This window comes from Ursus americanus, chromosome 16, assembly GCF_024610735.1.
Source record: "Ursus americanus isolate L20-20 chromosome 16, mUrsAme1.1.p, whole genome shotgun sequence".
Classification (NCBI taxonomy): Eukaryota; Metazoa; Chordata; class Mammalia; order Carnivora; family Ursidae; genus Ursus; species Ursus americanus.
Genome location: NC_142142.1, coordinates 39,115,090 through 39,394,151, shown reverse-complemented (window position 1 = coordinate 39,394,151; position 279,062 = coordinate 39,115,090). Strand labels below are relative to the sequence as shown.

Sequence of the window (279,062 nt, the reverse complement as noted above, 5' to 3'; positions counted from 1 at the left end):
TCCTTTAAGACCAAGTGCGCAGAAAACAGCTTCCAAGAGGCTCCTGCGCTGGCCCCAGAGACAGTGTTCCCATCCCTGCAGAGTCACTCTGGGGATCCGACCATTGCAGATCTGGTGTTGGGGATCCGATGTGTAGAAGAGAGGTCTCCGGAGAGGTTCTAGAGTTTTTCATTGTAAAGCAAACGAGGGAGGTAGGAAAGGTCATACTAAAATCATGCTCCCCACTAAAACCCACCTTTTCACCGCCAGCTGGGGATAGGGGAAAAAGCATCACCTGGTTAACACAACCAAGGAGTCTGTTACTTGCCTTGTCCGGGGGCTGCAGGCAGAGCCCAGCACAGTGGTTAATTACCCGAGATGCATGTTGGCAGCCAAGTGGAATCACCCCAGAGGGACGGTAAGCGTTTCCCTAGGAGGGCAGCAGATCTTCAGGAACTGGGTGTGGGGCCCTGAAAACTTGATTTGAGCACTGCTCAGTTCCCTGGGGGGCTTCACGAAAGGTGGCAAGCTCCCTCTCATGGCACTGCCCACAGCTGGAGGTACAAATGTGTGAGAACTGATTCCTTCTGTCCCACTCTGCCGTCTCCCCCCTTGGATGAGAGGGGACGCATCCCAGGGAGAGAGAGAGGAGTGGCATGACCTACAGACTCCACGGAGGATCACTAAACCCAGCAGTTAATGGCACCCACGTCTTGATGGCACAGCTGTGAATTCTGTGTCTTGTTCTGAGTAGAGGCTCTAGAGTCGTCCCTCTCTGCCCTTGCTTCAAGTTGTCAGTGTGGGAGATTCACTGGGATCAGGACCTTTAAGTCCTTTGCCAGCTCACCTATACCCAGCTACCCAGTTCTCTGCCTATGTTGAGAGTACTGACAGTTGAGGTCCTTCCTGCTTCTTTTTAGCCTGTCGAACTGATAGCTATAGACATTCGACACACATGTGAGACCCTCAGGGTTTGTCACCTCCAAAGAGGAGGCTCTCACAAATACAGAAGTACTTTTGTGACTACAGAACCAGGGGTAAACCCTGCCAAATTCCCTCCAAGTGTCCCCTCTGTCTACTTTCTCAGAAACACGGAAGGATGGCTTTCAATTAAATGAAAGGATGAACTAGCAAGCTGTAGGATTGTTTTTCCCGGATAATTTACAAGATAGGAATGACTCGAGTCTCAACACTTCTGGAGAGAGGGGTATGGAAGGAAAGACCTCTACCACCCTTTTCCAAAAATGAGCAAAATGCTGCATCCCAGCACAACGGTGTGATAGCCCTGGGAGAGTCTGACCTGGATAGGCAATGAATAATCTTATTTACTTCAAACCTGTTGTAACATTTCGATCATTGGCCTTTGCTTCTTAAAGCCCCTTATCACCCTCCTCCAGAGTAAAACCCCTGATTTTTAATAGCAATTAGGTCCTATAAATTTCCCTTCTTTTTCCTTTGTAAGCATCTGTAGGGAGAGGGATGGGGCCATTGTGCTCCATACCCCTTTCTCTCCTCCAGAATGTATTAATAAATGCAGGTGGGAGACTTATCCAGACCAGGGAAAGTCTTGAATGTCCTTGGAGCCCTCTGGTCTCGGTTGGGAAGCCTCTGGAAGTTATTTACTTTTTCAATAGAATGAAATGCCCCTACAGACAGCTCTTTGGAGAGAGAAGTCAGACAGTGATCTGTGGACTTTATCCTGCCGCATTTCAACAATAACAACAGCTGCTGGCTGGCTCACCGCAGAGTTGAATCTGCATGGATGCCCCCTCCTGGATTCCTACTTCCCAGGAGATGCGCCTTGCTAGTTAATTTCCAGGGTGGCACCTGCCACTTGCGGAACGACCTCAAGGTGTCAGGCTTGCCTTACTTTTGCTTAAACCCAGTGCCTGCCCATGCCCTAGGACTGAGAAAGGGTCCCTGGTTTGTGGTGAAAACCCTTAGGAAAATAGTAGATGAAAACAGTGCAACAAAACAACAACCAACCAACCAACCAGTGAAAATCCCAGAGGGGTATTCTGTTAATTCTGGATTTTCTACATTATCACATTCTTTCCCAAAGTATGTAATTACGGCAAGGGATGGCAAACTTGGGCCCACTGGCTAAATCCTAGACTCCCCTTTTTTGTATAGCGTACAAGCTAAGAATGGTGTTAATGTTTTTTAGATGGTTGAAAAAAATGAAAAATAATTCATGACGCTTAAAAACAGTATGAAATTCAAATTTCGGTGTCTACAATTACTGATTTATTGGAATGCAGTCACAGCCATTCATTTATACGTGGGCTGTTCTTGTAATATAAGGCCAGGGTCTAGTGAGCCTAAAATATATCTATTGTCTGGGCCTTTGTAGGAATCATTTGCTGACTCCTCGGTTACAGTAAAGTGGCTTTAGCTTGGAGTCCTCACATTTGGAATATGGATTATTTAAACTCACTATGTGATTTTTACAGAATGAGAGGCTTAAACTAATTTCTTGGTGTGAATATAAAGGAAATTATATGAAAATTGAAATTTGAATATCTATGTTTGTGCTTGATTCTGTATCTAGCAATTATTCATTATTTAATCAGCTCTTAAATAATGAAAAGACTTTTATGTTTCTGGTACTTTATATTGTAGGTCTATTGGGAATGTTAAGTTTTTAATTATACTATTGGTATATTTATATACCAATATATACCAAACATGTATACCAAATAATACCGGTTATTTCTTAGTTCACAACTGGAGTTTTACAGAGTGTATATTTATTGTGTATACTAAGCTCCGGTACTGTCTAGAACCTCCTTGTAGAACCTGATTGGAAGACACGTAAGTGGTCATCGAATCCACTTGCACTCCCATTTTGCAGAGAAGAAACAGAAATGCAGAGGTTTTAGTGACTTGCCCAAAGACACATAATTAGTGGTGAAATTTTTCCCAAGAAACTATGACACCACCTGTATGAAACTGTATTACGTTCAAATTTCATTTGCAATTCATACCTTTTCATTAACATTGAGTGCTGACTCTGGGTCAAGCATTGTTCTAAAGGCTCATTTTAATTTAATTTTCATTTCCTCCTCAGTAAATGAAAGCTTCCATCTTTTGAAAGTGTTTGCTAGGGCCTAGGCACTGTGCTGAACAGCTCACAAACATTTCAGTCTATCAGCAGGATAGATCTCTGAAAAAGGCATCCTACGGATAAATAGGTTGAGAGAGGCAAGGTAACTTGGTTAGGGTCTCTCGGTTAGTGAGTAGTGGAGACATTGTTTTTAGCCAAGGTCACATTCATAAACTACCGATTAAATATATTGCTTTCTGGTGACAGTGTCCTGAACTGAATTAATGTTCCTTTGTTTACTTAGAACCAAGGATGAAATCATGGCATTACAGAGCGGGAAGGGATTCTAGGAGTTATCTTAAGAGATCCCAAAGAAGGGAATAAACAGACTTTCTCAAAATCCTGTTCTAGCACTTAAATACAGAGTTCTTTCTTTCTACACAAAATAATACTCTTTCTGCCACAATTTGTGTTCGTTTTCTATAATTTTGGTCATTGAGTAATCGCCATAACCCTGCATTGCCTCTAACAGAGAGACAATTCCCTGGTCTTTATCTGTCACACCCCTGAGCACCTATCTCGGGAAGATTATGTTTGGCTTTTGGCATCATTTTTTTGCTGACATTCACCTTATTTTCCCTTGGACACGCAAGTGTTTGTGATTGCCACCTGTATGTGCCCAAGTATTCCTATGTATTTTTATTGAATTATTTCTTAGTTCTAAATGTTCTCTCTTTTGGAACCTTTGGAACTTCACCCAGTATTTGGGAAACCACTAATTCACATTCTTGAGGCCACTTTAAGTTCATTTTCCTAACTTCTGTAAAATGCTAGCTACTTGGAGTGCTTTTCCACCTTCATCAGGTCGTTCCGGTGCTTACAGACACTGGTTCAATGGCTGTGCTCCCAAACCTGTTATCTCTATCTCTGAGAACCAGAACTAACACAAACTTTCCTTTGATGGTGACACTGACTTGCTTGCTGACCAGATTTTAGTACACCAAGAAGCAAACAAATAAGCCTTTTTGTTCCTGCTGTTTGTATTTTCAGTGACTTAATTGCCAAGTTATTGGGTTCAGTGTTGGGCACCCAACATATAAGGTTGCCCAAGATTCCATGCGCAGTGCGTCTGTGATTACTACTGTAACTTGTGCATTCTGAGCCTTATACCCAATAACAATGGACATTGTGATAATAACAGTTAAGGTCATAATTGCTTTACCACTTTATGGCCAGCCAGCAGGTGGCATTGTTGCAACTTGATAGTAATTCTCTTCCAACTTTCAGAGCAAACTTTTTAACGTTTTCAAAACGATTTCAGAACTTAGAAATCTCTATCACACCATAAAAGTCTGAGACAGCAATTCTTCAAAACTGTACACATAAGAAGCTGAGGGTTTATTCTGTTTCTTGCATCCAGTCACTGGGGAGGGTTGGAGAAGGTGTTGTGCGGTTGTCTTATTATAATGTGTGCTTCTCTCCTTCCTACTGTTCTCTTCTCGCCTGATGTCTCGTCTTCATCAGCCCAGTGTCTCTCAACTCAAATTATCAGGCAGTCTTGGAAAGCTGGCCAAGTTGAGATGTCTCCAGGGCCTGGGACCACCTTAATTGTGAGGATGGCTTAGTTTCTGTACATCCAGTTAATTAATAATGCAAACATTAGGTTTTCCCCAAATCTTCATTATTGATTCTAACCACTAGATGGGAGTCTCGTCACATACACCTTTTATAGCTACTCCTCGGATGGTCTAAAATCTCTCTGAACAATGGGTTTAATTAATCACATCTGATAACACACACACAGACACAGACAACACACAGATATATTTATAGTATTAACTTACAAAGCTGTACCCTTTCTCCCTGTTTTAGAAGGAAGGAAAGAGGGATGAAAGAAAGGAGCTTGGATCTTCGGACGGAGGGTCATTTCTCAGAGCAGATAAGGTGCTTAATCAAGGTCTTTATTTCGAAAGACTTGCTGTAAAAACTATCCCCTTTGTAGAAATGTTTTCACAATGAGCTGGAATGTGAAGCCTTAAGAAGAGTGGTTGGCACGTATTAAGCACATCTATGTTAATTTCTATCATCATCATCATCATCATCATCATCATCATCATGCATTCCTACCTGTCCTGGCAGAATAATTGTCCAGTATCTGGAGTTTGTCTTAGCATTGGTCCCCCTCAGCCTCAGTGTCTCCCTTCTTTTAGAATTACCCAGGGTGCCCACCTGACCTTCTGCTCTCAAGAGCGGAAGGGGATTCTCTAAATCATGAACACTTCGGTTTGACAGCAAGTACTGCCAAGAGTGTTTGAATTTTAAGAGACCCACAGAAATAAACAACTCATGGTAGAATTTCAGACCCTGTGGTTCTAGCATGAGCGGCAAATCTGGGGTCAGGGACAGGTGCCGGGGCTCCCAAGTTATAGCTTGTTACCGCTTCCTGTGCGCATCTCTGCTGGACTTTGCAGGGTGGGGTTTTCTGATCATTGGAATTGTCTAAGCAACAGCAGGGGGCACCTGCGGGAGTGTTAAAAGAGGATTCTTGAATTGGGTGAGAGAGGAGGACTTTGAGGCCTCATTCATTCTATTTTTCAAGAATTCTTGAGTAGTGGAGGGAATGAGCATCCTTTTGATTCTCGATAAAACAAAAAAAAATCTATTTTTTTTTAGACATCTAGGGCTAGAGCAGATTGTGCAGCTGTCCACTACTGCCCCTTCCTGAGGTTCCAGGAGTTTCTTTCTTTTGCTTGCTTTTTTTCTTTTCTTTCTTTCTTTCTTTCTTTCTTTCTTTCTTTCTTTCTTTCTTTCCTTCCTTCCTTTCTTTTTCTCCTTCCCTTCCTCCCTTCCTTCCTTCCTTCCTTCCTTCCTTCCTTCCTTCCTTCCTTCCTTCTCTCCTCTCCTCTCCTCTCCTCTCCTCTCCTCTCCTCTCCTCTCTCTCTCTCTCCCTTTCTTCTTCTCCTCCTCCTCCTCCTCCTCCTCCTCCTCCTCCTCCTTCTTCTTCTTCTTCAAAAGCATTCTTCCTTGCAGTCTGCTGTGTCTGGAATCTCATCAAATTCATTGGCACTACGGGATTTTGAAGGGTCACAGACATTAGAGGCAGAGAGTAGGAGATCCTTTTTCTAACTTCTCACTTTACAGATGGGAAGATTGAGATCTGCGATGAGGTCATTTTCCCAGAGATTCAGGACTAGAATGTGGATTCTTAACCCAGTGTGCTCAGCCCGGTGTCCTATCTAATCCCACTGTCCCCCTGCAGAGCAGAACCAGAGTTCATAGGGTTTCGGTGACATCTGTCACCCACTCACAGCCATGCTCTCTCTCTCTTTTATAAAGTTCTTAGTTCATTCATCTTCTCATGAAAAATTTGCACAATCACCACACAGATAAAGTCCCTACAGAACCTTTCCTCCTTCTGCTATCCGATCTCTGGCTCACTTTTGCCAGCAACCACATTGGCTTTTGCAGCCCCTCTGACTTTCTTCATTCTGTTCTTGTGCTCCTTTCGCTGTTTTCTTGATGTCTTTTTCCTCTCACACAGGCCATGTCTTGCAAGTCTATGGTTGGGCTCATTTTTCTTTGCACACTCCAAGGAATCCTAAACCATTCCAGGGCTAGGTGTCTTGCCACCACCAAAATGGGTTCTGAATCCAAATACAAAGATGACATCTGGGTGGGCTTGGACATTTTGGCTAGTTTCCCCCGAATTTCTGTCTTAGGTACTGTAGCCTTTCCGGGGTGATGAACCCCAATGACCGTTTGTTTCCACTGAAGTTGTCAGTTGGTCATGAACTTCTTGGTCTGGATGGCTACTGTGCTGTTTACGATGGCAGCCAAACTTTAAGCCATGCTTTCTTTCTCTAAACACACACACACACACACACACACACACACACACACACACACACACGTACACACACACATATGAATTTTTGGATTTGGGAAAATAAGTCTTGAAGGTTTGGAGTGTAAGGTGCTGCCCAGGGTGGCCGGCGATGAAGCTGGAAGAGTCAGCGGGGCCCGTGCGTGAGGGTATGTTTGCCACCCTGGGTGCCTGAGCTTTCTTCCAGAGGGCGATGAAGATTCACTAAAGACTTAAGCAGGGAAGTAACAATGTGGCATCTGTCTTTTAGAAGGACAGCTCTAGCGATTCTGTAGACTGTGTGAAAAGAGAGATTGGAAAGATGGAGACCTGTCAGGACAAGCTTTCCAGAGATGGTGTGGGCCTGGGCCAAGGAAGTGGTGGGGGTGATGGAGAGGAATACACTGGGACCTCTTCGAGTTTGCCCTGTAGGGGTGTGGTAGGGTGGGGAGAAGATAAGGCTGACTAGTGGAGGGGTGAGGTGGATACAGGTACCTTTGGCCAAGTTGGGGAAAACAGGAAGAAGAAGGTATGCCTGTATGTGTATGCTGTGTAGGGCATGTGCAGAGAAGGGACTCCTAAGTTTAGTTTTGGGCCTAGTGGGGACTCACTGGGATGTCACGGAAGCTCAGCAGGGATGGGGGCTAGGAATTGTCAGTTGGGAGTCAAACGCTGAGATGGGTAGTTGAGGCTGTCAGAATGCACTCTGCTGGAGGAATATATGTGAAATTAAGGGTTTTTGTTTAAATTTCTACTCTTCTTTTCAGTTTCCCCATTCCTCCACTTTTCTCTCTTCACACTTCCAAGAGCACAGGTGACATCTGCCTACCCAATCACTAATCTTGCTCTCTCTTTTCCCACATCTGGGGCCCTTCCAGAAGCAATAAGCACTCTTGGTTTTCCTCTATGGAAGGCAGTGATTTGCACCCAACGGAGCTCTGTAGTCTGCAAGTGTCTTCCAGTTGGTCTGTTGGCTGATTCAAAATGTCAGCGTGGGATGTCCTGAGGGGAAGGAGGAGATTCCTGCGTAGCTGGGAGAGAAAGAGGGGAGAGAAGGAGAAATTTCGACTTGGAGGAACTTGATGTTTGGACTCTCATCAACCACAGCTTGAAAGTATCGGACAAGTTGGAGGGCTGCTCCTGTCAGGGTGGCGAGGAGGTGACATTACCATGTCCCGTCACCTCTTGGTGATGTCAACAGTGATGAGGGAAGCTGCATGCAGGTGCAGGAAGGAGGAAGCAAGGACTGGGGAAGAACAGCAAGGCCTGATGAAGGAGGTAACGTCTGGCTTCTCAGCAGAGCATTGGAACCCAAAGTGGGAGAAGAGTGAGGTCTGCTGGAGGCCTTGGGCTCTGCTCTGGGACCCACACTCAGGTGGGAGGTGGGGCTGAGGCCAGAGAGCCCGAAGTAGCTTTTCTTCTCCCACTAATCTGGGTCAAGGTCTAGTTTTATATTCTTCTGTAGTTAAATACCAGAGTTTTCTGCCCTTTAATTTCTGATGTTCCTGAGAATCAGAGAAAACTGACACCTATAAGCCTCAGGCATATTTGGTTGTGGGCTCTCAGTTAGAAATCTTCTCTGCTACTCTGGGCTCACTGCTCTCACCTCGGTGAGAGAGCTGTCCATGATGATATCCATGGCTCCTTCCCCACTGCCTACTCACTTCACTTCCAGAGTGAAACACAGGCAGGAAGCCCGACATGAGGCAATATGCATTGACTAGGTTAATAAGAGATATGAGAGGTGAGGTAGGAATTCCACAAAGCATTTGTCAATGAGAAGCCAGATAAAAAATTTGAGGCCAATAGCTTACTAAGTGGAAGTCCTCCCGTCCTGGGAGATTTAGTAAGAACCCTCCCAACCTGTTGGGTCCAGTAAGAAGTGTGCTGGGTGAGAGCAGGGTGGAGAGATGGAATCCGTTGTTGGGCAGGTAGTTTGTTTCTTGTTTATGAGAATTGTGCCCCCTAGTGCTGGGCTATGTACAACCCTCAAAACCTTAAAGGTGACCTTGCCTGGAAAGATCTTTGGGAGATTCCTTTCTCCCTCCACCCCTCTTTAAGAGCCTGCCTTGTTGGCCCTGTCTGAAATGGTGGAAGTTTTGAAAAAGACTCTGATACTTTTAAAGTATAAATATATGTGAATGGGAAGCATTTTAAAACTGTTATCGGTTGTTTTCACCTGAGTGTAAATTAAGACGCAAGCAGCAACACATTTTGAGGAAGGGAAGTGAGGATACATGAGAAGAATTAGAGAGAGGGCAGAAAGCAGGGTGGGGGCTGGGGTGGGGTGGGGAAGACAGGGAGTGTAGCAGGTGGAGGGGACGGGGCACGAATGCTTGGAGGAGACAAGAGTGGAGGAACATGGTGCCGACAGGAGGGGTTGGCTGCCCTGGGTTTCCACAGGCTCTGTGCCTACCCCCTAATTTTACCTACATGAAGAGAACAAGAGCCGGCAGCTCACCTCAGTTACTATTATTATTATTATTATTATTTTTTGGCAGAACAAATCAAATAAGTTGCAAACTCCAAAAGTGAGAATGGTATCATACTTTCTAATTGCAAGAGGCCCAAATAATGCTACTTATTCTGTGGGCTCATTGTGTTCTTACTGATGATAATAAGAATATTTTTGCTCTTTCATGAGCAAGGAATTCAAAGTTCCCAGAGACTGGGTCATTTAACTAGCATCCCCAAATAACCCAACATCAAACCGAGCTGGGGCTGAGCCCTGGCTTGAAGATCGGCAATTTTGGGCAATCGGCTTGACGGTTCCATGCTCCTGCTCTCTCAGTCATAGAAGGGCTGGTCTTTTAGGCTCAGGTCCTGGAGCAGCCATATCTGGTTTTCAAGTATTTTATTTTATTTTATTAAGATTTTATTTATTTATTTGACAGAGAGAGAGACAGCCAGCGAGAGAGGGAACAGAAGCAGGGGGAATGGGAGAGGAAGAAGCAGGCTTCCCAGCGGAGCAGGGAGCCTGATGTGGGGCTCGATCCCAGCATCCTGGGATCACGCCCTGAGCCGAAGGCAGATGCTTAACGACTAAGCCACCCAGGTGCCCCAGGTTTTCAAGTATTTTAACAACAGGTGAGGAGAGGCTTCTTCCTGTTGAGTGTGGGTAGGACTTGGTTGGCATAGTTCAGGGGTTGGGGAATGGGCTTCTGAGAGTACAACTCTCCCAAAGTTATGGGCCAAACTTTGAGTGCATGTACGTGCCCGGGTATTTTTCAGGGATGAGGTCTCACAGTATTTATGACCTCTCCACAGCCTCCAAATGGTTAAGAATCACATCAGAGCAAACTGTGATCTCTGCTGACTTCCAATGAGTTGAGTCCCCATAATGTGCCATCGCGTGGAGGGGAGGAAGTGAAAATGAATACCACAGGGGAAAAATGTTCTCGTAAGACAAATTAAATAATACTCCTCTGTTATGAGTGTTCTCTGTGCCTTTTTGCAAAGGTTCCAAAGACAGTAGACCAGCCACACTGGGGCCATCAAGTTCATTGTTGACCTAGAGTTGGGCTCGGCTTTCAGGCAAGTCACTGTGTTCGTATAAATCCTATTTAAATTAGCCTGTGAGCACGTATCCCAGGAGTGTGAGGAGTGTGTATACGGAAGGAAGATAAGGAGAGAGCTATGTGTAGTGCGAGTATATGATGGGACAGGAGGGCCGTGCCCACGATGGGAGTGAGGGGGGTCCTGTGCACACATACAGATGGCAGGTCTCGCTGGAAGAGAGGCAGCTGAGTGGGGTACAGAATAAACAGGCTGGGTGGGACTTAATACCAGATGAGTGTGTCAGTCTTCCTTTTGCTACTCTCAAACCAGATGACCTTTGCCTATTCCCTTAACCCCTTTAAAGTCTTAGTTTTACTTGCCCAAAGTGGAGATGCTAATAATTCCTGTCCCACCATTCTCCCCCCCCGAGTGTTTCTGTGAGGATAAAGTCTGATAATATATAGGAACTCGTTTTACAGATCACGTACTCTTTTGTATAGTATTTTGTCAAGTATTTTTATTTTTTAAAAGATTGATTTATTTAATTTTATTATTTATTTATTTATTTGTTTTTGAGAGAGAGAAGGAGATAGAGAGGGAAAGAAAGAAAGAGAGAGAGGGCACGAGCAGGAAGAGGGGCAGAGGGAGAGGGAGAGAGAATCGTAAGCAGACTGCATGCTTAGTGCGTAGCCTGTCGTGGGGCTCGATCTCACGACTCCGAAGTCATGACCTAAGCCAAAATCAAAAGTTGGAGCCTCAACTGACTGAACCACTCAGACACCCCTAAATTTATTTATTTATTTATTTTGGTGGGGAGGGGCAGGGAGAGAGAATCTCAAGCAGACTCCATGCTGAACGCAGACCCCATCGCAGGGCTTGACCCCTCAACCCCGAGCTCATGACCTGAGCTGAAACCAAGAGTCCTATGCTTAACCAGCAGAGCCACCCAGGCGCCCCTCAAGTATTTTTATTGAGAAGAACGCACTGATGGGAGAAAACAGGGCCAGCTAGGAAGAATGATGCATTTTATTTTGCAGCCTGGTCTAACATTCTGAAAGGAAGAGCGGGTGCTTTACTACTGATGGTGGTACATGGCCTGAGGCTCAAGTTCAAGTTCACATCTTGAAGCTACTATTTTGGATGCTGATGGTGGTGGGAAAAGGGTATACTGGGAGGAGCAGAGTGGACGGAAGAGTGTTTGGCAGAAAAAAACTGCTCTCTAAATCCCCAGACAGGAGTGGAGGATTTAGCATTCATTTCTTCTCCCTTCTAAGGCCTCCTCTTCCACCATCCTGAATGCTAGCTGTATCCTCAACAGCCCAAAACTCCAAAATAATTTACATTTGTGTGTGTGTGTGTGTGTGTGTGTGTGTGTGTGTGTAAATCTATAGAATGAATTGTTAAATTGGGAAGCCTGAGATCCAAGGGTAGTGGCTGTTATTTAAAACTCTAGAAGGGGGGATTCAGGGTATAAGCAGGAGGCAACCTGGAACTATGATTTGATGAGTTTCCCCAAGCCAAGTCAGGACCCTTTGTTCTAACCTCCTAGCATCCAAGAGAACAAATACAGGACTTAAGAACCAGAGGGCCTTCCATGAAATACTTGGCCCCAGAGAACAAATCAGAGTGGGTGGCTGAGAGGGGAAAAATAGAGTTAAACATTTCTTCTGAGCAAAGAAGAATGGACCCAGGCCCAGGGTTATAATTCATGGGGCCTCAGATGAATCTCCAGCTGCTTCAGCTGTCTCTACATCTGGGAGAAGATTGGCCAAGGAATCCAGCACTGGGGGAAGCCAGTGGAGGACGCGGCTCAGTGGTTTAATGCGCCCGGAGTCTTCCAAGAAGCTTCCTTGAACCCATGCCTTTTCTAGATGTTGTATGCTTGGCCATCTCTGTGGCACAGTTTCCAGGAAGAGTACTTAAACACATCTGGGACTTTAAGAGGTCTTTGACAAAGAATGCTGGAGACAGGGGCGCCTGGGTAGCGCAGTCGTTAAAGCATCTGCCTTCGGCTCAGGGCGTGATCCTGGTGATCCGGGATCGAGCCCCACATCAGGCTCTTCCGCTATGAGCCTGCTTCTTCCTCTCCCACTCCCCCTGCTGTGTTCCCTCTCTCGCTGGCTGTCTCTCTGTCACATAAATAAATAAAATCTTAAAAAAAAAAAGAAAAAAAAAAGAATGCTGGAGACATAAGACACACAAAATGGTAAGTCCTTAAATCTATTTTCTGTGACAACCTAATCTGAATCCTAACCTGGTAAACTAATGAATTAATACTATCTGATTTGAGGAATGGGAAGACTTCCTTCAGTCACTTCCCTCCCCGTTAAGATATTGCCTAGACCATAGAGCTTATTTCGTATTTCTTCGCCTACCCACTCTCTTTTCTCCTTGATTTTTTTCTCCCATTTGGGGAGCTAGCCCATGATGCTTGATTTTCCAGGAAGGCAGGTCCTCACCTTGAATAATCACATTCGGAAAGAAGCGAAGTCTACGTCTCCAAACCGAATCCTTGTAGCTGCGTCTGCTGTAGACTCTCCATGCATCATCCTTTTGGACTGATTTTCTAGCTAGAACCTTCTGCACCCACCTGGCTCCACCAAGCAGTCAACACAGGTTCTGGGGACTGTCATGGAGGTTGACATAAAAGTAAAGGAAGCCCTGGTTTTGATGAGTTTCTCGTCTAGTCCTGTGTGGCCATAGCCCAGTCCAGGAAAAGGATTTAACATTTAATTAGCAAAAGGGCAAGTTTAAGAAGAATATTTTTATGCTAGAAATGGAGTAAGCATACCCTGAAGGAAATGAGAAACAAGGAGCAAAGCTGCCCTGTGTGAATGACATTACGTGGCTTCCTGGAGGAGGTGAGAGTGAAACACGCAGGCACTGAGGAGGCTGAGAGGAAATCCTAGATGGAGGAAATGGCTTACACGAAGCTATGCATGTTGAAACAACAGCTTCTGGGCAGAAGAAGCCAAGCTAGTCAATTTAGCTAGAGCCAGGATTTTATGTAAAGGGTAAAGAGAAACGAGTTTATGACCTGAGCAAAGTAGCTGACCAGGTAGCCTTAGACAAGTAACTATCCCTCTGGACCTCAGCTGCTTCAGCCAGGAAATGAGGGGGTTAGGTGACTAGGGCACTGGGCGAAGGTTTCCGTCAGAGGTGAAGAGAGTTAATAATTATGGGAGCAGTGTGTCAGGCACTCCAAACTCTCCTAAAAGATAGTCTAATCCATCTCCATTTCAGAGGCGAAGTATCTCGTCCAGAGTTTCATAGACTGAGTGACCAAGCTGGGACTAGGGTTGAGTCAATTTCTTCATTCACTATGAATGGACAGCTCCCATTTGCCAAGCACTGTGCTAGGCCCTGGGGGAGATAACAGTGAATGGGACAGATACGGTCCCGCTCTCATTCTACTCGGGGTGTGGGGGAGGAAAGTCAATAAAAAAGTAAAGATCCAAGTGAATAAATAAGTTGAAGCAGCAGTACATGCTATGAAGAAAATAGAACATGGAATCGTGGTCATGATTTGGGGCTTCTTAGGTTGGGTGGCCTCGGAAGGCCTGAGGAGGTGGCAAACCTGGGTGGAGACCGGAAGGGCAGGAAGAGGTCTGCCTAGTTGGCAAAGGGCATAACTGGCCAAGCTGAAGTATTTAGACTTGACAGCATGGACGAGGCCCCCAGTCTTTCTTTTGGAGAAGGAGTTGCTCTTTATTTCTCAAAGATCTTAAGATGGTGGAGGATAGGGAGAAGCAAGAGGGTGGCAGCAGCAGAGTCCTAATATGGAAGTGGGGTGGCCAAAGTGACATGGGAAATTTCTGAGCAGGGCTGGGAGAGGTTGTTCCCATTCACTTCCATCCCTTCCCTGATAGCAATACCAGAAGACTTCTGGTGTTAGCATCACCAGAAGGTGATGATGGCAGTCATCTTGGAGGGCCAAGTAAGGCTTGGTAATAATAATAATAATAATAATAATAATAATAATAATAATAGCTAATGAGAATATTAACTATTAGATAATATTTAAAGAACATTTTTTAAAAAAATTCATTAATTTATGTTAGAGAAAGAGTGCATGAATGGGGGGGAGGGGCAGAGGGAGAGAGAGAGGGGAAGCAGACTCCCCACTGAGCGTGGAGGCCATGTGGGGCTCCATCCCAGGACTCTGAGTTCATGACCTGAGCTGAAACCAAGAGGCAGACACTCAACCAACTGGGCCACCCAGGCGCCCCAAGAAACATTTTTAATGTTTCTAAGCATGTCTGAGCACTTTTTAAGGATTAACTTATTTAATCTTTGAAGTAACTATAGGAGAAGGGTAGTATTATTATCCTAACTGTAATACTGGAGAAGCTGAGGCTTAGGGAGGTACAGTCTCTTACCCAAGATTGCACAACTGAGGTGGGTGGAGCAAGGATGCACATCCTAGGGCCCCCCTGGGCTCTCGATCATCATGCAATGTTGCCTTCCATAGGCTTCAAACAGTCATGTAGTGTTTGATCTGGAAGTGACCTTAGATATCATATAGACCAGAAATTTTTAATTCAGTCCTATGAGAGGAGACCTCCGATTTAGGATAATCCTTCCTCTTTTGACAGATGAAAAAATTAAGAGTCGGAGAATCAGATTTGTGATGGAAATGGAGGGTTGATGCTGAGTTCCAACTTCTGCTTGAATGCTCTTAGTAATCTATTTCAGCATATCCCTAGATACTTAAATCCTGGTTAGAAACCTCTGGCAGAAGCAATTGTACAGAATTGCAGCCTCCAAGAGGGGAGAGACAAGCATGAAATAAGATAATGCTCATAAAATTCTTGGTGTGGTGCTCAGCACAGAGTAAGCGCTCAATGCATGTCCATGCCTTTGAGAAAGTCCACATGGCTGGTTTCTGTGCCCAGTGGTGAGAACAGCTGGGCCATGACTGGGGAAGGGGAAGCAAGACACACAGGTGGAGGCTGCCATCTTGATTGACATGCCACGGTCCTTACCCAACCCCATTCACCACAGTGAAAGTAAAATGTCTTTGGAAAGCTCGTAACCCATCATTAAAACTGCTGGGTGTAGGAAAACAATTGCTTGCCCTAAATAAGTGACTTATGATTGCCCTTGGTTTGTCTGAGTTTTCTTTAATTATAGGCCCTCTTGAAACACTCAAACACACAGGGCCTTTGTAAATTTGAATCCCTTCTCACTCACATACAATCCCCCCGTATACACACGCTTCCTTGCCTTTAGAGAGCATAAACACCCATCTCTTACTCATACACATAATGAATTTCAGCCCCGTGTATCTCAGTTGAAGAGGGGCCCAGGAGAATGATGGGTATCTGAGCAGTCTTCCTGGTCCAAGGCACCACAGGGCTCTTGGAAGGGTGGGTCTTTTATGGGGAGAAGATAATGGGCAAAAAGTGCTCTTGACTGATAGACCAGTCCCAGCATTCTCTTTCTTATAATAATAGAGTTGTTTACTTGAGCCATTCCCTAAAAAAATTCCAAATTTCTTCCACACCACCCCACTTCATGCTTCAAATCATTGTATTACCCCCGCCTCCCATCCTCTTTTCTTGCAAATTCAACTGCTGCCTTTGGTTCTGAAAAGACTTTCTAGGTATTAGTAGAGACTAGGAAAACCTTCTTTTTTCTACTTGCATTTCTTCCTTGTCAGAAGAGAGAAGAGGATTTTATGGAGAGGTACAGAGCCTCTTGGGGACCAGTGTCTGAAACAGGGCTCATCAGAACTAGATAGGAACTCATGGCTTGATGGTCTTGTTCCCATCAACCCACACTCAGCCTTCCCCTCCAGTGCCCGAAATGACACCTGGTCAAGGATCAGATGAGAGAAGCTCTTGGAGGAAGTACTGGCAGATTTCCCTGTTGCCCGCCAGCCAGCCCTCCCTCAGCCCCTCCCAGGCAGGAGGACAACCTCTTTCCCCACATCCCCTCCAGGCACCGGTGCTGGTCCAATGGTTCTCTTTCCTTCCCCAAGCCCTGGGTAATAGCAGTTGCCCATTTGGTGGTGTAAGTACTCCCACTGGGACCTGTTTCAAGATCCTGTTGTGATGTCCCTGAATGGGAAAGGACTAACTGCCCAAATCCCTGAAAATTTAACGCTCTGCTCCAGCTGCTCAGCACACCACTGCCCCTGGGCAGATGGTGGCCCTACGGGGCCCTGGGTTTGAGAAGCGTTCTCCATATTCCTGGGAATTTGCCCTTCTAACGACAGGACATTTACAGGGGCCGTTCTTGGTTCTGGGTCTTTTAGGGGACACTGTGGTAAAGAAACATCAGGGATGTTGCAAGGTGGGGGGATGAGGCGGGCCTGGGAGAGTGGGTCAGTGGGGAGTCTTCCTTCCCAACTCCTGACCCTGCTTGCCTTGAGAGAAAGGCTTGGACCCAGGGAGCAGACAGATGTCGGTCAGGACAGAAGTAACTGATGTGTGGGGGCACTGGGGCATAACGCGAGGGCAAAATGCGAACCGAGACGCTAAGCGCTGATTTCTCTAGCCAGCCCACGCCTCCTGCCTCAGCTCAACGTCACTCACTCCCCGCCAAGTGGCTCTCGGCTCAGGAGGCGGGACCGAGTTCTCCGGTGGCCCCTGGAGGCTCGGGGCTGCAAGCTTTGGGAGGCTGGGACGGGAGAGAGGGAGGGGCGCTGACTGGGCAGTCCAAAGAGGAGGGGGCCTTTAATAGGCTCGCCCAGCGCCTGGTTTGCGGCGCAGCGAGTGGCTGCGGTTCGAAGAAGCGGCCCGGCACCTCCCTCTAGCTCTCGGCTGCAAATCTCCGTCCTTGCACTTGACAGCGATTGTACTTAAGCTCCCAGGGCGCGCTTTGCTTGGAAAGGCACAGGTAGGAGGCGCGGGCTGCTCGGTGCACGCTCCCTGCTCTGGGAGGAGTCTCCCTCCCTTTGCTCTGCTTTCTGGGAGCTACGGACTGCCCCGGAGCATTGGTGGTTCCCGTGTGCCGGCTGCCAGGAGACGCGCCGGCGGCCGGGGAGCCGGGCCGAGCCCTTCCGAGAGCGCGGCGGTGCGCTGCCCGGCGCCATGCTTCTGCTGGGTATCTTAACCCTGGCTCTCGCCGGGGGACCCGCTGGTGGGTCAGAGCCAGATCAGGAGGTGGTGGTCCCCATCCGACTGGACCCGGATATCAACGGCCGCCACTACTACCGGAGGGGTCCCGAGGACTCCGGGGATCAGGGACTCATTTTTCAGATCACAGCATTTCAGGAGGACTTTTACCTACACCTGACTCTGGATGCTCAGTTCCTGGCGCCCGCCTTCGCCACTGAGCATCTGGGCGTCCGCCTCCCGGCACTCACCGGGAACTCTCCAGACTTGCGACGTTGCTTCTACTCTGGGGACGTGAATGCAGAGCCAGATTCCTTCGCCGCTATGAGCCTGTGCGGGGGTCTACGAGGAGCTTTTGGCTACAGAGGCGCCGAGTATGTCATTAGTCCGCTCCCCAACGCCAGCGCGCAGGCGGCACAGCGCAACAGCCAGGGCGCACACCTCCTCCAGCGCCGGGGCGCCCCTGGCGGGCCTCCCGGAGATCCCACCTCTCGCTGCGGGGTGGCCTCAGGCTGGAACCCCGCCATACTGCGAGCGCTGGACCCTTACAAGCCGCGGGGGACCGGCTTAGGAGAGAGTCGCAGTCGGCGGAGGTCCGGGCGCGCCAAGCGCTTCGTGTCTATCCCGCGGTACGTGGAGACACTGGTGGTGGCGGACGAGTCAATGGTCAAGTTCCACGGCGCGGACTTGGAGCATTATCTGCTGACGCTGCTGGCCACGGCGGCACGACTGTACCGCCATCCTAGCATCCTCAACCCCATCAATATCGTCGTGGTCAAGGTGCTGCTTCTTGGAGACCGCGACACAGGGCCCAAGGTCACGGGCAACGCGGCCTTGACGCTGCGAAACTTCTGTGCCTGGCAGAAGAAGCTGAATAAAGTGAGTGACAAACACCCAGAGTACTGGGACACAGCCATCCTCTTCACCAGGCAGGTGAGTTGATCTGTCACCTCTTTGGATCCCAATAGCCCCATTTTCTTAAGGTCACCGCCCTTAGCTCTCCAAATGCCCTTTGTACCAAACAAGTGATCCCGGGTTAAAATTTTGTTGATCTCTTCGGACTCCCACTTTGGATCTTCCAGGGACAGGCCGCTCCTAGGCTCCGGGGAGCTTCGGCTCACGTGCATCTGAATGCACGTGGGCGGTCGGAGGAGCGCCGGCTCCTTCAGAAGGTGTTGGCCTGGCGTGGCCAATCAGCGCCTCGTAGAGCAGGCGCCGAGGGGCCGGAACCCAGGAAGTTGCCGCCCCGGAGCCGCAGTGTGTCTCCTTGGCAGATAGGAGGCGCTCTGAGGATGGTGTTGGAGGGGTCGGGAAAGGTCCGCCCCTATTCAACCCGGGCGTCTAAATCCTTTCAAATATCCCCTCCGAGGCTTCTTTTCTCTTCTTGTAAAACTGGAAGGTGACGCAAGCAACCCAGTTCAGAGCCTGGCTTCATTTCCTCTGGGTAACATGTTCAGTTATCCTCCGTCTTGGGCCTCGAAAACCTGGACTGGGATGGAGGGAATCATTTGGGATATTTTGTGGTTGAAATGAAAAGGACAGTCAAATACCGGGAGCATTCCGTCCTTGATTGCTGCTTCTCCTGTACTCTCCTGTGCTGGGCCTGGCTTCTGCTTGAGCGGATTCCAGTCCATTCAGAGCAGGCAATCCAGTTAGAGCACCTGTTTGGAGCCTGGCGTTTCTAGTGGAGTTTCACTTGGAGCTGAGTTGGGGAAAATCTCTCAATTTTCCCATTTCCCTGTTGGCCCAGGGTGACCCGTTTGCCCTGATGTGTGCTATGGAGCAGAACAGGCAAGGTTGCTCATGACACCGACTCACTGAAACTTCCGGCGGTGTGCAAGTGGTGTGAGCTTGGTCAAGAGCATCTGGAGACCCCAGGTGCGGGATTGGAAAGATACTGAGTACGGGGCTTAGAAAGATGGTCAGATCACAGAAGCAGCTCTGCCTTTCGCTATGGGTCTATGAGCCTTTACTTGCATAGATCATTGGAGTGATAGGGTTCTGTGAAGTTTTTGGATTCTTGCAATTTCTGAGATTCATGGCTGGGACTGGGAGGAAGACGGCCATCCAAAGTGACCCGCTTCCCCTGATTTGGGGGGCTGCGGCTCGAATCTGTGCCATGCTCTTGTTTTGTTATTATCACAACCATCTTATTCCGGGGATGGCCCAGAATCCTTGGTTGCCTGTGGGGCTCTCACTCTCCACTCTTTCCAAAGGCCACTCAGAGCTGCGCTGGCACACGCGGGGCTGGAGCTAAAGTCTTCCACACTAACCCATTTGGCACCGCTGGTCCCCTCCTGGAATTGAACTTCCTCCTTTCCCAGCCTTCTCCTCCCACCACCTGGTTTCTCTAGGGAGGTCTTTGGCCTGAGTCAGTTTCCTTGCACTCATTCTTCCAACTGAGGTCTGCAGAGCTGCCACTGCCCAGCCCCTACACACACTGCCTGAGTCATGGGGAGACAGCAGAGGAGGTGGCTTCCACCCCTGCACACAGACCAACTCGGCAGTCAGATTGCTGGGGGGAAAAAAAAAGCAAAGGCCAAGAACAGGATATCTTAATGGGCAAAGCAGCTGTTGGCCCATCTGCTACCTGGGATGCCCCTGTGGAGGTTACTTTCGGCTTCTAAAGTAACAGACCTCTGTCTCCGCCGCTTAGTGGCGAGGCTGACTTTTGGAACCAGCCCTAGAAAGAGGACTCCTGCTGGGAATAGGGGCCACCCCATCAGAAGGATTCGCCTTTTGAAGAAGAAGCAATCGAGCAGCGTGACAGCTTCTGTCTGTCAGTGGTGTGTGCTGTAGACCCAGGGGCTCTATGAAACATGCATAATGGGGACAACATGCATGAGCACTTGGGTCAGAAGCAGTGACGTGCCAGATGTGATTTTTAGAAGCTCTATCTCTTAGGCGTCTAGAGGGCGAAGCCAGAAAGTGGGGAGGCTGTGTTGGCAGGACCAACATCCAGGTATGTGTTTCATGCTTTAGAGGGAACATCTCTCTCTCTCTCTCACCTCCTTGCCAGCACAGACTTTAGGGCCTGGCTGCGTTCTCAGGGTCTTAGGCACTGCTCATTCCTGAATCCCCTGGGGAAGGTACAGTATGTGATGAGAACAGAGCATGCAGCTGCTCTTTGTGGACGGAGGCAGATGTGGTCTCCGGGAACCTGGGGGAGCCTCCCGCTGTCCTCCAATACAAGAGGAACTTTTGTTGTACTTTGTAAGTGTTAGTAGTGATCCTTTAGCTCAGATATGTGCTTCCCTGATTATTATAATGTTGGCGTAATCAATGCTTTTTCTTACTAAAATTGGAATATATATACATATAGACATATACATATTTATTTCTATGAAGATAAATATATACAGTTGACCCTTGAACAACATGGGTTTGAACAGCGTGGGTCCACTTATATGTGGACTTTTTTCCATACGGTACAGTCCTCTAAATATATTTTCTCTTTTGATTTTCTTAATCGCATTTTATTTTCCCTAGCTTACTTTATTGTCAGAATACAGTACATAGTACATGCAGTATACAACATATGTGTTAATTGACTGTTATCGGTAAGGCTTCTGGTCAATAGTAGAGTTATTTTGTAGTTTAAGTTTTTGGGGAATCAAAAGTTGTATGTGGATTTTCCCCTACATGGGGGTCAGTGCCCCCAACCCTCGTATTATTCAAGGATCACCTGTATATTGTTTGTTTGGATAAGAAGTTTCTAGAAATGTGCTTATTTTGTTAATCACCTTTTGTCTATAATGGATCTTGAACTGTTAGACATCTTTAGAGTCACCTAAATTTTCTGGTCCCCCCAGAAAATTCTGAAATGGCTAGTGACTCTGACTGATTGTACTCTAGTTGTGGTTTTCACGGGGAGGAAGCAGGAAAGGGTCAGGCTCAGTCAGACTGCATTTCCCCCTGTGAGGAAGAGCTAAGCGCAGCTCGTGTAGAGCTCTGGGTGCCGGGTGCCTGAAGGAGGGTAGGAGCGGCAGGACTGGCCAGCCCCAGGGCTCCCCCTTGGACCCACCATCGGGATTGCTGTGTGTGAAAACAAGGCTGGGCCAGGCTATGGGGAGACGCTGCTGTCCTCTTGGCAGGCAGAGGGAGGGGCGTGGGGTGTTGAAATCAAAACACTGGGAAGACATGACCCAGGGAGGAGCCTTTGCTGTGTGCAAAGGAGAAAAAAAAAATTGATCATACAACAAGTATTTTGACAATTTGAGGAGTTGACTTAAAGATTCAGAGTAAGTTCTTATTCCTGGAGAAGGCGCACACGTCTGATTTTGCAAAGCAATCGGTCTCCAGGCTCATAACAGCAGGGTGAGGTCAGCACGGGATTGGAACCAGGATCTGCGGAGAATTAGAGCCAGTCTTTCTGGGTGGACGTTCATTTCTATGAGAAGAAACCTTTCTATGGCCTCTTGTTGCCCCGGGCAGCAGGGACGGGGTGCTTGGTGCTGGGACATAATAAGACTGCATCTCCCTCTGTCTTCTCTCTCTTTGCCTCTGATGCCACTGCTATCTGGGGAGCTTTGTGGTGGACTAGGCTTCATGAATTTGTTCTACATTTTAAAAATACTTTTTGAGCCTCTGTTATTTCCAGGTACCGTCCTGGGCTGTGGAGGTACAGATACTAAGATGTGGCCTCTGGCTCTCAGGAATTCATCGAATATCAGGGAGCCTGACAAGGAAATAGCTCGTTATACTTGGGCGTGTTGAGTGCCATGGGGGGGACACGGGCCCCTCTGTCCAAAGTCTGGTGGGGAGGCATTCTCCTTGCGGCTGGAGCCAGGGAAGGCCTTCGAGGTGGGGTGGGGTGGGGGAGGGGGATGAGGGACAGGTGGCAAGAAGGCAGTGGGATGAGAGAGCTGGTGGCAATGGGAAAGGAAGCCTGTTTCCCGAGTTGCAGGAGTCTCTCTCCATTCCACCATCTGTTTTGCTATTTGTAACATTTTCTCCTTTGAACTGACTTTGTCTTGTAGGATTTATAGTTTGTGGTTTTCTGCTGGCTTATTCCTTCATGTTTTGTATTCTGTTGCGCTTAGTACCACTGTATGCCTGCCGTTCCCTCCTCCCCTCCTCCCCTCACCATTTTTTTCTGTGCTCCCTTTCTCCTCTTTTGAGATTCTCCAGGGCAGGCTCCTTGTCATCTTTCTCTTCTCTTTCGTTTCCTTCATTCATGTCCTCACCCTTTCTGCCTCCCAGTCCCAAGCTTGGCACTTACCTTCTTGAAGTTTTGGCCTTGAGTTGTACCACGCTTTTGTGCGGCAGCCGTGGGGGTAAGGCACGTACACGTATTCTGTACTGTGCTGAGTGGAACGGCACTCTGGAACCTCATTTGAAATGGAGGCCAGTTCTTTCTATGATAAACGACTTGCCATATGGCAGTGAAATTTACTGTTCAATAAAGAAGGTTAATAAAATGATAATATGTATTTTATACATATCTCCTAATACAATAAAGAGAATCGTAATTTTGTCAGGATCTTTTTTGAAGTCAGGCCTTGGAAGATATTAGCAGAGAGGGGCATCTGTAGTTTCAGTGTTCAAGAGTTTGTAAATCTTTTATCACTGAATGGAAACTCAGCACTACTTCTAGGAGGGAGGAAGGCAGGAGGAGAAATAGAGAGGAAGGGGTGGAATACGGTTGCTCCCTGACTTGGAAAGTAATTGCTCTTCTCCCTCCTTCTTTTACTTACACCAAATAAGAATGCCTGCATTAATAGTGGAAGATGGGGAGGAAGTTTGGAGGAAGGAATGGGCACCGAATCTCTCTTTCTCTCTCTCTTTTTTAGTTTTTACTTAAATTCCAGTTAGTTCACATACAGTGTAATATTAGTTTCAGGTGTACGATTTTTTTTCTTTAGATTTTATTTATTTATTTGTCAGAGAGAGAGAAGGAGTAGAAGCAGGAGGAGTGACAGGCAGAAGGAGAAGCAGGCTCCCCGCTGAGCAAGGAGCCCATTGTGGGACTCTATCCCAGGACCCTGGGATCATGACCTGAGCTGAAGACAGATGCTTAACCGACTGAACCACCCAGGTGTCCCTCAGCTGTACAATTTAGTGATTCAACACTTCCATACGACACCCAGTGCTTATTGCCATAAGTGTACTTCTTAGTCTCCCTCCCCTCTGGTATCGTTTGTTCTCTGTAGTTAAGAGTCTGTTTCTCCTTTGCCTCTCTCTCCTTTTCCCCTACGACCAGTTTTTTTTGTTTGTTTCTCAAATTCCCCATGTGAGTGAAATCATATGGTATTTGTCTTTCTCTGAGTGACTTATCTTCCTTAGCATAACGCTGTCTAACTCCACCCATGTTGTTGCAAATGGCAAGATTTCATTTTTTGATGGCTGAGTAATATTCCATTGTATGCACATACCACACCTTCTTTATCCATTCTTCTGTTGATGGACATTTGACTCTTTCCGTAATTTGGCTATTGTAGATAACGCTGCTATAAACATTGGGAGGAATGTGCACCAGAATCTTTTTCTCTCTTTTTCTTACCCACTGGTTCAATCAGGAAGGCAAATGAGGTTTTTTCCTTCCTTTGGTCCTGCTCTTGTCCTACCTTTGAACTTCTTGGTAGATGTTTGTATCACTCTTGGTGCTTCCCCCCTGCCCCCCACACCTTGCCTCAATGCCTGTCCTTGGTTGTGTGGTACAATGGAAAGAACACAGGTTGGGAGTGAGACAGAGCTGAGTTTCAGTCCTGGCACTTGACTTTTAGCAATGGACGTTGAACGAATCAGCCAGTTGAACTTCACTTTCCTCATAAGGGTGATGGTCATGGTACTGAACTTAAAGGCGGGATCAAGGATAAGTTAGCAAGTGTTCCAGAACAGGCACCCAGTTAATGGCAGCTACTGTCATTGCTCCTTCGTGGTTACTCAGCACCTCTGTTGTTGTTGAGTAATTACCTACAGGTCCGTTGCTGGAACTTACATTTGGGATGGCCCTGTTTTAAAGCATTCTGTCGCATTGCACTTAAAAGTGTACTTAATACTCGTCTGTTTTTGTGTAGAAACCATGGCCCCAGAATTTGCCATTCCCACTGACTTGTAAACTCCTTTAAGTAAGACCTTTTTATATCTTTGTAGCCCCTCCACTGGGCCCCTGCACGCAGCCGCTGTTCAGTATGTATTCATGGGAGGAGGGCACCGATGTTAGCGAAAGGACTGTGTGCAGCTATGGATTTCGAGGTAGTTCGCCTTCCTTACTGGGGACCATTAATCCAGCGTTTGTAGCTGTCAGGCTTCAAGGTTGGGAGAGGGAGTCCTAGGTCCTTCTGGCATTTCTTCTTGGCTCTTGGCCATCCGTTTTTGCCCTGGAGAAAGGAGAGGCCCCGGCGAGGAGCCAGCAGACATGGTGCAGAGCAGGGATGAGATCGGTGTGTCAGTGCAGGTGTGGGCAAGGAACCAGGAGCTTGCACAACCAGGAAGGAGGTGCAGGCACTGCACTAAGAGCACTCTTGGCATTTAATTCTGCCATTTCCCTCTCCACCGGCCTCTCCCAGACCTCTCCCCACTCAGTGGCCAATGTGTACTTTGGGGGCTGAGGGTATGGGGTGGACAGTCTGGCTATCTTGAGATTCCCTAGCCCCTTTATTCGAGGGGTGCGTCTATACCAGAAGCAGAACCAATGCTAGGGAAGTTTCCAGCTCTGAGGCTGCGCTTCTGGATTTCAACCTTCACTCCGCCTCTCCCTTCCTGTGTAACCTTGGGCTCACTGACCCTGTGCTAGTAACTTACTTTCTCTGAGCCTCATCTATAAAGTGGGGCCTAATAACGGCATCTCCCTCCCAAAGCCTTCGTGAAGATTCAATGAGCTAGTGCAGGGAAGCTCTTAGAACAGTGCTCGGCTCATAGTAGCAACTCGGTAAGTGTTCGCTACCCACCTTAGGTGGGTACGTGCCCTCTCTTGAACTGATGATTTCCGGAGAAAGCTTGGTCTCCCTGCAAGCTTCATTTCTCTTCTTCCTCACAGAGGCAATTCTTGTCTTGGTTATCTCAGTCTCCTGCTGTAATACCATTTTGTACACCTTGAGGAATTTATATTCTAGCGAAACCAAACCTGCAGATGGCCGTGACCAGGGTGCATTCTCTCCTTCGCCAGGCATCTTTGCCATGTTCTCCAGACACCCAGAATCGCTAGATTTTTTTTTTTTTCTTCTAGCAAAGCAAGGCCCTCCCATGCTTGGGGATTACAAACAGACGTGGATTTGGGGTTGGACAAGGTCATACAGTGATGCACGACAGAGATTCATGGGAAACAAGTTAAAGGCGCAGTATTAATACCAATGCAGGGAGGTTTTCAACAGTAATTATGATATCCTGACTACAAAGACCACTGCCGGCCTGGTGTCAAAAGGCATGGGGTCAGTTCCCATGTTAGTGGCTGTGTGGCCTCGGGTGAGCAATCTTAGTCCACCGAGCTTTGATTTCCCCATCTGCAGAATGAGAGGGTGGCTCGAAAGTTGTGTGGTACTGGATGCTATGGTGTGGCCATGAAGAGGAGCCCTGCCCTTCAACGAGTAGGAAGCTGGTACGTGAGAACAAATGTCTTCTGCTACATTACCAAAAAAAAGTTAATGTGCTTAATTTTTGTGGGTCCTCCACCCTGTACTGCTGGAAAATATGAGCATCTCAGTACATGACAGGCGAAATGAGAGGAGGTGAGAAGGAGGGCCATGGGGAGCCCTGGTGGGGCGTGGAGGGAGCGAGCATGGGAAATGCGGATTGGGCCACGGCAAGGTGCTTGCTTTCTCTCAAATTGTGGCTCCAATCCTAAATTATTTTATGAAAAGGGACAGTTAGAAAACAGTAATCTGGGAGGACTAGGGTCTTGGCCAAGATGATTCTGGGGTCATCTGGAAAAGCAGCCGCAGCTTCAAGGAGAAATGGCAGATTACCGGAAATAGTGAGGTAGGTTAGGGGTTGGGTGGGGAGTGTCTACACCCTCCCGGCAGAAGGAACCAGAACCGTTTCTATTTCTGGAGACAAGTGCCTGAACTGAAGAGGTTAAAGCAATTTGAGTGCATCTGAGTTCATTCCAGAAGGGTGGAGACATTCAGTGCCACAAATGAGGCATTGCTGAGCCCCGCGCACCCGCCTGTGGGCGTTCAAAGAACGAAGGTCCAGCGATTCTTCACTGGAGTCCCTGACCGGGGGAAGAGGGACAGGCAGAGCCTCTGACCCCAACCAGCTGCATCTTCCCACAGTGAAGACAGCGGTTCCTGCAGGCTGGCTGCTCTCAGCTACACCCTGATCCTCAGGAAATTCGCCGGCTCCTTCCTCGTTCCTCTTGTTTGATCCAGGGAAACCGGGATTTCTTGATGGAAAGAACAGGTTGCTCCTGGCCAGGAAGGGCCTGCAGCTGCATGTCTTCACTCCAGAGAGAATCCACCCTCCCAGGGAGGAAGGAGGCTTTTGGCTTTAAGGACCTTCCAGCGGCAGAGGCGGGCTGCTGGACAGTGGAGGTCCAGTGGCTGCTTAGAGCCCAGTCCGAGCGGTCAGTCTGGTCTCACCATTCCTGCTGACCAGGGCAGGGGCTAGGACTCGGAGTGTCCGCATGGCTAACCTTCCCTTTTCGGGGAGTTAGTTTGATGGGTTAGAAGACAAGATCGGGGTTCTTTCCATTCTAAAGTGTATCACTCTATGTGTTCCTTTTATAACCTAGAGGGCCAGAAGGGTCGGTGTACCCTGGGATTGGGGCAGGAGCAGAGGCTTAATTAAAGCACTAGTCCAGTCTGGGTTCTAGTTGAGAATCGGCCCTTCTCTGGAGGAGGAAACTGAGGCCCCGAGGAGAGAGGTGACCTGCTCAAAGTCACACATCTACTTCGTGGTGGGGCCAGGACCAGAATCTAGGCTTCTTGGTTCTTCCTCCCATGCCCTTTGTGTGTGTGCATGGTGACCCTGGGGCAGTGTCACGTTTGTCCTACAGGGTCTTCCTATGGGCTGTGACCGCCAGATAAGAGTTTTCAGAGACTCCTGCCTTAGTGGGGATGCTAGACTGTAGTGTCCAGGAACAAATGGGTCCAGTTCCCCCACCCTCTGCCCCATGCCCCAATGCAAACCTCCATTCCTTCCTTCTTCGTCTTCTGCCCCCTCTTCCGGCCATTCACAGGCTGTTCCTTGCGACCCGGTCCTGTTCCTCAGCAGCCATATTCCCTAAACTGCTTGCCTGGTGAACATCCCCTCCCAACCTCTTTTCGGTTTCAGAACTCTAGGGGAAGGAGAACTTTCTGGAAGGGTGACCCTTTGGAGTGGGAAGAATATTTGGAAGAGAGGGAATTTGAGGTTCACCCCGAGGGTTCCCCGAAGTGGCAAACATGCCACGTGTGAGCTCAGGACAGCAGATCAAGGCCGGGCATGCATCACTCATTGTTGACCTGCGAACTCTGGAGTCTGATCGCCCTCTCAGTTCTTTGGCCAGAGAAACTGTTAACTCATTAGAAGGTGTGACTGTCACCTGACCGTGGGAAGCCAAGTCTGACTGCTCAGGTGGTAAACTTCTGAGTGCTCTGGATTAAATTTTGCTGATTTTCTGTACTATGACCACTTTCCTCCTATGCCCCCTGGCCCCACTAACTCTGCTGCCCCCCTTTCTCCCCACGTCAGCATGTGTCTGCACACGCACGTGCGCATAGTCCTAAAGAGAACGAAAATTGAGAACAGCTCTGGGTGTGTTTATGCGGACACCTTGGCTCCCACGGAGAACACACGCAGCTCTTTCTCCGGAGAGTTAACTTAGGAGTTGCTGAGCAATCAGCTTTGACGTGGTGGAAAGAGTGCTGACGATAGTCAATCATACAGACCCCAGTGCACATTTCCACGCCGCGACTTGGACCTCTGTGAACTTCAGCTTCCTCGTCTGCGGAAGGTGATAATAGCAGTCATTCTTCCAGTGGGATGTTGCGAGGATGAAATATGGTCACGCCTGTGAAGTGCACACACAATGTCAGCATTTAATAAATCATCACTATGAGCACGAGCCTCAGTTTTCACCTTTGACAAATAGGTATAATAATACATCTGCCTCCTGGAGCGCCTGGGTGGCATAGCGGTTAAAGCATCTGCCTTCGGCTCAGGGCGTGATCCCGGCGTTATGGGATCGAGCCCCACATCAGGCTCCTCTGCTATGAGCCTGCTTCTTCCTCTCCCACTCCCCTGCTGTGTTCCCTCTCTCGCTGGCTGTCTCTATCTCTGTCGAATAAATAAATAAAATCTTTAAAAAAAAATAATACATCTGCCTCCTAACGCGGCTGGGGACTAAGTGAGATGATACATAGAATAGTTTCTCGTTAACTATAGAGAAAGGCAAGGATGTAATGAACAGAATCCCAGTATCACCGGTTCAACAGTGTCTTCTCTGTTAAGTGATAAGTATTTTATCTTATTAACAACTCCTGGGCTCTTAAAATATATAGGTGCATTGCTGACCCATAATGCTCAATAAATTCATTGAGATATCAGCCCCCAGGATCCCCTTTTGCCCTTTAGTGTCCCTGGAAGTGCTTCCCATTGGGGTTGTTGCAGGAATTCCTAGCTTCTGCTGCAAGTTAAGTTTTAGTACAAAAGGAGGGACTGTCTTGGGTGGCAATTCGTTTATTTTTTCTTCTATTGAGTCACAGAGCCATGGTCCCCTTGGTCTTCTGCAGCCAGTCGAGCTGTGTCTGGATAGGAGCTTGTATCCACCTCCGTCTGCCTCCTCCCAGCCTGAGGAAGCCAAATCTCTGGCTTGGGCGGGTCCTTGGCCCGTGACCCTTTGGCTGAGAATCTGAGCTTAATTCATGGTTGTCCAAAGGCAATCGCTCAGCAAGGGCTGAGCCGGCTCAGGACTGACTCCGGATGAGGAACACACTTGCCTTCCGCCCCCACCTGCCTCAGTTAGCCATGACCAGAACCTCGCCCAGCTGCGGAACTCATCGTTTTCTGGTTTGGAAATCTGTCTCTATATAAAGCAATGGCCTTGTGGTTTAATTTTGTACCTCCTGATTTCCTCCCACAGGATCTCCCTGAGTAGGATTTGGGTAGAATCTTCTTAGAGAGCCACAGGGCTTTCTTCCTGAAGCCTCCTCCCTCAGCCTGGGTTGATTCTGTGGATAGCCCTGCAGCCCCTTGGGAGAAAGGACCTGGCTAGGAAGGAGCTGGGCGTGGTTGGACTGAGAGTGGGGATGAGCTGGAACATCCCACGGGATGCCTTGTCTTCCATCAGGTCCCTTCTGTACCTGTCACTAATTTCTGGCTGGCTTTTGTTCCTCCCCCCATCCCGGCAGGACCTGTGTGGGGCCACCACCTGTGACACGCTGGGCATGGCTGATGTGGGCACTATGTGTGACCCCAAGAGAAGTTGTTCTGTGATCGAAGATGATGGGCTTCCATCAGCCTTCACCACTGCCCATGAGCTGGGTAAGACTAGAGGGGCTCTTGGGTGTGTGTGGGGGTTCTCCTCTGGGTTCTTTCTGGTTTGTCCTGGATGCTTTGGGCAGGGGGTAGATATTTGTCTTTGCTTCCTCATGTCCTGAAGCCTTAGGGATCCTTTCTTAGGGTCAGAGTCTGCCTTACTCATGGCTTTGTTTTATTTTTTCCAATTGCCCCAGCTCAGTTGGCCAGCGATTTCGTCTGACTCAGCAGTCAGAGTATCTCGTCAATTAGGCACTAAGGGGAGAATATTTTAAATACACTGCTGTCCTCCCTGAGCCCACGGCCTGATGGACAGGGCTGAGAACACAAGAACACCATCTTGACATTTATAAAGCAGTCTATCACTAGGTTGAAATGACCAGCCTAAAAATCGCTGACGTGGGCTCTCTAGCTTCCCAGCTGACCCCCCTCCTTGTAAAACTGCAGAGCCCACATCCTTCTGCCCTCTGAGTCCTCTTGCCTCACCCCGCAGGCCACGTGTTCAACATGCCCCATGACAATGTGAAAGTGTGTGAGGAGGTGTTTGGGAAACTCCGAGCCAACCACATGATGTCCCCAACACTCATCCAGATCGACCGTGCCAAGCCCTGGTCAGCCTGCAGCGCTGCCATCATCACCGACTTCCTGGACAGCGGGCACGGTAAGCCAGGAGGACAGAGGAGGGATGTCGGTGCTGTCCTTGGAGAGTGTGCTCACCACCTCTCTGGATCTGTCTTCTATTGCCCAAGGCGTGCCTGACCCCAAAGAGTCGGGCTCTCGAGGGGGTCTGTTCCACTGGCCCTTGCTTCATTGTCTCCCCACCGCTTAGACGCTAGGCTAGCCTGGTCATGCCTTCCTCAACTCGGCTCTCACGAATGCCCTTGGCTCTCTGTAGGCGACTGCCTCCTGGACGCCCCCAGCAAGCCCATCTCCCTGCCCGAGGACCTGCCGGGTGCCAGCTACAGCCTGAGCCAGCAGTGTGAGCTGGCCTTCGGCGTGGGCTCGAAGCCGTGTCCCTACATGCAGTACTGCACCAAGCTGTGGTGTACCGGCAAGGCGAAGGGGCAGATGGTGTGCCAGACCCGCCACTTCCCCTGGGCAGACGGCACCAGCTGCGGCGACGGCAAGTTCTGCCTCAAGGGGACCTGTGTGGACAGACACAACCTCAATAAGTACAGGGTGAGTGTGTGGGAGCTGTGCGGTGGGGCTGCTGGGAGGCCTCCAGGCTCCGGGTTTGCTGTGTGGCCGGAACCGTACCCCACTGCAGCGCTGTGCCTCTGTTTCCCTGTCTGTGCCTCTCCCGTCTTGACTCTGAGACTGGAGACAAGACATACGGTAGGTCAGAGAACTTGCTGAAGCGTTCGTTAGACACATGAGAGAAGTCTCGCACTGGGCGCCAGGAGGCCCAGCCCCTCAGCTCTGGGCCTCATCCTACCTGGGGAGGAACCCAGAACCCAAAGCCCAACACTAGCTCTTCGACATTCCTCACTTGTTGGCTCCTTCCAGCCTCCCCTTTATCAGCTATTTCTGCGCGTGTTTTGTTTCCAGGGAGCTCTGGGCCAGAGGTGAGCCCGGCTCAGGGCTGAAAGGAAGCAGACCCCTGGGCGAGCTGCAGGCATTTGTAGCTTCGCTTTTTTTTTTTTTTTTTAAAGATTTTATTTATTTATTCGACAGAGACAGAGACAGCCAGCAAGAGAGGGAACACAAGCAGGGGGAGTGGGAGAGGAAGAAGCAGGCTCCCAGCGGAGGAGCCTGATGTGGGGCTCGATCCCATAACGCCAGGATCACGCCCTGAGCCGAAGGCAGATGCTTAACCGCTGTGCCACCCAGGTGCCCCTGTAGCTTTGCTTTTTGTCAAGATTGTTTTTTGAAGCTGAAACATAATAGAGCAAAAGTTATTTTTTTTTTCCTGGTAAAAAGGAATAATAGTTGAATAAGAACAAATCCGAAACCCACATGTTCTCTGAATATAAAAAAAACTTCAGGGCGCCTGGGTAGCGCAGTCGTTAAGCGTCTGCCTTCGGCTCAGGGCGTGATCCCGGCGTTCCGGGATCGAGTCCCACATCGGGCTCCTCGGCTGGGAGCCTGCTTCTTCCTCTCCCTCTCCTCTGCTGTGTTCCCTCTCTTGCTGGCTGCCTCTCTGTCACGTAAATAAACAAAATCTTTAAAAAACCCCCCAAAAACAAAAAACTTCAGGCCTGGGGTTGGGGTGGCAAGGGGATTGGGACTTTGTCAGACAGGAATAAGAAGTCCATCCTGTCCCTTGATCCTGGTGGTCATGATCCCTTCCCCGCCCCCGCCTCTGCTGCAGAGCGACTTGACTGGGGTCTTACGGCTTGACTGGGGTCTTACGTACACGGAGGCAGTATCATAGAAGAGCATTCGCCAGCCCTGTGTCGGCTGCCCCGAGCTGGGTTTGGTACACAATTATGTAAAATCTTTTTCTGTGGTTTGGAAACATACATTTAAGTAAACCGTCAGCCACTTCATGGGCACCGGCCTAAAGGGAATGGTGTGAGGTACTGTGGTAGTCAGAAAAAGAAAGAAAACCTGGGTCGTGTCTCAGTGGGCTCGCAGTCTAGTGGGGAAGCTGGAAATGTTACTATGAACCAAGACACAGAGAGGTGTGTGTTCTGTGTAAGACTGAAGTGTGCAAGCACGTCATGAGAGAATTGCGGATGAGGGATTAAGGATGATTAGAGATGTCTGAACAAACCTTGGTGAGGAGGTCAGATTTGGAGAGAGCCTTGAGGGACGAGTAGGGCCTCATCAGGCAGAGATGGAGCCAAATCCGGGAGGTGGGGCAAGCTGGAGGGGTGGACGGGCCGGGGCTCTAGGGGGAAGGTCTTTGGGGGCATGGTTTAGGGCTAGTCTGGGTTGCCTTGACCACCAGGCTGTGGCTTTAAACTAGAAGGTCCTAAGGACAGGCCAGCCGTGGCTGGCTCTTCTCTTGGGAAGATGAGTCTAGCCTCTAATGACGTTGCCCAAGAGGATATTGGAGATAGGAAACGTGATCTGAGAAGCATGGGGAAAGAGTCCATCAGCAGCAAAATCCGCTACGTCCTCAATCTCTTTTCTGGACAATCCTTTCAGCAGCCCCCTTCATGGAGGACACTGCCCTAATCAGCAGAGGTCAAAGCACAAAGCTTATCTTCCTAATCATGCAGCCCCCCTGGCCACCCCCGCCCCCCGGGATCTCAGTTATAAGAATCACATTCTGACCACCAAGGCCCTGTTGTCCAGCCCTCTAGTTTTGGACTCCAACAATTCTTCAGTCCCACTTGCTGTTTTCATGCCCTCATCAACCTTCTTGAGGTTCCACGGACCATTATTAAAATCCCTTCTTCATGTACTCTCATGGCTCCCATGTTCCTGCCTCTCTCGGCTCTACTCGCTTGGATACACCACTGCCCTGGTGGACTCCAGCTCCCACCTGGTCAGCGGTGCCAGTGTGGGTGAGTGTGGCTGGAGAAAGACGTGGAACCGTGCCCAGTGGTCTCAGTTTAAACTAATGACCTGACAGTGTAGGTGGGCCCGCAATGCTGCTCATGAGTCGTATCCTGTTTTATTTGCTTCACTGCACTCACCCTCCCAGCGCCCTACACGATCACATCACACCTTTGCCTCTCTCCTCCATGACCCACTCTTTCTCCTCATTTCCGCTTTTGCCAGTGATCTTTCTACCGATCTCATTAAGAAAAAAGAAGCAAGCAAGTAATCAGAGGAGAACTTCCACCAACTCCCACGCCACATCCGCCGTCCGCCCTGCTTCTGTGCCTGTCATCTCTACCTTCCCTCCTTTGCGACGGATGAGCCGGCCACGCTCTCTTCGCAGGCCCGCCACTGTGCTTTGCAATGAGGATACTATCCCCTCCATTCAAGGAAAGCACTCCTGTAATTCTTCCGTCTCTCTCCTGCAGTGTCAGACTTCCCCTCTCCTGAGTTGAATCGTTCCTGTCAGGATACAGATTTGCTGTAATTCCTCCCACCTTCAACAAAACTTCTCCTAATCCTACTTCCTTTCCACAAATCAGTCTATCTCTCCGACTCCCTTTACCACAGAGTTCCTGGAAAGAGTGGTATGAAATTGCTCTCTCCAGTTCCCGTCTTGCCATTTTTTTCTCTGGAGCCCATTCCAATCTGGCTTTCTGTCCTACTCTTCCTCTAAAAATAACTCTCACTAAGGTCGCCAAATGGCCTCGCACTGCTGAAGTTAGTGATTGATTATCGTTCCTCATATTGCCTGACCCGTTAGCGGCGCTGGACACAGCTGATTACGCCCTCCCCTGGGAACACAGGCTCCACTGTGTCTTGGTTTCCCTCCTCCCTTACTGGCCGCCCCTTCTGGTCCCCTTCACAGGGTCTTCCTCATACTCTTGTTCTTCCAATGTTGGGCATTCCAGCGCTGTCCTTAGTCCCTGTCACTAGCCACACTGACCTTGTGGGTGATTCATCTAGACCAAAGGCTTTAAGTACCATTTACATTTATACATTGATGTCCCCCAGATTTGCATCTCCTGCCCAGACCTCTGCCTGAACTACAGACGGGCATGCCCCACTGAATCTTGATGCCGCCATGTGGATAACCGATAAGGATCCTAAACGTAACATCTGAAAAGACCGAGCTCCTGGTCATCTGTCCGGAACCTGCTTTGGCAATTCTATCCTCCCATTGCTTGTGCCAACCCTCTTTTCTCTCACATCCATCTGTCTGGTATTTCAGTCATTCCTGTTGACTCTGTCTTCAAAATAGAGCCAGAATTGAGCCTTTTTTTTTTTTTAAACTATCTTATCTGCGATCACCCCGCACCAAGCTACCTTGGATCATTAGTCGTGCACCCTACCTGATCTCCTTGCTGCTGGTCTTACTCCTCACAGATTGTTCCCATCATCGCAGCCAGAGGGATCCTTTAAAATGTAGGTCAGGTCATGCCACATGCTCAGAACCCTTTAGGGGCTCTACTCCGAGCTCAGGATGGTGAGCCGTATCTCTGTCTTTGTCTCCTGCTTCTCTTGCTCTTGTGATGCTGGAGTACTCCAGGCCTGTCCCTCCTCAGGGTCTTTGCATTGCTCCCTCTGTCTAGAATGTTCTTTCCCTCCTATCTGCACAACTCCCTCTCATACTTCCTGTCGGCTCTGCAGGGAAGCCTCCGTGACCCCCTGTAATATAGAGCAGCCCACCTCACCAAGGACCTCCCTCCCTCCCTCTCTCCCACCTGCATTTAACCCCTCCTGACGCTCTGCATGCACAGGCTTATTTTTAGTTTCCTCTGCTGGGAGGCAGTCGCTGTACATGGCACTGGCCATTAGTAAGAATTCAACAACTCTTTCAGTCTGTGGAGGGTCATCTCAGACCTCTGACAGAGAACTTCCCTCGTGTGATGGGGACCAAGCCCATAGTGCAAGGCACTGAGGAGGGAGGAGGTGCAAGGAGCAAATGTAGACACTCTTAGGAATCAGAAGGCTGGAATGAGGTGGGGCGCTAGTTGGAGGAGGAAGCAGGGCTATGGGCAAGTGTTCCTTTCACAGGATGTGAGGCCTGTTGACACAGTGAGGCAAGAGCTATCTGACAGAGGGCGGAGAGAGTAATGAGGCCGCATGTATGCGTAAGTTAAAGTATTTAGATGACCTGCAGCCAGTTCCCGATTAGCTCCATGCCGTCAGTCACTTTGGATGATGTATGATAGCGTTTAAATCCCGGGCTTGTACAACTGGGCTGCTTCCTCTGTTGCCCGATTGATGTGTGTTCTGGGGATGAAAACTCGCTTTACTGGCATCCTAAGAAAAACATAATGAAGACGATACATTTCCTATCCCTTCTCCACCCTCTTAAAAAATGAAACAACTCTGCATCATTCACCTCGAAGCCAAATAGAGTTTTAGGATTGCTTTGTAGTTTCCTATCTTCGTCTCCTCGGAGCACAAACATTCGAACCTCTTACATGTAGTGAAACTTTCTCAAATTAAGCCCCTGTTGGAGCTTAAAATCTGGTGAAGTCTGGTTTGGAGAGAAGTCGGAATTATGGAACATTTGCAAATAAAAATATTCCGATATCTATGGCAACAAGGTTTCCTGGCAAGGCTGGGGGCTGCCTCTGCCTTAGAGTTAGAAACTCTTGTAGATACCCTGACAATAGGTAAGGAGAAACTTTGAATTCTTGCTCAGTGGCAAGCACAGTGCTAGGAATTTTCATACACGTTGCATTATTTAAACTTCTGCCTGATTGCACACCTGGGTATTATTGGCCCCAGTTTTGTAGATGAAGCACTTGAATTTTAAGAGGTTTTACTACTTGCTCAAGACCACCCATATGGCGAGGGCAGAGGCGATGATAGAACTTGGCCACCTGACTCTCTCTTCTGAGCAAACTCATTTATAACTGGGTGCAGTTGGCATTTGCTAATTACCAAGTTCAAGTGTCGCGTGGGTGCTGTGTACGCTGACCATTTGCTTGTCATTTTCCTCTTGTGATACATGGTGGATTTCCTTGCAGTGGGATGGGATCGTGGCGTACCTGTGTAACTCTTCTGCAGGGTCAGGGTGTGGATGGGCATCCCAACCCCTGCAGGAGCATGACGGACTCTTTCTCATAGGTGGACGGCTCCTGGGCCAAATGGGAGCCCTATGGCGCCTGCTCGCGCACCTGCGGTGGGGGCGTGCAGCTGGCCCAGAGACAGTGCAGCAATCCCACCCCTGCCAACGGGGGCAAGTACTGCGAGGGAGTGAGAGTGAAGTACCGATCCTGCAACCTGGAGCCCTGCCCCAGCTCAGGTGAGGAGGGGAGGGCCCCTCTCCCCGCACCCCCCCTCTTCTTGGCTGCAAATTACTGCATTTAACATTCTCTCCCGGAGGGCAAAGTCTGGAAGTGCAGAGGAGTGGATTCCTCTTGGGCTCACTTCTTTGCTCACTGCCCATGGGCAGCGTGTTTTCTTCTTGATGCTGAGGCTGGGACACTAAGTGGCCCAAGGGAATGACACACTAGATGTCCCCTTAGTTAAGAATTCACAAGCCCATCTTCATAAGCAGGAATTCTTCATCCAGGGTCCATGAACTTGGGTGGGAAGGAAATTACATCTCTATTTTTACTAGCCTTTTTGTATTTACATTTTTTAATTTCTTTTAATTAGAAATTTAATATTTTTTTACTGCTCTATCTAAAATTTATTATTTCTTTTAATTAGGCAACAAACTCTAATACTACTAGAAGTACCCGTGACTCTGTCACCAGTAGAAATCATGGATATTTTCATATGACATCTCAGTTGTTGGGATTTCTCAGAATGCCATTTATTCTCATCATGACTTGAAAATGACAGTGGTTATTAGACTCATTATTGGATCTTGTTACGTAATGGGTTAACAAGGAAGCACACATATCACAGATATGTTTCAATCTACATTGATAGTTGTGTATCAGTATAACTGGTATCTTTTGTAACCTATGTAATATATTTTATCCATTTAATAACATTCTGAAGATAGTTTCAAAAGATTCCTGAAGGGTTTGCTAGCCCAAAACTGTCTGGGATGCCTGTTATAGAGGGAATCGAAGGCCAGGTTACCGTGGAAGGTGGCACAGTGCCTGGAGGTTGCACGATCGTCTGGGACCTGCATCCTTCGGTCCTAGCCTGCTTTAGTTCTTTGGGAGGGGGTGGCAGCAGTGATGAGGATAACCTGGCTGAGGGTAAGAGCTGTTGAGAGCCGTAGGCGGCTGAGCATCCTGGGGAGGGCTCTCCCGCACCGCCCCTCCCTTTAGCTCCCTGCCTGTGCTTCCTCTGTCCTCAGCTTCCGGCAAGAGCTTCCGGGAGGAGCAGTGTGAGGCTTTCAATGGCTATAACCATAGCACCAACCGGCTCACCCTCGCCGTGGCGTGGGTGCCCAAGTACTCCGGCGTTTCTCCCCGGGACAAGTGCAAGCTCATCTGCCGAGCCAATGGCACCGGCTACTTCTACGTGTTGGCACCCAAGGTGAGCGAGCGTGTGGCGGGAGACCAAAGCAGAGAGAAAGGCTTCAGGGATGAGTTTGGCTGAGCTGCCCTTCTCTCCTTTTCTCCCCGCCGGGGGCACTGCAGGTGGTGGACGGTACACCATGTACTCCGGACTCCACCTCGGTCTGTGTCCAAGGCAAGTGCATCAAGGCTGGCTGCGATGGGAACCTGGGCTCCAAGAAGAAATTCGACAAGTGTGGGGTGTGTGGGGGCGACAATAAGAGCTGTAAGAAGGTGACGGGCCTCTTCACCAAGCCCATGTGAGTTCTGGGTCCTGGAGCAGGGGGAGAAGGGCTGAGTGGAGGTGCCCCAGGTGGTGAAAGCTTGGGTCAGACTGGGGTAAATGGGGAGTGCCCTCACTGTAGAGGCCACTTGGACTCTTCTGCGAGTGTGATATTCATTCATTCATTCATTCATTCATTTTTTTCATCCATCTATCCATCCATCCATCATCCATCCATCCATCCATCCATCCATCCATCCATCCATCCATTGATCCATCCATCCATTGATCCATCCGTCCATCCATCCATCTAGCAGAGATGAATGCTTGGGGATTCCACCACTGAACAGGAGATGCTAGTTAGGAAGATGGCAGAGAGTCGTTAGGGTCTATCTAGAGTTCTAAAGTAAGACTCGCCCGTGTTCAAATTCAGCTCCCCATTTTCTGGATGACCTCGAGCATGTGACACAATCTTTGGAATTCTGGATTTCCTTCCTCATACCATGGGTATGACATGAATATATTTCCTGTCATGCTGTTGTGAAGATTAAGGGTGTTATTCCAAGTAAAATGCTTAGTGTCCTACTTGGTGCATAATAAATGCTCACTAAATGTTCATAATCATGATCACAGAACAAAACATGCCTGGAGACAAGTGTGACAGCCTCTCTGTCTCACTGAGGCTGAGGCCCTGTCCTCAGGGATGAGACTGAGCCGAGAATGGCAATAAACAGCAGAGCACGTGACTAGGACCTAGGGACTGTCCCTTCCTGGGACATGTGTGCAGGCTCAGCTGAAGAAGTGTCTCTAGGCTTCTCCAGTTCCCACCTCCAGAGCCGGGGCTCCTGGCTTTCTGAGGTCCAGCCTATTCCCTTTTATTTTCAGGGGGAATGTGCTCCTCGGAAAGTCCTGACCCATGCTCTGGAAGAAGCTGGGGGAAGCAGAGCCCCTGAGGTCTCCACTGAGCAGGGATGTGGTGGGCTCTGAAAACTTGGGAGTCCAAGGCCTAGATGGTTGTCCAGGACTCTCTGCTGCCCCCTCTGGACACAGTGCCCTCTGCTGGGTCCCTAGCTGGGCAACTTTACTGGGAACTGGGGCACTGCAGGTGGATGGCATTCGCAGGGATCTGAGGGGAGGCCAAGTGGAGAATTCAAGGTAAACACTCCCAGACTTGCTTCACTGCCTAAATGGCAGGTGCTCCTTTCATAGACTAGTAGAGCTGGAAAGAGCCTTAGAAACCATCTAGTTTGACCCCCTCATTGTATAGGTGAGGACACTGGAACCCAGAGAGATGATTGGCTTGAGCCACCAGGGAGTTGGTGTCCAAGGCTTGATCTGGGTGCCCGACTCCAGGGCCAGTGTTCTCAGTGTGGTGTCTGGCCCCAGCCTTGGACCAAGGGACTGTAGGCTTAGCTTCCGCCCTTCCTCCTCCTTCTCACAGTTAATATATATTGAGTGCTTACCGGGTATGCTTTAATGAGGTATGTGTGATTATGATCTCCATTTTACAGGTGAGGCACCTGAGAAGCTAAGTGACTTATCCAAGGCCAACAGCTAAGCCAGTGGTAGGGATGGGTCTGGCTCCAAAACCTTGGCTTTACTTTGCCTTAGAATTCACCACAGTATAGAGACGCCTGGGTGGCACGGTCAGTTGAGTGTCCGACTCTTGGTTTCGGCTCAGGTCATGATCTCATGATCTCATGATCTCAAGGTCATGAGTTTGACCCCTGTGTTGGGACTCTGAGCTCCGTGGAGAGTCTCCTTGAAATTCTCTGTCTCTCTCTGCCTTTCCCCCTGCTCTTGCTCTCTCTCTCTCAAATAAATAGATTTTTTTTTTTTTTTAAAGAATTCACCACAGTATAAATGTAGAGAAGAAAAAGATTGCAGGACAATAGAACCAGGATATGTAGCTTTAGATGACGTGGTGACCATCTCATACCACCTTTCACTTTGTGTGCCCCCTGACCTCCCACGGGGTGGTTGAAGCCGTCTGGTTAGTCTTTGTGACCTGCCACAGGGTTTGTGAAAGGGGAATCAGCTGGGACTTTCCGGGGGGAACGAGGGCCTGCTGTCCAGGCGTCTGTCTAAGGCACGATCCCCTTTCCCCCCACAGGCACGGCTACAATTTCGTGGTGGCCATCCCCGCGGGCGCTTCGAGCATTGACATCCGCCAGCGTGGCTACAAGGGGCTGATCGGAGACGACAACTACCTGGCCCTGAAGAACGGCCAGGGCCAGTACCTGCTCAACGGGCACTTCGTGGTGTCGGCCGTGGAGCGGGACCTGGTGGTGAAGGGCAGCCTCGTGCGTTACAGCGGCACGGGGACGGCCGTGGAGAGCCTGCAGGCTTCCCGGCCCATCCTGGAGCCCCTGACCGTGGAGGTCCTCTCCGTGGGCAAGATGACGCCCCCCCGGGTCCGCTACTCCTTCTATCTGCCCAAAGAGCCTTGGGAGGACAAGGCCTCCCACCCCAAGGACCCCCGGGGCTCCTCCGTGCACCACAACAGCGTCCTCAGCCTCTCCAATCAAGTGGAGCAGCAGGACGACAGGCCCCCCGCGCGCTGGGTGGCGGGCAGCTGGGGGCCTTGCTCGGTGAGCTGTGGCAGTGGGCTGCAGAAGCGGGCGGTCGACTGTCGCGGGCCCCCCGGGCCTCGCACGGCCTCTGCCTGCGATGCAGCCCATCGGCCGGTGGAGACGAGAGCCTGCGGGGAGCCCTGCCCGACCTGGGAGCTCGGCGCCTGGTCACCTTGCTCCAAGAGCTGCGGCCGGGGCTTTAAGAGGCGTCCGCTCAAGTGTTTGGGCCCCGGAGGGCGGCTGCTGGCCCGGGACCAGTGCAACCTGCGCCGGAAGCCCCAGGAGCTGGACTTCTGCGTCTTGAGGCCGTGCTGAATAGGACTGTCCTTTTCTCCTCCTCACTCTCCGCCCCATTGGTGCTGCCAGCGTTCTGGCCAGCCGGAGCCGTGGGCGGAGTTCAGGGCCCAGGGTCCAGGCCACGACGTCACCCACTTCCAGGGACAAGGACCACGGGCAGGGGTGAGCGGTCCCCTCCTCCTCCTCCCTGGCCTGGGCGGGGGAAGCCAAGTGACTAACGCACAGTCTACCTCACGCCCGGCTCCTCCAGGGCCCAGTCTCTGGGAGAGGCTGAGAGGTGCGGGCACTGGCCAGAGGCGCTGGGGCCCAGTTTCCGAGGGACCTGGAGGACGGGCACCTCCCAGGCAGAACTTCAGGGACCTTGGCCCCCTGTAAGGGAGGCCACAGGCTGCTGGAAGAGCCATGGCCCGGCAGCTTGGCACCCTCAGGGGGCCCCGGGGGCTCTAAGCCGTTTCTGAACAAGGCAGGTTTATATGGTGCTGTCAGCCCACCTTTTCTTTCTGAGTGACGAGGACTGAATAATAAAAAAAATGGCTGGTGTGGGCAGAAACCGGTGGGAGAGTGGGATGAGGTATAACTGGAGCCTGGGCCACCCCATCTGGGAAGAGGTCTATGTGTAGGGGGAGTCCGGAGCTTTCTCATCTTCCTTCTACTCCTGGCCCTCCCTCAAGAGCCAGCTCTTCCTCCTGTGCTGTCCAGGACGTCAGGCTGGGGGGGGGGCTTCCAAGTACGCGCCCTCTGAGGTTTGCAAATAGGTACAGGAAGTCAATAGGGAGTCTGTTGCCTTCTTCGGGAGGCTTCGGACTGTTAAAAAAAGCTATGAGGGGTGATGGATTCTGTGGTGAAGCAGGGAGTTTGAGGAGTGGCCTGGAGGGTTCCATGTCACTGGGGCTGGGCTTGAGCTTTGGGGGGATGTCACCCTGGGATGGGGAGGAGGCCCCATGTCTGATGGCTTCTTCTTCCGGAGAGGAGGGTATAAATAGGGCTGCTGCCTTAGGCTCTCTCTGTGTTGCCTCAGAGAACCTTCAGAGTGGCCACGGTCCTGTCCCCACTAAGAGGGTTATGGGAGATGCCCAGGAGGGCTAGGTGCTAAACACCCACATGCCTGTAGGTGGGTCTTCATCTGGACAGCTACGTGTGGTCTGGCTTTGGGCACATCCCATAATAATGCAGTTGGATAACGGGGTTCACTGTTTGCTACCTCAGGCTATGCTCTCTGGGTACCCACACCTGTCCCTCCCCTGGGGCAGTGGTGACCCTGGTGCTTCCAGCAGACCTGGCTGTTGTCCTCTGCACACTGAGCGGCCCAGACACAAAGATGAGTGTGTGGTACATGGCTTCCTGTTCCCTATGGCCTGGCCATGCTCTGGGGCTCCACATATGAAAGCAGGATCCCTCTCCTCAGGTGCCTTGGGGACAGGTTTCAGGAGACACAAGAATCAATGACCTGACCCGGAGGCCCTTGGCAGCCATCAGTGGGAACTCCTGTCTATCCTAGAGATGTGTTGGGGATGTAGAAACCAGGGTGTTTCCTATAGCTCCAAGTGGGAAGATGTTTTGGGGCTAGAGAGCCTTTGGTCAAGCAGGGTATTTCTTGAGGGTGCAGCTACCCCGGCATGAGCACGGGACATTCTGCTTCTGAGTTAGGTAACACGTCCTGGACTTTAGTGAGCTGACATCAGAGCAAGTGTCTTCCCTGGGAAAGGGGTTCAGTCCTTTTATCTGGCTTCCCTTACAAACCAGCCATCCAGGCAAGCCTCTGGGATGGGGCTCCAATCCCAGCCTCACCCCGAGCTGAGCCCTTGACCAGAGCTCCCACAGCAGGGCAGAGGGCATGCGGATCTCTGAAGCAGGGCTGCAGCCACTCTTGGGGAATGAAGTGAGGAGGAATCTTCCTCCCTGAATGAGTGAACACCGTGGGGCTGCAACATCCGAAGGGCCCCAGGGCAGATGTGGACCCCCACTAGCCGACGATAGCACTGTACCCTGTGCTTGGTGCACCCTCAGCGAGGACAGGGTGGCACAGGGGCTGTGCAGAACGGGCAGGGGAATGGGGAGGGTGGGAAGGGAGCTGCCATTGCTGGGGGTGACTGGTCCCCCAGCAGAGCAGCTTTATAAATCATTTCAAGGAGGGACAACCTATCTTGTTCCTGACACAAGCTGGGCCTCAAATGCTCTTTCCTGTCATGTTTTTCTTTTTCCTTTTTTTCCTTTTTAAAAGAAGTATGACCAAGACAACTTGGGAGGTTTGTCTTATCTTTGACCGTTTTTGCTAATCCAACCATGTTCTCTAAGGCTGAGCAAAGACAAGCCTCACGGTACAGGTTTCTGGTGATGGAATAAAAAGTGAAGGTGGTATCTCATGTCTGTGGAAGAGGAGGAAGATTCTGGGGGCTCCAGAAACTTCTTGCATGGGGTGTGGACCAGTAAGGATCTGGGCTCAGGAGCCCCCTGCCTCCTCTGCCCTTTGTGTGCACTGATTGGAGGAGTCCAGCCTTGTGAGCCTCGCCAGGCTGGAGTAGGGGGCTGGGGCGAGCTGAGGGGCTTGGTTGTTCCCAGTCTGGGAGTTGGCTCCCGAAGGCACTAGACACTGTCACTTACAGAGCCCCCCTTTTGTGTTTGGTTCTTTTGCATTCCACGTGCTGCAGAAGGATGGAAGGACCTGGGTACTGGCTGGGCTGTGTATACTGTGTATACGTGGGGGCGGGCTGCTGCGGGGACAACAGCCGGCTCCTAATAAAGTTGTAAGTATTTAACACCCGTGCCCTGCTTCTGTGACTTCATCTCATTCCCGTGTACATCCCCCATAGCTGCTGAATGGGCCCCATGTGCCCGCCGTGGCGTCACGGCTACAGTACAATGGCGACTAGGCCAGGCCCAGCCTCTGCCCCACGCAGCCCCCGGGCTAGCTGGGGGAGGCAGAGCAAACAGTCGGGAAGCAAAGATCCAGAATAGGGACAGATGTGGGAGGTGTGAGGAAGACATGAACTGATCCTAAGAAAGAAAATTTGGGTCTGGGTGTGCGTGGTGTGTGGGGCGGAGTGACCAGGAGAGCCGGGCAGCGGCTGGGCCGCAGCCCTGCTGAGAACAGGGTGGGGGCCTTTCCGCAGAGGGACGGCATGCTGGGGCTTGGTGACCAGGAGGAGCGGGTGTGCCGGAGGGTCTGAGAGAAGGTCTCTGGGGCTGGACCGTGGTGAGGGGGTCAAGGCACAAGGAGAGGCTGGAGGGTCCCTTAAGAGGGGTCTCTCAGGCACCTGCCTTAGGAAGAAATCCCAAGTTTCCTGAGGGAAAGTATCATTCTGTTTGACAAATGTTTCCCTCTTTCTTAGCTCTGGTTTGGTCTGACAACGTTGGCAAGTACGTAGGCAGGGGAGTGGTGTGACACGTCTTAAAGGACATCCAAATAGGAGTTCAGGAACTCGCTCTGGTCTTAGATCGGAGATCCTCTCTTGGGACCTCATTTTCTACCTGCAAAGTGAGAAGGGTAGATTTAATGTTCCTTTAGGGTGCTTCCAGCTTTAACAGTCTGGGTTCCTAGGTACAGTGAGGATTTACACTTTGACAGATGATTGCTTGGTTTCAGTTTGGGGTTCAGAGATGAACGCAGGGCAAGGCTGCAGGGTGAATAACTTCTTTAGGGGCTGATGGTAGACCTAGGAGCCCGGGGCCCGGGACCAGAGTGGGAATTTGGACAAAGCTTCAGCACTTGATAGATAGAAGGTTCTGGTGGATGGAGGAACTAGCCAGAAGAGCCCACTTGACACAACGACCTAGTTGGAGGCCTGGGAGGGACCAGGAGGGTTGATGTCTAAGGTAGAAGTCAGCAACTTCAAGGTCTTTGTAAAATGTCTCAAGACGTTGGCATATTTGGGCTTGTTGTTTTATTTTTGTTACCCCTTCTGTTTTGCATTGTAAGGACTGCCAGTAAAACCGTTCTAAGGAAAATTCCCACGGGTTGATTTCTGGGTAAAGGAAAATGGTTTCTCTACTTACAATGCTTCTGACACTAAATGTGTGTGTGTGTGTGTGTGTTTCCCACGCCAACCAATTTTCCAACTCTCCAGACACCAACTGAATGTCCTAGAATTTAAGTCATTTCTGACAGTAACTAGCTGGAATTAGAATCAGGTTTAAGGGCTCGGTCCCAAGAGATTGCCTTCACTTCGGACAATAGTCACAAGCAGTGGGTCCCCAGGGTACCCACACTTCTGACTGACTTAGCTACAAAGTTGAGCATTCCCACAGTCCCTGGGGAGGCTTGATAATTTGCTGGGTTAGCTCACGAAGCTCGGGGAACATTTCCGTATGTTTGCTGGTTTATTATCCAGGATATGATAAAAGATAGAGATGAACAGCCAGATGAAGAGGGACGCAGGGCAAGGTCAGGAAGGGTCCCAGAGTGAAGGAGTTTCTGTCCCTGTGGAGTTGGGGTGTGTCACCCTCCCGGTGTGTTCATTAACGCAAAAGCTCTCCAAACCCCATGGTTTAAGGATTTGGGGGGCGGCTTTCTCGTACAGGCATGATCAATTATTAATGCAATTTCCAGTCCTTCTCCTCTCCCTGGAGGACAGGGGTTGGGCTGAAAGTTCTCAGCTTCTAATCACAGCTTTGTCTTTCTGGTGACAAGTCCCCATGCTGAAACTATCCAGAAGCCTGCACAGAGTCACCTTATGAGAACAAAAACCACTCCTGTCACCCAGGAAACCAAGGGATTTAGGAGCCCTGTGTCAGGAACCAGGGTAAAAAAGATGCTGCTCGTTCGCTTATTACTCAGGAAATTTAGAGGGCTTTAAGAGTTCAGTGTCAGGAACTAGGCTCAGAGACAAATGCGTATGTCTTATGTTGTAGGAGCTCAGCAAACAAAAGAGGAAGGTGAGTAGTCTGGGTCCCACCCTGCAGCCAGTTGGGCTGTCCCGGAGAGCCAAGTAAGGTAAGGGGGCAGCATGTCACACTGGAGCCATCTGGAACAGACCAATCTGCCTGAAAATTCTTCAGGCTTTCTGGAGAAAGAAGGAGTGGTTTCCTAACCTTCTTGGCCTTTGAAGAGAGGCAGGAACAATTTGCTTTGTAATCCATCCTCCGGAGAGGAATGCTTTCTTGCCCCGGTGGAGAAAGAGCCTCAATCATTGCAAAAAGTCTTGACTCCCTGGGCCTCACTCTCCTTGCCCAACGAGCCCTGGCTGGTCCCCAGCAGGCTGAGCTGGCACGCCAAGGGCAGCGTGTGTGACCCTGAGAGTCTTTCCGTGACTCCTTGGCCTGCACCCAGCCCTGTTGAGTGAGTCAGCCCCGAAGCCCGCAGTCCTCGCAGCAAATCCCAGAAGAGCAGAACGTCTCTCTTCAGGCTCTCCAGACACCACTGCATCACCCCCAGCCCACGAGAGAGGATTGCAGTGACATGTTCGCTGCTCTCCATGGTGTGCGGAAGGAGAGGCCAGTGGGGCAGACCCCTTGCTACCCCAGGAACTCTGCTCTCACTCTTTCTCTCCCGCCCGGGCACTTTCGGCCCCGCCCCCTTTGTGCTCTACTGGGAAGCCCTTCCTTTGTTTTGTTCTCCTGTGCCAGTGGTGGTCAGTAATGTAAATCACATTCCGAGCACTGGCCAGAATGCTGTGGAGGGAGATAAGAGTTCCTGGCTTCCAGAGGCATTCCAAAGAAGAAACAGAACTATTTGTTCCCAAAGGAGAGCTATTTTGGCAGAAAGGGCAAGATAGAGAGGAAGACAGAGGGAATCTCCTCATGAAGTATTGGATTCGGGAAAATGGTGAAAATATGGTCACGGTGAATGGTGAGAGGCCGAGGTTTCGGTTGCGCCCCCAAGTTGTTATAAACAGTCCCCTTCTATCTTCCCCCTTCCCCTGCTCCATCTGGGCCACAGTCTTAGACTGTACACACAACAGTTTAGGCCACTGTGTCTGGGACTTCTGACCAACTGTCCAGATGACCTTGTGGGACTAGGATTCTAGCGTCCGCAGAGAGGACCCCTCGCCTCCACCACGGGTATCCAGCAGGTACTCATGCCGTTGTGTTGGTGTTGACGATTTTGAGGAAAGAGCCTTTGAGAAGCCTAAGGAAATGTATTCAGGAGGATGACATGACCTCTCCAAGAGCCCTTTTTGGACTGTGTCTGCAGTGCCGAGGAAATCTGGTCTGGTCCCAAGACAGGTGACAGAGCCCATCTTCTCTGGAACTATGAGGACCCTTCTCTGTGCAGGCACTGTTCTAATCTACAAACACATTTGGCCTTCATAACCACCCTCTGAGGGTTGAACAATCCAGCCTTACAGATGCCAAAACGTGGCTTTCAAAATGTGAAGGAACTTGTGCAAAGCCAGCCTGGTGAGTGGGAGCCAGGATGCAAGTGTGGGTTTGTTTCCTTCCAGAACTGGGCTCTTCGCTGTTCTGCTATACTCTAGGAGGACTTGCCAGCCTCTCTTAAGGCAGAGAGACAATCAACTGTTTCTTTTGCCTTGAAAGATTTCTCGAAATGACCTGGGAGTGTGTTCTTGAGGCAAGGTTTTATGGTTTCTAAAGGACCTCCTAACCCAAACTTGCCCTGATGCCCATAATCTGAATAGGAAGCCTATTCACTTGATTGCTTATTTGGTATGTTTCCCAGTGGAGCTTCTTCTGAACTTTTTAGGGCCGGTGTGTGGCTCTTGGAAGCAACCTGCCATCAAATGAGCCTAGAGTTCAGAGAAGCCCCAGAAACCTCAAATGGTTTGAACTATTTTGAGTGTCAAAGGGGCAAAAAGGAATGACGAGGAGCAAAATGGTCAATGGAGTCCAGCAATCCACGTGGCTCTTCATTTTCCCTGGAAACCTCCAGCAGTTTTTCTTTTTCTCCTTTCACTTCCTTAAAATGGTTATTAAATATTTAAAACAGACAGGAGGAACAAAGAATAAGAAAATAAAGCCTAGGTGTTAATCACCCAGTGTAAGAGCGAAAACATCACTAATAGAGTTGAGGCTCCCAGAGGAGGCCTGCCTTTCATGACACTCCCTTCTCTCCAGAATTAACCATTATCTTGAATTTGCTGTTTCTCATCCCCAGCCATTCTGTCATCCTTTCACTACATATATCTGCATCCCTAAACAATACGGAGTTTGCGTCGCCTCCTTTTCGACTGTATATGCGGGGTAGCACCCGCATCTAGCTGCATCTCACCTGTGTTCTTCTGCAATTTACTTTCTCTGCTTAAGAGGAAGTCTGTGGGAGTCAAGCATACGGATACATGTGGCTCTCCTTCCCTTGTTTTTCAGTCTGGTGTATTATTTCATTATGTGGCTGTGCATGATGGACATTTAGGGTATTTCCAGAATTTTGCTAATACAAAAATTCTGCTGTGAAAATTCTTACAACTGTTTCCCAGGGCATGTATTATATGAGAGCTTCTGGGGTGGAATTTCTGGGCCATAGGGTGTGTTCATCTTCAGCTTTATCATGGGCTGTTTCCAAATTGTTCTCCCAAGTGGTTTTACCATGCGTAGGATTTTGCCAATTTGCCTTTCTTTTTTTAGGGGCTACTTCTCCACCAACTGGGGTTGCTTCCTGATCCACCTTACTACTGGGTAGGAGTCACATTTTTCTAGTTTCCGCCCCCCCCCCCCCCACTATCAGCGGAGATTCCAGCAGGAAATAGATGGCACACTCCAATTAGAATAATCTGAGGAGAAAGCGGAATAAAGAGAAGTTTCCAAAGGGATGTGGGGGGGAGGGAAACCCCAAGGGTTAGTGGAGCACCCAGGTTGGTAACCGTGGGGCTTGGTTTCCACACTGGTCTTGAAGGGTGAAGGGAGAAGGGAGAAATGGTTTTGAGGACCAGAGTTCGAGAAGTTTATGCAGATGGGGCTGCCCAACAGGAGCTGAGACTTTTCATTGGGCGACACAACTTCAGTTGCTTTGATCTGTAAGAGGGGAAATACTAGTACCTACCTCTTACAGCTCTTGTATGAATTCAATGGGCTAATGTGTTCAGCACAGTGCCTGTTATGGAGGAAGTGCTCAGTCCACCCCAGCTAGTTATACTCTAAACCAGTTACTTTAGGAGTTAGTTACGTTGGCTCAATAGTTCTCAAAGAATTTTCATAGTTATTTCCCAATCTGTGTTGAAATATAAGTAGGTTAAGGATACTCTTCTCATAGTTGTTTCCTTGATGTTTTAAAAAAAATAGTACATGTGGTATCCCCATTTTTTGGCACTTTTCTGGGGCTCTGCCTCCTGCCTTTTATCTAGCTCCTCAGGAGTCCATGTGGTCCCTGCTTCCTGGGTATCGCAGAACCGTTTTTTGGGAGATGACTCTCGAAGGTTCTGGAGACTACATTTCTCATTCTTCTTCCAAATATTTATCATGAAAGAAACCAGACATATAAAACTTGAAAGAATAGAGTCATGAACAACCACATATCCTTTACTTAGAGTCTATCATTATTATTTTACTGTATTGGGCTTCAACTCTTTCCTAGAGAGATTTGTGTTTTGGTCAAACCATTTGGAAGTGGCATCTGACACTTCACTCCTAAATACTTTCGCATGCATTTCCGAAGAATAAAGCGTGGTAAGTACATGGTGGAGCCCCAGCGTGGAGCCCAACATGGGGCTCAACTTCACAACCCGGAGGTCAAGACCTGAGGTGAAATCAAGAGTTGGACGCTTAACCAACTGAGCCATCCAGGGGCCCGAAAAGACAGTCTTTTACCTACTCATGATGCTATTATCATACCTAATAGATTAACAATCCCACGATAGCAGCAGGTATCTAGGACATATTCAAATTTCCCCAATTGTCCCAAGAATGTCTTTTTTAGGATCCATCAAGGTTCTCACGTTGAATTTCATTCTCTGTTTCCTCGTGGTGCCTTCTGACTCGCCCCAGTCTGCCCTGTGTTTTCGGTGTGGCTCTCATGTTGCAGCACGTCTGAAGGCCCATTGCGCCAGCTATTCCACCAGTAGTGACGCTGTTAGATTACTTGGTTTCTCTGACCTTTTCTGGATGGTCTTGAGGACATTTGGGCTTTCTTCCTGCTGTTCCTTCATTTATGGGATAGGTTTCAGCTAGCCTTTGGTTTCCCTACTCTTCTACTGTATGCCAATGTCCCTCTGTCCGTGATCTTAAGTATCTCGGAGACTATGATGGTGAAATAATAGATGTGTTCTTATTCCTATGAAAGGACTTTCATATGTCTTCAGTTTAAGTGGGTCACTTAAATCCAGTGATTCATTCATTTATTCCACAAGTATCTGTGGATCTACCAGGTATCAGGCACTAAGAATATCAAGAACATTCTTTTCTCTGTTTCCTTGGCTGCTTCTGTGCTGAGTCCCTTTTCTCTCTCTGGCTGTTCCCTCTCCGTATCCCTCCTGAACAACTTTTCCACCTTTAGCCTTAAAGGCTGGTGCCCCTTGAAGCCCTCTGTTTGGCTCATTCCACCCACTTTCCCTGGGGAATCACATGCTCTCACATTGCTTCAGTTAAAAAGAGCATATTGATGGTTCCTGAAAAAAATCTGCATACCTAAACTTCTCCTGGATCTGTGCACAGACTCCTCCCTGGTGGGGACCCCACATCTCATCATTCATTGAGTCACATGACTTGATTCCACTTCCTAAATGTCCACTTCTAAATGTTCCTTTCTACTGCTGTTACCTTACTGCAGGCCAGCATCATGTCTCACCTGGAGGACATCAGTAGCCTATCTTTGTCATTTCTGGTCCCAGATCCAACACTTGTCAGTCCTTCCTCCTAGAATGACTTTCAGCCTGAACTGTAGATGTCCCATTTCATGTTCCCCCGGCATCCTCTGTGTCCTTCTGACATTGCATGAAGTGTTATCTGTCTCTTGGCTTACGCTCTAAGGACCTTGAGAGTAGGCCTTAATTGACCTTGCACTTAGTAAGTGCTTGACATACATGTAATAATAAGAGCCATCACTTAGCATAACTATATAAAAGTATTATGTTAGGGGCTTCACTCGTATCATTGTATTTCTTCTTCATCACAGCCTGATGAATTATATTAAATTATTGCACCCTTTTGTGTATGAGGAAGCTGAGAGCCAAAGATGTTAAGACATAGCATGTGTTCTTTCAACTTGCAAGTGGCAGAGTCAGGACTCTAAACTCCATATTTATCGAATGAGTTATAGAATGAAACCACTTGCCCTGGGGTTCTCGAGAGGCTTACATTTTATTGAGGGGTGGGCAGGCATAAAGAGATGATTCTGCTGCAGTATGGGAAAGGCTATAATGGAGGTATGCATATCGATCTATGGTATTATAGAAGAAACAATTGCAGTAATAACGTTCAGTGGCTCTGGGAAGACATCACAGAGGAAATGGTGTTGGGCTGGTCTTGAAGAATGAATAGAATTTGTTAGTAGATAGGAGGGAAGACATTCCTCACAGTGGGGTCAGCATGTATGAGGGGGTGGGAATGTTAGGAATGGAGACAGTATGGTGTGGTATGGCTGAACTATAGAATGCAAGGGGAAGAGTGGTGGGAGAGGAGGCTTCAAGGTTGGGCTGGTGTCTCATCATGAAGGGCCTTCTATGCCACATTAAGGAGTTTATGCTTTGTTTGGTGGGCAATGGAGAGCCATGGAAGGATTTTAAATCAGATTTTAAAATCAGATTAGATTTTAATTAGCTCACAACTCTAGAGAGTTTATTGTAAGTATGGATTGGGATAGGAAAAGACTATTGGTAGAAAGACCAAGTAAGAGGCCCCTGCAATAATCCAGATTTAAGACCATGATAGCCTGGACAAGGGACAAAATGAATTGGAGAGGATGACATAAATTCCAGAAATATGTAGGGTCTAGTGTGAGCCAGTCTTCATAACCGTGTACAGGGCACGACAGTGAATGAATTGTCAAAGGGAACTGCAAATTCATGTTTTCCCTCTCAATGACGTCCTCGCTTTAAAAGGAAGTATAAAATCAGACCATCCCTTGACACGTGGATATGACCACTGAACAAAAGGAGAGGAAAGTGGATATTCTTGATCTCCTCTCTGGATTATGTTTCTAAAATTTAGTACTGCCAGGATTCGAAGGGATGGGATGACTGATACTTTTTCCTGTTGCTCCTCACTTCCTACCATACCTCCTTACTGACTGCCTTAGTTTCTGGCATCACATCCCTCTACCTCTAATCTTACTATTTTGTGGTAAGTTTGGTACCAAGGAAACATACAAGGAGACATAGGAGATTGAAAGGAAAAGGAGAGAGCAATTAGAGGAAAAGACAGAGATAGTCCATGTATATTAGTGTGAAAGCAACTGTGTGGTATTTCAAATGTATTTCAACATAGGTCATATAAACAGATTTATTTTTTAATATACCCCCTGTATCTTTCAATTAACCATACATTGTGCATAATATATTTTAATACACTTATAGCAGGATGGGAATAGCAGAAACATATGTTAACGGAGTTATATTAACTCTAGGGACAATTCCACTGGGTTACAAGATATTATGCCTCCATATGTTACCCATAAAGAATCCTGTGGCTTTAATGTGTAACACACTCTGTTTTGGATTGGCAAGTAGATTGGAGTCAGGCTGAGAAAAATGTGGATTTTCTGAATGAGAAGGTTTATGTACTGTGTCTGGGTAAGAAAACATTCTTAAAGCACCCGGGTAAATCTTCTTGCTGCCCAATCTCTACCTGAAATGGAGATTCTATTGGGTTAGACCACTGCTATTTCTCCACAGCATCCTGGGAAAGTTTGACACGTACAAATTGCCTTTGAGATAATTAGGTAGATGTCTGATTGCTTAGTGCGAAAGTCTGTCGTATTCCATGAGTCCAGGACACTATGTCTTAGTAAGTCACTTTGCTCTTATTTCTTCAAAGCTACCTCTTTATACAAGGAAAATCATGGCCCTGGGAGTCAGGGAGACCTAAACTTCTGTCTTGACTCTGCTAAAACTGGGTTCAGTGACCTTCTGCAAGGGACTTGTCTTCTCTCAGTGTCCCATTTTTTTACTTGTTAGATGAGGTATTGGAACTGATCATTAATGACATAGTTCATTTCAAGCTCTAAGACTCATCAATCCCATAGATTGAAAAACCTACTTCCAAGGGAATTTTCAAAAGTCTTTTGTCCATCATTTCTTCTGAAACAAAAGGAGATGTATCTTCTGGCTCTACACTTTGGAGATTTCCATGATTCTTCACTCCTTTTGAACCTTTCCCACCCAAAACATGCCTTACCTACTTTTCTATCCATAGGCAATCTTTGAAAGGAGAATAAATATTTGAGAAATCTCAGTGCAGAGGCTTGCTATTGCTTCTGTGGTTTCTCTAGTTTTTCTTGACTTTTAAAGTAGTTTTGGATATCAAGGGGCAGGAAAGTGATACTGAAATGTTTCTATTTCTTCCCTGTACTTACCATGCCCATGTCTAGACACCAAAATCTGTTTTGAACTCTGCACTGCCGCCCAGTGGGTAGCTCTCATCACTGCATTCTCTTTGTACTGGGCCTTGGGGAAAGAAATATGGATACCTTTTGGAAGGTGGGGTAATGGTAAGGCTGCTGTGGCTAATAATGGAGGATTTTCTACATCCCACCCTGGTACTGTTAAATCCTCATATGTTGTGTAATGTTATTTGTATTTATAGGTTATGAGTATTTTTATGTTATATGTTGTTTATCTTCAGAGCAGCTTGATGAAGTGGGTTCCATTATTATTCCCATTTTGCAGATTAGAAAACTGACGCTGGTAAGTGACAACCAGCTTGGTAGGTTTTAGGGCTAGAAACAGTGAGAACTGTTCTTCTTGGGCCTCTGATCACACAGAAATTCTCAACAACCAAGTTTCTGTCTCAGCTGCTCTCCCAAGCATCAGAAGAGAATGGACTAATCATTGGACGGTGTTTTCAGTTCAGTCCAATATCTTTGCACTGCAGTGTGTGCTTGGAGCTGTGTCACATAAGAAAGAAGCCCAAGGAATGGTCCTTACTCTTAAAGGGCTTATCCTCCAGTTCGGGGGGGTTATGCATTCATTTAGGAAATAAATAAAGAGTACAGAATAGTCCAGAAAGTTTTGTAGAAGAGGAGGAGTTGAGATGGACGAGGAAGGCACAGGTTGAATGTGGAGGCTGGAGATAGCTTGGAGATGGTGAGTGTGGGTGGATTGGAAGGTAGTTTCCTTGAGTGGGCACTGTGTCCTTCCCATTCTTTTTCTCCTCCTCTTCCCTTTTCAGTATTTATCATTTTTTCACTTGATTCCAGGCCTATTGAATATGGAATATGAAGTGGAATATGGAATACGAGACAGAGAGCTCACAGTCTAATGGAGAGACTATATAATTAACCTTAGTATAGGTACCAGGCAGGGAGGTACTAAAAGCAGATAAGAACCAGGCGGCAGAGGGCTTGAATTCCTGACTAAAAAGCTGGGGCTTTAGGCTAAGCCATAGCAATGGTGAGTCTGCTTTCTAAACAGGGGAAGAGCATTCTGAAATCATATGACGTTGACTTCTTTTTTTTTTTTTTAAAGTAAGAGAAAGAGGAGAGGATAGAAGAAGACTCATGACCTTTGTGCCAGAAATGAGTCTCTGCACTGATGTGTTGAACTCATTGAAACCAAGTATGGAGAAAACTCCAACACCACCGATGCCTTTCTCCACCCATGACTATTCCTGGCGGGATTGAACAAGGACAACTATATTGGCCATAAGGGTCACATGGCTTCCCAGATGGCTTAAGGTGGTCTCTGTAAGTTTAAGGATGAAGAGATGAAGAGCCCCAAATAGAAGCTAGAGACAGAACAGGCTGTTTGAGTTCTGTGAGGTTGAGGGCTTTTGTCATTTTCTGAAGCTAAGCATGTGACTGGCTCTTTTTTTCTTTTCTTTTTTAGCTCCCTCTCTATGTTAAAGGTCAAAAATTCAAAAAATGAAACAGGCAGTGTAGAAGGGAGAGCTGGAAGCCCGTTTACTATGGAGGAAGAACTATGAGGAATTATTTAACAAACTATAGGCGTGCAAAACTCAAAGCCTCCAGGCAATATGTACTGACTTATAAAATATGCTTCTTATTGGATAGGGGAACTGTTCTTGGTTGAATCTAACCTATAGAAACACGCATTTTTCTATGTGCAAGAGTATATGTAGACGTGTTAATTACAGCACTATTTGTAATTGAAAGGTAAAAAGAAGGAAGAAAAGAAGGAAGGGAGGGAGGGAAGAAGGAAGGAAGGAAGGAAGGAAGGAAGGAAGGAAGGAAGGAAGGAAGGAAGGAAGGAAGGCCTTAAATGCGTATCAAAAAGGGAACTATTTAAATCAATTATGATAAATTTATAAAATGGAATTCTAATCATGGGGCACCTGGGTGGCACAGTCAGTCAGGCATCTGGCTCTTGGTTTAGGCTCAGGTCGTGATCTCAGGGTTGGGTGATTGAGCTCTGCATGGGGCTCCATGCTTAGCTCGGAGTCTGCTTGGGATTCTCTCTCCCTCTGCTGCTCCCCCACCGCAAATAGATAAATCAATCTTTAAAAAAGTTGAATTCTCTGTGGCACTTTTTGACTGTGGTAAAACTACGTATTAGTTTACTAGGGCAGCCCTAACAAGTACCACAGACTGGGTGTCTTAAGCAATTTTCTCACAATTCTGAAGGCTAGAAGTTCAAGATCAAGAAGTCAGCACGTTTGGTTTCTTCTGAGGCTTCTCTCCAAGGCTTGGAGCTGTTTTCTCCCTGTGTCTTCACAGGGTCTTCCCTCTGTACAAGTCTCTGTCCTGTTCTCTTCTTTTTATAAGGACACCTGGCATATTGGACTAGGGACCCTAATGACCACATTTTAACTTAATCACTCCTACCTCTAAATACAGTCGCATTCTGAGGTACTGGAGGTTAAGACTTCAACATATGAATTTTTTGGGAAAGATAATTCAGCCCGTAACAAGTTACATAGACTCATATGAAAAAGCATCTAGTACTGTTAAAAGTAATAAATTGAAGATCAGTATAATGAGTATGATTCTATTCTGAAAATAAATAATATATACGTAACATATATGTGCGTATACCACCAAAACATTTGGAAGGGTATACATCATATGTTTGACAGTGGAAATTTGTGAGAAAGAGGTAGACATTGTGGGGAAGGGAATGTGGCTGCTCAGAAACGGATTATGGGAGAATTTTTTCCCATTTATTATTGTTGGAGTTTCATTTTTAATTTTTGGTATTAGCTTAGATATAAAGAACACACTAGAGTCAGACTGTTTGATTCATGATTCGCGTATAGGCTCAAATTCTGGCTTTGCCCCTTCGTAACTACTTCTCTACATCTTTGGAGCTTCATTTGTAATGAGGAAAATAATAAGATTTTTATGACAGTCACATTAGATAATGAATATAAAACATTAGGCCAGTGCTTGGCATAAACTAAGACCAATAAGTATTGGTCTAAGCCAATAAATATTGGCTATTTTTATTACTATGGTAAAAAAAAAAAAGCTCCCCTTTGCAGCTTGGAGTCAACAGGTGTGTTCTAATCCCAGAGTGTTGTTAACTGAATCTGGTTTAAATGAACAAATAATTTAGAGTCTACCATGGACGCACGGTGTCATGCTATAATCTGCAGAGGAGCAAAGGGAGTTCGGTCAACGCGTGCCTGTAAGGAACCCAAGAATAGGCAGACACGGCTTCATCTGCAAAACAACCTTAGTCACAGGAGTCTTGTGACTATCTAAGGAGGGAAAGCCTATAAAGCGCTTAGTAAGAATTCAATATGTGATGACAATTCTTGTTATTATTTACCTCTCTTTTGTAGCAAAATCCATTTAGAAAGGCAAATTCAGAAGACAGTTCAGGAAGAATAAATTCAGGGAAAATTACTTAAGGGAAGTGTCACTAAGTCATGCATATTCCAGCTCATTCTAGACATCTCTGGAAGTAGATCAAAATACTTATGATGGCTGGGTGTCATCTCCCCAGCATTGGGCAGGGGTGCGGGAGGTAGGGTGGGGAGGGAGGATCTGACACATTTCCTTTTCAATATTCCCTTTTGGTCATCAAGATCTTCTTTGAATATAGCTGTACCACAGAGAGAAGTTATAATTTCTTAGGTCTTTGTCCCAACCTAACAGATTGGCTTTTGGCACTTCCTTCATGGAGAATGGATTATTTCTGAAAGGTTCCTGCAGATTCTTCTCCCTTGCCCCAGTTTTGTTGGTCCCCTGGTCCCCTGTTGGCCACTCCATGGTCAAGTCTACTGTGGTCATTTTCAGTCAGTGGTGACAGTGATCTTCTGGCACTGGGGCTTTGCTGTCTTGGTCTTAAGATGCCCCAGGTTCTTTGTGTTCAGGGTGTCTGTCCATCCTGACCCCATCTGCCACTGTGTGCACAACAGAGCCTGTTGCCATCAGGCCCCTCCATTTAATTGTAAGAGATTGGCTTATCAAGGCCAACTTGACAAAAAAAAAAAATATTTGGGCTAGAAAGAGGAGGAAGTTGATTTCTTCTTTTCTCTCTGTTCTTTCTTTTGAGGGAAGTCATGTGGAATTGGCTTTTTAGTGAAAGAGAAGAATACATACTTGTAGGCTTTGGGTCAGAAGCTCTGGATTTGGGGCGAGTATGGACTGAGGGCTATATAGCAAGAGAGCCCGGAGAGCTGAGCAGAGCGGGCTGAGAGACGGGAGCATGTGAGCATTGCCTGCAGGTATAACACTAGTCATCAATGGAAACAAGTAACCAGGAAGTTCAGGTGAGTGGCTTGAAGGTGGGACTCACATCTGGGGGTGAGGGTGGTATAAGAGGGCTTGAGGGAAGCCCTGCAGCCAGGGGTGTGAGAGAGAGCTGAGGCATAATGATTTAGCTCAGGCTCCAGAACCAAGGATCCAGGTTCAAACCCCAGTTTACTCCTTATGAACTATGTATGGCCTCGGAATTATTGCTCTTCCCTGTGCTTTGGCTTCTTTACCTATAAATGGAGATGGTGATAGTACCTGCCTGGTAGGTTTGCTGAGCAGACGAAGTGATATATGGAAAGCACTCAGAACACGGAGTGCCTGGCTGTTCTTACTATCACCCCAAGAATGCACAGAGATGTGAAAGCAGAGAGCAGTTAGGCGCACTTAGGTATGGGGAGGGGGTCCTCCTGCTGCCCTCAAGCCACACATATTGCTTCCTGCCTCTCTCATCTGGTGTTACTCATGCAAATTCTCTGTGGAAAACGTCCCTCTCCCAACACGGTCACTTTTCCAACTCCCCAGGGTTGGGAGGTGGCCCCTTCTTGACCATTAGCCACCAAAGTTTCTTTGGGGCAGATCTAGCTCTTTCCTTGTTGGATCTTATTGACTCTGGATCTTCAGGCCCGGCGGCCAGAGAAATATGCCCTCAGTTACCACCACTGTTGGATCACAGCAGACTCCCCTTTGGCTTGATAGGCCTCTGTCTGAGGAAGAAAAGAGGGGCCAGTGGCCTCTGCAGCTTTCAGCCTGCACAAAGTCCAGCTCTTCTTAGGCTTTCATGTTGGAAATATGAAGTGTGACTTCCCTCGCACAGGGGAGCCTGAGCCAACCCAAGGCTGGGCTTATCTCTTTACTCAACATAGTGTTTGTTTTAGGAAAATCAAAGCACTTTCTTTTTCTGCTTTCTTCAAAGGGAGGAAGAGCCAAGCTGGCTGCTGCTTTGAGAGCAGGGGTTGCCCAGTTCAGAGGGGTCAGATCAGAACTTCCCTCTTAGCTGCCTGCCCTCTGCTCATCAGCATACCCCCTCCTCGGGCTAATCTGTAGGCATGAGATTGTATCTGCGTACCCAGACTCGGCATCAGGCTTTGCAAGAGGAGGCAGCCCAGAGTTCACCCATTTCTATGGATCTTCTCACTCCCAGGTCACAGCTGTGTACCACCAGTCTCCCGCTCTGGTCCAGGCTCTGCTGCTCCAGGCTCCTTCTTTCTGGGCCCCTCCTCTAGATTCTGCAGTAACCGCAGCTTCCGCATGTCTGCAGGTGGAGAGGTCTTGAGTTGATAGGAAATTTATTCCTCCCCGCCTTGCTTCCGCTCCTTTCCTTTTCTTCTTCCCGTCCACATCCACCAGCCCTTAAGGGCCAATGCCACATTCTCCCTCCCCCACTTCAGGAAGGGCCAGAGCCCCTCTTCTCCCCCAGCCTCCACGGAGGGTCAGAGTTTCTTGTTGCAGGCATTGAGAGAGCTGAGACCAGTTTTCCAAGGCCCAGCCACCGACGAGAACAAACAGCTCATTGTTTGAGATGCTTCTAGAAGCACTCAAAGTCTGCTGGGTCCCCGGGTGCCCTCAGCCAGGACTGGGACAAGGCCAGTGTGTGAACTCTGAGAAGCCACCGGGGGCCTCCTGGAGCTGCTGAGTCACAGCCGGAGCAGGGAATAGTCGGTAAGCCCTGGTCCTGCTTTACCACCTCCTTCAAATCACTTTTCATAGCCAGGATCTTGCACTATAGATTGCAGTGCTCTTAGGCTTATCTTTAAAAAAAAAAAAAAAAAAGATATGGGTACTTTCAAACATATAAAAGCAGAGAGAATAGAACAAGGAAAGCCCAGGTACCCGATCACCCAGATTCAAAAAGCCCTGGCTCTGTGGCCATGTCCGCAGCCTCCCACTTCCCTACCTCTCTCTTTGCAACACTCTTCTCTTTAACTTGCAAACAACTGGTGACTTTTTAGATGCTTTTGGCACATGTCTTTCTGCCACAGTAAACAGGAAACCAATGCTATTATCATGGTTTATTATCATGACTTATGCTTTACACTCAGGAGACATGATCTGTTTTACTAGAGAGCTAATCCAATGGCAAATTATTGTCAGAGAGAACAGCTCAACCTTATGCCAAATGGAAAATAGTTGTTTTAGGCAGGCATTTTCCTACACCCAATCAGACAGCATTAAATAATGATGTGACTGGCTAATTTACACAGCTGCTTTGGGCTGGGGGCGGGTGTCAGTTCGGGGCTGGTTCTTTACTGGAGCCCTTGCCGATCCTCTCCCAGAAGCAGGGTCTCTCTGGATTAGAGGCTGTCCTGCAGCTTTCTGGTTCAGGGAGGGGGCAGTTGAAGATGTTACCCACAATGTTATTCATCAGACTTGTAAATGGAATTACACCATAATTCTTGCAAAAGGCAGCTCCGGGAAAGGGTTTGTTTTCCTGATATCTGGGATGATTTTTTTTTTTTCCCTGACAGTATGATCTAAGAACACTACTGCAGTTTGCTTTTTGCCTTGGCTACCAGGAAGCTTAACACTAAATGTAGGGCCTAATTACAGTGACCTGTGGTCACCTGTGGTTCCAGTTAACTTATCTTCCCCCATTTCCTCTATATGATTTCTGATTTCTCATTTTTATCTTTATATGCCTTTGTATGCACAGGGGTTTTATTGTATCCAAATTTCATTTTCGTTACTTTGAAATTAGGAGTGGTAGAAATCAAAAACAAAAGCAAACAATGCAACCTACCTTCCCCATGATCCTTATCCATCGAGCCTTGCTTGTGAGAAGCCCAAGGAGGTTAAGGTACCAGGTCCAGACTACACCATCAGTAAGTGGTAGGGAAAACATAACCAGACCTTATGTATATATGCAGCGCATTGATACTTTGTAATCTATGGTTTATACTTTTAAAAGGGCTTCCTCCTATCTTGAGCCAATTATCTCAATTTGTCCTTGATTTAGTCTTTCAACAAATACTCACTGCCCACTTTATCTGTATCACGTTATGCACTATGGGTAGATGAATAAAGATACAACAAACATTGTCTTTAGGGAATTTACAACTTAATAGGGAATATCAGAATGTTCATCTAATTATAACACAAAATAACAAGCGTGGGAGTGTTTCAGATAAAGTTTATAGGAGTTGAGAGGAGGGAGAAGCTATGTGAAAATGAATGAGGATAGACTTTGTGTGCATAGTTGGCATTCAAGTTGGTTCTTGAAGGAGAGGGAACGTACGGGTATCAATATATGAACTTTATACTTGCTATTATCCCCATTTTATAAGGATGAAACCAATAAAGAGGAAGGCCATTTCCTCACATCACACAGAAGTGACTACTGTCATAATCATTCCATTGCCTCCCTGTGTTGAAGCTGGTTCTGTGCCTTGAGGGCAACTGAAGGTCGGATTCAATCCGTTCTTAGTGACAACCATTTAGTTAATGGTATTCACATGCCAGGGCCCAAGCCTTGATATTTGGGGCAGTACTTTTTTTATTTGCAAGGGACAAAACATTATTTTGAGCTAACTTAGGGTAAGAAGTGGGAATTCATGGAAGCCAATGAAATACCTTGGACAATTTAAGGAAGGGTCGAAGAAGCAGCTGGGGCTCAGAGACAGCTGGCACTGGGCTGGGCACGCCACAAGAAGCCACCCTGTGTCTGTGGTCTGTGCTTCTACGTGGGTGTCACCTTCATTTCCTGGCCCCTCCATCTCCCTTCCCCACTCCCATAGCTGCTGCTCATTTTTCAAAGCTGACTTCAAATTAGTAACTTTGGCACATTGGTGCTGGTAGCCCACAGGTGTCTGCCCTTCCTCTGAACTGATATAGAAATTATTCTTTGTCTGCCTCCTACAAAAGTAATTGTATACATAATCTCCATCCCCCCCCCAAGCTTCTCAGAGTCTTGAGGGAAAACTGGCTTCACATGGTTCTTAGGACAGGGGAAGGGAAGGAGGCATTGATAGCTCGTGGTCTGTAACACCTCTGCATGGCATTTTGCATTTCCCTGCTCCATGGCTTTAGGATGCTGTATGTTGGTCCCCTTTCTGGATCTCTCCAGCTCTCCTTTTGTTATTTTTTTAATTTTTTTATTTATTTTTTTGTTATTTTTTAAGTTAAAATTTGGATTTTGAAATAACTCTAGATTTACATGCAATTATAAGAAAGTATATCGAGAGAGCTCACATACTCTTTACTCAGGTCCCCCAAAGGTAACATCTCGCCAAACTAGAGTATAATGTTACAACAAGGATACTGACAGTGACACAGAACATTTCTACCAGCACTATCTTCATGTTGCCCTTTCTGAGCCCTGTTGCTCTTTTGTGACTCCCACACCTCCTTCGCCACTGGCATCTGTCTCCCATTTCTATATATGGATGGAATCACAAAATAGGTCACCTTTCAGGTTTCCTTGTTGCATATTTTATTCCATGTATCAACAGCTTCTTACTTTTCCTGTCTCAGTAGCATTCCATGGTATGGCTGTGCAGTTTAACCTTCACCCACTGAAAGGCATTTGGGCTGTTCCAAGTTTTTTGGCTAAAATGAAAAACATTGCTACAAACATCTGTGTACAAGTTTTTGCGTGACATGTCTTCATTTCTCTGGGGTAAATGCTAAGCAGTGCATCTGCTAGGTTATCCAGTAGTGGCATTTAAAAAAAGTTAGGTACTACCATACATTATTTTGAAAAAAAAAATTTAGATACACCTAAAAAAATAGACTTTTTGTGTGTCAACTATACTTCAATAAAAAAGAAAACCAAACCCACAAATATTTTTTGCCATTAATATTTTTGCAACAAGTTCAAGCTGTATTTATGATAAATTAGAGAATGAAATTTTTTTAAAAAGAGGCTTTTAAAAGAGCAGTATTTAGTTTACAGCAAATTTGAGCAGAAGGCACAGAGATTTCCCATATATCCCGGCCTCCCCTACCATTGAAATCCCACACCAGAGAGGTACGTTTGTTACAATCAATGAATCTACATTAATACATCGGTATCACCTAAAGTCCATAGTTTACATTAGGGTGTTGTATATTCTATGGATTTTTACAAAAGTATAATGACATGGATACGCCCTTATCACAGTATCACACAGAATAGTTTCACTGCCCTGAAGATCATCTGGGTCCCACCTATTCATCCCCTGCTCCCTCCACACAGCTCCTAGCAACCACTGATCTTTTTATTGCCTCCAAAGTTCTGCCTTTTCCAGAATGTCATATAGTTGCAATCATACAACATGTAGCATTTTCAGATTGGCTTTTTTCACTTAGTAATATGCATTTACGTTTCCTTTATGTGTTTTCATGGCATGATAGCTCATTCCTTTCAATGTTGAATAATATCCAGTGTTTGAATGGACCACAGTTTATGTATCCGTTCACCTACTGAAGGACATCTTAGTTGCTTCCAAGCTTTGGCAATTATGAATAAAGCTGCTATAAACATCCATCTGCAGGTTTTTGTGTAGGCCTGGTTTTCAACTTATTTGGTAAATACCAAGAAGTGTGATGCTGGTTCAAATGGTAAAGTATATTTAGTTTTGTAAGAAACTGCCAAATGGTCCTCCAAAGTGGCTGTACAATTTTGCATTCCCACCAGCAATGAATGAGAGTTCCTGTTGCTCCACATCCTCACCAGCATTTGGTGTTGTCTGTGTTTTGGATTTTGGTCATTCTAACAGGTGTGCAGGGGTATATCATCGTTTTAATTCACATTTCCCTAATGATATATGATGTGGAGCATCTTTTCAAATATTTATTTTCAATCCGTGTAACTTCCTTGGTGAGGTGTCTGTTCAGGTCTTTCGTCCATTTTTAAATTAGGTCGTTCAATTTATTATTGTTGAGTTTTAAGGGTTTTTTTTGCATATTTTGGGTATTAGTCACTTATCAGATATGTCTGTTGATGTCATGGATTATTTTAATTGATTTTCAAATGTTGAACCAGCCTCATATATCTGGGATAAATTCCACTTAATTGTGGTGTATAAGTCTTTTTATACATTGTTCGATTATATTTGCTAATATTTTATTGAAGATTTTTGCATCTAAGTTAATGAGAGACAGTGATTTGCACTTTTCTTATAATGTCTTTGGTGTTGGTGTTAGGGTCAAGCTAGTGTCACGGAATGAGTTAGTATTACCTCTTGTTCTATCTTTTGGAAGAGATTTCAGAGAATTGATATAATTTCTTCCTTTGGTAGAATTAACCAGTGAACATATGTAGGTTTGGTGCTTTCTGTTTTGGGGGATTACTAATTATTGATGCAATTTCTTTAATAGACATAAGCCTATTCAGATCATCCATTTCTTCTTGTGTGAATTTTGGCAGATTTTGTCTTTCAAGGAATTGGCCCATATCATCTGGGTTATCAAAGTTGTGGGCATAGAATTGTTCATTATATTCCTTTATTGTCCTTTTAATGCTTATTGGATCTGTAGCGATGTCCCCATTCATTTGTGTGTCACCCTTTTTTTCTCTAGGCTAGAGGCTTATTAATTTCACTGCTCTTTTCACAGAACCAGCTTTTGGTTTTATTGATTTTCTCTATTAATTTTCTTTTTCTAATATTATTGATTTCTGCTTTTTATCTGCTTATTTTAGGTTCTTTTATTTTCTTTTTCTAGTTTCCTAAAGTGTAGCTTTGAATACTGATTTTAAATCTTTCTTTTTTCCCTAATATATGCATTCAATTCTATGAATTTCTAACCACCGTTTTCCTTGCATCCCACAAATTTTGTTGTTTCATTTTCATTTAATTCAAAATGTTTAAAAAATTATCTCGAGATTTCTTTGATCCACGTATAACTTAGAATTGTGTTGTTTAATCTCCAAATATTTTGAAGTTTTCTAGTTATTTTTTTTCACTCATTTCCAGTTTAATTCTATTGTGGTCTGAAAGCAGAAACTGCTTGATTTCTAGTCTTTTAAATTTATTAAGGTTTGTTCTATGGCTCAAAGTGTGATCTGTCTTGGTGCCTATTCCACATGAGCTAGATAAGAATGTGTATTCTTGAGAAAAATCTGTATTCTGTTGTTGGACGAAGTAGTCTATAAATGTTAATTGTATCTATTTTATTGGTGGTGGTATTGAGTTCAACTTTGTCCTTACTGATTTCCTGTTTTCTGGATCTGTCCATTTCTGATACAGAAGTACTGAAGTCTTCAGTTATAATAGTGGATTCTGTTTCTCCTTGCAGTTCTATCAGTCTTTGCCTCACATAGTTTGACACTTTGTTGGTAGGTTCATACACATTAAAGATTGATACGTCTTTTTGGAGAATTGACCCCTATATATGTAATGGCTTTCTTTTTTTAAAAAAATGTATTTATATTCAATTTAATTAACATATTCTGTATTATCAGTTTCAGAGGTAGAATTTAGTAATTCATCAGTTGCATACAACACCCAGTGTTCATTACTTCAAGTGCCCTCCTTAATGCCAGTGACCCATTTATCTCATCTCCCCACACCCTCCCTTCCAGCAACACTGTTTCTATAGTTAAGATTTGTCTCCCTTTCTAATTTCATCTTATTTTATTTTTCCCTCCCTTCCCCTTTCTTTTGTTTCTTAAATTCCACATATGAGTGAAATCATATGATAGTTGTCTTTCTCTGATTGACTTATTTTGCTTAGGATAATAGCCTCTAGTTCCATCCACGTCATTGCAGATGGCAAGATTTCATTTTTTGATGGCTGAGTAATATTCCATTGTGTGTGTGTGTGTGTATATATATATGCTATATATATATCATATATATCACATCTTCTTTATCCATTCATCTGTTGGACATTTGGACTCTTTCCATAGTTTGGCTACTGTGGACATTGCTACCATAAACATTGGGGTGCAGGTGCTCCTTCAGATCACTATGTTTGTATCCTTTGGATAAATACCTAGTAGTGCAATTGCTGGGTTGTAGGGTAGCTCTATTTTTAACTTTTTGAGGAACCTCCATACAGTTTTCCAGAGTAGCTGCACCAGCTTGCATTCCCACCAGCAGTGTAAGAGGATTCCCTTTTCTCTGCATCCTCGCCAACATTTGTTATTTCCTGACTTGTTAATTTTGGCCATTCTGACCAGTGTGAGGTGGTATCTCATTGTGGTTTCGATTTGTATTTCCCTGATGCCTAGTGATATTCAGCATTTTTTTCATGTGTCTGTTGGCCATTTGAATGTCCTTTTTGGAGAAATGTCTGTTCATGTCTTTTGCCCATTTCTTGACTGGATTTTTTTTTTGTTTTTTGGGTATTGAGTTTGATAAGTTCTTTATAGATTTTGGATACTAGCTCTTTTCTGATAAGGCATTTGCCGATATCTTCTCCCATTCTGTAGGTTGCCTTTTAGTTTTGTTGACTGTTTCCTTTGCTGTGCAAAAGCTTTTTATCTTGATGAAATTCCAATAGTTCATTTTTGCTTTTGTTTCCCTTGCCTTTGGAGACATGTCTAGCAAGAAGTTGGTGTGGCTGAGGTCAAAGAGGTTGCTGCCTCTGTTCTCCTCTAGGATTTTGATGAATTCCTGTCTCACGTTTAGGTCTTTCATCCATTCTGAGTTTGTTTTTATGTATGGTGTAAGAAAGTGTTCCACTTTCATTCTTCTGCATGTAGCTGTTCAATTTTCCCAACATCATTTGTTGGAAAGACTGTTTTTTTCCATTGGACATTCTTTCCTGCTTTGTTGAAGATTACTTGACCATAGAATTGAGGGTTCATTTCTGGGATAATTATTTTCTCTTAGCGCTTGAAAGATATTGTACCCTCTTCTCATGGCATTTGTGGTTCCTGGTGAGAAATCCACAATCATCTGAATTGTCCCTCAACCCCCCATGTCTCCCCCTTGCCGACCCCAGGTAAGGTTTCACTTCTTTCTTGTGGAATTTTTTCTTTGGTTTTAGTTTTCAGAAGTTTTTCTGTGATGTGTCTTGATGTGGGTTTCTTTGGACCTTTGCTCAGGTTCTTGAGTCTCTATGTTTCTGCTTTTTACTAAATTGTGAAGTTTTCAGGCATTATTTCTTCAAGTACTCTTTCAGCTCTGACTCTTTCTCCTCTCTTTTCAGTATTCTGATGACTTGAATGTTAGATTTTTGTTGTTTTTGTTATAATCCCATATGTCCCTGAAGCTCTGTTCATATTCTTTCAGTCTATTTTCTCTCTGTTGTTAATATTGGGTATTTTTCATTGTCTTATTTTCAGGTTCACTGATTTATTTCTTTGTCCTCTTTATTTTACTGTTATGCCCACCAATTAAGTTTTTATCTGAGTTATTGTATTTTTCAGTTCTAAAATTTCCATTTGGTTCTTTTTAATATCTTCCCTTTTTTTGCTGAGACTTTTTTTCATTTGTCTCAAGCATGCTTATAAATGGAAGCATATTTATGGTGGCTGTTTTAAAATCTTTCTCAGATAATACTACAATCTCTATTATATTGGTGTATGTGTTTATTGATTGTCTTTTTTCATTCAAATTATTTTCTTATTTCTTGGTATATGGAGAGATTTTTCAGTTGAAACTTGGACATTTTGGGTGTTATATTATGGGACTCTGATTCTTATTTAAACCTTCTGTTTTAGCTTTTATTTTTTTAGGTTACTGTTCTAGCGGAGGAAGGGCACCTTGCTATGGCCAGGTGAGAATAGATATCTGGGTCCCTCACTTGACCTCCAATGACACCTAAGTGGAACTCTTCATTACTAATGGACAGGGGGTGGAGTTTCTGGCTCCTCACTAAGTCTCCACTGAAATCTCCTGGCTGGGAGGGGTAGGAGCACCATGTTCCTACTTTCCATGTGGCCTCCACTGACAATAGGGAAGGGAGATGTGGTGGTTTCGTTACAGGTGGGTGACGGTGAGTCCTGACTTTTCACTAAGTTTCCTCTGACACAGGGTGGGGGAACCCTTCCTTATTTCCGTGTGGACTTGAAGTCCAGTTCCCCATTGGTCTTCACCTGCATACACCTTGAGGGAAGGTATCTGTCACTGCCCAGTGGGAGGTAAAGTTCCTGGCTCCCTTCTTGACCTTTGTGACAGTCCATCATGGGACATTGTAGTGTCTTTTTACAGCCTAATGAGGTGGTGAAAAGTAACTCCCCTTTCAGGATCTGCTGGCAGATATAGGGTGGGACCACATCCTTTTTCTGTGGCATCTGGCTTGAGTAGAGCAGTGATTGTAAGTTTTGTGTCTTGCTTGGCTTGCTTTTCCTGCTTATTTGGCCAAAAAGAGAAGACTTTTGTTGGGAGTTTGTCTTCTGGTCTGTTTTACCTTCAACTCCAAGTCTGGTATACGTGAGGCAAAAAATAAGCCCAGGGAACTTACCACTCTGTTGTCCCTGGTTCCCTAGGTTCCTATTTCATCTTCCTTCTTCTACCTGTCAGAGTCTTTTTATGTTTGTTTTATATATTCTGTCCAGGGCTTTTAGTTGTACATGGTGGAAGGCATAGGGAAAACTATCTACTCCTCTTCACACAAATGGAGATTGAGCCCTCTTTCTGAGCCTCACAAAAGTTATCCATAATTATCTAAACTGGAGACTGGGATGAAAGGTAGATTTTATAACTCTTTAATTTAATTTTTTGTACTTTATCAGTGAAAATGTATTTAACACTTAAGATTTAAAGCCAGGAACTATGCAAGCTGTTTTACAAATATAATCTCATTTAACCCTCACAGTCACCCTTTGTGTGGGCATTGCTATAACCCTGAATTTACAGATCAGGAAACTGGGGCTTGGCAAGCAGTTTACCAAGGGTCACACAGATGGTGAGTTCAGGGCTGGGTTCTGAACCAGCACCTGATTTCAAAGATTCTACCGAGATGCTATCTGCCAAGTTCTTCTGTCTGGGAGGCCTGGCAGGCTATTGACTTATTGATGGGTTGTTGACTGTAGGAGTGGTTTGGCCAGAATCTTACTTGCTGTGGTTGTTGGTGCCTTTCAGAACTCCCACTGACCCGGGAGGGTACTGGAGGCAATTCTTCCAGTCAAGGATTAAGCCTAGGACCTCAGGGCCATCTCTTCCTTTTTTCTAGTTTCTAAGCCAAGACAAGTCCTTTCCCTTACAAGGGGCTCATCCTATTTCCCTGCTTCATAAGAACTTGGTTTTGTTTAAAAGTTTGATCAGGTCATTTGAACTCGTACCTGACTTTGTTTGTACCCCTGAGTCTCTAGACTAGAAAAGAAAATCTTCCTCAGTCAGAGGAGCTCTGTCATTGTGCCCGTGAATGCCCGTAAAAGGAGATTTTTCCCTGTCATAAGCTTGCTGGGTTTTTTAGCTCAGGAGGCCTGGTTTAAAAACAAACATCTAACATTTATCTTGGACCTTAACCAACTCCACCAATCTGACATTCTCTTTAAAGTGCAGTTGTAACTCCAAAGTATGCGGTGAAGAAAAAAAAGGAACACCCTTCAACGTCACGTCTCTGTTCCTGGCTGGAACTGAAAGCCCACTTTTAACGCTGTTGCCTGTGTGGGGCCTGCTTCTACTGTGGAAGCAGCTTGGACTGCAGGGAAGGTAACGGCTGAGTATCAAAGAGAGAGAGTTCAGAATTTAGAGGTCTAGGGAATTTAGTGATACACAAACAAACATGTGGGGGCTCCCTGATTCCCACACCCACATTTTAGAAACTGCGATGAACCCACAGGCAGAAAGAATGTGTCTAGCTTGAAATGATCAAAGGCAAGCGTTTTGGAATCAGAGACATGTTAGGTCAGTCTCAGCTTCTCCACTTATGTTTGGGTGTCATTGGAAAAATTTCTTAACCTATTAGAGCTTCAACTTCCTCAGCTCTGGAAGTGAGAATAACAACACTCAGGCTCTCAGGGTTGCTGTTGTGAGGATTATATTAGATATTACAAGGAAAATGGCCTGAACATAGTAAGCACTCTAGAAAGATTCACAACTCATGACATGATCAAAATACGACTTTTTATTTTCCCTTTAAAATTGTTCAGCTGGTGCAATCTTCCATTGCCTTAGAAGGAAATGCCTGGCAGGTACATCTTACCGACACATGAAGTCCACAACAGCCAATTCAGAGACTGCAATGTCTGGGCAAAGACAGTGATCATTCTGAGCTGGATTTAGTGTTCAGCCTCCCAACCTCTTTTGGCTCAAGTGAGCCTCTGGGAGGATGCCCCCTGTAGCTGGCACTGGGAAGGAAGTAGGGGATGTATGTGCTTGGTTCTTTATTTTTCCAGCCCTTTCTTTTCATCTTCCTTCATCAGCTCCTGGTTGGTTTCTGTTCTCGCCATGGATGGGAAGGTGGGGGACAGTGGTGAGAAGAGCAGGAAGAGACATAGGATAGGTCCTTGTTGACTGGAAAGGTCCCAAAGTGGTTCTGTGCTTAGGGTGTGTAGAGCACTCTCTACTTGTGGGCCCTGTGGTGGGTTCTTCCACGTTCCCAACACTACTTCCTTCTGCAGATCCCTTGACCCAGTGTCTGTGTTTTTCATCTCCAGGGGCCATCAAAAAGGAAACCTAGACCATATTGTTTACTTTTTCTTAAAATATTGAATCTTTCCAATTACTTCTTTGGGGATATGCTAAAAGCATAGGCTTATTCAGTGAAAATCAAAACCATAAATAATTTGAGGCAAAACATCCGCATAAAGTAATGGATGAAAATGGAAAATGCTATGTTAAAATAATCATACCCACTGAAATTTTGCACATTGCACTGCAAATGAAGGATAACACACTGAAGGTATTGTGTGATGTCACTGAACGTGCCAGGTACTGTAAGGTAATATTTGTTATGTCTATTTGCCTATGTGTCCAGACTTAAGGCCTCATGTAGGTGATGGCTTTCAACTCCTACAGACCTCTGAATTGATCTCTATCCTCTTGAGGCTGGGGCCATCTTCCAATTAGATGATACCTCTTGACAGAATTGACAAGACAGCCCCAGCCTGCCTCTTTCTCTCCTGGACTAATATCTCAATACTTGGGGACATGATGCACACTTGCCCTGAGAAGCTGTGAGGAAGAGGTTTGATTTCTATGCAACTACTTCTGCTGTCACCAAGATGGCAACATAGGAGCATCCTGATTTTCTCCCATGGATGGACTGAGTAGACAATTATTCATGGATCAATTACCTCTGAAAGAAATCCAGAAACACCTGAGGTGCCTGAGAAAATAGAGACATTAAAATGGGTAAGAAAAGCTGAGACATTCTCTCGCCATAAACTTCACTCCCAGCACAGTGCTTATAATCAGGATGCCACCCCTAACTCCCAGTTTTACCCTGAGAAATGAAGGCTTTGTATCACACATCTAGCACCCCAACTTTTTGAAGCTGTCACCCAAGGTATGGGCCACAAATCACTCCTGAGAGCCAGTGGGTCTTACATTCAGAAGTCCTGCAGACTATAGTAAACAGAGAGGAAGTTGTTAAATGGGCACACAAACACTTCTTGTGGCTGTCCCTTCAGACACAGTGCAGTGGCAGAAGACAGAAATTCTCGTCTCCCAAATATTTCCTGGAAAAGGTCTGACTGTATATTTTCCCAGCTGCTGCCTAAGGGTCCAACTGCTAATCAGTCTGCATCTGGGTGTTGACTGAGATCCTTGCAGGAGCCTGAAAGAGCTGGTGGGCACTTCCCCTGCTGTCTCCTTCTGTCCCACTACAGCAATAAAACCAGACCTCTAGCTTCTGCCTGGAAGGAGCTTGTCCACACATCTAACACCCCGACTTTTGAGGCTATCACCTGAGGGATGAGCCTTTGTCCCTAATCGCCTAGCTCTGATAGCCCAGGAAGCTCAATAGTCACAAGTCCCAAATAAAATATTAAACAGCAGCAACAACAACAACAAAAACAGTTTTCAAATGAGTGTACAAGCACTTCCTGCAGCTACGTACCTCCTACCTGCTGGCTCAGCACAGATGAAACAAACAAAGATGCCCATCTCGTATTCTCTCCATGGAAGGAGTGTGACTGCATACTTTCCCAGCTGCTGACTGAGGTTCTGGCTTCTAATCAGTCTGCACCTGGGAGCTGACTAGGATCCTCCTGGGCACCAGAATGTGTGTGTGTCCCTCACTCACCATCTGCCCCCAGCTCACTCCAACAGTAAAAACAAGTCTCCAGATTATCTCCAGAGGGAGCTTGTCAACATATCTAGCACCCAACTATTAGGGCTGTTGTCCAAGGGACTGGATCTCAAATCGCCTAGCTCTGAGAGTCAATGGAGCTCGGTATTTTTAAGAAGTCCCCTGGGGCCACACGAAACAAAGAGGTGGTTCTATTTGGGCACATAAGCATTCCCAGTGACTATTACCTCTGGCTCAGCACAGAGTGAGTAGGCAAAAACACACAGCTCCCCTTTTCTCCCTAACAGAGTTTAGACTGCATACCTAACGTTCTGATTTTTCTTTCCAGCTGCTGCCTGAAAGTTGGATCTGAAGGAGCAGGTAATTAGTAGTCCTCTGGGAGTCTGAACAGGTGTATGGGCACTTCCCATACTTTTGGGACATGCACATCTGCTGGGATTAAGAACAAAAATAGTGGTTTGGGCACTCACAAAGGTTTGGAGGCAACCAGGAGCTCAGGCATGGCTGATTGATGAGGTTCATCTCCCACATGAGACTAATTTGTCAAGACTGAGAAAGGTGGCTGTTTTATCTAATGCACAAAAACTAACACAGAGAGTCAAGGAAAATGAAGAAATAGGGGAATATGTTTCAAACAAAAGAACAAAATTAATCTCCAGAAACTGATCTTAATGAAATGGGGATAAGTGATTTGCTCTATATAGAGTACAAATTAATGGAAATAAAGATGCTCACTGAAGTCAGGAGAATAATGCATTAACAAATTGAGAATTTCAACAGAGATTTAAAAAATATTGAAATGTACCAAACAGAAATCATAGAAATGAAGAATACAATAACTACACTGAAAAATTCAATAGAAGGGTTCACAACACAGAGGACTGAGTGGAAGAAAAGATCAGTGAACTAGAAGACAGTACAATGGCTAGCATCCAATTAGAGGAGCAAAAAGAAAAATGAACAAAAAATGAGTGAAGATAGCTTAAGGGACTTAAGGGCACCATCAAGTAAATGAGTATGTACTTTAAAGATGTCCTAGAAGGAGAAGAGAAAGAGAGAGAAGAAGAAATATTATTCAAAGAAATGATGCCTGAAAACTTCCCTAAGCTGGGGAAAGAAAACAGATGTCTGGATCCAGGAAGCCTAAAGAATACTAAAGAGGATGAACTAAAGAGATCCGCACTAAGACACATTATAATTAAATTGTCAAAAGTTAAAGACAAAGAGAGAATTTTAAAAGCAGCAAGAGAAGGGTACCTGGGTGGCTCAGTCAGTTAAGCATCACAAAAGATAAAGAGAAAGGAATCAAAGCATATCATCACAGAAAATCATTAAGCCACAAAGGAAGAGAGCAAGAGAGGAAGATAGGAACAAAGGAACTACAAAACAACCAGAAAACAATGAACAACATGGCAATAGTAAGTGCATGCCAATCAGTAATTACTTTAAATGTAAATGGACTAATTTGCCAATAAAAAGACATAGAGTAGCTGAAAGGATAAAAAAAACCAGGGCCAACTGTATCCTGCCTACGGGAGACTCACTTCAGCTTTAAGGGCACATATAGACTGAAAGTGAAGGGATGTTAAAAAGGTATTTCATATAAATGGAAACCACAAGAGAGCAGGGATAGCTATACTTATACAAGTAGACTTTAAATCAAAAACTGTCAAAAAAGTCAAAGAAGGTCATTATATAATGATAAAAGGGTCAATTCATCAAGTGAACATAAAATTGTAAATATCTATGCATCAAACATTGGAACACCTAAATATACAGAGCAAATATTAACAAATCTGAAGGGAGAAACATATAGCAATACAATTATAGGAGGGGCTTCAATACCCCCTTTCAACAATGGATAGATAATCCACACAAAGAAATGAAAAGACATTCCATCCTCATGGATTGGAAGAACACATAGTATTAAAATTTTTATACTACCTGAAGCAATCCACACATTTAATGAAATCCCTATCAAATTACCAACAGCATTTTTCACAGAGTTAAAACAAAGAATCCTAAAATTTGTATGGAACCACAAAAGACCCTGAATAGCTAAAGCAACCTTGAAAAAGAAAAGCAAAGCTGGAGACTTCACAATTCTGGACTTCAAGTTATATCATAAAGCTGTAATGATGAAAATAGAATGGTACTGGTTCAAAAATAGACACATAGATCAATAGAACAGAATAGAAAACCCAGAAACAAACCCACAACTATATGCCAATTAATCTTTGACAAAGCAGGAAAGATATTCAATGGGAAAAAAGTCTCTTCAACAAATGGTGTTGGGAAAACTGGACAGCAATATGCAAAAGAATGAAACTGAACCACTTTCTTAAACCATATGTAAAAATAAATTCAAAATGGATTATATGCCTAAATGAGAGACCCAAAGCCATACAAATCATAGAGGAGAACACAGGCAGTAACCACTTTAACATTGGCTGTAGCAACTTCTTTCTAGATATGTCTCCTGAGGCAAGGGAAATAAAAGCAAAAATAAACTATTGTGACTTCATCAAAATAAAAAGCTTCTGCACAGCAAAGGAAACAGTCAACAGAACTAAAACACAACCTACAGAATGGGAGAAGATATTTGCAAATGACATATCTGATAAAGGGTTAGTATCCAAAACATATAAAGAACTTATAAAACTCAACACCCCCAAAATACCATATGATTTCACTCCTATGTGGAATTTAAGAAACGAATAAATGAACAAAGAGAAAAAAAAGAGAGAGGAAAACCAAGAAAGAGACTCAATTACAGAGAACAAACTAATGGTTACTAGAAGGAGGTGCAGGGAGGGGATGGGTTAAATAGGTGATGGGGAGCAAGGAGGGCACTTGTTTGTTTGTTTTTTAAAGATTTTATTTATTTATTTGACAGAGAGAGAGAGACAGCCAGTGAGAGAGGGAACTCAGCAGCAGAGTGGGAGAGGAATAAGCAGGTTTCCCAGCGGAGCAGGGAGCCCGATGCAGGGCTTGATCCTAGGACTCTGGGATCACACTCTGAGCCGAAGGCAGACGCTTAATGGCTAAGCCACCCAGGGACACTAGGAGGACACTTGTGATGAGCACGGGGTGTTGTATGGAAGTATTGAAGCACACTAAATTGTACACCTGAAACTAATATTACACTGTGTGTTAGCATAAAATCAATAAGGAAACATTGGATATAAACTACATGTTAGAGAAGCTACACTTAACATACAGAACATTCCGTCCGACAGCACTAAAACGCACATTCTTCTCAATCACACATGGAACATTCTCCAGGAATAGACCATGTGACTATATCTACCTAAGCCACAGGCATCTTTACTTTCTTAGGAGTCTCTTTATCTTCTAGTAGCAGGAAACACTGAACATTTTCTGAGCAATCCCCTAGAAACCCCATCTCACTAGCCTTGAGGTTGAAAGGTAACCCCAAATGTAGGAGGGGTGAGATAGCTCAGCCTCAGCTCTCTCCATAGAACTTTCTTCCTCCACCTTTTCTCACAACTCTCTGTTCCCTTTCTATAGCATTCATCTGCCCAAGGGCCCCAGAGTGGTACAATTTGTTCTGGAACATTAACTGTGCGAGGTCCACACATCGGGATTGGTCTTACACTCATGGTGGTTCTAGTCTTTATTATATGGGTTCTTCTGCTAAAACTTTAATTTTAGCATCCTTTTACACATTTCATAGACCCAGAATTTAAATCCTTTTAATTTTAGTTACACTCCTTCCCTGACAAATCCTGGCTGATTTCTTCCCTCTTTGTCCTCCTGACAAATGACTGGGTATGGTTACCCCACATGCCGCTCTTGGAAGTTACCTTATTCCCGCCCTCCCCCAACCTCAATTTTAGATAAATTGTCCCAAATGAATAGCACTGGTCTCCAGTGTTGAACTCCAGATCCAGTAGGGGGTTCTCACAGATAGAGACTCAGGTCTAAGTGGCCATTTGCCATGGGCATGGGTGGGAATGGAAGGAAGGATATGGACATGAAGAAAGGAGAGCGTGAGCTCTGGTGTGTTGGAGTGGCTTACACCCTTCAGCATGATTGGTAGATAGTGACCAGGGCTCAACATGGTGCTTCTGCCATGGGAGAGCCTCAGCACAGAGGACAGTGAGGAATCTGGTATCAGGCTCAGTTCAGAACTAAGGGACGCTGCAATTGGGAAGGCTCCCCTCCAGGCTGCTGGCTCCCTTGGCTTACCCCAGCATCCTGGAGCTTCTCAGACTCATTTTCTGTCTAAGCTCCCTTCCTTGCCCACCTCTCTTCTTAACTCATGCCCTCTTGGTGAAGAACTTTGGTGAAGGCTATGTAGGGAGATGAAGGAAGTGGGGGCAAAAGGAGTGGGCATGGTGTCCTTTTCGCGCTGCCCACTGAAGCTGTTGGATATGACCTTGTCCACTTGGGATCCCTTCCTTCCTAGCTCAGGATCTCTCCAGTAGTGAGAGTCAGCTGCAGCCTGAGCTCTGAGCTGGCACAGGGAGGAGCCCTGCCTGACCTTCCCATTTGGCTGATGCCCTGCATATTGGCTCAAAAGAAGCACACACCTAGTTCTCATGCTGGAGCTCAAGCCAAGTGGCCTCATCTCCCCTGCAGCCTCCCCTTGGCTCCGGCTGATGATTTGTGGCTGCCCATTAACGCTGTTCAAATGGCTGAGCTCTTAGGAACATCTGCTCTGTGGTAGAGCTAGCTGTGATGTTTGCAGTGACATATGGTCAGACTCATCTAGGGGGAGATTAGGCTCACAGAGGGCACAGAGGGGCAGACTCCTGGACTTCTGCTGCCTGGGGAAAGCCAGGCTCCCTACTAGATCATCAGAGAGCAAACAGACCTTTTCCTTACCTTCAGCCATTGCCCCCAAATGCAGCAGGGACCTGGGGCTCTGCCTGGCCCCCTTGCCTCTAGAACCTGCCTTCCTATTCTGGCTCTGATGGAGGGAGAGAAGATCATAAGTCTGGACCAGTGGTTCTTAAACCAGGAGGGCTTTGAGAACACAGATTGCTGGGTCCTCCCCCAGAACTTCTGATTTACTAGGTTGGGAGAGGAGGCCAATAATTTGTATTTCTAACCCGTTCCCAGGTGATGCTAATGCTGTTGGTCTGGGAGCACCACTTTGACAACCACTGTTTTTGACCAATCATGGAATGGGACACCTCTCTGGGAGGGTTAGAGGGGTACCAGGTCCCAGAGCTGAGATGGAGGGTTGATTGGCTTTAGGCTGGGCCAATGAAAGATTGGGTGAGAAAACTTTCAGATGCTGACTTCTAAGCAGGTTGCAGGGACTCAGATTGCCAAATACCAAGTTACTGTGGAGTGTAGACCTCTCAAGGTTCAAAGTGGGCTTGAGGCAAATTTCCTTATTTCTTTAATCATCCCCAGATCAGTCTCAGAATCCAAATACCAGAACCTGGTAGAGAGCCTGTTGAGTTTGGTTTGTGGGCACATGTCTGGCCACAACTGCTATTGCTCCCTGGGCGTCTGTTGATGAGTGTGGTCTGTTCCGTGAGTGGTGAGGGAAGAGTCTTGCATTGCAGACGTTGACTCATCTGATGAAAGGACTGTCTTCTGAGGAGACCAAGGGACCCCAACATCGACTTCCCAGCTCTGCCCATTGAGGACTCTACCTTTTGGACATCTTCTTCCGATCTCCTACCCATTCAGCTCCAGAACGAATGGAGGTCCTGCTGAAGCTTGGCTGCATGTGGGAATGTTCGGATCACCAGCTCTTAGGAGGCCCACGTGGTCTTTGTTCCTGTTTAGCAAAATGCAAGGTGCAGTTCAGGCTCAGGTCTGAACAAAGATGCAGTGATCTGAGGTGTCGGTGCTCGTGTGGAGGGGAAGAGATGCCATCTGGGCAGCCCGGCCACTCATCTTTCAGCAGTGCTGGAGGAGCGGGGGCCGGTGAGGGTGAGGGGCATGGACAGTGAGTCAGCTCACCCGAACTGCAATGGCACACAGATGCTGGCCCTGTATGAGATGGACATCTCGAAAAGTGACACTCCGCTCTGAAATCCATCCTTTGAAAGCTTCCCAGCCAGGCAGCTTGGGGAAGGCCACGTGAGGACACCTCTCTGCTCACAGACACTCCCTTGTGCCTCCTCCTTCCCTGCTTTTCCCATTGCCTCCTCTCCCTACCCAGCCTAGTTTGGCTTTGCTAATTCTTCCTTCCCTGCCACCACTCCTTGGCTGTTGGGTTTGTGGCCAGTGTGGAGAGTCATGGAGGTGGCATACTGGGGGGGAGGGGCAGTAAGTCCAGTTTTGCGTGTTTGCCTTTTGGTGGGGCAGAGCAAGAGAGACTACAGAAGAGAAAATGGAGATACAGGAGTTGACCACTTGCCTAAGGTACCTATTAGCTGGCAGAACTAGAATTTGGTTCTAGGAACCCATAGTCCCCGAGCCTGGAATCCATTTCCTCTACCTCCCAGTTGTCCTCATCTCAGCCGTCCTCTAAGGCTCTCCTTGGAGTCACTGGTGTGTTTGGAGATAACAGGAGGCCAGGAGGCCTTTGCCTCTTATTTGCCTGCATCTGCCAAGATGTTTAAAGACATCTCTCTAGATACGTGGGGTTTAATCAGGGAAGCAGATCCACTATGAGTTTTGGGAGAAGAGATTTCTTTTTCTTTTTTCTCCAAATTTTAATCTAAATTCCAGTTAGTTAACATACTGTGTAGTATTAGTTTCAGGTGTAGAATTTAGTAATTCATATAACATATAATGCCCAGTGCTCATCACAAGTGCCCTCCTGAATACCCATCGCCATTTAACCATCTCCCTGCCCTCTTTACTGCATTCGCTGACTACAAACCCTTACACCAGCGAGGAGAAGGAGATGAAAGCCTTCGGGGTTTTAAAATAATCTCTGGGAAAACTCTGCCTGCAACTGAAATCAACCGGTTTGCCTTAAAAGGCAAAGACCTTGTGGCTAGCCGCACACAGACTTTGCCCTGAGCCCTATAACTAGGGGGACCAAAAGCTCCAGTTTGCCCCAGTTCTGATTTACATCTGTTGTCCCAGCATAATTATTAATGATGCCTCCTTGTGTTCTAATGAGAACAGTGGTTTGGATGACAAATTTTACACAGTTACTTGGCCTTCAGCTCAGCCCTGGGTTTGTACTTGCAGATAAGGAGCTGTGAGCTGAGGGCAGAGGAAGTGGGCTTGCTGGGGTTCCTTGTAGCCCCTCACTTCCTAACCCTGCCTCTCATTCATGAGAAGGTTGCCTTGGGGGCGAGGTAACTGGGCTGCCACGTGGAGTCCTATAACCCGAACTGGGTAGAAAAGCAGACTGAACTGCCCCTAGTCCCAGTGCTTCCCAGGAATTTCAGGAAAATACCTGCCATGTATTCCTGTCCTTCCTACTCCTCCCTAGGCCCCAGCGCCCAGGTCTGGGGTCTGATTTGCTGAAGGAAGCACAGCCAAGCCCCCTGGGGCTCAGTGCCTGCCAGCAACCTCAGCTTTTCCTTCTGCTTATGGACTGTTCTGCCCAAGGTCTGAGGCTCTTCTTCCATCCCTGGCCATTTTTGGAGAATGTTGCTGTGGATGATGGAAATGCCCAGAGTGGGTGGGTACTATGGATGCTTGAGGTGTCTCAAGTAATCCTCTGAACTGCAGGGGATAGGGCTCTTTCCAGGAGGGGGTCACATTTTCCCTGGCTGTCTGTGGTGCCCCAAGCCCTCAGAGCACAGAGGTTCTGGTAAGGTCCCCAGCCCAAGGAGGTGGAGCATGGCCAGTGGCTTCTCTGAGGGGGAATGAGCTGAGAGCGGTTTCTCTCTCTGGATGGTTCCTCCCCCCATTTCCCACTTTGGCAACTCAGGCACGTAGGCTTTATGCAAAGCATAATGTTCTAGATTGGCAGGCGCCCAGGCTCTGAAACCAGGCAGAATCCCAGGTTTGCATCTGAGCTCCATGCTACCTGTGTGATTTTCCATCAATTACTTAGCTTCTCTGAGCCAGAGGGGCTCTTCTTCACATAGCGGGGAGAGTAAGATTTGCCTCGCAGGGTGGCAGTCAGATTAGATCAAATGAAGGGTCTGCAGACTGCCTTGCGCACGGATGGGGTCCCGTCTCCTCCGTGCAGTTCAAGGCCATTTGCTTAATTCACTCTCAGTTCAGCAGAGCTGTACGGAGCCAGACGTAGCTTCACCTGACACTTTCTTGGAGAGTTGTGGTTTGATTAAGTCAGTGGTTAATTGAAATTCAAGATTTTCAACATCTATTTCCTTCAGGTCACTGGTTTCTTACATTCACTACAGTGAATGGAATGAATGAAGAAATCACTAGCTTTGTTAAAGGTGATAGGCGCTGTGGGGAAACAATTAAGATGAATTTTAGCATCCAATCTGCCCTCACAAGCTTTCCCAATGGAGTGGGAGAAAAACATTCCTCTAGTTGTAGAAATATGAAGATTGGGCCCAAATAACCTGTTGATTCAAGAGAAAGCTCAGGCTTTGTTTGAGGAAAGGAGGTGGGGATGGGGTTGTGGGCAAATGATTTAAGCTCTCTGAGCTCACCCTCCTCCTCTATAAAACTGAGACCACCCTACTTACCTCCCAGGACGATCAGGAATAGTGAGACATTATTTATATAAATCCATCAACAAGGTGCCTGTCATAAGTAGTCACACAGTAGCCACTCTCGATGCTGGCGTTTCTTCTCGGCCTGCCGCAAACGTAGCTCCATCGTCCACTCAGCATTCTCCACACGCTTCCTGCTCATTTCCACTCTGGCCTCCCCTAGGGTACTTTTTGTCCTCTGAGAGGCCTTCCATCCACCCTTTTCTCTGGTGCAAGTGCTTGAGACCCTACTGGAGTCCCATCTCTCCATGGAGACTTCCTGAGTTCTCTGTCTGTCCCCTTGAGTTCCTTCCTCCTCTTGGCATTGATTATGTGCTGCTTTGGGGGCATGTGTGCCTTCCCGAGGTCTTACGTCACCCGTGAGATGGTTGGATGCTTGTAGACAGGAAGTCTTTCTTTTTTACCCCCTCCGAGTACAAATGCTGGGTCATGCGCACGGTGGTATCTGACGACAACTTACAGAAAGTCAGACGCGTCCTCCTCCCTCGGACTGAGGTTTTGTGGGAACACAAACTTGTGAACAGCGGAGTGTTTACTCCACAGATTCCTTTATTTCCCAACAATATCCTCAAGATTGCAACTGTGCTGCCCTCCGGCCTCATTTCCCAACATGGAATTCTGGGCTCGCAGAAACCCAAAGGAAGAAGTGACCTCAGGGTCCAAGGAGGCTGCAGAAGGCTGCATGGCAGCTGAGGTAGGAGCCTGACGCTGCAAGCATAAGCATGTCTCCCAGAGGGACTCTTGGTTCCAGAGCCAAGACTGGTGGCCACCTCAGCCTTTGTCATTTAAGCCTGGAATCTACAAGTAGCCCTTTCCTGGCCGAGAACAAATAAGCGTCGGCTTGGGAGGGGCGGCCTTTGTGAGTGTGTGTGAGTGTGCATGAGTGTGTGTGTGCATAGAGGGGGGGGAGGGGAGGGGAAGAGGCGGTGCTAAAACTTCATCCAGGTTGAACCCCTGCATTTGGATTTGCTAAAGAAGCGAGATAAGGGAACTGCATGGACATCCATTTTTAGCGATCGTATTCTTTTTTTCGAACTAAATTTACTTAGTTACTAATGAATCATTGAACACTACATCAAAAACTAATGATGTACTATACAGTGGCGGACTGAACATTAAAAAAAAAAAAAAGAAGTTCGTATATAAAACAAACCAAGGAGGAGCTGCTCTTGGGGCAATGCTAGGGTGGGAAGGGAGACCATGGGAGCTTCACCAAGTACGCTGTCAAATTACTGGTATCACAAACCTCATTCTTCCTGCCAAAAAAAAAAAAAGAGAAAGGGATACTTGTGTCTTTTTCACTCTTAGAAAGTGCTTAGCATGGGTAGGACCCGACATTCTGTGCTCATTTAAATGTCATGTCTTTCTATGAAGTTAGGCAACTGAAGGTGATTTTTTTTTTTTAAGATTTTTATTGACTTATTTTGAGAGAGAGAGAAGGAGGAGCAGAGGGAGAGGGAGAGAGAATCTGAAACAGTTTCCCCCCACCCCCGACTCGAGGCTCGATCTCATGACCCTGAGATCGCGACCTGGGCCAAAACCAAGAGTTGGTGGTTCAGCCCGGTGTGCCTCTCAGGTGCCCCCGAAGGGGGTAGTTTTTGCTTAAGACTCCTGCTCGCCTTTCGGCTCTACCATCATGATTTGACCATAATGTCTGACAGACAGGAGGTCCTGCAGACTCAGGGAAGTGACAGTTCTGAGCGAGCTGCGTAGTTAATAGTGCTGTTTTGGTCTAGGGTGGAGGCAGCAGGGTGCCCCCGAGAGGGGCTTTTGTGTGTAGCCCCGTGTGTGAGGTGGGTGTCTGTGTGAGGCCTGGGTGGGGAGTGAGGCCTGAGGGTGGGGGTGTGCACGTCCTGCTGTGTGTGGTCTCTCTAGGCTTGCAGGCCACGGGAGGCTCTGGTTTGGATGTCACTGTCAGCGTTGGAGGCACTTGGGCAGCTTCCAGCAGAGCTGGTTGGTGTTGAAGGCCATGGGTGATGGCTGTGGGAATGGTACCAGCCTGCCTGGGCTGTGAGGTAGCCAGTTTCCCCCGTATCCCTGGGAGCAGGCAGTGGTGTCACAAACTGTGTGGGAAAGGAGGGCCGCCCAGGGGTGGAGGACGGGACAGCATGGGGTGTAGCCTGGGGAGGGGCTGGAGAGGGCAGGCAGGAGTGGGAGTCTTGGGGGATTAAGGAAAAAAGGGCTTGAAAACTGGGATAACGCGTTTCTCCAGCACTTGGCTCTCTTTATCTCTTAAAATTAAAGCCAGGCCTTCACTGGAACATTCCGCTGGAGATTCTGCTGGGAAATTAAAAAGATTCTGGAGGAGTGGGTGGTGAGTTGGATTTTTCTGCCTCAGTTGATAGTATATATGTTGGGGTAGACAACACAGTTTTTTATTCATTCATCAATTGGTTATTGAGTACCTAGTATGCTCCAAACCCTGGCTTAAGGGCTAGGTAAAACAGAAGTCATGGAAATAGTATATTATATAGGTATTAGTATATAATATAGTGCTAACATTATTAATAATAAACTAATAACATACTAATTTATTAGTATTTAATATAATAATAAAATTTTTATATATAAATCATAGAACTATATATAGTAAATCAAAAGTATATGTATATACATGTACATACACACACATGCTATTATGTGTCTACATGTATGCATGCACACTATATACTGTGTAGTGTGTGTGTGTACGCACACTATGGATATAGTGTACTTGGGTATAGATGTGTTTGTACCTAGCATACACGCACACACAAGTCCCTTGCTTTTGCCCTTCACCTCTACTAACTCAGCAATCCTTGCAACAACTCTATGCCAGTAAGTGGCAAAGCTGGACTTGAACCCAGGCAGTCTTCCTCTAGGTTCTATCTCTTAATTACCCCACCATACAGCCTCTCAATAGAGGTCCATACGGGGTGCAACAGGAGGTTAGAAATGTACCCCTGGGAGTTGGAGAGGCTTCCCAGAGAACAAGTTGTCTTGGCAAGAGTGCTGTTCTAAGATTGTGTCTGCGTCTGCGTTGGGGGTGGAGAGCACAGGGTGGAAGGTATTCCAAGTAGGAATCCAAACTTCCCAGGGAGCAGAAGTGAGTGAGAGCAAGGCACTTCATTTCAGGCCCACCCAGGCCAGGTACAGGAGGCCAGAGCACATCTGGGCTACCCAGCCCAAGCCCTCCTACTCCACATCATAGACGGCAGTGCCAAGACCCCCCAGACACATGCACGCTTCCTATCGGCTGACTATAGTCCAGGCTCCAGGGGCTCCTGATGACAACAGTACTGAATCTAGCTGGTGTGGGAAGGGGGAGTGGGGGGGGGAAGGATTGGAGCTGGTTTATTTCTCAGCCGTCATGCCCGTTCTAGCCATCAGCTCTTTCCCAGAGGGGTCAGCACAGCGATGGTGAGGGGGTGTTGAAGGAGCTGTCTGTGACATTGCTCAACCCCGGCACGTGGAGCTGCCTGCCCGGGTCAGCTGGCCATCTGCGTCCTGTTTAGTGCGCCCACTCCTGTGAGCTCTGCTCTCTGGCCCATCTGTCCAGCTGAAGGGGAGGTTTGCAGGCAGAGGGACGCCAGTCTCCCAGTTTTTGCTGTGTTTCTCTAACCAAACAGATGCTTAGGACAAATAAACAGACCAGAAAGCCTTGGAGAGGTTGTGTGAGGCTTAGCTGAGACGTGCTGTCCTTTTTGAAGGCGTTGGCGTGCTTGAAGGAACCAACATCCAGGCAGGGCCAGATCATATCTGACTGCAAATTAAGGCCAGGATTCTCGGATCATCCATAATGACAGTATCTAATATTTGTTTAATGCTTTACAGTTCCCAAAGCCCCGAGGTCACCAGCCCACAAAGAATGAATGGGGGCCTGGCACTGAAGTTCTTAGAGTCCAAAGTTAAGGTCTTCTCTTTGCCTGTGTGGTAACCCACCTTGGAAGGTTAGCCTAGAAAACATTAGAAGTTCCCTTGGAAATTGCCAGCTGTGCTGTGACTGGTTGTGTGATTTTAATCACTTCCTTTGGGAGAACAGGCTGGAAGGAACCTCTAGGACAGAGCTCTGAGCGTTTGCTCTGGGGACTGCTCCCTACAGTCAGACCTTTACCATCTTGGGGCCCAGAATGAGCCCACTTGGACAATCAGACAGACCTGGGTTTTCGGACTCGGCCTCCATTTAGCAGGACCCTGATGGATTCCTTCACTTCTCTGGGCCTTAGTTTTCCTCTCAGTAAAGAATAACAATGCCTTGCTCATGGGGTTTTGTGAGGATTCACAGGGGAGTGTTCAACAATTGTGCCCTTCCTTCCTATTTCTCCCCTGGCTTGTTCTTCAAGTCTCTTCTGGCAGGAAAACCACATCCAATTGCTTGGCCCCCTTCTTTTCCCTTTACTTGGCTGTCTCCTTTTTAAGTTGCTCCATACGTATCCAGCCCCCTCTTAGTCACCTATGATGCTGGACACTTGGTTACTGTATAGCTCCCACCAAACATTCCAGAAGCATGTTTAGGCTTTGGCTAGGTTTGAATGGGAAAACCCTACGCAGTGCTGGGCAGTGTGGCTGGCTTGCTGACTGTTCAGTATTAGCGATGACTATTACTATCGTTCCATAGGACTCATGAGGGAAAACTTCAATGATTCCCAAGATATTGGGGCTAGAAGCGACCTTTGTGAACATTCTGCATTTCCTCTTTTGACAGAAGAGGTGTCAGGGGCAGAGTAAGTTCACATTTGGGGCTGGATCCCAGTACTCGCTCGCTCACTCACTCACTCACTCATTCGACAAACATTTTTTGAACACTTACTATATGACAAGTGCTACACCAAGTATTGGTGTAAGAAGATGAGTAAGACAAAGTGCCAGCTGTCAAAGAGCTCATGATCTGCCTGGGAAGACAGACACGTAAATAGGGTAGAACACACGTGGTGAAAGCAATGATGGAAGTATGCATGGGGTATCTGGAGAGTGGAGAGGAGAAGCCTCCAATACACCCTGGATGGGTCAGCAAATACTTCCTGGAGTTGGTGGTAACGGAGCTCAATTGTAAAGAAGTAGAAGCTAGTCAGGTTAAGTGGAGATTTTTGGGTGTGGGTGTGGGGCCATGGAAAGCAGGTCAGGAATTCCTGGCGAAGGAGAAAAAGAATGCACCATGATACATTCAGAGACCCAGGCAGCTTCTGATGTCTGGAGCCCGATTCCATGGAAGAGGGAGATCGTGAACAGGAATTTGGAGAAAAAGAGAAAACTCTATGGGTGGAGTGAAATTTCTCTCCTGAACAAGGCCCTGAGGGGAGAAACAACAGAATTATGCACGGGGCACAGTAAATGGTTTGGAGTGGAGAGGCATCGGCCAGATGGTCATGGTGGAAACTGGTAGAAGGCTTTGAGACCTATTCCTTTCTCAGATCCTTTCCTGTGGGTTATAGAACACTCACATCTCCCAAACAGATATTTGCTGAAAACAGCATTGGAATAAAGGGAATAAGAAAGGAGGACACCAGGGACGCCTGGGTGGCACAGCGATTAAGCGTCTGCCTTTGGCTCAGGGCATGATCCCGGCGTTATGGGATCGAGCCCCACATCAGGCTCCTCCGCTATGAGCCTGCTTCTTCCTCTCCCACTCCCCCTGCTTGTGTTCCCTCTCTCGCTGGCTGTCTCTATGTCTGTCAAATAAATAAATCAAATCTTAAAAAAAAAAAAAAAGGAAGGAGGACACCAAATGAAATGAGGTCATCCATGAGTGTGCAATGAGTGTGAGCATGCCCTCTCCCAGAGGGCAGAATGTTGAGTTGTGTGCTAGGAGCAGAGTCCCATGTGGTGTGTGAAGCCAATACAAATGTAAGAGTTTTCTTAGTTAACCTGCTCAGTGCCCAGAGAGGACATGGTGAACGTCACCGGAGAAAAGGGCACCGGATGGGCTTTTGGATGGGGTTAGATGGCACCTCGGAACCAACAGAGGAGTCTTTCCTGATACATTTCCTGTTATAATTCAGCATTAGTGAGGTTCTAGGTTGTAATGAAAAGAAGCCAACTTGATTAATTTAGGCAGAAAATAATTTATTGGCAGGATATTTGGTAGCTGTTTGTCTTTTTTTTTTTTTTTTTAAAGATTTTATTTATTTATTCAACAGAGATAGAGACGGCCAGCGAGAGAGGAACACAAGCAGGGGGAGTGGGAGAGGGAGAAGCAGGCCCACAGCAGAAGAGCCTGACGTGGGGCTCGATCCCAGATCACCGGGATCACGCCCCGAGCCGAAGGCAGACGCCCAACCGCTGTGCCACCCAGGCGCCCCGGTAGCTGTTTGTCTTAATTTGAGTATATGACTCACAATGTTACATTACTTTCAGGTAAACAACATAGTGATTCAACAAGTCTATAGGTTACGCTATACCCACTACCCTCTGTCACCATTGACTATATTCTGAATGTTGTCCCTTTTATTCCCATGACTTACTCAATTCATAACTGGAGGCCTGTACCTCCCATTCTTCTTTACCCATTTTGCCCATTCTCCCACACCCTCCCCTCTAGCAACCACCAGCTTGTTCTTTGTATTTACAGGTCTGATTCTGCTTTTTGTTTGTTTATTCACTCATTTGTTTTGGTTTTTAGATTCCACATATGAGTGAGATCATATGGTATTTGTCTTTTTCTTTCCGACTTATTTCACTTAGCATAATACCCTCTGGGTCCGTCCATGTTGTTGCCAATGGCAAGATCTCATCCTTCTTTATAGCTAAGTAACATGGTAACTCTTGACATCTATGGGAAGACTAGTGAACCAGTTTAAGGCACATCAAGAAAGGCAAGACTCTGCCAAAGTTCCATCATGGGAGCAGTGGACTTTGGTGGTTGCTTCTGATCACACTTTTGGACACTACTGCCCCCAGAAACTTCCCAAAAGAAGAATGGCCTGCTGATAATCTCTAACTGATCCTTGATTTTTAACTCAGAGGTGAATTCTGTGTGGAAGCTTCTAATTGGCCACATTTAGGACATATGCCCTTTTTCTAGCTACCAGGGAAGGAGGAAGAGGAACAATGTAGCTCCTTTGGCTTCCATAAGAAGGAGGCCTATCTATCTTCCACCTAACTTGGGATTTCTTCCCCTAGTTTGAGAGTGTTTGGATTCTGGGTGGCCCCAAATAACAAATATGTACCACGTTCTTTGACCTTCCAGGCCTGACTCTCAAAGGCATTTGCTCTCCAAAGCTGCTCTCCTCTGGCTTCATAGTAATTCTGAGGGACTAAGGAGTTTTCCTGGTCACACTTGGAAGCATCCAACTCTTGAATTATTGATTGCTTTCTTCCAATTTCTTCCCTGAAAATTGGATGCCATTTTCCTTTGAGTGAAAAGGGATACAATTGCTTAACTACAAATAGGATTCCCTCTTTCCCTGAGGAATTTCTGCCAACAGCCTCTTCTTACCTTATACTGTATACATCAGAGGTGGATGAGAGGGACAGGACCACTTACCGTCTCTGACTTTTTCAGCTTTTCCTGCTTTGACAAATGGCATTAATCACACTCCTGTTGGTTAGACCTAAGTTTAAAAAATCCAGAATCTTTCTTCCTCCTTTTCCCCCCACTTCCTTCTTCCCTCCTCTCCTGCCCTCCCTTCCTTCCTTTTTATTTCCCTACTTCCCTCCCTTTCTCTCTCCCTTTCCTTCTTCTTCCCTCCCTCCCTTTTCCCCCTCCTTCCTTCCTTCCTTCCTTCCTTCCTTCCTTCCTTCCTTCCTTCCTTCCTTCCTTCCTCTCTCTCTCTTTCTTCTTTCTTTCTTTCTTTCTTTCTTTCTTTCTTTCTTTCTTTCTTTCTTTCTTTCTTTCTTTCTTTCTTTTTCTTTCTCATATATCTAATTTGGGTTGTCTTGGAACCTATCTGTCTATGGATTTACCTCCTAAAATCAGAGGGGATGATTGGGAGATCTGCATGGCGATGTGAGTTTTGAGCCTCTTTGGAATTCCGATGACACTTGTCCTGATGTACAATAATGAGAAAATTTGGCTCTAGTCCTAATATGGGCTGAGAAATTTCATCTTGTTTCAAAGGGCCAGCTTGTGATTTGCTAGAATACTGGGATGATCCAGGGAGAGGGCAATGTAGGACTTTTGCTTTGTTTCCTTCTCCTTCTTGCTCCCTGACTTTTAGCTTGTTACTTCCTAATCACAACACTGGAGAATGAAAGAAGGAAGAAGAGGTAAAACTCCTTCCCTTGCCTTTACATCTTATCAGCTTTCCAGAAAAAGTTTTCATGCAGATGGCTAAGGATGTAGTATGTTAGAATGAAGTCAACACATAGTTTATTATTCATGTCTTTGTGCTGCCCTCCAAATTTTCTTCCTCTTCATGTTATCTCTTCATTGGGTCCAGGAACCTTGCCAAAGCGTGCACAACCATGGTGTCTTGAGGAAACCCTGGGGACCTTTCACCAATTATGGCTGTTCCAATTATAAGGAAATAATTTCCTGAGTTCCCTAAATTTCTCCAAAGGTCAGAATTAAGACTCTCATGCCCAGGACTTTATGGAATCAAAGTTGCCCCATAGGAGTTAAGAGAGAAAGGGGATTTCCCCCCTACCCATTTTAACAGATCATACTCTTAAGGTGAGTCCAGCTGGAGGAGTAGAATTTGGGGAGGCTATGGTTCCTTAATCGCTAGGGTATGGGCATTATGGAAGAAGTTCCTGGTCACTCAAAGACCAGAACTATAGTTTAACTTTCAGCCCAAGACTTGGTTACACAGAGCCCAGAGTTCAAAGCCCCATTACCATGTGTAGCTTTGTAACTTCCCTGTCATAGACAGGTGGTATTATCAACTAGTAATTTCTACATGACCATTAACTCTGCTTTTCCTCCTTTCTCTTCCTGTCTCCCCCTCCTTGGGGGACAGTGACTCAAAGCCACATTCCTTCATTATCACACTTCCTTCTGCAGACTGAACAGGCCCATGCCAGGACACTGATCTGTGTGAAAGCTCCCAGGGCTGGTGGGAATGCTGCTCTCAGAATCTGACTTGTTTCAGAAGCTTATCTTCTGGCACTTGCTCTTACAAAGAAAAAGGCTTAGGCAGGAAGATAAAGGACGCAATCCGATGTGTGTGAATGGAGCATTATACGCAGACTCACAGCTCGCCCCAGGGATAAGAGAGAATGAAATGAATGTCGCCTAAACCCCTCAGGGAGGATTTGTAAGAGACAAATGAATATGTGCAATTTACCTTTACCCAGCCACACTCAGGGTCATTTGTCATAGCTCTTTGGTTACTGACTTTGGGTCCATTCAGCTATGGCTCTTTACCAGGCAGAATGACCATCTCCTGCAGCTACCGCCTAACTAGGAGTTGTGCAGTAAGCAGTTTCATGGGAAGAGCATGGGGAGCAAGCTGGGTGTCATGGCTGACATCTCTCTTAGATGTTAGAGACTTCGAGTGAGGGAAGGAGGTAGCTGCGTGTGTAGGGATATTCACATGTGAATATATGGGAGAGGGAGTGCATGTTGGGTCCTCATGTTGCTTCGGATGGATGCTTGGGTTTGAGGCTGGGGGGTGGTGAGTGAGGCGTAGTGCTGGGTAGGGGGAGGGTGGGTGGGATGAGCTGAAGGAGTAGAATAGTTGCAATAAGGATCGAGGAGGCGTGTGAAATGTGGGTGGCATAAGAACTGATTTTATGGCTGGATGGAGTTTGCAAATTCTTTGTCTGGCTAAATTAAAGGGATACATTTTTTTTTTTTATGCTGAAGAAATGATCTTATTTTTTTCTCTTCTCTTTTTTGGTCCTTTTTATGTAACAATTTGCCAAACCTCCTCAAAAAAAAAAGTCCCTCAAATGGGTTCAAGGTGCAGAAAGCACAGTTGAGCTCCGTGGGAAGGAGTTGCCCCAGGAGGTGAGTGGTCTCAGCTGGTTCGAAGACATGTCTGTGGGCCTCCTCCCCTGCCAGGGGACAAGATCTCTGCCCACCCATTTGGAAAAGCTCTTTTTCTTTATCTTTTTTTTTTTTTTTTTGCATTTTCTTTCTCCCTTTTTAACTGTGTCCAATCAAATTGGCACAGATGAGGCTTGGGAAAACCAGTTGGAGCCATCCCATTACTCCTGCCTATTGAATTCTGAGATTTCTGCTTCCTGCCCCATCCTGTCTTCTGACCCCAACTCACCCTGTCTCTACTGACATTGTGTTTTACCCTCCTCTTAGGTGTGTCTAACGCTGCCCATATGTTTTAGTATCGGGGTAGAAGTGGTGACTTTGTGAGAGGTCTAACAAAATCATTAAGAGAAAGGCACACATTTCACCAACATCATTAGCCATTTGGATCCTCCTTTGCCCCATATTTTCTCCATTTTGCAGATATGAGTTATGGGAAGAAAAACAAATCGCATGGTTGTTTTAACAAATTAGTAAGGACTATGGCTTTTTGATCCTTATTTGGTTCTTTGAACACTTGTTTCCTTTTCTTACCCATTTTTAAACACTGGGTTGGATCAGAGAATTTTATAATTGAAGGAATCCTTATAGAACATTGGCATGGGGTGGGGTCCTCAGATAGTGCTTTGAGAAGCCCCTTTAGAAGTTACCAGGTGTATTTTATTTAGAACAGTTCCATGCCTACCAATTTTGTATCTTGAGCTCTGGCAACTTGGAAACTCCTTGGGCATATTCCATGTACCTTCTATTTAAGAGATAAGTGAGCCTGACAATAAAGAGAAAAGTGAAGCAAATGTCTTTAACCAAGAGCTCCACTTCCTTACAATGTGTCCATTACTTAAATTAAAACACACACACACACACACACACACAAACATAAAAGCCCAAATATTTTAATATTTAGGTCACACTTATCAAGACAAGTAGAAATGTTTTGCATAATCCTTGGGGGGAAAACCATGTGAAGGGTTTGTTAAAAATGCTTTTTTTTGGCAGAGTAGAAGATTGTTGTCACTGTAAATGACCATGGCATGGGACAATCTTAATTTTTTTTATTTTAAGAATGTGAATGGTGGTGACATAGTAACAACAAATAAGGTCCAAATGTTGAATGACAATGTTAAGGCTGCTGATCAAATTTCTTCTTGTTTGGAAAATAATAATTTTCTTTGGCTATTGAAAATAACTGAGTTTGGGACAACAAACTGGTGAAGGAAGAGCTTGACGATCACCTGGTGGTCTAGATCTACCATTGTTACTCCTCTGCTACAATATCTGACTTGTTGCAATCCTAAGCTGAAAGATCTTGCTTGGCCTCTGAGAGGTTAGGTGGCCACAAGGAAAACAAAACCAAAAAGTCAGAAAACCCGACTTAAAGCTCATCTATGCAATTGTGCAATGAAATCTGATTTCAACATATCCTAATATCTTGCTTGCCTAAATAATTCTTGGGTGATGGTTTGAAATGTAATTCAGAATCTTTTAAACTTTAGGTCCCCAGACAGTGAAATCATCATTCCTTTAGTCCATTCCACCTAAAATTACTGGAATATAGAAGTCTTTCGATCATTGAATGTGGAGGAATTGCCTAGATCATCTGGTTCAATAGTTTCAAAACTATTTTCCAAGGAAAGAGAATGTGAGAGAGAGAGAATGTGAGTAACCAGGGGGAGGGGGATGATCCTAAGCGGGAGTCTTTGGGCTCCCCAGGTCTGCTTCAATCAGAGAAGCTCTTACATGGTTGGCTGTTCACATCACAAAAGCCTGATAGAGTTTTAGAAACTATAGTCACTGATATAAGTAGATTTTACTTTGGTTAAATCATGGTTTTCAAGCTTTTTATTTAGCAATGGATTTTTTTCTACATGAAATTTTCTGATTATATGTATGTATATATTTTATCATATACAATATTCATGTTATATGTTATAAAAATATATTATATAAATAAAATAGACAAAATACATAAAACCAGAATGAATCTGATTGAAGAATAAGTAGAGGGCCCAGAGCCCTACCAGCTTGGCCTCCTTGGTCTTCTGAGATGTTTTCATATCATTTAAGGATTTCAGGGACACAGAATGGAAATCACTACCCTAGACAACAGGTATGTGCCTAAAAGATTATGTATAAGTGGAATCTTTGCAGATGAAATAACATCTCATTTGCCCACAGGTATCTTTTGTGCATTTAGCTAAGGCAGAACAACGGTAAGCAGACCACACGCACAAAGTATTTTAGAGAGACTGTGGAGTTGCATTTCTAATGAAGTAGTGTAGCTGCAGCCCCTTGAGAAGAACAGGTGGTGGCTAGGCCAGGCTGTTTGTGATGATCAGATGGCTGGGAATGGTCCATGATGAAGCTCATTGCGAAGGGGGTGAGTGCCCCAACTGAAAGACAAAGGAGACAAACTGAACACAACTCCAGGTACCAAACTAGTGGTTGCTCCAGGAAACCCCAAGGAAACTTGTCTTAGTTTATACTTGACAAGTTAATGGTTACCACCATGCCATCAAAGTTCACTTTCTAACATAGGTCCAGTGATCTGCTGTCTTACTACTGACTCCTTCTCTGGCTCCTTCAATGACCCTGGCACAGCACACACCCTGCAGGCAGGCAATGGCATCCTTCAACCCCATGAATTGCTGGGGCCACCCAGGTCTGCTGACCTCCTTGTCCTTGCTCATCATTCTATTTGTATGTGGAAATCGGGATTTCCTGAATGACCTGGGGTAAGGCATGGGGAGGAGAGTCACAAGAAAGTGGGAGGATTATACAAGGGAGATGTTGAAGAAAGCATTTGGTTCTAGGTGGGGACTAGTGAGTAATGAGATTTAAATTTTTTGAATCTAACTATTAGATTTTCATAATGAAAACCACCTAAGGGAGACTTTATGGCTAATCTCATTGTTGCTTGTTGCTCTAGGGAAGTCTTTTAACACCTTGGGTTGTCAGTGATCGCGTCTGTACAATAGGCTACTGGAAATGTGTTAACCTTCAGAAGATGCTATTTCAAACCCAGGCTCCATGATTTGGATGGCTGGGTTTTTTGCCCTGGGTCATCTGCTTTTTGGCGTAGCCCATCTAATATCTCATATATGACTTATTCAATGGTTGGCAGTGGGGGTTAAGACTGTGATTTAAGAATAGACTTGTTCTCTGTGGGAAACTAAAAGGCTGGTGGTGTAATGATCCTGGCCTGGGGCTTCCTTAGTGCAGTTAATTAATTCTAACAACAAATATTTACTGTGCATTGAACATACCAGGCTGTGACTGATTGAGATGATCTGATATGGTAATGGCCAGCAGGTTTGAAAAATTAATGATTTTAAAATGTAGTTACCAGCCTAGGGTTCTACAGGCACAGTGCCAGGCATTATTTCCGCACAAAAACTATTCTTGATCGTGGGGGGACTTGTCTACAATGTTGGGTTGGCCATTTCCCTTCCTTTCCATAGTTGGGGGAAGGGAGGCAGTTCTTGGCCCTATGCCAGAGTTTGTAATGCTCACAGAAGGCTCCAGTATCTCCTGGGTGGGCCTGCATCTTTTGTTACATATCTGTCCCTAAACCCAGACCACTCCTGAACTCGGATTGGAGAATGTTCCCAAGGGCTGTGCAGTGGGGTAGGAAGGCTGGTAGAAGTCCTCTGGTCTAATTTGTTCCACTTCCCTTCAGCCCCTCAGTGCTAATTCATTTGTTTGTATTTGGGGAAAAAATCCTCTCATTATTGTCTATCTTTTATTTCCTGGAATTTGACATGAAAGCTGTCATTGTTTTGGTTAGCGGCCTCTAAAGGAATAAACCATCTGAGCAACAAGGACAGCAACAATTCTCCATGGTATGGGTTTCAAACTGTTTTGACTTTTAAGTCTGGGTGTCCATTCTGTTAGAATTGAATATGCAGTGAATTTGGGGTGGGCATAAGGGGGGCTGTATTTATTTTTAAACTCCTTTTGGCTGTAATGAAAACCAGCTGCCTCTCCAACAAGTGCATTACTTTTCCCATAGAGAGTCTCATAGACAAGCTAAAGCTACAGGGGTTTCATGTGTTTTGACTTTTCCTAATTTAATATACTTATGTTTTACCCTTTATCTTATCGTCCTTCTGTCCTGGATGGTGGATTGATTGATGCCTTCTTTCTTGACTCCTTCTGTACTCGTGGAACCTATTGGCACATTTAATTTGTGGAGGACAGATCTGGGACCTCTCCACCAGTGACTCATGGGGGCAGAAACAGTAGATCCCGCTTGAGAAGGGTGGCACTGTTCAGTGTGAGTATGGGTGAGACCCAACTTCTCTGCCTGCTGCATATAACTCCAGCTCCAGGTCCAAACTAGGCATACCATTAGGGGTGTCAGGAGAACATTCCTTCACATGTGCCATTCCATTAGGCATCTCCAGTCACCTTTTCTCCAGAAAAGTAGCACTGAATTGAAGTTCTTACTTCAGTTTATGGGCTGATGAGTAGGAGGACTGGGGGAACAGGAAATGCAGCCCAGCAGAGAGCAGGACAGCAGATAATGTTGGGCCAGCCACCTCTATTGGTTTGGCCACATGAGAATGTGGAAGAATGATTTACTAGGCGCTTCCTTCACCTTGAGTGGATGATGTAGGCAGATGATGGAATGTACCTCTTTTTTTTTTAACTGTAACAAAATGCTTTTGGCGGGGATGTTTCCCAGTTATTAAAAATGGGGCAATGAGGTGAGCTATAAATGTAAGCGTCTGTGTAGAAAGATCCAGAAGTAAGGAAGGAAAAGAAAATGGAGTGAACACTGCTGGAGAGAAAGAAAAGATAAAAAGCAGGTCAAGAGATGAGTAAAGAAGGGTTGTTGAGATTGAGTGGAAGAGACAGAGAGCAAAAAGGTGAAGAAAATATCAGTAAGGGAGTCAAAGAAAGCATGGGAGTGACTTTGTGCCCTGCCCCCCACACCCCTTCTAGAAAAAGAGAGGGTTGGGGGAGGCGTGACTGGGGAGATTGGATTTATAGGTCAATGGAAGAAACAGCAGTAATGAGAATAAGGAGCTCAGGGATTTTTAGGTCATTGGACACCCCTGAAGCTGTGGGTAATGTGCGTTTCAGAAAGATTTGGGCAAATTTCCGCAGAACCAATTCAGAGAACATGATATAGTGTGTCTTGACTCTTTATGGAGGGACATGCTCTGTAGGACCAGAGAAATACACGCAGCTGAGTCTTTACAACTATATCCGGTTTCCATGTAGTTCTCTTTCTTTTCTGGTTCCCATAACACTTGTCTGTGTTCAAATATATTTAGCTTTTGATTATATTCAGCATAGCAAATTGCTTCTATTAGTCACTCAGTTTATTTTAGTATATTTTGTCATTTCTCACAAGACTGAGATTCTTAGGGACAAGGAGAGTGCTTCATTTTTCTTTCGTATTATTCACAGCCTTGTTGAGTGGTGAGCAAATGGTAGGTCCTTCCTTCCTTTGTTCGTTCACTCATTCATTCATTCCTTCCTCCCCTCCTTCCCTTTCTCTCTCCCTCTCTTCCTTCCTTCCAATATTTATTGAAAACTTACTATGTGCCATGCACTGCTCTAGGCCCTGGGGATGAGCAGTAAGCAAGCAGACAAGCTCTGATGAAGCTTACATTCTAGTAGGGGAGAAAGACAATACAACAAAATGAACACATCCATCTGGAGCCATCTAGAATGATGGCTCCCATCAATGCCTCAGGTCCAGATAAGGGTGGCTTAAGTGAGGTTTAGGATAAGTGATTCATTTGTTCTACAAATATCCATAGAGCATCTACGATGGCATGGCTCTAGCTGATGTTTTAGGTTGTTTCACCTCCTTATCCAGCTCGAATCTATTATTGTTTTGGGACCTAAACTCATTCTGAGTTAAAAAAAAAAATCCAATCCAGTTCTTCTTCAGTGTTGTTACAAGCTGCCCTGTGCCCTATAAACAGATTTATTTTTCAGAGCAGTGTGGGGTTCACAGCAGAATCGAACACCATGTACCAAGATTTCCCATATATCCCTTGCCCTGACCTGCACACAGCCTCCACTGCTATCAATAACCTGCACCAGAGTTGTGCGTTTGTTACAATCAATGAACTTACGTTGACACATCATTAATGGCCAAAGTCTATAGTTTACATTAGGGTTTATTCTTGGTGTTGTAGATTCTGTGAGTTTTGACAAAATACATGGATTCATCATCATAGTATCATACAGAATAGCTTCGTTACCCTAAAAATCCTTGGAATGATTTCAGTTCTACCTATTTTTATCCCTCCTACCCTTCCTCCTACTCTCCTACCCCTGGCAACCATTGATCTTTTTATTGTCTCCATAGTTTTAACTTTTCCAGAATGTCATATAGTTGGGATCGTATACTATGTATCCCTTTCAGTTTGGCTTTTTTTCACTTAGTAATATGAATTTAAGTTTACTCTATGTGTTTTCATGGCTTTATAGCTCATTTCTTTTTAGCGCCAAATAATATTCCTTCAGAGGTACCATGGTTATTTATCTACTCAGGTACTGAAGGACATTTCAGTTGCTTCCAAGTTTTGGCAATTATGAATAAAGTGTCTTTAAACATCAGGGGGCATGTTTTATGTGGACATGTTTTCAACTCCTTTGGGTAAATACCAAGAAGCATGATTGCTGGACCATAGGTATGGTAAGAGTATGTTTGGTTTTGTAAGAAACTGCCAGGGGTAGGGAGTGTGGAAATTGGATGAAAGTGGCCAAAATGTACAAACTTACAGTTGTAAGATAAATAAATATGAGGAATATAAGATACTGCATGACATAGTTAACACTGCTGTATGGTGTATTTGAATGTTGCTAAGAGAGTAGCTTCTAGAAGTTCTTATCTGTATGTGATGATGGATGTTAACTAAATTTATTGTGGTAATCATTTTACAATATATGTAAGTCAAGTTATTATGCTGTACATCTAAACTTATACAGTATTGTGTGTCAACTGTATCTCCATAAAACTGAAAGACAAAAAAAAAGAAATTGCCAAACTGTTTTCCAAAGTGGCTGTACCACTTGGCATTCCTACCAGCAATAAGCGAGAGTTCCTGTTGCTCCACATCCTCACCAGCATTTGGTGTTGTCTGTGTTTTGGATTTTGGTCATTTTAATAGGTATGTAGTGGTATCTCACTGTAAATTTCAATTCCCTAATGCCATGCTTATCTGCTATCTGCATGTCTTCCTTGATGAGGTATCTGTTCAGGTCTTTTGCTCATTTTTTAAACAGGTTGTTCATTTTCCTATTGTTGAGTTTTAAGAGTTCATTGTATATTTTAGATAACAGTCCTTTATCAGACATGTCTTTTGCAAAGATTTTCTTCCAGTCTGTCTTGTTTTCTTGTTTTCTCATTCCCTTAACAGTGTCTTTATAAATAAGCAGAAATTTTTAATTGTAATGATGTTCAACTTAAAACAGTTCTCTTTTTCATGGATTGTGCCTTTGATGTTGTGTCTAAAAAGTACCCCCTCAATTCAAGATCCCTTAGATATTTTCCTATGTTATCTTCTAGGAGTGTTGTTGTTTTGCATTTATTCAGTGCTTTAAAAACTTCATATGGCTTCTGAAACTTTCCACTCCCTTTTCCCAATGTCCCCCACTCCTTACCTCTTCTTTAATATCACCTCACTTGAGTAAAAAGCAGATTATATCACAACTCCCGATAGACGCAAATTCTTATGCACAACAGATGTAAAGGGAGTTTATTTAACTTCTAATTAAGTCTGCCAGAACATCCTGGGAGATCCAGGCCAACAGGCCAGTACTCGTTTTCTTGATTGTTTTGTTCAGAGATGCGTATCTTCTCTCAAATGTCCTCAGCTATTTTATAATACTGTGTCTGCTGTCCATGCCTGTCTCCCCAATATCTTATCCTTGGCTTCTCTCCCATTCTGTCTGAGACAAGAATAAACTGAGATAGAGTTGGCTTTTGGACTCTTTTGATCAAGGCTTTTTTCTTTTGACAAAGTTCTGGAGACCACGACTGTTGAGCTGACTGGTATATTACGTTCCAGGGAAAATTCTGATGCTGACAGCAGCAGTTCCATGAAAACCCCCAGCCCACCTGCACCTACACTAAGGTGATGGGCTGGGCCCACGTGACCTCAACATCATTTTAATTTAGTTTGTGTCTAGGACCGATTGCCAATTGTTTCAAATCCTGTGCTGACTTTATAAACCCCCCAAATGTGGCTTTCACTCCCAGTTGCCTTTATTTTTGGCTTTGCTTTTGCTACATGCTGTGCACACATAAACTTTTTTCTGGAATTCCAGAGGTGAACTTTGTCTCTTGTGGGTAAGTTGCCTGTTATGCACCATGACCCTAAGGAACCAGAAACCCGGAAGTGTAATCATGGAAAACTTCTTAAGAACTGGATATTCATCCTCCTGAAGCGAAGTTCAAGGCTGGCTCAGAGATCGGAAAACTGCTTCACCGTTCAGCCCAAAGGTGGCCATGGCTGGGGCAGAAGCTGATGCATGCTCAACTGAAAGGATGGGACTGGGGAGGAATTATGGTATCGGCCAAGATGGGGTGAAGATAGCACTTTGAGGGAGTATTGTCCTGCCAGCAAGCTTTATAGGGAAAGGACTATAAATAAAATTGTCAAGTATTATTGGAAAGGATCGTTAAAAAAATATAGTGCACGTGATTTATTTGTAAGCAGATAGACAGGAGTAAGAGGGGGAGACGGAGGATAGAGCATAAAATGGAAGTTACTCAACAATAACATTTGAGCAGGTTAAAGAACCATCCATGGGGGATGGAGGAGGAACGAGCCTGGAGAGGAACAAAATATGTCAGAGAAGGTCTTCCAGACCTGCTCTTAGGGTCAGCCAGTAGACCGGTTCCATCATGATCACCAGAGAGCTTAAGATTTTACTTCAAAGATTCTGACTGAATGGGTTTGGGTTAGGACCCAGGAATCTGTTTTCAAAAACAGTGTCCCCCACTCCAATTCCCAGGTAAGGCTGCGTAACACTTAGATTTATGAAGTCGTTGATTTAGACAAGGGGTAGGGAAATTGTAGCATCTGGGCCAAACGCAACGTGCAGCAACCCTGTTTTACAGCTTAGAGCTAAGAATAGTTTTTACGTTTTTAAAACATCATTTAAAAAAAAAAAAGCAAAAAGAACATATGACAAAGATGTAACTGGGTTGCTAAACTTAAATATTTTGTGGCATTTTACAGAAAATGTTTGCCTACCTCTGGCTTAGTAGGGAATAAGTTAATATGATGTTTCAGCTGGTGAAGGAGTAATGAGGTCTGCGAAACTTCTGCGATGGCTCACTCTCCCTACAGGAAAGGGAGCGTTTGCTTTGGGTGTGCTTCTTACCGGATTGGGATGCACTAACACTTTCTAAAGTCCTACTCTGTGTCAGGTGCTGCCAAGTGTGTTATATTTGCACCAACACATTAAGGTTATGGATAAGGAAGAGACCAAATGGGCTGCCCATTAAGGGGGTACTTACAATTATTTCAACTCTTCTTTTGTTTACCTGAGGAAGGAGAGAGCAGAGCAGACCTTGGAAGCTCAGGGAACACATTCCCAGCTATACAAATATAAAGCTCTTATATAAGCATGTATTGTAATGAGATAAGGATGTGACTACACTTTTGAAAAATGTCTTTGCAAATGCTGTCTTACCTCTCGGTATACATATTTGCCCAGTAGGGAGAAAGGCAGAACAGGGGTGGGGGAGGGACATGAAGAAAGTGGATCTCTTTGGAAAAAGATCTAGTCCCAGGGCTTTCTTGAAAAGGAAGGGTCCAGCCCCCAGCTAGACCAGTCACCTAAACTCAAGACAAAGGCTCAAGCTTGGGGGCAAGCACTGTTTGTGTGTGTGTGTGTGTGTGTGTGTGTGTGTGTGTGTGTGGTATGTGCTCCTTGCACCTCATACTCCTGTCTATGGATTGAAAACTGGGGAGCTATTGCTGAGGATGGAGTGTGAACAAAGGCCTAGAATTTTGGTGCCTATGTGGTGTTCCCTAGGTAATGCTGCCTGAGAAATCCATCTTGGCTCTGGAAGCAAGCACAGACTGCCTGTTGATCTGTTTTGGGTGAGTCATCAGAACAACATCCTGCGAAAGAGATGAACCATTAGGTTGAGGACAGGGTACCTTTGGATTGAGCGAAGTTTGGAGTTCCTGGAAAACTCATGGACAAAATAACTATAGGAGAGAGATACCAGCCTTTCTGCCAATGTGCCACAGGGCTTGAACCACTTACCAAAAAACCCACAAAGCAAGATATTTGCTTTTTTAAGTTGAGTTTGTATAGATTAATTGCACACATTAATTCATTTATTCCTGTACAAATGTGGAGACGGAGCCTTAGACGAGTGAAGCAACCAGCTCAAGCCAAACACAGAGTGGGAGGTTCAGAACCCCAACTCAGTCCTGTGTGATTCCAAAGCTACTTTGTTTCCACGTGACTCCATTGCTTCCAGCAGTCACGGATTATTAAGGAGGTCCTACAGAGAACAAATCATTTTCAAACACGAAAACTGAGCTCAGAGACGTGAAGCAACTTGTTCAAGGTTGCTCAACTAATTACCAGAATTCCTATAGACCTGCTTCCAGAATGGGGAGATCTGAGTTGCCATAAACTTCTAAGAACTTCTTATCAAAGGAATTGAGAATGTCAAATGGAGTGTGTTGAAACCCGTAGGGACAAAGGAGCATTGAGGGAAAAGGAGCTTTGCAGAATGAGCACATTTCACTTTCCTTAATGACCTGCCAGCTGATGCCCACTTTGAAAGGGCTTTTAGAAAGCAGGAAGGTCTGAGCAGCTTTTGGCAGTTTTCCTCCAGAGAGTACCTATTTATTTATGAGCTCTTTAAACATTAACTTGGCTAGTCTAAAGCAATCCCTCCAAAATTTGGAGTTCATGGACATAGGCCAGATATAGGAAAAGTGCTCTCCACCCAACTCAGTACCCTGAGAAAGCATGAGTCTAGGTTGATGCCCAGCCACTGGGGGCACCTGTACCCCTGGCTACTGGACTTCTCAAATGGCTCACCTACTAATGGCAGTGGAAGAGAAGCCCAAGAAGGGGCTTGAAATCAACCAGATTTTCAGGTTCATGTCCCACTGCTCCATCTGAGAAGGTGCCATGGCCCAGAGAAGAGCCAAAAGCCTAAGACCTGCTCTGCAAACCGGTGAGTTTCCAGAGCACTGTGGGGGTAGCGGAGACTTTCTTACCTGAGCAGTTTCGTGGTGTGTATCACAGAGAATCCCTGTTAAGCCTCAGTTTCTGAGGATAGTATAAAGCAGGGCCTGGCCCAAAGATGGCAGAATGCCTGGAGAAGTTGTGAAATGTCCTTTGATGATGGTTAAGTGCAGAATCTAATCACTTCTCTGGGATTGTTTAAGCAAGGCCCTTCATGGAGATGGGAAAAGGACCTCTTGAATCTCTTGTCTTTGAAAGTTCACAGTTTTGCCTGTAAGAGCTAACTGGGCTGAAGAGTCATTTCAATGTGACAGGGATTGAATTTGTAAGAACAGCCAGCCCAGATGGGGGCAGTCAGGCTGGGATCTGGTCCTCAGATTATTCAGAGAGTTGGCCCTGTTTCCAGTTTCACCTTCCTGGCTTAGTCAGTATGAACATGAGTTAGAGGTCCAGACAGACTTGTCCCAGGCCACTCTCTTCTCTTCTAGTGTGGCCCATGTTTGCAGTCAGAAAAGACAAGCAGCACAGGCCTAGCCCATTCATCCATGAAGGGATGGATATTTCTCTGCAGGTCTTTCGGTAAAATACTCAAAGAAGGTGAGAGCTATGAAGAATCTTTAAAGAATTTCTTGCTCGAAGTCCTTGTTTTCAGGAGCAGAAAATAAAACACAGAGAGATGTGAGTGATTAACTTGAGGCCCATACTAAGTGGTGGGGCAAGGTTGAACTGGATCTTTGGCCTTAAGATTCTCAGAAAAGAGAAGAAAGCGAATTTTCTCTCTTTTTGGTTCTCTCAACTGTAAAATAAGAGAGTCAGAAAGAGAGCTTACCTCTCAAGTCCCAACCGTCTCTAACATTCCCTGCTAAGTGGTTTCACTATAGGAAAACATTGACTGAGACTAGGTCCCTGAGAGGCAGTTCTGGATAGTTCTATGACAGTAAACATTTTATTTTATATAATGATGTATTTATCCAAAAAGGGTATCACTGATTCCTGGTAAGTTTATGACCTGCTGTACTGTCTCCTACTGCCTCTCTGAAATAGGGATATCATATTAAAATCCACAGTCCAGAGCAAAAGGAGGGAGGAGCCTTATTCACCCATCCATTCAAAAAATTTTATTGAGTTGCCATTGGGTGTAACAGAGAACACAGCTGATAAATCCTCACGGTGTTTATAGAACCAGATACTTGCGCAGAACATATGTGGACTAGGTTCTCTTGCTCTCTCTCTTTCTTCAGTTAGTGAGAAACAGAAACACAGAAAGGCATTCTCAGGGAGGTGGTGAGAGAGGGAGGGAAAGTGGAGGGAAAAGAGAATGAGGTATATAAGAAGGAGAAAGGGAGAGAATATCTCCCAAAGGATGGTTGCAAGAGGGAAATATTTGGCTGCCTCTTCTTTTTAAAAATTAATTGTGGTTAGCTGAACTGTATCAAACTCCTTTAACTCTCTCAAATGCAGACTTTTCCACTTTCCGGTAAACTTGAGTTGCTATGGTGAGAGAGTGGCCTGGGACAAGTCAAACGTGAAACATTGGAAACAACACCCCAACACCGTGCAATGTATCGAATAATTAGAATGACCTACCATGTGTTTCCCATTCCTTGCTACAGATTTGATTACCTTATGATTTATCACCTGTTTTTCTAAGCAAAGCTGGAGCCTCGTTCTCAGCTTCTCTTTCTTGAATGTGTTAAGAATGGTTGCGGGCACATAAGGTAAGGAAAGTAGACAAATGTATAAATTCACTGTTTTCCCTTCAGAAACCTTTTTTAGACCTTCTGGCCCTGTGGTATCTGTTCCCTCCTATCTCCCCGTTTCTACCACTAAGGTAACACCAGGCACTTCTAGTACCTCTCAGGGATTGGTAGAACTAACTTGTGAAATGTTGCTCTGAAGTCCACATCAAAACAATTCACTCTGTTGCCATGGCACTCCAGGCTTCACTTTCACATTTATTTCATCCCATCTTCCCAACAACACTGAGCGGCAGGAGTAGCCAATGTTACCCTATTTCTTACCTGCAGGAATGGGGATGGGAGCTGAGGGAGAGGTTAATGGCCTGCCCGCGGTCACTCACATAGAAGTAGGTTCAAGCTGGAGTGTTCTGAATTCATGTCCATGGCTCAGCACTTCTCTTCACAGTTCTGCTGTGTTGTCAATGATTTGTGAATGTGGAGGGCACAGGGCAATGAGCATGTGACCATAAATTAGGAAAGAAGAGAAAGTCTGCTTTTCTCGTCTCAGTTTTCTCAACTGTGAAATAAGAAAGTCAGAGAGTATACCTCTCAAGTCCCAATCATTTCTAATACAGGAAAATATTGACTGGGTAGGTCTAGGTTCCTGGGAGGCAATTGAGGATAGTTCTAGAACATTAAATATTTTATACAGTAATGTATTTATTTTAAAAAGTATTACTTATTCCTGTGCATACAAGAGCGTTCTTAACATTCATGTTAGCAGTTTTAACATTGTTGCTAAGTTATAAGAAGCGTCCTCTTAAGGCCAATGGAGATTAAGGTGCTTGATTAAGTTTTCAGATCAAAAATTTGATTTCATAAAAAGCTTCTGGACAGTGAAGGAAATAACAAAACTAAAAGGCAACCTACAGAATGGGGGAAGGTATTTGCAAATGACATATCTGATAAAGAGTTCATATCCAAATATGCAACTAATGAGTCACTGAACACTGCAACAAAAACTATGATGTACTATCAGCTGGCTAACTGAACGTAATGAAAAATTTTAAAAAAAGAGTTCATATCCAAAATATATAAAGAACCGATGAAACTTGACACCCCAAAAATGAATAATCCAAGTAAAAACGGTCAGAAGACATGAATAGACATTTTCCCAAAGAAGACCTACAGATGGGCAACAGACACATGAAAAGATGCTCAACATCACTGATCATCAGGGAAATAGAAATCAAAACTACAACGAGGTATCGCCTCACACCTGTCAGAGTGGCTAAAATCAGCAACACAAGAAACAACAGGTATTGGCGAGTATGTGGAGAAAAGGGAAACTTTTTGTATTGTTGGTGGGAATGCAAACTGGTGTAGCCCCTCTGGAAGACAGTAGGGAGTCTCCTCAAAAAGTAAAAAGTAGAACTATCCCATGATTTAGCAATTGCACTACTAGGTATTTACCTAAAGAATACAAAAATACTAATTCAAAAGGGTACATGCACCCTGATGTTTATAACAGCATTATCTACAATAGCCAAATTATGGAAGCACCCCAAGTGTTCACTCACTGATGAATGGATAAGGAAGATGTGATATATATATATAATGGAATATTACTCAACCATCAAAAGAATGAAATCTTGCCATTTTCAATGACGTGGATGGAGCTGGAGAGTATTATGCCAAGTGAAATAAGTCAGACAGAGAAAGACAAATACCATGTGATTTCACTCATATGTGGAATTTAAGAAACAAAACAAATGAGCAAAGGGAAAGAAAGAGAGAGAGGCAAACCAAGAAACAGAGTTAACTATAGAGAACAAATGGATGGTTACCAGAAGGGAGGCAGGTGGAGGGATGGGTTAGATAGGTGATGGCGATTAATGAGTGCTCTTGTTGTGATGAACACTGGGTGATATGTGGAATTGTTGAATCGCTATATTGTACACCTGAAACTAATATTACACTAACTAGAATTTAAATAAAAACCAAAAAAAGAAAAAAAATGATTTCAGTGGTTTTCCCAGAGGTGTTCAAACAGAATTATGATGATTAGTCAGGATTTAACCAGACCAACAATAACAATACAGTAACCAATAATAAAAATTGCTAGCATTTATTGGGCACAAAATAGAAAGTATATTTCCTGAATTATTCTATTTTGATCTCCCCCAACAGCCCATGAGGTAGGTACTCTTGTTGTCCTCGTGTCAGTGAGGAACTGAGACCAAGAGATGCTAAATGATTTATTCAATGTCTTCCAACCATTAAAGGCTAAACCCAGGATTCAAACTCAGGCAGCCTGTCTGCAGAATTTGTTCTTTACCAATTAAATTTTTAAATTTACAGCAGGGGAGTTTCTGGTTAGGGAGCCAAGAGAGGATACTGATCTTTGCAAGGCCCATCACTGAGGACACTGAAGGACAGTTTCCATTTTCCTTGGAGATCTTAGTTAGACCAAGGGTTACTGGCCGTCTTGGAGGGATGCTTCAATCCTACAGTACTGATGATCTAGAAACAGAGCCCAGGGCAGTGGTGGAGACACTCAGAGTTTCACTGCTTGGCTTTCAGTTTCCTGACTCCTGTGGACCCCCACCCTCTGTTATGACAACACAACATTACCTCAGATTCATTGCAATCCATCTGAGTAGGTGACCATAAACCACATTCTAACGTGTTTTCCCAGGGAGGCACCCTGGGCTCACTCTGATTGGACTTGGGGGAGACTCTGGTGTCTTTAATTAAATTTGTGAGGCGTCCTGTTCTCCTTGACGGAAAATGGGGAGAAGCCCTACTCCCATCAACAGCACATTTACAACATCTCCGGAGTGCTTTATTTCTGCAGATGGAGAATCTCAGTCATTTTATGTTCTTATTGTTTTCAATTTACTGACCAAATTCTGGGACTGGACCCAATTTGAGGTTTGTAACCTCTTGTGTGTTATTATAGAGAGAAGTAGGGCACAATTAATGAATTTCTCATTTTTGCCTCCGATTCAGACTCTGGTCTTGAAGTAGGTCAGCTAGGAGTTATATACTGATGCGTGTAGATGTCTGTAGATATATGTATCGTGCACATAACACGCTTATTCAGGAATATGCATATTTGGTCTAATATACTTTATTTCTAGAGGGACTCGCTTTCTGACCTCCTCTTTTATATAGCTTATGTGCTGTGCTGGGATAGACTCATTTCCTACCCTTTCCCTTTCATTTTATTTAATTTTTTCTTCTGACATAGTTCTCCCACATCACGTATTTTCGTAACAGGAATTAGATATAATATGACTTATTTATCTAGTAATTAATTTAATTTAACACCACTTACGCAGCACACACTGTATGCTGGACACAGCTGCAGGCACGTTACAAATATTCACCAATGCAACTGTATTTATAACTCCTCGACTTGGATCTTATTACCTATCCTCATTTTACAGACCAGGAAACCGAGGCAAGTTTTCTTTTCTGCTGGGGAACTGGGTTTGTATGTGGGGAGGTGATGTGCTTTGTTTGAGAGGTTTTTTTGTTTTGTTTTCCGTTCAAAAGAAGGATAAAAAGCTATGATATGATAGACAAAAGAACAGCTATTCCTCCTGAGCAGAAAAGCCAGAATCATCAAAGCCTGGATTTACATACTGATGTACTGGTTTTACAGCTAAACACTTAAAGCTATTAAAAACATTTTTATTATTAAAATTCCTGCAGGAAACATAACTTGGTTATTGTGATACTTAAACTCTCTGGCTTCTCACTTCCTCTCCCTTTGAAACAATTATGCGCATGATGTGATTTTTAATAATCTGTGATTTCTTTGGAATGCTAATATCATGTTCAAGCATCGAAGGATGTCCTTCTTAAGGCTCTTGGCCTCCTCGCCTTTGCACACAAGGTGCCGGTTGCCCAGAAGACGTGGTCTCACTCCTGCAGCAGGCAGGGCTCCGAGGAATGGTGGCTAACCACAGTTGACCCTCCTCTGTCTGGCTCATCAGGCTTCTGCTTGGGCGATGGAGTCAGTCAAGCCTGAATTCATGAGCCCTGGCTTCAACCAGGATGGTAGTGGAGAGGGGCTGAAACATGAGTGGATTCAGGATATATTCTGGAGGTAAAATGGTTAGGAGTTGGTGACTGACCGGTCATGGGGGTGAGGAAGAGGAATCTGTTGAATTGGAATTGTCTGGTTGTTTGCCACCAACCTCCTTGGGTTGAGGGACATTTGTATTCCTGGTACCTACTGTTGTGTTGCCACCTGGTAAGCAACCAAAAAATATTTATTGAATATATGAATGAATGAGTGATGAGTGAAGACAATGTGATCATCCAGTGGAAGTTCTGCCATTTACTCAAGGTCATATAACTAATGGCAGGACTAACCTTGGAATCTAGGTAACCAGATTGTGTGTGACAGAACCTTTGACTTTATGTCCTATCTGTGGTCTCTCTCATTTCCCCTTCTGATTTTTAGCTCTTTGAAGGCAGGGACTGTGTAAAAATAACATTCTTATTTGGCAGTGGAAGGCTGAAATCAAGCATAGATGTTTGCGCGTGTCTCTGTTAGCTAGGATGTGCTTTCCTTTTGAGGATAAGGGAGGAAGTGGTTTGGGGAAAGACTGGAAGTTCACAGATACTGCAAGATTCCCAGGTTTTTCTGCTGTCGAAAATGTCGACTTTAGTTTTTCATTATTTCCTTTCTTCTCCATTCCATTCTAGCAATGGCCCACCCCTTGCCTGGATTAAAGCAACATCCTCTTAACCTTCCACCTTTTCTCTTGTTATTTATGTGCTATTGACCTCACGAAATAGAGTCATCTTAGCTTTGCCACTTATTTAGCAGGGTGATCTGGGCCAAGGCATTTATTTTTTCAGAGCCTAAGATTACTCATTTGTCAAAAGCAGATAAAGACAAAAAATGCCCTACTAATACTGTGAAAATTTGTTGTAAATAACTGTGAGAACCAGACCAGACCACAAAGGCTGGGCCAGGCTAGTGGACTGGAGAGACCAACCAGCCAGTCTTGGCTAAGGCAACCTCCTCTTTGGTTCACTATTGCCTTAGCTAGCAAACAATGCAACGGGGTGGGGGGTGTCTAGTGGTACAAGTGGTAGCACTTCCCCAGTGCATGCTTGTCGTTCAGTGATTTGGGGAGCTTCTGGAGGTTCCAATGAAGCAGTTGAGGACAAGTCCTGTTTCTGGGTAATGCTGCTGTGTAGACCCTAAGGGGTTCTCTTACTATTAATGCTATTAAATTTCTAGTGCCAGAATGTGCACTAGGCTAGATAGTTTGTGTACTTCACTGCATTTGGTCAACATGACAAAGATGGAAAGTAGATATAATTATGTCTATTTTACAGGTGTGGTACCAATAGAAATGTTAAGTAACTTGCCCAAGACCACAAAATCAGGTTTATATCATTCCCAAGCCTTTTAATTTGAAGTTACAGTTATCATTGAATTATATACTCCTTAAGGTAAGATCTGTGTTATATAACTATTTATCTCCAAGGTGCTTTGTGGATAAAAAGTTCTTCATATATATTTTTTGATGCATGAGTGGGTAGATAACTTGTTTTATAGGTTATGGTTTAAAATTAAGGGACTCTGTAAGACTCTTAGAAAGTCATTAAGATGTCTGAGAAGACCTCCCTCTTGGAGGTCCAGGCCTAAATTAAACTTCAAAGTTGGGGTGCAGAAGAAAGGAGGATATTTGGGAACACTCAGTGATTTCCAGTTACATAAGAAGATTTGTGAGGAGAATGAGTACAGAATGATCTTTGTCTAAGGGCCAGGAAAACACAGTATGAATCAAAAGCCAAAAAGAAATCAGGATGGTACTGAACCAGTGTTTCCCAAAGTGTGTTCCAGGGAACTGTATCCCCAAGAAATACTATCTTGCAAGATGCTTTTCTAAAAAAGGTCATGATTAAATACTGAAGAAGCATCTTGCAAGATAGTATGCAGGGTTAGGGGTGCTGACCTGTGTGGTCTAAAATCCACATATAAGTTTTGACTCCCAAAAGCTTCACTTCTAATAGCCTACTGTTGACCGGAAGCCTTACTGATACCATAAAGTGTCGATTAACACATCTTTTGTATGTTATATGTATTATGTACGATATTCTTACAAGGAAGTCAGCTAGAGAAAAGAAAATGTTATCAAGAAAATCATAGGGAAGAGAAAATACATTTGCAGTACTGTACTGTATTTATTGAAAAAATCTGCATATAAGTGGACCCATGCAGTTTAAATCTTGTTGTTCAAGGGTCAACCGTACATACAGAAACAGAACATAGTATATACTCTTGTAGTATATGTTAGTGTTCTAAAAGCTGAGAATTCCTATACTGAAAAAAAAACCTAAAGCCCTTTTTACTTATTTAACCAGTATTCCCAAACATATTTAACACATATATTCTCCCTCCACACTCCATCATTTATTTTCATACCAAAGAACTAATGGTTATCAGAGCCTACTGAGAAATGCTAGAAAGGAAATTGAGTAGTAGTTGAACAAAACTCCCCTTTTCTCTTTTTTTATGCTTTCTTACTTCATATTCAGATCGTTTTGTATTTGCTGATAGAGGCTGGTCTATTTCATCCATTCACTCAATAAATACTCAACAAATACCTATAAAGCTTAAGACATGGTACAACATGCTCTGAGTTAGTAAATCCTTGATTTCTCTTGTCCACATGAGGAAGGGAAAAGAAAGGGGTATAGGAGTGCTGGGGATCATGGGTAATCAAGATATTTCTGTCTTTCCACATTTAGAAGACATTAATGCCCAAATAACAAGAATCTAGGTCTCTATGCTGCCATCAAGAAGTTCAGCATTTTTGGGGCGCCTGGGTGGCACAGCAGTTGGGCGTCTGCCTTCGGCTCAGGGCGTGATCCCGGCGTTCTGGGATCGAGCCCCACATCAGGCTCTTCCGGTATGAGCCTGCTTCTTCCTCTCCCACTCCCCCTGCTTGTGTTCCCTCTCTCGCTGGCTGTCTCTATCTCTGTCAAATAAATAAATAAAATCTTAAAAAAAAAAAAAAAGAAGCTCAGCATTTTTTTTAGGGTTTCATCCTCAAGTAATTATTTTGGAACCTTAAGGAAGCTGTTTCCCAAACCCTCCCATTCTAGCCAGGCAATCTGATAGTCTCTGGCCCTGGGACAGGGCTCCACTTCTGCTGGTCACTCCTTGCCATCTTGTTGCTTTTCTGGGCTGTTGTCTTTTTGCTTCTTCCCAAGGGCAAATAAAAACGTTTAGTTATAAGACAGCTTAAATCTAGATTTAGGGGAAAAAAAACCCTAATGCTGCAGGCCAATAATTTTGCTAGTTATTCTCAACTGATATACCCAAACAGAATATTTTACATCTCAGTCTGAAGCATTTGCATATGTGTGTATATATATATATTCATCAAATGGTCATCAAAATGTTGCTTCAAGAATTAAGGGATAGTCTGCACCCTAAAATACAGAAGTTCATTGCAACCTTCCAAATGAGTTTTCCAACTTGAAATCTTGTCTTCTCTAGAAGAAGCAATGTAAACATTTTGGATCAAAGAGAATTTCTTTTTCTTTTCTTTTTTTTTAAGATTTTATTTATTTATTTGACGGAGAGAAAGACAGCCAGCGAGAGAGGGAACACAAGCAGGGGGAGTGGGAGAGGAAGAAGCAGGCTTCTAGCGGAGGAGCCTGACGTGGGGCTTGATCCCAGGACCTCGGGATCACTCCCTGAGCTGAAGGCAGACGCTTAACGACTGAGCCACCCAGGCACCCCCAAAGAGAATTTCTATAGCAAGTGATATGCTTCTGGGGTTTTGCTTACATATACAAAACAGTAATGATCAGCTTGGCCAAGCTGGATCCAAATATATGCTGGAAGGGCAGTTTAAGAGATCCTTGATAGAGAAACTGTGGGTTAATCTGATAATGGAGACTCTCTAACTTGAAGAAGCTATGAAGAAGAGAAGAGATCATGGGTAATTTCATATATATACAATATATATCTAATATGTATGATATTAGGAGGTAGACTCTGAAAGGAAAGACCACTGCATGGATAGTATGCCTGTCTTAGTGGAGCTCTCCCTGAATTGAGGGTCTTGTAAAGATAATTATTTTGGGAAATGATTCCAGTGAACAGGTGTTGCGTTGGGACCACGAGACAGAACAGGGAAAGAGGGAAAGACAGGATGTATCATTGAGCTGGTCACTGCCGTGGGTGGCTGAGGCTCCGTCCTTTTGCGGGAAGTCTCTGAGAAACTGTAGAATAAGCCTCAGACTCTTTTGCCTTAAGACCAGAAGTAGAGTAGCTTATGTATTGGCTCCCGTGCCCATGATCCAAGTTGCCCTGTGAGGTTTTACCTCCCTCACTTCCAGGTTTGCCCGTATGTCAGATGACTAGTGAGTTCCAGAGGGTGAAGAGAAGCCCCAGAGAGGAAAGTGAGACAAACCAGCTACTGTCAAGTTCAGCCTGCAGTCCTCTCTAAACCGTGCCATTTATTTATCATGTCACTTTCAGCTGAGGTCTTTATCTGGAGCAGCTTCTCAGTTCAAGGGTCAATTGCTCATAAAGCTATGGGCTGCCTGGAGGAAGCACAAATAATATGGAGAGCAAGCTAAAATTAGTGCAAATGAGATGGACTTTGCCAAAGGCGGCTCCCGCTCCTTCCCATTTTTTTCTGGCTGCCCTTTTCTGCTTACGCTTTGTGTACCAGACACTGCATTAAGCACTTTACAAGGATCACCTACTTCATTCAATCCTTATAAAGTGGACATTGTTGCTCTTGCCATTTGAAGGTTGGTTGGCAGAAATAGATGTGGCTCCGCTATCTCAGAGCGCCCGTGCCTGCCGCCAAAGGAGTGAGAGGCTTAGGCTTTTGATAAATATGAGGACAAGTGATGATCTTTACTAAGGCTCGGAAAAGACCTAGCCAACCCCCGTCACTCTGGCCCTTGACTCTGCTTTATTTTTCTTCTGAGCATATTATTTATTGGTTTATCTATTTGCTTATTGTTGGTTTCCTGCTACTAGAATGTAAGCTCCTTTGGATTTGGGATTTTATCTGTTTTGTTAGAATGATGCCCGGAACAGGGTAGGTAGTCAATGATGATTTACTATTGAATGTCAAAAGGAAAATGGGCTTTCATTGGTGTGGGTGCAACAAAGTTTGTTTTGTTAAGAACATTTTGATAATGATGGATGCCTGGGTGGCTCAGTCGGTTAAGCATCTGCCTTTGGCTCAGGTCATGATCCCAGGGTCCTGGGATCAAGTCCCACATGGGGCTCCCTGCTCAGGGGGGAACCTGCTTCTCCCTCTGTCTGATGCTCCCCTGTTTGTGCTCTTTCACTCTCTCTCTGACCAATAAATAAATAAAATCTTTTTTTTTTAAAGAAATTTTTGATTAAAGTAGTGATAGACACTGGTATAGGTAAGGGGCGACTTGCTCAGTCTCAGTGAGCAGGTATAAAGCCCAGTTGGAAGCCCATCGAATATGGAATCAGTGGTAAAGACAAAGAAAAAGAATGAAAAAGGAAAAGACGGGTAGGGATTGATTCAAATTACTCCATCTATCAATATTTATTGGGCACTATCTGTCCCAATACATAGTAGAGGACACACTGGATTGATTCAGTGGGATAAAATGTAGAGGAAAGAGCAAAGCTCAGAAACTGAAAAAATTTAGAAGAAACAGGACCGAAGAAGGCTCTCTGTAGGATATTTGTAAGGGCCTGGCCTTCTCTCTGAAGCATCTGTGTGAGTGATTTGTGGTATGTGTTAGGGAAAAGGATTACAGGAAGTTTCACACTAGAGAGACCTGGAGAGAATTTGACTCTGTTGCCAAGTTTTCAGAGTCAAAGAGGGCAAAGTTAATCTTTTCTACTCATGCAGGTCATCAAATGTCATCCAGAAATGGAGAGCAGCTTTAATTTTAAAAAAAGAAAGAAAGAAAGAAAGAAAGAAAGAAAGAAAGAAAGAAAGAAAGAAAGTTAACAATTATGTAAAAATTAACTCCCTGAGGGTGAATTTCTGGAAAGTGGCAAGCTTTAGAAAATGTGATAGAAAAAATAAACAAGGGGCGCCTGGGTGGCTCAGTCATTAAGCATCTGCCTTCAGCTCAGGGTGTGATCCCAGAGTCCTGGGATCGAGCCCCACATCAGGCTCCTCTGCTGGGAGCCTGCTTCTTCCTCTCCCACTCCCCCTGCCTGTGTTCCCTCTCTCGCTGGCTGTCTCTCTGTCAAGTAAATAAATAAAATCTTAAAAAAAAAAATAAACAAAACAAATTATCTTGGGCTCGGGGGATATGGATGGTGGAGTTGGGTGCTGTGTATTCAGCCAGTAGTTGAACCGGAACTCTTCGTCCAGTGAATCACTGTTTTCTCCATCAAAGATGAACTGTCAGCCAGACCTGCAAAGGGTTCAAGGATCCCAACAGTCCCAAGAAGAAATGTGCCCACTGTTCTTTCTTTATCTCAAAGTCCCCCTTCCACCGGTGTGCACAGGGTTGCATTTCCTCGTCTGTGGGGCAGGGTGCGGCTAGGGTCTGGACGCTGGAATCAGAAGAGACATTCCTGACTCCCACACAGCCATGTTCCTTCCCTTGCTTTTGGTGTCAGAACTCTAGGGGACCTAATCCCAGGCTGGCATTTCTGGCCTTGCCTGAAACCCTCTGTGCTGTTCTAAAAATTAATATCACTGTTACCTAAGTGATATAAGTCAAGCCAGGAACATGCAGCCCAGGGAAGAAGTACATTTTATGTTTTGATTTCTTCTTTTCTTTTGGCAAAAGCTTGTTGTTCCCATCCCTGCTCGGGCAGAACTGAAGTCCACTTGGTGTGGAGGGGGGAGGGGTCCGTCCTGCTCGACCGCATCTTAGCCTGGTGCCTGTTCCAGATGCCCTGCTGGTTACAGAGAAGCCACTGTGGGAAAACACAGTGTGCGTAAGCCCGGGCTTGCACAAATGAGGTGCTCCAGCCTCCATGCTGGCTCCCGTGAGATTTTTAGCCAGGGCCAGCTCTCCTCAGTGACATGGATTATAGATTTGATGAGACCTCCCCGGAACACACGGTGCATGAGTCCTGAGTTAGGGGTGAGTCTAAACTGAGGGAATAGTTTTTGCCTAGTAGAGGTTATGTGTATTATTGAGCAGGCTATAAAACTGGTATTATTTATGGGACCAGCCTTCTTCCAACTACCCAGGCTGGAAAATTAGTCATTTAAAAATTTCTCCCCATCCTTTACGCCCTAGATAGAAGCAGTTACCAAATCCCAATCAAGGATCCCAACAGTCCCAAGAAGAAATATGCCCACTGTTCCTTCTTTGTCTCAAAGTCCCTCTTCTGTTTTCTACAGGGTTGCATTTCCTTGTCTGTGGGACAGCGCACAGCTGGGGTCTGGATGCTGGAATCAGGCTGCATGTATTTCTTTAAGACCAGTCCCTCGCAGGGATTCCTACCTTTTCTCTCCATGCCCTGCCATCTGCATGGCCCAGCTCATGGGCTGGGGGGCAGCTGGAGGAAGCTAAGCATGCACTCTGGAGAAAGACATTTGGGACGTGCATTTTGGCTCTGTCATGTGACTTGGATAAGTTAAACTCTCTGTCCCTCAAGCTATTCTTATAAAATGGGATTGATAACACTCCCTACTTTGCAGGGCTATTGTGAGGATTAAATGCCATGTCATTTATAAAAATGCAGGTGTCTAAACGGTAGAGTCCCAATTGTTCTTTTAGATGTGGTGATTAGTAGACAAATGTTTATAAGGATGTGCACCAAAATGTTGATGGTGTTTTTATATTGAGGTGGTGGGATTTGTGGGCTTTTTTTTTTTAATTTGCATGTTTGTGCTTTTCTGTATTTTTAAAATCTCCACAATGAAAATGTATTACTTTTGTACTAAGAATCATACATAGGAATTAAAATTCCACCAAACCTTTAAGAACCAGCTGAGAGGACACTTCTTTTATTGAAACATTCCAGATGTTCCCGTTGAGAGGGATCTCTTTCTGAGTAAGTTATTGAATCACTTTGAGACAGAGATGCTCAGGTTTACGCACTGTCTGACGCTGGGCCTGCCTGTGTGGTTACTCAACAAATGTTTGTTGACGGGGTGGGCACGTGAGGCAGCAAGGACCCAGGGTTCTCGTGAGGGAAGCCAGAGCCCAGGTGAGCATGCCCGGCCCACTGATGGTGCCACAGGTGTCTGTGAGGAGGTTGGTTCGTTGAAGTGGATGGAGTTTGAAACTCAGACAGCTGTCCAGGGCCAATCCCTCCCATGGCAGGTCCTGCCCCTGATTGCTAAGGAGAAGGGAGAGGGGACTGCAGCTAAAAGAAACAATGAAGGACATGAAATTGAAAGAGGGCTAGACTGAGGAGGAGAAGACAGTCCTGCTTCGGTAACAGGTGGTGGGGAAGCACTTCTCCTGAGGTTGGACTGCAGCCTCACTGACTTCCACCCCCTGTTAGTCCCAGAAGGACTTCACCAGGCATTCACGAGCAGAGCCAAGACACCTTCACAGAGCTTTACAGACTTAGAGCAGAAGAGAAAGAAAATGAAGGGGCCCCATAGTAGCTGAGAGGGCTGGGAAATACAGCAGTGTGAAAGCACTTTCTAAGAACTTCCATAACCGGTTATGCGGGACTTTTCATGATAAATGGAGATTTTGACAGATTAAATAGAAGTGGGCAGAGCCTGAGTCACGCTGCTTATGCTATTATTATGGTGCTCTCTTCCCCTTGGCATATGCAACCCAAGAAACAAGTGATATATATTATTATGTGCATTCATGGAGTGAAGAGATAGTCTAAAAGAGAGAATGAAGAAGAAATACAGAAAGGAAAACGACTCATTGACAGAACAGGTGTGCCAACTGAGACACAAGACAGAATAGAGTTAAGCTCTAGATCTTACTGTAGTATATCTGGCCACTTATAGCTCAGGAAAACATGGTAGGACAAAACCTCAGTATGCTAGGCCATTCAGTGGGCTCCTAGAGTTTGGTGAGACCTCATGTGATGTCAATGGGGGCAAGACTATGAAGAGGTAGGGCTTTGAGTGTTCACTGATATTTTCTCCAACATCCTTTGTCAACAGTTGTGACTATCAATGCCTATGTATTCTCTGGGATACTTGTCTTGGGAAGGAAATATCATATGGGGCTGGTATTTGCATGTACATATACATGCGTGCATGTATATTTATGTGCATAGGAAGACCAAGAGCAAATAAAAATCTTTTAAAATACGTGTTCTGTGTATGACGAAATATTGATGATATACTTGGTAAGACCAGAGAAGAACTAAAAAACAGAACTGAAGCAATTAAATATTTGAATTGAATTTCAAGATAGTGATGAAGGTGGTGTTACAGAAGACATAGACAAAAAATATTTTTTGAGAACTTTCCAGATTCCATCACTGGTTCACATCTATCATTTCTTCTGATTCTGTGAGAACACTGTGAGGGGGGTAGAGTATCATAGTCCCATCTCACAGATGAGCAAACACATTGGGAGGGTAAAGGGATTGTCCGGAGTAAGTGGCAGGTGGAGAACTGAACCTAGGTTTGTAGACTCAAAATCTCTTGCTCTTGTGCTATTGCACTAATAACTAGTGACATTTTGTACCTTAACTCTCATTGTATCTTTTTTATATAAAACATTTTATATCTTATATACATTATATATCTTAGATCTCACCATTCTATCAAAAAATCTGGGTGTTGTTCTGATAGAAATAAGAAAGTCCGCTTTTCCCGAGAATGGCATTTATGGATTCATAGCCTGTTTCTCTATGATTTCCAATAAAGCTGATGGACATAAAATTTTTCAAGAATATCACTAGGAATACATTTAAGGGGATATTTTAGTTGTTATTCTGAACACCCTGTCCACTTTGACTTTGTGTTCCACTGATGACACCCACCACTTCCACTGGGGGTTCAGAAGACAGCTGACTCGCTGGTGTAGAAGTGGGGGACACTTCTGGAAGGTGGTGGAGGAAAACTTTAAAAAGCTCAGGGGGTGCTCGCTTTGACAGCACATTTGCTAAAATTGGAATGATACAGAGATTAGCGTGGCCCCTGCACAAGGATGACACATAATTCGTAAAGCATTCCATACCTAAAAAAAAAAAAAAAAAAAAGAAAGAAAGCAAGCAAGCTTGAGTGGCTGGGCTGGGCATAGAGATGCAAGGGAGGATTTGTTGCCCTCGGTTCTGGGAGTGATGTCAGTAGACAGCCTCCAGCACTCAGCCCCATTGGGAGTTGCCTCACCCGCCAGCACACATTCCAGGGGATTGCCCACTTCCAATGACTGATCAAGGCAGAGGGTAAAAGTGCAGCTATTTCGGCCCTTTCAGGCCAACTCTGAGGGGTCATTTGCTCCGGCATTCCCTGTGGAGTCGGCTGGGGCTGCTGGACCTGCATCGTAGCCGGACTTCTCCCTGTGCCTACTGCAGCTTCCTCTCTCTCCCTTCGAGAGCTGTGGATCCCAGAGGCATTCCCTATTTAACATCCTGAACCCTAAACTCTTTCTCAGAGTCTACTTTTTGGGGAACTTGAACTGCAACAGTTCAATTTATCTGTGCTTTCTTTTGGAGCAGGAGTGGGTAATTTATCCTGGAAAGGGCCAGATAGTAAATATTTCAGCCCTTGCAGTCCAACCCTGCCTTTGTAGTGTGAAAGCAGCCACAGATAATATGTGGATAAATGAGCATGGCTGTGTTCCAATAAAACTTTATTTACAAAAAGAAGCGCTTGGCTGGATTTGGCCTGTGGATGTAGTTTGCCAGGGAATTACTGATTACTGAGAATTACTGATTCATTTCAGATGATTGGAGAATTCTGGCGAATTCCTGATTAATTTCTTCATGCCCAATATTGCATAAGTTACAAAGCAGCTCATTATTGTGCATAGTGAGTGCTGAATGCTGGATAAGGCAGTAAGATACACTCTTAACAGAGCTAACAGCCCACAAATACAGTTTCAACATAAGACAGATTTATAATCTAATGCTAGAAGGTGCTTTTAGCGGTTGTCTTCTGCTGTAGGCAGAGCTGTTCCCCTTTAGCCTGGTTCATTAGCAACTTGGCATCCCCTTCTCAGAATCCATGGAGATGGAGAAAGGAGACTCCCAAAGGGAAGAGTGAGGGAAGGAAACGGCCAAGGCCTCTGCCAGCACTTTTGCATATGTTATTTCGCTCCCTTCACACAAACTGTGGGTATTTGTGTCCCCGTTTTGCATAGGAAGAGATTGCCTCAGAGAAGGTAAGGAGGCTGCTCTGCAGAGCTTGTAAACGGTGGAACTGATTTGAGACCCAGGTATGTGGGACTCGAGAGACCACGCCCTTTCCACTCCCCCAGGCTGACCTGTCAGCTTGGCCTTGGATGGGAGATAGTTCCTCTTTAAACCTGATCATTTCTGCCTGAGAGGGCTTGGCACGAAGAGCTGGACCAGCTTTCATGGCTCTGTTCCTGGGGTTCGTTGGAAGCTGAGTTTCCACATTCTTGCCATTAGCCAGCTCTGGGCCGTGGCATCTGATGAGTTGAGGCTTTTGGAGGCCTGGGCCCGGCTGGGTGGTGCTGGCTTTGAAGTTCACTTTCATTCCTTGCAGGTATGAGCATGGTGGGGACCCTGCACCAAGCCCTATCACCTTCCTCTGTCAGGCAGCTGTCATCACCCCACAGGGCTTTTCTTCACAGCCTGTTGTCAGGAAGCTGGCCAACTCCTTGGGAAGGTGAGAGAGGAAATTAGGAGGCTGGGGGTTGGGGGGAATCATGCCATCGTTATGCTCTTACCTTAGGGCTGATGGAAATAACACTTGTCTGGCACCTGGAGAGCTGGCTGGAGCCCAGGCTCTGCTGCACTTTGGCTCTGTGGTCCTGGGTGAGTCCTGTAATGTCTTTGAACTGCTCTTCTCACCCGTGTAAGAAGGATGAATGTTCTAGCTTGCCTACCTACTGCATGGCACAGTTGCAAGGATCCACCAGAGAGACACGGGAGAGAAAGCAGCTGGAGAAGAAGCCAGGGCCTAGTCTAGTGGTTCTCCCAGTCAGCAGACATTAGAACCACCTGGAGGGCTTGTTAAAACAAGAGTCCTGGGGCCACTATCAGAGTTTCTAATTCAGTAGACCTGGGGAGGGGCCTGGGACTTTGCATTTCTGACAAGTTCCTTACTCATCCTCCAAGACCCTTTTCAAGTTTCTTTTCCATGAAGCCTGTCTCAGGTAACGCAGTTCCGGCTGGTCTCGCCTCTGAACTTCTAACCTGGGCTGTCCATGGTTTATACTCCTGTGTCATGGCACCCGTGATGAGCAGAGCGGTGGCTGCCGGGAGTGCTCTCCTGGGCAGGGTGCCGGCGCTTACGCACACAGGTGTGGACAGGGAGGTGGTGGCGTGCATAGTAGATACTTACCACGCCTGACTTAGAGACTCCACTGTATTTTCTGTGTGCTGGGCTTGTCTTTACAATGAAATGATACAGTTCTTAATGACTTTTACTGCTGGCTCTTCTGGGGTACTTGGCTTAGAACAAATCACCCTGAGCTCAGGGCCGTCTGTGTCCTATTCATTTTGACTGCTGAAGACTAGCACAGTGCTGCCAGGCCGGGGCATTGGCCGCAGATAGTCTTTGCTCACTCAAATAATAGTTTTCAAATACTGGAAGAATATTCCTCAAGTTTTTGTTTTGTCACAATGTAACAATCACAGTTATGAAGCACTTTCAACTTAATCTACATTATTGACACGCTCTGCACTATTTCCTTAAGCCCAGGCAATCAACAAGCCAATAAGTTAGGCCTTGATTTGCAGTGTTGTCAATATTTGTGGTGAAAGGACTTGCGCCCTGTTAATTTCAAGCTCCCAGAGTGATACCACTGAATACAGAGCTGGGAAGACATAGGCAACAGCATCCCTCTCTACAGTTTTTCCACCACGCACATACAGTAGATGGAGAAAAACTCAAAACACAAGTGACTGTATACTTATTAGGAAGTGATGGGTTTTAAGTATTTATTACCTTCTATAAATATTATTGATTTGCTCATAGGTTTGCATGATTTAATTATTAATAATGGCCATGCTTAACACCTGGTCAACTGGTTCTCGTGAAGCTCTCTTTAGAACACCACTGGATGAACTGGTATAGATATGCAGAAGTTAGGACTTTTTGGGTTGCAAGTCATAAAAGCTTAACCTAAATTGCCAAGAGGGATTATTTTGCCTGACAAAATTTAAAGCATATAGATGGGTAAGGTCGGTCTGGCTTCATGCCAGGCGTTATTAGGACTTGTTCTCTCTTTCTGTCAGCTTTTCTGTCCTCTCTGTGGTGTCAAGATGGCTGCCTACAGCTCGGGCTTCATTGTCTGTGGTTTCAGTCATCCAGAGAAGGGCAAGGGCTTGGCCTCATTGCCTCTGATTATGTTCTTTGTTTGGCTCTGAACCAGGAACGGGAGGGGAGGAAGAGTGAGGCTCTCTGCTACAGTCTGAGTTGTCTCCCTTCACCATCATCATATGATGAAACTTTAACCTCTAGTATGATGGTATTTGGAGATGGGGGCCTTTGGGAGATAGTTAAATTTAGATGTGGCCACGAGGACAGGGTCCTCATGATGAGATTAGTGCCTTTATAAGAAGAGGCCAGAAAGGTTCCTCTTTCTGCCATGTAAGGATGTAGTGAGAAGGCAGCCATCTGCAAGCCAGAGGAGAGGCCTCATGGGGACCCACATTGATTGACATCTTGATCTTGGGCTTCCCAGCCTCCAGACTGTAAGAAATAACTTCTCATTGCTTAAGCCGCTCAATCTATGGTATTTTGTTATGGAACCCCAGACTGACTAAGACTCTCCTTCTCCAGGTTCACCCTGGCAGTTTCACCTGGGCATCTGGACTGAGAGTGGAGAGGGGTTTCCTCAGAGGAAATTCCAGGTATCATTACTGGAAGGGTGATTGGAAGCAGACAGCAAAGCAAACATCCATTGTAAGCTTGCTCTCTCTCTCTCTGGAAGGGATAGTTTCTTGGCTCAGAGGGTTCAGGTATCAGAATAGCCTTTCTGGAAAAATGATTGGATAACTCCTTTTGTGTCTAGTGGGAAAAATGGGAGAGGAAAGAATGGAAACCTGAGGGGGAGCCACAGTCCAAGTAGCTCTATCATTTTCGGGCTTGCTTTTGGTGGAGTTTAGGGCAGGCCACTGGAGAATGTGCCACTTTGGCGTGTGGATTATTTCAAACTGGACAATCAAAGCCTGAAAGACTCAGGAAGAGCTTTTTACCTCTCCCTTAACTGCCTAAAAGAATTTAGTTGGGGGGTCTGGTCTCAGAGAGGGCTATCACCAGAGATAACCACAAGGAGTCTGGACTCGGTGTGGTAGGCTAGGAGGAGTTTGGAGGGGCCTTTTGTTAGGATTCCTCTCTCTGTTCCGTTGTCCGTACATGGTAAATACATTTATTTTTTTCATTTATTTATTTATTTTTTTACCAAACATTTGCTCTTCCCATCTTCCTGTGGATTGTCTTCCTTCCCTTTGAAGCCCAAGATCCCTTCCCCCTTCTCCTTAGCTCACGAGGACATATAAACCTCAATTGTTTGACTGTCTTTTAGCCTCATAGCTTCAGGGTTCCTGAATGTAGAAAATTAAATGTTTGTTTTTCTTCTATTAATCTGTTTTATCTCAATTTAAGTATTAGACCAGCCAAAGAACCTAGAAGGGAAAAAAGGGGAAAGTGTTCCTCTCCTACACCTCCCACCAGGGGAACATGGCAAGATGTTTGTGGCACAAAGGACTACTGAGAATTTTGTTCCCTGAGTCCCAGGGTTCAAACTTTAGCTACTTGGGTGAGAAGATTGTGCCCAGGAAGGGAGGCTCTAAAAAGAAGTATCTTCACTGGGGGAGTATCTTGCTGGTACTAGGAGCGTCTTGCTGGGGGCTTGGTGTGAATTCTGGACTGACCAGCCATCACAACATTCCTAAAGACCTATCACTATTAGGACCTTAAATTTGGTGTGTGAAGTTATGTAGGTGCCCAGAAAAATGAGTGCAATGTGAAGGTCACAGCCAGTATCTCTACTAGGAAATTTTGGAAGAAAAAGAGCTGGGGTTAGCAGTGGGCAGGTATGGATGCAGCCTTTTATATGAACTTCTAAGGAGGCGAAATGGAGAGAAACTTTGAATGGAACCAGATGTCGGTCTATCTGTTCCAGCCCAACAACTTGATTCTTCAGGGTCAGTCAGGGCCATGGGTACAGGAGAGAATGCCAGGCTTTCTGGCCAGCAGCAATTCCAAAATTCTCTCTATCCCTGGCGGTCAACACGACATTGACCTGGGGTTAGCCCTGTACTTGGGGGGTTGTGTGCAGCCCAGTGGGGCCAGGAGAAACCTGCCATATGCATATAGGATCTAAAATACAGCGAGAATCCCTTATGTGTGCTGGGCACTGTACCGGATGTCGTTACACACACACCATCTCGTTTGAGTCCCTCCACTACTCTGCATTACAGTCAGTTGTCCTCATCTGCAGAAGAGGAAACAAGTGCGGAGACCACAGTTACATAGCTGCCCCATAAGTGGCACTGCTAAGCTCTACCCCAGATCTTTCTGACTTCAGCGGCAGGGTTGCTTTCCTCCATGTGATGGTGAACTATAGGTGTGGCAGCCTTTGGTTAAGCACTAATCATAAATGCAATCATCACTTTAGCTGTTCTTGAAGGCAGGGCTGTGTCTCATTCCCAATCATACCCCCCGTGACTAGTGGTGAAAGTTAAGAAAATACAGGATGACATGTACTTTTCTTAATGACCCCTGGCATAGACATTTAAAACATTCCACTTTAGAAAAGAAGAAACTGAACCTCGGAGAATTTAGATACTTTTTCTAAGTTCTCAGAGACGGTTACTCAAACTCAGGTCTGTGTGAATTCAAAATTGATGATCTTTACGTTCCTTGGTATGTCTCCCCCGTTGACCTGCCCTATGCTACTCAGCTTCTCTCCCCACTGGGTAGAGATAAGCCAAATGTGGATGGGGAGAGGGTGGCAGTGGTGGTGGGATGTGCATCAGTTTGGCATTGAGAGATGCCAAGAGGTAGACCAGTAAGCTGGATTCAGGCTCAGGCTCTACTTCTGTTTCAGCTGGAGTATCTGCTTTATTTAGTCTGATTTTTTTCTTAAGATTTCCTTTTTCTTCCCCCGAACAGGAGATTTTTTTTCCCACTCTCAGGAACAACAAATATTTCATGTACAGAAAATATTATTCAGAGGCATCTTTGGTATGTATGTATGTATTTATTTATTTATTTTAAAAGATTTTATTTATTTATTTGACAGAGAGAGTACAAGCAAGGGGAACAGCAGGCAGAGGGAGAAGCAGGCTCCCCCCTGAGCAGGGAGCCTGATGCGGGGCTCAATCCGAGGACTCTGGGATCATGACCTGAGCTGAAGGCAGATGCTTAACTGACTAAGCCACCCAGGAGCCCCCATCTTTGGTTTTTAAAAGTTAACATTTAATTTATTAATGTTTTAAATTCAGAAGCCTTGTTTTTCCTTAAAGTTCAATTTATAAATCTTATTATTCTATTTACAAGTTTAGTAAGTGTCAATTACTTTTAAGGAAGCCTTTAATTAATAATTAGGCCCATTTATAGACTTATATACCTCTAAGCTTTTAAACTCCATTTACTAATTGAATATTTTAATCTCATTTGAAGTCCTTCAATATCTTGACAAAATAAGCTTTCTCAACTTCTTTTTTTTTTTTTTTTAAGATTTTATTTATTTATTTGACAGAGATAGAGACAGCCAGCGAGAGAGGGAACACAAGCAGGGGGAGTGGGAGAGGAAGAGCAGGCTCCCAGCGGAGGAGCCTGATGTGGGGCTCGATCCCATAACGCCGGGATCATGCCCTGAGCCAAAGGCAGACGCTTAACCGCTGTGCCACCCAGGTGCCCCTAGCTTTCTCAACTTCTAGCAACTCTTACAAAATTAATAAAATAAACTTACATAGATGGTGATTCTTAAGTACTCTTAATGGTTCCAATACTGTACCTAACCTTACAAAGATTACACTTAAATATACAAGTCAAAATTACTCATATATTTCAGATCGGGGTTTTTTTAGTGCAGGTGTATTTTATAATAGGCCCAGCAAATTCTTTTGAATATTACAAATACTTATACTACCAAATAGGCACAGATTTATTCTAAATACATAAATATTAATGTTCTAAGTGTGAATCTCTTAAACATTTCTATTCTTAATTCTAAATTTTCCCAGAGTTGAAAGACGCTTATCCACTAAGGAACTAATAGTGCCATCTCGAGCAATTTGGGGAGAATTCAGAGATTTTAGCTAGGATTGTAGCCTGGATTTCTGCCTGCCCTATTTGTAGCCCACACCTGGACTTCATCCTGTTATAGGTGGTCAGACTTGCATACAGAGCTCCACAAACTGGTATGGCCACATGGCTATTTACCAGGGTATCACTTCTGCTTACACTCATTTTACTCCACTAAACCCTGTCCCAGATTACTCATGGAAGCCTGCAACTGACTCAGGCTGTCACGTGACTCGATTTTGCCTTCCTTTGTCTAGGATATATTAATTTCTTTTCCATCTAGCTCCAATGACTTTTGACATCTATGGAATTCTATCTTCTTTCCATATTCTTCCTGACCAGTAGGACCACACAATTCATAGAGTTATGAAAATGATATCCAATTACATCCTGCAAATCTCACAGCTTCTAAGGCAGAATGCCTGACAATTTTACAAAGGCTTCTATTGTTTAAAAGGATGTTTTAAAACATAACAGTGGTGGAATCCTCAAGGTTTAGAAGAGAGAGCAAATATTTTGGGAGCACCTGCTATGAGCCAAGTACTTTATGTACATTATTTTATTTGTCCTCCAACACCCCTTCAAAGTGTTTATTTTTATCCCCATATTCAAATGAGGAAGCTGAGTTCGTGGTGTTGGAAGTTTCTCAAGGCCAAATGACTAACAAATGGTAGAGCTAGAACTAGATTTTAAGACTGTTTGCAAAGTTCAGGATCTTTCTACTATTACTACTTTCCAGGTTTTGAAGGTTTTATTACCTGGCTCTGTAAACAATGGAGTGGTCTCCTCACTTCTGCACCTTGACGACCAGAAGTTTCTAGTGTAAACCTAATCTTTCCAGACAACCGCAAGACTCAAAAGCAGTATCTGTTCCCCTTCCCCTCATATTTCTTAAACCACCAAGATTAAGATTAAAATTTAAGATTTCCAAGGATTTTCATGCCAGCAGCAAATTAAGGGTAAGCTATAAGATGCATTACAGCCACAGCCCTGGGCCAATGTTCTAGGGTCCCGAGGGGTTTGCAGAGTTCAAATCCTGACCTCAACTGAAGGTGATGGGGTTCAGGGTTGATGGCCCCAGAATGTGTCACTTTGGCCTATGGATTATTTTGAGCTGAAGACAATCAAGGCCCGGCACACTCAAGAGCTTTTACCTCCCCCTTAACTGTCTAAAAGAATTTAAATAGGATGTCTGTGATAGGAAGAGTTACTATCAAAGAAAACTTTTTTTTTTTTTTACATGAGAAAGACTTCTCCAAATGGTATGGCAAACATTTGTTTACCAAACATTTGCTCTTCCCTTTTCCTGTGAATTGTCTTCCTCCCCTTTGTAGTCCCAGACCCCTATTTCCCTTCTCTTACTTGGGATGGCATATAAGCCTCAGTTACCTGTCAAGGGAGAGCCTCTCATCATCGTGGAGCTCCCATAGGTACATAATTAAAGTTGTTTTTCTCCTGTTAATGTTTCATGTCAAGTTAATTATTAGGTCAGCCAAAAATTTTGTAAAGGAAGAAAGGAAAGTATTTCTCCTCTGCAGTTTTGGTGCCCAACCTAGGGCTGGCCAGTGCTCACTTCAGGGCGGCTACAGGGGACAGATGCTGGGACCTCAGATTGCAGCTGGCAGGAGGTAAGTGTTCTTACCCTGTCAGTCTCCTGGATCTCTGTCTGCCGGGTGTGCTGGAAGTGAAAAAGGTGAGAATCCTTTTCTTTTTCTAAATTTAGATTAGGAGAGAATATTTGTGTGAGCTCGTTACTTGGGTACAGTGACTCTGGTAAAGCTTTGTCATGAGTACTCTTGATTCCTATTGATCGTGTTCCTTCCAGAAATGACCATTGCTTTCTTTTGTCTTTGTCTTGTGTGTCATTGGTTAAGAGGAAAAACCACAGGGTAGCACGCAGGCACAGGTCCTATAAATCTGTTGTGTGAGCCGGTCTCACAGACTGGTGAGTTCATGGTTCTCACCAGAAGGGCATCTGTTTAGGGAGCTTTGCCGTGGGTCCCCTGTGTAAAAGCCAGCTGAGTTTTTCCTTTTGTCTTGTTCTATGTGCTGAGAGCTTGGCTTTGCGACTGGTGAGAATATTCTCTCTGGTCTCTGCCATCTGGGAGTTTACATCCTTGTGTGCATCTGGAGGCCAGTCAAGTGGACTGGGGTTCTGGGACGTGAAGTCACAAATAGCATGTTCTGTTGTCGTTCGGCTGTGCCAGCTCTCAGGGGAGTTTGTCTTGAGGGGTCCCAGTCCATAAGGGCCTTTGCTGTCTCAACCTCTGTTGTCTTGTTAGTGGTGGAAAAGTCCTGTTTCTGTAGAGCCTGCCCCGTGTCACAGATTAGGTGGTCTGTGATTGAAGGTGTCGAAAACCAACCTCCAGTGATTCGGGGCCAAAATATAACTCGAAGACAGAGTTGGGGATAAAGAAGAACGATGGCGTTATTGCCTAGCTGGGCAAAGGAGGCTGCGACAGGCTTTGGCCTTCAAAATCTGCAAGGTCTTCTGGAGGAAGGAACCGGTGCGGAGGGGGGTTTTATAGAGAAATATAGGCGCTAGCTGGTGTGACAGGAATTGTGCCACCAGCTTCCCTCCTCACGTCTTTAGGGTGGTACCGGAATCCTGAAACAAAAGGCTAAGACGGGAAGAGGGGAGGTTTGTGGAAGAGAGGAAAAAGGATACTTTAAAATCCAGCTTCACTGAAGCATTAGTGCAGCCAGTGACAGCAAAGGCCTTCGCTTTCTTAGGCTAACTTTGGGAGTGAACTTTCTGGATCTTGTGGGGGCCGCATCTCTTGTACTCTCTTGTGGGGCACCTCTTGTGCCCTTGGTTGAGCCGTAAAAAGGTTATTGGTTTGAGTCGCTCTTGAGATTAATAAACTTGTCAATGGCCAGGAAATGGATCTTTTTAAAAAGGTTATTTATTTATTTATTTGAGAGTGTGTGTGTGTGTGTGTGTGTGGGAGAGAGAGAGAGAGAGGCAGGGGGAGCAGCTGACTCCCCACTGAGCTGGGAGACTGACGCAGGGGACCCTGAGGTCATGACCTGAGCCAAAGGGAAATGCTTAACCGACTGAGCCACCGAGGCGCCCTGGAATGGACCTTTTGAATTGAGGAAGCTTCTATATTTGAAATACAACATTTTTTTAAAGAGAGCGCTCATTTTAAACAGTCATTTCCTTGGTACCTATGGAAAGACCAAATTAAAAAGTGGATACAAAGAAGTATAGCGGCTAGCCTCGGGGGCTCCCTTAACAAGGCGACGAGCAGAAATTAACCTTAGAACAAAATTAAAGTCCACATCCAATGTAAATTCCCCTTTTTAAAGTCTGGCCCCATCTCCTCAGCAAATTCCCTTCACTTCCAAAATTCCTCCACTTTGCCCAGAAAATTCCTTACACACTCTGCTGCCTGTTTTAGCTTCCCTTTTGCTACAAGATTTACACAGAGCACTCCGGACTAATCTCTAGGCCTAAGGTATGCATTCTTTCTCTGTTGCTCAAAGATGTAAATCTTACCATGTCTTTGAAATGTAAACACCCCACGAGGTAATTAAAACTCTGCCCAGACTGAGAAAAGGAGAGGGGGTGGGGAGGAAGAGGACTTTTTAAAATACAAACTGCTAAAAAGTCTGTCTAGCCCAGATTCCAGACCCTAGCCTCCTGAAGATCACCTGTCAAGCACAGTACAAACACTACAATACAAATCTTCAAGTCTTCTCCACATGTAGTAAAAAGCTTTAGCCGTCTGAGCTCATAAACTTAACTTTACTCCTAGTACTTATGAGCTAGTGAGTTTTATATTGTTGTATCTGATTCATGGCTGAAATTTGAAAATGAAAGCCATAGATCTCCTTTTATCAATATGTTTACGTCTGTCTCTTGTACGTACATTAGAGATATGGTACTTTTCCACCTCCAGTTGGTGTTGCCACAATTAATTTGTGAAGAGCTTCATTTAATTGACTTAAAAATGTGTTTATAAATTTAAGTATTGCTACATCTCAGAACTGTACCAGAGACGAAACCAAATATTTTTCAAGTCACATGATCAAGGATAATTTTTTGGTAAATAAAAACTAGTTTAAGTTTGTTGGTTTAATGAATACAGGCGTGTTTAGGGCTATTAGCATTAAGTATATAATATTTGTACTTTACCTAGGTTTACGAAGAGTAAAATAAGTACATGTTATCTCTGTTACAAAATATCTCAGCAAAATAATAATAATAATAATAATAATAATAATAACTTAAGATGAGAGCCAACTGCTTTAATGTGTCCTGAAAGTTTCATGAGTGATCTAAGTATGATTGTTAAGAACAAGTAAATTAAATAGATGTAAATGAAATATGAAATTTTAGGTGAACTTTTCAGAAATGGCTGTTTTATGGTATATGTATTCAAAAATAGTTACCAAATCTCTTTGGTGACTTCCACTGATAAGAGTTTTCCTAAGGTAAATTAAATGGTCGAATTTTATTGATTATCTAGATCATTTCCAAATAAGATAAAATACTAAAGCAGTGATTACTAAATATAAGCTTCCTTTTACAGAGGAACTGAAGATATTTGGGTCCATTAGTAAACACAGTCTGTGCCATACTGAAAAATTTACTATGGGAGAACATGTATTTTCAGAAATTATACAAAGTATTTATAAATTTACCAAGCCATAGAATGCTAATGTAAAGACCGTTCATAATCGTTTGTTTTTAAATTTTCACTAAAAATTAAGGTTCTTAAGGGTTAAAATTCTAATATATGTAATTAAAGCTGCTAGAAATAAGGGACACCTCTCCAAACACAAGGAAAGTAGGATGTGTGTTTGCAGGGGAAGGTTAAGGAACGGAAATGCATTTTTATTGAGGGAAAAGAAAGTAATATTGTCCTAAAGAAAGGCTATTTATTTCAAAATGAGAAAAAGGAAAGACAGGACAAAATCTGAATGTAAAAAAGAAAGTTATAGAAGGTTTGTGGAAAAGGAATCCTTGGAAAGGAGTTTTAATGTGTGGTCAAGCTGGCTAAAGTTAGAATAAACCTAATTAAATGAAATAAAAATTTTAAAAAAATTTTAAGCTTTAAAAAAATAAGTTTTAATGTCAAGAATAAGCTGGTGCAAAAATTAGAATTTAGTTTTCTCTGTATTAAAAGGATAACGTTTCTTGAATTATTAGTGTGCTTTTGATAAGAGATTATAATAATATTTTTCTTTACCTTTTAATGTAATATACCTAGAGACAAAGATTTTGTGTCTTGTCAAACTAATTTCCTCTGTGTCTTCATTAGATCTTTATTTACTTAAGAAAGCTAAGTCTTCTCTTTGAATATAACTAATTTTTTTAAACAACTATTTAACTTTTTGTATTTGCCTGTGAAGTCTTTGTTACTATGGTTAAATGGATGACTTAAGTATTGTTTCACAGTGACCTATGATCCTATTTGAACAAAGATTTAAAAATCTTTGATATTTTTGACGAATTTCCCTCAAATTAAATTGCAATGAAGTCTTTTGACCTCGAACTAACTTTGCAATTTTATACAGGGCCTGAAAAATTGCAAAAGATTTGTTCTCTCTCCCTATTTTTTAAAAGCAAAAAAACAAACAACAAAAAAAAGGAGATGTTAAACTAATTAGTTTTATTTGATATGTTAAATTGCACGAACGGATTATTGAACAAAAGGTAATACTAAGCCTTCTTCATGTTGTATTGCATAGGTATATAAGTATTCTACAAACTGTATGAAATTCCTAGAAATCTACTATGTCTTAATATAATGTTATCAGTCACAATTCCAGTTATCTGAAAATGTTATGTGTCACAGAAATAAACAAATTTCCTTGCCAATTGCATTGTAATAAACTCTCATCAGATCTTTAATCATGGCCATTTTTAGATCTTTTGTCATTTACAGGTGGTTATTGTTTTACTCTGGTGCTTTTGTGCAAGTGTTTGCAAAAGTGCTTCATCTCCAAGGAGACTCCTGAAAAGTACTCTAGAATACGGGTTTCTGATAACTTTGAGGTTAAAAAAAAACTGAACTGGGTAAGAATTTCTAGAACTAATAGAAAACGTGAATTCAAGTAGAACCAATGTTAATAACATGGGACTGAATATTTGAATTGAGAAGTATGATTGTAATTTTTTATGACTTTTTGTTTGAAACATTGCTGATTTTTAAAAATGATTTGTTTTTCCAGATTTAAAGAAACTTGAAGAGGCCACTTTTAGGCAACAGGCTTGAGCAATGGAAACCTGAGTAAGTTAAAGAGCCTACAGTGACCAGGGGCTGAATGCAAACAGGCTCATTAGGTGACCCACCTCCAAATATCCATATGCCCTAGCTCACCAGTGGGCTGTTTACAACCAGGCACAAGTACCAAAAAAGGAAAATTCCATACATTCCCATACTTCCTCACTCCCCACCCTTAACTATAGCTCCCTACCACTGCCTTGTGTCAGAGGGTCTCTCCTTTTCTGTCCTGCTTACTGCTCCCTTCCAGTGTATTTAATAAACCTTTTTTCTGCTTTGAGTGAATTCTTTCACTGCCCGAGCCACCTGCTTCCACCTGATTGGGTCCCCCTAAAATGTTTTTTCCTTTTTTCTCTTAGGCTACTTAGGACTTAGAGCAATTCGATGAAATATACCTTTGTGAAGAAAGATGAAATGTTTATCTTTTCTCTTTGCTTGATCCCTCCAGAATTCAGAAACGCTCAGTGAGTATTCTTATTTTCATGGCAATATAGTTATTTACATGTGTTCAACTTGTGATCCTTGTAGCAAGACACACTTAGGAACATTGGTTGTATCACCAAGGATTTGACTGGAATATCATATTTGAGAAAGAAACACACAGACTCAGATAGGACCAGACAGCTTTAAGGAGCTAAGGTTGCCTCTATTGAACCAGTAAAGCCCCTTGAAAAACCAGTCTGGTACCTTGCTTACAGAGTTCCCTGCTGCCTTACCAGGTGAATAAGGAAGGATACTTCTTGGCAGGCCCAGGAACCTCAGGGTATTTTGAGGACCTCAAGAAGAGAGAAATTCAACCAAATCTACAACTATTAGGGGTGAAGTCTGATGGCAAGTGCTTGGCTTGGCTGCTTAGCCCCAAGAAGCTGTTAAAAGTCCAATCTGAGGTTCCTTATAAAAAACACCAGCAAAACAGATAAAAAAAGATTCTATATAGTCATTATTCTTGCTGCACTTATGTAAATAATCAAGCCAAATTTATTGAAATGGACAATTTGCAAGCAAAATACTTTACTATGGTTCTTTTTAATAAAACTGGGAATGAACTGTAGAGATAAAAATTATGTTTCTGTAGAAACTGTAATAGACACTCATGGAGATTAGATTCTAGTCTGTTAATTGTCTTCGAGGTTTCATTTCCTACCTGTAAACTGTCCTAGATCCTGAATTCTTCTACTTTCCTCCAATATCTGGCTGTAATTCTCCAAACAAGCATTCCTAATTGTTCTCCCACCCTTCTGACTTGGAATCAATAAGAACTAAAACTGTCCTCTTTCCAAAGCTGTGCAAGCTATATTGGAACACCCTAATATAAATCACAGAGAAATCACCACAACAGCTCATATATAGACAGTCCTCACACCTATGGCCATGCGGTCACTGCCTGCCCTCACTCCATCTGAAGATGCTTTGAACTTGACATCTAGAAATTTTCTTGACTGGCTACTCTCAGAACTCAGAAACTGGTTTATAATTGTCCCAATCATTGACCATGGTTTTTCCTTTGTTTCCATGGAAATACCTTATTAAGTACCTGATTTCTTGTACAATATAGGCCTAACCTTCGGGTCCCAGCTGCATCACCACCCCCTAAAATGAGACCTCACTGTTTAAGAGAACTGACCTAATTTCAAGAGTACAGGATTAATTTAGTGAAATCAGAGCAATCTACCAGCTCAGCTTTTACTGTATGAAACGTCCAGGGAAGTTTCAGAGGAGGGAACCGATGGGGTTCAGGGCAGGCCTTCCCAGAACGTGCTGCTTTGGAACGTGGACTCTTTTGAGTTGAAGACAGTCAAACTCAACAGACTCAGGAAGGGCTTTTTACTTCCCCCTTAAATGCCTAAAAGAATTTAGATAAGAGGCCTATACCAGGAAGAAAGCTATTACTAAAGATAAGTTGTTTGTGGGTTTTTGTGGTTTTTTGTTTTTGTTTTTGTTTTTTGGTTTTTTACATAAAAATGATTTCTCCACAGAGCATAGCAAACATTCTTTTACCAAACATTTTCTCTTTTTCATCTTCCTGTGAATTGTCTTCCTCCCATTTGAAGTCCCAGACTCCTACCCTCTTCTCAGCTCAGGACACATAAACTTTAACTACCTGACTGTTAGAGAAAGCCTCTCATGTCTTCGTGGGGCTCCCATGAGAATGCAATTAAGTTTGTTTTTCTTGTTAATCTGTTTTATGTCAATTTAATTATTAGACCAGCCAAAGAACCTAGAAGGGAAGAAAGAAAGTTCTGGCACTCCTTCCACCTTGTCCTAGAAATCTTTGGGCTTTCTTCCATCTCTAGGAGGCATTCTAGAAATTAGCACTTTCTGCCTCCTACCTTTTTTTTGCCTTCTTTTCTGTTTGCCCAGGTGAGAACTGCTCCCCTGACAAGTCCCAGTGTGGCTTAGGACTCATAGCTTCTTAGGGAAGAGGGTGGGAGCTGAGGCCCACAGGCTCTAACGGTTGAGCCAGTTCCTGTGTAGTGCCCAGGCCAGCAGAATGACGTCTTTTCAGTCACTCTGTATGATTGCCTGAGAGGGAAGAAGGAGGAGTCTTGACTCTGGAAGTAGGATGCGTTTGTCAAAATTCATTGTCCCCTTTGCTGAGGGTTGGACCCAGCAGGGTGGGTAGGCTTCCAGCAGAGCTTCAAGCAGATGGCTGCACTGACTGATGCCCGATGTGGAGACCCAGTGTCAGCCCACAGTAGACTGACTCCACAACAAAAAGATACTGGGATTGAGGAAGAGGGTCTTTGAGTCCTATCTTGGCTTTCTCATTGACTAGCTGTGTGATTTAGGATTGAACTGTGAATTGCGCTCCCTCTCTCCCCCATAACTTAGAATTTTAATTTTTCTCCCTTAAAAAATGTTTATTTAGATGTAGGCTTTAAAAAGTCATAAATTACTCTTGACATGAATTAAGAAAAGGAAAATATGAGTGAAATAAACTGATTAAGGTATTCCTAAAACTTCTTCACTTCTCTGAAAAATTTTTTGGCTTAGGCATCTAAACACTACATTTTTCTGTGCAATTGTTTTGAATGCCGGGTAAGGTTGTAATGGCACGTTGATAGAATGGCGGCAAGGAAGGTACCTGCCCAGAATGCCTAAATCCAGCCTGGCTAATCACACTCCTAACAGACCTTCCGAGATTCCTAAGGCCCTACACACCCAAGGAACAATAGTTGAATAAGAATAAAAGTGTCACTTGTCTGTCAGCGCCGATAACTCACATCAAACTAAGAACTCTGATCAAAATCCTTGGAGCCCATGTCTTGGAGGACCTAATGAAGGCTTTTGCTTTGGTCTTAAATCGCCATTTGGGACCGCCTTGGGCAGGTGGGGATTAGTGTGGGAACTCAGGCTATCTAAAAGGTAGAACTGTCTATTTTGCACCAAGTGATTTTTTCCTGAAGTTTTTCTGGTGTTCTAGGTTTCTTCATCAAAGGATTAGCTCAGAACACTGTATATAGCCACAGGCGGTGGCACCAGATCTATTCTCTCAACTGGCATGGGTACCAGTCGCTGGGCCAGGGACAACAGCTTGAATCTCAACTATGGGGTTGGGTCAGACAGTCAAAAGGAGATGTCTGAAAGGGAGTCAGTGATTCAGTGGAGCTCCATTGTTTTCTGGAAAAGGAAAGCTGTTCGACTTTAACAGCCACATTCATCCTGCCCACAAAAGCACTTTTGGTGAGATGATTCCCCTTCCCTCTCCCAGCCACGCCTTCCCTTATCAATTCACAGGACACCGAATAGACAGAAGGTATTTAAATCTGTTGGTTGGGGCCCAGTTTTTCATCCTACTCTAGATAACCAGCACTGTTTTCTTTTCATTATGGAGACCAGGCAGGGAAGTGGGAATAGGTAGGTATTAGTGATGGAAAATGATCCTTTCTCTCAAATCAATAAAAAAAAAAAATCAAACTTCATGTTCCTAAGTGGCCTTGAGAAACCTTGGCTAAAGTTTCCTGTGAAGTTCCCAGGAATAGCTAAGAAACTACTTAAGGCAAACTTAGGGTGATCCTAGCCATCTGTATTTATCCAAGCAAGTCAAATGGATTGGGACACCCTGTGAGGCCAAAGAGATATGAGTGTGGCTGTGTTTCAAAGTGGTTACAAGCATGGGTTTGGAGCCACAGAGCGCTGCATTTGACTCTTGGCCTGTTACTTATTCTGTGAGACTGGGCTCTCGGCTCTCTCTGAACTTCGTTGCCCATCTCCAGACATAAATGATAACAATCCCCACCTCCAGAATGCTGGCTCTTCTTAAGCAGTCAATAAATGAGAGCTGTTATTATTGCCTAGGGAGGGAAGACTAGGAGCAGATGACTCAGCACAGAACTGGGCATTTCTCATAGAAATTCCTCTTACATTCCACTGCCTTTCCCCCCACTGCACATTTTACCAATGTCTATGAAATCGTAACAGAATGCAATGTCTTGCCTAAAATGATATAATGAAGAAGACATTACTGTGTATGGTGAGGGGTGGGGTGTGTATGAATATGTGGTATCAAGCAAGGAATGAGAATATGTTTGTAATTCTTTGTTAAATTACTGTGGCAGTGCCACTAGCAGATGAAATTGATCATTGTGATGGTTGGCTTTTCTTCCATTTTCTGGATAAAGATACAAGTCTTTGGTTTTTAAAGCTCCCCAGCATTTTTCTAGCTTTAATTAAAACCAATAACTATAGAAATAATTGTTTCTATAAATACCAGGAGGAACTGAATACTGGTTACTGTGTAAGAGCCCATCTATGAAGGGGAATATTCTGAGACTTTATTCAACCCTTGTTGTTAGGATACTGGTATTAAAGTTGTGAGTGGCTGCAAGCAGCTTTAAGAGTAAGGAATAGAGCAAAAAGCCTTTCAATGCCAAATAGCCAGCCTTTCCTGGGGAAACAGAGTCTGCTTCTGAGGAATAATCTAGCCAGCTGAGAGAATCTGGAAGTCCATAGTGTGGCCATTCATTATAGTTGAATTCTAACTTATTCCAGAGCTGGTTGGGTGAGAGATTGAAGTACTTTATTTGAAAGCTCCTACTTCCATTGCTAAGCCTAAGTAAGAGCCAGACAAAAGGCTTTGGAAAGATCTAAGGAAAAGTGAGACTCCAAGAAGGGTGGACACTATTAAAACAACAACAACAACCAACTGCAGAATGTCAGCTCTGGGAGGAATCTCGGAGATGAGTTTGTATCCCAATCCAAAGCACTCATTTTACAGATGAGAAAACTAAGATCCATGTAGATGGAGTGCCTAAGATCATTGGAAACTAGAGCCCAACTTTTTAGATTCCTGGTCCAATGTTTCTACCACCAGAGATTGTCACCTATTTGTGGGGTACCCTCTGGGTACAAGGGTATAGAAAGTATAAGACATCCTATCTTACAACATGGCACTTACTGGTGGTCAGACAAACAAGATATGTATGCATGGAGTGATAATATTACAGGCATCTGTGATGGGCACCATCTGTATGAGACAGAAGAAGGAGAGATCTCATTATTGGTGGGCCAGGGAAGCTTCCAGAGATCATGGGACTATAGGAGGGCCATGAAGGTTGTATGTGGTTTGGATGGGAGGAGAGGAAGGCCAGTCTAAGAAGGAGAAAGACATGTTCAGAAGAGCCAAGTTAGGACAGTCAGAGGAATATTTGTGAGTCAGCAGCAATTTGGCAGAAGTGTTAAGTTTCACGGGGTCACAGAATGTTAGAACTGGTAGGTACTACAAAGATCATCCGGCTCAGTCACCTCATTTTACAGTTGAGATGTTAGGTCCAGAAGGTTGAAGTGACTTGCCCAAGTTTATATACCTACAAAAGGCAGACTGGGGATTAGGACTGTCTCATCCAGTACAATTTTTACTATACTCTGCTGACTCTAAGAAAGTGATAATAGACAGAATGATCACAGAGGACCTTGCATGAGACACAAGATGCTCGTATGGGAAACCTTTGAAATGGGAGATGATACATACAGATTGAGCTGGTGGTGATATGCAGGATGGATGGAAGGAATTAAGCAGAGACACCAGTTAAAGAGGACCCAGACCTAGAACAGCTATGAGATATAGGAAGTGATGTGGCAGGAGAGCAAATGAAGAGGAAAGGATGAACGTGAGAGAGATAGGCTATGGGAGTGAGGCAATGAGAGAAGATGGAGACAAAGACTACTCTGGCAGTCCAGAGTTGACCAGTTGTCCATGGAAGAAACCACCTTGTACTTTCCTCGGGCTTTTGCTGTCACTTCCTCTTAGCACTTCATTCCTGTATTCATTCTTCCTTTCAACAAACATTTTTGAGCTTGTGGAAGGTGTTTCATATTCACCCCAGCCAGTGACCAACTGAATGTAGTGCTTCTGTTACTTTCTTGGGATCTGCCCCCTTGAACTCTTCTTGGTCAGAGTTGTTAGAGGAGAAATAAGGAGAACAGCTTGGTTATTGAAAAGAAAAAAACCCTGATTGTCTGGGAGGGTGTTGAAAAGACAGCAAGATTTCAAATGGCAGAAGGATCAAAGTGTCTTGAGAAGGGAGGAGGCGGGCCCTGTGCACACAGAAGCTCCTGGGTCATAAGGAGAATAAAAGATCTCAGTGTGATGGCAACAAAGGGCCTCTTGTGCATTCACAGCCGGGGCCTGCAGGGGTGATGAGCAACATTGGCCCCAAGGCCAGGCTGGGGTGGCTCTGGGTTCAGACTGCTGCCCCTACCCAGGAGAGTGGAAGGGCCTGTGTGTCAACTATCGGAATGAGGGCAGGTGCTGAGAGCTCCTTATATCTGAGAGAGACCCAGAGACCACAGCTTTAGAAGGCTGAGGGCTGCCAAAGGGTCGAGCCTATGCTTTTCTTCCCCTTCATTCCATCTTTCATCAATTCCTACCCCACCCTCGTCTTTGGATACCCTTAATAATTATGGTTTGTCCTTCTCCTTTTTGTGGCTATTGTGACTGTTTTTATTCCAAAGGTTTAGTCTTACCAACCGGACTTGACCAAATAACAGCAAATAGGTCAGAACACACAGACCAATTAGTAGATTGGTTCTAGCCATGTGGAAAAGTATCCTGTCATACATCTAGGCCAAGCATAATGGTTCTAGGCACAGAGGAGACTTCAAAATGGTTTAACTTAGTTTTGTTTCTGTCTTCTAATAATACCAAGTGAAAATGGGGTAGAAGGAGCTCCAGAAAGCAGGTTAGGGAAATATGGTCAAAAACTCCAAGTCAAAGAACTTCCTATTTACCTTTCAAAATGTGTAACTTTTGTAAATGTCCTCTGATTGCCTCTTGTACCCTCTGAGGTGAGGGGTTGTAGAGAAGTGCTCTAGAACCCTTGCTCTGCTATTTGCTAGTGTGTGATTTTGGGTAAATCACTGAATTTCTCTGGACTTTGTTCTTTATCTGTAACACGGTACGATATCTACTTTGCATAGTTCTAGCAGGACTATTTAACAAGTCTCTGGCAAAGAGTAGGTGTGCATTAGGATTAGTTCTGGGTGAGACCAGCTCGGATTTAGGACTTGGTATGTAATTCCTTCTGTTCTCTCCGAGTTGTTCCCTTCTGGCATTGAGGAAAATTAATCTCAAAGAAGTGTGATTATCAGGAAAGAGATGAGCATGTGGTGGAAATTGCCATGTTCTAGTTCATCCTGGAGGTCACCTCCCTCCTCAGGCTGCCTTGTGTTTTGGGACACCGTGGATGGATGCCCATTTAGACTTTATTATAGGAAGCCCGAGGGCTGGGCAGTGTGTGGTTAGGAAAGTCATGTCCCAGCAGGAAAGAGTCAGTGACTTGTGCAAACTGCAAGCTGAGCCAGGAATCAACCCAGGCATCCTGACTCCCCACCCTATGCCTAGAGATAAAGCCCATTCCCGTGTCCTGTGTCTGGGGTTGGACATCTCTGGAGCCAAGAGGGTGACATCAGGGCATCTGGTGAGCTCAATCTGCTGCTCTAATTTGGATGTAGAGAAGTGGTAACTTTGCAGCCTGGGTTTCTCAGAGGCCAGTGGTGGGAACAGGTCCTTCCCTGGAGACTAGAGGGAGGCAGCAAGCTTTCAGAATTCTCCACAGGCAGGGGCGGGAAGAACCACTGAAGCATTGAAGGGGAAGGGAGAGAATGATTTATGGGTAAAACCTAAATGAGCAGAACTTGCCGGCTTGACCTCAGCACCAACTGAGGGGCGTGGGAGAGCATTCTGCAAATATTTGAAAAGCATTGGTGCCAGAGAACTCAATGACTGAACCTGGATGGAAGAGAAGGGAAGGGAAGGGGCACAGAGCTAAGTCTGTCAAGGAGATCTTTCCCAGAGCCTCCTCCCTCAGGAACCCTTGTCACTTTGGGCATCTCCCTATGGCAAAGGGTTTAAGGGCTGACAAATTCCAGGATACAGACCACATGGGCCAGAGAAATAGGCCCAGATCACTTCTCCTGTAGAGAATTTGGGCAGCATGCTTGAAGAGAGACAGACAGTGAGAACAAGATGAATGGGATAGTCCCACCCTTTCTTTTTATGTTCTAATCAGTTTTCTGAAGATCCCCATTAATTTGTGTTAGTCCTGGCTTGTTCCACCTCCCCCCTGGTCCCTTCCCTATAATATCTTTGTGTGTGTGTGTTTGTGTAGGGGTGTGTGTGTGTGTGTGTGTGTAACAAGTTCACAGTAGGCAGTTCATCTTCCTTCAGGAAGCCCATCCTAACCTCAAGGAGCACATACTTGAGGTCATTACAGTGCTCCCCACTCCCCCGCACGCCGCCCCCTGCCTGCCTGAAAAGCCAACACGTTTCAGCATACAAAAAGTTCTCAGTGAAGAGATACTTTATTGGTAAAGAAATACTTTGAACTTTGTTTATCCTAATATTTCCTAAATATGTTTGATTATAAAATTCTACTTTTAGATAAATAGGTTACATGTTGGCCGAGAGGCTTCCTCACTTGGTGATTCACGTATGCACGACTGGCACCCCAATAACATCCTAATGCCTCAGTGGGAAAGACTGCCCATTCCGGTTCCTTTGCACCTTCCATAGCACATACCAAACCCTGGGTGCTCACAACACTTGGGCTTAATTAAAAGGCAAGAGGAACATGAGAAATAAAATGAAAAAGCAAATGACAAAACCGAGAAAAAAAATTTTTTTTAATTGGGAAAATTTTGCAGTATGCATACAAAGGAATGATACCTTGCACATGGAGAAACTTCTCTAAGTCCATAAGAAAAACAAAGACCGCTGCAACAGAGATGGGAAAAATCATGAATCCTCAACTCACAAAAAAAGAAATGTATAAAGCTTATATACATTTGGATAAATCTTAACCTCACAGTTATAAAAAATATAAAGTAAAGAACGAAGTATCATTTTATCAGTTAAACTGGGAAAGAATAAAGAATTGCGTTAGTGAAGTTATAGGAAAATAAAAACTCCTTTATATTGTTGACTTTTAAAAAAGTTTGTATATAGCTATTTCCTCCAAGATGTGCTGATAAAAATAGGAATTTCCCCATCATGAATCATTTCTCACAAATGTTATTAGTGACTATATAATATTCCACTCCAATATGGACTATCAGAATTCATATAGCTGCCATTTTGACTGGGCATTTAGGTTATTTCCAAGGTTTTGTCTGTTCTTAGATTATGTCCTTATTTAATAATGTGTTAGTTACATTGTGCAGGGTAACAAATAGCTAACCAAATATTATATGGCTCAAAACAACAATTGTAGTTAAATCTGGTTTCTATGGGTCAAAAACTTGGAGAGGGCACAGCAGAGCAAGTTGGCTCTATTCCATGACTTCTGGAACCCCATCTGGAAACCTAGAAGCCTGGGGCTAGAATCCCCTGACATGTAACTTTCTCACATGTCTGCCATTGATGCTTAGCGGGGCTGTCTGCTGGAACCCCTACACGTAGCCTCCCTGCGTGTCCTGGGCTTCCTCACAACATGGCCATTGGAATCCAAGGGCAACTGAGAAGGGTATGGCGCTGGCTTCCTCTGGATGTTGTAACAAATTAGCACAGATTTAGTGGCTCAAACCAACATGAATTTATTCTCTTATTGTTCTGGCAGTCAGAAAGTCTGAGATGAGCCTTACCAGGCTGAAATCAAGGTCCTGGCAGTGAAGTGTTTCTTTTGGAAGCTTCAGGGGAGATTTTGTTTCCTGGCCTTTTCCAACTTCTAAAACTGCATTCCTTGCATTGCTTGGCCTGTGGCCCCTACCTCCATCTTCAAAGCCAGCAGCCAAGCATCTTGGTTCAGTGGTCACGTTGCTTTCTTCCGATGCTTCCCTTTTCTAAGGACAGTTGTGATTGCATTTAGGGCCCACCTGATAATCCAGGATAATCCTCCCATCTCAGGATCCTTAACTTCATCATATCTGCCCTGTATCTTTTGCCATTTAAGGTGACATTCACAGAATGGTGATTGCCAGAGGGTGGGAGGTGAGAGAAATGGGGAGAGGTTGGTCAAAGGGCATAGACTTTGAGTTACGAATAAGTTCTGGGGATCTAATGTATAGAATGATGACTATAGTTAATAATACTATATTATAGGGGCACCTGGGTGGCTCCATCAATTGAGCGTCCGGACTCTTGGTTTCAGCTCAGGTCATAGTTTCAGGGTCCTGGGATCGAGCCCCAAGTCAGGCACCATGCTTAGTGGGGAGTCTGCTTGAGGATTCTCACCCCCTCTCCCTCTGCCCTTCCCACTTCTTGCACTCTTGCTCCCTCTCAAATAAATAAATAAATCTTTAAAAACATTGTATTATATACACTTAAAATTTGCTAAGAGAATAGATTTTAAGTGTTCTCACCAAAAAAAATATATGAGGTGATAGATGTGTTCATTAACTTGATTGTGGGAATCATTTTACAATATATGCATTTATCAAATCATCACACTGTACACTTCACATGTTGTACAGCTATGCCTCAATAAAGCTGGGTTCCAGATTAGGATCTGCATATATTTGAGGATCCATTTTCAGCCTAGCATAATGACCGAAGGGTTTTCTCTCTTGTCGTTGGATTTACGGGAAGCCATGTAGTCATGCAGTGACTGGTGCGGGTAGAGGTGGACTGCTGGTACTGGTTGGTGACACGGACTCACCTGCTCATGCAGTGGACTCATGGCCTCCGGTCCTGCTCAAGTTCAGTCCCAGAAGTACCCTTTCCATTTTGGGAGGACTGTTGCTGGCCACATCAGCTTTATGACTTGGTGGGTCTGATGGAACACAGCCTATAATGAGCAGCCCCAAGAGTGCTGTCACTTGATGTACAGTGGTCAAGCATTCCATCTCTACCAGGACCTAGTAATATGCCAAGAACTGGGTTCAAATAATTTATAAATTCCTGCTGCAGATGGCACAGCCTTGCTTCAGAAGCCCAAAGGCCTGCATTGTAATTTTCCACTGGGGCTCACCATAGTATCTATTATGTGCGTCTTTTCCCAACACTAACACTACCAACACTGCAGGGTGTGGCAGATCATGTGGCTCGAGTGTCAAGGCTTTTAGCACCATGGCTTCAGTCTGCTGCAGAGGCCTTTCCTGGTCTAGACAGCATCAAAGCTGGCAGCCTCCCATGTCATCCAGTATAAGGAAAAGGGCGATATTTCTAGGTGTGGAATGTGTCCCATCCAGAACCCAAAAGCCTACCAGGTACACTGGGTGCTAGGACCCTAGAATGCAGCAATCTGTCTTTTACTTTAGAAGATATCCTGCTATGCTTCTTACTACGGGACCCTGAAACCTTAATTGAAGTGGCTGATCCTCGACTCTTCACAGTTTTTATAATCCAGCCCCGGAGCACATGTGTCTTCCCAATGCTTCTTGCTTGTCCTTCCTGGTCAGCATGAGGGGCTGATGTAATGGATCAGTGGGATATTTTGTGGGTTAAAGCAGTCAGATGTCTTTGGATTATGTTGTGGCAGAGGGTGGTAGAGTGAACAGAACCTCATGGCAGATCTATGGAGGATATTGTCTTCCGCCCCATACAAATGCACACTGCTTCTGATTGGAATGTAAAAGAATGCGTTTGCAAAATCAATGGTTACATACCCTGAGGCCTCTAGCAATAGGTAACTTTAGACACAGGAGCCACAGTTGGGGCGTTGAAGCATTTAGGCCTATGCTGGTATATAGTCATTCTCCAGGGTCTGCTGGTTTCTGCGGGGGTCAGACTAGTGAATATGGAGACATTATAGATACTACAGACCTAGCATCTTGTGGGTCATTAATGGTGACACTCATCCCGCCATTCCCCCAAGGATATGATATTTAGGCGTGAGGGCAAGGGGGTAAAAACTGTGAGGTTTCCAGGGCGCCTGGGTGGCTCAGTCCGTTAAGTGTCTAACTTCGGCTCAAGTCATGATCTCAGGGCCCTGGATGTGGCCTTGCATTGTGGGGCTACACGCTCAGTGGGAAGTCTGCTTCCCCCTCTCCCTCTTCCCTTCCCCCTCTCTTTCCCCTCCCCCTGCTCATGCTCTCTCTCTTACAAAAAAAAAAATCTCTAAAACAATAAATAAAAGTGACCCATAGACCAGTATGACTGGTTTTATAAAAAAAATTCTAAGGTTTCCAATTAGCCTTTCCTACTATGATAGATCTTATGCCACAAACCAGGGATCCAGTGTGGGGGTTACTCCAACTGCCATGTATTGAATCAGCTCCAATTATATCCTTGGAGATTGTGTGAGTTGAGTCTGTGCACCCGGTGGGCCCTCTGTGAGCTGAACTTTAGCCAAGACTATATTTATTACCTGACTTCGGAGCCCTTAGTTCTAACAGGGAAGCCATAATGGTGCTTTGGGTCTCTGGATATTGATCAGCTTAGACCCTATGTTCAATCGTCCTTGAAAATTCTGGTTATTTCCCTTTCCCTGATATACAGTCAACTGAGTAAATGGCTGTCAGGACCCTCTGGAGAATCATGTGTTATATATTTGCCATGGTGTTGCAAGGTCTTTCCTTCTAGGAATCCAGTCATTTGTCCAGTCAATGGTTCCAATGAGGTCCGGAAACCAAACAAGTGACATGTTTTTTATTCGAGCTGATGGTCTGCCTTTAGCCTCTTGCCCCTTTAATATGCCTTTTTTGGATTATGGATATTAAGCAGCACCCTTATTGACTCTGTTTCTTTGGAGCATTCTTATTTGCATGAATATTAATAAACCCAGCTTTGTGACCGCCTTTTCTACCATCTAATTGAACTGGGAATCCTGCAGTTCATTTGCTAAATCTGGCAACACTGACCCCTGCCAGTCTTCTCAGTGCCTGATGGGAGAGGGGTCCTCTTATGGAAGGTCTTCTGGCCTCATCTACTCCAGCTTACTCATTTTCCTCAGCCTTCTCACACCTCCCTCTATTGTCTTCCAGGGCAACTCAAGCATTTCCAATTCTTTGTGTGGCTACTGCCTTTCCAGGGTCTTAAGAGCTGTTCCAGCAGGTGTTTGGCCCATCCCCTGGGGTCCTTTCTAGGGTGTTAAGTCCATTAATGAGAGAAAGTGCCCTGAAGTCAATTACTGTTTGCTCACCCAGTCTTACATTCTGACTATTTTGATCAGGTGTCTTCAAACTCAATCCCAAGAGTGCTCCTCTGGCTTCTGCTGGCACGTGCCTGCTAATTTTTGCAATTCTTTCAGTATATAGTCTCTTTACTCCCTTATCAGGCACAGCATGTCCCCAGTTGGGTTGTTCTGGAGTTTAATTCTGGTTGTTGTCCTAAAAACCAAGGAGAGGCATGGGGTTAGCTTCTAAGGGGAAACCTATTGCCTGTGGGGAGAGAGCCTTGCAGGATCATTCCATCACTGAAGTGCTAGCTTTTTTTTTTTTTTTTTTTTTAAGATTTTATTTATTTTTTTGAGAGAGAGTGAGAACACGAGCAGGGAGAGGGTGAGAGGGAGGGCCAGAGGGAGTGGGAGAAGCAGGCTCCCACTGAGTAGGGAGCCTGATGTGGGGCTCCATCCCAGGACCCTGGGATCATGACCCGAGCTGAAGGCAGACACGTAACCTATTGAGCCACCCAGGTGCCCTAAAGTGCTAGGTTTTAATAGGGAATCGTGGGCCACCTCAGCAAGCCTAGAGGCTCTGGGGAGGAGGGGAAGGCTGAAGGGTCAACATTTTTCATTAGGAAGTCCCTTACCATATTTTAGGGGCCCAAATTTTGCCCACCAGGGCTCTCTCTTATGTATAAGAGATTGGCTGAGTATTCAAATGTTTCTGGAACTCTGTGCCTCTAACAGTTGGACATTTAGACTGCCACTTAGCTGTGTTTGTTGTTCCATTGCAGGAGATGAAGGCTTCCTTGGGACTGCCCTAGAGGGCCTCTAGCTCGCACACTTAGCCATCGTTAGTGGGCCTCAGTCTCTGTCTCTTTGCAGGGCATCTCTATGACTCAGCAGTAATTAGCCAACTCTGAGTCTTTGTCGACATTTTTCTTCCCATATTTTTATTTTTATGTTTTTATTTTTTAGAGCGGGGAGGGGCAGACAGACTCTTAAGCAGGCTCCGTGCTCAGCACGGAGCTGGACACAGGGCTTAATCTCACAACCCTGAGATTATGACCTGAGCCAAAATTAAAAGTCAGATGCTTAACTGACTGAGCCACCCAGGTGTCCCTTCCCATATTTTAAAAAATGTCATGGCATTCCTTTCCACTGGGACATTCCCAAGGGTTACAAATGAAGCTTTAGCAATTTGAACTATTATCTCATGCCACAGACTATCTGTGCTTCATCTACCAACAAGGATGGCGGGGGTGGGGATCCAGTCCCAAATCCTCATCCTTTGCTTCTTTTTTTTTTTTTTAGAGATTTTATTTATTTATTCGACAGAGATAGAGACAGCCAGCGAGAGAGGGAACACAAGCAGGGGGAGTGGGAGAGGAAGAAGCAGGCTCCTAGTGGAAGAGCCTGATGTGGGGCTCGATCCCATAACGCCGGGATCACGCCCTGAGCTGAAGGCAGACGCTTAACCGCTGTGTCACCCAGGCGCCCCCTCATCCTTTGCTTCTTGGACCACTGTTGGGGCCATTTGTGTTAGGAGTGTCCTCTGAGAAGCAGATGCCAAGATAAGATGAAAGAAAATGGGGATGGAGCTGGGAGAAGCTGGGAGAGCAGCCAGCCTGTAATATAGTTCTGTCCCCAGTGGGAGGTAAGAGGAAAGGAAGGAAGGTTGGGTGGAGGCATCTTAGTCTGCAGTAGAGTTCTAAGAAAGTTCGGCATGGTTGTAAGTTCAGCTGAAGTCGCTTGTCTGAGGTGTCATGTCTTCTAGGTGCAAGCCTGTTTAGAATCCCCGCTGTGCTCCATCATGGTGGGGGCAGCCATCAGAAGTGTGGCCTCAGAATGGAAGTAGGGATGGAGTTCAGAGCATGGTAGCTGGGCTTTTCAGTTATGTTCCAGGAGTGGGACACACAGGAGGTGCATTTCTGTGGTTTCCATAGGGACCATGTCTTTAAGACCTTTGGGACTCCCTAGAATCTCTTTTGTCCAAGTCAGGGGCTCTATTAGCATTATCTTAATTCTTCTAGAGGTCCTAACAGAGGGTGTTACACCCTCGAAGTGGTCTTCATGTTGGCCTCTCCATGCTATATTGGCAGCTTCCTATATTTGGTCTATGCCTTAATTTAATTTAGTCTCAGCTATATTTTAATTTGAGAATTTTTAATGGATAGAGAGAGTGGAGATAAGAAATTGTGTTATTCATACTCCTTCTAAATTCTGAGTGCAAATTATTCAGTTCTTTTCTAAGTTTGTCTCTCTCTTTTTTTTTTTATAGGATCTTTTCATTTTTAGCACAAGAAGTCAACCCATGTTTTCAACATTCTGCCCAAGTTCCCAAGTTCATTAGGTACGCTTGCTATCTTCCAAGCTATGGTGGGATGTACATTTCACCACTGTATAATACAAGTTGTCCTTTTTCTAGTTCTCCACCTACTTTTCAGTTTCAATGCCATGTCTTTTAGCTTTTTGTTATAGCAGAACCCCATTTTTATGCCAGTCATATCAATTTCTATGTCATTGAATTATTTCTTCACCAATAATGCATAAGAAAAATCACAGAAATCTTGTACAACAATAAGCTTTTGTTTAGCTCATGCCTCTTTAGGTTAGTTGGCATAGGCTGGAGCCAGTTGGGGCAGCTCTGCTCCCTGGGTCTCTCATCCCTCTCATGGGATCAGCAGGCTAACTTGGTAGGTTCTTTTCAAGATGATGGCAGAAGCACAGGAGAACAAGTTCAACTGCATAAGTCTTCTTAACCTTTTGGGTTACTGAACTTGCTAACGTTCTATTGGCCAAAACAAGTCACATGGCCACGCCAAAAGCCCAGGGGCTTTTCATACTCTGCTTGTGGAGATGGCGAGAGGAGAGAATAAATATTTCCAAACAATAATCTCTTTGAACCACAGGTATTTACTCTTACCATCTTTGTTATAAACCATGTTTCCATTTTATTGTTTGAAGGTCAATTTGCTTTCAAAGATTTTTGAAGTAAAAGAAATTTAAAATGTCCTGGGACTAGAAGGCTAATTTTTGTAAACACTTGTGAGGCTACTTTCAACAACTTTTTGAGTCTTTATGAATAGTCTAAGATTGTAGGTAAAGAGATGGTCTGTACCTTACATACCCTGAGAAGAATGGATTCCTTGTTGAATTTCTACCCATTTCTCTTGTATCTTAGAACTCCAGGGGAAGCCCTCAAAACTCTAGAAGTCCACCCAGTCACTGACCCCAGGAACAGACAGACAACAGCTCTCTTTCTGCTATATTACTTCTTCATTGTTTTTCAAGTTCTCTTTGTTGACCACTGACTGTCACGTGTTAAGTGCCTCAGTTGTGATATCTCATGGAATCATCATCATGGTGCCATGAGGCTGTTGTTACTGTTGCTCTTATCATAATCCCTTCTGGAAGTAAAAGAAATCCGTCCCCAATCTGACAACAAAGTAAAACAAACTTGAACTTGGGCCTCTCTGACTCTAAAGCCAGGGCTTCTGTCCTTATGAATACTGCCTTTTGTTTGAATCCTGCCTCTCTCGCCTCTTCCATCAATTCTTGACTGCCCCAGAGGTCCTTAAGGTCCCAATAAAATCAACAGAAACTGCTAATGCAAAGAAATTTGACTATAGAACACTACGAGAAAGAGTAACTGGTGTTGGGATGTTTTGCTTCGGCCCAACATTGTGTCACCACAAGGAAATATACAGCTTGCTGAGGATTGGTGACTGAACTTGCCAAGAGTAAGCACCCCCGTGGCTCTGGTCTGTGTTGAGGAAGCCCTGGTGGCAACGGAAAGGAAGGGAGTCACTGCCTGTGAGATGCTCCCTTCCTCTTCCTGACAGTAAATGCTGCTTCAGGAGGCTCTGCTTTGCAGGGCAGGGGGTCACAAGAGGAGGGATAGTGAAAGATTTATTTTCCACTTAACAAAAGGCAAGGGATCCCTTTGGAAGTTCTGTTTGGGATCTCAGGCCATCTACACGCAGCAACCCAAGCAGAACCCCCCCGACCACCCTGCTCCTGTAATTTGCTCTCAACTGTCTTCCCCTTTATTCCGTAATCCCTGTCTCACTCTCACTGTGCCAACTGCCCGGCACAGCAGCTCTGTCTGGCCTTTGTCTCGGCGGTAAACTTTCTAGCTCCATCTCTGAGGGATTTGTCCTCATTTCAGGGTTGGAAACTCCTCACCTTCAAATTACACAGTCAGTTTCTTGAGAAGGATGAGATAATAGATCTGAAAGTCCTATAAAGAAGAAAGACAAAGAATGAAGAAAAAGACCCAAAGCATTGTGCCCTCTCCTACCCCATGGGCATTTCATAGAAATAGGAGAGCCTGATTAGCCAGAAAAAGTAGAGGTGTTTGGAAGAAGGGGGGCAGGGAGGGAAATTTTTAATTCAGATGTGGCTCTTTCTCTAGGGCCCACGGGGATCTGAACTTCAGCTCTCTGAAAGTAACAGCACCAAGCTGAGGGCCTTGCAACTTTTTAAAGTAGAAACTCAGAAGGGTCTTAAAGGTTAAAAGTCCACCTAGGCCAACTCTCCCCTGCTCCCCATTTCTCTTTCCATCTGATGCTTGGTTCTCTTTGACGACTTGTCTTCTGCCATCTGGTTGAATACATCCTATTAGGGTAAAGTCACTTCGGTCTGGCACAGGACTTTCTCTCCTTGGGCAGTTCTCCCTGAGTTACTAAGCTCCAGAATAGGAGTTAAAGACTAGTGAGTAGGGTTCAGAGGTAAAGGATGTGACGAGTGTTTGCAAAATAAGGAAGAAAGGATTTATAGCATTTCCCTGTGCAAAAGAAAGAGTAGGAGGCAGAGGGGGTAGAAAGCTACGGAGCAGGGGATGTTCAGAAGCCTGCAGTCAGGTAGACATGTGCTCTGAGTCCCCTGGACTGATGAATGAGACACAGTCACCCCAACTCCCCTTTTAATAAATGGCAACCCCCCCAGCAGGAAGTTGAATTTCCCCACATGAGGGTTTACAAGGCCCCTGCCTTTGGTCTAGTGCAGTTATTCCCAATGCTCGGAAAATTTGAAATGATGTAGGAGGTGCAGGGATGGGGAATGGGGGAGGTGGGGGCATGAAGGAGGTAAGGGGTGGAGGGGTTGCACAGTGGGGAGAAAGAGATGGAGAGAAGGTGGGAGGAGAGAGAGAGAAAGGGTGAAAGAGGTGGGGTGGAGAGAGATGGGGAGAGAGGAGGGAGAAAGAGAGAGAAACACAAAGACATGAAGAGACACTGAGATACTGAGTGTATCAAAGGGAGTGGCAGCGAGTTTGGACAGGGAGACCATTGTGAAGAGTTAAAGGAAAGTCGAGGACAAAGGAAATGAAGGGAAATGACCTGGAAGTCTCTCCAGTGCAGCAGCGTCTGTATTGGCACCGTCATGGCTCCAGATTTCTGGGCTGCAGGGCATTTTTTTCTTGGGCAACTTGACTCCTCCAGAAGAGTGGCTCCCAGGCTGGGGAACTTGGGCAGCGTGCAGAGGGAAGTGGGGACTGCACTAGAAGGGCTGTGGAAGTATCCATCTGTACTGACCCAAGGCACAGGCCCGAATGCCCTCGTGCCCTGACCACTCCATGAAAATGGGCACAGGCAGGGTGGTTTGGGCAGAACTGCCAAGTATTCTTGTCTGGCACTCATCCTGGCCTTGACGCCTGTCACCACCCTGGTCTCCCCTTGCTATTGGAGAGGCTGATGGAGCTGAAAGGTGGACCCTCCCCTCCCCAGCTAGCCTGGGAGCTGCCATCCTTCTGATTCCAAAGCTGGGCAGTGTGTTGGCTCCAATGGGATCTGAGATGGCACAGGAGGAGCACAGGGTATACACGTGCAATTATCCCTCAATGTTCGTCACCTCTGGGTCCATTTATGACATAAGAGGAGAGAAATTCCATGCTAGCTTCCCCTTCCCCTTAGGAAGATAGACCAGCAGTGGGGTGTGTGGGTCAAGTTGGCTGGGAAAGTGGGCATGGTGTTTTTATGTTAATTTTCATCTGTGAAGCTTGTTTGTGAAGACCTTTTCAAAGCTCTGAAAGCTATTTATTATTACCTCTGTCCTCACCATAAACCAATGAGGAATGTAGTCCCTACTTTAAAGAAGAGGAGACAAGTGCAGGAATGGCTCAAAGGTTGTGTGGTGAGACTCCAAATCCAGTGCTCCTCCTGTGGTATGGTGGAAGCTATTCTGAAGGCTTGGGACAGGTTAGTCCTGGGCCTTGGTAGTTGGGGGAAAGGGGCAGGAGTTGGCTTTTCACTCTCTTTAGAGGTCTGCCCTCATTGCCTGTACAGCAGCGTGGAGTAAAGGACGAAAAGCATTCACTCTCTTTGTTTCTCCCTCCCCCAAATAAAGGCACCTGCAGCTAAGCCCATGCCCATGATAAAATGTCTTACTACTGCTGGGGCTCACATAGGCAGGAAAGCACATCCTGAGCCCAGTTAAAAATCAGAATGGTCTTCCTCTCATGAAAACCCGTGGGGCAAAAGGAGAAACAATTGGTCACCAGTAATATTCTACAGGACGTTATGGAAGGAATCTTGATGTTACCCAATAACCCCAGACCCTCCCCTGCCCACAAGGGCCAGGCTGTCAGAACCCAAGAAATTTGGGTTGGTAGGATCCACATTTAGCTCTGCAAGTCTTTATTTTGTGCAAGGGCTCTAAATTTTGCTGCAAGAGGTAGACACGGAGCAAACTCGTTGAGTCTCACAGTCTGATAGACAGAAGACCAACATGCACAGAACTGCAGGACGGAGAAGTCCACAAGAGCTGCGAGAGAGGACGAGGTGCCGTATGGGATTAGAGGAGACAAGCAGCCACATTGGGCTGGAGAGTGAGAAATCAGGGAAAGCTTCATGGAAGAGGGTGGCAATCAGCATGCCATTCTGGAGCTTCCCAGCGTAGAAGACTTTTCTATACGTTCTTTTGGTATACACTATTACGGTAGCAAATGTTGGTGAGGTGGAGAAACGAGCACCAGCCTACTTCTGAGAGTGTAAATGCTTATGACTTATTGGAAAAGAAATTTGACACTCTCAGAATTCAAAATTCTAGGACTGGATGCTACAAACGCCCTGACACATATGGGATGATACACACGAACGAGAGACCCACTATAACAATGGTAGTAGTAGCAAAAGACTGAAAACAACCCACGTGTTCATCACGAGAGATCAGGTTATGAATTCCAGAACACCTAAGCAATGGAACCCCACGCAGACGTTAGAAAGAATAAGGTAGCTCTGTATGTGTTGCTATTAAAACAATCTCCAAAATACAATATTAAGCAAAACATAAAGGCAAAGAATGGTATGAACAGAATACTCTCACGTGTGTAACAATTGTGTGGGAGTGTTTATATATGAACAGAAAGGTCCCAGAAGGATACACAAAAATCTTTTAACAGTGGGGAACTTTTAACTTCTGGGGAACTAGATTGAGGGTCTGGAGTAGGGGACTGTTAAAACATTTTCAATAACTGAAATGTTCCATATATCTACAAGAGTATTTTACATATGTACTATCTGAAAAGTAATTACAAAGCACAGCAGACTTGTTGCATATTGTGTAATAAATTCTTGTACTCTGAATTTTATACTATTTGCATACGGTAATATGTTACTTTGCCAATGTAAAATAATCTCTGTGAGGCAGACGATGGGATTTGTTCCCATCCCTTTTTCTAAGGGACCAGTAGGAGCTGTGAGCTTAGGCAGAAGTCCTGGATGTGCCCAGGGATGGCAAGGAGATTGGTTGCACTGAGGGCAGAGTGAGGGCTGGGAGGGTTAGCGTCAGAGGGGAAGCCAGGCTCCACGCTGAGCTGGGGATTTCCAGGCCAGTCTGGAATGTGTTAGCTTCCGAGGACTTGTTAAATGTTGGAGGGAGAGATGCCATTAAAGTTTTACAAAGAGAATCTAAAATCAAATGCTTTGATGGTCAGCAAGTCCTCCAACCAAGCAGACTCGCATGGGCCGGGCTGAGAAGGAGCTTGTTCCCCCTGCTCAGCTGTGAGAAATCACTTGCTGATGGTCTGCGTGTGCTGGGTGCTGCCCTGACCACGGTGATTGCGTTGTTAACCTCATAACATGACCAGGTAGATCGTCCGTTCCCATTCTGCAGGTAAGGGGACTGACTCTCAGAGAGAGCAGGTGACATGCGGAGGCCCTCGCAGCTGGCAAATGGCAGAGGTGGAATTTGACTCCCCTGGAGCGCGCGTGACTCTGCGTTCTCCCCACCCCATGTACTCTTGCTTTGTTTGACACTGCTCATTGTCAGGTGGGTTTTCCTGCATCTGGGGGGTGGTGTTTTTCTCTCATCTTCTTGTGATGTCAGCCATACCACGAAGCTGAATGTGCAGTGGATGCCAAGCTTAGTACGCATGAGATGGGAGGTACCTAGGCTTCTCTTGGGGTCTTCACCTGCCTTCCACCCATCATGGAGGCCCTCCCCCTGCATGAGAAAAGTGCAGGGTGGCAGAGTGGTGTCTGACAGCACAGGCTTTAGGGGTGTATGGGCTTCGGAATCAGATTCCTGGGTCCTTGCTTTGCTTTCTCCAATGCTGGGGTCCTCAGAATGGTGCCAGGCAGGCTTCTGTGCTCCTGTCCAAGTTTTGCCGGGTATCTATATGGAATGTCCAACACGGAGGAGAGGAAGGCATTAATGGCCTTCTTCCCATTCCTGCCAATGCCAGGTTTATTTTTCAGTCTTGCACATCCCACTGACAAGCACCATTTCCTGGTGTCTCACACCAGGACTCCATATCAAGATTTGGCCGGAATCCTGCAAAAGGAAAGAAAGGGCAGATGCTGTGGGGTGGCCTGGACTCTGGCCCATGACCCATGGGCCCTCCCTGTTTGTACAAAGGCACGAGGGATGCCAGCCATGCCCCAGAGTCTTTGCAGAAGTGGTGAAGAGCGTAGCCATCTTTACAGTCCGGATCTGGTCACGTGCTGCCTGGGATGACGGTTGGGTTTGGTCAAAGGGCCTTATTTGTTATGGTGAACCCGCAGGCTACAGTGGAGGCCTGCAGGATTGCCTCCCCTTTCTGGGAGTTTGGTGGAAGCACCAATGTAATAATCTTGATTTATATCTCTAGCCAGCCCCCAAACACAGCTCCAGTCCCTGACAAAAGTAATTCTCCCTTGGACAGTAACGTGTGGAAATATGCCAGTTTGAGCCTGTAATGTACATTCTTCTCCCTGACAGGACAGAGCTCAATGAATATTTCACCTTCCTAATCTTGGCCACGGTCGGGGGTTCGCGAAGCTGTCTAAATCCAGTTTATCAGCAGGAATAAATGCCCTCAGACTTAAAAAGTGGGAAGCAGAACTTGGCTCCATTGGGCTGCTGATTTATGAAGGAACACCGAGCTGGGAATGGATGAGGCGAGAGGGGGAGGGAAGGAAGACAAGAGTCTGTGGGATTCCGCTCACAACCTATAAAAGCAGCAACATGTACTCTAACGAGAGATCATATTCCAAGATGCATTTCCTCCTGTGAAGGATATGGCGTCTGGCATCCATCACTTGTAGGGACAGAAGAACTCTGCAGGGACCAAGCTGCCTTTGGGGTGCTTGGGAAGGGCAGGATGGGGCTGGATCTGCAAGAGCCATGGCCTTGAGGTTGCATGTTCTTTCCCTTGGTTGCCCACAGGACCCTCCATGCCTATATCCACAGTGCATTAGGCCTTATCTTTCCACCAGGCAGCAACTCCTGAACTATTCCCTCCAAACATCATCTCAGGCTGAAGCCTACTTGGCGTGTCTTTTCCCTCCACAATGACCACTTTGGGACCTCCAGTGGCCTAGTCAAATCAATAGCTTTCCTACTTGTAAAGTCTGCTTTTTGTTTTGTCTTTGTGACATCCGCAGAGTCACCTTCCTTCAGAGGATAAGCAATGTGTTGGAGACCATGGGCTGGCAGCCAGACTGCTTGGGCTGGCATTTAACCAATACTTACGTGATTTGGGTGGGTTTTCCTCTGTGCCTAAGTTTTCTTACCTGTAATATGCAGATAGGAATAGTATGATTAATCTCTCTGGGTTGTTAGAAGGATTAAATGGAACTATAACAGCCTGGTCCCTAGCACGTGGTTATTCATTCATATCATTCTACAGAGTCTCATCAGAATGATGATGACGGAGATGTGATGGCGACAACAGTAGCAGGACATTATGGACACTAAAAATACTGTGAACAAACAACAGTTTTTTTTAAGGACTTTGTTTATTTGAGAGAGAGAGGGGCAATGAAGGATGGTGGCAGAGGGAAAGGAAGAAGCAGACACCCCACTGAGCAGGGAGCCCCATGTGGGGGCTCGATCTCAGGACTCCGGGATCATGACCTGATCTGAAGGCAGACACATACCCTACTGAGCCACCCAGGCGCCCCAATGAACAAACAACAGTTTTAAAGAGCAAAACTTTTGCAGATTCTGCAACTTGGCTGTCTTTTGCTTTTTTGGATGGTTTTGCAATAACCAGCACCAGAGCCTCCTCTTAGTTCCTCCCCAGGCACAGTGCAGTGAAAAGAACATGAGCTTTGGAGTCACACAGGCCTGGAGCTGAACTGTGATCATGGATAGATAGATAGATCACTTCATTTCTGTAAGCCTCAGTTTCCTCATCTATAGAATGGGAATAGAAGAGCTACTTTGTACAACTGTGGGCGGATTGAATGAGACAGCTCACGTAGCTTGCTGAATACAGGAGAAACATAAGGAGCGCCCAGACACTAGCTTCCTTGCCCCACCACTGCCCCACACGGGCTCCCTCTATCTAAATCCTCTTTCTTTCTCAAGATCTGTTTGAGACCTGCCTCCTCCATAAATTCTTCCCCCTACGGGTGGACATATTCCCTCTCCTTAATAAATTTATAGCCTTGGGTCACTGAGTTGGCGTTTCCGGGTCTGATTGACCTGCCAGGCTGGAATGCCATCACTTTGGGTTTCATAACTCTGAAGTCAGTGCCCTTAGACTCTGCAGTTTGCCAGGAAGATGTCGATGTGATTTCCTTCTCAGCTAGAATGAAGACTCCTTGAAGGTGGTTTTTCTGCCTTATCCATGTGTATGAATCGTGCTCCTAGTGCAAGGGCTGACAAATAGTGGGCTCAGTGTGTGATAACTGAATGAATGAAAGAAGGATGGAATGAGGGTCCAGAGAGGTAGGAGAGACCCTTTACAATTTAGAGAGCACTCCCTGGTTGTAGGTGGCCTCTCACAGCTCTGGGAGGAAGCTCTTCCATGGCATCAGCCCTGGAGTTATGTCAGATGGGCTCAGGCCTCCAGAGTGTGGCTCTGTAAACAATGGGAAAAAAACAAAGGCATTCTGATCAGCCTGTTCTGTTTGGATTGGCAGGAGGTTTCCAGTTGGAATTAGTGCCTCGGACGTGAATATTGGAGTCATTCCATAGGAGCAGAAGGCTTGCTGGCTCAACCACTAGCTTTGATGTAGAGCACATGCGCCGGGGGTGGGGGGTACAACTTCAAGAGAGGAGGGGAGAAGGACACAGAGGGTCCGGCTGAGTTTGGAACTTGTCAGTTCCTTCCCAGGTCTTTCCCACTGACCAAGCATGCTAACGCCCCAGTGTTGTTAGGGGGCAGGAATAGGCGATTCTAACCTGGGCTCTGCTACTAGCTGGCTGTGTGACCCTAGGCAAGTTACCTCACCTCTCTGGGCTTCAGTTTCCCCATTAGTAAAAATAACAAGGTAGATGAGATGATCGCTCTTGTCCCTTCTCCCTGTTCTAGGAACTTTTTGTTAGTCCATAGCCGCAGATCCTGAAGTATTCTGAGGAGCTGGGGGAAGAGGGAGGGGATATTGAGAAACAGGGATATTAAATGCACCCTGCAATGGGACCCAAGACTCCTTTCTCTTGGTCCTTTGCACTTATCACAACCCTCTCCTTCGCTTTTGCCTGCCCTCTCCCCACCCCTGACGATGATCCTTGTGGGAGATGAGCGCATGCTTTGGGGCAAGCTCAGGACATCCCTGAAGCTGCACGCCTTGGTTTTCTCATCTGCACGGGGAGGCCGATGCCACTTCCCTTACTCAGAGGCTGTGAGGATTGAGTGAAGTCAAAAATGTGCCGTGCCTTGGAAACTGTCAAACACCACGTAAACGTAAGGAATTGCTATTATGGCATAAAGCTGGCCCCGATGGGAAAAATATCAGCAAACAGCACTCTGTCAGGTGGCCCCTTTCTTTCTGGAAGATGTTTCAGTGCGAGGGATGCTTCCACTGCTGTCTGTCAGTGGCCTGCCCTGTTTGGTTTTCTCGGCTCCTTTGAAACAGAAACACCGCTGTCTGAGTCTTCATTTCCTTGCATACTTTTCCACTAGAGCAGAAAAAGCATTTTCCATATGATCTGGCTTATCCTGCTTAGCATGTGCTGCAGCGTCTCTGGGTCTTCGAATGAGAAGACTCTTCTCGCAGTCCCTGGAGCAGAGCGGTCTGGGAGGCTGTGTTGGGAGCAGATGCCAGGAAGTGGTGGCCAGATTGATGTTCTTTCTCATGACTGGGTCAGGGTCTGAGGTACAGAGAAAAGAGGCACTGGTTCCTGGTGTTGGGTTTCACGGCATATTAGTTGAGAGTGTGATGAGACCTCAAATAACATGCAGTCCAGCTTCCCTCTTAGACCGGAGAGTTCGGGGTTTTTCTGAAGTCAGCCGGCTCGTTCAGAAAGGAGCAGGGATTGGAACTCCTCTCCGGACTCAGTTCCAGGGCTCTTTCCAGCCTACCACATGGCTCCTTTTTCTTTCTTCTTCTTCAACTTGCCCACCCACCCCGCTCCCCCCATCACTCACCATTCTTCCCTCCGCCTCTGTCCTTTCACTTCCCTTTCCTGAGCCCATCTGATGCAACTTTTGGAATGGAAAAGTTCTCAGAGTTTCTGGGGCAGGCGGGTTGTTTGGTCTGGTTGGGTGATGTCCTCAAAGCACCGTGGGTGTGTTCCTGGGATGTTAGGTCTCCAGGAAGCATCCAGTGCACCAGCTCACTGCATTGGCCTTTTCTCAGAGAGCCCACCCACAGCCCCATGGCTAAGGGCTCAAGGCTGCCACCTGTGAACTGAGGTTCTATGGTGGCAGGTGCCCCTCTCCCACTCCCCCTCTGTCATTGACATGGAAGGAGGGCCGGTGTGTGCCGAACACCCACAACATAAGCATGGCCCAGGATCTCCCTCCTAGGATCCAGCCTTCCTCCCCTGAGGGGCATTCCAAAGCCACACGGATGAACCAGACAGCATCTCACTTCGCAGCCATCTCCAGAATCACCCAGATAACGTTGGCCCCAGTTCAAGTGCCCATGCAGCCCAACACTGCGGTGGCTTGTCTAGGGGAACTCACCATGGGTAGATTTCACCCTCTGGCAACAGCTGACTGTATTTATTCAGATGAGAACAATTTTCTCTCCCTTGCACTTTCAACAAGTTCGACCTCAAGGCCCCCCCCCGCGCCCCCCCCCCGCCGCTCGGCTGCCAAAAACAATAAAAGGCAGAAGCAGGAGGTAGAGGGTGGGGGAGACTCTCTAGTCTAATTGAGCTGTCAGCTGAGCCCTGGGTTTCCTGGATCTGGGGTGTCTCATGGCCCAAATGGTCCAGTTTGCAGCTAGTGGGGAAGGGAGCTGTTTTACTTCCTAATCATTCTTGGAGATAACTGTGTTCAGTGCGTGTGGGAGAGGCCCCTGTGGAAGTAGCTTCTGACCAGCCACCCCATGGCTGTTCTTCCTCAGGGGCTGGGCTGGAGCTGCCTCGGTTGGAAACTGATCTGTAACGTGGGGCTGGGGATGGGAGCAGCAGGAGGGCCTCAGTGCTGTGTCTGTGATGCGCCAAAATGAACAAGTCAGGAGCCAGGGCCTGGCACATGTGAATCTGAGGCCCAGAGAGGGTCTCAGCCCTCACCTGAGCACTAGCCCCTGTTGGTTTTGTTAGCTTTACACTCTTATACAGTGACTATCCTTGAGTGGGATTGTTGGACTCAGAGTCCCCATGGAGGAAACTTCTGGAGTGTCATTTTCTTTGGCTTTCTGTAGTCTTGGAGTTTCATGTTAAAAAGAGAAGTGTGTGTTGGATGATGCTTTGATTGGACCTGGCCACTTTTTGGTGTTGAGGCCACATTGAGTGCAGGGCTGGAAAGCTGGGCTCATTCCATCCTGGAGTATGGATGGCTTGGGATCCTATCAGGTTGGGGAGGCAGAAGGGAAGGGCAGTGAGAAGGATCCTTCAAGTGCGGGGGTAGCATAGAAGCCAACATCACTATCATTTGAAATAACTTATTCTCCCCACTCTCTGCCCTGCCTGCCTTCCCAACCTCATGTCACTCTCCTTGTCCTCCTCCCAGTCCTCACCCAGATTCATGTTTCCATGAACATTCCTGACACTTGAGGGTGACTTTGTTCTCACTGTGCCTTCTGTCCCCATTGCCTTTTCCTCATGTCCAAACCATACCCATGAACTGAGACTGTAATTACATCCTACTTCTTCCCTAATTCATTTATCTGTCATTTTGAGGCCTCTCCTGTTTCCTCGGGACCCTTTTGATCCCTTATAGCACAGAGAATAGTTTGTTGTGTCAGTTGCTCATGACTGGTCCTAACTCTTTCTTGGGATTGAAGTCCCTGAAAGAGAGATTTCCTGTTTTCTTATTGCTGTGTTTCCATACAGCCTAACACTGGGCCCTGGGGGTGGGTGGGGGGTAAGTGTGAGATAATAGCCTATAAGGATGAAACATCTTGAAGTTTCTGCTCTTGGTAGCTCTTAGTCTTGAACTCTGATGGGGACAAATAAATGAAAGTTTCCAGGTTAGGGTTAGAAACAGCAAGTTTCAGGGCTGGAAGAGATGATAAAGATAATCTAGTCCCAAATCTTATTTTACAGATGGAGAAACGAAGTTTCCAAGAGGTGCCTTGTTGCCAGCCTTATAAGCAGGGGGTGGCTCTGGTCTGATGATTCTTATACCTGTTCCGTAGTTCTTGGAGAAGGCTTTCTACCAATGCTCCCAGGGTTTTCAGCAGTAGTGCTGGATTCCCCTGTATTGCCCTATCAGTCTCACCTGCCATGTTCTAGTTTCAGAATCCTGGGAAGCTTGCTCAAGACCTGTCTGTGCTAAATCCTGGAGGAGAATAAACCTAAATTCAAACACCGCTTGCTTTGGAACCCCAAGTTGTTAGGCACCCTTCCATCAGCATTGCTGGATTCCTAGCTCTGCCTCCTGGGGGACGACCTTGCAATGAATTTCAGATTGTAGTTGATGGGAAAAAAAGAAAATTGAGATGAAATTAAAAATAAATGAGAATAGCATACAGAAGCATGGGGAGGGCAGATCTGGATACTGGGGCCCTGGGTTCCAAAAGGAGAAAGATGTTCTTCCCATGAGAAAATTGTCTGCAGGCTTCAACTGAGCCTCTGTGAGGGACGGGGACACCTATGCCCCCAGATCCCCTCCCCTAAGAAGAGGAGAAGGTTCTGGACTAGAGCTTTCTCCAGATGTTGGGCTGATACAATTGGGCTCAGGCTCTGGGCTGATGAACGTGGCATCTCAGAACATCTCTTGCAACTAGATTTGGAGACCAATTGGGGTGAAGGGGAGAGGCGCAAATATCTCCCCTCCTCTTCCTCATTCCCCTAACTTTATCAGCTCCCAAGCTTAGAAAAAAAAGTGATTTCTAACTATCTCTTCCTTGTCCAGGGCTCTTTGGAGAAAATAAGACAAACAGGGTCAGAAGGAGGGCAGCCCAGCCAGGCGGGTGTCCCAGCTGGGGATGTTCCAGCAGAGCCTGGGCATGAGCTTGACAGGCGCCCTCCATCCAAGTTCGCCTGGGCTAGCCCAGCTTTTCCTTTCATTGGCCGCAAGGTGACAGGGGAAGCAGGGGACCTGGTGGTGTCCTTTCATGCTGTCCCTGCCTCAGTGGTCCCCCTTTCCTTGAAAAAAAGTTTGTTTTATTATTTGACCTGAGAGAACATCATTTCAAGACGCTACAAAACCCAAAGAATGTCCTTTATCTGCAAACCAGGGTCCTTCTTTGAGCACCTCCTAGCAACAGAGAACAGAGCTGGCCAGAGGGAGGGTGGCCAGAGGTTCAATGGCAATCTTCCTGGAGTCCCAGATGTGAGCTGTGGCTTCCAGGTAGGGGCCGAGAGGTTTGGATTTGCCATGTCCCCACATGGCTTTTGGCTGCAGAGCTCAGGGACTGTGCAGCCTGCAAACCTACTTCCAGAAGGAACTCGCTCCCACAGTCCGACTGGCTCAGAGCCTGATGGCCTTGTCCAAGAAACCATAGCCTGCGGACCACAGAAATGGTCGGATGTTGTGGTGTGGGCACTGTTTCATCAGAAGCATTGCTGGCATGAAGTTTTCAAAACTTCTCCACCACACACATCCACCTTGAATTTTCTCCTGACCCTGACCACATCTCAGAGTCACGGCATTTATTTTTCCTCTTTCTGTGCTCAGAAAAGAAACTCTCTTAGGCTTACCAGGTGTTTGGAGTAGGACAAGATTTCCAGCAAACCTGAAATTCAGAGGTCAGTAGAGGGAATGGTAAAGGGGGTCCTAAGCCTCTTGTTACTTCGTGCAGTTAGATGGACATTGAAGAAGCTGTTTTATGTCCCGGTTTTTTCAATTGCTATGACAAACTCTCCCCTTAATAATTTTTTTTATTGTGTGTTTACTTCAGGCCCTGGATCCTTTGCCTAGATTTCTTTAGATTGGCTGTGGAAACCAAAGCACAGGGAAATTAGTGCTATTATTTTCCAAAGCCTACAAAGGATAAGGGCATGTTTTCTGACCTCAGAGAAAGTTGAGAGATCCTCCCTCACTTCTTGAATCCTCTTCTCTTACCCGAGGGGAATGAGATTGCATGCCTCCTCCAAGAGCTCTACACATCCAGCAAAGAAGCAAGTTGGAGGATTGACCAAACTGGGAATAAGAAAACTTCTAGAGCTGCTAGACTGATGGACTGTTATCGTTCCTCGGAACTAGGCTAGTTGGAGTCCCTTGAGATTTTCCTGAGGGCATCATGTCCCCCAATTCTACCTTTGCCTCGTCTCAGAGGACCCAGCTTAGCAATCAAGAACAATTTTCTAGGAGTGAAATTTTTACCCTTCTCCCCTCGACTTCAAATCTTGTCGCTATGCTACTGACTTCTTTAGGTTCTGTTTTAAAAAACAAGAACCTATTAAAAATAAGAAAACAAGACCTCTGCTGGTTGTCATGTGTCCTTCCAGAAATAGTGCTCAACTACTATTTAAGACCTTGAAGTCAGAATTTCCAAGGAAGCATCTGGGGTGGGCTCCAGGGGGTAGGGTAGCTTGCAGTGGCGTGGGTGACTTGCAGTCTGCCCCACATATGGGAGCACATGTTCCTTGGGTAGTTGGGCTGTCTCTTCCTCTGGGTCCCATCTGGCTAGTTCGCAGCAGAGCAGCCCCCAGAGGATGCAGAGAAAGATCTGGCCCTCAGCTGATCTAGAGATTAGCCACCACTACTGACTTCCAAGAGGTTCAGGGATCTGGTGTAGACCAGAGTTTAAGAGCAAGTGCTGTGCAGCCAGACCCACTTCTACGTTTCCTGCCCATGTGAACTTGGGGAGGTTTTTAATGTCTCTAAGTTCTCCTACATAAGTGAGGGATAAAAATATCTGCCTTATAAAGTTGCTGTAATGATTAAATAACATTGAGGAAATGTTCAGCAAAGGCATGGGCCACAGTGAGCACTCAATACATGTTACTTGTTAGCAAATATAAATTCTGCTATAGTGATGCTTCTTTGTTGGTGCGTATGTATCTCTGTAAATGCTACCGAGACGACTTGCTTGGCTGTGCCACCTTCTAGATTGTGAATTTCTTATTTTGTCCAGTTCATTTCCAGTGTTTATCCCAATGCCTGGAAACCAGGAGATTCTCTCTAACTGGTTGTTGAATTAATTAATAACAAACTGATTCAATTAGGTGGGGAGGGAGGCAACTCACACGGTGAATGCTAACTGCCTCTTTGGAAAGTAGAGTAAAATTATGACCTGTTGAGGCCATCAGGTAGGGATCATGTTCAGTCGTTTTGCTTAGGGAATGCTTCAAGTTCTCAGGTGCTGGAGAAGTTGCTGAGGCTGAGAATTTGCCTGGGAATGAGGATACTAGGAAGCCTTACCATTTCTGTTCTGCCTCTAACCCAGGAAGGCCTTATGATTTCCGCAAAGACACTTCTAGGCCGCTCATTTTGCACACATCGCCAGGTCACCATTTACATTGAAGTCACTGTGAGTGGTGCCTGGCAGAGCTGTGCCCCGCATGGCCTGAAAGGCCACATGTGGCAGCCCCGGACACTCCTAGCATTGAGAACAACCTACATTCCTAGACTGTAGGACTCACCTTCCAAAGGAGGATTCATTTTCAAATGGCCTGAAAAAGATGAAAGTAGTAGGAAGATTAAGGGCAATTACAATGTCTCCTCTGCAGACAGGCCTACAGGGGTAGAAGGAGTTTTGAAGGTTCCAGTTGGCTGGATTCTTCTCAACTCAATGGCGGGAGTATTCACACCATGGAAAATAACATATGCTACAAACCCAGGCTCCCTCCCTGCTCTCTTGAGAGCTGCTTGTTAAGTATTCATAGTGCCCCACTGATTTTTGACTGATGGCCAAAGATGTCCACAAGAAACAACACAGGATGGTGAGGACGAGGGTAAAAAGAAATCCTGGGGATGTGTTAGGGGCCTGTGCAAACACCATTGGGGAAATGGAATTTTGCTTGCTGAATGCATTTTGAAAAGTGTTCACAGGCCCAAGCTGCTGAGAATTGTTCTATTTTCAGTTTTGAGTGCTACAGCACAGGAATTTGGCAACAGCTCCTTCTGGGGCCAACCCTGCTTTGACAGATAGGGCTTGCCTTGGGACTGAGCCATTTGGAGTTTCCAAGGAAGCAAAGTAGGTAAGGAAAGGGGTGGGAGCAGCCTGTTCTAAGGCAGCCCCAGGCCCTAGATAGTTCGCCGCATTGTGCCTGACCCTCCCATGTTTGTCTCATTTGTGCCACAACATTTCACCCTTTCCTTTATGTGCCTAGAACGAATTTCAATAGGTAAGATCCATATAGAAATTTGAATTTCAGTAGTGTATAGCACATAGTGGACACATTAAGAAGATTTTTACTGTAGTATAAATTGAGGGTTTAGGTATGCTCTGTGCAATTTGCTTTACATATATTATCTCATGTCAGGCTGAGAACCCTACGAATCAAGTACTATTTTTCTATCCCCATTGTGGCCTGAGACACAAGCCCGGGAAATGACAGATCCGTGATGCCCACGCAGGACTGTCTGAGTCCACAGCCCCCATTTTTAACTGCTATGCTAACCACTTGGTTGGGATTTGAATGTATATCAAGGAGAGAAAGGAGAAGACACAGTGTGAGTTGTCTAAGCTGTGCTGTCTCCGAGTGGACCTGGCTGGGGGGCTTGGTGGTATTCTGGGGGCTTTGACGCTGTCTGCCATGTTGGCTCGCACTGTAACACCTCATTCTACTCTATTGGGTTTTATTTATTTATTTATTTTTTTTTTTAATTTTAATTTTAATTTTTATTTTTTTTACTCTATTGGGTTTTAAAGGGCATCCAGTGACGCCATGCTCCAAACTCAGCTCTCAGCTTCCATTTGTTCATCCAGCCGCTCATGAAAGCCAGCTTCCTCCCGGGAAAGTTGTACTCTGTATCCCTCCGTGTGTGTGTGTGTGTGTGTGTGTGTGTGTGTGTGTGTAATAATAACAATAAGAAACCCTACTCCTAAGCCACATGTTTCACTTTGCTGCTTGTTAATTTTAACAAGGCAGCTGGTGGTTTGGGTTGAGAGCTTGCTTTTCTATTAACCGCAGCTTTTCCTCTCTGTGGATTTCCTGTTTGTAGTTTCGGAGGTAGAGCCTTGGTAGAGGCAGCTCTGAATCATTCCAGCCTAACAGGAGCAGCTCTCGAGAACCTAGGCAAAGGAAGCCTTGCACCGGGCCAACCTTGGTCTTTCAAAATAACATTTTATAGCACGTTGGTTATGGGCCAGGCCCTCTGCTCAGCGTGGGAGACACAGCCAAAATGAAGATGACCAGGACCTCCAAGGAGCACATGGTCTAGTAGTGGGGATTAGACGTGCCCAAAGAGTTACTCTAAAAACTGTGCTAGGTACTCTAAGAGAGCCACAGGGCAGTGGATGAAACAGGAAACAGCAGATTCTAGATCTGCCATCTTCATGGAGGAAGTTAGATGTGAATTGGCCTTTGAGGAGCAGCAGGTCTTTTCATTTGTTGTTTTATTTTTGTTTTTTTATAAGCAGGGATGAGGGGAAGGGCATTCTAAGCAGGGAATAACTCCATGAGCAAAGGCCCAGAGGTGAGCGGTTGTAGACATAGTGATACCCCTGGTTAACCAGACAAGAACAAATGTGAGGGCAAAGGTAAGACAACAAAGGCACCTGGGAGCCAGGTTGTGGGGGTCACGTAAGGTCATGTAAGGAGTTTGAACTGTGTTTGGGCGGATGATGGTCACTATGGAGTATCATGTGCTGGCGGGAACTGGGTTCTAGAAAGATAACTGGTAAGTGGTCCTTAGGGTCTAGAGATGGTTGTCATGTAGAAGGCTGTTCGGGAGTTACAGGAGAAGGATTGGGTGCAGGAGACAATTCAGGGAGGGACCAAGAGCAGCGGAAGGTGACTCTGAGCTATTGATCCCAGGTGATTTTGATGACATTAACGTGACAAGAAAGATGAGGAACCAGGGAGGAAAGGAGAGGAGACTTTTTGACAAGTTGGGTTTGAGGTGCTGGTGAGTCATTGAAGGGAAAAGATCCATTTGCTGGCTAGAAATGCAGGTCAGGTTAGAAAAAGAGCTCAGGGCCAGGGTCTGGGTTTTTGATTTGTATGGATGAGGGGGAAGCAGACATTCTAAGAGGAAAACAATCACAGAAGGCAACAGAAAAGGTGTAATTGGACAGCTAGGGAAGGAACTAGGAGAGTTCAGGCCTTCAAAGCCAAGGGAAGGAGAGCCACAAGGGGTCACCGTGCTAGGAGCTGCAGACCAGCACCTCCAGTGCTGGAAGTTGGGGACAGACAGTAGGACTTTACCATTAGGAAGATACTGATGACAACCCAGGAAGAGAAGATACAGTGGAGTGGTGGCCTCAGTGAGTCATTGGTGGAAGGTTCCGGCATGTTGCCTACAATTTATTCATTCCCCGTATATGCTCTGAGTGCCTATTGTGCTGCAGGCACTGAACTAAGTAAGCACTAGGGACACAGCAGGGAGCAAATAAGACAGAGACACTTTCTTCTTCCTTTCATAGAGCTTGCAACTCAATAGAGGAAATAAATATTAAACCTATAAATACTAAGATGTTATTTTATTATAGAATGATATCCTAGTTTGGGGATCAGGGAATGCCATTGAAACTAAGACCAAGTAGGAGTTAATCAGGTGAAAGAGAGATGGGAGAGGTTGGGTAGCAGGGAGAAGGGGCAGAGAAGGCCCTGAGATGAGAGGAACTTGCAAAGATGGAGGAACTAAGGGGAGATCCTTGGGGCTCCTTGAATGGGAGGGAATGGCTGCCTTTGGAAATTTGTCAGTGAAGCTAAGACAGAGATACAAGAAGCTTGAGGTAGTAATGGTCCAAGTGAAGCCATGGTTGTGGTAAGGGACACTCAACGTGGGAGGCCAACTAAGAGGGAGTGATTCTGCTGTTGGTCTGAAAGAAGCCAACACAGATCGCCTGTGGGTGGGTGGGGGGTGCATGTGGCAGGGAACTGCTGGTGGCTCCTAGAGCCTGGAGGCAGCCTCTGGATGACGGCTGGTGAGAAGTGGAGGTCTGTCCTGTATCCTTGAGGAAGCAACCTCTGCCAACGTCCGAAATGACCTTGCAGTTAGATACTTCCCTAATGGAGCCTCCAGATGATGATGTGGTCCAGATGATGCCTTGATTGAAGGCTGGTGAGACTGAAGTTGTGCCCTGACACATGCAGACTGTGAGATAATGGAAGTGTGTTAGGTTAAATGGCTAGGTTTGTGATAATTTTGTTATACACCAGGAAAAAACGAATGTGCTCAGTATATTTTTAGGCTAACATGTTGGAGGCTGTGGAGATCGAATAATGGAGGCTGTGAGAACATAATGTTGAAAATGTTGGGAAGGGCAGCCAGCCATGTGGTCTGGGAAATTGACAGAATATGGTCATGGAGAAGACAGGAGAGGAGAAGAGAGGATCAAGGTGAGAGAATTTGGGGAGCAGCAGGACAAGAGTCATTTATTCTCTGGGATGTTCTTACGTATTTCTGGATTTCCCTTCCATGAAAATTGTCCTCTGCTGTATGTTTCTTCCTTCCTCCTCTCCATTAGGTCCTGCCCCATAGCTCACTGACTTTATCTGAAATGCTGAGCCAACTAGGGCCTGGTTGGGGCAACACTGATAATCATTTAAAAATGTTCTTCCTTATTTTCATTTCCTTTGATAATATTATTATACTCATGCTAAAGGAAAACACTTCAAGTCCATTTTTTATAATTTTTTTTTAAACTGAAAAATATTATTCATCCAAAATTTTATCATCTTAACATATGTACTTTTCTTCCGGTGATTTTTCCCAGGCTCTTGACATGCAAATATACTTCTATATAACTGTTATTGCACTTATGCATAAAACTGTAATTACTATTTATATTTGTGATTATAAAATTTATAATACTCCTTATACATGTGCATATAATGTTGAATTTTCCTTTACTATAAATATTTTTCCATGTTGTGTCATAGTTTTTATTGTTATTTTAAGGCTATCTAATAGTCTATCATATTGAAATAATTTAATATTTGTAGGTTGCTACAATTATTAACTTTTATAGAGCATGCTTCAAAACCATCTTTATGTAAATAAATTGTTTTCTTCTTTTGAGAATAAAATTTTAAGATAAATTCTTACAAGTGGTGTTACTGAGTAACAAGTAATAAATATTTTTATAGCACTAAATGTATGTATCCATACCCATTAATAATAAACAACTAAAGGTAATTGAAGTATTACTATTGTATCACAGAGTAAGCAGTTATTTGAAATAATTCCTTTAGCATTTATCCCTATGATCAGTAGGCCAGGCAATGATATAAGAAGGTTACCCATTTAGGATATAGAGGTGTAATTCCCAGAGATCATCTATCCATCAACTCACCCATTCCTCATATCCATCCATCCACTTACCCAGCCAGCCAGCCAGCCAGCCAGCCATCCAGCCACCTATTCACCCATTCATACAACCACCTATCTATCCACCTGTTGATCCATCCACCTTCCACTCATTTACCCACCCAAGCATTCATCCATCCATTCACCCATCTACCCACCTATCCATCTACCCATTTACCTATCCACCCATCCACTTCTCCACCCACCCATTCCCATCTACCTGTCCATCCATTTATCCATCCATCCATCCATCCATCCATCCAACCATCCACCTTTCCACCATCCATCCATCCATCCATCCATCCATCCATCCATCCATCCAACAGATAAACAATAAGCAACCATTCTTAGACACAGTGTTTCCACCATTACTGAAACAAATTGATTAGGGATGCTCCCTTCCTTCTTCAATATATAACTGAACTTTTCCTGACTTCCTTCCCCTCCTCTGCCTTTGATGTTCACTTTAATCAATCTTCCTGAGTTTAAAAGTTTTGGCAAAAGAAAACCTTGGCCTCTCTTATTTGCCTCCCTTCTCATCCTTATAAGGACACCTCTGCTCGTGTCCCAGACAGTAGTAAAGAGAGAATAGTATTGTTTTCCATCTAAAGAAAAACATCTCAAGTGTTTCGCAGGAAGAGAGCATTAATCCATGCTGGTGATATGGTGCTTTTCCTAATGCCAAGCCTGTCAAGACATATGACAAAATAATCTCACTGAAACAAAGCATATTGTTTTCTACAGTGTGAAGAAAATTAAAGGAAGGCCATTAATTCAATGGTTCTTAAGATCCTGAGTTTCTTCCTTTAGGTTTTATGCTGTACATAATTATGTTTTTCATAAATTTCCATGTGGCAAGTTGGGTAGTATCTTTGCTGAGTGCCTACTAAGAGCAGAGCTTTAGAAAGGAAGTGAGAAGAAACAGAAGATACGAGCACCATTGGATCTTGCAGCCAGACTGGAAGGTAGACCTTCTTTCTCTCCTTCCTCTTTTCCTGCTATTATCCCCTTGTTCCTTCACTCCCTCCTTTTCAACATTTCTGAACCAAGCAATAGGAACTAAATTACTTGTTTCAGTTAATCTTATTCTCAAACATCTTTGGCTTTATTCACACACACACACACACACACACACACACACACACACACAGCTTTTACACCATTAAAAGAAGGAAATGATTAGGTTCCTTTCCTCTGAAGCCTTCTCTCTCTTCTAGTGACCAAATGAATATTTTCTGACAAAACTTGCTTTGGTTCCCATTACAGTCTTCCACACGTAGAAAAACGACTTTGTCTGAAACGAAATGCATTATGTGTCTAGTACTATGTGACCTGACACCATCGACACTAATTGTTTCCATTCTTAACTAGGCCCCAGCGTTTATTTGAAACTATTATTCATCCTCCCCCCACTTCCCTTTCCCATTTGCTTTTTGGAGCCATGTTCTTTTATTTGCCTCTTTCCTTTCAGTTTCTTTCTTTCATTCTTTTCCTTGTACCCTCATGTGTGAGTCTTAACCAAGCTCCAAGTCGTGCTAGTCCAGGTGAGGCCTCTTCTAAGAGGCATTTTTCTCCATTTTTTCCCTGTAGTTTTTCTCTTTCAAGTCATCCTGACTTTATACACAAAATCAACTGATAAATATGTACTTTGTGTTTACGTGCAAGACATTGTGGTGGGTGTCTTGAAAGAAAGAAGAAGAAACTTGATTTCTGTCCACAAGGAGCTTGCAGAGAATTTGCAGAAAGGACATAGGTGCTTAGGAAACACTGTGGTTTGGTATATTTCTGGGAATACTTCTCTTAACAGCTGTTACTTCACTGATTTTATTTCTTCACTACACTCTGAATTCCCCTTGAGACAGGGTGTTTCAACTGTATAGTTTCCATTTAGCTCTTAATATACTCAGTCATTAATCCAGAAAATTTTTTACTGACTGTCTACTGTTTGTCAGGCTATTGTTGAGCTGCATACCAGCAACGAGTCTGGTCAAGCCAGATAGTCAAACTGTTACAGGACTTTAGAAAAGGAGAAAAGAGATCACTTTTGGGTGCAGTGGTTAAGGAGTGGACAATAGGGTGGACACCAACAACGTGTAGCGTTTGGACATATGGGCAGAGAAGGGCCACAGAGGCTTTCCAGGCAAGAGAAATAGAACGAACAGGAGCGTGGGCCCTGGGTTCTGCATGTGTAGGGGTAAGTGAGTAGAACAGTCTGGCTACCGTGGAAGGCTTATGTTTGTATTGGGATGTCCGGGAAGATAAGGGTGGAGAAGGAAGACTTTTGTGTTGGAGAAACTCGATGGTTGCTTACCCACACTGGCTCCTATTGCCTGCCTTCCCACCTGCTTTTAGGCAGTTTCTATTTCTTTCTGGCCCCTTCCATCCTTTTTCCTCTGAAGGATTGGAGCTGGAGTTGTGCAGGCATATCAGATTGCAAGTTATAATATAATGTTTGGATACTGTACATTGCTGTGCTCTTAATTAAAACATCTGGCTTACCTCTGCCTAAACCTGTCTGCTCTCGAGTGCCCCTGTGCCTCTGTGTTTACAGAAGGCTCTTGACTGCTTTATGTATTTACAAGTCTCTGCTTCAGTTCTCACACAGAAAAGTCCAGTCATCTAGTATCTCTTAGCTAAAACTCATAAAATCATATAATGTCAGAGTGAGAAGGGATTTTTGCTGCTTATTCACTCACCCTCCTCATTGCACAGATGATGAAACTGAGACCCACAGAGGGTAGTCATTTACCCAAGTCTACATTACTGACTTGCTTATTCCTCATTAATTTGTCCTTTTGTTCATTTAGGAAAACATTTTTAAAATGCCTATAAGGGCCACATGCTGAAGCAAATCTGAATTAAACATGAGAATGGACTTGAGGAACCATATTCTATGGGGAAGAGTTAGAAATGGAGAATTACCACCCATGATAGAGTAGTGACATGAGCAGAGTGGGGAGGAAGGGGTTAACTTTGTCTTGGTGACCCAGGGAAGACTTCGTGGCAGAGATATCTTTAGAACTAGGTCTTGAAAGATGTGGAAGGGGTCACTGGGCAGAGATGAAGCATGGATATTCCAGGCAAGGAGAGAACAAAATAAGCCAAGAATCATGGAAAAGGGTGCTTGGCAAGGATAGAGTGCATTGTGGCTGGAGGGTTCTTGGCAAGGACAGTGGGAGTTACGGCCAGAGAAGAAGGTAGGGGTCACATTGCAAAGGGCCAGAGGTGCCCTGCCAGTGTGACATTAAGTTGGTGGCGGTCTTTCATCAGGAAATGACCTGACTTGATGTTTTTCTTTGTTACAAGAACATGTATGATATTATGGCAGATGACATGGAGGATGAAAGGCTGATATTAGAGACATTAATAAGAGGACTGATACTTAAAATAAATCCTGATGTAGCCCTGAATTAATCTCGTGGTAACATATTTGCAGAAGGTGGACATGTTTTGGAAGATATGGCTACGTAGGATGGACAGCAGTTGGTAACCAAATGGATCTGGAGGATGAGGAAGAAGGAAGAGAGGAGGATGACAGACATTTTTAGATTTATTTATTTAATGATGGAGGGATGCCATTAGATTAAAGAATGCAGAAGGTTGAGTGGGTATGGGTAGAGAGTGAGAGAAGAGATGCTGTGATTGAGTGGGCTACAGTTCTTCCAGGAGGAAAGGGCCAGTAGGGGGCTTGACATTTAGGCCTGGGTGTTACCACATTAGAAGTTGATGTGTCAGGGCAAAGTGCAATGTACTGGGTCCCACTTCCATGCTCTCATTGGAACCAATGTGCTGCATATCCTCTCTTCATCTAGATTCCAGTTCTGATGTGATTCTGACTGGAGTGAAGGGAATGGGCTAAATGGCCTCTCTCTCACTTCAGTGGAGACCAAAGAGTCTTTGTTGTGTGTGTGTGTGTTTTTTTTTTTCTCAAGTCATTTCCCAGGACTGATGGCACCCCAGGACTCCAGGGGAGGGCCTGTCAGATGGAGTTTATTTATTTAATGAAAAGAACTTAATAATTTGGTTTTGTTTCCCCCTGGTTCTTTATTTTTCTTTCTACCTCCCTTTTTTTTCCCTGGGCTTTGCAGGGTGGGAAATGGGTCAGCAGCTTGGCCAAAACTTTCTCGAGTATTTAATTCTTTAGCTGTTTTACAAGCCTGCCTGGTTTATGTAGCTAATCTCTCTTCTGCGTGTCCCTAGAGGAATGTGTGTGTGTGTGTTGGGAGGCAAGGGAGGGGTGGGATGCACAGGCAGGGGCCTTGTTCAGTCGAGAGAACTAAAAGCATAATCAAGTCTGGAGTGCTGCTTGTGCTCTGGTGGTTAATTCCTCCCTGTGTTGGCCTGTCACTGAGGCTGTGTTTCTGTGCAGAGACTCTTTGTACCTTCTTGCTCAGACGGATGAGCTTGAGAGGTGGTTTGTCTCAAAGTCTGCGTGAGGTTTGAAGACTCTGGGAAGGTGTAGAGACCAGGAGGGTTGGAAAGGGTGCAATGGCAGGGGAACGGGCCTTGGGATGCAGGAAAGTGTAGGTGGTGGTGGCTCTCTGCCATCGCACGCCTGTTTCTCTCTGTTAGAAAATGGGATGACTCTGTGATTCTGAAGTTCCTCAAATGGATTTCATCTTAGGAAGGTGTGTACCTTCCTGATGGAGGGAGAATGGAAAAGGAACAGTTTTTCAGGTGCTTATTATGTGCTAGGTCTTGTGCAAAGGCTTGTATATATCATCCCACTAAACTTGACAAATTCTCGAAAAACTGGCATCACTGCCACTGTACCGCTACTACTATTCCTATTTTAGTTTATGTTCTACAAATGAAGAGACTGAAAGTCAGAGGGTTGGCGGATGTGTCCAAGGTGGTTCTGCCAATAAGCGCAGAGTCGAGTCGGGATTCTCTAGACCCCACACTTTTAGGAATATTTTACAGCATTTTTTTTTCATAATTCACGTATCAGATTCCCCACCACCAGAAATGTGTGGCCAGACTGGGTGTGATTATCCCCATTTGACAAATGAGGAAACTGTGCCTAAGAAAGGTTAAGTGACTTGGCTAGAGCCACAGAGCTAATTAGCAGTAGAACCAGACTTAGATCTTGATCTCTTGATGCTTAGTCCAGACTTCTCCCGACTATTCTAAGCTGCCTGCTCTTTCTTGTCACTGCTATACTCAATCTTATTCCTGAGTCTTGATTTTTGAAGGGTGGAAAACTTGCCTGTTTTAATCTCCAAACTTAAAGTGTAACTTAAAGAGCCCCAGGGAAAACAAATCAACTGCAGTGCTTTCCGTCAAGGCTGCAAAATCCACCCCTGAATTAATAGGATAGTTATTGTATATAAAATGTTAACCTGATTAAAAACATATTTATTGAGGATTAGCAAGTCTGTAATAGCTATAAATCTCCTTCATGGTCATTAAAATCTTAAAATATGTTTCCAATAACAATGCAATTATTTATATAATAATTGCCTGAGTAAAAGAGAATTAAATGCATATTTGGTGAGTATAGATTTCAATCTGTAACACACAGAGAGCCTGGGATTGTGGGGTGGGACAATAAGAACAATGACGATCTCCTTAAAAGAAGAAAGAGTGAGTAGGAGCATAAGGCAAGGCGCCCCCCCCCCCCAACCCTCCCACCCACTGTGTCCTGGACCTGCCTGGGTCTCACTGACATTTCACATGGGGTCTGTGCCAAGTGTTTTCATCGTGTTTCCAGATGTACCTAAAGTATTTCCTGGGTGAGAGTCAAAGTGGAAGAAGCAAGTCCAGCAAAATGGGAGAATATATTTGTAAATTGTGTATCTGATAGGGACCTAGTATCCAGAATGAAAAAAAAAAGCAAATTTACAACTCAACAATAAGAAGAAAATTAGCCCAATAAAAATGGGCAAAGTATTTGAATAGATATTTCTCTAAAGAAGATGTATAAATGGTTAATAAGCACAGGAAAAGATGCTCAACATTATTAGTTATTAGGAAAATAGAAATCAAAACCACAATGACAGATCACTTAAAAACCACTGGCTAGTCAGAATGAAAATAGTGGGCAATCACAAGTGTTTGTGAAGATGTGGAGAACTTCGAACTTTCATATATTTTTGGTGGGAATGTAAACTGGTACAATGACTTTGGAAAACAGATTGCCATTTCCTCAAAAAGTGAAATACAGAGTTACCATATAATCCAGCAATTCTACTCCTATGTATATAGCCAAGAGAATTGAGAACATGTGTTCACACAAAAATGTGTACACAAGTGTTCATACTAGCACTATTCATAATAACAAAAAATGGGAACAACCCAAATGTTCAAAGATTGACGAATAGATAAACAGAATATGATATGTCTGTATAATGAAATATTATTCAGCCCTAAAAAGGAATGAACAAAAAATCATATATTATATGATTCCATTTAATGAGATTTCTGGAATAGGCAAATCCATAGAGAAAGAAAGCTATTTAGTGGTTGTCAGGGGGTATGGCAAGGAGAGATTGGGAAATGACTGCTAATGGGTATGGGGTGTCTTTCTGGGGTGATGAAAATATTCTGGAATTAGATAATGGTTATGGTTGTACCATTTGTGAATATACAAATGACCACTGAATTGTAACTTTAAGGAGATGAATATTATGGTGTGTAAATTATAGCTCAGTAAACAGAGTATGAAAAAATTTTCAAGACTTGAAATGCAAACAGTCCTAGAAGCTCTAAATCACTGGTAGTTTACCTACTGCGGTAAATAGTAGGTGCTGTCTAGTAGGTGATCAACATATATTTGTTGAATAAATAAATGAAAAATCAAATTATTTCCCGAGGAATCAGGTTTTGATGAAGGAAGAGACAAAAGACCAGAGAAGCTTGAGGGAGCTCTTTACAATACAAAGGAGGCAAGGGTGAGGGGAAGTGAGCTGGGAGATAAGGGGTAAGCCTGGAAAACAATAACTAAGACATTTCCTTTTTTCACATTTTTGTCTAGACTGTCTCCAGATGCTCATATTGTCTCCCTACTCTGGCCTGGTTTGGTTTTGCTCCCCAGGATATCCCTAGTGCCTGGTCCCTACTGGGTTCTCAATGGAGACTTGTTTAATAAATGAATGATTAAAACTTCAAGAGCTTGTTTGAGACTCCTTGGTAATTTTGGGCGAAGGAAAGTTGAGAATCTTAGGTAAGAAAGCCAGATTTACCTTTTGAAATAGGATCCTCCTATTGGACAGAAAAGCTAAGCCCTGGCCCCTTAGCCCTCTGCATAGCTCTGCACAAGGTTAGGAATCTCTCTTGCCTCATCTCCTACAGTGTGGCCTGGAGCTAAGCCAGACCTTAAGAGGGAAATAGCAGACCTTGCAGTTATTGGTGGACTTGTCCTGACCTAATGGTGGGGAAGACCCATGGGTTCAGTTCTGTCTCTAAGCCGTGCAGTTGAGAGGGTTGGCCAGGGATTGCTGTGGTGGATTTTACGGGAATGTTCATAGTAAGGATTGTACGCGGTCAACAATACACACATGTAGATGCATGTCTTTGTATCTGTATTATTAAAGACAGTATCAAATGTACAAAACACACATTTATGTGAATAAGAGAAGTATGTATTCGCTCAACAAATAATTCCTTGCATACCTTCAAGAATACCTTTAATAAATAAATTTATTGCAATAATGTCAGAACAGGACCAGTTTTTTGTCTTGCTCTGTCACTAAGTGTGGGTCTTTGGACATGTGGCCTTACCAGTCTGTCTCCCAGGTCCTCACCTGCAGAAATCCAAGTTTCATTTCTAGCTTTTGAGTCTGCTTTTTTGCATTTACATGACAGAGGTGATAAGGGGCAAGGAACATTAAAACTAAAGCTTTTTTAAAAAATAATTATTATGAAATAAAATCAACATGAAATGAAGATGAAATTCTCTTACAAAGTTAGGAAGCAATAATGGTAATAATAGATTCTACTCTCCGGCAAACTAAGGCATATTTGGGATTAAAAAAGAGGGACCCAAGAAAGCCTTTGACTCGCTTTCAAGCACTGTGAGCAGGGTAGGTCTATGTAACCATCATCTTTCAAGTTCTTAAAATACTGTGATAGTAGCTCACATAGTTTTAGTACTTCCTGAATGCCAGTCATTATGCTAAATAGTGTATTGTTATTATGTCATTTAAGCTTCACGACTGTCTTATGAAGTAGGTATAATTATTCTTTTCTTTTTACAGATGAAGAAACTGAGGCCCAGAAAAGTTAAGTATCTTGCTCAAAGTCAACAGTTAGCAAATGACAGAGAGATTTCAAACCCAGGCAGTGTACCTCCAGGCCCAGCACTCTTTTAACTACTAGACAATACTGCCTCTTATTTTTTGATTCTAAGATATGAAATCATGAATTGGGCATATTGTAAGCATCATTTCCCAAACTATAATGTAAGATATAGGATAAGAGAAGGGTTAGTGATTTATCATCAACAGAGAAAGGACCAATTCTTTTTTTTTTTTTTTTTAAATGATTTTTTATTATATTATGTTAGTCACCATACAGTACATCCCCGGTTTCCGATGTAAGGCTCGATGATTCATTAGTTGTGTATAACACCCAGTGCACCATGCAATACGTGCCCTCCTTACTACCCATCACCGGTCTATCCCATTCCCCCACCCCCCTCCCCTCTGAAGTCCTCAGTTTGTTTCTCATAGTCCATAGTCTCTCATGTTTCATTCCCCTTTCTGATTACCCCCCTTTCTTTATCCCTTTCTTCCCCTACCGATCATCCTAGTTCTTATGTTCCATAGATGAGAGAAATCATATGATAGTTGTCTTTCTCTGCTTGACTTATTTCACTTAGCATTATCTCCTCCAGTGCTGGAGAAAGGACCAATTCTTAAACCATATCATAATTTTGCAAGAGGATTCCTTTTGGTGAGTAAGATGCATTAGTCAGAGTTGGTGCAGCCGTTGGGACAGGTCATGGGATCTAGATTCCATCCTGTATGTCCTTCTTAGGCAAGCTGCAGTGCCAGTCTTCAGAGCCTTGGTTTTCTATGGTGGTCTGCTCCTTGGTTTGCATTTGGTTTCTGGGCATAGAAGGAAGGAATCCTTTCAGAGGTGGAACTGAGGGAAGTTTCAGGGAGTCTACCGATCACTGATTCAGAAGTGAAAATAACCAGCAAGTGCCCAGCGACATGGGATAGCAGGCCAGAAGGGAGTTTGGGTTGATCCCAGCTCTCCATGGTTAGATTCTTAGGATTTGGTTTATGAGCAGTAAATTCCTCCATGAGGTTTGTCTTTTCATTTTATTGGAGAGAGTTCTCTCATAAAGTTCCCCTCCAGACCATCAAAACTCACTCAAACTCTTGGGAACTACACATTCCATCTGCATGCCTTGTGATTTCCTCCCTCATAATGTATCTTCTTCCCTTCTGTTAGGAGATCCATCTCAATCTTTTTTCCTCTCCCTCTATCCCATCTCAACGAGTGATCCCAAGAAACTTTGTTTTCCTAGAGCTGCCATTTTGAAAATGTTGTTTCCTACTCTAGGAACTGCTTTATGAGTAAGACAGGACACCTCTCCATTTATCTATAAGATGGGGGAAAACGTAGGAGTTAGTATGGTGCTTAGATCTAATTTAGTTAGGCCTACCTCCCAATGTGAAAATGGTCTATATATGTCAAATGGTCATCTAGTGGCTTATAAATACCCTCAGAGACAAGGAACAACCGGTTCAATTTTCAGGCAGTTCTGGTTTTTTTGTTGTTGTTGTTATAGGGCATAAATGTGGTATCTACCCATACGTTCCATTTCTTCTCTCATTCATGAGACAAGACTTTAAGATCACTTTCATGGCTTTTGCTCCATTAGCCATCCCAAGACATCATCTACTTTCTTTATTAAGGCTACATGTCTTGTTTTTCATGATTCCTATGTATTTTTTCTTCTTTCTTCTTCTACTTTTTTTTTTTTTTTTTATAAGTAGCCTCCACACCCAACATGGAGTCTGATGCAGGGCTCAAATTCATGACCTTGAGATCAAGACCTGAGCTGAGATCAAGAGCCAGTTGCTTAACCAACTGAGCCATGATCATCAACAAGTCTTGGGGCCCCTGGATGGCACAACTGGTTAAGCGTCTGACTCTTGGTTTCAGCTCAGCTCATGACCTCAGGTTCTTGGTCTCAGGGTCTTGAGGTCAAACCCCGTGTGAGACTCTGAGCTCAGTGAAGAGTCTGCTAAAGTTTGTCTCTCCCTCTGCCCCTCCCTGTGATCTCTTTCTCTCTCAAATAAATAAACACGCCTTTAAAAAAAAACCCAACTCGGGGCGCCTGGGTGGCACAGCGGTTAAGCGTCTGCCTTCGGCTCAGGGCGTGATCCCGGCGTTATGGGATCGAGTCCCACATCAGGCTCCTCCGCTAGGAGCCTGCTTCTTCCTCTCCCACTCCCCCTGCTTGTGTTCCCTCTCTCACTGGCTGTCTCTCTCTCTGTCAAATAAATAAATAAAATCTTAAAAAAAAAAAACCCAACTCTCTCAGAAGGTGAGTCAAAGTGAATCAAGGCATATTCCAGGTGTGGACCAGCAATGAATATGCTATGGAGGAGACAGTGGCAAAGATGGTGTACCCTCTATGTTCTGTGTTCCATATCCTAAGAATCTGTTATTCATTTTTTTTCTTTTGTAATCTCACTTCTATGTTAACCTTTCAGAAAATTAAATCCTTAAGTTTTTCTTACTAGTGCTGCTATTCAGGCATATTGGATCCTCTATGATCTACTAATAAGATAGTAAATGGACCAAGCAGAACGGTCTTCTTTAGTAGCGAGAGACAACGTTCTCTGAGTAGGGCTCTGTGCGGTCATGAGGTTGACTAAAGTACATGGTGAATGAACCTGAGTAGACTCTTGAACAAGGCAAAGGCACTGAGGTAACAGAAAAAGGCCACTGTTTCATTAGATATTTGGCAGGATGAGACTTGGGTACTTGAATTGGGTATGAAAATCAGGGGTAGAATTTGCTGAAGAAGCCAGAGAAAGAATATCCGTGGTCAGGAATGAGAAATCCAGTGGGTGCATTTCCACTTATTGATGTGATGGGAAGAAAGTTAGGCATGATATCTCCTCTCTGAGCTGATGTCGTATAGCCCATGAGCATTTAGTGTACAATTTATAGACCTTGATAAATTCTCTTCCCTGAACTGCAAGTATTTGTGTTGTAATCAGAAAAAATGTTTCATGTGTTCTGAGCAAGACCCCAGCTCACCACTGAGAAACTATAGGGAGAAGAACCACAGGATGTGTTTCTAAGGCCCCATGCTTCTGCTGCTGCTGCTCCTTCTTCTTTTTTAAGATTGTATTTATTTATTTATTTGTTGGGGGGGGGGAGAGAGAGCACAAGCAGGGGGAGCGGCAGGCAGAGGGAAAAGCAGGCTCCCTGCTGAGCAAGGAGCCTGATGCAGGACTCAATCCCAGGACCCTGGGATCATGACCTGAGCAGAAGGCAGACGCTTAACTGACTGAGCCATCCAGGCGTCCCTCTAAGGCCCCCTTCTTAAAGTTTCCTAAAGGTGGGGAGACCCTGATTTCTTCCCGTAATCCTCCAGGCATCCCGTGGTCATAGATTTAGGAGGTATTTTGGTTACAAACTCAAAACAGGAATGGGCACTACCTCTTAATCCCGGGGCGGGGAGGAGGGTCTCCAACACAAGTGGAGGTAGAACAGAGCCACTGGGGTCAGAGGAAAAGCATTGGAGAGAGGAGTGAAGGGTGACATCTCCTCGCAGTGGTTCTCTCCCTGCCCCTTACCTCCCCATTGCACCTCCCACTATTGGAGTGGACAGGCTGGGGAGACTATGCCCTGGCTCGGCACTAGGGGAAGAGGGCATAGAAGGGGTGGCCTATCATTTTCTGCAGATCTCAGCCTTAAGTAAGAGTGGCAAAAGGACTTGGGGAACTTCCTGTATGGGTTAGTCCAGCTTTCGAGGCTGAACTCTTGGGCAGCATTAAGGGATCTGTTTGTCCTGAGGGCATCCCGGTCTAACTGGCCCTTTAGGAACTAAGCAGGGATGGTGCTTGGAAAGAGTCCCAGAGATCTCACTATCTCTCATCTTTCTTGATAACGCCTAGCCCTAGAACCATCTTTGGGTCATCCAGGGACATGAATTCCTAGCACAGTGGCTGGTACCTACTAGGCACTAACTCCACATGAACAATATCATAATTAAAAATTGATCGGGGGGGCGCCTGGGTAGCGCAGTCGTTAAGCGTCTGCCTTCGGCTCAGGGCGTGATCCCGGCGTTCTGGGATCGAGTCCCACATCGGGCTCCTCTGGGAGCCTGCTTCTTCCTCTCCCACTCCCCTGCTGTGTTCCCTCTCTCGCTGGCTGTTTCTCTGTCACATAAATAAATAAAATCTTAAAAAAAAAAAAATCGATCGGATCAGTTTTCTCAAATTGGGTTAACCATTCGCAAACATTTCGAATCTGGAGGACCTGAAAGTGTTTTGGGTTGCGTGAATCACCATAGAAGAACTATACAGAAAATGATTTTGTTATTCTTATTCCTGACAGATAACTGAGCACGAAGTGACTTCCTGAACAACCCCACAGAGCGTTAGCAAAGGCCTTGGGAAAAGAACTAGGAGCCCTGCCTCGTTCCTTGCTATGTTAGGCAGCAAACCCTACTTTCCTTCGCCAGGAACAGCAACCCGATAAGGCTCCCTCTGCCAGATACTAGCTTCCCTGCCGAGTCAGGCAGGATTGGAAAGGCAGATGTTTGCCAAGCGGAGCTTGCTTTGAGTCATATCCTGGTAAATGTGTGTCAGAAGCAGGTGAAAGATGTTAAATTTCACACAGACGGTGCACCAGATGAAAGGTGAGGAGCATAGCAGCCCCCGGCTTTACCTTCATGCCCAAACCACCTTCTGTTCTGCAGAGAGAAACACACCACAAAGTTGCAGAACAGAGTGCAGTGTTATTCCCCGGGGCCAAGAGTTAGGATGCAGGAGGGCAGCCAAAGTGCTGACACTGGGGTCTAGCTTCCACCAGACAGGAGACATTGAGGCTTTAAAGAGGCAATAGTGGCACAACATCATGAATGTACTTAATACCATTGAACTTCACACTTAAAAATGGTTCGGATGGTAAATTTTATGTGTATTTTACAACAGTTAAGAGAACAAACTGACAACCCGAACAGCAAAGTACTAAGCAACAGCAGCAGCAAGAACAAAGCTAGTAACTCTTTCGTGCAAACAGTGTAACGGGACGAAAGAGCTTCCTCTCGAGCGGAGCTGGAGGATCAAGTGGGACGTTGTGTGTGTGAGTCTGCTGTAAGGCTACACCAATGCACGCTTCATCCTGGTGTATCTGTGCTTCTGACCACTTGTCCTGCCCGGTGTTGCTCCTGGGACCCAAGGAGTCCTCTCCTCACCAAATACAATCTAGTCCAAGGCTGAAGGTTTCCACCAGGGGTCCTGCCTAGGGCCTGACTGTCAGCACATGCTAACTCTCTCTGACCACGCATGGCTCCCTGCACCCCGAGAGCTTGGCAAGTGTCTGTGCCTTCCTGTTTCTCAGCTGAGACAGGCTGGTACTGTCAAAGGAACGTTACTAAAAACTAAAAGAAATAAATGCGGAAACAACGACAAGTTGCATGAGTAAAAAAGTAGTTTTACTTTATTGAACACATACTGTATGTTAGTCACAAAGCTAAGTGTTTGATGTGTCATTTTTAACCCTTGCAGTACTCTGGAAGGAAATGATTACTGTGCTTTTCTAACATCAAGGGAACTGCTCGGAGACCCGAGGCACACTGCAAGGCTAAATCAAGACTCAAACCTAGTTTGACTGGCTCTAAAATCATACCTGACTTTTCCTTCCATACTGCTCTTGGATTTCACATCCAAAGGACTTCACCGAAAGAGCAAAGAGCTTTAACAGGCGCCCGCATGCCCCATGATAACCATGGTCTACGTCTGGTTGCAGGCACATTTTTCGGTCTTTGCCTGCCTCCCTCAACTCCTGCCTCTTTCTCAGTAAGCTCATGAGGATAGGGCTTGGCTTGCTTGTTCAGCACTGTACCGGTATGACCAAGAACAGAGCTGGGTATTTGGAGCATAGAATAGGTACTCATAGATATTTATCGGATGGAAGAATGAATGATCTCTTAGTGACATCACATTGTCCTCAGCACTCAAAGGCTGATCTGTCAGTCCATTTTATCCTGCTATCCAAGGACAGATATCAACTTTCATCTGTAAGTCACTCTTCAGACCCCAGAGTCCTTCTTCTTTTATTTTTTTAAATCTTTTTTATTTTTATTTTTTAAAAGATTTTATTTATTTATGTGACAGAGGGAGACAGCCAGCGAGAGAGGGAACACAAGCAGGGGGAGTGGGAGAGGAAGAAGCAGGCTCCTAGCAGAGGAGCCTGATGTGGGGCTCGATCCCACAACGCCGGGATCACGCCCTGAGCCAAAGGCAGATGCCCAACCGCTGTGCCACCCAGGCGCCCCCAGAGTCCTTCTTCTTAATACTGGTTTCTAGGTAACCTTTTTAGCTCTCCATAGACTTACTGAGTTCCATCAAATGAACAAATCCTTTCATAGCCTGTGTTATCTTCTTTACCCCCAGAATACTACAGACTGTATTATTGACCCCAGTGAATGATGATGGTGACTATGAACCTGGTGGTGATGGATAACTAACATTTATGGACCAATTAATATGTTCTAGGCATCATGCTAAGAACTTTACATGCATCGTCCCATTGAATCCTCACAATATCCTTTGACATTGGTCCTCTAATTGTCCCCATTTCACAGAGGAGAGAAACAGACTGAATGGCTCAGTGAAATGGCCAAAGTCATGAATAATTCTTTCTGCCTTCCAACTTTAAACTACTCTTGGGAAGTAGTAAAAAGACCCCAAGAGTGATACAGAACAGAAATTTACAATCTATAGAAACAAAGACTTCACAGGCAACATGACATCATTAAAATCATCTCTCTCAATAACCACTCTCAATGTGAATGGCCTAAATGCTCCAATAAACACCACAGGGTTGTAGATTGGATAAAAAGACACAATCCATCCATATGCTGTCTACAAGAGACTCATTTTGAACCTAAAGATACATCCAGACTGAAAGTGAAGGGATGGAGAAGCATTTTTCATGCCAATGGACCTCGAACTTTAAACTACTTTGTATTTTGCAACCCTAAATTGTTCTCCTTCTTATTTCACAAAATACATTGTCTTGGAAAAAAAAAAACAAACCAAACTCCACCCATACAGCAGACTTATGCTATCACAATAACCTACATTTACACCATCAGAATTAGCACCCACTCTGTAACTAAAAGGATACCCTTTAACAGGCAGATTTGGAATATTCTACTTGGTTGATGAAATTTGCCTCCCCTGACCCTCTAGGGTCCTTCACCAGCACTGCATTTCCTAACCCACTTCCTTTCAAAGTACGCAGTCCTTCCAGAAAACCCTCGAATTGTGTAACTTTTGGCTGGACTCCATTCAAAATCAGTATTTTACACTTAATCTGTTTCTAGATGGAGCAATCAGGATCAAGAGGATTTATGAGGAGTGCTTTCCTGGAGCCTGACCTTTCTCTCATGTTTAATCATTTATTTGTAGTCTAGTGTCTTCAATGAATTTCAGCCCTATCCTGGGGCTTCCAGATGTGTCATACTATCAGATAGCCCCTCACTGCTGGAGTTGATGGTCTTGGCAATGAAAGGAAGTGGGGGCAAAGGTGAAGTATGGGGTCTGGAAGCTTAGGGGATGACTTCTCAAGAACTTGTTGTAAGCTGCCTCTTCACCCCCAGCCTTGATTTGATTCTGGCTGTCTGTGGTCAGTTTCCTCACGATCTCTAGAGTGCTAACCATATCTTCCTTCGCACCTGGCTGACTTACCTTTTGCAGTGAGTTCAGCATTGGAGATAGAGATGGATCAGGGAAAGAGAGAAGTTTCAGTCCTGTATGAATTCGTTTGGAAAAGTAAGCATGTAGAATTTAAGCAAATCTCCATATTGTCCCTGGAATAGATTGAGGTCTTTGCAAAACCCAAGCAGCACAGCATGCTCCTTTTCTTCAAGGTCAAGCATTCCATGATTCTAGAGTGAGCGAATATATGTCCCCAGATTTGTTCAGGAATCCTTTCTCCATCTGCACGTCAGCTAGAACCTGGGTATTTCTCAAGCCTCACATTCAGACAGGTGGGGCTGCTGCTTTCCTTCTCTCCTGGTGTCACTTTAAGGTTACTGCTCAAAGGGACTGATTCTTTTCTCAAGAGACTATTTTCTCTGAAAGTTCACAATGTTCACCTTTCTGTTTGCTTCAAGGAGAACTCTGAATTCCAATCGAAACCCTGCAACTTGGAAGAGAGCTTTCCAATCTTCTGGAAATTTTGTGAGGTCATTTCACATGTTGGGAATTGGATACCAGAATTTTTAGATCCCTGGCTGGCCAAGGTGTACAAGCAGTAAGTAACCTGGTCTTCAGGATCCGTGAGAGAGACCTATCCCATAGTCCTTGGGAACTCTTCCCCTTTTAAACGCTTGTGTTTATTTTTTAATAAAATATTTCACACAAACAAAGATAAAATATAATGTATGTAAGGTATACAAGATAATCAAGTAAATACTCCTGGGTCTGTTTGCCCAACTTAGAAGAATGTTGCCGAAATGATGAAGCACCCACGTACCCTCCCTGTTGGTTAGTTCCTCCCTGCAAGGACTTTTATGTTTTGTTTTGTTTTTTAAAGATTTTATTTATTTATTTGACAGAGATAGAGACAGCCAGTGAGAGAGGGAACACAAGCAGGGGGAGTGGGAGAGGAAGAAGCAGGCTCATAGCGGAGGAGCCTGATGTGGGGTTCGATCCCATAACGCCGGGATCACGCCCTGAGCCGAAGGCAGACGCTTAACCGCTGTGCCACCCAGGCGCCCCAGGACTTTTATGTTTTTTGTTCTCTTGTTTTTCATTACTATTTGAAAGCGTATTTATGAATATATTTTACAATTTTGTGGGAATGAACTTTATTTGAATAGTATCACACGGGGTACTTGGGCTTTACGTTTTTCAAATTCACCTGAATTGATGCAATTTATCCATAGTTAATTTATATTTGCTGCTGAACGGTATTTCACTACATGACTGTGTCACAGTTTATTACTGTCCCCTTGCCAGTGCATATTGGTTGTCTCCCATTATGCTATTAAAAGTAATGCTGGTATAAATATCGTTGGCCATGTTTCTTGGCCACATGGACCAAGATTTTCTCCTGGGTCACAGTATTTCCTTTGACCACTTTCTCTACATTCTCATTTTCTCTGTAGGCTTCTCTTCTTCAGTGACCTCGTTTCTGGTAGTTATCCTCAGAGACTATGCAGCGGACGCTGGTGGTGGAAATGTAAACAAGGCACAGTGCCTTTCCTTGGCCCACCCCCAGGTTAGCGGGGTCATTAATCACAGCATTCATTCTGATCACCCAGCTGAAACCCTGACATTGAATTCTCAGAGGTCAGTTGGCCTGTGGTACCGTCTCGCACTCTCTCTACTGGTCACAACACCTCTTTCCTGCCTCAAAATCACTATTTTTACCTCAATCACTATTCCCCCCCCATCTTCCCCTCCCTTCTCGTCCCCCTCTTTACCTATTGTTCCCTTCCCCCACCCCAAATTTTTACCTGTCCTCTTGATTCTATCCCATGATCAAATCCCCTGACCACTCTTTCGCATACTTTTATTTTCAGTCCCTAGTTTTTTTGGTAAGCCCACCTAACATGGTGGGGATTCCTTATATCCCTCAAATCTTTGATTTTTTTTGTCTTAAGCAACACTCTCACCTCTGTCCTTTGAAAAATGCTTTTACATCTGCCACCCAACATCTGTCGTTGTTGACTTCTGCCCCAGACTCTATGGAAGATGCCTGCCCAGTGCTCACCAGTTACCTCCCAAGGATCAAGTCTAACGATTTTTCTTTGTACGCTCTGGAATTCCTCTCTGGAATTCCTCCCTTGTTTTACACAGCATGCTATTGCCCCATCATCCCTCCCAACACTCTCCTTGTTCATCCTCTTCTTCCTCCATGTACATTCCCTAAGTTCTACTTCAGAGGTATCATCCATTTCTTTCATTTCAGCCTGGGAAGTGGGGCTTCTCTGGGGACATTGTTGGGACCTCAGCAAAGGATGGGGCAAAAGCTTTGCACACTCAAGCTTCTTCTGGACCTGTAGGGACATTCAAGGGGAGATATGGTAGTGGGGTGGGGCAGCCTGTATTTTCAGATGGTTAAGATACTTAGAGTTAGGTGGCTGCTAATTTTGTGGTTTGGGGTGTCTCACCCACTTTTGCCAGTGGTTGGAATTTCTGGAGGTCAGGGAGTAGGTCCTTCGGGGGGAACCAAGACCCCACTGTAGAATTAGGCTCTGAGTATATACATCCTAGTCTTAATTAAGATTAGCATAGAGGCTAGGCAGGATGACTCAGGCAGTTTCTGGACTCAGCAGCATGGCTTATACCGGAATCTTCAGTGCTATCAACTTCACATGGGTGGTCCTAGCCCTGGTCTGCCTCCCTGTTTCTGTCCTTTTTCTTTTACTCTTTCCCTCCATCTCTCTTTGTCAAGCGTGCAGAAAAGTTGCGAGAACATTAAAAAGAACCTTTTTTTCCCTTGAGTATATGAGAGTAAGTTGACACGATGCATAATCAGCTCTGAATATTTTAATGTGTATTTTCTACAAATAAAATAGGATACTCTTATTCATAATCAAAATATAATCATCAGAACCAGGATATCAACATTGTTAACCTCTAACTCTCAGACCCCATTTCAGTTTTACTTATTGTCCCAATAAATTCTTTTATAACAACAGGATCTAATCCAGAATCAGTCATATTTCTTAATCTCCTTCACCCTAGAGCTGTTCCTCAGTCTTTCCTTGACTGGCTTCATGATCTTGACAACAAATCCAATTATTTTGTAGAATGCCCCTCCCTTTTGGTTTACTAATGTTTCCTCGTGATTAGACTTAAATTACACATCTTTGCTGGAACATTTCAGAAGTGACGTTGCATTCTTTTACTGCAGTGTTGAAAGGTACATGATTAGAATCTGTCCCATTACTGTTGATGTTAATTTTGATCGCTCAATTAATTTTTTATCTCTCAGACTTCTCTCTTCTTGGTAATTGGTGAACATTTTGGGGAGGTTGCTTTGAGACTCTGTGAATATCCTGTTAATCATTAAACTTTCAATGTATTCATTAATTGATGTCAGTATGAATTTATGGCTTCCTATTTTATTTGATAGATTTTAATCTATCTTTATTTATTATCATTATTCATTTTGGTACTAAATTGGCAACTTGGCTTTTGTGTTTTTTTGACATCACCATCATTTTTTGAAAGCTGCCTTTATTTTCTGACACAGAAAGCTATTTCAGGCTCATCTTTTACTTTTTCTGTTGAGCCTTAGAGATAGCCATTCTTTTAAGGAACTCTGAATCCTTTTAATGAAAAATGGTATTTGGAAACCACAAAATTTGTGTGCTAGATGAGTTTACTGCTACGGGGGTGTTGCTGATTTCCGATCCCTTTCAGAGTAAGAGCTATGAGGAAATGGCGCTGAAAAGAAAGAATAGGTATAGGAAGAGGGATTTTTCTTTTACAATCTAGTTCCTTCCCAACTATTTATTTGCCATTGCCTCTGATGCATCTTACAGGCACTTTAAAATCTACATATCTGAAACTGCTCATAGTTCCTTTACAGTAAAAACCCTTTTCTCTTCACTCTCCAATACAGCTGATGGGAATATAAACAGTTTGTTCTTTCTGGAAGATGATTTGACAATATGATCCAAAAGCCTAAGAAAAATCCTACATTTCCTTTGACCTCAAATTATACTTTTGGAATTTATACTAGAGAAATAATTAAATTTGTAAGCAATATTCAGCATTAAGGATGTTAATTATAGCTAAAATTGGAATCATGCAGAATTCTTAGCATCAGGGAGCAGCTAGAGTAAATTGTAACGAACAATAAGGTAGAATTCTTTGTAATCAGCACAACAGTGCTGAACTACAGTTACTGATGTGGAAAGATGTTCACTATATGTTACTAAGGGGAAAGGAAGTTATAAAGTGGAATGATCCAATTTATGATGGAAATATTAGAACTATATATGTGTAGGGAAGGAAAAAATTTTAGAAGGTATATCAAAAGGGAATGTTTAACAGTGAGATTATGGACTTTTCAATTCTTTTCCCTTCACTGTGTTTTCAGGTTTTTCTTCACCAAATACTTTTATTTATACAATTATGAAAGGCAATGAAAAGAATGCACATGTCCTTGATCTGATTTTGGCATTTCTGTTAAGGCAACAGCCATCCTTGAAGTCTTTGAAACCTTTGAATTTTCATTGATGGCTCCATCTCACCAGTTACAGAGTCCTGTTGATTCTCCTTTCACAATATCCTTGGGATGTCCCTTTCCTTCTGTTTGTCTGTCACTACTGAGCTCAGACCTTGGCTCCTACACCTGGGCTATTGGATTGACTGCATTGACAGAGCTCTTTATCCCCCCAGACGCAGACATCTGGATGAGTTGCTATGGGACAGTTCTCTGGTCACATCACTCCCTGCACAGAAATCTTCAGTGGTACTCCTCTGTGTCTTTAATAAAAGCTGGATGCCTTAGCTCAGCCTTCCATAACCTGGTCCCAACCAGTGTTGCCTTGCAGTAATTTCATACTTGAACTCTGTGCTCCAGCAAACATGATCTAGCTTCAGTTCTTTAAATATATATTGTATTTTCCTGAGTCTGTGATTTGCTCAACTACTGGCCATTCTGGAATTACCTTTTCTGTCTACCCTGACTTCTTCTCTCCCTTCAGTACCCCACTCAAATGGGATGTCTCCTATGGTGTCTTTCTCTGTAGGCTTCATTGGATGTAATTCTCCATCTATGAACAGTATAAACATTTTATGTCACTCCCATTTTATATACCACAGTCAGCACTCTCTTCTTTTCTCAGCCAGGCAAACTTTCTTCCCCTGGGGTATAGTCAATCCACTCCAGAATCTAAGCCTTCTTTCTTGGAATTCCTATGTTTGGCTCAAGCTTTTGTCCACTTTTTTTTTCACTACTCTATGCTGGAGAAAACTGGAATTGAGATCATAAGACTTGGACTTGGTCTTCTTAAAGTTCTTCCTTGAGATTGTTTCTCTATCCACCAAAAGGTAGTTTCTGCCCTTTTAAATGCTACCAAAAGGGACCTGGCAAAAGTCATTGTGATCTCCATTGGCTAAATCCAATAAGCTTATGTATGTGAAGGATGGCAACATTAGGGAACTGACTCTGCAGTTGGACAGACTAGGGTTTGAGTCCCAACTTCTCCTTTTACTGTCTATTTTGTACGGGTTACATAAGTTCTTCAAGGACCAGTTTCCTCACCTATTAAGTGGAAAGAAAGAATAGTACCTTCTTACTAGAATTGTTGTAAAACTTAAATGAGATGATGGTTATAGAGTGTTTACATAGTGTTGGACATCTCAAAGTGCTCTGTAAATATTAGCTATTGTTGTTATTAGATCAAAAAGTCTAAGATCATTGCACTGGCTTCTGCCTATCCTTCGCCCTCACTTCCTATCACAGTCTTTTCCTCCTGTTCATCCCATGCACTTTATGCTTCAATTATAGTAGAATGTATATAGCTTTCCAAATACACTCATTCTATCCCATGTCCGAATTTTTGTGCTTGCTCTTTCTTCCACCAAGAATATCCTCTACCCGTTCCTTATTTACCTGATTAAACACATCCATCTTTTGGAACTTAATTCATATGTCACCTCCTAGTGAAAGCCTATCCTCCTCTTCCCCGACAGAGCAATTTACTTTCCTCTTCGTGCAATCTTTCTACCTTGCATGTAGCTCCATTGTTGTGCTTACCCACACCGCACTATATTTTACCCCCCAAATAGAAACTCCTTGATTCTGCTTCTATTTCTCTATCCAGTTCCTACCACAGTGTGTGGCACATGTTAGATACTCAACAATATTTGCTGAATGAAAAAACGGAAGGAGGCAAAGCTCAGAAACAGCAGAGCCAGGACGAAAAAGCAGGACTTTTTACTCCTAATCCCATGTTCTTTCACTGACATCCCCCCAAAGTCAAAAGCACATCGAGTCAGTTTTGCAGGTTGTCATATGATGTCTCATGGCCTTGGACTGACCCTGACAGTGAGATTTACTGCTTAGTATTATAAAAGCTTTAGACTTCAGCTCATCTCGAAGGAATTGTACAAAGATGGGACTAAAGGACATTAGAAAACAGCAGGGATGTGGTAGGTTTTGAGGCTGAAGACAGGCACCTTCAAAGACCCCGTCAAAAACAAAACAAAAACTCTTTTTAAAAGCTCAGTAAAAAGAGAAAGACACTTAAAAAATTTGATATTAACGTGATCTCCAGGCTGTGTTTATTGAAACAATCTTAGATCCATAATCAAAACAATGTTTTATCATTTCCCCTCCAGGCTGGTCACAAGCTACAAACTGGATCATTTGACACATCTTTCGTGCACTTGAAACTCAAATTGAAACTCTGCCATTTTAACTGTACAAAGAAAAATAACTTTTCAAAGCCCCACATATATATTTTTCTGATTCATCCTTTTGATATTTTACTTGGACCAAACCCCAAATTCACTTGGTTTTCTCCAAGCACATATTTGGGCTACTTCCATCATTGTTCTTGGAAATGATTTTTCCTTTTGACATACTGTACATTCAGCATACAACCTGGTCAACACCATCACCGAACACAGCATGGACTCCCCTGTGGGCTCTCGGGAGCATCTCTAAAATATTATGTCTCCACTTAAGTCGATCACCTGCTTAGTTTTGCAATGTTCAGGAAAACGTGTGTGTGTGTGTGTGCGCACGTGTGTGTGTATGTGTGTATGTATGTGTGTGTGTGTTTATGTCAGCATGAGTAAATTTTGTGTCTGCTGGGGAAATGCTAGGTAAGCATGTTTTTCAGAGGGTTTAGAGAATTTCTGTGGCTGGTTTGCTGATATGAATAAATGTCAGAACATGTTTTGGGAAGATCTGTGTATATGTTTTCATTTATCTGAGAAGTCTCCTAAGTAGAGGAGACTTAACATGGGGAGACATTGTGTCCCCTGGGTCATGTAGGCAGGGGATATCTATTAGGAGAAAATGGAAAGTTTATCAAAATGGGGCAAAATCTCACTTTATTGTCTGAAAGGAAGAAGACGACAATGAGCTCCACTCCTGGGGGGTAAGATCATGGCAGCTTTTAGGAACTGGGGCAGAGTGAGGGGGGGAGGTGAGCAGAGAGAATAGAACTAGCTTTACTTTTGTGCATGGTTGAGATGCCAATCTCTTTGTCTTCCCAGGTCATCCAATGAGTCCATTGCCACCATCAAATAGAACTTAGTTCTTTTGCATAGCTCATTTCCAGCCTAGGCTCTGCTCTATCAGGTCCCTCACTCTCCCTTGTAACTGATCTTTGCCCCATCTCCTTTATCCTTGAGCCTCATCTGCTCTCTCCCTTCTTTTCCGATCTTCTCTCTCTTAGTTATAGGTCCTGGCTATCGTCTCCTTACAAAGTCTGGGCCACCTTAGTTCGCCCCGCCCAACTTTATTTTTGCCCTTATCTTCCTATTGTTTCTTGGCTCTGCCTTGACTTTAGTCTTGGCATTCATATTCTTTGCTTTTTTCCTCCCCAAGTTCTGGGTCTATGCTATAAATCGGAACCCAGGAAAATCACTGAGAGTTAAGGAAGACCACAAGAGAAGACTGAAGAAAAATAAACGCCATGATAGGCAGGAGCAATTGGAATTCTTGGAAGAATTCAAATTCCTTGAACTTGGGCTGTTCTTAATATGCAATGAGAGAATCAGAGCCAATCAGCCATTGGTGCTGCCTCTGGCTTATTGTAGTTTATTTGTAATAAATGTTACAGCTGGACACAATGACAAGATGAATTTTAGGGTCTTCCCAATGCTGAGATTCTGTGGTTGGTAGAGCATTACAGATATAATATTTTAAAATCATGAATTGTCTACAATCAAGGGTGCTATAATTGTCTATTCTAATTGTGGCTACAAGTCATACTTTTATATCCTAACTAAAAGGAAGATGTTCCAGCCATGTTCTAAGCTCTGTAGGCTTGTTTGACAAACATTGCTTTCCTCTCTTCTTGTCACAGCTGTAGCCAGAGCCAGGGAACTCCAGCACACCCAGAACTTTTAGAGAGGCCAGGGTTGCTGCTTTCCAATTCCTCCCACAGTTTAGGGAGGAGATGAGATATCAGAGCTCTCATTCCAGTGTTTCTGTGGCTTCAAAACACCATCAAGCAAAAGGAGAATGGTTCTGGCTGAGACTCGAGTCCCAGTCTTGGTATTCTCCCAGTCTCGAGGAAGCCCTGTCAGAATCCTCCAGTTTCCCCGCCAGAGCAGGTGGTGTGCACATGGGTGTTAGCAAATCCTTTAAGAAGATCCTCTAGTTCTTGGGGAATATTCTTCCTAGGATTTCCTACCAGAATCCAAGTCACTACCAGGTATGAGACTGTATCTTGACTTGACTGGTATCTGATTAGGTGTGGGGGTGAACTTTATGTGTCAACTTGGTTGGTCAAACACCAAACAGTCTGGATATTGCTGTGAAGGTACTTTTTTTAGATGAGATTAACATTTAAATCAGTAGATTTTGAATAATGCAGACTAACTTCCATAATGTGGGTAGGCCTCATGTAATCAGCTGAAGGCCTTAAAAGAAAACAGACTGAGGTCCCCCAAATAAGAAGGAATTCTGCCTCTCAGTGGCTTTCAGACTCAAGATTGCAACATCACTCTTTCCCAGGTCTCCAGACTGCCGGCCTATCTTGCAGATTTTGGACTTGCCACTCTCCACACTCACGTGAGCCAATTCCATAAAATAAATCTCTATCTATCTATCTATCTATCTATCTATCTATCTATCTATCATCTATCTATCTATCTTTCTATCTATCTACCTACCTATCTAGCTACACACATCTTATTGGTTCTGTTTCTCTGAAGATCCCTGACTGATATACCTGTAAGGACTAATCTGGACAGAGTAGATGTTACCCTTTATTTATTTTATTTATTTATTTTTAAAGAGATTTTATTTGTTTATTGGACAGAGAGACAGCACAAGCAGGGGGACTGGCAGGCAGAGGGGAGGGAGAAGCAGGATCCCTGCTGAGCACAGAGCCCGATGTGGGGCTCAATCCCAGGACCCTGAGATCATGACCTGAGCTGAAGGCAGACGCTTAACCAGCTGAGCCATCCAGGTGCCTCTGAAGTTACTCTTTATTTTATTGGTTAATTTATCCCTGCAGGAGACCCTTATAGCAACTCGTTGGATGTCCAAGATGAAATCTGACCTTGGATGGATGACCATGTTGGTGACCATGAGATATCCCAACTTTTGGGTGACCAGCTATCCTGATTTGCCTGCGACTGAGGGATTTCCTGCGATGCAGAATGTTTAGGGCTAAAACTGGGAAACCTAGTTTAACAATTTGGGCTAATTTAACAATGGGAGCTACTGATTTTAACAATTTGGGCTACAGATTTTTTTCTTTGCAAATATCCAACATTTTGAGAACATTATAGAGAGCATCTCTGGTGGACTTACTGAGAAACTGCTGCACCTGATATCCCCCCTAGATCTTGGTTATTGATGTAATAAGCACCCTACCCCTATTGCAAACATGTCATTTCAAGGCCCTGGTGTTGCCTCCAAGAACGAGTCAGAGCATTACATAAATGTCTCCAAAGCACTTTAATTATGAGTGTGCCTCCTGTCAGCAAGTGCATTGACACTCTGGCCATAGAATAGTCTTGGGATTCATAACACTGGGTACTACAGGCTACAGCAGACCCTGCCCAAGTCCAGTTCTTGGGAAAGCCACAGCTGCATATCCATAAGAACAGGGCCTGAAGCCTGCCTTCTCAAATGCTGATGCTTTGTGACTTCCAGTTTTCTGGCAAATTCACCTTCGACAATCTTAAGCCCTCCCAGTGCCCCTGTACTAAGGCTTTCACACCATTGCCCCTTCTTCTGACTGGTTCCTGAGTGGAATGTCTGCTCAAGTCCTTCCACAGAATCTATACAAAATCAAGGCCCTCCTTTTGCCAAAATCCTTCCATGTGGGTCATGGTTTCTTGGCCACCCAACTTGTAAGATTGGATAATGAAGAAAGTTAGGGTGGATTGGGTTAATGCCCCCTTGTCTGGTCACCCCTTTCCCCTCCTTCCTGGGACTGTGTGAGTCATAGGCTTTTGGAGAGACTGAGCTCTGGAGGGCCCCCAAACCTTCAGGCCTCACAGTCCAAACAATTCCATGTGGCATGTGGTTTTGATGTGAGAAGCTATATTCTGGGAATTATTGTGTTGTTATTTGCCAGACACTAAACTTCAGTGCTAGGAAAGCCAAAGCCCCATGGATTCTCACTGAATTATAATTGCGGGCCATGAAACACATTCATTCACACAGGCCCAGATACCTGAGTGCAGAAAGTAAATCTCTCAAAGGCCTATAGCCAGGTGCTGTCTAGGCATTGCCCTCTGTGCAACAGATAATATGTTCTCCATTTTATAGATGAGGAAACGGACTCAGAGAGATTAAATAGTATGTCCAGCGTCACAAAGTAAGTAAGCAATGAAGCTAAGCTTTGATCCCAAGTTTTTTAGACTCACTCCAAATACCATTTTCCTTCGTCTAATGCCTCATAGCTTAACAAATCACAAGTACACGATATACTCCAATCTCAAGTTCATCCTCTCTGAATTCAAAATTAGGATTGTGTGATACATTGTGAAAAATGGCCACAAACTCTCCCATCCCTGTGTGCATGGTTTGTGGACTGTGAGTTTGCTCTTCCATCATGAAGCAGAAACTTGGTCTTTACTGCTTGAATCTGGGTTTGGCCAAGCAATCTGCTTTGGCTAATGTGACTTTAGCAAATGTGACACTCGCTGAGGCTTAAAGAGTGCTTGTGCAGGGGACTTGCCTTCCCTGTCTGCTGGAAACCTTCCCTCCACTATATTGCATGCTGAGACATGTAGCTTAGTTAATAGCTAGTACAAACCACCAGAAAGGGGAGTTATGCCATCTTGGATCAGCTCCCAGCTGACCCTCCAACTGATTGTATTTGCATGACTGCAGGAGAGACAGGAAAGGGAACCACTCACCTGAACCCATCTGAATTATGCATAGATCTGTGAGCTCATAAATAGGTGGGATGGCTTATTATATAGCGACAGATAATTGATGCAGAAGGCAACACTATCCCTTGAGCATAGGAGCAGCAAATGCAGACACACACATTCACATAGGAGACAATCACATGCTGACTTAGCTACTTTGTTATTTTGCACTGTGCAAATGGGGTCCACCTGAGGGACTGTGCCTTCATGCCTGTTTCTCCCTCTTCCTGTTACTTCCTTGTATCTTTTTGTTTCAGATTCTTTGCGCTGGGTGGGTGTAGGGAGTTCAGTGTTCCTGTGCTGGGGTGGGGGTGGGGAGTGTAACACTTTCTGGGAACTTATCACTCATAAAGACCGAGTTCTCTGGCTTATTCCTGTGCTTTGCAAATTCCAGAGCTATACATGTTTCAAGAATTCACTGCTTTTCCTCCTTTCCTTCTTTCCGTTGAGCTCTGAGTTCACTGTCTCTTGATTTTGCTGGACTTGGGGGTGGAAACAAGGGGGTGTGGGAGAAAAATGTGCTTTGATCCCTTTATGAATGGCGGTAGGTTGACTAGAAAACATTGAGAAGTTTCATTCTGACATTTGTGTTTTAGTATGAGGGTTAATTTTCTTCCAGATATGAATTCTGCCCTCCTTTTATCTAGTTTACAAGAGAAACTATGAGAGCATTTGTATTTCTCTTGTGAACATAACATAGGTCTCATTTTTTATTGCCCCCAAACCCTGTCTATTTAAGCTTTCTGTCCAGCGAAAATAATACCAAGGTATAAATGTCCTTTCTCTCCCCATATTGAGAAGCCTTATTATTGCTATTATATTATGTTATGTTTAACCATTCAAGGAGTCTATAATAATTTAAAATAAAAGCATAAACATATCTCAGATTGTCATATTATGTCTTTGAAAAAGGAAATGTTAGCAAGCTTTGGTTTAATATTTTTGTTGAAACCATACAGCAATCACCTAGAACAGGGGATGGCAAACTTTCTGTGAAGGGTGAGATAGCAAATATTTTAGGCTTTGCTTTCGTATGATTTCTGTCATAGCTACTCAACTCTTACTCTTGTAGCACAGAACAGTGATAGGCAATAATAAATGAGTAAACATGTCTGTGTTCTAATAAAGCTGTACTTAAAAAAAAAACAACAACAAAAAACAAAAAACAGTGTCAGGATGGATATGGCCTGGAAGGTCATAGTGTACCATAGTTTACCAACCCCTGATCCAGAACATGGAGATTCTGAGCAGGGCACATAATCCTTGGGGTTATAAATCAGTCTTCTCAAGATGATTTACTTATATGTATCAGGATGCTGGTGTTGAAAAATATCTTTATAGCATCTAGTCTCACCATTTCATTTTATAAGATGAGAAGCCACAGGGGCTCAGAAGCAAAATCACCTAGAATTAAGAAACAACCTGTTCTCCTGACTCTTAGCCGAGAATACACCAGTTGTTAGATATCTTTCTTGGAAAACTTCCACTAAGTTTCCAAGAGTCTTTAACAATAATACATCTCACATCTGTGTGTCAATTTATAATTGAAAAAGGAAGGAAATGGTATCCCATTTTATATATGAACAGTTGATGCTCATTGCCTTTGCTAACTTGCTTATGTTTGTAGAGTCAGTGAGTGATAGATCTGGACAATGCATGGCTTTGAACTCTAAGACTGGTGCTCTTTTAGCTACATCTAAAACACAAGGTCTGTAGAGAATGCTGTACCTGCATACATCCAGCAAGATGCAGAACCAGTAAAGCAGAGAGGAGGTGGTACCTTCCCATTTAATTGGTAGTTTCTTCCTGAATGTATTCCTGGGTAGAGAAATGCAGGTGATCCTTTTTGTTCCTGTCTTTGGAGGTTTGATCTTAAAAGTCTGGGCTTGGTCTGGTACGCGATCTTAAAGTGATCCCAGCACTTGAATTAAGGACTTCTAGTGCTTCCTGGCACTGCCCCAGTTAAATGCAAGAATCTGGCATCCACATAGGCTTTTGTTGCATAGGTTTTCAGGGTTAGTGTGTGCAACACATTTGCTGAATGGTGGTCATTAAATATAGAAAAATTTAGCTTAAGAGTTTGGCCCTAGAAATGCTTTCTACAGTCTGTCTTTTCTCCTGGTGGGGAGGAAGTGGTGAGTAAGTGCATCCTGGGGGCCAGGTGCACCTGGGACAGTACAGGGTGCCCAGAGAACAAAGCTCTGCCTGGTATCTATCAGTCCCACCCCTTCTAGCCTCTCTGTGACAACCTGCCAGGGCAGCAGTGCCTGGCAATCTCTTCCTACTCACATTCCTGAGCACTACTGAACCCAGCCCAACTAAGCTCAGCCTGCCAAGCAACCCAGCACACAGAGTGCGGTGAACCGCCTAGAAAAATGTAGGGGCCAAGGCCAAAGCCTGCTTGAGTTTATTATCATTTATTGTGGTGTATTTATTTAATTGTATTTGCAATTTCTTCTTTATTTTCCTTACTTGCTCTTGGATGGCTTGTGACAAGACTTTCTGGCATCACATCTAATTATACTATTTAAAAATTCTCCCTTCACTTCTGATCCATTGGCAAATATTTTTCAACAAACTTGATGGGATTAAAACTAAATTGACCAGATGGCTTCTTTGCACCTAATTTAGCACAATCCTGTGGTGCCAGATTTCTAGGCACAGGGACCCATTATCCCCTCACTTGCTTCCTTGAGCTGCTCAACTCTGCTCTGCCTTTTATATTTATCAAATCTGGAAATGGATTTAAGAAAATGCACAGATGTTACTGAGCCAAGAGGAGCCTTGAGGCTTTAGGGTTTGGCAGAGAAGTGCAGCAATGTGTTGGGAAGGGGCCCTAAGTAGTGTGAAAGGCCATCTTTTCATCTTCTAGTTCTGCTTCCTAAAGCCCAGCTAACAAAGGGAGTTAATGGGCTAGAACTCTAAGGCTGGGCCTGAGTTTCATGTTTTGTCTCTGCTATTGTCATTGTCTAAATTTTTTAGAGGGTCCGAGAATTTTCTGGTTAACACTTAGATTCATCCATCCATCCAATATTTTCTAAGCTCCTCTAATATGCCAGACATTGAAATAGAATCTGAAGATATCATTGTGAAGAAGATAGATAGTTTTTGCCCTATTAGAATCTATGGTTTATTTAGGGGAAAGGTATTAAATAAAGGTAGTCCAGGTGTTGCTAGAATTCCTCATTTTTTCTTGAGAGGGTAATCTAACCTATAAGGAAATTAGGAGATTTGGACTTACCATAATTTCCTATATAGGTGAAATTGTAGGTTCTTGTCTGAGTCCTCAATCTCAAATAGTATTACCTGGATGAATGCAGATGTTCACTAAGTTTCTCAGGTTTCAGGCCATGAGTGAGGGTTAAAGTGGAATCTATACTGGCCAGGAAAATTTGCTAACCTGCTGGTTCCCTCTTTAACTGACATGTTAGCTAAAGATATCACTCTGAGAGAAACATAAGCTTTGAACATCAAGCAACAAAGGACAGTGATCCATAAGACAGGAAACAAATGAAGGGAGCCCTGCGATTGTTTTAGCTTACTATCTGGGAAAAGTTTTCTGATAACAATACAGGTAAGAAGAACCCAGACAGAGCCCAGTTGTTTCCCTGAGTTGATAAAATGGAGCTGGTAATCCAGGGAAGCCAAGACAGCTAGAATTACATGGAAGCTCACCATAGATGTGAGACCTGCACACAGAGAGAATTTCAGAGAGTACCCTTCAAGTATTTAGTTGAGTATTGATGCATGTGAGGAAATTATCCAAGGTTGAGAAAAAAAACATCTTGAAAGGATTAGAGAAAATCATAACTAAATGTTATATAGGGTATATTGCTTGTTTCCCAAAGCCGCATTGGAAACTCTCTTAAGTTAAAAGGCATCACTTAGAGTTCTGAGAAGTGTCTTGCCTCAACAGTGAGGAAAATTATGCCTAGACTAAATGGAGCTCTGGTTTCCACCTAACCAAGTTTAAAGCAAGTTCTGAAAGGATCAAATTGTCTTCAAGTAACTTAGCCATATTCTAGAATCAAACTTAAGAATATTTATAAGTATAAAAAACACGACAAGATAATAATAAAAATGTCTAGCATCCTTTCAAAAATTACTAAATATGCAAAGAAACAGAAAAGTGGAACCCACAATGAGGAGACAAAAGTCAATCAGTCAAAAGTGGCACAGAAATGACATAGATGCCATAATTAATAGGAAAGGACATCAAAATAGTAATTGTGGCTGTATTCCACATGCTCAAAAAGGTAGAGAAAAGAGTACATGAAGACAGGAAAAATATATATATAAAAAAAGACTCAAATCAAGCTTCTATAAGTGAATATTGCAATTCTGAAATTTAAAAATATACTAGATGGAATTAAAAATTGTATACCACAGAAGAAAAGATTAGAAACGTAAGGATATAATAATAGGAACTCTACAAAATGAAATGCAGAAAAAAAAATGTGGGAAAGAAAAGAGTAGACCATCAGTGAGCTGTGGAACAACTGAAGTGGCCAAATAGCTTCATAATGGAACTCCGCAAGAAGATTAGAGAGGACTTACATTAAAAAATTGAATAAATAATGGCAAAATTTTGTTCAAAGTTGATGAAAATAATAAATATACAGATCTAAGAACAAAGCCTAAGCCCAAATAACAAGAATAAAATGGTATAAAAACACATAATCATACTGCTTAAAACCAGTAAAAAAAGAAAATGTTAAAGCAACCACCTAGTGATGGGTACTAAGGAGGGCACGTATTGCCTGGAGCACTGGGTGTTATATGCAAACAATGAATCGTGGAACTCTACATCAAAAGCTAATGATGTACTGTATGGTGACTAACAGAACATAATAATAAAAAATAAAAAAATAAAAACACTGAGAGAGAAAAAAAAAACAAAACCAAGGCGAGGAAAAGACACGTTATAGTGTGGAACAAGTGGAAAACAAATAAATTTAAATAAAATCATATAATTAATACATTAAATGTAAATGGTCTAAGCACCTTAATTAAAAGGCAGGGGATATCTGATTGCATAAAAAATAAAATAGAACTTTGCTAGAAGAAACCCCAGTTGCATGTAACAACACAAACATTACAAGAATGGAAAAAGATACCATGATAACACTAATCAAAAGATAGTTGGCATGCTCTATTACTATCAGATTAACAAAGGTTTCAAAGCAAAGAATATTGTTAGGGATAAATTGGGTCACTTCATTGCAAAAGAAGGGTTGATTCAAGAGGACATCACAAATCTAAATGTTTACGCACCTAATAATGGAGCTTCAAAATACACAAAGCAAAAACTGATAGAACTGCTAGAAGAAATACACAAACATGATAGTCAGATTTCTCAACACCCTTCCATTGAAAATTGACAGAGCAAGTGGACAGAAAACAACCAATGATCAGGAGTACTTGAAAAAACTATCAACCAACTTGACCTTAAAATTTATAATTCTAGAACAATCCATACAATAGCAGAATGCACTCCTTTTCCAATGAACATAGAATATTGACCATGATATAACACATTCTGGGCCATAAAACAATATCAATACATTAAAAAAGATTCAATTCATACAAAGTATGTTCTCTGGCTACAATTGAATTAAATTGGAAATAAACGACAGAAAGATTTCTAGAAAATACCAAAATATTTGGAAACAAAATAACATACTTCTAAGTAAGCAATGGGTAAAAAAGGAAATAAAAATGAAAATTAGAAAGTAATTTAAACTGAATAAAAATAAAAACACAAAATATCAAAACTTGTGGGATGCAGCTTTGGCAATACTTTGAGGGGATAGTTATAGTAATAAACACTTATATCAGAAAAGAAAGATTTCAAATCAATGACATCAGCTTCCACCCTGAGAAACTAGAAAAAGAAGAACAAATTAAACCAAAGAAAGGAAATAATAAGGATCAGAGTGGAAATCAATGAAATAAAACCCAGAAAAGTATAGATAAAAAAATCAACAAAACCAAAAGTTGTTTCTTTGAAATGATCAATAAAATTGATCAAAAAAATGTAGTCAGGCTTATTGGGAAATTTAAAAAAAAGAATATGCAACTTACCAAACTCAGGAATGAGAGAGATGACAGCATAACAGACCCTACAGATAATTAAAGAATAGTAGAGCAATAGTACGAAAAGCTTTATGTCAACAAATTAGATAACTCATATGAAAAGGACAAGTTCCTTGAAACATACAAATTACCAAAGCTCACTCAAGAAAAATAACTTGATTAACCCTATATATATTTTTAAAGTTGAGTTTATAGTTAAAAATCTTCCAAAAAGAGCACTACAGGCCCAAGTGTCTTCTTGGATAATTTCTTTCAAACATTTAAAGAAAAAATTCCAATTATAGAGAAACTCTATCAAAAAGTGAAGGAAATACTTGGCAACCACGATTATAAGGTCCCTATTAGTCTGATACCAAAATTAGGTAAAGAAACAATAAGAAAAATTATGGACTGATATACATCATAAACATAAAGGCAAAAAATCTTAACAAAATTTAGGCAAGTTCAATCTAACTTTATGTAGGAAGAATAATACCTCATGACCAAACAGAGTTCATCCAGAGAATGAAAGATTGGTTTAACATTAGAAAATCGATGTTATTAACACATTAAAAAAAGGGAAAATATATGAGTTTTCCCACAGATGCAGAAAAACATTTGACAAAATTTAACATATATTCATGAAAAAAACTCTCAGCAAAGTAGGATTAGAAGAGAACTTCCTCAATCTGATAAAGGGAGTCTATAAAAACCCATATAGTTAACATTATATGTAATGGTGAAAGACAGAATGTTTTCCTTCAAGGTGAGGAACAAGGCGAAGGTGTTCATTCTAATCATGTCTATTCAACATTATGTTTTAGGTTCTAGCCAGTACAATTAGGCAAAAAAAATAAAAATAAAAGTTACTTGGATTGGAAAGAAAGAAGCAAACTGTCTTTATTCACAGAGGACATGATCATCAATGTAGAAAACCCCATGTAATCTACAAAAACTAGAACTCTTAATGGAATTTCATAAGGTTTCAGGGCATAAGGTCAATGTTTAAAAATCAATTTTATGTCTATATGCTAGCAATGGGCAATCAAAATTAAAATGAAAACACACAATAGAATTACTAAATAGAAATACTTAGGGATGGGGCGCCTGGGTGGCACAGCGGTTAAGCGTCTGCCTTTGGCTCAGGGCGTGATCCCAGCGATCTGGGATCGAGCCCCACATCAGGCTCTTCTGCTATGAGCCTGCTTCTTCCTCTCCCACTCCCCCTGCTTGTGTTCCCTCTCTCGCTGGCTGTCCCTCTCTCTGTCAAATAAATAAATAAAATCTTTAAAAAAAAAAAAAAAAAGAAATACTTAGGGATAGATCTGACAAAAGATGTGTAAGACGTGTACACTGAAATTACAGGGCAATATTAAGAGAAAATTAAGGTAGATTTAAATTGAAGATATATCCTGCTTATGGATTGGAAGACTAAACATTATTGAAATGTTAATTTGTTAATTCTCCCCAAATTGATCTATAGATTGATGTAATTCCAATCAAAATCCCAGCAGGCTTTTTTTTTTTTTTGGGTAGGAAATTTCAAGCTGATTTTAAAATTCATTTGGAGATGTAAAGGACCTCGAATAGTAAAAGTAAATTGGAAAAAGAGCACCCTAGCCCACAGTTCAGTCTTCAGCAATTAGTAATCATCCTTTAAGTGATCCTACCACGCTCCAATGGGGCTTTTGCTCCTTAAGCTCTGTTTCTCTGTATCCACCTGTCACTCAAGTTTTCAGGACAGTAGTTTGCCCTTTGACCTCAACTCTCTGATCAAAGAAGAATTGTTGATTTTTAGTTCAGCTTGTTTTCCTTGTTGAGTAGACAGGAGTGATGACTTCAAAGCTCCTCCCATATGGGACTGGAAACCAGAAGTTGACCATTGATTTTTGGCAAAGGTACAAAGGCAATTCAATGAAGAAAGAATTATCTTTTAACAAACAGTGATGGGATGATGCGATATCCATATTTAAGAAATGGAGAATTTTTATGTATACTTTGCGATGTAGGAAATGTCGGGGGTTGAAGCTGACAGCAAAGAAAGAATTCTTGAGATGTCTTCAGTGCAAAAATGTGGTTTTATTTTAATAGGGACAGGGACAGGACCGTGGGCAGGAAGAGAAGCACTGGGGTTGTGATGGGTGACTGATTATATACTTTCATGTTGGGAGGGTGTTAGGGTATTTTGGAAACAAGGTTTCCAGGATCCTGAGGGGGCTAGCTATGGTTAGGAAAGTGTCATTTATTACTCTTTAGTAAAAACTCAGCCATGAGACTCTTCAAATGTATATCAGTGGGCCATACGCTTGGAGGATGATTGCCAATATGTATCTTGGAGGGTAGAGATAAAGGAAGTTTCCAAAGGAATTTTTATATGTTAAAGTAGACTTTCAGGATCCTGGGGGGTTGGGCTAAGACTGCCTCTTGCCCTTAGCAAAGTATTAACTGAGTTCCTAGAGGAATGTCATTCTGCCTGTTTCAAGGACTTGTCAATGGGCTACAAGTAGTAAGGAAATTTAATTTTTCTTTTGCCTTTGTTTCCCACATCACATTGCACTATCTGCAAAAGTTAACTTAAAATGGATCATAGAACCGAATGTAAAACCTAAAACTATGAAACATCTAGAAAAACATCTAGGAGAAAAATCTTTATCAACTTCAGTTAGGCAAAGATTTCTTATCTACAACACCAAAAGCAGGATCCATGAAAGAATAATTGTTAAATTACACTCTGCTAAAATTAAGCATCCCGAAGGCAGGCCATCCACATTTGCAAATTAAATATCTGATAAAGGACTTGTACTCAGAATACATATATACATATATATACATATATACGTATACATACATATATACATATATATACATATATATGTATGTATGTATGTATACGTATATATGTATATATATGTATGTATCATGTATTATGTGTAATTATATAGTTACATTTCTATATTTATATATAGAAATATAAAATATAAGTATATAATATCTATATTTATATATAATAAATATTTATATTTAATGTATTTATATTTATATATACATATATAAATACATATTATTTATATATGTAATTATTTATATATATTAAAATACGCTATCTTAAGATAACAAACAACCCAATTAACAAATAAGCAAAAGGTTTGAATAGATGCTTCACCAAAGAAAATACACAGATGGCAAAAACACGTGTGGTAAGATTTTCAACATTATTTATTATTAGGGAAACGAAAATACAAATTAAAACCACAATGAAGTACAACTACAGTCCTATCGGAATGACTTAAATTAAAAAGCCTGACCACATTCCACCTGCAGGCAAGGATAAGGAAGACCTGTATCTTTCATACACTATTGGTGGAAATGTAAAACATGCATCCCCTTTGGAAAGTTTGGCAGTTTCTTAAAAAGTGAAACATACAACACTATATGACCTTGCCATTATTGTCGTAGTATTCACTTAAGAGAAATGAAAACATATGTTTATAGGAAGGCTTTTACCTGAATGTCCATAGCAACTTTGCAGTAGCTTTAAATTGGAAACAACTCAAATGTCCATTAACAGGTGAAGAGATAAGTTGTGGTATACACATAGGTTGGAATAATATTCATCAGTAAGGAAGTAATGAACTACTGATACATGCAACGACATGGATGAATCTCAAAATAGTTACAATGAGCAGAAGTCAGTATAAAAGAGTATACTATAGGATGTCATTTATATTAAGTTGTGGCAAAATAAAGTAATTTATGGTGACAGAAGGCAGATTAGTGGTTGCCTGGGGATGGAATGACAGAGTGGAGCTGAGGAAACTTTTGGAGTGATTACATATGTATATCCATTCTATTATCTATCTATCTATCTATCTATCTATCTATCTATCTATCTATCTACCTACCATCTATTATCTATCATTTCCACATAATATGTTTAAGCAAATGTTCGTATAATATAGAATACATATTATATTTATTTATATATATCCACAGATATATATCTCCTTAGCTTGATTATGTAGAAATCACGAAATTTTAAATCAGTGCAGTTTATTATAGGGCAATTAAATGTCAATTAGACCCAAATAAAGCTTTGAAAAAACAAAAGTAGCCAAGTGTGGGTGGGAAACGATTCCCTAATTAGGGAAGAGTATTGTGAAGTCCCTGATAGCAGAAACAACTGGGAACAAAGAGGATCACTGACCGTTTTAGTGAAAGGGACCCAGTGAGGTCATCTTATTCATCTCCCTGTCCCATGAAGATATCAAGTGAAAGCTTTCCAAAGAAAGGATTCTGTCCTACTTTTAAGGTGTTTTATTTTAAAACTTGAGTTTTGATCATCTTTGTGTCATTCCACTTGGTATTCACCCATACAGCAAAATCCTTCTCTCACAGATCTCACTTTGCCCAGGACACAGATAAGATAATAGAGTTATGAACAAAGTGTGATAAAGAATGGCACTGATGGGTGCTGTGAGGCAGAGAGGTGGGTGGGCAAATTGTTTGCAGAAGGGCTCATGGAAAAATAATATATCCTATATAAATTTATGTCCCATCTTCAGAAGGGAGAATTTCAGTGCCTCCCGTCATTAACATTTCTATCTAAAAACTCTTTCTAATTGGGAGAAGTTTTCCTGACTAATATGAATCCCTTCATTATTGTTAATATTATTTATTTCCAGAAGAAACAGAATAGTGTATGTTATGACATAGCACCTTCATTCATTTGTACATTTAAACTTCAACATAGTGTCTACTTTCAAGTTGACATAATTGTAGGTTTAGATGCAGTTGTAAGAAGCAATACAGAAAGATTCCACGTACTCTTCACCCGTTTTCTCCAGTGGTAATATTTTGCAAAGCTGTAGTATGATAACACGATCAGGAAATTGACATTGATAAAATCCACCAGTTCAGGTTTACTCAGTTTACACGTACTCGTGTGTGTGTGTGTGTGTGTGTGTGTGTGTGTTTAGTTCTATGCTATTTAATCACACATGTAAGTTCCTGTGTGTCTTACATAAATGGAATCATACTGTAAGTAATTTGGGGGGTGGATTTTTTCACTCATCATAATTCTTTTGAGATTCATCCAACTTGTTGCATAATAAAAAGAGCTCATTCCTTTTCGTCGCTGAGTAGTATTCCTCAGTACGGGCCTGCCGTAGTTTGCTTAACCATTTACCTACTACAGGACATCTGGGCCATGTCCAGTTGTGGACTCTCAGAAATAAAGCTGTTATAAACATTCATGTGCAGGTTTTTATATGAACATGAGTTTTCACTTTTCTGGGATAAATGCCCAAGAGTGCAATTGCTGGTTTGTATGGTATTCAAGCTCTTTTCCTGAGTGGCTGCACCATTTTACATTTCACCAGAGGTGTGTATGAGTAATTCTGTCTCTCTTCCTCCTCACGAGTATTCGATGTTGCCACATATTTTGTTTTGGCCATTTTGATAGGCATCTAGTGATCTCATTGTGGTTTTAATTTGTATTAAATGTGTGGTTATGAAAAAATTCAACTACTAAAAGGAAAAAAAAGTATAACAGATGTTCATTAAGAAATCCTTTGACCACTCTCTTCCCTCAAGTTGTGGAAGGACTTCATAAAGTCCTCCAAAGATAGATAGATTGAAAGAGTACTCTGTGGCATACAACATAAAGAATGTTTGCCCGCCAGGTAGGGTTCTAACAATACGCTTGTAATGTATACAGAAACCCTAAAGAGTAAAGCTTGCTTTGAAAGATCTTGAAACTGTATGCAAATTATCATGTTTATGCATCACAATCATTTTCTAAAGTAAAGGACATCTGAATTTTCCTACCTTGCAATCTCAGATCAAAGATAAGCTTAAGACAGCATTCTCCAAAATGTATTCTCCAGAACTCTTGTTCTTAGAGATGTTCATGGATGTTACGGGGAAAAGGTGAAACCCAGTAAAAATGGCTTTATGAGAAGTTAGAATATGAATAATCATGGGAAACTATGGAAGGCATACATACCATGCAAAGGAGTATGTATATTCAAACCACAGAATCCCTCTTTGTTTAGGCGCCTTTTGTCAGGAGAGTGTCCCATGAAATAAACTTTGGTGATGCTGACCTAGAGAAAAGCTTTTGTTCTGCAAATGTAATATAAAAGTGAGACCAGAAATCAATCAGCTGTCAGTGCATAGTTAAGCAGTTTTCTCTATGCAGGATAATAATGACAAAAACGTTTACCTTTATGTATCATTTCTTAACTTTATTAAACAGCTTCAAGAGTAGGGGTCTGGGCTGTGGTGTGCCAACAGCCAGGGTCAGGCACGGAAACCCCTCCATGTGATTTGGGAGGGGGTGTCTTGGCTAGAAGCCAAGTGAGAAAGCCAGGCAGGCTGCCCATGAGAAATACTTCGGGCAGAGAAAAAGAAACTGGGTATGTGCCAGTGGGAGGAAACCGAAATTTTCAATAAAATTTTTCACAGATGTTATTACCTTTCTACTATTTGACTTAGCAATTGCAGTTGTTCTCCATCAGAAAGAGCAAAGGTGGGAGGAAGAACCTGGAGGTACTCCCTTGGTCAGTGAGTGCAGGGGTCACAACTACTTATGGAGCTGAGACCCAGGGGCTAAGGCAGGGAAAGAGCTATTAAAAGTGGCCCTGTACGAACATGGTTTCTCCCTCACATTGGACCTCTTTTCCTGGGTGGAAGAGACTGCATGTTGCTGGGCTTACCCAGATTGGCTCTGAGACATTTCTCAAGTGGGAAGCAGAGTCTTATGACCATTTCTTTGGTAGACCAGATGTTATGGTTTGAATGGATGCTGCCGTGGTCTAACATTTCTGTCGTTACAGACTCGTAATATGCCATCCAATAATGTCTAGGCTATCAGATAGACATGCCGAAGTCCAAGAAATCTACCCCATGACTTCTGACTTTGGATTTAGCTCAAAGGGTACACTGTTGTTGATGGCTGAGTCCTTCTTAAAACAGATTTTTAAAAATACCATCAGGTGAGGATATTATCCACAAAATTTCAGGATAGGGGCTCTTCAAAGATGCCATTCAGTAAGTTCTGGAAAATTGTTGAGGTATTAATAGACAAAATGACTTCCTTGTGTGTTCAAAATGAGTTGGATACCTTTAGAAAGCCGTTCTCTACTTGCTGTCTTTCTAGAGACAAAGAGACAATCTCCAAGCACAGATTTCATAAAGGTTTGTCCTGCATAGAACTAGTTCAAGAGCTAAGGGCTCATGGGTAGGGAGGGTGGTAAAGAATGTTGAGTGTATTGAAATCTGAATAACCGTGGAGAAGGCAAACTTTTCTCCCTTCTTCTTCATTACAAAAGGCCCTGAGGCTTCTACAGGGAGGATGGAGGTCTGAACAAGCCCCCACTCCAATGTGATTTTGACATACTGGCATAAGCACAGGTCCTGCAGAACAGATTGATTTCATAGCCATACCCCTTATGTGAAGATGCACATTTCCTCCTTTTCCTCCTCCTCCTCTCCTCCTCCTCCCCCTCCTCTTCCTCCTCCTCCTCCTCCTTCTTATGGCTCTTAATATGGTGGCAGTCATCTAAAGGGAAACAGTGGATGAGGGTTATTAAGGAGATGTATGGTCACAGCCATCTATGGACCATGGGGAAACATGGGGGTGGGGGGAAGCTTCTCTTAGTCCTCTTCTTGCAGCTTGAAGTAGACTCTGTTGCCCCATCATTGGGTTTCCATGCTCAGTTTATATTCTGGAGCCCCCTTGGACTGGATGGGGAGCCGAGACTGCTGAATCTGGGCTTGGTCTATCACTTATATAAATCTTGTTACCTTAACGTAGAATCAGGAACCAGTGATTTTGACCATATCTGGGATGCAGAAAATCCTTCCTATGGCCAACAAAGGAGGCACAATGCAGGCAGGACCCAATAGTTTCCTGGCAGTTGAATTGTATCTCATGGATATGACATCTTTGGATGAGTGGGCTGACCTCGTGGAGCAGGCACAAATATACATTTTGCTTTTCTGGGCACCAGTGGGTTGTAGGTGAGGGTGCTACTATATGGAGCCCCTTTTTTCCCCCTGGTCTGGAGGGCAGGGGACCGTACAAATGGTGAGTAGAAGGTTGATGGAGCAGTTTGGCTCATGGGCTCAGGTCAACTCATGGTGAAGGGTCTCTGGAATCCTCAGAGCTGTATCTGATTTTGCTCAAGACCTGGCTGAGAAGCCAGAGCTCTAGGGTTCAGTGGTCCACCGATTCTGTCTCTGACAGAGCCTATAAATGGCTTTTCTGGCTACCTCCTTCCTAGCCGTTAGGGGCCCTGGTCGGCTTTTTGCAGCAGCCTGCCATCAGAGGAATGGAACTGCCCACTTTTCTGCATTTTCTGCCATAAATGGGAAAAAATATGACACGATTTGAATTGTTTTTCTCCCCTGTGGGATAGAGTATTTTAGTTTTGATTATTTGTACCCTGCCTCATTCCACAAAGACTATGAGGTGGCTTACACAAATGCATGGAATATAAAGGAATGAAGATAAATAATTGAATGAGTCAGGGTGATGCAAAAATATTAGTAAAATGAAGCCTCGAGTAATTTTATCACCCCAAAATGCATACCCCATGTCATGTATCCTAGGATTGGACCACATGTGTACCTATGGTGGAAGGAAGTTAAAGTCCTAAAGCACAATTCAATAAAAGCAATTCTAATAGGGGAAAAAATCAATGCAGTCTTTGAAACTAGAACTCTGCCACATTTGGGATGTAAATTGAATTTTTAAGACCAGCTTTTTCACTTTTCTTTATTAGCTTTAGTATGCTATTTGATTCAAACAAAAGAATATTCATAACCTATATGTAGTTACAAATTACAGTAATATGGTAAAAACCCAGGACCCTGCACTCAATCAGAGAACGATACATTCTATAACTTGTATCTGCCTCTGTGTTCCCTTCTCATTCCCTTGTCCTGCTTCTCCTCTCCTACCAGAGAGAATCACTGTCCCTAATTCTCTTTATCATTCTTTGGATGTTTTGTTTTGTTTTATTCCAAATGTATAAAAACATAAATTATATTTTGTTCAGTTTTGCTCTTTTGAAGTTTTGTTAAAATAATATGCAGATTGAAGTCTTCTGGGATCCTTTCTTTTCCACTCAATTTTGTTTCCAAGGGTCCATTATGTTGTTGCATGTACCTGTAGTTCACTCTTGACTGCTGTGTGACCACCTTTTAATGACTATACCACCCTTACTCTATTTTCTGTTATTGCCCCTTTGGGCTGCTTCCAGTATCGTGTTATTATGAACAATGGTGCTGAAATCATTTTTGAATATGTCTCCCTGTACCCATCTTCAAGAGTTTCTCTAGGGTACACATGCAGGAGTAGAATTATTGAGTATACTTTATAAGATAATGCCAAAATGTTTTCCAAAGCAGTTGTGCCAATGTACAATACTGCTAGTGGAGTATGACCTTCCTCAAAACCTTATCCTCTCCAACGTTTGATATCGTCAGACATTAATTTTTGCTCTGTAGTGGCATAAAAACCATCTCACATGGCATTAATTGCATTTCCTTGATTAGTAAGGCAGTTGAATTTCATGTGTTTATTTGTTTTACACTTTTTCTCTTCTGTGAAGTATTTTTTTTTCTTATTTTTTGCACATTCATTGGATCTTTTTCTTACTGATGTATAAGAATATTTTACATTTCTTCTCTTAGGCCAACGACTTTTTTCCTAGCCAGGCAATTTCATTTACTCTTATGACTTCAGCTTTTTTCTATATGCTGATTATTCACAAATCCAAGTATTCAGTTCAATACTTTCTTTTGAGCGTCACACCCACAAATTCAATTGCATACTCAACAACTTTACTTAGATGTCCCATAGGATTATGTGGCTCAGCATGTCCAAAATTGAGCTCATCAGTCTCCCACCCTGGCCAAATTCTTTTATTTTGTTTTCTATCTCAGGGATATCACTACCAACAACTCAGGTGTCCAAGCCCCAAACCTAAGAGTGGTTTTTGACAGCAGGCTCTCTCTTATATGCTATGTTCCATTAATTAGGATACTGATTCCTAAATATGCCTTGAATCCATTCCTATCTCTACATCCCCAATGCTACTTCTTTTTTAAATAATCACGGGAAACCCTAATCACTACAGAGCCCTCCTGACTGAACTTCTGGCTTGCAGTCTTGCTTCCCTCCAATCTATGTTCCATGCTGGAGCCAGAGTGATATCTTTCTAAAGCACTTCATGTGGTCAAGTTACTCCCTTGTTGAAAAGTTTTTATGGCTTCTATTTCTTACAAAGGTCCAAACACATCATGGCTCAAAAGACTCTTCATCTGACCCCAGTTGACCTCTTGTTCCTTATCTATTGCCATGTGCTCTGCTTGTTCTGTGCTCCAGTTATGCCCAGATAGGGTGGAAGCTGTCTTACCTGATAAGATTTATAAAAGAGAGTTGGGTAAAACAGAGAATCATAAAAAATGATATGTGATGTGTATTTTATTTTAACTCAAAACACATAAATGTGTGTTTGTTCAGTAATGTTTTGGAATCAGGCCAAGAACTTTTCTTGGAGTGTGAGTAAGTTGATTGGTGTTGGGAGTCCTCTTTCTTGCATAAACCACACCAATAATGGAATATTTATGATTTCCAGTTACAGTTTTTTAAAAAGTGGTTCTTAGGCTTGACACTTGCAAAACAATATGAGTGCATAATTCTTTTACATTTTAAAGACCCCCCCACCAAATGATTAAAGGTGTTTTATCCACATCTAATTTGATAATATTTTCTTTTTAGGACTCCTGTATGAAATCTTTTCAAAGAATTCTACTTAGAATAAAAACAGCAGCTTTCTTTTTGCAATTATTTGCATGAGGTTTCATGAAATCTAATTAAATGGTATAATTAAAATACCATTAAAACCGGCATACACAGCTTTGGGAACAAATACGACTGACCCTTGATAAACATGTAACTTATGTGGTGGAGCAGAAGTACGCAGACTCACCAGTCATGCGCTGTGGGCAGCAGTCAATTTGTTTTACTACTAAGTGAATATAAGGGAAGCCTGGTTAAGAAAATGTCTACTTTATTTGCAGTCCTCTCAATGCTCATCTCTAGGCTTTTGCCTAAGCAGTTTCTTCTGCTTGGGATCCTGTTTCCTAATTAAGTTTACTCCTAATTCTTCTTCATGTCAATGTACCTATCACTTCATCTGATAAGCCTTTTCTGACTCCCCAGAACATGGATAGAAACCTCACTACATGCTACCCTAGGTTTCTGTCTTCCTCTCTAAGGTTTCTCAATGTTTTTGGGCCAGATCTCATTGGGGTCTGTTTTGTGTATTGTAAAATGTTTAGTAGAATCCCTGGCCTCACCTAGATGCCAATAGCACTCTTTCCCAAGTCACAACAATCTAAGATGTCTCCAGATATTATCAATGTGCCTGGGGGACAAAATCGCCCTGATTGAGAACCACTGCTCTAGTTTATAAATGTTCACTGAATGACCAAATGACCTTATTACTTGGACTGATACAGAATGGAACAGCAACAAAGCAGCATATAAATTTAGGAAAGCCCGTAGGTTGCTATTTCAGACAGTATTTCCATGCCGTAAAATACTTTAGTGCATTTTGCATTCAGAGCAGCACTGATGACTTAAGAAGTTGTTTTTACCGTCTATAGGAGAAGCTTGCTAGTGATGTTTGTACACGTTAAAATTATTTTCTTAGCCCACTACAAGTCTGTCTCATCTTCATTCCACTTTGCCATCTGCCCAAATCTTAGGCCTTCACAGTGGGAAAAAATACTCTGTTGATCAACTGAGATCTACCAATACATTTCCAAGTAAATTTTGAACACCATGCTTCTTAAGTTTGTGAAGGAATGAATATATGTAAATAAGGAAGGGTGGGTTAGAAGTACAGTTAGTTTAGCCCCCTGTCCTAATCCATAGTTTCCCTGTACTTGAAAACAAAGCTCATCAAAAGTGGATATCACTTTCCATATAACCTTGGCACTATCTCACCTACCTATAAAACCTTTAATCATTTGTTTGACAAGTATTTCTGAGGATCTAAGGTGTGCCTGACACTGGATTAAATGCTGGCCATTATAAATACATTGTGTAACCTACCTAAAAATAAGTTAAGGTTATAGAGACATGAGTTTAACTTTGGGCTAAATGCGGGTCCATATCCTCCATGTTATCTAGCTTATGCCTGCCTTGATTTAAGGAGATGTTGAAAGATGCTTCAGAAGACAAAGAAATGGTCCGAAGGCTAAGGAATTGCTAAGATCACTGAGGTTCTCTTCTGTGGGAGAATCAGTGCTGAGGGACTCATCTAGAAAAGGGATCTCTCACAGACGTACAAGTTCATGCTGCACAGACATCACAGACACCATCCTGACTTGCATGCTGTCACCCACTACGGTGACTGGCAGTTCCACCCACCCAACCCGAGGCTTCGTGCCTCTGCCTTTCTGTATTTGTGTGCCGGCACCTTGGTCTTCAGGGCCTAAGGAATTCTCACTAATAAATCCCTACCTGCTAAAACTCGATGTGAGGAAGATGGGTTTCCGTGAACATTCCCAGGAATAACTTGTGGTTTGTGATTCTTTTCCCTTGGATGGTTGGAAATAGCAGGTTCGGTGACAAACCTCTGAAGGGCCTATTGGCTTTCTGTTAACTTATCGCCTGCAGGGCTTCAGAGGGAAATTCCTGCTGGGCTCCCTGCTCTGGTCCACCCTAGCTTCATTTTCCATCTCTGGATGCTTCCAGCCATGCAAACATACACAGCGTCACCATGGTGACTCTGGGACAGATACATGCATGTGAAAAGAATATGAGGCGAAATCTCTCCTCGGATTTCTTGTTAGAAAGGGAAAGAAGCTTTCAAAGCTTTCAAAACCACCCTGTTTATCCCCTAATTTTCACAGAAGTGCAGCTACCTCAGTCGTCAACACGGTGTCCGTCTGGTTTTCTTTTTGTTTGCTCATGGACGTGAACTAAAGCTATGGAAGATTTGCAGAAGACACTCCAAGATAAACAGAGCCTCATACCCCTAAACCTACCCCTAAAATAGTTTGCCAGGTGTTTGGTGGAGAAATGGCATTGACAGATGACCGTAGCTCTCCACACTGGACTGACAGGCTCCCTGTTGTCTCACCAAGCTGTCTCACTTTGCCTTGTGAGCTTCTGATTTTGGACCTCCCATCTCCATTCCCACCCTAGTTCGGGCTGCCACCTGCTCATGTCTGCATCGTTGTGGCAGAATCCCAACAGCTCCCCTTTCTTCTGATCCCTCTCTCCGTTCTCCTCCCCAGCTGCTGGCTGTCCTGTGTACTGAGGAAGGCTAATCTTTCCAGGGTTGTTCTTGTGGGATCTGGTCATGGCCATGTCACCCTTGGCTCCGGTTCACATCCAACATTGTTTTCCATGGGAAATCAAGTTTACATGAACATCAAGCAGTGACAAGAAAGACAGCTGCAGCCTGACAGAATATACATGGTAGCACAGAAATGATTTTGAAAATATTGTTGGTGGTAGAGGGTCAGTGGGAGGCACTAGAGGCAGAGGTGGGGTGAAGGAGGAAGGGGGCAAAGGGCAGGGTTTATTTATCAGCCTCACCAAAAGAAAGTGTGTTCAGAATGCCAGCTCTGACCACTTGCTGATACCTTTTTGGATGCTGTGCTGAGGGAGACTCTGAAACTGCACTCTGGTTCTGTGGTAAAGAATGATGGTGGTCAATTGCCAATGCTTGTGGTTGGTGCAGCAAGAGGGATTTCCCTCCCTTGAAATAAATAAGTGTATAGTCCTGAGAGGTGGGTATGGAGAAAGTCAATGACCAGGCGCCTGTTTGGAGGAGGAACAGCAGATCTGAATAAATCAACTTTCATTGTCACCCCTTGGTTCTAGGATGAGGGTTCACCCGTATCATCAAGCCCCAAGTTCTCTGGATGTCAGGATTTTCCTCAGCTTGGCTCAGACCAATTTTAATTCCTACTTCTCAACACGGCCCTTTTGCTGAGGTCAGGCATATCGCCTTTTTAGTCCCAACTGCTTCCACCTATATCTTGAGTCTAAGGCCTACCCCTTCCTCAGCTGCCTGAAATTACTTGCTGTCAAAGCCAAGTTCAGGACTGCTTCTTCCACACGCTATGCGGACAGCTCCACCCAGGGGGATCTAGCTCTTCCCCGGTTGTACAGCCCCATCCCCCACGGTGCACACATTCCAGGTTGGCACTGAGTCTTCCCCAAGGTCTTCTTATGTGTTAGGTCTATCCTAGAGACTGAGCTTCAGTCGCAGACAGTGTTCGGCTTTACCGAGCCCTGAGGACAGGGCCAACTTGTGGGAAGTACTTGGTAAGCCCCTGTTGAGTTTCTGTTTTCATTCAGAAGTTTGCATTGTAGGTGTGTCGTACTCCTGGTTGCCTACCCAATGTGCATGCCCCTCTTCTGCCTTGGCCACAGAACCCAGTTTTTTCAGTAGTGTTATAACCAGCTAAAAAGCCACGTTTCTTGGTCTACTATATAGCTAAGGGTTAACAATGAAAGTCAAGCAAACACTGTTGGGCAGGACTTCTGGACGTGTTTCTTAAAAGGACGACAGACAGGTGTTTTAAAAATATTTTCTTCCAGTTTGTGGCTTGTCCTTTTATTTTCCTAACAATATCTTCCAAAGAGTAGAAGTTTTTAGTTTTGATGAAGACCGGTTTGTCACTTTTTAATTTTATACTTCATGCTTTTGGTGTCACATCTAAGAAGTCTTTGCCTAACCCATGGTCACAAAGATTTTCTCTCATGTTTTCTTCTAGGGAATTTCAGTTTTGGCACTTTGTTTTGTGTCTATGAGCCAGTCTGAGTTTATGTTTATGTAAGGTGTCAGGTACAGGGTCAGGGCTAATGTTTTCTTTTTTTGCAAAAGGATGTTCCATTATTCTCAGCACCATGTATTGAAATGATCCAAGTTCTAAACTAGCACTAGAGACCTCTGTTGATGAGTTTAGGGGGTCCTAGAACCATTTGAAATGGAATGTAACATTTACTAAGTGCACATATCACTTGGGAATGGGAGGGAAGAAGTGGAGGTGATCCCCATGATTTACCAGATTCTGGAAGGGGCCCCTGCCTCTCAAAGGGTGAGGGTCAGCACTCTTATGTCACTCAGCCCTCTTCTTCCTCACTAAACAAAGGCAGCCACCGAACAGAAGGAAAGATGTCAAAGACTGTGCGCGAGCTGCTTTGGAGTCTCTGGGAAGAAAATGATATGATCCGTTGGGAGTAAGCCTGTACAAACACACACAAATTATTCTTAATAATAGTATTAAAGCTGAGGCTATAAAACCTTGTTAAATCTGATACTAGGCATCTTTAACATAGCACATAATTCAAAGCAACTGTGTTGTCGTTTCAAAGTTCATTCTTCTGGGCCACTGTGTTTTCAATGGACGAGACTGACTGAGCAAGAGTGTTTAAAACCTAAGTTGATAAAAATGAAACTTTAAAAAGATTTTGTGACTCCTTCTAAAATTAGTATTCTGAATTCAGAATCTTGTAATGCCCAAATGTCAACTAGCTGCAATCATCAGAGATCATCGCTTACCTCACGGGACTGGTCACGAGGCTCTGCCGGTGGTGAGCTGCTTAATGTCTACCCCCCTGGGCTGCAGCAGCAGCAGGCATTTCCTCCTGGGGGTGAGGGAATTGAACACCTTGCTACTGGGAGAGTGAGCTAGACTCCATTGGCCTTCCATTCACTGTGGAGCTTCTTGCCCCACATTTTCCAAGTTTTTGGGCAGGCCACACATCGACTGACCTTTCCATGTCCCTGCTTTCCGAGGAGCACTCCACTGTGACTCAGACTAAGTCCACAGTCTCCCTTGATCCATGGAACCTACAGAACCAGAGGGCTGGAAGGAATTTTGGACATTAGTTGCTCTGACCCTTTTAATCTGCAGTGGATAAAATTGAAGCCCAGATAAGTGGAGTCGTTTGCCCAAGGTCATACAATTAGAGGTAGAACTGGCACTAGAAGCTTGGCATCCTGACTGCCAAGCCAGCATTCTTTCCATTATACACAGAACAGAAAAATGGAAAAGCAAACAGACCTAGGAGTCAGCCAGACCTGAGTTTGGATGCTGACTTTTTGCTTGTAACCTATGTAACTTTGAGAAGGTCAGTTAACCTTTCTAAGCTTCAGTGTCCTCATTTGAAAACAGAGATAAATATTCAGCAAATATTGATTAAGCATTTTTTCTGGACTGGTACATGCTGTCTTTGGTCCTGGGTACATAGTAGGGAATGAGACAGGCCAACTCCCTTGGCCCAAGATGCAGAGTTTACATCCTAGTGTATGTGAAGGATAATAGAAGTATCTCATTAAATGAGGTGGTAAATATGAATGTCTTAACATGATTCTTGGCAGAGTCAGCATTTAATAAAGGATAATAGCCATTATAATTGTAATTAACATTATATATATAATTATATATACATATATTTATATAATTCTATATATATATACATATATATACTACAAATATATATAAATTCACTGTCTCCCCAAACAAGGCAAACTCCTGGGGTGGCAGGGCCTGGTCTCAGTTTCCTACCCAGTACCAGAGTATCTAGGGTCCTCTGGGCAGCCCCTGATAATCTCCTTGTTGACCAGAGTACTGCAATAACCTACCTTCAGACTCCCAGGTAGGGTCCTCGCTTCTGAACTTCTTTGGCAGCCTATTGATTAATCCAGATGCATATATCCTTAGTTTCTCAGCTGGGACCTCTTCTGAAAGACTGCAGAAGCTGGTGATCCTCTGCCAGCCCCTTGTGCCCTGCAGCTGACACTTCCCCAGGGGACCACTCAGCACCTTTTTCCTCCTCTGGTTTCTGACCCATGGCCACTAGGCGCTGATTTGGCTCTGGCTCTGGTGTGCCATTTGGCCCCCTGATCCCTCATTTGGGATTGTTTTCTTCCTCTTATTCAGCCCTGATGTCCTCCTTGGCCCCCTCATGCTGCCCATGACACGGTTCCTGCCAACACTCCAGCATAAACCCTCAAGGCAGGAAGTTTTCTCCTTGTCTCAGTGTCATCTCATCCCCAGGCCCTCAGTCCATTCTGGGTTAATGGAACTGCTGGTGGAGAGAAAAGCCCTTGGCTTTAGATGTTCGTAAACTGTACTTTATCTGCCCTCCCTTCACATATGGGGCAGGGCCGTGGCCTGACTTGCTGGGTGTGGAGATAGCTGTTTAAAGAGGAGAAAAAGTGGGAATTAGAATGGCCCATGCACATAGAGCAGAGCGATCTCAAAATCACATGTCCTCGCACTGTCAGATCGCATTGGTGTTGTTAATTTTTCCTGATACATTGGAGTCTACTATCCCAGTTCAACCCCCAGAGTCTCCAAACAGAGGAGGTTAGGGTTGTAAAATGAGGAATATAGTGTAAGTAGGTGTGTTTCTGTATAACAAACCCATTTCTGTATAGTCCAGGTCTTCCCACTTTGTCCTTGGTGAAGATAATTGAAAATTAGGTAATAACAATAGGTAACACTTATGGAGTACTTGGAGATACTATTCTAAGTAGTTTAGATATATTAACTTATTTAAGTTTCAAAACAACCCTGTAACAAGCACTATTGTAATTCACTTTATTAAAAATGAAGAAACTAAGGCACCAGGAGCTTAAGTAATTGGTTCAAGGGCACACAGCTGAGACGCAGCCCTGGCAATTTAGCTCCTGAGCCATCATACAATACTACCTATGATCCATTTATTTCTCAGTAATTCATATAAGAGAAAAGCCCTTTATACCAGGCAAGAGCAGTAATTAAACACGAGTGCACATTCCATCCATGTAACAGTCAGAAACTGTTACTAAGGCAGCAAAGGAAGGGGAGGAGCAGTGATAGGTGCCAGGCTGCAGTTTTCCTCCTTGCTGCTTTCAGACAGGAAGGGCACCTACTTCTTCTTCTCCCTTGGGAAGTTAGGCTACAGCCTTTCCTATCTCCTTAGTGGCAGCCTCTGGTCCATCCCACTGGGAAGGCTCCCTCCTTGTCCAGATTGTCTCTGTTCAAAAACAAACAAACAAACAAACAAAAAAAACCAAAAAACAAAAAAACCCAAGAAGAACTTGTTAAAAAATCCCAGAAGATTTGTAAATTAAGGTGTTTTTTTGAATGAGAAGGGATTATTCTGCCTGGTGAGCTGGGTGTGTATAGCTCAGCCTCTTCTCCTTGTATCTGCCAAAGCACTCGTATTATGCTCTGCTTCTGGAGGGTAGGCCCTGCCCTTGCAGGTGAGACATACCTTATCTAAAACTTCCATGCTGGGTGGTTATGTCTGTTGAACTTCAGAGTTCAGTGTTAGGAAGCTCATTGTGGCAGCACATCTAAGTCATGTTTCCCAATGCTGATTTCAGGGGTGAAGTTGGCATTTTTATTTTCTTTTTTCAGTTGGGTACAAACATACACAGGGATAAGGGGATTTAACCATTTCCTTTCTTATTACTAGAGTTGGCCAAATCAATCATGAATTACTGTTTAAAAATACAAAGGTACATATGCACAAATGCACATACATAAAGAGCTATAAATTAAGGATTCCAAGAGTTTCAGGGAAGGCTGCATTGGTGGTTTTACTTTCTTTCCCTAGGCTGAATCTACTGTGCTTGGAAGCTGGACTACTAGGAAATGGAGGAAGTCTGAATGTCCTAAAGTAAATGACCTATTTTCACAGAACTGAGTTTTCTCTACTCTGTCTTTCTAGCTAGTCAAGATGGAACACAGAAGTAAGCCTAAAGCAGGAGCAACTTGACATTGTCAGCGGTAGTGCCAAAAAAATGCTGGGCTGGGGTCAAAAACAAATGTGAGTTTTGGTTAGCTTGAGTTTGATCTCAAATCTTGGCACAAAGGAGGCACTTAACTAGAAAGATGAACATGTATGTACCATTTAGAAAGGATTTTGTTCACTATCATAGATTAAATACAGTAAGTGTTTGGGTACTATATAGGGCACTAGGTTCTTTCCATTATATGGTGCTAAGGACATAGCATATTAATTATGGATATATAATATAGTCCCTGTTTTTAAGTAGCTTACAGCTGAACTGAAAAGACAGATACACACTCATGATAAAAAGATTCTATTGGGGCATCTGGGTGGCTCAGTTGTTAAGCGTCTGCCTTTGGCTCAGGTCATGATCCCAGGGTCCTGGGATTGAGCCCCTCATTGGGCTCCCTGCTTAGCAGGAAGCCTGCATCTCCCTCCCCCACTTCCCCTGCTTGTGTTCCCTCTCTTGCTGTTTCTCTCTCTGTCAAATAAATACATAAAAAATCTAAAAAAAAAAAAAGATTGACTATCATATGTACTCAAAGAGCCAAAGAGCTAAAGAGCTAAAACATAAACAAACACTAAGGAAATCGGGAAAATAATGTAAAAAACACAATAAGAGTATTAAAAATAGATATAAAAATTATATAAAGGAACCATACAGAAATTCTGGAGCTAAAAAGTACCATAGCTGAAATTAAACACACACACACACACACACACACACACACACACACACTAGGGATTTCAACATTTTTGAGCATGCAAAGAAATAATAAAGAAGATAGGATGATTCAAATTATCAGCAGAAAGAAAAAGGAAGGAAGAAAAATGAACATAGCTAAGGGATTGTGGACACCATCAAGCAGACCAACATATGTTAAAAGAATTCCAAATGGAGAAAAGAGAGAAGGGAGCAAACGATAATTTGAAGAATTAATGGCTTAAAACTTCTCAAAGTTGATGAAGGACGTAAATCTACAAATCCAAGAAGTTCAATTAATTCCAAGTAGGATAAACTCAGAGATCCACTTTGAGACACATTATAATCAACTTGTTGAAATTACGAGAGAAAGAGAGAATCTTGGAAGTAGCAGGAGATAAACAAGTCATCACGTGCAAGGTATTCGCAGTGAGATTATTAACCAAATTCTCATCAGAAACCTTGGATACCAGAAGACAGTGGAACGATATATTTAAAGTGCCGAAAGAAAAAAAGAAGTACTGTCAATTAAGAATTCTGTATCTTGCAAAACTATCCTCCAACAATGAAGGGTAAATTAAGGCATTCCTAGATAAACAAAAGCTGAGGGAGTTTATTATAACTGACCTGCCCTTCAAGAAATGCTAAAGGAAGTTCTTCAGGTTGATATGAAAGGATGCTAGATCACAATTTGAAGCTGTATAAAGAAGTAAAAATCTCCTATAAATTTAAATGCATGGGAAAGCATAAAAGCCAGTATTATTATTTTGGTTTGTAAGTCCTTTTTATTTTCTATAACATTGAAAGACAACTACATAAAAAGGAATTCTAAATTTATGTTATCGGGCAATGTTTAAAGATGTAATTTATGGGGTTAATAGCAAAACGAGGAGCAGAGCTATATAGGAGCTATATAGTGATTAAAGTTAAGTTGGTATCAATTCAAATTAGATTGTTGCAACTTTAAGATATTGTATATAATCTGCAGAGAAATCACAAGGAAAATATCTGCAGAATATGCACAAAAGGAAATGAGAAAGGAAGCAAAATGTGTCACGACAAAAAAAAAAAAATCAACTAAACACAGTAGAAAGCAGTGATGGAGCAAATGAGAAACAGAAAACAAATAGCAAAATATCACGAGTAAGACCTTCTTTATCAGTAATTATTAATGGATGAACCTCCCTACATCAAAAGACATAGATCAACACAATTGATTAAAAAAAATCGAACTATATGTTGTCTACAAGAGACTCACTTTGTATTTAAAGATACAAATAGATTGGAAGTGAAAGAATGGGGGAAAAAAGGATATTCCATGTAAAGAGTCACCAACAAAATGCTAGTGTGACCATACCAATATCAGACCAAATAGATTTTAATTAAAAAACGATTACACGTGGCAAAAAAAGGCATTGCATATTAATAAAAGCATTTATTTATCAAGAAAATCTAACAGTTAGGAGCGCCTGGGTGGCTCAGTCGGTTGGGCATCTGCCTTCGGCTCAGGTCATGATCTCAGGGTCCTGGGATCGAGCCCCACATCGGGCTCCCTGCTCAGCGGGGAGTCTGCTTCTCCCTCTCCCCCTGCCCTTTCCCACCCTTTGCTCTCTCTTTCTCTCTCTCTCTCAAATAAATAAATAAAATCTTTAAAAAGTAGAAAATCTAACAATTATAAACACATATTCATCAAACATCAGAGCCCCAAAGCATATGAAGCAAACAATGACAGAATTGAAGGGAGAAAAAGATAGTTCCACAATAATAATTAGAGACGTCAATAGCCCACTTTTAATAATGGATACAAGAACTGTACAGGACATCAATAAAAAATAAAGGGATTGAACAACACTATAAAGTAATTAGACCTTACAAACAAATATAGACCATATCACCCAATAATAGCAGAATATTCATTTTTTTCTCATGCATACACGGAACATTCTCCAAGATAGATCGTATGTTAGGTTGCAAAACAAGTCTTAATTAACATTTGGAAATGGTTAAAATGGCAAATATTATGTTGTTTATTTTACCACAATAAAAAAAACTCAAAAAGGATTTACTACCACTTCAAAGAGAGCTATAACGTTTAAATTCGCATTTTCTAAGAAGCAATGAATTGTATAAATCATACCTATGCTTTTGTTCAGTTCTCCTTTATGATTAATAGCATCCAAGGTCTTTGCAAGACAGCCAGCTGTGCTTATGTGAGAGAGTTCTGTTATCCCCATCACCTTTCCTTTGTCATATATATGAGTCTAACCTATTCATATTTACTTAATTATTTAATATTGGTATGTAATTAACACAGAACATTGTATTTAGTTTCAGGTGTACAACATAATGATTTGCTATTTGTATACATTGTGAAAGGACCACCACAATAAGCCTAGTTAACATTCATCACCATACATAGTTAGAATTTTTTTCTTGTGATGAGAACTTTAAATATTGACTGTCTTAGCAACTTCCCAATACATAATACGGTATTATTAACTATAGTCATTTTAAAACATATGTTTATATTTAGGCTTTGAAAATTGGATGTGGACAAACAGTGCATATATTTGTTGTGGTAGTGAGTCCTTTATTTTTCTCATTGAAAAACTACCTAAATTGATGATTTATTTTATAATCAATGGTGTGTATAAATAGGTTAAATATGGTAGTGATCCTAAGATTTAGATGGTATGTTGAAGATCATAAAGGAATAATTTGTCAGGAGAGAATTAAGAAAAGGAGACTTCTTGGTTCTGACTTCTGGGGCTGGCTGAAAAGTGGCAACACAGATTAGAAGAAAGGAAGAAGGTTCACATTTTAGGTAAAGAGAATAGACTAAGTAGAGACATGTGTCAAGAAATAAATGTGCCAGTCACTATTCCAAGATCTTTATATATGTTCATTCACAAACTTCTTGACAAGTCTATCATTATTAAACACACTTTACAAATGAAGAAATCCAGACACAGAAAAAAAAAATCCCTGCAAGATCATACAACTAGTAAATGGCAGAGGTATGATTTGAACCCAGGTAGTCTGGTGAGAGCCACCCTCCAACAACTACTTGTTTTGCCTGTTCCTAATCCTGGTAGAAGAGGAGCCCTTACAAAAAAGAGAAAGGGAAAAAGGAAGTTAAGAACATAGAACTACCAGCAAATGAATTTATAATAGTTGAACACCATTGTATGGTTGAATATTAGCCAAGGAGTATACAAGAAAGGAACTTCCTGTTACCACGAGTGGGCTAACTCTTATGGGTATATTTTGATCACTGTATTAAAGAAGCACTATTAGATTTTCGATCTGTCACAGGTGAAGGTGTCTCCCTATGTGTGGGAAAGGGTCTCTCTAGATTGAGTGAATCACAGTGTATTTTGGGTGTGTGGATATGGGAATGTCTTGGATAGGAAATGGTTATTAGGTAGCCATAGGTAAATTATTAGGTGCTTGCTTTTATGACTTCCATTTCTAAATAAGAAAATGGAGGCTTAGAAAAACAGAGTAACTATCCCACAGCTGGGACCCCAGTGCAGGTCTGTCTGACCCTCAGTGCTCTCAACTGAAGAGTTAGGGAAGTGTGCGCTTTTAGCCAGACATATTTCTGGAGCTTTCCTCTAAAAAGCTTGGCAAGTTTTGTGTTGTGTTTTAGTAAGGGAGGCATTCTCTTGTTCTTTTTATGTGCTGATTAATGCTTTAGAGCCATTCCAAAGGGAGGCCTCCCGGGATATAGGACTTCCTGTGTTACCCACAAGCTGGATATGTATATCTTTTATGTCTTCATATAATCGGCTGATAAAAATGTTGACTATGACATGGCCAGAACTGGAAGGCATTTCAAAATAATATCAAAAGACTTGAGTTATGGGCCAAAATCAATAAGGTGAAATTGAACTGGATAAAATGTCAAGTCCTGACTTGAGGTTAAAAAAAAATTATATAAATACAAGGTGGTAAAAAACTGGTTTGAAAAAGGCTTGCAATTTGGTTGGCTGCACTTAATTTTAGGTTGAATTAAAAGCAGGATTAGTGTCCAGAGCAGGAGAAATTGTAGGCTATTGTCCACAGCGCTGGTAATAACCACCTAAAAAATTGTATCAATTCTACCTGAAAATGGATGTTGACAACCAGAGGACGGTGGTCAAAGGTAGTAGGATGGTAAGTGCTGAGAAAATCAGATAGCTATATTGCAGTTTAATAAATTCCCCAACATTAGATATTTAAGTTTCTTACTTTTTATTATGAATTATGTTGCAATGAATCTTTTTGCACATATATCTTTGTGTATGTCCCTGATAATTTCCTGAGGATTTATTTTCTACAAGTGGGAGTTCCAAGTCAAAGGATGTGCACCTTAAAGTTTTTGCAAATAACTGCCAAATTGCTCTCTGGAAATTCTCCAGTAATCTTTTTTTCCTTCCACCAGCGGTGTGTGGTGAATGCCTTTCTTTACATGTTCATTGGCTCGGGGACTTGTTTCTTTTTAAATCTTTGTCAATTTTAACTATTTAAAAAAGTGGCATCTCACTGAAGTTTTAGTTTTAATGTCTTTGCTGGCATTGAGGATGAAGTTTTAAATAGATTTTTGTTCGAGCAATTTTTTTTTGTTAGTTGTTTATTTGTGTCACTCTGTTGTTTTCTGATTGTCTCAGTATTTATTTCTCATTACCTCATTGAGAGCAGAGGCTCTTTTGGCCCAATACAGTACCTAAAACATGGTAGGTACTATAAGAGGATGTTTTTAAGTGACTGGTTTCTAGGGCTTCACCAGTTACCTGCCCAGAAGGAGGATGGCAATAGTCAAGCTTGCTCCAGTCTTATTATCTTCGGCACCCACCATGATTAGAGAATTAAAATCTTCCTTCTGAATCATATGATTTAGTCACAAGGACAAGTTTCACTTCTGCTGCTACACAGCCCCGTGTACTTACCCTTAAAGATCCTTTACATGTAAAGAAGAATTGAGCTCAGTGGCCTAAAATGTCTCTTCAATATTATCTTCTCCTTTAAACTTCCAGCTCCCAGGGGGTCGTCATGAAACTTTCAACTCTGAAGCCACTGACTCTCCCCAAGGAGAAGGGCATCAGGCAAACTCTGGAGAGCTGGCAAGGACCCAAGTTAAGGACCCTGACATCTCTAGGGTGTAGGAATAATCAGCCTTCAATGTCCAAAAAGAAGAATGAGGATGACTGAAAGGGTATAAAAGCATGTAACATAAGGAATGATTTAAAGAGCTGTGGGTATTTATCCAAGAAAAGAAGTGATTTCAAGAGTGAGAAAACTTGAAGTGTGTCTTCATTGCACTTTAATTATAAAAGCTATAAAAACATGAATTTTTGTAATGCAAATTGGATATGACATAGTGGATTAATAAAGGGACATAATTTACTTTTAATTTACTTTTCACAAATTGCTTATAAGTTGGTTCATTGTTCATTCATTCACTCATTTACTTACTATTCATTCATTCATTCAACAAATGTCTTTTAAGTTTTTTTGTTTTTAAAGCTTTTACTTATTTATTTGAAAGAGAGAGAGTGAAAGAGAGCACAAGCAGAGGGGAGGGACAGAGGGAGAAGGAGAAGAAGCAGACACATGGGGCTCGATTCCAGGATCCTGAGGTCATGACCTGAGCTGAAGGCAGACGCTTCACAGACTGAGCCACCCAGGCGCCCCTATCTTTTACGTTTCTATCAGGAGCCAGACACTGTGGTAGGTGCTGGGAACTCAAAGGAGAACAGTTATCCCTGCCATTGTTCTGGCTTTCATGAAGATTACAGAATCAGAAATACCAGTGCATCAGAATCAGCAACTAGTTCTGCTCCGGGAAGACATAAGCTGTTGTGTGTAACATGCTGATGTTGCCTGAGAGACCTTGTCTATCGTAACAGGGGGAGGTAAGGGGTTAGAAGAATTTGTAAGAAATACTGTAGTAGTTATGGTACTGGTAATGATAGGAAAGGGAAAGATCTTTTGCGTAAAAGATAAGTATAACCAGACACTAGATTTGCTCAAGGGTGTTTAAATTTTAAAACTCTCCATGTGAAGTATAAAGATAGTTTATTGTCAAAATATCTTCACGAAACAAAACAGTCTACTTTGTTGTCTTGAGTCTAAAGCTCTTTAGCTTTAATATTCTCTTTCTCATTGAATGATTATTACTCTAATGCATTGTTTTAGAATGCAAGTTTCCCTGGAACGCTACGATAGAATGATGGGACAGGCTATATTTGAGCCCCTTCTCTTGTTCTGCATGACCAAGTGTCAAGGAAGGCCAATGACCAGAAGCTGCAGGGAAGAATATTTCGGTTGAACATAAGGAAGAGAATTTTGTTAGGGAAGAGAAACAGAAAAGATTACCATTTTTTTTCAGAGGGTAATGAGTTGTCTCTATAATAATAATGATAGAGATGATGATGACAGCAATGGCAGCGACACTTGTCCACTTACAATGCTCCCACGTGCTGTGCTGAAAGTTGTGCATACATTACCTCATTTAATCTCAACATACCTAAGAGGTGTTATAATCCATACACACAGATGATGAAAATGAGGACGAGCTAGGCTTAACATACAGCCCAAAGTCACAGTTAGAAAGTGGCAACACCAGGCTTTGAACACCTGGTTTGGAGGCTCAGCTCCAATGCCTCTGTTCTCAATTATTAGGCCATTCTGTCAGGTTTTCATCACTGGAGGTGTTCAAGCATGAATTGGATTAGTGCATGAATGAAACAATAAGTAGGGGATTCAAGCTTCAGATGAGAATGAGGGTCACCGGGCTGGTTAACAGCTCAGTTAGTAATTCTAAACATTTTTGGTAATGGATTCGGTTGAGAATTTGACAATATGTGGACTTTCTCCCTAGAAAAAAAAAATCCATGTGTGCACACAGGTGCAAACCATCACGATGCAACATTTTAGGGAGTGAGGGTGCTCAGGCCTCCCTCGGCACCACCTGTGGGCTCTAGGTTGGAAGCCCTTGCTCCAAAGACACTTCTGCTCTGGTACGTGTTTTGGGAGGTGGATTTCCCTCCAAGTTCTGACTGTAAGTGTTGAGACGGTGTCACCACCATATGGCACTAGTAGAAAAAACAAAGCACTGAAATAAGAAGAAAGAGAAGCCCTCTTCACACAGTGCTCAAAGCAGGCTTTATGTGCCATTGGAAGTCTCTCCCTTGGCTGTTACAATTTCAGGTGCATTCAGAATGACTCAGAAATAGAGACACAAACCATATGTAAAGCTTCCACTCATATTATTATTTATGGGACACAAGAGCCTGTCCCTCCCTAGCAAGCCCCATTGCCAATAAAGAAGTGAAGGGAGGTGGGGGAGGAGGGGCAAGAGCATGGAGAGAAAAGTGTCTGTGGAAGGAAATATTTTTATATGTTGTTGATTTCTGGTTCCTGCCTTGCCTGATAGCGCATGTGTTTCCAATCTGGAATGAACCCGTGAGCTCAGTATCTAGAGAGAGGCCATCAGGCACGGGGTCCCTCCTTTGCTGCTCCACGTCCCACTCCCCGCCTGAACTCCGGCAGATGAGAGCTCTGGTACCAGGGGTCTGGAAAACATTCTTCTGCTGGCCCGGGCTCCCTCAGTCTGGCACCCATCTCAAAAACGTACATGTGTGTCTGTGAGCACGTGTGCATTGTATGGGGTTTCATTCTCATTTAAACCTTCTCATTTGGACATTTGGATTGCAGAAGTTTCCGGGGGATTATGGATGCAGGTTAGGGCCTTCTGAGTCCCTTGAGGAGGGTTACAGTGTTTTTCCTCTTCTCTGACCAGCCTATTTTAATGCACTGTTACATGCTTAATTCCTTTGGCATCAGTCCTCGGAGCAGGGCTCACTGCACAGGTTCCTGATGATTTGGGGGGGAGGCTCGGCAGGGAGGCAGAACTGCAGAGCGCCAAAGGATGTGCAGAAAACGTTTCTGCTGCTCCGCCCCTCATGTCTGCTCTACCTTGACTCGGGCCCTCTATCTCTCATCAGGCCGTTGGAAATAGGCTCCCAACTCCTCCTTTCTCTGCCTCTATCTTGCTCCCATTCAGTCTATCCACCATGCCACTGCTGGAACAACCTTTGTCAAACACAAAAATGTCATTATTTTGCTTCAAAGCCCCCAGTGGCTCCTTGGTACCTTGTTATAAACAACAATCCCGATAACTTCTACTAGTTATGAAGCTCTTACTCTGTACCAGGCACTTAGCAAAGACTTTTTCATGCAATACTTCTGATAAGATTAGTTTTGAGTAAGATTGGATAAGATTACCCAAACAACCTTACCAGATGAGGTTTACTGTTCTCGGTCCTTAACAGAAGAGAAAGCTGACATTGAGAGTATGCAATCAAGGTCACACAACTGGTAAGCACAGGAATTGCGTAAAGTCCTGTAGCTTATTCCCTGGACAAGGGCACCAAGTGGTAGGGTAGATAAAGCCTTAAGTCTAGCCAGGCCTTTGTTGCTAAACCGTTTGTATTCACAGGAGGCCTCCTCTTCTAATTTGTTCTGTATTCAGGGAGTAACACTCATTCTTCAGGTCTTAACCACCATCTGCGACTGCCACTTTCTTCGCTGGTCCAATTTGGTGCCGGTACTTGTAGAAACCCAGAGATAATCAAAGATGGCTACATACCTCAGAGATTTACAGTCCTATAGGGGAGACAGATGACACAGGCAAATGATCCTTCCATCCACTGGAGGAGACAGATGGCCATGGGTTAGTTCTGTTTCAATGGGCTAAGTTTAAAGTAGAGCTATACACAACACATTCTGGGAGCACAGAGGAAAACCATCGTATTCACCTTGGTTGGGGAGTAGGATATAGGAAGAGGCCCAAGAAGCCTTCCTACAGGAAAATGATGCCTGAGAAGTCTTAATAAAGGGCCCAGTTAGCCAGATGAAAGTGGCAGTAGGGGAGAAGGAATTCTAGGCTTTAGGAACAACATGGAAGGGTGGACAGCACTGCGTGTCTATGGTCTTGCTTTGGAAAACTCCTTTGTAAGTGAATTTGCATTGAACAAACATGAAATCTTAAGGGGAAATTTGGAGACTTCAGTCAGAGTAAACCTATGAAAGTTTTTTACAAAAAATTTTCATGTTCACTAAATTAAGGACAGTCTGCTAACAGGCAATGACCTCCAATATGGCTGAAATTATCCCCAGTAGTCACTGGGCTTGCAAAGCTTGAGAATCTCCCTTCATTGGGGGTTTAGTGGGGTGTTGTGAATACATTTTGCCAGGTAGAAGATGATGGACATATTCAGAGGACTTCGTCTGTGTTTGCTTCTCTGCTCTAGTGCCCCACCCTTCTGATTTTATGACACATGCTTTCCCCCTGGGCAGGTAGAAAAAGCTTCGAATCACCTGTACTGAGTGGCACATCTTTTCTGGGCAGGTATTTCCTATACCTCCTTCCAAGTATGTGAGACTTCATTGTCTTTGCTGTGGTCACTATTCGCTTGATGTCAAAGCCCACCCAGTCCATCACACCTGTCTCTGCTCCATTTTCATGAGAAGCTCTACCAACTAATGAATTCTAAGGTCCCTCTACTTCTTTAATTCTAAGGCTTCATGGCATAAACATCTATTCTCACTGTGCCATTTGCTTTCCCTCTTGTTCCTGCCCTATTAATTTTTTTTAATTCAAGTAATACATGAATATAACAAAGAGTCAAGTAGTGTGATAGGGCTGATAACAGAAAGCGACTCCAAAGTCCACCTGCCCCATCTGTAAGTCCTATCCCTGACAGTGTGTGTTATTTGCAACCCTTGGCTTTTACATCGTGCTTTACTTTTACGTCTCTAAGTAATTTGCTTTCCCTAGTTGGATTTTTTTTTTCACTTAAGACATCATGTGTTGGCCTCCTACATGGGAGATAAACATTTTAGGGTCTCTCACAATAGTTAGAGCACATAGTTTGCATAGTTGAGTTCTCTGTCCTGCAATATACATAAAGTTTCCTTTGCTACACCCCACAATTATGTCACAATTTTGCTTGAGCCAATACTACATTTTTACATGATTATGGTTATATAAACAGTATTAATAGTTGTGCCACAAGATATAATTACATTTCTTTGTTTTATACATTTTTTTTCCCCTGGAGTGATTTTTCAAGTTTTCTATGAATCTATCAAAAATTTTCCTCAAACTCTTACAGAGTCATAAAATTCCTCTCAGCAGTATCGGAAGGATCAGGCAGATTATTGATCTACCCCGTAACCCCTTTCAGGTCCCTCTCAGTGCTCTGACTGTGCAGGTTTCTCTCCAGGCCTGCTGCAAAGCTGGGATTCCCTCCACTATCATACCCTGCCATCATGCTCTCCTCTGATTTAAATCCCCTATTTTGGGGGCACCTGGGTGGCTCAGTCGGTTAGGCGTCTGCCTCCGGCTTGGGTCATGATCTCAGGGTCCTGGGATCCAGCCCCACATTGGGCTCCCTGCTCAGCAGAGAGCCGGCTTCTCTCTCTCTCTCTGACCCTTCTCCCCGCTTGTTCTCTCTCTCTTTCTCTCAAAAAAAAAAAAAAATCCTCTATTTTCTGCATAATACATCTTCTTCTTTCTTGCTTTATTTTCTCCTTCCCCCACTCTTTTTTAGGGGAGCCGTAGCTTCTTCTTTTTTTTTTTTTTTTAAAGATTTTATTTATTGATCTGACAGAGAGAGACAGCCAGTGAGAGAGGGAACACAGGCAGGGGGAGTGGGAGAGGAAGAAGCAGGGTCCCAGCAGAGGAGCCTGATGTGGGGCTCGATCCCAGAACGCCGGGATCACGCCCTGAGCCGAAGGCAGACGCTTAACGACTGCGCCACCCAGGCGCCCCGGGGAGCAGTAGCTTCTTGAGAAGGGTACATGGGAGATAAAGGGTACATGAGAGACAAATTTTTAAAAATGTCTTTATTCTACTCTCACACTGGACTGAAAGTTTGGCTGGCTTTTGCCTTCTATTTGGAAAAGATTTCCGCACATAATTTTGAAGGCATTGTTCCACTGTATGTTAGCTTCTATTCTTGTTCTTGGAAAGTCCAAGCAATTCTGATTCTTTATGGGTTTTTTTCTTTCTTTCTCTGGAAGTTTTTTAGGATCTTCTTATTAATTCGCCCATTCTGAAATTTTATAGCAATATATCTTTATGTGGATCCTATTTTTCTATAACTTGGTGGGCTCCCTCAATCTAGGAACTCATTTTAGTTTGGGGAAAATTTCTTGCATTATTTCTTTAATTACTTCCTCCTTTTGATTTTATATCTTCCCTCTACTGAAAATTGGATATAGGTCTGTCTGGATTCATCCTCTAACTTCTTACATTTCCTCTCCTAGTTTCTATTCCTTAACTTTGGTTCTGGGAAATTTCCTGAACTTTAACTTCTTATCCTTTCAGTTGCTTTGACTTGACCCAGGACTTGGCAGTTGGCAGGAACCTGGTGATGGTGAGGCATAGGGGCCATTACAGTGGCAGAAAGTGTGATAAGCAAAGACGCAGAGGCAGAAATGTGTGGATATGCTTGAAGGAAACCAGCCAGGCTTGACTGGAGAGTATAGGCCAGGGAGTACTTTGCAGACCCTTGACTGCTGATGTAAGGAGTTGGCACTTTATATTCTTGGCAGGAAGAAGCCATTGAAGGATTATGACACATACCACAAAGACAAATAAGTAGATTAAATAAGACCTGAAGCATGTAAATATTTGCCTCAGTTATCAAAAATGACACTAGAGACCGATGTTATTAGTGCATTCACTACACGTTACTTTGCAGTAGTGAAACTGGATTGAGTAAACTCATCTTCTATCCGCTCTGGAGCTCTTTGCGTATATTTGGTCCCTTGGCTGGTTGGACTTAGGGGTTTGGTCTATGAGCAGATGAGTGCTTTTCTGTGGGCCACCTGACTTGATTTTTATGGGGATCAGACCAAATTAAAGGAACGCGTAATGTTTTCAGGGTTGAAGGGTGGATACGCAAAGGAGATCTGGCAGATTGATTAATCAGGAAATGCTGGTGAGGAATGGGGAATTCTGGGAGAGGAACAGGTGGCTCACTGAATCAAGATATGGTAGAAAACACAAAGAGAGGTTTCAGGAAGCTCAGGTTTTATAGGTGGCAACTGCTCACTGCCGAGTTTCTTCATCCTAGCTCTGTTAGGATCTCAACACTAGGTTATACAAGAACCAAAACATCATGGAAAACTAAAAATGTCCCCAACCAATCAATTGTTCGGTCTATGGGATGCCAACTAATTTCAAGGGAAACTACTGTTTAATCTCAGTTGTCGGTTGCCGTGGCAACAAATCGGCTTGGTCCTAGTGCCTGACACATCTGACACGTCATTCAGTGCAACAGCAACATCTGGCACCGCATGATTCTTGTGGACAACCCAGCAGTTACCACAGACTCTACAGGCTTAGTAATTAACTTGTCAACACTCCCCACCAGTGGCCAGAAATTTCCGTTGGTTCGGGAAGGCTCAGCTCATAGTGTGAGCCATGGTGTAAGAAGGTTTTCTTGCCTTGACTCTTGGAACCAAGATTGACTCTTGGAACCACCTTTCTGGTGGGCGAGTTTGCTGGGACCACGTCTTGCCCTTTGCTTGTGCTGTGTATTTTCAGCTCTGCAGCGCTCTGTTTAGAAGGACTTCATTTTGGTTCTTTACAGGCCAGCACTATGGAACTATTACAGATAGAACCCAAACTCAGAGGAAACGCAAGCTGAAAATACCCTTCTAATGTGTGATTACTTCAATTTTGTATATAACTAGCAGTTTACTCCCTATATGTTAAAATGCACTCTACTTAGACTTCTTTTCCTGAGTTCTCCCACTCACGTGAGAATTAGATACCAAAACTTTTTTCCTTTCTACAAATTCTTGCCCCTGATTGTCCCTGAACATTAAGATAATGCATGTAAAACATACTTATTGCTTAGCATTGGACATATAGCAAACTCTGAATAAATGGTATTAATTTAATTACAATTACCCCCATAACATGACAATTGTAACATCAACATAGGCTTCCCCCCCTTTTTTTTTTTTTTGAGAGAGAGAGCGAGAACAAGGTTGGGGGGTGGGGGGAGGTTGGAAGGGGCAGAGGGAGAGGGAGAGAGAGAATCTTAAGCAGGCTCCATGCTCAGGGCAGAGCCCAATGCGGGGCTTGATCTCATGACCCTGAGATCATGACCTGAGCTGAAATCAAGAGTGGGATGCTTAACCAACTGAGATATCCAGGCAGCCCTCTGTTCAGGTTTCTTATGAACAGTCATATCCAAACAGTAGCATAACTGGAATTATCAGGGAAGGAAGAGGTGTTGGCTTCTCTGGCGTGGCCTGCAGTCAGTGTATCAGCTTAAATGGCGATCCAGGAAGGGAGTGTGTGTCTTCCATCTATGACAGGGATTGGTGGCCCCTGTTATTTTCTTGGTTAGCTGTAAGTCATCCGATAGAAAAATCCAAACTTAGAAAAAAATCTGGGGGTAGTTAGTCAATAGTTCCCCACTTTCCCTGTTAAAGAAATATACTTAGCAAAATAATAATTCCTCTTTTTGTCTATAGCTTAATGTCTTCAGTATTGTTTTGGACACAAAGAGAGATAGAAAAGACAGAAGACACAGTTCTAATGGTCGAAACTCTATCATTAAGTTGGCTAAAGAAGACATTCACACACAAAAACAATAAATAACCTTAAGAAAATATTTTTTAAACTTCCCAGGTACTACCCAAAACGATCTACATATTAAATGCAGTTCCTACAAAATGCCAGTTTTTTTTTTTCCAGAGATAGGAAAAAAAATACCTCCCAAAATTCATATATAATCTCAAGGGAGCACAAACGGTCAAAAAAAAAAAAAAATCTTGAAAAAGAACAGTTGAGGGGCGCCTGGGTGGCTGAGCCAGTTAAGCGTCTGCCTTTGGCTCAGGTCATGATCCAGGGTCCTGGGATTGAACCACGAAGCAGGCTCCCTGTTCAGGGGGGAGCCTGCGTCTTCTCCCTCTGCCATTCTGCCTGCTTGTGCTCTCTCGAGAGTGCCCTCTCTCTCTCTCCTTCAATTCAATAAATAAATAAATAAATAAATAAATAAATAAATAAATAAATCTTTAAAAAAGGAAAGAAAAAGAATAGTTGAAGCTCTCACCCTCGCTGATTTCAAAACTTACTACAAATCTACCGTAATCAAAACAATACGGTATGGGCATAAAGACAGACCTATAAACCAGTGGAATAGAGTAGAGAGCCCAGACACAAACCCTTGCACATACGGTCAAATGATTCTAAACAGTAGTACCAAGACCATTCAAAGACGAAAGGATGGTCTTTTCAACAAATGGTGTTGGGGAACCTGGATTTTCACTGCAAAAGAATGAAATTAGAGCCTTACCTAATGCCATCTACAGAAATTAAACTCAAAATGGATTTAAGCAGTCTAAATGAGAGCTGAAACTGTAAAACTCTTAGAAGAATATACAGGAAAAAATCTTCATGACAGTAGATTCAGCAATGATTTTTTTTGATGACACCAAAAGCAGAGGCAACAAAAGAAAAAACAGATAAATTGGACTTCATCAAAATTTAAAACTTTTGTGCATCAAAGGACGCTACCAACACAGTGTAAAAGCAAGCCACAAAATGGAAGAAAATATTTACAAACCACATATCTGATAATCGATTAGTATCTGGAATACGTGAAGAATTCCTGTAAGTCAACAACAGCAAAAACAACCCAATTAAATAATGGTCAAAGGACTTGCATAGCTATTTCTACAGGGAAGATATAGCCAATAAGCATATGAAAAGAGCTCACCATCACTAGCCATAGGAAAATGCAGATTAAAAAACCACAATGACATTAGAATAGCTATTCTTCACACCTATTAGAATAACTATTCTAAAAACAAACAAAAGTAAAGGATAACGCGTGTGGTAAGGATGTAGAGAAATTGGCACACTTGTGCTTTGCTGATGAGAATGTAAAATGGTTCAGCTTCATGGAAAACAATATGATAGATCTTCAAAAAATTAAACATTGAGTTACTGAATGATCTAGCAACTTCAGTCCTGGGTATGTACCCAAAGGAATTGAAAACAAGAACTCAGATATTTGGAGACCAATGTTTATAGCATTATTTGTAATAGCCAAAAGGTGGAAACAATCCAAATGTCCGTCGGCAGTTGAATAGATAAACAAAATACAATGGAATATTCTTTGGCCTTAAAAAGGAATGAAAATCCGAAATGTGCTACAACATGAACAAACGTTAAAGATATGATGGTAAGTGAAATAAGCCAGACACGAAAGGACAAATATTGTATGAGTCTACCTATATGAGGTACCCAGAGTAGTCAAATTTCTTTTTTCTTTTTCTTTTTTTTTAAAGATTTTATTTATTTATTCGACAGAGATAGAGACAGCCAGCGAGAGAGAGAGAGAGAGAGAGAGAGAGAGAACACAAGCAGGGGGAGTGGGAGAGGAAGAAGCAGGCTCCTAGCAGAGGAGCCTGATGTGGGGCTCGATCCCAGGACTCTGGGATCACACCCTGAGCCGAAGGCCCTTGGCCCCTAACCGCTGTGCCACCCAGGTGCCCCCAGAGTAGTCAAATTTCTAAGTCAGAAATGGTCGTTGTTAGGGGTGGAGGGGAGGGAGAAATGGGGAATTATTATCTAATAGGTGTGGAGTTTCAGTTTTAGGAAAACAAGAGGGTTCTGGAATGTGAATATATTAATGATGTTAAACTGTACACTTAAAAATGGTTAAAGTGATAAATTTTATGTTGTTTATTTTACCACAGTTAAAAAAAAAATCCCTGGAAATCCAGATGAAAAGAAAGAATGGAGAGGGATGACTTCTTGGAGGAGGAGGTCTTACACAGAGGTAATGACTGCAGTTTGACGAAGAGAAGATTGGGGTCCTTTGTCAAAGGCTCACAACTGGGTCTGGTTAAGATGTGTGTGGTGGCTGCAAAGAGGTCTGGTTTGGCAGGAGCAGCAGGCAGGATTGGGGCTCTGTGGGAGAGGAGGTTGGATAAACCCAGGTAGTGGGGAGAAGCCTGTAGGAAGAAGGCTGCTTTGTGGGGGTGGGGAGAGACCAGGGCACGCTCTTGGGAAGGAACTGATTGCAGGAAGAGAAACCATTGCTGCTGTGTTATCAGAATGGTCTGGAAGAGAAACAGCAGGAGAAAGGAGGCAGGGGGAATGGCGAGGATCCCGTCGAAGCAGCCCACGCCGGAGGTCTCAGGGCCTAGGCTGGGGGAGGTGGTCGGAGTGGGAATGAAGGGCCAAGGCAAATCCTTGCAATCAGGCATGGTTCCCACCTTCTCTTCTTGATTGCCAGTGGTTGTTTGGGTCCTCTGCAGTGGGGAGCAGAAGGCCAGAGCCTCCTCTATTTGCAGCTTTCCTGTGTGGGCCTTCTAAATGGGAGTCAGATGTGTATGAGGGATAGACCGAGGGTGTGTATATGGGTTTTCTCCAAAAGATTGTCTCGTATAGTAAGATGACAGAATTGGATTAGATGGTGGCTCTTTCCTGCTCTTAAAGACGGTGACTCACTTATTTGAATAATAATTTCTCAACTCATAGCATGTGCCAGGCACCATGTGAGGCAAATACAACTGTGAATGGCAGGCGTCTGTTCTCCTGGGGCCGCCTCCCCTGTTTGTGTCCTCCCTATTTCGGTGAACTCATGTGCCTAGCCTAATACCTGGCATAGAGTAGATCCTTAAAATGGCATCATTGTTTTTACGGCTCCTCGTGGCTCTGGGCATCCTTCATCACTTTGTCACTGCTCATGTGTGCTGTTCGCACATACACGCTTCCCCCCCTCCTGCCCCCCTTTTTCGGGTTGTTGTAAAGCTAATCCCAGATCGCCCACAGCCACTGCCACAGCACAGGCATGAGCTCACCATGCATGAAGTGGGACTGATATTGCTTAGCAACTGGGAAAATAGCTCCAGCAGGCCCCACGGGGGCTCTGCACTTCATCCCTGGGGCATGTGGGAATGGAAGAGCTTCAGCTGAAACAAAGATACAAACAAACGGATTTGGTCCCCAAACATCAGGTTTCATGTTGCCTGACACTCAGGGGAATGAGCTGATTTGCATCTTGCTTCACTTCTCTCTTACGCTCCACCACGTGCCTAGAAGGGGCGGGTAGGACGGAATAAGCATTCAGGGTTGGGACATCTATGAGTCCTCTCTTAGATGTACACAAGTATTCAAACATACAGCGACGCACACATTCCGATGGGCATGCACACACAGTTCGACGTGACTTTCTGCTCTGTCAGTACGCGCTGAGACAGCTGTTCGCAGTCAGAGCCCGGGAGCCAGCCCGCGAGTCTGGCACAGTGAATGAGGACAAAGGTTGCTCAGTTGGCCATGTTTTGCAACCATGTGTGTTGGATACCCGCTGTCCTTCGTGGGTCTTCCGCGTGGCATAAACTGTCCTAGGTGGGGAAGCTCAGCATCCAGGACCTAATTTGAGGATCTAATTAACTGGTAGTCCCGGTGTGCCTTTGGAGGTGCTTTAGGTGTTCGGTTCCCATAGAGAGAGGATGTTAAGATAATGGAGAGATTTTTCATCAAGACGCTAAACTGAAGAATTTTCTGCTAGCTCACTAGATCAGAACTAGGAGTAGGGTGCAGAGAGGTTTGCAGTAAGCTCGTGAAGATTGCTTTGTGCCCCTGGCCCCTAAACATGGAAATCGGTATGATTAAGAAGCTAGAGTAGAAGGTCTGGAGCAAGGGAGCCTCCACCTATAAATGATAGTACATCGCACCAGGAGGAGAGAGCTCAGGTGTTACAGTACGTGAGTATTGTGCTGAGTCCTGGGTCAGGTCGCCTGGGGCTGAATCCTGGGTCTGCCACTCACTGGCTGTGTGACCCAAGGCAAGCTGTCGTATGTAAAATGAGACTAGTGATACTTCATAGGGTGGGTGGAGGAAATATCAAGGCTGTGTCCATATGGCTAAAAGCCCAGACCTTTGAGGCAGTGGTAACTTCTCCCACTCTAGCCAATTAACATGTAATTAATTAATTAATTAATTAATTTTATTTTTGAGAGAGTGTGAGCAGAGGAGGGGCAGAGGAAGAGGGAGAGAATCTCAAGCAGACTCTGCACTGAGCCTGGAGCCCAATGTTGGGCTCACACACACGACCCTGAGATCATGACCTGAGCCAAAATCAAGAGTCGGACGCTTAACTGACTGAGCCACCCATGTGCCCTGCCACCTAACATTTATGTGAGTTTTTCACACCCCTGAATCCCACACCCCTGGATTCCACTTTGAGTGCCTTTATTTGGCCAAGCGTCCTCAGCTATCCTGATCCTCAGTCCCGAACCTTATTCCTACTTGATTACTTCTTGTCTTTGACACCTTGGCTTCCTTCACACCGTCTTGTCCCAGCTCTCTTAGCGTCAAATAACGTCTATTATTCTGACCCTGTAGTCAACTCCTAGCTTGTTAGAAAATTACCATTCCCCAAGCCTACATGTAACATTTATAAAATAATTTAATATTGCAAGTTTCTAAAAAATATTGACCCAGTTCATATAAACTGAGATTTAGTGCTTTTTATTTCTTCAATCATTATCTTAGTCTTGGGGCTGGACTAGAGCCAGGGGGTTTTGGTTCCAATCTTCTAACATCTTCCTCCTATGGGACTGAGGCGAGAATTAGGGTGACCCTGAAAAGATTGTGAGCCAGAGCTAATCCAGGGTAAGTCTAAAATGAGAAAGGGTCTGTAGAAATGGTCATCCCCACACCCTTCCCTCCAATTCACTCTGGGTTTCATTCCAACTTGGCTTCAATCTTCACCACTTTATTGCAATGGCTTTTGCTAAAGTCAGTAATATGGGCTCTACTCAATGGGCGTCATTATTGTTTTTGGACTGTTTAATTCACATTTTGGACTAATTATTCAAAGTCTGCGCGGCTGATACTATCATAAGCATTGGAAAAAGAACACATACTTAGTAACAAGCATTGGAATTTAGATCCTTTTACCTTCACGAAATCAAGAATTTCTAGAAATTATTAAAATTATAAAGAGGTTAATATTTATAAGCTTTTTCCCTCAAATTTTGCTAAATGTAACCACATTAAAATACTGACATAGTATAGCCTTTGATCATGAAGCAGCAATGTATCCTAGTGGATTTATTTTAATCCTTGCTCAAGAATGACATTTAGAGGAGATAATGCTCAGTGAAATAAGTCAAGCAGAGAAAGACAATTATCATATGATTTCTCTCATCTATGGAACATAAGAACTAGGAAGATCGGTAGGGGAAGAAAGGGATAAAGAAAGGGGGGGTAATCAAAAGGGGGAATGAAGCATGAGAGACTATGGACTCTGAGAAACAAACTGAGGGCTTCAGAAGGGAGGGGGTGGGGGAATGAGATAGACCGGTGATGGGTAGTAAGGAGGGCACGTATTGCATGGTGCACTGGGTGTTATACGCAACTAATGAATCATCGAACTTTACATCGGAAACCAGGGATGTACTGTATGGTGACTAACATAATATAATAATAATAATAAAAAGAATGACATTTAAGCAAAGCCCTCATTCAGGAAGATATATATTCAGATATGTCAGGAAAATGACATTCTAAAATTTATAATACATTTCCACGTGATGTCAACCAGATTAAAAAATAAGAACCAATGCTATTATATATGTCCTTGAGCTGGGAAGTTTCTCTAGTAATGAAGTCATCTTCAGGAACTAATATTCAAAAATATAAATTCTTATACAATAGTTCCTCTAAGTCTCTTTCAAATTCTTCAATTAACAGAAATATTTAAAAATATTTTAACTATAAACACTAGCTTGCAATGTTTTTATTTTTTTGAATCTTAAAAATTTCTGAATATATTATCTTATGTTTCCTTTTAACAAACTAATGTTCCTAAAATGATCATTATTATCATCCTCATCTGGTTCAAAATTTACCCTTTAGTTTTTGGCTCTGGAACATACTCAACCACCTTCCTAGGAACACGTCTTCTTCTGCATCTGATTTATCCTCCTTAATCATTCCCTGAATAACTCTTAGTAGCAACATTTTGGGAAGACTGCTGTCATAGATTTAAAGGTGATCTATAATAGGCATATTTCTAGATGAAATTGACATATTGGTCTTTGCACTTCTGCTTTGAGTAGAAGTCTCTAGACCAGTGCCTGGCTTACTGGTTTATTATAAAAGATAGAGCAACCAATTCCAATGAATTGGAAGAGATGCATGGGGCAAGGGTTGGCAAGGAGTTTCCATGCCCTGCCCTGTCATGCCATCTTCCCAGCACTTCCACATAGTCACCAGCCCGAGAGCTTCAAAGATGAAGAAAGACTTTTCATCTTTCTTGTCCACTATGGCGTGTTCACACCACTGACCATCCCCTCCTTCTTGGAACATTCTGTTGCCTTCTGTGACACCACAGACTCCTGGCTGGCTTCTGCTTCTCTGGCCATATATTCTCTCAGTCTCCTTTGATGAATCTTTTCCTTCTGCCTGAGGTTTAATGGTAGAACTTCTCAGGTTTCAATCCTAGACCACTTCTTCTCCTGTTACTTCCCTCTGGGAGATCTCACCCGTTTCTGTGTCTTCAAATACCATCCACAGCATGACAGCTCCCAAACCTATGTCTCTAGATAAGGCCGGTCTTCTGAGATTTTCAATCCCACATGCAGGGCCTGTCGATTTTATCTACTATCCCTAATGCATTTACTTGTCTCCCTCCTCTGCCTGCTCTTTTGGGCAAATTCACCATCCCTCACTTGCATGACTATGACAGCTTGAAAGGCCTCTCTGCCTCCACTCCAATCGATGTCTTCTGCACTTAGCTTCTAAAGTGATTATTTATAAATGCAAATCAGACTCCATCATTCACCTGTGTGAAACTCTCCAATGGCTCATTCTTACTCCTGGGATCAAGTCCAACATTCTAACATGGCGTCTTAGACCTTAAGTGGTCTGACTCCTAGTCGTGTCTTCAGCACCCCGGCTTCTTTCAGGTTCTTGAATTTACCAAGTTTCTATCCATCTCAGAGCCTTCTCACATCCCACTTGCTTGCCAGGTACACACTTTTATACACTCATATGGACTTTTCCTTTGTGGCGCTTATCACAATTGCCACTAAATGTTTGTGAAATAATGCATTTGTTGTCTACCTCTCCCACCGAAATGTCCCTTAGAGTCAGGCACCAGATCTCTTTTGTTTGATTCTTTATCCCTAATGTGAACACAGTTTTATTTGACTGAATAAATACTTCTTTTTTTTTTTTTAAGATTTTTATTTATTTATGTGACAGAGAGACAGCCAGCGAGAGAGGGAACACAGCAGGGGGAGTGGGAGAGGAAGAAGCAGGCTCATAGCAGAGGAGCCCGATGTGGGACTCGATCCCAGAACGCCGGGATCACGCCCTGAGCCGAAGGCAGACGCTTTAACGACTGCGCTACCCAGGCGCCCCCTGAATAAATACTTCTTGAAGGACTGAATAAGCTAGTGAAAGTATGAAGGGATGGGAAGATCCTGGCCTCAGGCTTTTGCCTGAACCTTGAAAGTGGTTTCTTAGGTTAGTGTCTGTGGATAGACGTGAAGCCCAATCTTTCTGCAGATATGGATTTTAGACTTCCACAGAGGGGACTATCTGTGTCAAAGTCTTTGGGTGTCCCATGGACAGCACTGTGTGTGAATAAGCTTGATGACAACAACTCTGTGAGACTACAAGGTGTCTGGATGGGCCGATTGCGAAGAAGGAGATTGTGACATTGTCTCGCTTTAACAAGTAATGAACTGGTAGCATGATGCTGTAAAAAGAGTTGAGTTCAGGCTCAAGCAACAAAGACACTCGGGTTTGAATCCTAAGCCAAAGCCTATCATCTTGTACAATCAGGCAAGTTATTTAATTTCTCTGAAACTCTAGATTGGGTACCTATCTCATTGGGTTGTTATGAGAATTAAATTATATAGTCCATGTTAAGTGCTTAGCAAAGGGTTGGCACATAGCAAGAGCTGATTAAATGTTTCTTTTGTTGTTGTTATTATTATTATTAGTGATCTCAATTCTCTAGTAACAAACTATTTGGCCTTGACTAGGTTGCTTCCTCCAACCGTAAGATCATCATTTATTGGACAAAGTGACCTCTGTAGCTTCTCCGGCTTTAAGATTCAGTGATTCAGGGAACCTTTAGGTCTCATCCATCCTGGAACTCTTTGAACCACTCCCATGGGAGATGTAAGAACTCTTTCTCTTTGCAGTCATACTCAGATGGACATGTCCTGGAAGATAAACGAGGATGACACACACAGGAGGGAAAAGTCCAGTCTAGTCTGGCCTGGTCCTGCCTGGAACCTGGCACTTTTGGGTGAGATTAGAGACAGATGTTTCATGACAGCCACATCATGTGCATCTTTCTGGGAATGATGGCAGGAGAGAAATCAGAGAAGCAGGATGACTTGAATTTATTTTCTTGGAAAGATTTTGTTGGCAAGATTCATATTTTGCCTCATAAATGGGCAGGGAGGCAACTGAGAAGGAAGAACTGGGTTTGAACTAATCCCTCTCTGCTGACCAAGCCAAGAACATTACCTCTAAGAGCCCAGTCATTGTCTCCAACTCAAACCTGCCTTCTCAGAGGTCCTAGGGTATCCTTTTGGCCCTTTGGTGCTCTGTTTAATATGATACATGTGTAACTTGAATCCATTTGGGTGAAATACATGGGGGGGAAGAAGATAATTCAGAAAAGAACACTGACTTTAAGTAGGAAGAGATGGGGGAAAGAATGGAGGTATCTAGTGCAATAGATAGGATTCTATCCAGCTCACTGACAGAAAACCCAAAATTAGGACATTAAGGTTTCTCCATCCTGCACATTAAGTGCTAGAGAGCCAGACCAGGGTTGTTACTGTGGTTCCACAATTGTCAGTGATCAGACTCCTATGTTACTCCTTTGCCATCTTCAATAAGCCCTTTCTGTCTTGTCGCCCAAGATGATGGCTCCAAATTTTGTCATCATATCTGCATTCTAAGCAGCTGGAAAAGGAAAGAGAGCAAAGGGGAGGGGAAGGGCACGTCCCTTCTCTTTAAGGACACTTCCCAGAAATTGAACTCATGGCTTCAAACTTCTTTCCTGCTGCCCAATACTTAGTCATATGGCCCCATGTAGCTGCGGGGAGACTGGAAATGTGTCTTTACTTTGGGGAGCAACATGTCTACCTAACTTTTCTGGGGTTCTATTACTGAGGAAGAAGTTGGGAACAGGTGTTGGAGGACACACCCTGAAAACAAGAATGGACACTATACAGTGATGTCATAGGAATAGCCATAGTCAGCCTGGGATGTCAGCTCTGGAGCCCGGCAGCCAGACCTGGTTGGAATCCTCATTCTACCACATGCTAGCTGTGCAATGTTAGGCATGTTTCTGAATCTCTCTGAGCAGCAGTCTTTTGTAAGTGACACTAATAATAACTACTTCAGAGAACTGTCACCAGAATTAAACAAGGTGATGTTTGTAAATTGCATAGGGTGATCCTGGCAAACAGCTGGAAGCTTACAATAGATGTTAATGATTACAATGCTTGACTTGGAGGCAGAATCTTCCCAGAATGTCCTTTTCCTTTGGCCCAACTGAGAATGAGATTCCTAGCTGGCTATCATCATTCTTGTGACCATTACCCACACCCTTCAGAAAGGCCATCATTTTCTCTTTAGCTAGATCAATCTCTTGCTTGGATTTTGAGTTCCTCTGAAAGCCAAGATCTCCTGGACAGAATGGAGCCCTCACATGTCAAAAGTAATAGCTTACAATAAGAAAATATCAGTGAATTCCCTCTTTAATAGTGCTTTATTCTCTCAAACATGCACTTAATTTAGGCTTAATAAAGCAGTTGTGGTCCATTTATGAACAATTCCTTATTAAAAACATATTGTAGTCTGTGGTGTGGTCACAGAACACCAAAAACAATCCCAGCCTACACTTCTACCTTCTCCACCTACTACTGAAGGGCCAATGTTTGTGCTTCTCCAAAAGGATTTTATTAACTGCTCTTCATTACAGGAAAGGATCATGCTTAAGGCTATTCCTTCCATCTCCATCCCAATGATGACTATACCCTGGTCTATGCCCCTAAATGACAAGGCTTATGGTGAACTCAGATATCTGCTGGGTGGTTTTCTTCCGCAGGCTGTGGATCCTACCCATATGTACTTGCTGCACACCGAGGGAAAGCCAGGTTCTGTGGGATTTCTTTGCACAGTACCAGTGGTGTTATGTATGATTTCTGATAAAATTGAAACATAACTAATGCTATTTGACATGTATATGAAGTTTTGCAACTCATGAAACATTTTTGTATGCCAGTGAAAATAATAAGGATAATACTGACCATTTATTGAATATATACACTAAGTACATTATACGCATTATCTCTAAATTTTACCATCTAGCAAGATGGGCATTACTGTACACCAGTTTTACAGATTAGGAAACTGAGGCTCAGAAAGCAGGGATGACTTATCTAAGGGTACAAGCTCAAAGAAGGCAACTTTCGAAAGAGGCAAAGTTAGGCTGCTTATGCATTTTCTTGATTTCACAATAATTTCTTGCCTCTTAGGGAGCCAGTAGAAGAAAGAAGAATACTTGAGTCAAATACTTGAGTCACACAAATGCCACCAAAAGGAAACATTTTAGAGCCACAGATGAATGGTCCCTGTAGGACAATCCTACAGTCCTAAGCAGTCCAGAAGTCACTCATTTTCTTGCCTTCTCCCAAGGTCCTTTCTGGCCGGGGGAAGATGGTAGCTATTTTTGAGGGTTACTGGCTAGGAAGGGCTGGCAACACAGAGATATTATCTTCAGGGGGTGCCTGGGTGGCTCAGTTGGTTAAGCGTCTGCCTTCAGGTCAGGTCATGATTCCAGGGTCCAGCCCTGGATCAGTGGGCAGCCTGCTTCTCCCTCTCTCTCTGTCCCCCCCACCACTCGTGCTCTCTCTTTCTCTCTGTCGAACAAATAAATAAAATCTAAAAAAAAAGAGAGAGAGAAAGAGAGAGAGAGAGAGAGATGTTCTCTTCTGACACGACAGTCCAAGCCGTCGGGACTCTTGATTATTATTTATAATAATAATGTCACTTTTCCCTTTCCATATTTAATGTTACAATTTTCCTTGGCCTCTTTCATTCTATAATTGTTGTCTCTTCTAGTGAGAATCTTATTTCTTAAACATCAGTACAGATGCTTTTCCTTACAATTTTTATAAAATGGTTTCAAATTGCATTGTCAATATTGTAAGTAACATAAAAACTACTAATCGTTGATTTTTAAAATCATTTTAATATGCTGCACATTTGGATTATTTTATATTTTTTGTTTGATTTTATGGCTTGTTTTCTTTTCCTGTTTGCTTTAACTGTGGTTTTTATATGTAAAACATTTCCTTAATTGAAATACAAAATATTGCAAAACATACACTCAGAACATTTCACTCTTATCCAAAACTTCTTCGACCCACTTTTTTAGGTAACTATTTTCATTAGTGTCTGAACTCATCTTCCAATTTACTTTTGCAAATATAAGTATGTGTATGTATATAAGTACGTTTTTACATAGATACCCATGAAAATATTCTTATTTTTTTCTTATTTTTGAAAGACTTTATTTATTTATTAAGATAGAGTGAGAGAGAGTGAGAGAGAGAGAGAGAGAGAGCACACGAGTAGGGGGGAGGGGCAGAGGGACAGGGAGAAGAAGACTTCCCGCTGAGCAGGTGCGATGGGGGGGGCTCCATCCCAGGATATTGGTGAAGCATTGGTCATTTGAAGAGGTACAGGACCATCTGCAGTCCCCTTATGTCTTTTCCCTCTTGCAGTAGGACACATTCTGCTCCATGTTTAACATGCAAGGATTAAGCAACGAACATGGCTGTTGCTGTTTTGGCTGAGAACCTTGCAGGATTCACACGAAGGTAGCTGGTTTCTTCCACTGAGGGTAAAGGAAGTGTTTCTGCAATTCAGGAACAACCAGATGGAAGAGAGGCATGAAGACAAGATACGTGGGAAGGCATGTGCGGCGATGAGCTGTGGGTGTTATATGCAACGAATCACTGAGCACCACATTCAAAACTACTGATGTACTATACACTGGCTAACTGAACATAAAAAAAAAAGATATGTGGGAAGGGGGCAGAGCTTCCGTACTCTTGGGTATGCTGTTTCCAGCACCTCCATGTGTTCACCAACCCAGAAACTCAATCGTGCCGTTTGAGCACTGTTTGATCAATACCACCCCAAGCACTACGTGCTTGTCACTGAGTTAAGAGATTGATGACATGGTTTCATTGAATTCTCACAACAGTCTTGCAAAGTAGATACTGTTATCCATTTCACAGAGACTCAGAGAGCTTAAGGCACGAGAATGCACAGGGGATAAGAGGTGGCCCCAGGATTTACCTCCAGTTAGCTAGAGTCCTCTGAGCGTTTGAATACTACCCACTCCCCTGCTACCCAAAAGTTCGCCTTATGCCACTTTGCTTCTACAAAAGACCTGCACTGGTACTTGTTTTTGCTAACTGAAAGAAATCTGAAGAGCGTTTTCATTTTTACGAAATAGTATTGCTTCTTCACTTTACCCTGTTTGAGTTTATGAAAGGTTTCCTGGGAACTCCACTTTCCGCGAGCAGGGAAAGCCGGCATGTTGAATGCAAATAAAGTACTTACCACGATGCAATACTTAGTAAAAAGCTCAGGCCCTGGAGCATAGCCAGTACACAGCAACTGGTAATTGTTGTCTAATCAGAATTTGAGCTCACTGGGGGCAGGGATTAATCATTGCGTATCCATCCTTCTACGTCTCCGGGTGCACGCGGAGCAGGGCGGTGGCGTAAACGCTTACCAGGCCCCGACCGACAGTGACTTCAGAAGTTAGATACCAGGGGAGAAGGAGCAACGTAACCTGCGCTCCGCGCTGCTCAAGGCATGCGACGTGGATATGTTTGGTGACGGTCCACAGCTCGGCTTTCCCAGAGGAGCCCGTCCGGCTGGGCTGAGATTCTCAGGCTCTCCTGAGGGTGAAAGAGCCTGGGAAAAGCCACGACAAGGAACAGGAAGGTCATTGCCAGCTGTAAAAGGTCTAGGATTTGGTTTCCAGAGAAAAGGGAGAGGATAGAGGTTAACTGAGTTTTCAGACCTCAAAGTAACCAAGGGACTTTCCTAATTCTAGTAAAAGGCCACTAATTGTGGTGAGTCAAGGAAGCGGTAAAGAAGCAGGGGAGAGGCAAGTGTTCAACACCCCTTTTCAGGGGAAAAGTCCAAAAATGATTCTGCTTAATCTTACCCAATCCTTGTAGAAAACAACTATGGTCACTCAAGGGAGCAAACATGTCACATTTGGACCCAGCATCTTTCAGCATTGGTGGAAGCCACCCTCCCCCGGACACAGGGCCAACCTCTCCCACCGCACTTCCCTCTTCCCACGGGGCAGGCCTAGGTCCAGCTCCCAGCCCCGTCCAGTCCAGTCCAGTCCAGGCTGCCCCTATCCTGTTTAGTCCACTTTTCAGCCGAGGGAGCCACCTCAGGAGACATCCCTAGCTGTTCGCCAGATCCTTCCTAGGTCAAACTCCATGTTTGTCATTGCGTATGTGGACAAGTCAAGCCAGAAAACCTGGGTAAGCTTGAACCCGGTACCCGAGCAAGGGAGGAGTGAGAGCCGCATCCCAGACCAGCTCAGGGACAGAGGCAGTCCACAAGAAAGGATCGACCTGCCTCTGTTAATGGGCCTCCTCCTGTCTTGAAATGCTAACAGCTAGAGGGAGTTAAAAGGATTTCTGAAAGGTTTATTTTGGGGTGGGTTTGAAAGCTCCCCTCTCTTGCTCTGTTTTTCTTTTTAGACAGCTTTGCACAAGGGGCAAGGCTCCTGCCAAAAGGCCTCGTAATGCCCCTCTTTGGGGACTGAATTTATCCGCTCAGCTGTCCCTTGTAAATTTATTCCTGTGTGAGATTTTTCCCAAACCATTCATTCCTCCGCTTAGCTCAGGCAGCTGGAATGCAGAAAAAAAATACATTTTTTCTTTTTCTTTTCTTTCTTTCTTTCTTTTTTTTTTCTCTTTTCTTTTTTCAAGAATGTGCCTTTTGTATGCCGGAGGGGCTGGGCTGAAAAGAAAACAAACATGTGAGCCCATGCACCTACACACGGGGCTACCGACAGCACCATGGAAGCCCCGAGAGCTGCCCTGGGTTGGTGGGGGGAGGGGCAGCATAGGGCTCCTGGGATGCCAGCCGATGAGGGTGTCTGCAACGTAGGCCTCTGGTCCTCAGCCTGGGTCACAGCCAGAGAAACACCTCACTGGTTGTTTCCATGGCAACATCACAGTTTAACTGGAATGGAAAGCCTTGGTGGTTTAGAGCCAGGAGCTGCTTTCCAGCTGCACGTGTGCACAAAGTGGGTCCGTGGGGAGGAGGAGGAGGGTGTTGGGAAATTTTACTTTATTTTTCCTTGAGTGATTATGGTCTCCGAGGCAGGTGAGGCCTATAGAAGGAGTTGGGGTGACATACGTGCTTAAAGAATTTGGGTTGCCTTAGGGACAGCGAGAATTTTCCTGCAAGGCACGGTCACTGGGGGGGCCTTCTGTCTTGGGCAAGTGGGGAAAGGTATGTTGGTACGAGCAGGCACGTGAGCTGACTGGCCTGCTTGTCCTCTACACTCCCATGATCTTACTCCTCCGAGGACAACCAGCACAGAGGGACAGTCGAAAATTTCGCAGCAATGGCAGAAGAGTCAGGACAGGAGTTGGCCCCATTTTCTGGAAAGGACTCATGTGCCATGGAGCAAAGAGTAAGCTCTAAGTACAGGAGATTAGAGGTCCGGGTGTCCTGCGGTGTGACATTCCAGCCATGGTGACAGCTAGGCAGGTAAGAACCAGCACCTCAGCTCTGGGTTCACATCTCTGCTCACAGACTTTTGTGAGGGTTTCTGCCAGCAATGGCTGTGCACAGAGGCTCCTACCCAACCAGGAATCTTGGTTTTCTTTCATGGAAGACAACGTTGAGAATCAATGAGCCTGCAACCATCTTTTTCTGCCTACGGAATATGTTCACATTTTTTGGTGCGGGTACCACTCCTATCCCTAGAGCACCGGGGCAATATTTGGGGAGTCTGAAGTGTGATACTCGTTATACTCACGTTCTCAGTGGCCGGCCACCAGTCTGGTAGCCTGAGCTAACTGGCATGGTTGTGTTTTTAGGGAAGGATCTCTTCTGCTGTCTGCTTTATGAACCCCCCCACCTCGCTCATCTGCAGTTGGGCCGATGGGGCCCAACTGACTGTATACCACGCCCAGGAGGAGGCAAAAAAGAAATGGAAGATGCGGCCTCTATCTTTAGGGAGTTGGCGGTCTGATGTACAGTATGGTTAGGAACCATGGGAGGCCCAAGTGAACTGGAGAACAACTCCAAGAGGGGCCAGTGGGGCCTGTGGAAGGCTTCTCAAGCCTCCATGTGCGTCAAAATCAGCTGATTCTCTTGCGAAGTGGCCCATTCAATACATGCTGCTCTAGGTGTGGCTGAGGTTGACCTTTCCGGCAAGCTCCTAGGGAATGCCAAAGCTGCTGTTCCACGGATGACCCTTTGAGTAGCTGGGGGCTAGAACACTCATCCCGTGGGGCCTGGAAGGGATTCTTGCACTATGGAGAATGAAAGAACATTCTCAGTAAAACTCTCCTGCCATTGCAGGCTGGTAGGGATGTGGCTTCTCTTTTATAAGCCTGTCTTTCCTGGTCTTATCCTCCCACAAACACTAAGTGATTCAAATACCAGTTGGCAATTTCAGAGTGCCAGGCCTTGGGATGAGTGAGTTTAAGGGCAACTATAGTTTGCTTCTGGAATTGCAATATCACTTCATGGCTCAGAGGTTAGTACTTGATGTCAGATGGTCCTGGATTCGAATCCTGGCTCTCCTATGCATGTAGCTATGCAGCCTTGGAGAAGTTACTGTGCTCTATAAACTGAACTGTCTCAACTGTGAAGACTCAATGTAATAATGTGTGTGAAGCACCCAATTTTTATTAGCTATTAACATTATTGGCTATGAAATAATCGATACATATGAGAAATTATTAGCTGGAGGCCCACGGCCTGAACCTGCCCTTCCCCCAGATCCGGATGGGTTTTGTTTGGCCCGTGCAGTACTTTAAATAACATCGACTTAGTTGCCAACATCTTAAAATTGGGAAATTTCACATAAAAATCGGAATTTGGGGCTTATGTTGAAAAATCATTAGCTCTGACAAACCTGGCACCAATTTCTTGCATGGTAACAGGCAGCTAGCTGCAGGGCTGAGCAGGAGCTGGCGACTTTCCAGGGGGTCTCCACCTCCAGTGCACCATCGACCCCAGTTCTCTCCTTTGTTTTCTCTCCTCCCGGTGAACATATGCCCTTGGGTCTTCACACCTGTTGGGTCCTTTCTGACTTTAGAATTCTAGTTATTTTGGCTCACTGATGGGTAGTAAAGGCTTCTGGAACTCAGCGAGTAAAGGATTACCTTGCCAATAACGAATGCTTATACTGCTTACAGGAGACAAGTCCGCTAGCCTCTTCTTTGTGAGCCAACAGAGCAGTTGCCTTTATTGCCCTCAGCAATACGTCTGGGGCCAGAACCTGCTGGCTCTGGAGTCTCCCTTGCCTGCCATTGGCCACTGTCATCTCAGTATCATGTCTTCCTTTCTCTCTCTCCAAAGCTGAAAATGCTCGTGACCTTGTGCTTGCAGTTTGGGCATAAGGGTAATGAGCGTCATCAGTTCTTTTGGGTTGGACCCTTGTTTTTTTTTTGAGTCTCCAGAGCTGCCTGGGTCTAGCACCAAAGAACATTGCTCCTTGAGTCAATTCAATAGCGATACTAGATTATGCTGCTGGCTACCACCCAGAAGTAGCCTGGTGCTTGCGTGGGAAGGGCCATGCCGGGAAGGAGTCTTCTTGTTCCCTCTCTCATTCTCCAGCTTTTTATTATTTATGGGCTGGAGGTGAAACTGTAACAGCAGAGAGGAGGTGAAGGCACAGAATGAAGATAAAAACCCTGAGCCTTTCATTCTTTTCTTCACAGGCTCTTCTGTGGACTCAGAACTTCACAGAAGTTCTGTGAAAGCTGCCTTCTCCTGTCTGCCTCAGACAGACCCCTGGGGGTAGGGTGCTGGGTATGGGTGGGGGGAAGAGTTCTGGGAGGGGTATGGAGTTTAGGTCTGAGAGGGACCACTTGGTTGTTTCTGTGTTTGATCCATTTCTTTGACCGGTAGTGAATAACCCTGTGTGAGGCCTGGCTGCTTCCCTTTCCTAGGCTCCCGCCTCAGGGTAGGGGTTTTCAATATTACTGTAGGTTGTTGGTTATCTGCACAGTGAGAAAGAGTCAGAGGGCTGCCATTGGGAAATGTGACTCCAATGACTGTCTCTATATTTGCCAGATTCTCCAACTCTGAGGACAAATGGTCCATGAATTTTAGTTTTGTAGGTTTATATGGGATGGTGGACGAGAGACTTTGTAAAAGAGCTTGATGCCCCCTGCCACCGCATCTAGAAAGCAGGAGTAGAACAACTGAGCATTTCCAGAAGATCCGAAGAAAATACCATTCATGCAGAGTCAAGCTTGCTATTCAAGTTTCCTCAATCGACTTAACAGGGGAGCACGACCTGGCCAAAAGAAAAAAAAATTTTTTAAATCACATTTTATTTTCTAGAATTTTGATAGCCTTAAGATAATCCACTTGTGCTCACTGATCTACAAAGAACTCTCTCCTATCAGAGGTTGGGTTTACTTACCCTGTATATCTGGACACGAGTGGCCTTGTCCTCTCGGAGTGTCCAGCTGTTTGGTCTTGTGCAGACAGGCCCTTCAGATGACTGAAGGGGTTGTTGAGCCTGCTGGCCTGGAGCTGACCTGTGAAGAGGCTGCTGGGACCCTCTGCATCTCCCGCAGGCAGCTGGGAAGGGGAGGGCCCCGAACCTAAGGCTGTGTCCCTGCAGAGCGCGCGGTCGTTCACACCAGGTTGCGCTGGATGTGGGTAGTTTGCCACCACGAATCTGTACCAGCATCGACTGGAAGCTCTGGCAGTGCAGATCCAGAGTCAGAGCCCTGGAAGTCAGCTGGAGACTACCCTTTTAACAAGCACCCCCAGGTGACTCTGAGCTTAAGAACACCAGTCTCACATGTGGACTTTAAACACTCATGTGAAGAATGTTTCTCATTCCTCAATTTAAAACATTCTTTAATAGTATCTCTGCTTAGAGTGGAGAAGTTCCAGGACCTAAATGCCAAGCCCTGGAGGGGACGGGATATGGGCTTCATAATCGTCTCGTGCTGTTTCGTACTACGCTGGGGTCGGGGGAGTGAGGGCCTCATTACTTGGGACACCTGCTGCGAGGGAGCTTCTGTACCCAACTCTGGATGTCCTTCCAGTTAAACTCGAATTGTTTTCTTTAAAAGCTTGACCTGAATGCCCTTTGGATCCAGGTGGAACACATTTTCACTTACAACCATCAAATGTTGGCTCTGAAGGGAATTTAAAGATCTATTCCAGAGCCCCCATTTTTATAAATGAGGAATTCTAGGTTAGAAACAGACAAAAAAAAAAAATGCTAGGATGATAAACTGCTGAATCTACACTCAAGGAGCTTCACGGCAAGAGGGGCTTAGGAGGAGAGCAATCCGTTTGGAACAAAATCCTTCTCAAATTCAGCTGTTGACTGAGCAGAGATGGCCTCCAGTTTCCGAAGAATCCTTTCTAGAAAGGATACATGCCAGGCAAGGACTGTGAAGTTCCTGTCCAACCCAGGCTTCCCTGTCCGCTCCGAGAGAACACCTTGCTTGGCCCCACCCTGCCTGAGCTGGTCCTTTCACCCAGAAATGCGCCAACCTCTGTAAATACTGAGTACCAGTTATGCGCCAAGCTCTATTCTAGGCCCTGGAGTATATCGTTAGCAGGAGCAATGGGCGCTCCTTCCACAGAGCTTACTAATTCTGAACTTACTAAATTCTGTTTCTGTGGTTTTAATTGTCCAGTTTCTTGAGTAAAAATTTTGATGCTTGGATTTTTGATTAAAAAAAAATGTCACATCTTCATTTTCTCACTCCACAAATATTCACAGGAAACCACACGATGTCAGGCATTCAGTGCACCCCATGGGCCAAGCGTTGGGGGCTGGATATTCAGCAGTAAACAAAGCAGACACAGTCCCTCTTTCAAGGAGTTTGCAACTGAAGGTAGAGTGACAGGAAATCGACAAATAAAGAACAAAGTAATAACCATGAGGAGTAGTTGGGAGATACGATAGAGTGACCTGGGTGGCGGTGCGTTACCGAGACCGGGGGGGCGGGGGGTGGTGGGGGGGTGAAGAAAACTTACTCTAAGGGTTATATTTGAACCGAGGTTTGAATGATAAAAAGAGCCTGTCAGAGAAGAATTAGGGTAGGGAATAACATGTGCAAAGGCCCTGAGCCAGAAGCGAATTTGCTGCTGTTCCAGGAGCAGAGAGGTAAGTACGAGGTAGTAGGTAGGCACTGGACCATCAGGCCTTGCAGGTGGTGGATGGGGTTTTAAGCTATGGAGAGACTTGATATGAATCACTTTTTTTTTTAAGTTTTTTTTTTTTTTTAAGATTTTATTTATTTGACAGAGATAGAGACAGCCAGCGAGAGAGGGAATAGAAGCAGGAGGAGTGGGAGAGGAAGAAGCAGGCTCATAGCGGAGGAGCCTGATGTGGGGCTCGATCCCATAACGCCGGGATCACGCCCTGAGCCGAAGGCAGACGCTTAACCGCTGTGCCACCCAGGCGCCCCATGACTCACGTTTTTAAAAGATGTTCTGCCTGTGTTGAGAAGAATAGATGTGGTGAGATGAGAAGGAGAGCAGGAACACCATTCAGGAGAAGGGCTTGGGCCCCGGGTAGGGGTGCAGGGAGACTTGGTTATAGGCAGGATGTATCCCAGAGGAACAGCTGAAAGGATTTGAGGCTTGAGGGCTTTTTACACGGAAAACCTTTGAGAAGGTATGGAATATGTAAGGGAAGATTAGTAGTTTCTGGAGTCACTTTATCCTAAGCTTCAGAAGCGCAAGAATGGTGTCTATTGTATGCACAACTGTGTACAGCACAGGCTCACAGATAGATGCTCCGTAAACTGTTGCTGAACGTGTAAAAAATGAGAGGAATGACGTTCAATGTGGTCTCCCTTTTTTAAGTTTAATTTTTAAAAATAAGATTAAATTAATGCACAATAATTAGCATGAAATGAAATACACGTAATTTATGCATCCTGTTTGATGAGTTTCTCTGTGGTTTTCTATGGCCATCTTTCCTGGTTCTGCCTTTATGTTTCAGGCTGTTTCTCCTTTACGCCCTGGACCCAGACTAAAACATGGCCTCTCGAGTCTTGGCAGACGGGGCTTCAACACAATCCCAGTAAGTGGATCAACTCAAGGCATGGAGCGACTGGAGCTCCTCTGCCACTTGTTGTTAAGAGAGTGTCACAATCCGCAGCCGACGTTGCAGCATCTCCCAGTTCCTGCCACGCAGGCCTCCCACGAATGAAGAGATGAAGCCACGTGGAGTTGCTGAATTAGCTGTTAATCCAGCTTGGACTGAAGACGGGGGAAGAGGAAAGGGTTAAATTGGTCTCAAACTGTCTGGACAGAGCAGAGATCTGGGCCAGGTGAAGGGACAAGAGAGGGTAGGTTGAAGAGTAGGTTGGAGCACGCTGGAGAAAAATCACTCAAAATTTGGCAATGGGCAAAAAATAATATCCGTCCTGGGGGAGGGAGGAGAAGGACCGCGACACGTATGGTTTTTGACCCTGTGAGACATTAAGCAGTTTAGATTTTGACATAGTGATCTTAAGCTCACTTCTCTTTCTTAAATTGCCTATAAAATAAAAAAATTTCCAATTGTCATTTGTAGCAGTTTTAATGTCTGTTTTCCTCATTAATTAATGCATTGGATAAACTCTATGACATGTATTCATTTTATATTTGCATGACAGTCATGGAGTTAGGTCTTTGAAAATGGCTTCTCTTCTTCTGAAACTGTAGAATTTCCTACCCTGGCCCAGGTCCCTTTTCCCCAAGGGCCCAGAGTAACTCAGGGGGCTGGTGTCCCTAGGGCTCCCATCCTGCCTCCTGGTCAGTTTCCTGGGCAGGCTGGGGGTTGGGACAGTGCGCGCATCTGTTCACTGTACGTGAAGGAGGTGTGGAGGGAGGTGGTATTTAAATCGTGGTGCTGGGGATACAAACATACATCATGAACAGTCCCCTTCGTTTTCCATCTGCCAAGTTGTTCCAGGGCCCAGGGCTGCCAGCTGAGGAGCGGGTGACTCATTGGGAATGGAAATACTTGTACAGTAACTCGCAGCTCCTCTCCACCCCTGATGGGGCTGCAGGGACCCACCAACTTGGCACTTTCTTTTGCCCCCTTTTGATGTATCAGTGGGAACCTGGAGTTTACCTTCCTAAGGGTTTCCTGAAACATTATCCATCCAGACCTTGCCAAGCGGCCAGGTGGGACAGAAGGAAAACAAAGGTGGCTCTTGAAGACTCAGGAGCTGGTCTTAAATCCTGACGCTCCTGGTGTGAAAAGGTCTGAGGGGACGGCCAGGCTGAGGTGAAGCAGGAAAAGTCTGTGGCTTGTCAGGAAAGGAGCAAGAGTCGAATTCTATATTAGCAGTTGACTGACCTTGGGCAGACTGTGAATACATAATTGCCTGGTAAAGTGGCTTAGAAACGCAGTGTCTATGAACGTGGCAGATGGCCGGGAAGAAGAGTCATCCTACATCTGGCAGAGCCACGAGCGGAGGGAGGCAGGAGGTGGGTAGGGAAGGTGCAAGAGCCATACTCTTCTTCTGGTTGCGGTCAGGACCAGGCCGGGCCTAAACCCATCCCCAGTGTTTGTGTCCCATCGGGTACATTCTTCCTTTGCCTCAGTTTGCTCTGTCAGGATAGCAACGATAGCTCAGCTTTTGTTCCAGGTAAAATGGTAAGTGCTTCGTATATGTAGCTTACCTAGTCTTCACAAACACCTTATGCAATAGCTCTTATTATCATCACAGAGAAGAACAGAGAGGTAAAGCAATTTGCCCAAGGTCACACAGCCGGCCAGGGGCAGAGACGGGACTCAAACCCTGGTCTGTTTGGCTCCCAAGCACCTTATTACTATGTTACACTCGCCCCTGCAGGTAAGGCTGGGAATCCAGTTGTGGAAAAATGGTAATCATAGGCTAGAGGAACTGCCAAGCTCTTCCCTCTGGCAAGATTGATTTCTCAGTGAGACCACGAGCTTAATGAGAGCGAAAGCTCAGGCCTTATACCGCTTTATGTGCCCTCAGGCCCCAGAAGTGCTAGGCATGCAGGGAGAGCACAAAAAGCAATATTATTGCTGTGAACTTTCATTAGGATGTATAGAGTTCTGTTATGTGTTTGGAAAGAATCCATCATCTCAAGAGGCTATATAATGCTCAAAACAGCTTTAGAAATTCTCTTTGGAAATTGCTTTCAGAGCCCCAGGCACATAAATACATTTTTATACATATCTTCAATCATGGCAAGCCTTAGTCCTGCGAGGCTAGCTCTGAATGCTAGAGAAATCCAGAGGCAAGTCAGAGCCAAATTTGGTGAAGGAGGTGAATGATCAATTTCAAATTTTCAGTTTTGTTTAAAAACAAGCTGGCGGTAGTGTAAAGCAACAAGGCTGACGGTGTTGACGAGGTTGCAGACCCAGGCGGAAGACGTTTCTGCGGCAGGGGAATTTTAACAAGCTTTTGAGCAAAAGCCCTGCTTTTGGGTCCCTGTCTACCTCACCAGCCTCCTCTCAAGCTGCTTTCCCACTCACTTTCTCCGTCCCTGTTACCAGGCTCCCTTTCGTTTTCTTGGGACACAATGCGTATTACCTGCCTCAGGCCTTCACGCACATTATTTTCTTGCCTCTTTTTGCCCAGCGCATCTGTCCAGCCCAAGCGTAGGTGCCATTCCCACAGCGTGACCCTCTCACCCGCGATTCCTTCCTGATCTTTTCCTTTGACCTTGTAATGATAGATTCCAGGACGCTTCTACTGGCAGAACACCCCGGCTCCAACCCCATCCCCCATCCCGCAAGGTTTTTGTTTTGCTCACCACTGGGCCCCCAGGATATATGGCATCGTTTGGGCACTCAACAAATATTTTTGAAAGAATAAGTCAACAGGGGCTTCCAAGTCACCAGCTGCCGAAGGGCTTCTCTACCCCTCCCCAACTCCCCCACCACCTCATCTGCTGACCTGCTTCCTCTTCTGTCTCTTCTGGGCTTCTCAGAAGCTTCCGCCCTTGGGCCCCCCTCAGCCCGCTTTCTTTGGTTCCCCTTCCTCTTCTGGCTTCTTAGTAGGCACTCCTCAGGTTCTGCTTTTAGCACTTTTTCTTTTCATGCTGGCTTTTATCTTCAGCCCTGCCTCTCTGTAGAGCTCCAGCCTACTTCCAACTCCCCAACTCTGGGCACCCGAAACCCATTTCAAGGACCAGATCCACTTTTCCCCTCTGGCTCCTCTTCCTGTGCTTTTTCTCTGGAATGTTTTAAAAATCTGTCCAGTCTCCTAAAAAGAACCTGTAACGTGATCTTCACCTCCTTCTCTTCTCCTTCCATGTTCCATTCTGCTTCGGAATGTCATTTGCATCTTTAATTTCCTATTCATTCTAATGAGAAAATTCCAAGGTAGACCCTCTTTACTAATCATTTCTCAGGTGGACAATTCAAACAGCTTCAGGAGCACTCGGGTGGCTCAGTCAGTTGGGCGTCCAACTCTTGATTTCAGCTCAGGTCATGATCTCTGGGTTGCAAGATCGAGCCCTGCATTGAACCCTATGCTCAGCATGGAGTCTGCTTGAGATTCCCTCTCCCCCTCTCCTTCTGCCCCCATCCCTCACATGCTCTCTCTCTTAGATAAATAAATCTTAAAATAATAATAATAATAAAAATAAAACAGCTTCACAACTTGCCCCCACCCCGAGGCAGCTGCCAAGCTTCTCCCCAGGCTTACAATTCATCCCTCAAACAGTTGTCTGACATAATGACCCTCCATTGTCTAAAGAATACAGCCCACAAGCTGGTGTTACCTACCACTACCTCCTTCGCTATTCTTAGTCCAGTCGTTTTCAAAGCACAGCCCCTGGATCAACTGTAGGTCAACATCACCTGGAAGCTCGTCAGAAACACAAATTCTTGGGCTCCACCCCAGACCTACTGAGTCAGAAACTCCTGAGGGAGGGGCAGCAATTCGTGATTTAATCAGTCCTCTGGGTGATCTGATGCAGTCTGAGAGTGAGAAACACCGCTCCCGCGGTATCAGACTTAGCGTTTATCTCTGAAGATTACAACTATTGTTGTGCACTTATGACTCTGCTCATGCTTTTTCATCTGAGTGGAATGACTTGCCCTCTTCACACTCCAACCCCTACATCCCATGCTCCATGATTTTTCCACCTGCCAAATTCCTATTCATTATTCCAGGTCCTGCCCAAAACTTACTTCTCCACGAAATATTTCCTGCTTCTTCCAATCAGAATGAATCACTCTCAACTGTGAGTTTTCACTGGGGCTGCTCCTTGGCTATTGAGCTGGGTTTGATTTTGCCTCATTAATTGTTTATCTTCTCCTCTTGACTGTGAGCTCCCTGAGGACAGTGTCTAAGATGTTTTTTATCCCAGTATCCACAGCCTCCCATATAATAAGCGTTTTCTGAATTGACTTGGATCAATGTACTATTTCATATACATTGGTAGGAAAGGGTGAGGTTTATCTTGGATAAAGAATCAGGCCAGAGACATACAGCATCCTACCCCTTTAAGAAATCGATGTCCCAAGGTAGGTGCTCTGTGGCTCTTCTCCAGCAATTTGGGTCACCCAAAGTTGGGTAGCTTAATCTTGGAGTCATACCTCGAATGACTAGAAACCTCGATTTCTCAAAAGATAGGATGTTCGAAGAGAACAGAACGGAGAGCAGATAATCAGAAAGGATAGGAAAGACTCAGGACTCCGAACCTGCCCATCCAAGCTAACAAAGGAAGCAGACTGCCCCCCTGCCCCCAAACCCTCAATAAAGAAAAGAAACAAAGGTCTGTAGCTTGCTGATCTGTTGGCACTGGTCGGATATGGCAAAACATTTTTAGTTATGAAGCCATTAGTTAACACGGATTCTTTTTTTTTTCTCTGCCTGTTACGAACTGAATTGTGTCCCCTAAAAATCCATATGTCGAAGCCCTAACCCTTGATATTACTGCATTTGGGGCCCCAATTCAATAGAACTGGTGTCCTTACTAGAAGAGGAAGAGACACCAGGGGTGTGGGTGCACGGAGAAGCCACGGGAAGACACAACAAAAAGACAGCCACCTACAAGCCCGGGAAAGAGATGTCAGAAGAAACCAACCCTGCTGGCACCTTTATCTTGGACTTCCAACGGCCAGACCTGTGAGAGAACACGTTTCTGTCGTTTTAGCCACCAGTCTGTACTACTTTGTTATGACAGGTTGAGCTAATACCCTGCTGCTTTCATTTTCTTCTCCAGCCTTTTCTTTTCCCTACTCTTACATTCCTTACCTGCTTGATTTCCAGCTTCCATTATTTTCTTTGCTTTGTTTCTTTGTAAAAACATCAACAAAAATGACAAAAGAACATAAACTAGTTTGGAGACTGTGGTTTAGAATACTATTGAGTAGCTCAGAATCAGAAAACTGGAAGTTTGAGTTTCCATGGTAGCAAATCTTCCAACTGAAATCATGTTTCCCAAGCTTGTGTTCCATTAGAGCTTTAAAAAATATATATATGCCTATAAATATATATATATATATATATATATGCTCACAATTACATCTTATTTTGGTGAGTCTTATGGACCCACCCTTCCTGATATGATTCTGGCTTTCCCTCAGTTCTAATGTGACTAGAGACTAAATGACTAAAGAATTTAGATGAATTCAACCCTTCCTAACTCAAATTAGGGGTGTATTTCCCATTCTGCCTCTCATGTTCCCCCTCCACCCAAGAACTTCAGTCCCAGGAAATAATCTCAGAAGGGAAATCCTATTTCAGAGATCTCTGGAATAGATACTGCTTGTTACAGAAATTGGAAAAATATGAGGATATATGCAATAAAAGTAGAAATATTTTAGAATGAAGAGAGATACAACCTAAGTGAAATCCAATTTCATTTCAGCCAGTTGCCAATTTTAGTCTGGTGTGTGCTAGGGCTAGAAATTATACGCTGGCCTACTAGAATAACTGAGTGGGGGGACAGCGATAAAGACAATGACGATAATTAAAAATTTGTTCATATTACCTTATAGTTTTATCACTTATAGGTAAAACTATGAATTGATAGTATTGTAATGAATAATATTGATCCAGTTCTATAGATGAGGGAAAGGAAGATTAGAGAAGATATGGGATTCACTCAGCGTCACACATAATCATTAAATGTAACAAGCAGGATATGAACATCTGAGGGTAATACATCTTCCAGGGGTATCTGTAAGGATTTGGACTTTAAATATTTCTTCCTAATTCCTCACTTGCCTTCTGGGATACCAATTGCACATATGTTAGACTCTTTGTATTCTGCAGGTCTCTATACTCTGTTTATCCTTCCTTCCGTCTGCCCTTCAGTATTGTTTTTTCTATTCGCATGTCTTCAAGTGACTTCTGCTATGTCCTATCTGCTGTTAAATTTATCTAATGGGTTCTTACTTTCAGATATTGCAGTTCTAGAATGTCCACTTGTATTTTTAAATAAATGCCTGTTCTGTGTGGAAATTCTTCATTTTTCATCCATCTTTTTGTCTACCATTTTCTCTATTAAAAAAACATATATATATATATGTGTGTGTGTGTGTGTGTGTGTATAATAGTTACGTTCAAGGTCCTTCTCTGCTAACTCTAACCTCTGGATATTTTGTGGATCTGCTTTAGGGTCAGTTTTTTTCTCTTGATTATTGGTCCCATTCTCCTACCTCTCTCATGTCTCATTACTTACAGTTGTTTGCAAGACATAATGTATAAAAGAACCATAAAGACTGAAAATGATATTTTCCCCGAGAAAGGGTTTGCCCTTTCCTCAGCTGGACAGTGGAAAGGGCTGATCACCTCAGTGCCTCAAGAAAGTAAACTGGGCCATGGCTGTTTGCAGCCAGACTTCGTTCTACCTGGTTGCGGTCTCCTGCCTCCGGTGGGGTTTTGTCTCCTATGAAATGTGAGACTGAGGGAGGTTTCACTGCATTCCTGGACGTGCCCCTTTCTGGGCAAAGTGCCCATGAGCTTTGGCTTGAGATGCTGTTGTATCTCTGTCACATCTGCCCTGAAAGTTGAGGTCGTCAGCCTCCACATCATCCAGATTCAAAATCTGCCGAACACTGGCTATGGTGGTAAGCCCCTCCCACTAGGGAAGGTTGACGCTAGGTAGAGATTTCGCTCTTCCTTGCTGACTCAGCCCCCCCCCCGCCCCAGTCTCCCATGTCACCCCAAATGCAATAACTGTCCTGTGGGGAAAACCCAGCCATGGGACTAGGACTCCTTTAAATTCTGCTCTGTTTTACAAGGCTGCAGGGTGGGGAGAGTGGGGGGAGGCTCCCCTGATTTCTCTTCCCCTCTGCAGTCTAAGCCCAATCCTCAGGCAGGGCCTCAGCAAATGCCCCCCATCCCCGGCCCCCAGGGGAAGAAAACGGCCTGCAACCTCAATTCATTTTCCATGTGCTCTTCCCCTCTGGAATTTCCTTCTTCTAGTTCTCTTCACCTCTATGGTTCTCCACACTGTTTTTAAAAATATGATTTTGTGATAAGTCTTTATTTTCCCTAGCTGTTGCAGTGGGAGGAATTCCTGCTAAATTCTACTCGGAAGCAAAAGTCTAAAAACTGACTATTAATCTATTTTTTCATCAATGAGATCACACTGAGTCATATTGTTTTGCCAATATTTTATTATGAAAAATGTCAAGCCTCCAGTAAAGTTGAAGGAAGTTTATAATGAACAATCCACACATTCAGTGGTGTGTTGGTAAACTCTCCTACTAGGTGAGAAAAAAAAAAGTTCTGATTTGTGTGGCTTGCTGATTTCTGTGGTACAGATCTTCCCGCCATAGCCAGTTTCAAGCTACCAACATGAGTTGGGGGAGAGCTGTGCAAAATCAGCTCTGTGAGCCTACCTGAGCCAGCTCAGAAACACCACTTCATAGAACCATCACCTAGATTCTACCACTACCATTTCATTTATTTGTCTTATCAGATGTGTATCCATTCCTGTGTCCATCATCAATTCATTTTTTAGAAATTTCAGATGGAAGTGTAATTTCCTCTAAATACTTCAGCGTGCATAGTGACAGGAGTTTAGTACCTGTTTACAGTATTTTCTTTTGATGTCAAATGCGTTCTCAGTCTTATTTGTACATTTGCTAAGTGTTGACAAATTCGTACATCTGTGTAATCCAGCCTCGATCAAGATATAAAAGAACACGTTTTCTACAGAAATTTTTCTCCAAGTTTGGCCAACTAAAACTTTCAACTTTTCCTGACATGAACTCTCATTCAACCAGGACACTTTCATTATGGTTGATTGATTGATCATTGCACCCTAAATGCGTGTCTTTATATTGGTTCCATTCTATACTCACCAGGATAAATAATAAGACAGTTGCATCATAATACATAACTTTGACAGCAGATGTACCATAAAAGCCTGAAAGCTTTAGTAACCGCAGTGCATACCCTCATCGAATCATGACAAAAAAGCATCACAAAACTCAAGCGCACACCAAGTCTATAGTCCCCAGGATGGACAAGCTGCCTCATATTCCATCCCTTCAGACTTCCTTTAGCTCCAGCTCCCGCACTAAATATATGTGAATCATTCTGCTAATAGTCCCGTGACATCATGTGGTCCCAAGGAACAAGCCTGTCTACCCGCCACCCCTGGCTGTTCCTGACCACACTTCGTTTGGCAATATGTGCACTTGGCTTTCACCTGTCATAACTCAAGGACAAACATCAGTCAACAGTGAAAAACAACATCCAGAAAAACACTCAGCACAAAAAGGGAGAAAACAATCATTTGCCTTCAATTATGAGGATGGATATTTTAGACTCAAGTTGTGTGAAATATTGGACAGTACTTCAAATTCTAAACCACAAATCCATGTTCCAGATGAAAAAGGCAGGTTGGAGAAGAGCAAATAGAAATCCCTTGCCTAAAGTTCCCAAATAGAAAATGTTTCTAAAAGTAATTTTATATATCTGTGATATTAACCATGACAGTGATTAGTATATGATGGCTGCCTTTTGTTATCTGGGAACTGTTAAAATCATAATATCTTACGCATGTGACGTGGTTTATAAAGTTTTTGTTTTGGTCACCTCACTTGTCAGACCCAGTAAGGATGCGTGGAAGTTACAAGAAGGCAGATTTCTTTAACCATTAGAGCCATGTAACAATAAGATGGGTTATTGCTAGAGGCTTCCAGATTTCATGACTTCATGACCACATGACTCTCCAATGACCATATTTTCCAAACTTAATTTGGGTCATTTTTTTTTCCAAGTAAAAATTTGATATCCAGAGAGAGTAGAATGTTCAGGAGTTTGCTGTTATTATTCAGCTCATTAAATAGACAGGCATTTATATAGTTTCTACCAGCCTTGTTTTACACATCTACATAGTTATGCTTTGTAGAATAATAATTTACTTAATCATGTCCCTACTATTATTTGTGGTGTTGCACAATTATGGTGTTTCTAATTTTTCCATATGACAAGTATTTCCACAATGAATAGACCATAGCACAGGAACCTTTCTCTGTATGTTGGGTTATTATTTAAGCATAGTTTGCATTGGAGGAGATAATGCTAAGTGAAATAAGTCAAGCAGAGAAAGACAATTATCATATGGTTTCTCTCATCTATGGAACATAAAAACTAGGAAGATCGGTAGGAGAAGAAAGGGATAAAGAAAGGGGGGGATAATCAGAAGGGGGAATGAAGCATGAGAGACTATGGACTCTGAGAAACAAACTGAGGGCTTCAGAGGGGAGGGGGGAGGGGGAATGGGATAGGCTGGTGATGGGTAGTAAGGAGGGCACGTATTGCATGGTGCACTGGGTGTTATACGCAACTAATGAATCATCGAACTTTACATGAAAAAAAATTTTTTTAATTATTTAAGCATAGTTTGAAGGGCATAAACCTTTTTTTTATAAAGATTATATTTATTTATTCGACAGAGATAGAGACAGCCAGTGAGAGAGGGAACACAAGCAGGGGGAGTGGGAGAGGAAGAAGCAGGCTCATAGCGGAAGAGCCTGATGTGGGGCTTGATCCCAGAACGCCGGGATCACGCCCTGAGCCGAAGGCAGACGCTTAACTGCTGTGCCACCCAGGCTTCCCAGGCATAAACCTTTTTAATACCAATGAGCAACATAATAAAATCCTCTACCAAAAAGTTTGTACTGATTTACAGTCCTATAAAAAATGTATCAGAGTGCCCATTTCAGTGCACCGTTCTCCACACCGAGTGATAGTAGTATCCTGAACACTGAAGATTTGAGTAGTCCCCGAGGATCCAGGTTGGGTATTACCAAACCAACTTTGGAGGCTCTGATAAAAGAGGCTCTAATTAGTAGGTGTAGCTGAATAAACTTTAAGTTTCCATCTAAACGTCTAGGATTATATTTCCAATCCATTATAATTATGACATAGCTAGTTATACCATGTCTGGTTTTATAACAAACATGGTCAAAAATATACAGCACTACTCCCTTTATTCACAGGGGATATGTTCCAAGACCCTCAGCAGATTCCTGAAACCATGATAGTAGTGAACACTATATGTTCTCTGTTTTTTCCTATACATACACTTTTTATGATACAATTTAATATATAAATCAGGCAGAGTAAGAAATTAATAATAATTAATAACAAAATAGGACATGTGCTGTAATAAAAGTTATCTGAATGTGGCCTCTCTCTTCTTTCAAGATATCTTGTACTGTACCCACCCATTGTCATGTGATGTTGTGAGATGATAAAATACCTATATGATGAGACGAAGTGAGGCGAGTGACATGGGCATTGTCACGTTGTATTAGGTTACTTTTGACCTTCTGACAGTGCTTCACAAGGAGGGTTATCTGCTTTCAGACTGTGGTTGACCGAAGGTGACTGAAACTGAAAATAAATGGAGGCTACTGTATATGAAAAGCTTCAATGGCACAGCTATTCCATATGACATATTGGCATAGTCTTGTTTTTCAGGATTTTTGGAGCCCAAAGTGGGCATGCTTGCAAATTAATTCACTTAGGATGCAAGTTATTTGTATTGTTTAGTTATATGTGTGTGTGTGTATGTGTGTGTGTGTGTGTATAAAATTATATAAGCAAAATATAGATTATACTTGTGTGTTAGCCAGCTCAGACTGCCATAACAAAATATCTTAGAAGGGGTGGCTTAAACAACAGACACTTGTTTCTCACAGTTCTGGAGGCTGAAAGTTTGAGATCAGGGTGCCAGCATGGTCAGATTCTGGTGAGACTTCTCTTCCTGGGTTATAGAGGGCCATCTTCTCACTGTGTCCTCACTGAGAGAGAGAGAGGGAGAGAGGGCGAGAGAGAGAGAGATCTTTCTCTTCTTGTAAGTCCCTATTGGATTAAGGCCCACACTTTTCACCTCATTTAAACTTAATTACATCTTAAAAGACCCTACCTCTAGATATAGTCACATTGGGGGTTAGGGCTTCCATCTATGAATTTGGGGGGGACACATAATTCAATCAATAGCAATATGTATTTCTAATAGACATGTGTTATTGAGATAATATTTGAGCAATACTAAATAAAATAGATGTTTTAAAAAGTAGAAGTCATCAAATTGATTTTGTTTTCAGTCTTGAGCTTTCGTCTCAGCAGTCTTTCCATGACCTCTTGTGAAATCTCTCTGTAGGTTATTAGGTGAGATGAGATTCTAACTCTCCAAATAAAAAGAGATAAGCAGTGCCAAAATTCTCTAAGGAGCTGACTTCAGACCTTATCCCCTTCAGATTAAAGATCAATGCTAAGACCCTGTTGTGGTTCTCTACTGCTGCACAAATCATGTCAAAATCGAGTGGTTAAAAACAACAACAATCATTTTATTATCTGTTACGGTTTCTGTGGCTCAGGAATTTGGGAAGGACTTGGCTGGGTAATTCTGGCTTGGGGTCACTCATATGGTTGTAATCAGATGGTAGTTGAAACTGGAACAGTGGAGGGAGTGTGACTAGAGCCGCTGGAGCCTGGCCAGGCATTTCTCTCTCTGCATATAGTCTCAGGGCCTCTGCATGTGGTCTTTCTCCATGGGCTAGTTTGTGCTTCCTCACAGCATGGTGGCCTCGGGGCAGTCGGATCACTTGCATGGTGGCTCAGTGTTCTAGCACGGTGTTCCAGCTCACGAGGTGGAAGCTGCTCTTCGCAATCTATGACTTAGTCTCTGAGGTTGTGCAAAGTCACTTCCCCAGCATTCTATTGGTTAAAAGTGAGACACAAAACCACCCAGATTCAAGGGAAGGAAAATTAGACTCCGCCATTTACTGGGAGGGTGGCAAAGTTCTAGAAGAGAAAATGGGATGAGAGTTACTGTTGCATCCATCTTTGGAAAGTACCGTCTGTCACAAACCCCTTTATAGAATATCCAGATCTGATAAATAAATGCTTTCCACTAAATTCTCTATGAATAGTCCCAATCCTGAAATGTTATGTCCAGTTCTGGTCACCTATTTTAATTGGGATGCATAGAAGAATGTGGAAGCTCATTCTATGAGGAATGGTCATGGGAACTAGCTTTATTTTTCCCAGATAAGAGATGTTAGGGGAGATATGATCACAATCTTAGCACATCTGAAGGACGGTCATGTGAGAAAGGCAACAGGCTTGGTGTGGGTTGTTCCAGAAGGATGAATGAATACAGGATTTTTCAAAGAACTTGAATATCTCAAAGAAGAAATTTAGAAGCTTCTTGTCTGAATTGCCTCTATCTGTTATATATTCTGTATATAATTTTTTTTAAAGATTTTATTTATTTATTTATTAGACAGAGAGAGAGACAGCCAGCGAGAGAGGGAACACAAGCAGGGGGAGTGGGAGAGGAAGAAGCAGGCTCCCAGCAGAGGAGCCTGATGTGGGGCTCGATCCCAGAATGCCGGGATCACGCCCTGAGCTGAAGGCAGATGCTTAACGACTGAGCCACCCTGGCGCCCCTTATATAATTTTTTAAAAAGTGTCTATTGGTCAGAAACAAAAAAGTTTCAAACCATTAGACTTGGTCGAGTAAATGAGTGTTGTAATGGCAAAACCAGGTGTCTATTTCAAAAATAAATTAGGCTATGACTTTCAAAATGGGAGTGCCCATATCCCAGGGCGTACAGGTACTGTGCTAGTGGGTACTGAAAGCCATAGGATAAATAGAGTGCTATATTCACATGCATTTTAAATTAAAAACTTGAAGAGAATCTCCCAGTTGCAGCTAGCTAATCAGGGTGAGCCCACTATATTCCCACGGATACTGTGTAAAAACGTTTGTATTGACACAGTTAAGGGCAGATTGAAGAGCAAGGCTGCCTGAGTTCAAATCCTGGCTCTGTAACTTGCTAGTATGTAACCCGGGGCAACTCAACTTCTTTGCACCTTAGTTTCCTCATCTTTGAAATGGAGTAATAGTGATTCCTACCTTACAGAGTGATTGTAAAGATGAAATGAAATGACTTAAGTACTTAGAGTAGTGCTAGACATAAATACCACCAAAGTGCTGATGAAATAAATAAAAATTTGAGAAATATGAAGGGACCTACCCAGGAAGGTCAATAATAGGCACACTTAGACACTGTGATCATGAACAGAAGCTGGAAATCATACATGCTGAAGAGATTGCTTTTGGGGCGTGGTCCATAACCTACTCTCCCAAAAGGAATTCTAAAAAATTCAGACTAAAGCCAAGGTCACCCAATTGCTGAGTGGTTTTTGATGGTCTAAGCCAGAGGTCAGCAAACCTTTTTTGCCAAGGGCAAAATGGTAAATACAGTTTTTTTAAGATTTCATTTATTTATTTGAGAGACAGAGAGCGAGAGAGAGAGCAAGTGCATGAGTGGGGGAGGGGCAGAGAGAGAGAAGGACAAATAGACTCCCTGTTGAGCATAAGCTGACTTGGGGCTCGATTCCAGAACCCTCAGATTATAACCTGAGCCAAAATCAAGAGTCGGAAGCTTAACCAACGGAGCCACCCAGGTGCCCCCAAATGGTAAATATTTTAAAATTTGCAGGTCATAGGATCTTTGTCACAACAATTCAACTTTGCCATTGCAGCATGAGTTTAATGAAGGGTCAGGCCAAATTTGGCCTATGATCCATATCCATGGTTTACTGACCCTCGTCTAGATCATTCTGGGCCTGGGCAAGGGAGCTGGAAGTAGAATGATTTTTGATGGGAATTTTTGATGGCCACTACAAGGCCACCTCTCTTCCTGGGGCGAACTCGCTCTGACTTTGAACAGGTCCTCCATGTCTGACTCGGACACTCGGAACCATGCATCTACAGATACATATGAGGAACAGCAGTACACAAATCATTCATTCGCATCACTCTGTGTTCCATTATTTTATTGCAAAGTCTTGGAAAGAGAGCTGAGGCTTTTATTTTCCTTCAGACCAGCTCCAAAACCCAGAACAATGCTGTCCATTCTGTGGATGGTCAGTGAGCCCTTGCTGACTGTCTTTATTTCTTCACCTGCAATAAGATCTCCCCAGGCCCACATGGAAACCTAAAAGTTCATGAGGGACTAATTTAGTGAGACTCTTCCAGGGGAAATTTAGTCCCCATGGGAGATGATTACACACTGATGGAATTTTTGCACACTGGATGGAAAAATGATCTTTGCCTTTTGGCTGTGTCATAGTAATAAGTGGGAGACTGATTATTTCTAAGAGTGCAGCTCTTCCCGGCACTGATAAGAATGGAACGCAGGCTACCATGGAGATTCAGGTCACTAATTAGTCCCAGAAGCTTCTATGCCTTGAATCACTGTTCTATTAATTATGCATCAAATTAGAATGTTTGCAAAGGCCTAGTGCCAACTGTGCTGCAGAACCGGCTGACGGCATGGAGAGATCAAGGAGTGTCCCTCCCAGCACACTGCGGGGACCAGCGGGTGAAACCCAAGGCCTGAGTGTGCAATGACCCTGCCTGATCTCTGACCCAGCTGTTTGCAGCCTCCTGCCAGAGAGCTTGTTATTGGCAGCGTCGACAAAGCCAGGAGAGGAAGAGAATGATGGCCGCCCCTCAGCTGGACCCTCTGAGTTCTGGTGCAGTCACGTTCATCTGTGAAAAGACAGAAAACAATCAACTGGACATTTCATTTCCACATTAACGAAAAAGATATTGCCAGGTGTTTACAAATATGGAGATAACACGTCTGGACTGTTGTCTGACTTATAGTTATTTTTAAATTGAGGTATAATTGACTTAGAACATTATATTAATTTCAGGTGTACAACATAATGATTTGATATCTGTATACGCTGCAAAATGATTGCAATCTGTTAATTACCATACATATCATCTCCATACAGTTACAAAATTTTTTTTCTTGTGATGAGAACTTTTAAGAATTACTCTCTTAGCAACTTTCAGATATGCAGTGCAACATTACTGACAACAGTCACCATACTGCTCGTCATGTCCCCATGAGTTATTTAATTTATAACGGGAAGTTTGTACCCCTTCACCCATTTTGCCCTCTCCCCAACTCCCTTCCCCTCTGGCAACCGCCAATCTGTTCCCTGTATCTATGAATTTTCTTTGTTTGTCTTATGAGTGCAATCATACAATATTTGTCTTTCTCTGTCTGACTTACCTCACTTAGCGTGGTATTCTCAAGGCCCAGCCTAGTGTATCTCGGCCTTTTGGTTAATATCAAGTGTAGTATCTCAAGGCCCATCCTCGTTGTCATAAATGGCAAGATTTCATTCTTTTTTATGGCTGAGTGGTATTCCACTGTATATATCTATAGACTACATCTTCTTTATCCATTTATTCATCTATAAATACTTCAGTTATTTCCATACCTTGGCTGTTAAAAATTATGCTGAAATAAACACAGGGGTATATTGCATATATCTTTTTGAACTAGTGTTTTTGTTTTCCTCAAATAAATACGCAGAAGTGGAATTGGTGGATCATTTTTAAGTTTTTGAGAAACCTTATAATGTTTTCCATAGTGGCTGCACCATTTTACATTCCCATCAACCAAAATGAAACCCTAAAAAGGGTTCCCTTTTCTCCACATGCTTGCCAACCTGTGTTGTGTCTTATCTTTTCAATACTAGGCATTTGACTGGTTGAGGTGACATCTCATTGTGGATTTGCATTTCCCCGATGATGAGTGAGGCTGAGCATCTTTGCATGCACCTTTGGCCATCTGTATGCCTTTCTTGGAAAAATGTTCATTCAGCTCCTCCACCCATTTTTAAATTGGATTGTTTGCTTGTTATTGAGTTGTATGAGTTCTTTATATATTTGAGATATTAATCCCTTATCAGATATATGATTTGCAAATATTTTCTCACATTCAGTGGGCTGACTTCACTTTGTTGATGGCTTCCTTTGCTGTGCAACAATTTTTTAGTTTGATGTAGTCCCACTTGTTTATTTTTGATTTTGTTGAATTTGCTTTTGGGGTCCATTCAAAAAGTCATCTGCCAAGATTGATATCAAGGAGCTCACTGCCTGTGTTTTCTTCTAGGATTTTTATGGTTTCAAGTCTTACATTCAAGTCCTTAATCCATTTTGAGTTAACTTTTGTGTCTGGGGTAAGACAGTAGTCTACTTTCATTCTTTTACATGTGGCTGTCTAGTTTTCCAAGCAATATTTATTGAAAAGACAGTTCTTTCTCCATTATATATTCTTGCTTCCTTTGCTGTAAATTAATTGACCATATATGCATGGGGCTATTTCTGGGCTCTCTAGTCTGTTTCATTGATTTATAGGTCTGTTTTTATGCCAGTACCATACTGTTTTGATTATACAGCTTTACAATATAGTTTGAAATCAGGGAGTGTGATGCCTCCAGCTTTGTGCTTCTTTCTCAAGATTGTTTTGGCTACTCAGGATCCTTTGTGCTCCTGTACAAATGTTAGGATTGTTTGTTTTATTTCTGTGAAAAATGCCATTGGACTTTTGATAAGGACTGCCCTGACTTTATAGATTGCTTTGGGTAATATGGACATTTCAACAAATTAATTCTTGCAATCCACATGCTCGAAAATGTCTTTCCATTTATTTGTATCTTCTTCCATTTTTTCATCAATGTTTTACAGTTTCCAGTGCATAGTTCTTTAACTTTCTTAAGTTTATTCCTAGGTATTTTATTATTTTTGATGCAATTGTAAATGGGATTATTTTTATTTTACTTTCTGGCAGTTAATTGTTAGTGTATAGAAACACAACAGATTTTTACATTGATTTTGTACCCTGCAATTTTACTGAATTTGTTTACTAGTTCTAACAGTTTGTTAGAGTTTTCTATATACAAAATCCTGTCATCTGCAAGTAGTGACAGGTTTACTTCTTCCTTTCAGATTTGGATGCCCTTTCTCAATCTTGCCTAATTGCTCCGGCTAGTACTTCCAACACAGTGTTACATAAAACTGGTGAGGGCGGACATCCTTGGTTTGTTCCTGATCTTAGAGGAAAAGCTTTTAGCTTTTCCCTGTGGAGTATGATGTTAACTGTGGGCTTGTTATATGTGGTCTTTATAATATGTTGAGATATGTTCCATCTATATTTGTGTTGTTGAGTGGTTTTATCATAAATGAATGTTGAATTTTGACAGATGCTTTTTCTGCATCATTTGAGCCGATCATATGATTTTTATCTTTCATTTTTTAATATGGTGTGTTGCGTTGATTGATATGCTGATACTGACCAATCTTTGCATCCCTAGAATAAATCCCACCTGATAATGGTGTGTGATCCTCTTAATATATCGTTGAATTTTGTTTGCTAATATTTTGTTGAGGAATTTTACATCTGTGTTCATCAGGGATATTAGCCTGTGATTTCCTTTTTCTGTGGTGTCTTTATCTGGTATCAGGTTTTGGTAGCAGGGTAACACTGGCTTTGTAAAATGCATTCGGAAGCAAACCCTCCTCTTCAATTTTTCAGAACAGTTTGAAAAAAAATAGGTATTAAATCTTTGAATGTTTGGTAGAATTCACCAGTGAAAATGTCCGGTCCTGAGCTGTTATTTGTTGGGAGGTTTTTGATAACTGATAACCCCTTATCAGTTTTGATAACTGAGGTTTTTGATAATTGATCCACCAGTTCCACTTCTGGGTATTTATTTGAGGAAAACAAAAACACTAGTTCAAAAAGATATATGCAATGATAACAGATTTTCTCTTCCTTTATGATTCAGTCTTGGAAGGTTGTATGTTTCTAGGAATTTATCCATTTCTTCTAGGTTGTCCAATTTGTTGGCATGTAATTATTCATAATAGTTTCTTATGATCTTTTGTATTTCTTTGGTATCTGTTGTAATGTCCCCTCTCTCATTTGTGATTTTATTTACTTGAGCCCTCTATTTTCTTTTTCTTTTTTCTTTTTTTTTTAAGATTTTATTTATTTATTTGACAGAGAGAGAGACAGCCAGCGACAGAAGGAACACAGCTGGGGGAGCGGGAGAGGAAGAAGCAGGCTCCCAGCAGAGCAGGGAGCCTAATGCGGGGCTCCATCCCAGGACCCTGGGATCACGTCCATGAGCCAAAGGCAGACACTTAAGGACTGAGCCACCCAGACACTCCAGCACTCTATTTTTCTTAGTGATTCTGGTTAAAGGTTTGTCATTTTTTATAATCTTTTCAAAGAATCAGCTCTTAGTTTCATTGATTTTTCTATTATTTTTTTAGTCTCTATTTCATTTATTTCTGCTCTGATCTATATTATTTCCTTCCTTATACTAATTTTGTGCTTTGTTTGTTTTTCTTCTTTTAGTTCCTTTAGATATAAAGTTGGATTGTTTATTTAGATTCTTCTTGTTTCTTGAGGTAGGCCAGTATTGTTATAAACTTCCCTCTTAGAACTGCTTTTGCTGCATCCCATCGATTTTGGTGTGATTTATTTCCATTTTCATTTGTCTCTAGGTATTTTTTTATTTATTTTTTAATTCTTTGTTGACCCATTAGTTGTTCAGTAGCAGGTTGTTCAATCTCCACATATTTGTGACTTTTTCAGTTTTCTTCTTATAATTGATTTCTAGTTTTATACCATTGTAGTCAAAAAAGGTGCTTGATGTGATTTCAATCTTCTTGAATTTATTGAGACCTGCTGTAGCCTAACATGTTATATATTCTGGAAAATGTTCCATATGCACTAAAGAAGAATGCATATTCTGCTGCATTTGGATAGAATGTTTGGTCTATATCTATTAATCCCACCTGGTTTAATGTGCCACTTAAGACTTATGTTTCCTTATTGATTTTTCTGTTTGGATGATCTATCCATTGATATGTATATTAAAATCCCCTCCTATTATTGTATTGCCATCAGTTTATTCCTTTAGGCTTGTTAATATTTGCTTTATATTTTTAAGTGTTCCTATGTTGGGTGCAGAAATATTTGCAAATATTAGGCAGTAGTCCCCCCTTATCTGTGGAAAATACATTGCAAGACCACCAATGAGTGCCTGAAATTGTGGATAATATCAAATCCTATGTATACTGTTTTTTTTCCTATACATACTGAACAATAATAAAGTTTAATTTATAAATTAGGCACAGTAAGAGATTAGCAACAATAACTAATACTAAACGGAACAATTATAACAATATACTGTCATAAAAGTTATGTGAATGTGGTTTCTCTCTCAAAATACCTTATTGTACTGTACTCACCCTTGTGATGTGAGATGATAAAATTCCTACATGATAGATGAAGTGAGGTGACTGACATGGGCATTTTGAGGCAGCATTAGGTTACTATTGATGACAGAAGGAGGATCATCTGCTTCTAGACTGGGATTGACCATGGCTAACTGAAACCACACAAAGCAAAACCATGGATAAGCATGGTCTACTCTATCTTCCGGAATTTACCCTGTTATTATGTAGTGACCTTCTTTGTCTTTTATTACAGTCTTTATTTTAAAGTCTATGTTGTATGATAGAACTATAGCTACTCCAGTTTTCTTTTGGTTTCCATTTGCATGAAACACCTTTTTCCATTTCTTCACTTTCAGTATGTGTGTATCCAAAATCTGAAGTGAGTCTTTTGTAGGCAGCATATAGATGGGTGGTTTTTAAAATTTGTTGTTTTAAATCCATTCAGCCACTCTATGTCTTTTGAATGGGTAATTTAGTCCATTTACATTTAAAGTTCCTTTTTTCTTCTCTTGTTCTCTTCCCTTCTGGTTTGATGATTTTCTTAAGTATTATGCTTAGATTTGTTTCTCATTATCTTTTGTGTATCTATTATAGGTTTTTAAAAAATATTTATTTATTTATTTGAGAGTGCAAGAGAGAGCATATGGTGGGGTAGGGGCAGAAGGAGAGGGCAAGAGAGAGAGAAACCCAAGCAGACTCAAGGCCAAGGATGGAGCACAACATAGGGCTCAATCTCATGACCCTGAGATCATGACCTTGAGCCAAAACCAAGAGTTGGATGCTCAACTGACTGTCGTACCCATGCACCCCTCTACTATAGTTTTTGCCTTGTGGTTACCCTGACATTCACATATAACAATATCTATCTATCTATCTATCTATCTATCTATCTATCTATCTATCCATCCATCCATTATCTATCTATCTGTCATCTATCTATCTATCTATCTATCTATCTATCTACCTATCTATTATCTATCCATCCATCCATCATCTATCTATCTATCTGTCATCTATCTATCAACTATCTACCAACCTAATTTCTCTTTCAGTTTTGAATGATTACCTTGCTGGGTTGGGTAATCTTGGTTGGATGGAAGCTTTTCTTTTCAGTGCTTTGAATATATCATGCCACTTCTTTCTGGCCTGCAAAGTTTCTGCTAAAAAACCTTCGGAGAGTCTTATAGGGGTTCCTTTGTATATAATGAGTTGTTTTTTTTTGCTCCTTCTGATTCTCTATCTTTAGCTTTTGACATTTTAATTATAATGTGTCTCAGTGTGGGTCTCTTTAGGTTCATCTTATTTGGAACTTTCTGGGATTCTTAGATCTGGATATCTATTTCCTTCCTCAGGTTAAGGAAGTTGTCAGCCATTATTTCTCCAAATAAGTTTTCTATCTCTTCCTCCCTCCCTTCTCCTTTGGGAGTCCCTTGATAATGTGAATGTTATTCCTCTTGGTACTGTTTCGTAGGTTCCTTAAGCTGTCCTTAATTTTTAAAACACTTTCTTTTTGCTACTCTGTTTGGGGGAGTTCCATTTCTTGGTCTTCCACTAATCCTTTCTTCTGCTTCATCTAGTCCACTGTTGAAACACTCTAGTGTATTTTTTACTTTAGTTATTATATTCTTCAGCTCTGTGACTTGTGTTTGGTACTTTCTTATATTTTCTATTTCTTTGTTGAAGTTCTCAGTGGGTTCACCCATTCTTCTTCCCCATAGGGTAAGCATCTTTATGACCACTATTTTGAACTCTTTATCAAGTAAATTACTTATCTCTATTTCATTAAGGGTTTTTTGGGGGGGAGGGGAGGTTTATCTTGCTCTTTCATTTGGAACATATTCTTCTATTTCCTCATTTTGCTTGACTCTCTGCGTTTGTTTCTATGTATTAGGCAAAACAGCTAGTCTTGAAGGAGTGGTCTTGTGTGGGAGATGAAATTTATTATCAACTTTTCCCTAATTCTTGGTTTTCCCTAAAACCTTTGTGATTGTCTAAGCAGCCTGATTCATTCTTGATAGACTCCAGTTTTTGAGGGTTTACCAAGACCCGTCAGTGTTCCAAAGGGGGGAAGATTTCAGTCAACACCAAGTTTCACGCTGATTGGAAGCCAGACTGTCAGGCCTCAGATTTTAATGTATGTAAGCGTATACAGTCTTGCAGGACCACAATTGTAAGCCCTGCTGGCCTCCAGATCAGGTGATCTGCAGTGTCACTTTCATGACAGTTGGAAACTCAGAGCTCTAGATGAGTATAAATTCTTTCCTGTGATGTACCAGAAAGTCGTAGAGAGACCAAGGAGGAACACCAAAAAGGCAGCTTCCAGCCTACATTCTCTGACGGCATCTCTGTAATCTCTAGATGTGTGGCAAACCTAAAGCTTGTCCCTCAGGCTGAAGCTCCAGGACAAGTTAGGAGGCTTTTTTTTCCACAGGAAGATTGGGAGGTGTGTTTCAGCCGGCTCTCTGGGCCTGTGATGATAACTGCCAAGAACGGCCTCTTCAATTGTTTCAGTTCTGTGGGGCCCAGAAACACAAAATCCCTTGGCACCAGAGTCAGGTGTAAAGGGGTGTGAACTGTGTGTGTCTGTGTGCACTGCATGTGCCAGCCAGTTTTAGTGAGGCAGTGGGAGAGCAGGGCCAGGGTGCACCCACTGATTTCAGTGGGAGAGTGACAGAGCACAGGGGCAGGGCACACCTGTTGGCTTTAGTGGGGCCACGAGAGAGTGCTGTGACTGTGTGCACCTGCTAGCCCTAGCTAGGGAACCAAAAATGGTTCCCACCAATGCCTCCATCTCTGGAGAGTCCCAATGGGGTAGGATCCTGCCCCTCTGCAGATAATTTAATATTAGCAAAGGAATCTCTTTCACATATGGTCTAGGCACTTTTCAAACTGCTGGTTTTGCACTTGTTCTGCAGTGAGTGAGTATGTGTGAGCATAGAGTAAGAGAAGTCTCATTTACTATAGCACTTTGAATCTCCTGGACATAAGCCTCATTGGTTTTCAAAGCTAGATGTTTTGGGGCCTTATCTCTTTGATGCAGGTCCCAAGGGCGGAGGTGCTTGATGTGGAGCAAACCTCCCGCTCTTGAGAGAGGAGGCCCACGTTTGTGAGCTCCCTCCTGACTGTGGGTTGCCCTGCCAGGGGTGGTGTTTTTGGTGAGACAACATCTCTGCTTTTCTTACCAGTGTCCCTTTTGTACTTTGTTCCTTTTGTCCTTTGTTGTGGATGAGCTATTTAGTTACTTTGCAGGTCTTTCCCCAAGGGAATTGGTCCAGGGGTAGCTGTGGATTTGGTGTGTTCATGGGAGGATGTAAGTTCAGTATCTTCCTATGCTGCCATCTTGAACTGCCCCTGACTTCCGGTTTTTATCTCAAGTTTTTTTTTTTTTTTTTAAGATTTTATTTATTTATTCATTCGACAGAGATAGAGACAGCCAGCGAGAGAGGGAACACAAGCAGGAGGAGTGGGAGAGGAAGAAGCAGGCTCATAGCGGAAGAGCCTGATGTGGGGCTCGATCCCATAACGCCAGGATCACGCCCTGAGCCGAAGGCAGACGCTTAACCGCTGTGCCACCCAGGCGCTCCTTATCTCAAGTTTTTAAAGTCAGGTAGACATGGCTGTAGCTTTGGTTCAATTATTTTTTCTCCTGCTCCTCTTCTTCCATCAACTCCTCTCCTCTTATGTTCTCGTTGAACATAAAACCAAAATATACTAGGTGCTTGGCTGTAAAATAAACAGATGATATATCGCAGTCTCTGTGACTGTTGGGCTATAATTCCATCGAGGGCCTGGGTTGAAGTCATAAACCACAAGAAGTGAAGCGTGACCCACAAATGGCCTTCAAGATGGAATTACAGCTCCATAATTCAAAATGGACCTTTGAAAAAATAATTCTTAAACTTAGCTTTAATTTAGGGAAAAGCTCCGGCTGTATGGCATCTTCTGATCAGTTCATCGGTAAACAAATAGTTCCTCTATGTTAATCGGTGACATTTATTAACATTAGGTGAGCACTGTACCTGTTCTCTAGAAGTTACTGTTGCAACCACGCCACAGTGCCCTGAACAGAACCAAAGAAAGGGAAATTGGAGTCCAACAGTAAGAAAATTCAGCGCAGATGAACATAAATAAGCATGAGGTGAGGAGATAGGTTATCTTGGGACTGATAGGAAGAAATGCTGACTCCTGAAAACAGAGGAGCAATGGTCTCTTGCCTTTGCTTTTCACACCTTTTGTCTCTCCTCTTTATGATACCATGTGATGGCTGAGTTTGAGTTTTGTGGAAAGTAATAGATTGACATAAATTTCATCCCTGCTCTGTATCGTACCGCTTCTCTAAATGTGTTTGCTATTTTCTAAACCAATTCTGCTTAATGCCATATTTCATGGAAGCAAGTTGATCTCATACAACCCAAGTGTTATTAGAGGCTTTTTTCACCATGGTTCTTATGTGATGGAAACTAATATTCACACATTACAGAAAAAATAAACTAAATACATCAATTCTGCAGGATGTGGATATTTAAATCGCAGCTTCCTGTGATCATAAATTAAACCATCAAAATCCCCTAAGGATCCACTGTAGCCTTGGTATTAAATGAAACAACATATGTGCGAGGGTTGGCAGATGGTAGTGGCTTAAAATATGGTCATTCATTGACACAAATTGTACCATAAAAATTCAGAAATTCCTTATATATGCTCTTGTATATATTTACATACTTTCTTCAACAAGGCTATTATTTATTACAAAAATCTATAGCTATGGTAAAAGGAAAAGCAACAGAAAAGAACAATTTAAGATCAACTATTAGGCCAAAATGGACAAAGGATCATATAATTTGTCATCAAACTTATTGAGGTATAATTTTCATATCAATTTACTCTTTCTTTTGTAATTTCTATGATTGATTTGAGACCTTTCTTTTTCAAATATAAGCATTTAAAGTTATAAATTTCACTCTAAATACTTCTTTGGCTGCATCCCAGATATTGTGATA

At 43.7% G+C, this 279,062-nt stretch overlaps 1 protein-coding gene, 1 long non-coding RNA gene, 1 other non-coding gene and 1 pseudogene across 3 annotated transcripts; 3 read left to right on the top strand and 1 right to left on the bottom strand.

The window, feature by feature from the left end:
- Window positions 1-6,443: 6,443 nt before the first annotated feature.
- On the bottom strand, window positions 6,444-8,526 carry LOC123783203 (small ribosomal subunit protein eS24 pseudogene; annotated as a pseudogene).
- An 8,432-nt stretch (window positions 8,527-16,958) lies between these two features.
- On the top strand, window positions 16,959-43,689 carry ADAMTS15 (ADAM metallopeptidase with thrombospondin type 1 motif 15). The gene is made up of 8 exons (XM_045783762.2): window positions 16,959-18,379; window positions 29,719-29,851; window positions 30,339-30,506; window positions 30,741-31,024; window positions 36,440-36,617; window positions 37,632-37,813; window positions 37,918-38,093; window positions 40,170-43,689. The coding sequence occupies exons 1-8, from the start codon at window positions 17,423-17,425 to the stop codon at window positions 40,942-40,944; spliced, it is 2,853 nt and encodes a 950-aa protein (XP_045639718.2). The 5' UTR covers window positions 16,959-17,422; the 3' UTR covers window positions 40,945-43,689.
- Window positions 43,690-117,075: 73,386 nt separating this feature from the next.
- LOC123783208 (U6 spliceosomal RNA) lies at window positions 117,076-117,178 on the top strand. Its single transcript, XR_006777162.1, has one exon. It is a non-coding gene; the product is annotated as a U6 spliceosomal RNA (small nuclear RNA).
- An 8,757-nt stretch (window positions 117,179-125,935) lies between these two features.
- On the top strand, window positions 125,936-255,045 carry LOC148108790 (uncharacterized). The gene is made up of 6 exons (XR_015726971.1): window positions 125,936-126,078; window positions 130,569-130,627; window positions 130,981-131,085; window positions 183,612-183,751; window positions 235,917-235,999; window positions 254,486-255,045. It is a non-coding gene; the product is annotated as an uncharacterized LOC148108790 (long non-coding RNA).
- The last annotated feature ends 24,017 nt before the right edge of the window (window positions 255,046-279,062 follow it).

Excerpts from the sequence above, each read along its gene's own strand:
- ADAMTS15 (XM_045783762.2), top strand. The coding sequence starts at position 17,423 with ATGCTTCTGCTGGGTATCTTAACCCTGGCTCTCGCCGGGGGACCCGCT. Across the intron at positions 30,507-30,740 it reads CTTCCTGGACAGCGGGCACG|GCGACTGCCTCCTGGACGCC; the intron begins GTAAGCCAGGAG and ends GGCTCTCTGTAG. Across the intron at positions 36,618-37,631 it reads GGAGCCCTGCCCCAGCTCAG|CTTCCGGCAAGAGCTTCCGG; the intron begins GTGAGGAGGGGA and ends CTCTGTCCTCAG.